The sequence below is a fragment of the Mesoplodon densirostris genome, chromosome 6 (genome assembly GCF_025265405.1).
Source record: "Mesoplodon densirostris isolate mMesDen1 chromosome 6, mMesDen1 primary haplotype, whole genome shotgun sequence".
Classification (NCBI taxonomy): Eukaryota; Metazoa; Chordata; class Mammalia; order Artiodactyla; family Ziphiidae; genus Mesoplodon; species Mesoplodon densirostris.
Window position 1 is genome coordinate 63,134,613 of NC_082666.1, and position 288,358 is coordinate 63,422,970.

Consider the following 288,358-nt stretch of genomic DNA (forward strand, 5'->3'; position numbering starts at 1 on the left):
CTTCTCCCACTCGGAGGTTCCCGCGGTTTAAAGAGTCCGCAGCGAGCACCGAAATACCTCTTCCAGGGCGGGTTTTCGAGGGGTGTGTACGTGGGGGTGGGGAGGGATGCGGGATTTGCCCAAAGGGTGGAAAGAAGGTCTATTTAAAATAATAAAAAAAGTCGTGGTGCTGTTGCAGTGGTATGAGAGCTTTAACAAATGAGAGAGAGAGAGAGAGAGAGAGAGAGAGAGAGAGAGAGAGAAGCAAGAGGAGGAGGAGAAAGGTGGGGGGCGGGGGGTGTGGAGAGGCTGGTGCAAAAGGAATGCGCGTTTGCAGGAGGAGGAGTAAAGCGATGATTGTGTAATTAAATAATAAAACAATCCTTAAGTCTGATTTGGAGAGAGCTCGACCGGGGTCCAGAGGGTGGAACCGGTGAATTTTTCAACTTCCAAGTTTTGCAACGAAAGAAAGCGAGAGAGGGAGGGGGAAAAAAGAGCCCAGAGCAGAAAAGAGAGGAGTTTGGAGCCGAGCGGGAGAGCGGGATTTATCGTTTGGGATTTTTCAGGAGCGCGTTCCGATCCCTCTGGGCGGCGGCGGCGGCAGCAGCAGCCTCCTCGCTCGGCCGGGTCAGACGCGGGGCGAGGCGCGCGGGAGGGCAGCCGGGCGTGGAGGAGTCGGCGCGGGCAGCGGCGGCTGCAGCCGGGGACCGCGCGCCGCGAGCCTCTTCCGCCCGGGAGACCTGCGCTCGCGCCCCCTCCCTCACCCCGGCCTCTCCCGGCTCCCCCACCCCACCCCGCCCCCACCCCGGCCCTCTCCCGCGCGCGCCCCTCCACCCGCGCGCACTCGCTCACGCTCCCCCTCGCGCACACACATGGTCGGCTCGCGGCAAAGTTTCGCCTGCGGTCGCCACTCCGGGATCCTGCCGCAGTGCTCGGGGCTGTAACCTTGAACTTTCCCAGCGCGGTGACACATTCTCCTCGCTCTCCCTCCCGCCCTCTCTCCTGCGCCCCCCTCCCCGCCTTTTTTAAAAAAGCATTTCACCACCAACTACCACCCCAATCCAACCCACACCGAATCTTCGCGCACCCCCTAGCCCCCAACAAAAACAACAACTGCAAAACAGAAAACAAATCCCCAAACCCAGGCGAAAAGCAGCCAACACCGGCGGCGGCAGCGGCCTCGGCGAGCACGGCCAGCGCGCTCGGACTGCAGGAGGGTTAAAAGTGTAGATTGGATTTCACCCCGGGAAATCTAGCACGCCGAGTGAACTTGAATCTTTGGCTATTTAAGGAGGACTGGGTTTGTTGTGAAGTTGCGGTGATCCAGCGCAGAGCCCCGTCCTGATTGATCGCATCGCGGGGCTCAGATGACTGTAAAATGAATAGATGAAATTCTTGCTTCTCGAAGATTTTCTTGGGCATCTCCGGGAAAGTGCGTTTTAAGGCGAAGTCATGATGTATTCTCCCATCTGTCTCACTCAGGTACATGCCTCGGTCACTTTCTCGAGCTTTCTCTCTAGCCCGAAATGCCTTTGTTTTGTTTTGCTGCTCTCGTCTGCGGACAATTAATGGCTTTAGTTAACCTCCGCACACCCCGGTCCCCCTCAGAAGAAGTGGCCCGGAGTCGCGGCGGGGTTTGCAGGGCGGCGCGGGAGCCGGCGCGCGGCCCCTAGCCCACGGCCACCGCGCGCGCCGAGCCCAGCGTCCTGGGCACGGAGAGCGGGCGCCCGCGCCCTGCCAGGGCAGCTGGGCTGGGCGAGGCCGCAGGGGATGGGCAGGGCCCGGGCCCCGCAAGCGCTAGCCCGCGCGCGGCCCCACTAGTGCCTGCTGTACCCCTGCCCAGGGTGCCCGCCGCCTCGCTTGCGCGCCGAGGCGGACTCCGGCTTTAGAGGAGCTTTAGGGGAGGACTGAGCCCTTATAAACAACCGGTGAACTTGGGCGAGGGGACTCCAGTAGGAGTCCTTGTGGGCGCCTCTGGACTCCGCTGCAGGCAATGGGCGGGAGACGAAGCGACTCGGAGGTTGTGGTCCGGGGACCCATTCCTTTGCTTAATTTGGGGATCTGAAACTCAGGTCCATCGCGATCCGCACTTTGAGGTTTCCAGTGACCACGCCACAAAGGCGGTCTGTACGTGGTCTCGAGTTAGTTGGTCGTGGTGAAAGTTAAGGACTTTTAAAACATGCTCATTTTGTGGAGACCTGTTCATTTGACGATATTTGGGCGTAGGACAGAAAGAAATGCTGGAAAGTAAGGTCATTAAAATTTTTTCACTCTGAAAATTGTCCTAAGACTTTAGGAACAGTGTTATGAAATAGAATAGTGGCTTTATACTTTTGCAGGAACACAGTTTATATAATTTTAAAGCAGTCGGTCAAGTGGAAAAGTGGCGAGACCAAACAGACTTACCTGGGGGCATCGCTGCCCAGCTAACTAGCCAACTGACGAGCTGACTAAATATCTTAGCCCAGACTTGTTACTTGAAGCAGTATTTTAAACCTCTAAAGGTATGGGGCAGTTGACTTCAGCTTTTAGGAGGATATGTCACGATTCGTAATTGAGAACCATTTTCTTTGACATTGGCTTAAAAACTAAACAGTTGAAGAAGTGTCGCCTAGTCTAAGGTGTGTTACAATTTTTTAAAAAACCAGTATCATGATGATGCATTTTTCTGATGAACAAATGATTAAGGTTTCAATTGTATGACAATTAGAAGCCATTGTGATTCAAAAGGACTGAGGCATTCATAAATTGTGAATGAAGATGAAAACAATGATAAGGCTTATTCAGTGATTGGATACAGTCCTGTAGCTTTTTGGCTGACACATTTTTTATTGTTTATATTTTGTTTGGCATCTGAGTATGATTAACTTAGATATGGCTATTTTCAGCAAGTAAACGTGCACTTTAATTTAACAAAACTGGAAAAATGAGTTGCTGAGCTATTTGTATTTTTAAGGCTGTGAATAATGGCCAATAAATACGATGATAAAACTGTTTCAGGTATAACGAATTGCCTTCAGCTGCAAAAGTTACCTTTCATATTACCCATCAGCAGGATTTTTTTTCCCTCTTTCTGGTAAACCACATCCATTTGACATTATTTTTACATTATTGAAGCATAGTTCAAATAAAACAAATTGAGGTAAGGTTTTCACTTGCAAAGTGCTGTACCACTTACTCTCATGTAAAGGATTGCTTTTCTATATTAGTTCATATTTCCAGGATCGGCTTTTCAGAAACATTGCTAGCGATTACATTGCATTTTCGGTTTCCTCTAAATATGTATTGAAAAGTCACTAGCTTCATCTAAATTTGTGTAAGTTAAAAATAATATTGTAGCATCGTGACATATGGAATATTAGGAGCATATACAGCATAGTCATTCAGCTATCACATTAGTATTCAAGGGTGCATGCTTACCAACACTAATTCATGATGACTGATATTCTCTACTGTTTTAATAATGTAAATCTAAGTTGACATATTGAAACTGTTTTGGGGATTTAAGGTCTAGACTAGAGAAGAAATTTTAGCTTTAGAATTCTCATTTTAATATCTGTGTGACTTTATAGGTAGTGTAAGGTGTTGCAAAAGTAACATTAACGGTGTTACTTTGATATCAGACCAGTAGTTTAGTTTTGTGTTACAGGAGCCTAATAGCTGCAGCAAAACATTTTTTAGGATATGTAGATACAAAAGAGAGAAACATTCTTAATTGATTGAAAACTTTACTAAGTGTTTCAGTTGTCACAAAAGGATATCTAGGTTTTAGAAAGAATTTTCAGAAGGAGCTACAGTTAAAGTTGATATTTATCAAAGTGTTATTCAAAAGTATCAGTACATGGATATAAATCTGTATTTATGTATCAGTATAAATCAGATATAAAAAGAAAATTAAGAACCATCATATATGATTTTGTATTTGCTTTTTCTAAAAATAATGTAAATCCTTAATAGTATAACTTTCACTTGGAATGATTGCATTGAATTTTTTTCTTCTTTCACTGTTTCTCAAGTTCTTAAGGTACATTTTAAAAACTGGTTTACTGTTATATAGCAGTGCTCCAAGAACATCTAGTATTTATTCTTCTGCCTCTATATTGAGCTAATTTTCCATCCCTTTCATGGAGACCGCTGTTTCTGTGAAGAAAAAGAAATATTTCCAGTAGAATTAGGACTGTTTACTTTTACATTTGAAATTTGTAACTAGGTTATTTATTTTATCAATTTAATTCAACTAAAGGAAGTTTAAAAAGAGAAAGAATTGGCATTGCTGAATGCCAATGTGTTTTAATAAAAATTCTGAGAGAGCAAGGTGGCATATTACCTTAGCATAGAGCCATTAGATCTTAGATCATTTACATGCTTTGCTTTCTTAAAAAATAATTTTCATAGTTGTTTAAAGTATTATTGTGATAATCTATTAATTAGGACATCTGAATACCTTAATCACTTTTTTTTTGATGAAGACAAGTTACTATGCTCCATATTCATATCATTCAAAATCACTAAAAATATATTGTAACAGCATTAGAAAACAGTCATACTTGGGAGATGATATTCTAGTCATGTTAACACAGAAATATATGTGACTTGCTGAAAATCTCTACTTATCACTTTTTTGAGGATATGTCTCCATGTCAGAAGTAAGTGTTTTGCTTGAAAGGAATTCACATAGTAGTAAAGCCCTGAAAGATATTTATAAGGCAACTGTGGACTGAGAAAGTTTGCTACTTCTATTTATCAATAGGAAAAAAGTATGTTTTAAAACATTACTTGGCAGCATTGGCAACAAACTCAAGGCAACGTTAAAAAACATTGTTTTGTGTGCATTTGCTAAGAAATTCCAAATTCAGCCCTCAAATTTGCATTTTGATTGTTTAAATAAGTTATTAAAATTTTGAGATCTGTTACATGATAGATGATTGGAAGCTCAAACAAATTTAATCAAAGTATGTTTGATGTCTTTATAGGAAAATGAAATGTTACTGAACATAGTACTTAAGGATAAAAGTACTTAGAAGTTAACACATTGCTTAATATCTGTTAAAATAATATCGTATTTTTAAAAGTATGGCAAGGGTAAAGTGAGTGACGCAAAGCTCCTCCTGCCCCCATGTACTCTTTACATCTCAAGTTTTTAGTTCATGAGTATATATGTATGTTTTTTGATCATATCAATAAATCATAGTTAAAGTCAGAATATAGGAAGTGAGTTCCCAAAGCATGTTTGAGTCCACATCTCCTTGAGCAGGGTTTCCTTTTGCATATATTTCTAAGGGGGATAAACAAAGTTTTTGTAGTTACAGTGAATGCTGAAAGCATGGCATCAGAAAGTATATGGAGATAGGGAGGTCTTATCATGGGCTGTGGTTGCTGTGAGCAGGGCTGCCTTCCCACACAAAGAACAGATTGTGGTTTAACTCTTTCCATGGCCTAGTTTAATGTGCTCGCATAGTAACTGAATTGTTCAAATCTCTGCTGGAAACTACTGATCGGTTTAATGATTTCCTCTATGGCATTTGGTTATGCCTCATGCTGTGATGTAATCATCTACATTCTGTATTGTTATAAAATTTTGATTTAGGTTTATTCTGCTCTAGAAACATTTTACAGCGATATGTTAAAACACTTGAAAACTGCACTATTGATTGGATGGGATGTACACCTCTTCCGGATCTGAACTGCAGACTGCGAACATGCTGCAGTCTTTAGCGTTGAAACTTTGAATTTGATCTTAAAAATGAGTTCATAACTCTATGGGAGTTTGGGGGTGTCTTCTTTGTTAGAGTGTCATTTGTGATACTTTCATCATTTTTACCTGATGGAATTCATCAGTCTGCTGATTACATAGAATTTATTCCACATAGGTCAGGGTGACCAGCACTAAGACGTCAATGCTAACTTGGGATATAAACAGTTAGAGAAAGTTATTTTGTGGTTGAGGTGACAATACAGTGACCAGAAAAGTGGCCGCAGTGGAAGTTCTCATTTGTTTCAGATCTGGCCTTATTGCCCGCATACAGTGTGCACGACTGGATGTTAAGCTCTTTCTCGGAACAGTAAGAGGCCTGAGCTTAGGAGACAGGTTTTACCTATGGCAGGAAGTAATGAAATACTGACTGCTTTGGGAAGTAACTTGAAATAACTGGAGGTGCAAATTATCTGCCACTCGTTGCCGCCTCCCTCCCTTATAAAAGGCTTACATGAAACAGGCAGGAAAAACACAGGAGCCTAAGGTAAACCACTTAATTCACAAGACGGGATCTCTCCACGTGCAGATTCACAAGTCCATGCATACGGGCACCCACAGCCCTGTCCAAGAATTCAGAGGCGTAGCAGATGAATTGTATTGATTCCACAAAAGCAGGGAGTGACCAGCGGTGCACTCCTGGTGTCACCCTGCCACTGCATGCAGAGACACAAAGAATGTAAAGTTGGTGCCAAGTTGCCATTTTTCATTGTTCACCTCAGATTGATTTTTAAGGGGTTTAGAATAATTGCCACACTCATGTGATCGGTTAACAAATTAACTGACTCTGTGGGGCTTCAGACTCTATAGGAAAGCTGCCGGAAGAACATCCGAGTCAATTTTGTTTCAACTTTAGAAACTTTTATTTAAAAATGCAAGAGCGTGTCTGTGGGTCTGTTAGAGAGTAGCAGCGCGCGCGCGCGTGTGCGTGCGTGCGTGTGTGTGTGTGTGTGTGTGTGTGTGTGTGTGTTGGGGGCCAGCGTTGCTGGTGGAGGGAGGGAATGCGCTGCTCAAAGTATGGAAACCTTCTGTTCAGGACACTGATACGACAAGCTGTGTCCTTTGCCCACTTTCCCTCACTGTATACCAGTTTCTCTAGTTACCACTCTTGGAATGGTGCTGTTTCAGTGTTGGAATGTTGGACGTTTGATAAGAAAATGGATCAAGTTTAATGGCGCATGCTCTTTGTGCCACCAGCAGCCTCTTGCTGAGAGCATGCTCCAAAAGCGGGAACTGTGTGGCATTACACTGAGCATCTATATGCTTTGTGTTTCTGTGCCACAGAGAAGAGAAATGAACTGTGGCATCGCTCCTGCCTTCTGAACAGCTCTGCTCCGATTAAAAAAAAAAATCTCACTGTGTTCTTTGTAAAATGGTACTGCTTAGTGTTAGTTGGTCAATCAAATATTTAAATATTGAATTAGGTGCCAAGCATCTTGGTCGCTTACGTTTTAAAGAATGTAGGATACATGGTGGGAATGAGGGGGATGGGGCCAGAGTGGAAAAACAAATATAAACCTTATTTTCTTTTTTAGGAGGGAGAATCAACCTGTGAGTTTTGGTGGAAAAGGGGCAGCTTGGCATACTTTATTTTCTTCTGGTCCTGCTATTTTGATAATTTTAAATAAGAAAAGAATGTTATTTTTATGCATAACTCTTGGTACCGAATTGGGAATGGGTTGTGGTCTGATGTTTTGGAGCCTTTAAAAAACTAAACTGACTGTGTATGTCTTCTTTTTCCTCCTCATCTTCCACAGGATGAATTTCACCCATTCATCGAGGCACTACTTCCACACGTCCGTGCAATTGCCTATACTTGGTTCAACCTGCAGGCTCGGAAACGCAAGTACTTTAAAAAGCACGAGAAGCGAATGTCAAAGGATGAAGAAAGAGCAGTCAAAGATGAGCTCCTCAGCGAAAAGCCTGAAATCAAACAGAAGTGGGCATCCAGGCTCCTGGCCAAACTGCGCAAAGATATCCGCCAGGAGTACCGAGAGGACTTTGTGCTCACCGTGACTGGCAAGAAGCACCCGTGCTGTGTCTTATCCAATCCCGACCAGAAGGGTAAGATTAGGAGAATCGACTGCCTGCGACAGGCAGACAAAGTCTGGCGTCTGGATCTAGTCATGGTGATCCTGTTCAAAGGCATCCCCTTGGAAAGTACCGATGGAGAGCGGCTCATGAAATCCCCACATTGCACAAACCCAGCACTTTGTGTCCAGCCACATCATATCACAGTATCAGTTAAGGAGCTTGATTTGTTTTTGGCATACTACGTGCAGGAGCAAGGTAGGAGCAGATTGTTCTTTCTTCTAGCCCGGCACACACTGCCCGCAAACCCCACACAAGGAACACCTGGCTTGGGTTAGATGGTCCTGGAGGCGCCTGGGTCTCATTCACCTGCTCTGGGGAGAGTGGCATGCCCTCCTCCACTTGCTTGTCCACTGCCATGTGCAAGCTATGGAAATAGATGTGGAGCTTTCCTACCTGGGTAGGCATGGATATTTAAAGGCCACAAAGAGATGTGTTTTCAAGTGTCTTTGAAATAATACACTTTTTCAAAGACACAGGATAGTCCGAAAACTATAGTTTATTACACTTCATTTTTTGTCCTCGGCTACATTCTTTGCATCTAGTCATCTTTTCCCAGTTTGAAAATGTAACTTGATTTATGAATAGTCAAACCGTCCTTTAACAATCTTTGTATTAACCTCCTAACTAACGAGGTAGATCAACTTTGTTCACGAATCTAGTGCTATTGCCTTGAAAAATAGAATTAACATTTCCTATTACAGAATGCTTAAGATAGCCAGTATCAGAAAGTATACCTTACGTAGACCTAGATTTATTTAATTTAAATATTTCTATCAACACCTACTTTTGATTGTGTAATATTCGCTGTAGATTAAAGGGATCATAGTTCTTGTCTAAATAATTTATGTTATAATATTTTCCCAGAGTGACTTGGGAACACTTAATATTGTTCGTTTACTTGAGTGTAAATTCATAAAACTTACCGAGGAGGGAAGTCGCAGCTCTCCTTACAGAACAAAAACAGAAAGTAGACTGGTTACACTGGATTAAAATAAATCTCAAAAAGAATGCAGAAACCGCATACCGTACCTATTTTAAAAAATCCTTGATAAAGAGAGTGGTATAAATGTTGCCTGAATGATTCAAAAATAGGTGATATATTTTGCTGAGTGTTTTCTGGGTTCATGAAACATGTTTATTATTTTTATTTTTCTTAATATATTTTCTTTAAGGAGGTTTAAAGAAATACTTCAAATAAATATATCGGTATATAGATGTCCTTGTATTAGCACAGTCCATAGTAAAACATTTTAAAAAACAACCTGCCAAAAGTGGACTGTAGTTTAATCTGCCATAGGTGGTGGGTCATTTGCTAACTTGGCCTGGTGCTAGGGAAAGTGGCCTGCAGATAGCCAGGTGGCAGACGGTTATCTGATATGTGTTATATAAGTGTGGGATTTAGTAAATGGTATGAACTTCATCATCATCCCAAAATATAAAATACCAGAATTACTCTTTTGACTCAGAAATCTAGGTACTTACTATGTACTTTTTGTCTTTGTATTTCCTTGGTATAGTTTTAGAGATATGCTTACAAGTCATTTAAAAATTTCTAGTTTGATTTTCAGTAATGGTGCTTGATATCATACGTTTGGAAATATTGGTTTTTTTTTAATGAAATACTGCATTCAATATTTCTATACACTGAAAAATTAAAGTCCAGGTAATGACGGTTTGGGGAAAAAAATTTTTTTTCCCCTGTGTGTCCCAAAATAAAAGCTCATTAACACATGACACTTAATTTGATTGACAGCTGTCTAGGAGGTGACATTTTAAGGTGGGCTGTATATATGTGTTGGATTGACTGTCAGTGTGTTGTAACTCTGTTGTGAAAGTCAAGGCTGGAAGTAAAGTTTTAGAAAGTGGGTCATGTAACTTTTTAGTGCAGGGAGGGAAGGTTTGCAAGCACTTCACTGCTGCTCACCTTTTAGCTTGCTTGAAGGCTAGTCCTTGAGGTGTGCACGCATGTACATTCACTCCTGGGGCAGGCAGCCAACTCTCTTGGTTGATGAACTGACAATAAAGAACATATCCTTTGGATTTGTGAAGATAGATTGAAGGAAGAAAAATGCATAAATGCCTTCTGCATTGCACCATCGGTCATGATAGTCATAAAGTTGTAAGCAACTCTTGCAGACCACATTTTCAGATAAAACATTGATTTTGTTGTTGTTTTTAGTCTCTCTTTTAAAAACCTTTTATTATTTTACACTGTGCACCTAATTTATATCTTCTGCTACCTGTGAGTGCACCATATCTTCCTAACATCTGTTGGCTTTTTCTTTGAAAAAGTCACATCAGGATGCTTTTGTGTTTTCCTTTTTTCAAAATTTATATCTTTTTCCTTTGGTCAAATGTAGGTTAATTATGTCATTTTGCAGTGCATTTGATTAGAGAAAGAATTTTAAAATATAAGTCTGTAGTCAGTCAGAGGGCTGCATATCTCCCATCGTGACTTTTTATTTCTCCTCTAAGTGCATGAAAATCCACTTAAGTATGTTTTATCAATCAGGTGAAAAAGTATAAAGAAAAACATGAAAGAAAAATCAGAAAAGAAAAATGTAATGTTTGCAACAGAATGAGCAACAGAATTACCTTTCCCCCCCTTTTTTCTTTCTCTCCCCACTTCTAAACGACTGGGAGGAAAACATGAGAAAGAACAGAGAGAATGCCAAAGATGGTTGCCACTGGCACCAGGATTGGCATCAGACCCTCTTTGTTTAGCTCAGGATGCCTGTGATTTGTTAGTTGGCATCCGCATTGCAGTGTGGAGTGATGTTACAATATATTGACAATTTCCAGATCTAGAAATGTCAATAGTCCTCTTGGTTATTTATACAAGATCACAAACTGCATCTCTTCTGGAGAATGAAATAAAGACCAACAAATAATAAAGTTCATTGTTGACCAACTTCCTATGCTTTTTCCCTCTTTCCCTTTTGGTTCAACCCACACTTTTTTTTTTTTTTTTTTTTTCATGACCAGCAGCCTCAGCCTCATCTTTTTTTGAAATGTGGAAAGAGTTACTAGAGCTTTGACACAAGCTCTAGTGCTACATCTGCATCTGATACAGTTTTGGGGAGAATGTATGCATTTTGAAATCAGTTTTGATATATAGTTCATTAGACTTGTGCATCCCATGGCCGCAAGGCAGAATTTCCTTTAAAGCTAAATCTCTTTGTTATTCAGCCTCTTCTGTGCCTAGAGTCTGGTTGACCACAATTTAGTCCATTTTTGTATTGCTCCATGTTTAGGAAAGGGTCATGTTCAATATAGTCATTTATAAAATGATACCACCCCCCACTTTACCTAAAATATACACATCATGTGGGAGTCCCTGCGTTTAAATCCATAAAATCATTTGACGGTATTGATTCAGAGGGCTGCGCTTCGGCTGTTTCGTTGCTACAAGAACCGCCATTTTGTTTGTGAAGTGCCAGGCGAGGGGGAAAAAAAAGGCAGACACTGTGCTGGATGCCAATAATGGTTGCCAGTGGCACCGAGGTTGGCATCAGACCCTCTTTGTCTAGTTGCTGAATGCCTTTGATTCGTTGGTTGGCATCCGCATTGCAGTGGGCACACTGAAAAGTTTTTGACAATCCCTGAATGAAAGCTGCTTGCTTGTTTGCTGCAGCAAACCTTAGCTGATAGAAAACCCTTCCTTTTATCTATTTTTTTGGGGGGGTTTCTTTCTTTTTTTTTTTTTTAAGATGGTAACAGATTAAAGGAAAAACAGCTCTGAAGTGGCCTCCATTTTCCCCAAGATATTAAAGATGTCCAGTGATTATTGGGCAGGTGGTACCTATTCCCCATATTGTCTTTGTTACTGCCTTCTTGAAAGCAAAGCAAAACAAAACAAAACAAAAACCAGGCAAGCCTCGCACAGCACACCTTCCCGGGACAGAAGTATGCCGTAGGATTCTGCGTGTGCTCTGGGAAGGGTGTGGAGGGCTAGCTGGCTGCAGTGACATGGAATGCACTTGCCAGGACTGACTGTGGCTTTCAGTCACATCACTGCTTATTTCTTAGGCAATTTTTAGTTCCTTCAGTTTCCACACTTCCAAATTTTACAGTAACCCATTGAGAGGACCTTTCTATTTTTTTTTTCTAGTTAGTAATGTGTAACAGGGTAAACGTTAAAAAAAAAAAGAGAAAACCTTCATGAGGAAACCTAATGTCAGGAAGACCAACCAAAAGGCTGAAATAATTTTGGTTGAAGTTTCCTAGATGGTTTGCATTCATATTGCTTTCTGGTTAACCACCATTATCTCGTTAATTAATAAGAAGGATTAGCAGTGCTACCCAAAAGGCTGCACAGAAGGAAGTCTGGCCTGTGGAGGCGTTGAGTGGCCACACTGTGTCCTGTCTGAAGGGTGGCGTGGTGTAGGGGGCTGGGCTTTCTCTGAGGCAGGAAAGGGTTTTGAAGAAAGAGATGGGTCACAACACACTAAGATGTTTCAAGATCTCAAGAGAGAGTAACTGTTGTCATGAATTTACCAGATTCGAGTTTCAACTCAGCCTGACTGATTTTTGGACTGTGCTTTGCACTCTTATTAAACATGTTTTGGAGTGCTAAAGAGGCCTGGAACCTCGTGGCTCTCAGGAGAGAGGAGTTTCCTTTTTAGCCTTTGTGGAATCCTTAAAATTGTGGATGGCAACTTCTGTTGTTTTATTGGTAACTGATATGATGATCAAAGTGCATTTCGACATTGTGAAAAACGTGACTTGTTTACAGGGGAAGTTGTAATCATTATTATTGTTTTTGAAATAGAATCCTTCCTGGTTGTCACATCTCATTAGGGAGGAAGCAAATGCTAAGAATTGTTTTCCTCCCTCAGTTACTGACTTTTAGAATCCTTTTGGGTAACAATTATTTTTTTTATGAAAAGCTTAAGTAGATAATTGTTTGCAAGTTGACAGCGTATTTTAACCTTTTAATAAATTTCACTTCATTTGCAGATATTTCCCATTATGGGGAAAAGGAAGCTTTCATAATCTGTTAAAACGAGGCTGCTCTCCAGGATGATTTGGTGTGCTTACATTGTGAAATGCTCAGAAAGCATGACATTTGTATGCATGTTTGATTTAGGGGAACACTGTCAAGTTTTCCCATCTAGCGTCCTGTCCTTGACTGAACTTATGAACTCTAGCGCACACTTGTTTGCATTCTGGCTCTCGCACAACTCACCAGATAAAGAAGGGCTCTTACTGGCATGTCTTGCTCCTAGGCTTAATGAGACCTTTGTGGGAACATATATTGTAATATGAGATATGCAGCAATTTTCTCACTGATAAGAAGAAAACACAGCCTAAGGGGCCAGAAGTTTGCCCTCTCTGCCATGATGTTCCTGCCCTGATAGCTTTGCTGGACAATTCAAGAGTTAAACTCTGAGGCCCCAGTTGCCAGCTGGGAAAGCTTGGCATCTGTGTTCTGATATGGCAAACTAAGCTCTTGAGTTGCTCTTAATATGATCTCACTTTTCAAAAGGAAAGGAGAGAGACAGAGAGAGAAGAGGAGAGGGAGAGAGAGGTATGTCGTTTGTTTTATCAATTATGATTTTCAAATATTTAAAAAGTATATAATGATCCACTTTTTGGAGGCAGCGAATGTTGGTGAAATGTCCTGCTGACAGCATTGGGTGTCACTCTCTGCATTATACCCTCTCACCGTATACACTGCTCTACACATTTTGTAAGGAAAAATATTCATCTAGATTACACGTTTGGATTTGCAAATTTAGTGCGCTATGCCTCTTGTGTGGGAAAATAACTCCATATGCAAAAGGACCAAAATGATGTTCATTATTCAGGAATCATGGTAATTTGGGGGAACAGTACAATGACAGGAGATGATGCTTAGGTCTCCCAAGGGGTGCTCCCTGACAGATACAGGGTGTGTGCCTGTAGACTCAGCTGGGCAGGAGCCATTGAGGAGGCCTGTTGCCACTGCTTTAATTCTTTAAAGTTTCTGTGTTCTAAAGTGGTACCTAAGAGGTATATCCACACATAGCTGTACTATAGATTTGGTAGGATTTATTATTTACTTACTTGTTTTTCCCTAAATTTGGAATTTACAAGGAAACTGCCAAAAGGAAATTAAAGTTTTAATCCTCCGTTAACTTTTTTAAAAATTAATTAATTTATTTTTGTCTGTGTTGGGTCTTCATTGCTGCACGCGGGCTTTCTCTAGTTGCGGCAAGCGGGGGCTACTCTTCATTGTGGCGTGTGGGCTTCTCACTGTGGCGGCTTCTCTTGTTGTGGACCATGGGCTCTAGGCGTGCGGGCTTGCTTCAGTAGTTGTGGCTTGCGGGCTCTAGAGCACAGGCTCAGTAGTTGTGGCGCACGGGCTTAGTTGCTCCGCGGCATGTGGGATCTTCCCGGACCAGGGCTCGAACCCGTGACCCCTGCATTGGCAGGCGGATTCTTAACCACTGCGCTACCAGGGAAGCCCCCTCCATTAACTTTTTACTCTTAAGTTTGGCACTATAATTTGGAACAACAATCCAACATATCTAATGAGTGAAGTCTGTCTCATAAACTTTCATTCTGCTTGACTGAACTGAAAAACTAGACCAGTGGGCTTAAAAAAACTGTTTTATGACACTTTTACTCCTGCCATCCCTGCCAATCAGTTGGAATTTCAGCACCTGAAGAGGGAGGGACCCAGTGGGAGGCTGAGCCAGAATTCATAGAAATTGGAATTCATAAAAGTTGAGATAAATAGGTTTTCATGTCTGTCATCCCAGTGGCTTACATGATAACTGACTTTATAATCAAAAGAATCATTATTGCTTTGTTGGAAGGTTAAGGTTTCAGAGAGTGGAAGTAGCCTAAGAGGCGCTCATTAAAATAGGGAATTATTAAATATCTGAAAAAGATGGGCAAAGGCGAGGGTGATCCCTGGCTCTGAAACTAGTTTTAGGTGGAAGTGTTGCTTCAGTCTGTGAAAAGGTAGCATTTCCTAGTTTGAAGTTGAGGAAAGTTGAACTCGTGACACTTGAGGAGTTTGTCCGTGTATGCGCTGTGACAGAGCAAATGATCAGCCAACGTTATGTTCAAAGCAGTTTTACAACCTTTTTTCCCCTCCATCCTTGTGGCAGAGGAATAATTTTAGAAATCTCAAGGACTAGTGGTTATGTGATGGGAAACAGGAGTTATTACAGCAGCATGCCTCAGCGCCAAGCATAGCAAGAGGGGAGCTTCCTCTTCAAGCTCACTTTTCTGTGGCAGCGTGGTATGTCGTCTCATCTTAAAGTACATTCTTGGGTCCTTGAACTCTAATTATGTGATGTGGTTAATTTCACTGAATTCCATTGTTGGGATTTGGCATAGAGAATAAATCACCAAACTGCAGAGAACTTGCGAACTTTAAGTGCGTGTTGTGGAGGAGGGAGTCTGTGGGATTAGTTTGTATTAGACTGGATGGTATAGGATGTGAGGCTAATGGGACTTGAATGCTTGGGCTTTTTGGTTGTTATATTATTCAGAAAATTGGAAGAAATGGCCACCAATTAACCAATGAGGTGGAAAGACCTTGAGGCTGAATTGAAGGCCACACATACGAGAAAAAAATATCCTCAAAATTACATCAAGCAATCTTCTAAGAGGGGGATGCAAACTCTTCTTGTGCATAAATATATTGTTTATAATAAAACACTTAGATACACATATTCTCTCTGTTTATGATGATAGTTTAAACAGGACAGCACTGATGAATCACAGACAAATTAAAGAACTCTGAATAAGAACTACATAATTGAAAATATGGGGTGATGGATGAAGTAATTTTACTAGCTGAGAGTTGCCTGGAGGTTGTTTATTTTCAGAATCCCACTTTAAGGCAGTTCAGAGCATGTAGTAAGTTATGGATGAAGCACAAATCAGTTGAAAATGGGATTTGTTTAAACAAGCGCAAAAAAAGAAAATAAGAATTGCTTTTGTGAAAAAATTCTTTAAATATATTGCAGTTTTAAAATTCTGGCTAGCGTCAACTCCGTGTCTCAAAATAGAAAATTTAATAAGTAGTATTGAGTTGAATTGTAAAATACATGTATCTCCCACAAAACTACACAAAAGCATTTAACAAGCATCAGTTCATAATTGTGACACTAATACATATTCTGATGCAGCATGAAGCTGAAGATTTTTTTTAAAACTTCATTTTTCAAAACTCACATTGAAAAATATACCTGGAGAAATGTATTGCTGTTAACAGGGAATGGTAGAGTTTAGGACAAAAATCTGATCATAAGCACAGATGTTAAGATAGTTATTTGAAATAGGGTGTATTTTGTAATTCGTGTGAGTAGGGGATTACATTTGTGCCCATGTTAATAACCCGAGTATGTCAATATGAAGTCTATACCCCTCTATTAGTGAATTCTGAAGTGTGAAAAATGTTCCTGCTTAGGACAACTTGTATTTTATTATTCTGACATCTGCAGTTTCTGGATGGATTACCTTAAATTTGCTATGCTATGTTAAAAGCCTTGTTTTATGAGGTTGGTCTCAGCTTCTGGCCTTAGTGTCAGGAACCCTGCTACGTGATGCAACTTGCCTTGTTAGGTTTAATTGACCAAAGCTGATGTGTTAAAACAATTCATTTGTGTTGTAACTTATGCCCTGGCTAACTTGCTACCTGAATCCTTTGACCTTGACTTGTCTGGGTCATGAAATGGCTGCAAGCTGTTTGACCTTTCTATTGTGTAGTAATGTCACTGTTTCCTCTTATTCTTTTATGGTAATAGCTGACAAAAAGCCCCAGCCCTGACTTTACACCCCAGTGGATTCCAGGCGTCCCTCCGCAGTAGTGATGTCTTCTGTTTGACATGGTCTAGCCGTAGAAGTGACTTTCTTTTGTTTGCTGACAGTGATAGGGACAAATTTGCAGTCCTCCTTGCTCCAGGAGGTGGGGGGTAGTATTCTGGCATTTAGAGGGATTTGGATTTCTTCTGCTTAGATTTTCAGTTTCCGTGTTTTATGATTATTCATATCACCATTTCCTTTTCCCCTCTCTGAGGTTGGCTTTTCAGCTTTTTATATTTATGGTTTCCTTAATAATTACTTTTCAACATTTTCGGCTGTTACAATAAAAATATTTTATTGTCACTATATAGGGTAAAACTGGTAAATTTAGTTATGCTTTGGATTAGCAATGCGTAAGTCCTAAAATGACTGACTTTTAAACTTCACCTCTTAAACTTGTCTGGTATTGGAAAAAGCTGTATACTAAACATGTAGGATTAAAACAAAATTTTTAAGAAATGAGAGTCATGTTGTAACTTTACATAGTCCATCTTATAGTTTTAGAGGAAACCTATTCTTGTGGCTTAGATAGCTAAATTTCAAAACATAGTGAACCATTGGTAAATTTGAAGCTTTTACTTCTTTGGGGACATTTGCCAGCATGTGAAATTCAGTGCTTATTTTAACAAATATAAAAATTGTGTTTTCCCTTCTTTATGAAACCCTCCTATGCAAAAATAGAGAAATTTACCTCTGTTCTCTTCCGAAGCAGTGAAATAATTTTATTTTTAAAATATTGGAAATGCCTTCTAAAATGTTAAAACACAGATATTTTTATCCTACCAAATTTTTCTTTGCCAAATATGACATTGTAGTTCATGATTTTTCCTATATTTGCCAGATTAAATATTTAAAATCCAAGCTGTTACATTTTATTTTTAAATTATTAGAGGAAAAAAGGAAGTTTAAGTTAGAATGTGCATTTCCTTACTTGTATGTCCCATACTGTTTATCCATGTGTGTGGATACACTGACAGATGAGAGACAATGTGGTCCAGGCACTAGAACCTTGGAAAAAAGCATGCAGTTTTTCTATTCCCATTTAAAAAATATCTGAAATGGCAGGTGAGAGAGTTTGTCTTTCTTTCTTTCTTTTTTTTTTTTTTTTTTTTTTTGGTTGTTGCTGTTTTAAACTATTTTTTCCCCAGGAATGTTCACAAGATCAAGGAATTTAAATGCTTTTCAGCATTAATTGTGTTGATAATCCAGCATCCTGAGGATCCAAGGAAGAAAGGTAAATGAAACGTCTGATTTTAGTCAATAGCCTCAGTTTCTCTCTCCTGTCCATAAAATCCAGTCTAGACTTGAAAACACCTCTCATGCCTTTCTGCTCATTCATTGATGTTTTCAGTGGCGGAGTCTACAAAGAATCGAGTTTGGATGTGGTTAGTGGGCTAACGGGTCATATGCAGTGGGACTGTGATACAAGAACAGCGGCCAGCCCCCAAGTATTTTTAAAATGTCTGTGATTTCTTCCAGAAGTCTGCCTCAGTTCCTCCACTGAAATGATGTAAAACAAATCGCAGCTTCTGAGTTAAAGAGCCTAAGTTCCTGGATCATGTGTAATTGATGTGTGTGTGTGTGTGTGTGTGTGTGTTGCAGAGTTGAAAAGAAGTGAAGGTAGAGAAAAAAAGAGAGAAGTAAGGCCTAGATCTTTCAGGAATTACTTAAGAAGGATGGTTCATTCATAGATTGAGGAGTAAATAACATACCATTTAAAATATTCTATCAGCTTTGCATTTTGGATTCCTTCACAGTTGAGCACATCTCCCTTCTTCCTGCCTTTTAGTTTTTGTAGAACATAGAAAAATAAGTGCATGAATCTGACATGTCTTCATAATCTTGGTTCTTCTCTTTATGAACTTTGTGACCTTGGCTACGTCACTTAAGTTCCACGTGCTTTAGTTTTCTGTTTTGTAAAATGAGGATTAGAATGCCCACTTCACAGGGCTGTTTTAGGATTACATGAAATAATTCATGTAAGTGAAAGCAATGATGTTATTAATAAGAGTGATTATTGCTCTTTATAAAGGAACACGGCATAATATTGACATCCGGAGAAGATGCCCAATAGTGAAGAGAATGAGTGATTAGGTGTTGCAGCAAGAGGTCATCAATTAGTTTATGTGTATCTCAGGTGATAAGACACTCCAAAGGGAAAATGAAAGTCCTGATGACGGTGATGTGTATAGATATTTCCTAGTAGGAACATGTTCCTAGTTGTGTATGGTTTTTATATCAACTTAAAGTAGAATTACTGTACAGTTTTAGCAGTCCTCTATATTAGACTTATCAGAGAGTTAATTTCTTGATCAATCTAGGAGTCTCTGAAAGGAGGGAGTAAAATAATTTTGTTAGTTGGCTCTTTGAGTAAATAACTTTGTGTCAAATGAAGGGTGTAGTAGGAAGTACTTGTAATTCATTGTACTCCAGTGAAAACACAGGACTTTTAGTTATAAAAACATGAAATTGCCAACATTTGGGAGAGCTACACTTATGTTTTAGATTTGGTTGGACAGAAGTGGTGATGATGTGGACTGGATTGTTCTAGAGGAGGAAGCTGCTGGTTTTTAGACTCAAGTCTGAAAGTGTCTTATTTAAAAATGATCCCTAGTTGGGTCAAAACTCAAAATGTTTCATTAGTTACATGAATTGTTTTCACTTTATTGCCACTGGACTCTTCCTCTTTAAGTCAGTCTTTCCCACTCGTTCTTTTTTATGGTGTTAAGAAAATTAATTAAATAATCTTTAGAGGAAAAAAGTTAATATTTCTTACTTAAAGTGATGTCACTTTTTCTAAGAACAACTGAAAGCCAAATGGGAAGTGGTTAAAACATCTTCTTCTCCTTCCCAAATTAGATTTGGGATGAGCGCTTGAGTTTTGTGGCTCTGGTTGGTTGGATCTGGTGGTCCTGAAGCCTCTTTTGTGGGCCAGATTTTCCTTGGGGCACCAGTCATGGTGCTACTTGTCCATGGACAGTGGGTTGCTCCTCTCACTTACTTTGTACAGCAGATTTGCAAAGTGGACACGTTAGCCCATACCCACAATCTCTACTAGGGAAATACCTTATATCACACGTCACACTGATGCAGTGCAAAAAAATTTCATATTCTTCTATGCAGCATTTTAATTATAATTATACTTAGGGTTTCTGGCCAGGAGTTCATAGGAAAAGTTATCTCACTGTTTCTTTTAAAGGGTAACTAGGGTGTGCAGAAAGTAGAATCAGAACATTGATTAGCTTGCTTTGATTCTGGCACATAATTTTTAATAATCTGTGTCATGTCTTTTCTTTTTGAGAACATACCTGGTGTTTAGTTGCTATTCTGTTCAAAATCAAGAAGCATGTATTTTATTTAGTACATAAAAAAGTACATCCAAAATTTTTTGACATGTGTAGACTGGATTGCTGTTGATGGCAGAAGGATTTAGTATTTTGTCCTTCTAATACATTTGAAAAGCTTTGTTTGCGCTTAGGATTTAAAGTTGATATTGACCTGAAATGGTCAATATGCATTGACCATGTATGCAAATCGATGCATACATGATTCTTAAATACTGGTTGCCTTTCTTAGCCTCCTGGTGAAGCTGACATATTTCTTTAAATTTCCTGATGGTAAAGCATTAATATTTTTGGTTAAGACTTATAGTTATCATGTAACAGTATCTGTTCTATTTATAGTCTCCAAATAAGGGAAAAGCTGCTTATAGTAATATGAGGATCACTGGTCTTACAATAATTAAATAGACTTGTTATACTACATTAATCCCTTTTGGAACATTTGGAATGACTTCTTAGTACTAACAACACAGTATTAGGGCCTACAATTAATCTGCTTTTTGTATCCAACATTTGTATGATATAAAACGTGTATAGAGAAACATATTTCAGGTTTAAGATGAGTTCATAGGAGGACAAAATGAAATTATGTTGGACTATTAAGGAAAATGAATATGATTCTAAGTACTGATAAAATATGGAATTCATTTCGAGTTAGCATAGGTAGACAAATTGTTTTTCATAAGTTTTTGTTTTTTTGGCGAAGACCTTTTTTGGGGCTCTCAGAATAACTTTTTGGGACTTCCCTGGCGGTCCAGTGGTTAAGACTTTGCCTTCCATCGCAGGGGTTGTGGGTTTGATTCCTGGTCGGGGATCCCACATGCCTCATGGCCAAAAAACCAAAACATAAAACAGAAGCAATATTGTTATAAATGCAATAAAGACTTTAAAAATGGTCCACATAAAAAAAAAATCTCAAAAAAAAATAAAAGAATCACTCTCCGCCTGAGGTCCAAGATTTGCACATGACACACCAGATATATGCAGTATGAAATGGAAACATGTGTTCAATCTAATATCCCGGAGGTGTGTTAACACCTTGTGAGCTGGTGTTTCTTGCTTGGTCCCTGCATTGATACAGCTGTTTATTAATCCTGGAGAAAATAAAGCAGACCCAATTTCAAAGTCTGGTCCAATCTTGTCCTGTGTTTCATGGAAATGGTTTAAGTTAAGGACAGACTGGGCATTCACTATTCAAACAATTATTACAGATTTGTTAAAGAGAGTTCTGAGTTAGAATTGTGTTTACATCTTCTGTTGTGTAAGCCCCATGAGGCATAATTTCCTCCTCTATGTGGGTTCTTTTGTTTTTGTTGAGCTTTCCACACCTGGGGATGTGAATTCAACCTTGGGTGTTCCAGTTACAGGGAAAAAATTTTGTGAAGGATGTAGTATTAGTTCAATTCCAGGGCAGATTGCATGCATATGTACAGAGTACCATGGAAATGCTGGGATTATTGAGTGGTTTGCAGCCATTTTAGAGCATGTGCCTGGGACCAGCTAACACATTGTCAGGGAAAACATGATGTAGCAACAATATTAGATCATGCAAATGAGACTACTGAATAGTAATAGTTATGGGCAATATTTTGGAAAACACTGATTAGTGACAGTTTTATTACAGCAAATGTATGTATCAAGTCCCCAGATTTCATTGTAATGCACTGAAAACAGATGTCAAAGTGTCCCAAACAGAATTTCATGGTTAATCTACATATTGCATGGAAAGTACAAACAAACCATTTAGAATTCTGTTATTTAATCCTTTTAGAAGGAATGAAAATATACAATTTAGATTTACTCCATTCTTTCTTTTAATTTCAGTTTTTGTTTCCTAGGGGCTGATGATAAATTATTTTTTTTCTTTGCTATTTTCTTAAGATGCATATGGGAGAAGACATATCTGCATATGGACATGGTTTTACTTAACATACTTTGAACTGTAAGTTTCTGAACATAAGGTCTTTGCATTAAGAAAAAAAAAAAGGCTCTAAATTATTTAGTGACCTGGTAATGGAATTACCTTCTTCTATTCCTTTGTTTACTGATGTAGAGTTTCAGTCTATGCCACATAGTGACTGAAGCAGCATGCTGAAGCGGAAGGGAGGAAAATTGGTAGCCCTCCCTCCTGCAAGTACCTGGGAGACTTGGGGGCCTCTCAGTGACTCAGTTTCTTTATCTGTCAAGTGACAGAGTTGGCCAGAAGACTTCCACTATCCCTCTTAGCTCCAGCATCTTAGGAATTTGGCTTCTGGTTACCCTGGCAGAGGGAAGATCCCCTTCACATTAAGCAATGTTTAATGAAGTTTAGCATACTCTTGTTAAATCTGGGATTTTAATACGTTTTATTTATTAAAGAGAAATAGAAAATGTGTAACTTGACCCTTGAGTAACACTTTCATGTTGCTCAATTCAAAGTCCAATAGTCAAATCATTTGGTTCAATCTAGATAAAAAGCTTGCTTTTTAAAGAAAGAGGTCTTTAACTCATAGATTTTTAGAGCTGGAAGAATCCCTAGAGACCTTCTCACTTTACAGCTGTGGGTACTGAGTCTAAGAGAGGCCCAAAGCCACTTTGGTTGTTTGCATTAGTTTTACTGCTACATGGGCATAAATAAGCATAAATAATTAAAAGTGTTATTTTGTGAACATAGCAGCAAGTTTTTTTAGGTACAAAGAGAAAAATTGTGGTTAAAAGATATGTGTTATTTGTAATTTATTGAAATCAGTTGCTTCAAGAGTTCAGTTTTTTTCTTTTATAGCTTTTCATAGGATATATTCTACTGAAGTCACCCTATAGCTATGGTCTTCATGAGAATGACTATCTTTATCTTTTTCAGTGGGTGAAAAAAACTGTTTAAGTTATGGTCAATTAATATGGATTTGATCGTAGTTGGAAAACAGAAAGGATCCATTAAAAATGTACTGCCAGATTTCCAGTAACCATTAAAGGTCATGTTTGAGACTGGTTGTAAGAAAAACTTTTTTTTGAAAGTCAGGTATTGGAAGAAAAAATGGGAGCTGGTTATGAGAAGCTGATTTAAGTTCTGCTTCCTGGATGTCTACAATTTTCAGATTAGCTTGATAATTACTATGTCTCCATTTTCCTTTGTGTGGTGTATATCTCTCATCTTAGTTTAAAAAACTGCGCTTTTTTTTCCAGTTTAAAACAAACATTCATATGCCTTCTTTTATTTGAGATGTTTCTAAGAATTTTTTCTTAGTTTAAGTTTAGAAACTAAAACATGTTAAATTCACAAGGGGCATTCAATTTTAAAAGGAAACTTTCAGTGAATCCTTTTGCTAAGGTAAGAATTCTTTTATAACATGAAAGATTTATCTGTAAATTATATGAGTGTCCTGTAATGTACTTATGTATATCAAGGTGCTCCTGAATATAGCAGAGATTAATAACTTTTAAAGCAGAGATATTAGCAGTATTAGAAAAAGTTTAATATCAGCTACTTTTAGCAGCTAACTTCTGGTTTGAGAGTTTATGAGGAAAGCTTGAAAGCATGTTTTAAAGGCACAATTGTAGATGGAAAAATAGATGAGTAAAAGTCGGGTATTATGTAAGTGCATGACAGCAAAATCAGAAATGTTGCGGGAGCACATTATAAAATAGATAATAAGTATTTATGGAATGAATGAATTTACTTAAACTGAATATAGAACATTAGGGGCAAATCAGACAACTGTTACTGTGGTAATTTAAAAGTTCCTCAAACTGGGAAGAACTGATTTTTACTGAGACTTGTTTTGTTTTCTTTTATATCTCCACTGGTGACTGGTCACTGTATAAGAAGTGTCTGTATCTTATATGTGCTTTAAGTTTCAGGAATGAGTAAAATAAAACCATATGAAGTGTAGTATCTGTATTAGCAATAGAGCATATTCTAGAATCAAGCTGCAGTTTTAAATGTTTTACTGTTATTCAGTATGTGGTTAGGTAAATTGGTTATATTTTCTAAGATTCAGTTTTTTGAGCTGTGCAGTGCATTGTGAGGGTGAAATGAGAAAATGCTTGTGAGGTGCTTAACACCATGCCTGTCATATTGCAGATACTCAGTAAAATGTTTGCAATTATTGCTATGACTTGTAATTAGCAACCAGTATGGTGCCTGCGCATAGTATGTACTGAGTACTTATTTGTTCAATGAGTGAATGCTTACCACCTATACTAAGGATTCTGGAAGACTTGATCTCCCTTTTGTGGGGCAGAGCATTAAATTAGGAACAGTACTCTGCCCAAAGTAGGAAGAAACATATTATGATAGCAAAAATTAAAAGATTTTAGTTTCTATGTAAGGTCTCAAAATCGATCCATAAAGAAATGAACGATATAGAAACACAGCGAATCGTAATGCTCGTTTCAGTATCTGTAGGTGACTGAAGGAAATAGTCTTTCCTAGGAGCATAAAGACATGCCGGATTCCTGTTTAAATTTCTGCTTAGAATCCAGTATACTTTACATTATCCATTTTTCATAAGGCTTTTCATTTGGGTTATAAGGAAATCTCAGACATAAGCATAATCAGAAAGAAAAAAGAACATATCTGTAACTGTTGCCTAGCAGGGAATACCTGAGGCAGTGGTATTTTATGCAGGAAACCAAGACTTTAAAATCCCAAACCTTTTCACGGGCTCGAATGGTGATATATATTTTTTCTCCTTTGTGTCTCTGATAACGCTGAATTATAGTCCCGCAAAAAGCTGAGAAGAGAGATCTTAGTATTTTGTGTAAGATTATTTTCTGAAGAATAATTTTTGACTGCTTTGTCTTATTCATTAAAAATACATTACATAATTTAAAAAAATCATTTCACTAACGTATATTTTAAGTGCCTAAAAAATTTTGGTGTTGGCAACTTTTCCTCAATAGTTATTCGGTAATAATCTTTATCCTGTTATTACTCATTTGACCAATCATTATTAGGTTTTCCTGAAGAGTGTGTGTGTGTGTGTGTCTGTGTCTGTGTGTGTGTATACGTAGATATGGTGCATTAATTCTTTTTATTTGGTGTGTGATTAATATGATTCTGCATATATCATATAGTCGGGAAAGTGGACACGTATGGATTTATTAAAATGTATCTTTCAAGGAAAATATAAAACACTTGATATACAGGTGAAAAGCAGTTGAGAAATGCATTTATTGAGTGGGAGCTCTGTACTAAGCATTTCAATATTTTAAAGGGTTAGGAAAAAATAGTGAAAATATAGATGACCTTTCCCAAATAATTTATCAGTAGAAAAGAGAGGATAATGGTCACCTGTAGTGAGAGACAGAAAAATGACCAAGAGAGTGGAAAAAGTATACAACTAACTAATGGTCTCACCAACTACTATATATAGTTGGATTTGCCTAGCTCTCTAGGTGGAGACCCTGTGGGACTGCACTGGAAAGGTCACAGAGAGGAGGTGAATCTCAAGCAGAGTTTTCTCAGGGGTTATATAACAAAACCAAAACAAAATGAGGTAGATAACCAAGAATCTGCATCTTATATAAATGAATTCTATTTGGCAATGACATATACTATATGAGAATTATATATTTTATTATTTTGGTAGGCTAACAGATTTGGTGTTTTTAATAATTTATTAATAAGGGAAAAATCTAATAGTAAGTTGTAACCCAGATGCTAAAATACTCAATACTAAATGGCTTTGATTAATTAATCTCTTTTTTAGGGTAGATAATAATATTCTAATAATTCTAATTAAACAACATTATTCTTATATATAGCTTAGCTTCAGATTTCAGTGTAATCCTGTATACATTGTTTAAAAATGTTTTATTTAATATCTTTTTAATTTATTTAATGATTTGTTTTAGATATTTTAGAATTGAGAAGATAATTCTATAGGCAGTTAAAAAATCTGGAAAGCAGAACATGCTGCAAAAATATTTTGTTTAAAATATACTCTAGGGCCTCCCTGGTGGCGCAGTGGTTGAGAGTCCGCCTGCCGATGCAGGGGATACGGGTTCGTGCCCCGGTCTGGGAGGATCCCATATGCCGCGGAGCGGCTGGGCCCGTGAGCCATGGCCGCTGGGCCTGCGCATCCGGAGCCTGTGCTCCGCAACGGGAGAGGCCACAACAGTGAGAGGCCCACATACCGCAAAAAGGAAAAAAATAAAAAAATAAATAAAAATAAAATAAAATATACTCTAAAGTTAGCTGAATTCAGTTTTGTGTCCAGTTTATATCACTATTATTATTATTATTTTAAAAATCAAGTGTGGCTCTCCAACTCACTAGAAAAAAAGAATTGTTTCAGTGTGATGAGGTATGTTTTATAGTCAGGCTGAAATATCTGATCTGATGCAAACTTACACTTTTTTTACTAAGAGCAATGGATTGATACAGTGACACACCCAACAATAAAATAACCCCCAGCTTTATATATTGAATTTTCCTAATATATTTTGCTCTCTGTAAATGATACCTATTCTAGAATATAATGTTTCCTCATAGAAAATTAGAGAAAAAATATAAATGAAAACTTTGATAATCCTTTGGCTGTAGCTATAACGTAGGTAACTTCTTTAAACTAGCTTTCAAGCCTTAAAGTTTACCAGGCTTAACCCCTGAAGAAAGAATTGAATCCAGTGTGTGAAATGCTAAGTTCCTCTATGCTTCCTCACCTCCTCAGACAAATAAGATGTGAATATAAGTTCTTAGAGGGCAGTGATCTTTTTTCATACTTATCTTCCCCTTATTCCTCATGAGGGGATATATAGAGTATTGATTGTATAGTTGAATGTTGATTATGATGTGCAGATACAACGAGATTATAAACACTGAAATTTAAAAGGAAAGGTCTCAATTTGCCATTTTATGATGGCATTTTAAAGCCATCCTCCTATCTACAAATAAGTTGCTTAGTCATTCAGCAAATACTCATCGAGTACCCACTGTGTATCAGGCACTGTGCCGGGTATGGGGATTTCAATATAGAGAAGACGAGCATTGTACTAACTTTTCAATAGGGAAAGACAACTTAAGAGGAATCATCCGCTGTTTATTATTCTTTTTCTTAACTGAAAAGTTGCTATTAGCTGCTTAATAAACACCTGTGGAAAGAGTAATGTTAGTGATTATCATCTGAAGGAAATGACTTACGAAAACTTGTGACAATTTCTGAGAAAACAGTGAGACCATGAGAATAGACGATTTTGATGAACAAGCATGAGTTTTTCATCTGTATGACAAAAAATAGTTTTGTCGGGTACATATGGTAATAACAAGCATGTTCTATGACATCTTATAGCGTGTAGCTTTTCTTGCAGGAAATTGAAAACATGTCAGGATGCCTGCCTTTCTGAACTCTGGCCTTGCTCCTAACTCTGGCCTAGCCCTAGGCATTGCACTGGGCTCTGAGCGGCATTAGCACCATTCAGAGGTGAGAGAATCAGGAACAGTAGTGAAGCTTGGAGGAAGAGTGAGTACGTGTTAGGCTTCGCGATGATGATGGCAACTAATAGAAGAAACAGAAGAATAGAAGTGTGGTATTGGAGGTACACTCAGTAATTTCTCCAGCTCCTCAGATGTCAGCAGATCTGTTGCAGATTTTGCAGCTAACATGGCAGCCTGAGAGGTGACTGTGATTTTGGAGGAAGTGACTGGAAGCACAGGGAGTTGGAATTTGCTGGAAGGAGCCATGAAAACAGTGTCATAAGTTTGGAATTGGAAGTACTGAGCCTAAAACTCTGTTTTTATCATTTTTAGCTGTACGACTCTCAGCAAGTGTTTAAAGTTCCCGAGGCTCCATTTCTTCTGTGTAAACTGGGGATAGTAATCTTAAAAGCTTTCAGTAGGGCTAAATGAGTTAATGACTTGGAAAAGGTCTTGCCTAGCGACTTCAGCCTCAACAGATAGTTTGAGTAAAGGAAGGTAGGATTTTCTAGGCTGTGGTGATTTTCCACTATGCTTTTTAGTATATAGTTGTTCAGCTAACACTTAGTGAGCACTTACTATGTATCAGGCATTGTTCTGAGAGATTTATCTGTGTGACTTGTTTATTCCTCCTTAACCATGTGAGGTACTTTACTGTCCTTTCACAAATGAGAACTCTGTGGCCTAGTTTAATGACTCAGAGCAAATTTAAACCCGTGTAGTTTGTCTCTGGAGCTCTTTCTTAACCCTACTTCTAGATGGTGAAGTTACTCTATTCACATTAGGGCAGAAGGAATAAAAGAAAAAGTTATAGAGTGAGGAATAACCTCTGCATGTTAAAAAGATAAGCTCATTTTAACTTATTCACACATTTTTAAAAGGATTGACATGATCATTTGTTTTATCTTTGACTTGTAAGTTGTTTCTTTCAATTCTGAATAATTAATTCTGATACAGAAAGTAAAAGTTATAGTGATTTCCAAGCTAGTCTTTTCTCCTAAGCTAAGCAGTCTTTCTCATTTGTTGTTTCCTCTTATTCTAGTGTGCTTTTGTATGAGACCCTGAAATTGGATGTGTTTATTGTGTAGACCACAAAGGATACATAGGGAAGATAAAACAGCCTTAAAGAGAGGATTAAGCAAGTCAAGAGCCATACATGGTAATCCAATTCTTCAAGAATAGGCATCATGGCCTTTATGATTGGTTTATGATAAAAACCCTCCCTACTTTGCTCATGCCATGCTAAACTAATGGTTTTCCTTACAAGTCTCAGAATATTTTTTCTTCTATCATTATTATTTGTTAGAAGAGCTGGGACATTTTTCTCAGGTTCATTGACGTTTGCTTACATCTGAGTAAATTTACTCTGGGTTCCTTCTGTGATGAGAGTTTTCTGAAGAAAACAGGTATGTGAATGAAGGACACATACCATAATTGATTTCCATTATAGTTTCTTTGTAGAATTTTTCTAAACAGAGACAAAACTATTTTTGAATTTTTGGTGCCTGCTTTGTGGATTATTTAGATCAGAGGTTATGAGATTTGTAAATCATCCTAGGGTTTGCAGAGCAAACACTCCTCCATCCCCTATTCCTATATGTTTCATTGACCTTTTGGTTCAACGGATTCATTTCCTTTTTAGATAAGACAGTGAGACTTTGAGAAGGATAATGTGATGGAAGGATCCAGAAATGACTCTGCTTTCTCTTCAGAAAAGACAGGGATCCCTCTTATTATTGCTGCTTTATTATTATGGTAGTAATAATCGGGACTGATAGTAGCAATAACAAAAATAACTACAGTGTGTTGAGAATGTCCTATGTATCACATGAATTATTTAATGTAATCATTATAGTTACCCAAAGAAGTAGGTATATTATCATCATTTAATACATGAAGAAGTTGAAGTTAAATATGCTGAATAACTCCCCAGTCAGACGGCAAGTGAGTGACAGAGCTAAGTTTTGAACCCATGACTGTCCCCTTCACATCTCATATTCCCAACTTCACTACTACTACTCCTCCATTTAAAAAGCCTGTTCTTTAATCATCTCCAAGTAGAACAATTTCTTTCATTAAAGGGTCTTTCTTCATTTTCAAGGGATGTGAGTGGCATTTTATAATCATGTATACCTGTCAATTAAAGAGCTGTCACCAAATCTGAGTGTGGTCCTTCCTATCTAGAGTAAGAAATAATTACATATATTTTTTCTGTCCACTGTAAATATTTCTTCTTTCTAGCTGCCTAGATGTGCATTGGTTTGTTCCTCAGACACTGCTGTTCTGTCCCTCAGTGAGCAACAAGTGACAGAGATTTCTCTGATGTTCTTAAGACATTGTCTCAAAACATTTAAACATGTTGGCTTTATATATTTGCCCCCAAACATGAATGTAGATACTTTTCTCTTCCTATTCCTTTGATTTCTTTTCAGAGATACTTTATAAAAAGACCAGTGAAGGCCCAGGCTGAATCAGCTTGAGTTCATGCAGACCCTGAACACCATCGGGATTGCTCTTGCCCTGAATGAGGAGTCCATTGTCCTCCAAGACATTATGTTAAAGCCCTTAACTGTGAACTTTCAGTCAAGATGCTAGACTTGCCAGTTAGTTACACAGAAACTATTCTGTCCGGGCTGGAATGTGGCAGTTAAGACAGGGGAACTTTGATCTTCAAGATAAAGTGGGTACAGACACTAGTGCACTGTTGCCGTTTCACCACAGTTTTAATTTGTATAGTTTTTTCTCACTTTAATCTAAATTCCTTAAACTTGTGTCCAGTGAATGGTGGGATGACACAATCAATGAGTATATTGTTAGAAAACCTTTAAGAAAAGCCAATGCAGTTCATTCCCTAAGACCAGGCCCTGCCAACCCCCCAGCCTCCCCACCCCAGTCAAGAGTTACAGGGATATTTAGTTATGTCAGTTTTCTTTTAGGATGTGTGCCAAACTTTAATCTCTGGATTTGATATTTATGGGGTTATTTATTTATTTTTTTAACCCTGTCAAAGTTGTCTTAGCTGGCTCTAAGATGGCAGTAACCATAACAAAGTCATAACATTTAATATTTATTAAGCTCTTACTATATGCCAGGCACTGTGTTAAAAGGCTTTGCATAGTGTTTCTCATTTAATCCTCACCAGTACTTGACATGGAAGCCATCACTCTTAGCATCATCATCATCCTGTTAGAAGTAAAAATACTCAGACAGAAAGGGATTCAGCCATGACCCGAGTTTGTACAACAGTGGGTAAGAGAAAGAGCAGGGATTTGAATCTGGGTATTTGGGCACTGGAGCCCTGCACACCTGGCTCCCTGGCTTCTCATTTGTCCTGTGGTTTTGGGCAAGTAAGCCCACCTTCAGGAACCTGTTTCCTGATCTGTAATAAAAGCAAATCCTCTTGCATTCCTGATCAGCATATTAAGGAGATCAAATAAGAAAAGCGTACGGAAAAAACCCAAAACAAATCTCTGTGTACTTTTAAGAAATATACAAATAGATGAGATGAGTTTAATGGCATATCAACACATACTAAAGATTATGTATATATATTGCCACTTCTATAAATAATCTCTGAAAATGAATCACTTCACTTGTAAACTGGACCTCTGCAATGTGGGCCACCACATATAATATAACGTTATTGTGATTTTCACACTTATGTTGTTGCTGATGGTACAAACCATATTATACTTTAGAGGAAAAGTCATTGAAAACAGTACTGTATTTTATTCCCGAGTATCATGCTTAAATAATGCTTATTGAATATTTATTGCCCACTTGATGCCCTTTGCTACCACTTTGCTGGGGGAGGGGAAGGCTGACAATTATAAAAAGAAAAGAAATGGATGTAATAGTTCTGTCTGTAGCCAATAAAATGAGGTAAATAGTTGGATAATCATTACAGAAATGTTATAAGTGTAAGTAGATGGATTCAGCATTTAAAAATTGCTCTCCAAAAAAGGCAACCTAAACCCAACTTATACAGAAGTTTTGATACTGAATCAAATTGCCTCAATTCTTCTCTTCCCCTGAGTAGATACAGCTGCAAAATAGAGTATTTTTTTAGAGTGAACACCTACCACAAAATGTTTCTTCTAAAATTTACGTTTGGCTTTTTAAAATATAATGGTTTTATAAAAAGTACAGATATTTGACCGATACAGTGCATATTTTGTATTCCTTTGGGTATTTCTGAACGTATAATTTAGTAGTTTTTATGGTCACTTAATTTGTTTCCCTAAAAAAGACAAGTATGGGGTACTCACCTGCGTGTGTGTGTGTGTGTGTGCATGCGTGTGCATGCATCTGAACGTGTGAAAATGCAGCTTAGGGATTACAGCAATTTAGTCAAGGTCATAAGTGACCTGACATGACCTTGAGCATGCTGTTTATAATTGCTGTGGTTAGTTTTTCTTCTCACTGTTTTTACCTATAATGTCAAAACACAATTATATGGAGTTGGTATGTTCACTAATAGCAGTTTATCTCTGCACGGTTTATAGACAGAGTCAAAAGCCAACAACTATAATTACATCCATGTTTCTAACGTAGCAGCAAACTAGAGAAGTGTGGTTGAAGTATGCTGTGGGTATCGTGCAGCCAGTAGGAATTATAGGGTAAAATCATTGCTTTGCATTCTTTTGGTTTTACAATAATTGTTACTTAAGTTTTGTTTTCTAGATTTTACCACTGTCTGTTGTGTTTATATGACCACATAAAGGGTGGTTGAGTTACGTGTCTCTCCACTCTATTTTTCTTCTGCTTGCCTTCCTCTATAAACGTACTGGTTCTCCTTTCACTTTCTTCTGACTCAGCAGACAGTACATTACAGTTAATAGTTTTCTGAAGCAGCCTGATATTCATGCTCTATGGAACCCATAAGACTTCTACTATTTGCATTATATGTTTAATTGGATAATTGTGGGAACCATGGTGAACTGTTAACAACTGTCAAGCCTTTGATTAATCTTTTGAATGTTCATTGGCATGGTTCAAGTTAGCAACTGCAATGCAGATTTTTGTTTTTGTTTTGTTTTGGTTGCTGTTCTCATGATTATTTGACAGGATTTATCTAGAAAAATATATGTAATTTCCCGTTTTGGCTCACCTTACATATTGCAGCAAAGAAGAAGCAATGCAATTTATGGACCACTAATTTATTTTGCATGTGAGGTATTGCAGTCTAATAAATCTCCAGAAAAATTGCTATAAGAAAACCTTTTTATATTTTTAATGGCCTCAATGATGTAAAATACAAAAGAGAATTTTTGTTTTCAAAATAGTACTGATTTGAGTCCATAGTTTGGAAGAGGTGATTGAAAGGGAACCACCATAAATTGGAAGAATATTTGGTATTGAACCATAGAACTAGAGATTAATTTATAGAAAATCATTCTTTTAACTGTGTGTATTCACTTATGGGTCAAGTGAACACACTTACGGGTGTGTTCAGCTGTGGGTCTTATATGATGTGAAATGAACATCAGAATTATAGCAGAAAATTCTATTCAAACATAAACTCTCAGGCACCCTTAAATTTTTTTGTCTGTTTCACTTTAAGTGCATGTCAGTATGCTTGTGGAACAATAAAATATTTGCTTTTCCTTTAGTAGTCTGTAGGTATTTAAGATATTTGGCCTAACAATGCACAGTTTTGAGGCTTTGTGTTCATGTATTTTGGTACTGGATAGAGAAAACAGGTGCATAGAGGAAAAATTAGAATGAATAAATGAATATTTACCAAAAAATCATAAAGAGTTTACATGAATACCATAAAGACTTACAGGGGCTTAATGCTATATTTGACTATTCTTTTTTTTTTCCTTACATAAGTGCTGCAACCCACTTTTATTACAGTGTTTACTGAGAAATATCAGACTTCTTTCTATGTCACAAATTTCAGAGTAGGACTTTGGGTAGCACTATATCCAGGCTTTTAAATATCATTTTTCAGGGCTTCCCTGGTGGCGCAGTGGTTGAGAGTCCGCCTGCCGATGCAGGGGACGTGGGTTCGTGCCCCAGTCCGGGAAGATCCCACATGCCGTGGAGCGGCTGGGCCCGTGAGCCATGGCCGCTGAGCCTGCGCGTCCGGAGCCTGTGCTCCACAACGGGAGAGGCCACAGTAGTGAGAGGCCCGCGTATTGAAAAAAAAAAATCATTTTTCAGTTATACAGTGATACTTAAATAGCTTCTCATTGTAAAAGCTAAAATTCTTCCTGGTCTATTTCTGCTCATCCTCTGAGGAAACCACTGTTGTCAGGTGGGTCTGTAACCCTTCCGGGCCTTCTCCATATCTCGAATTACTTTGTTTTTGTTTTGCTATTTACTGAGGAGAGTGTTCCATTGGTCACAAAAGAGATGCATCCTCCAAGGAACCACAGACCCTACCTATGTGCCCACCCCGAGCTGTCTTCTGGGTCCTACCTTTCCTAACACTGGCTGATGGAGGAATGGAATTCTTTATGAACTGGTTGCTATAGGAGGAGACTAGCCAATGAGATGCCTCATTTTTTTTAAGGCATGTTATAAATTGTAAATTGAATACTGAATGTAGGAGCATTGATCTTGTGGGAAACACTCGCATCTAGTTTTAAAATCGATAAAATGGGGGTACAAGGGTAGGGAAGATTGAATTGTTAAAATTGGTGGGGATAGGTCTTACTGAGGAGGCAACATCTGAGTAAAGATTTGATGGAGTGAGTAGATACCAGCACTCTTTTTAAACACTTGAGTCTGTGAGTGTGTGTGTGGGTTTATGTGTTTAATGCATGTATGCACACACATGTAGTCAACTGTTTCTTACATCAAGCCTGTGAGGCAAGCTCTGTTATTATCTTCTTTTTACCTGTAAGGAAACCAAGGAACAGAAAGGTTAAATCAGCTGTCCAAGGTCACAGAACAAGTAAGGGGTGGAATCAGGATTTGGACATAGGCAATTTTGTTAATCTATTATTTTAGATCAGATCTTAAGCTGGCTTAGTGAAGCTAATCCAGGATAGGAATAACCTCTTTAGCGGACTTTGTACTAAACTAGACATATAGGACTCAAGATTAATTTCTCTTCCTCAGAAATAGGATACTGGATTCTACCTGTCATTTCCAAGGTGTGTCGTTTTGAAGTACCATCTTGGATCACGTTTATAGGGTTGGAACGGGCACTTCAGCTGATCGCAAAGCAATTCTGCTACTTATGTTGAAAGTGTATTTTGATGCTTTAGTCAAATGCACAAAAGATGTGGGGGCAGGAGGATTGTTTTAGATGAAGAATATGCAAAAGGAATCTAACTCCATTCTCACCTCTTGAGTTTGCTTTTTTTTTTTTTTTTTTTTTTTGCGGTACGCGGGCCTCTCACTGTTGTGACCTCTCCCGTTGCGGAGCACAGACTCCGGACGCGCAGGCTCAGCGGCCATGGCTCACGGGCCCAGCCGCTCCGCGGCACGTGGGATCTTCCCGGACCGGGGCACGAACCCATGTCCCCTGCATCGGCAGGCGGACTCTCAACCACTGCGCCACCAGGGAAGCCCCTGCATTATTTTTATAAGACCATTGTTTGCAGTCGGGAGCTTTATGGTAATTGTACCTTCCATGAGGCTCAAGATGGCCTCCTCAGCCAGCTCCTAATAGGATAATGAACTGGAGAGGAAGAGTGAGAAAGCAGTGTGTAGAAGGAGCAACTTCAGATTAGAAGCCTCACATGGTACGGCCCATAAATATTCATCCAGGAAAATGTCTGAGGTTCACTGAGCTGTAGATGAGCAACTTACCTCAAACTAGATTTGTGTTTTGTCTGCTGACGTATGGTATTTCAATTCCTCCTGCCTCAGAACTCTTACCTTGAAGTGTCCTTGAAGCCCTTTGACCTGCCATTCCTATGGAAACAGTCTGATCACTGTTAGCCTCAACTTCCCTATATTTGGGTTTTCCGTAAGCTCTCAAGCTTAGCAGTCGAGTCTTAGGTAAAATGTTTGTGTGAAAGGTAATGGAAAGGGGATACAACTTTGAGAATATATTTATTAATATTGAAAATAGTATTCACAGTTTTCAGGCCTCATACCCTTTTTTCATTCCTGGGGATCGGTAGACATAATATTCTCCTATTAATACAGAAGTAAGAGCTATGGTGGGAGACCTGGCTTCCCTTTTTGGTTCCATTATGTTACTGATACTTAAGCTTCAGTTTCACCATCTGTAAAATGGTGCTAGGGTTAACAGTTATTCAGAGGATAAATTTTGATAACGTGTATGGAAGGGCTTTGTGAACTGAATTGGGCGCTCTCTCATATATGTGTGTGTGTTTGTGTGTGTGTGTGTGTGTATGTGTAAATATATATAGATGTATATATTTTTTTGGTCTACCCTTTCTGCACTAAAATGAAAAATTCCTGAGACTATGAACTTTGACTTATTCTTGACACCTTGATTAATACGTGTTACTGATAATGTTTTTGTATGGAGCCTGTTTTGGATTTTTAGCCTCTCTTAGATGTTTTACTGAAAATCTAAAGTTGATGAACACACTTTTTTTTTGTCAGCGTGCCTATAGTTGATAGGCAGAGCAGACTTCTACTGCTGGGAAATGTAAGGGACACAGGACATGGTTTTCGTCTCATTCCCTGACTGGAGATATTTTCTCTGAGTCCTAGTTTTTCACTTTCTCCAGAGAAAGTCACCATTTATGAATCACGCTGAGCTTAAAGGTCTAAATTCCCTACTGCGCAGTCCCAACGTCACACCTTAGTAATGCTCCTTACAGGGTCCTGCCCCAATCCCCAGTTCACCTTTGTTTTACATGTTTTGTTCTCTAAACCCCAAATCTGAACGTTCTAGGCTGTGCTCACACAGAGGCTCACATCTTTTCTTTCCTTGGCCTCTGAGACAACCAGAGGGGATACAGTGGTGTCTTCCTTCTCCATAGTGTTGTTTGTTGATTTCCACATATGTTTCAGACCGTTGAACTGTCCAGGTTTGGAGGTCCCAAGTAAGACTTCGATTGAACATATTTTTCTTGTTAGCAGTGTCATGACAAATAGCAGCAGCTGTATAAACTAATCTTTCTGTAGCTTCACACAGGGGACTCAGTTAACAATGGGCCACTGTCAGCATTTAATCTTTTTTACCTCTTGGTTCTTGTGAACTTTTCTATTAGATATCAGGATTATTCTTACGCACAAACAGAAGAAAACGTCAAATACTACAAATCAATTGAACGTCCCTTGGTGTTCTCTAAGGTGATCTGGAAAAGGGCCGACGATCATAATGATTATTGGTCTTGGTTAGAAAGACATACTGTCATGAGGATGGTTGTGACAGAATTTGGGATTCGCTTTGCTTTGGAAATGTTTCTGAATTTAGCACCGAAGTCCATTGTCTTGAGAAGCTGACCTCTGAAGTTTGGAGTGACTGTGGTGTAAACAGGGCATTAAGGACACAACTTCTCCCAGAAACCGTCATAGAGACAGGCACATCTTTGTGAGCTCTTTGTCATGTAGAAGTCTACTTTTGTGTATGATAATTTGAAGACATGAGAAACAGAAATCTCAAGTGACCTTTTATCTCTTTAGGTAATTTCTATCTTTGTTTCTTTGTCAGAAAAAAAAGAGGGCACATTGGATGTTCAAGTACAGTGGGGAATTTGAAAAAGCAGAGTTATAGCTTTAGGCTAACAGTGAACAAAAGTTCAGGTTCCAGTTTAAATGTACTCGACATTTGAACCCCTGTTTGAAGCCCTTGCTTTAGGTCTATCTGCAGAGGACATCTGAAATTCCTTTGGCTTCTAATCTATGGCAAGTGAACAAGAATGGATGACAAAGGGATATAAAGGTAGAGCTCAAACAAGTTGTTGTTAATTCTTTCTTTCACCTAAGAGGACTAATGAAAAGCTTATATTACTAAATTCAGACTAGACCATTGTTGCTACTTGCCAAGCAGTACATGCTTGTGCGTCTGTCTAATCCATATTTGAAAGCCACAAACAGAAGCACATAATTTGGCAAAACACCAAAAACATGCCTCGGCACACTTCTGGAGATTCTTCCAAATGACTTATTGATTCAAAAATTTTAGTGTGTGTATGTCTGCGTGTGTGCACGTGTGTGTGAGCGTGCGCATACATCCATATTGCCCAAAGATGCTTAAAATAAGTTATGCTAGCAAACCATGTGTATTATACTTGTTTCAGGGGAGGGATTTGAGGACTTTGTTTCAAAATTCTGAATTGTAGACAGCAAAAAATATAGCTGATTATTGGGCAGTTACTTTCTATTTTCCTTTCAGGTTAAGTACAAACGTATTACTTAAAAAAGCTCCCCAAAACACAACATATAAAATGGCTTACCCAGGGGCTTCCCTGGTGGCGCAGTGGTTGCGAGTCCGCCTGCCGATGCAGGGGACGTGGGTTCGTGCCCCGGTCCGGGAAGATCCCACGTGCCGCGGAGCGGCTGGGCCCGTGAGCCATGGCCGCTGAGCCTGCGCATCCGGAGCCTGTGCTCCGCAACGGGAGAGGCCACAGCAGTGAGAAGCCCGCGTACTGAAAAAAAAAAAAAAAAAAAATGGCTTACCCTTTAGGAAGGTTAAAATATCCTATTTGTTTTAAAATGTGTTTTGAGGTTTTATTTTTTACAGATGGGTCACAAATAGTAACTCATTATAAGAAAACAAATTCTTCATAGCACCATAAAGAAATTTCCTAAGTTGATAAATTATTCTTTTACAAAAGTATTTTTCCTTTGCCACGTTTCTGCTTGATATAGAAAAGATACACTTTTTAAAAGCACGTAATCTGAACTTAATCCAGAATACTTGAAGATATTTAGAAGGTAACTACATGAAGTTGCATTAACAAGACAGATGTGGAAGACAAACTGTCCATAAGAAATTTTTGGTGTGGTCCGTTTCCCCTTGCATGAATTTTATTTTTTGAAGTCAGGGGCTTTTATGCGTAGTATTTTATTTAAACATCCCAGCTTCTTTTACAAGATAGACATTATTATTCCTCATTTAAAGAAGAATGAGAGTCCAAAGCGCTTAAAATAAGCTTCCCAAAGTCACACAGCTAGGAGGTGGCAAAGGCAGGATTAATCTGAAGCCTGTCTGACTCCACAAATAATGCCCTGGACACTACCTCTCAGCCTTCTCGGATCCATCCCTTTCAGTCATTCATCTCCTTTTATCCCGTGAATTGCAAGCCATACTGCTGTGAAGGTAATTGCATGTGGATTATGTTAATGTATTTCCTTATTAAGGGCTTAAAGTATACTTTATAAATTACTTACACTTTTGTCTTTTATTTACAGTATCTTATTTAATATTTATCTCAATTGGGTGAGATAGATATTGTCCCCAGTCTACAGCTGAGAACCATTAAGTCGTCACCCAACAGGTAGTCGAGAGCTGGGCTTAAGCATGGGATCCTTCCCCAGCTGTTTTTTCCATTACATTTTAAATGGCTCAAGTCCAAAGAATATCAATGCTGGGCTCTCCATCTCATACTCAGAAGTTGAGTATGGTAAATCTAGAACTTTTGGGCTTAATTAAAAAGCAACAGAAAAATGAATATGAAGTACCTGACCATGTAATTCTTTGTAAGCATCTTCTCACATTACAGATGCAAATTGGTAATTGGTTGAGCTATTGTATACGGTTGAGAGAGTCTTCTCTCAGTATGAGTTCTTTTTTTTTCTTCCTAGTTTCAAGGAAGTTTGTGGTATACTGGTAGGGGTTTGAACATCAACAACTTTTAGTCTTTTGGCTTCATTAAGCATAATAGAATTAGATTAAGGTGACTGAATTCACGCAAAAGTCAAAAACAAAAGAAAAGGGGGGCATGGGGAAAGGAGGGGAGGAAGGAGTTCGTTCTCACTGCTTTATCTATTTGTAGTGACATTTGAAAATTGCCCCAGGAAGGTAGTGTCTTTCCCCTTTCCTGCAGGCTTAGTTTTGCATCAGTTTCTTAGCATGCAGTGAAGGAGAGTACCATACTCATGACCTATCAGATAAATATGCACAACGAGGAAATAAAGATGCTGAGGCCTTAATCCCCAGTGTGTAAAAGGGTTTTCACTTACATACATGTTCGTTATTCTTCAAGGCAATGCTGGTGAATTGGATGACTCAGGAGGTAGTCATGAGAGTCTTTCTGGCCTGGCAGGGTCCCCCCACCAGGACTCCATGTATGTTGTCCTCACTGTTCACTCCAAGGGCACTGATATCCCTTTACTGTTACCTCTTACTGTGACTTCGAGATTGACAATCACGAAGACCCTAAAACCATCGTTAACCCAAGTGTGTTCATTAAAGGAGGTGCATGCTGATTGACAAAGAAAAAGTTAACATGAGGTAACCAGAAAGGTAATGTACTCTGGATTACTCATTTAAATATGTTACACAGATGGAGAATTTACAGATCTCGGTGCATTCAGGGAGGGGGAGGCCATCTTGGCCCAGTCCATGTAAACCCTCAGCAAAAGGACCAAAAGTGTTGTCTACCATTGTGAACTGAGGTCCATTGGATAGATTGAGGCAGGGACAGATTAAGAACTTTAAGGGATGGTTCATCCACTGGATTTTATCATAGATTTTATCAGATTAGTGGTCTGGGACAGTTGATTTGACTTTTTCTTGAAATAAATCAACTAAAAAACATAACTTCACTGTCTCTTACTGGTTGCCTAAACAATGTTTCCAAAAGTTAACTGTCTCTGTGCAGCTGACTTGATTTTCTCAAGAAATCAGTTAATTTTGCTAAAAAACAAACACAACTCTGCCACCTCTTGTGTGGTGCTTCAACAGTGTTTCCAAGAGATTATTATCCATCAACATGCTAGCAGAATGGAGGAGAACCATGTTTTTTTTTTTTTTTCTTTTTTCTTTTTGCGGTATGTGGGCCTCTCACTGTTGTGGCCTCTCCCGTTGCGGAGCACAGGCTCCGGATGCGCAGGCCCAGCGGCCATGGCTCACGGGCCCAGCCGCTCCGCAGCATATGGGATCCTCCCAGACCGGGGCACGAACCCGTATCCCCTGCATCGGCAGGCGGACTCTTAACCACTTGCGCCACCAGGGAGGCCCGAGAACCATGTTTTAAAACAGATACTGCTCCCTGTTTATTTTGTGAATTTTAACCTATTTAGACTTAATTCTTATGCCTCATATTGAATACTTGCTCTAGAGAAATGTGATCCCAGGAATGCTGGTGATTTGCTGCATTCAAATGGTGCTATGCTTTAGGTTTCTGTTCCAATCTAAGATTTCAGAAGAGTCAGTAACTGCAAATAATCTAAAAGGGGAAGAGTGAAGAATGCTTCTAACTTCCCTTTGAAATGAATAGCTCTGCCAGAGCAGCAGCTATTAGAAAAACAAAAACGACAAAGAAAAGCTGCTCAGCTCAGCACACAGAGGTAAATTTACTTACATCAGACTGAAAAATGAGGGCTGGGCTTTGAAAAGACATCCCTTCTGACTAGAGGAAAGCTTGTAATTTTGGCAAGGCTGCAGCCCTCCTAAGCCCCTGAGAAATTCTGAAAAACATTACAGAAGACTGTTCTTAATATTAATGGCTGTCTTCCTGTGTGTGTGTGTGTGTGTGTGTGTGCGCGCGCGCGCGTGTGTGTACGCACACAGGGAAGAAAAATGCCAGCCAGAGAAGGGGTAGAGAATGAGAGAAGAAAGGATTACATAGAATGAAGAACTACCAGTGAAAATGTCTAATTTCTGAAAAATCATTTGCATCTATCATTTTCTCCTCTTCAACCAAGAGTATCTCAAGATGAGATTTAGAGGAGCCCCAGCCCTTTAGACACTTTAAGTTATTAGCCTTGCAATAATGTGGCCCTCTTAAACTCTTCCTAAAATACTTTGTTTGTAGATAACATGGCTCACTGATACAATCTCAAATCATGGATTTATCTATTATATGACATCAGAGGTGAAAAAAAGACTGTTTCCCTGTGGCTAATTGTGGTGAGTGTCACATCATGTTGTACTGGAGTGAACAATTTCAGGGGCACTAAGGGCCTACAGCTCAGCCTCTTGGGAGGGGACTTTTCCTTTGCAGCTTAGCTTCAGGAAACGTGAACATTTGTGTTTTCAAGACCACATACCATTGGGAAGGAAGTAGGGGTGGAGATGCGTGCTGAGATTAAGTGGCTACGAGAATCCCTGTACTGTGTATGATCTGGGAACTGCTGGGGTTTCTGTAGCCCTCTTTCTGGTGTGCCTTTAGAAGTTGCAAAGGCCAACCGACAACAAATACTGATACTTGCTAAGGATATTTTTCACAAAATAATGTATTGACTTTTCAGGCCTGGCCAGACAGACTTCTGTACAGCATGCCTGACCAGCGTGGCTGTAACTTGTGTGTGTGTGTGTGTGTGTGTGTGTGTCTCAGGAGACACAGACAAATCTGCTGCTGGAGAGTCCACAGTCATACTTCTTTGGGATATGTAGCTGTTACCTGTCATGGTAAAGGAATTTGATAATTGTGGGAAGCAGTTGTTAGAAAGCAACTTGGAGATTATTTTCTGGAGGGAGGCATTAACTCTTCCTAGCCCTGAGTCCATCTCTCCACCTGGGGCACCGGCCCATGTTACTTTCAAGGACGCAAGTCCTATTCCAGCTCAACATGTGGACAGTTATGCGGATAATAAACAGAGAGCTGAGGTTCTTTTCAGGATTTATGATGTGGAAAAAAACAGAAAATGCACCCATTGAAAAAGAGTGCCTTGATTTGCTGTGGAGTTTAAAACTGGGAATGTGTTTTCCCAGACATGCAACTGCTCTGTAGCATCGCTGATTACTTAATGAGTGATCTCTCTGGCCTGCTCTGGCTGTGCATGTTTTCTTGACTTAGGACTGACACTCTCCATACAATCTTAATTCATTTTTAGTCTAGGCTGACTAAGTCTTCTGATTTGGCAAAGTAGAGTGTCAGGATTACCATTGTTATGTTTGCTCTGGGTTTATATCTTAAGTTGAGGTTAAGTAACACATTTACATAAATCAACTCAGCGCTGGAGTCTGATACAAAATTGTTTTACTGAGAGAGAGAAAAAAATGAATTGTGTTGCTTCCTGAGACTTGCTTTCATTTTATATTAAACCTCAAAGGATTTATAAATTTAATGTGTTCTGTGTTAAAATGAACTCTTTTGTGGGTTTTGCTTCTTATAAAACAGAATGAAAAGAACTTTATTTGCCAGAACTGGTTATAGCTGTTGCTATAATGGGATGACTTTCCTAGAGGTAGACTATAAAATGTAGTAGGCTGATATCATTTGGCAAAATAGTAATATGCTTTTAAAGAAGGATTCGTGTTTTCTGATAGGCAGCACAAGGACTCCAAAAATATAAAAAAAGTTCTTTCCGTAGTAAAGATACTGCAAAAAGGTGAAAAGGCTTTACATTTATAGTTGACAGTATTTAAGTGGGAGGGCTTTTTATTGTGCTTCATGCAAATGTTTTTTCAGAATTTTATTTCTTTTGAAATAATGACAAAGAATATGTCATGGCTGTATTGGTTGGGTTATCATCTGTTAAATCATGTTCTATTTGAAACAATTTTACTTTTGTTAAAATTTAATTGTATTCTAAATCACGATTAAAAACATTCAAAATTTGGGGATAAGATATTTTAAAAGATATGTTATCATTGCAAATGCCAGAAATATATAGAACGAATAAGAGATTGCTAGCTATTTTAAGTTTATTGAAAAAATACACTGAAAACTTGCCACTTTCAATAATACTATGAAATATTAGCAAAACACTATTGACTATGAGATATGATGTTAAATGTCTGACTTTAAATTTTAATATTTTTTATGGCTACTGAACAGAATTTGCCTTTTGACAATGCTAGTTTTATGTACTCATAAAACTAGGAAATGCTAAATAACTTCATGACAAGTTTTTATTTTCATATTGAATGTATTTTCTTCCTAGACTATTATTAGCATTGCTAAAATATCCTCTGTACCTAGAGGAAAAAATTCTCTCTCCTGGGTCCTTGCGAGTATACTTAAGATGGACCAAGTGACAGGGGGTCACATTCATTTTGAACAGCATAGTTTCTTTGGTGGGATGGCTTTGTATTGTGTTTTGGTTTGTTTAAAGAAATTATTATTGACTCCTTAAGTGTTCTCCTTGAGGTTCCATATTCCCTGACTTTATCTCATGTTGCTTCATTTAACATTAGTGTGGCTGTCTGGCCAACCACTCATCCTTTTTCATCAGTTCACTTGGGAAGATAGGCTCCATATTTCCAGTTTCTGCAAGGTGGAAGCATGTGTTTTGTCCAGCTGAGTCTCTTGGTCTGACTTTTTTTTTTCTGGTCCTAATACATGTTTATTCCTACATGTGACAAATCTGCAGTCGTGTTTTCTTTCTGAGTTATAATGACTCAGATGTCATAATTAATTTGATGAGCAGGTGGGGGTTATTAGCCTTGTGCTTCACTTGCTAATAGCTGCACAGTTTTTCTAAAGTACTCTTTCAACTAAGGAGGCATTTCTTCACATAGAATAAACAGTACAGCACAAAAGCCTCAGTTAGATAACTATCCGTGGGCTTGAAAAGCTGCCAAGCAGATGTTGTTATTGGAGCTGGCCCAGGCGAGATTGGGCAAGGCAGATGCTTGCGGGGAGGGGAGGGGGGAGGAGAAGGGGGAGGAGATGTAAGAGAGCAGAGGTTGGAGAGGGGGAGAGGGAGGTTCTACAGGGCTCTTGCTTGCTTTACAGGGGTTGGGCCAGATTTTGTTGGGGTGGGAGTTGTCTTCTCACGAGCTACCTCCATGGCTATGGCCTCCTGTTGGTCTCTTGAAATGTACATAAATGAGGATGGGGTGGGGTTGGAGGGCACCCTCTCTAAATATCCACATGGGAATGAATCCGAGTGTTCATCCAGCAGTCTGAGACTTCTGGTTTGCATTAGTGCGGCTGTGTGCAATTTTTGAAGGGCCTACGGAGACTCTGCTTCATACCTACCCACATATGTAATGGACACGCCAGCCCTGACATTGACCAGAACTCATAGGTTCTGCTTTATTGCTATAAATTAGATTGTGCAAATTTAAGACAAAATGCTGTTTCGTTTCCTGTCACCTCACCATATAATTTTTTTCTGAACCTTCCCCACTCTTTATTAAAATGTTGCAGAGTAACAGCATACTTTTAAAAATTAAAATCTATCTTGGAACATGTCAGATTTGTATGAGGTAAACATGTGGAAGGTTTAATCTAAGCTGATCTCGGTTCTGTCTGCTCTCTTTTTTTTTCTTTCTTTCTTTTTTTTTTTTTTTTTGGTGATCTAAGGCTTTTTAAAACTCATCTCTCACTCCCCTTCACTAGATTAAATTCTGTAATCTCATTTTTCGTTGAGCTGATCTCAAGCCAATGGTCTGGGGATTTTATAGCCAAGGGATAATTTTTGATAATGGGCTATTAAAACACTTGCAGCTCCTATCCTGTCTTTCAAATTAGTGTGTGCACAGATTGTCTTTCTGGGGAAAAAGTCTTTCCCTTGGCAATAAGCAACTGATTATGTGCCACAAGCAGCATAAAAGCTTCCTGTAATGCTTATACGAAAAACATAGGTAAATAATAAATGATAAATAACAGGGGTGACTGTACAGTGGGAGCAGCAACTCTTCCCAGGATTTTTGCTTTATCCTTTGGAGAAAAAGTCCTGTTTTCCCTTATTCAGACAGATTTAGTGTGTTCTGACAACAGGGTCATCTAACAGTTTCCTTAACGATGGAAGTACAGTGGCTGGAGACAGCTGTGTAAGGTCACGTAACTTTCATTGTTGTTTATAGTGTGCTTATTAATAGGTTAAAATGAATAACTCCCTGGACAGAGGTCAGGTAACACCTGTATAAATAATGAATTGCCCTTCCAAAATATCTAATGTAAAATTAATATACATAGCTTGCCACTTTGTTTTTTTATGCAGTTCAATTTCCTTTCCTTTCTTTAGTCTTCTGACGTATGATTAAAGTAAAAATTAACTAGTTCTGAGAAGGCAAACAAATCTGTTCCCAAATACTCTGTTTTAGTGTGACTGAGATTTTGTTAGCATAAGATTAAAGCCAGTATCCTCTCTGATTAAAAAAGATACCTGATTCTATGTCTCGATCATTTGTCACAAGGAAAAATATTTTGGACATACAGGCATATGGAACATAAAGTGACGTAAAGCCACCAATTGTGAAACCGATATGATGTGAGTTGTGCTGAGAGTTGGCATGAATGCTTTTCTTCTTCATAGGCAAAATTAGGCTTCAGGTGTGTCATATGTGTGAAATGCATTGCTGCACCATGTGCAGATGGTAAGAACACATATGTCTCAATACCATTCTCTCAGCCTGTATGCTTTGTTGCTCAATAGCCTGACAGATGCATATGGGCGATTTCATTCATTGCCCTCTCTGTTGATTGTTAGTACTTTTGGAAATGATGTTGTAATTTGGCAGACTTAATCTTGGTGGGGGAGCAGTACTGAAAGCAATGAAGAAGTGGCACAATTTTAGTTCTCAACCAAGTACTTAGAGTTATTAAACTTCTTCAAATATAAGGTTTTCAGGATTCTGTCATCTTAAAAAAGAGAGGGAAAAAAACTAGTTTTACATTTGATGCCGAATTTGAAAAATGCGTCTTTTTATCAGTAAATGCGGCTGAAAAAGTCCCTGAATCATTTTAAATCTGCACAGAATGAGATATAGTGTTATATGTGATGTCAGATTAAAAAGTAAAAGTTCGGTCTACGGACAGAGTCTCTAAAAATGTTTTTAATATAATAGAGCACCTTGTAACATGAGTCATCGTTAGGAAAAAATGCGTATTTGTATACTGGAATGTAAATAATTTTTCTGAAACAGAACTACATGCAACAGTTACTAATATGATACCGTAAGCTAGTAAAGTGAACATTCATACACTTCTAATATAGTAAATGGTTTCCCTGTGCCTAGGCCTTCAACTGTTCAAAATTGAAATCCATCCATGAAGCCTTATGTTAGCATAAGATTAAAGCCAGTATCCTCTCTGATTAAAAAAGATACCTGATTCTATGTCTCGATCATTTGTCACAAGGAAAAATATTTTGGACATACAGGCATATGGAACATAAAGTGACGTAGAGCCACCAATTGTGAAACCGATATGATGTGAGTTGTGCTGAGAGTTGGCATGAATGCTTTTCTTCTTCATAGGCAAAATTAGGCTTCAGGTGTGTCATATGTGTGAAATGCATTGCTGCATTTCCTCCATCCATGAAGGCTGCACCCAGGCCTTCAGCTATGTAAAACTGAAATCCAGAGCAGTCACCATTAATGCCTCTTGAGTTGTTCTAATTATGCAGATGTTAAGTTCAATGAACATTTGTTGAGTGCCTACTATATGCCTAGCAGTGTGCTAAAGATTGGGGAACTCTGAAGATCAATAAAGTGTTGGTCCTTGTTCTCAGGGAGTTCATAATCTAATCTAGTTATGGAAACAGAAACATAAAACTAACCACCTAGGTCGTATAGAACAGATGGTGGACAGTGCCATACAGACAGGTAAAAAGTACTATTGGAGAAGAGAGGAGGGACTTAGTAATTCACAAGAATCCAGAGAAGGCAATTGTGCCTTAAGAAATGAGCTAGAAAGATGAGTACAGTTTCCTCAGACAGGAATGTGAGGAGTGGGGCTCCTGGATGCTGGGATTAGCACAAGGAAAGGTAAGTCATTGGAGATGGGTACGGGCACGTTGGTGATTGTGCGCCATGAATGACCAGGGGGACAGTGAGTAGATTTCGCTTGTGTGGGAAGAGTGAAGAGGCTTGTAAAAGACTAGGCTTAAAGATTCAGGTTGCTGAGGGCTTCAATTGCCACTATGAAGAGTTGCCAGTGGGTAGCTCTTCACAAATCTTGGAGCAGTTATTATTAGATTGTCTTATAGATGGCAACCCTGAGAGCAAAATGGAAGATGGATTGGAGAAGGGAGAAAATGGAGTTGGGAAAGAGGACCTTTTAAGCCAGGCTTTAACATTTTCATATAAAATATTATCTTTGTCTTTTCCATATGTATGGGGTACAGCATACAAAGATTTAAAACAGAAAGCATAGACTACATCCTTATTCATTTCAGTAATTAAAAAAAATTTAATTGCACACCTGCTACAAACCAGTGGTACTTCTAAGGGCTGGGGATATAATTGTGAACAAGACAAACATGAGCTCTGCCCTCAGGGAGCTTACCTTCTGTTGGGGAAGAATGATCAGGTCAAATCAACAAGTTAATAAACAAGTCCTTTCAGATTGTGGTAACTGCTCTGAGGAAACAGAGAATGATACGATGTCAGTATATAGATTAAACTGGGGTGTGGGGGGCGTCTTTGTTAGCTAAGGTCCTCTGGGAAAGCCTTGCTGAGGAAATGAAATAGGAAAAGATGAGAAGTAGTCTAGTATCCTAGTATGTTTGGTACTAATTTGTGACCTCAGTTATGAACATAGCTTTGGTTAAAAATCCCTTCGAGGCATTTGCACTTACAGAGATGGTCTCAGGGACAGGTGAGGCTTTCACAATTGTTAGAGAGCTCTCTATAAGAAACATTTCACTGTACTCCTGTATAGACTGGATTTGCAGCATCATGATTTAACTTTAGGTGGTTTCACTGTAAATGAAATATTTAAGAAATATTTTATATGTAAAAGATCCATATGTAGCAGATCTCTGCTTATTTTACAAAACCTGCTTTTTCCTATTATGTTCTCTTTCCCTTGTTCAGCGCCCTAGTATTCTATGTCTCTGAGAAATCCCTTCCAGGCAACAGATTTCTTGGCATGCCTCTTTTCATCCTATGATGAGAATTGTGTAGTCAGTCTCGTCATCTTCTTTTCCCTGTATGATAGAAAGCTCAGAGCTCAAAATCTGTGTTCATTTGTCTGTTTATCTCTGTTTGGATTCTATGATAGCAACTCCCACTTCCTGTCTGCCTTTATCTCTTGGATTTTGTGTTTTCATTCATGGATTTTTGCAGCTTTCGATTAAGTGAAGTGTCAAGTCATTATTTGTAATAATAAATCAGTATAGGTTAGTCTTCAAATCTGATGCTTGGGACCTGACTGCACATTCTGGAGATATTGAGGAAAGGGAGCATGGTGATGGATGGACATGGAGGGTAAGGGAGGAGGAGGAGGAGAAGATGGCTACACCACTGGGAGAAGCCTGGGGCTATTTGCAAACATGGGCAATCCAAGAGGAAGAGCAGATCTGAGGAAGGGATAAAGACTTAGATTTTAGACAAGCTGTTGGTCACCTGCCATGCTGAAATGATGATCAGTCAATTAAAAAGAGTGCTAGAGCACAAGAGGAGGGTTCTGGTTAGGAATTCAGATTTGAATATAATTGAAGACTTGGAAGTAAATGGAGCTATTAAAGGAGAGATTGTTTCTAGAGAAGATCTGAGGGCTGCAGATGGACCCCTGAGGGAGGTCTACAGTGAGTGACTAAGGGAGAGGAACCCACATCTCCCAGCCCACAGCATGTATGTACACTGTCATCAGACCAAAACCTCCGTTCCCCATCCTTTTGCTGACTAGTTCTCATTCATCCTTCAGGGCCCATCTGAAACATTTTGTACTGTAGTAAGTTGATCCCCCTTGTCTGAGATGGTAGCTTCTCCTTTGGGCTCTTACAGCACTTTGTACTTCCCTGTCATAGGACTTATCACATAGTATTAGAAATGCTTCATTCATTCTTTTTCGCCCCACTGCCCTGTAAACTCATTCACAAAGATATCTCACACAGAGCTCAATGCCTGCTACATAGCTGGTGCTCAATACACATTTGGTAAATGAATAAAATAAACTAGAAGGAGTCATCCTAAACATGAGAGGAATTCTGTCTCAGAGATGTCAGGGAAGACAAATGAGTGTCTAAGGAGAGGGACATGTCATCAACATAAGGGTGTTCATGATAGGCCTCCTGTCTCAGTCACCTTGGCTGCCATTACCAAATATGTGTGAATGAGCAACACACATTTGTTTCTCACAGGTCTAGAGGCCAAGATGTCTAAGATCAAGGTGTCAGCAAGTTAGTTTTCATTCTGAGGCCTCTTTTCATGGCTTGTAGGTGACTGCTTTCTCATGGTGTCCTCACAGGGCAGAGAGAGAGAGCAAGAAAGATCTCTGGTGTCTCTTCTTATAAGGACACTAATCCTCTTGGATCAGGGCCCCACCCTTGTGACCTTGTTTAAGCTTAATTACCTCCATAGAGACCTTGTCTCCAAACATAGTCACATTGGAGTTTGGGGCTTCAACATATGAATTTAGGGAGGGTGTGTACACAAATATTAAGTCCATAATACCTCCCTCATAGCTGGGTACTGTTTGTGGTTTGTAGATAGATAGATAGATAGATATTCCTGGTTGCAAATATGATATAATGTCCAGTCCACAGTGGGAAGCATCTGCCTTTGCTCTGAATCCTGATCCAAAGGACTTTGTTGTGATGGCCCACATATACCTAGCCAAAATAAATCAGTTCTGATCCAGTAATTTTTATGACTGATCTTACAGAGTTTCTCATGTTATCCACTAAATCTGTCTTTTTATTCACTTGATGATGACTGAATGTGCTTAGGCTGTAACTTGAAAAGGAATTTCGTGAGTAGAAGGGTGTTAGGCACAGGAATGCGTTAGGGAGGGAATTTATGGAACCTGATTTATTTTTAAATTAGATTAGGTGATTATCTGCTTAGGTTGCTCTAGGTGTGACTTTGCCTTAGGTGGGGGGATAGCCCAGATTTCCTTTCAAGTTTCTTATTGGCTCTAACAACCTCTGATTGGAATTTAAAAATTCATATTTTCAGGACTGTTTGAAATTCTTTTCTTCTCCATTTCCTAGAAATACTGTCTGTCGAAAATAAGACATAGTCAGGAAAGAGTATCTCTATAGTGTTGTAGCAGAAGACATAGCAGAACAGAGCCTTTGAATAATTAATGAAAATATTTGTCTTATTATACACTGGATAATCCTGAGACACATAAAAACTCATCGCTGATTATTTTTACTTTCCTGAGAAACCATCGTAAAATGTCTTTTTCTCACCTAAATGCTCCTAGGTACACAGACATTAGGGGTTCCTTTGGTTTCTCTATTTTGATAATTATTTAACCTCTTGTAGTTACTTTCTTTATTCCTAAAAACATTATTGTTAGACATATACTTTTGAATTTTGAAAAAGTGACCTAAGTATAGAAATAACCTTCCCTGGATATAAGAATGGCTGTTGACTGGGCAGTGGTGTGTGATGGACCACCTCCCCTAGTAGCAGAGAGGGAGGAAAAAAGCATTTGACTTTTTGTAATATAACATATATCTAGTCTTAGTAGGAAAGTATATATATATATATTTTTTTTTTTTTTTGGTCACTTTTAAATGAGCATTTCTATATTTCTATAATGTTCACTGGGAAATTTGTTTCCCTAAGGCCGGAAGTCTGGGCCAGAGGCAAACCCTCTGAAGTTTGTCTCCCTTCTTCCTTTGTACATTAAAATAAATCAAAACACAGCTCTAATCCCTTTATGATACTTGACAGCCATGGACTATTGTTCTGCTCTACAACAGCAAAATCACTCTTTCTCACTGAACTGGGAGTTTTCTAGGATTGCCTTTTTACCTCCAGCATGTTTTAGGGGCAGAGACATGACACAGTAGCAATACTAGTTTCTAGGGGCTGGGGGATGAGTAGCTGCCAGAGCCTGAGCACAAACTCTGGTATTTGGGCTTAGTTTGCACCATTCACTTTCACTTTCACTGAATGTGCTGCTCCACTTGTCTGGGGCTCACTTTCCGTCTTGCTTTCCCTAAGCTCTTTACCGAGATCCATAATTGTTCTCCATAACGAATACATAAGGCAAATTCTTTGGGTGATTTGAGCTGTAAATATGAGGAATCTAGGTGGGAAACCTGTGTATGGCCACTCAGCTCCCTTTGATGTCACCGGTGCTGAATTCCATATATATCAGGAGTTTGAGCCAGGCCACAAGGGAAGCTGCATCCCTCTTCTCTCTTTACCCCCCACCTTTTTGGAATGAGTTTATGTTTTAATATTTTAAAGTCTTTTTTCCATATACAAATACAGGTATAGAAATTGACTTAAAATCAGGGTATCTGCTCTATTTTGTCAGAGCAATGAGGGAGAATAATGGGGGAAAGAATCCTGGAAGAGTTTTCCTGCACAGGGAAGAACTGATGGCAACCATTTCTTTATGATCATCCTTGAGTTTGCAGCTTTTGTGAAACAAACCCCCCTATGCCATTCAGAATGCCATTGAAACATTTAAATAATACATTAATGGAAAAAAAAAACCACCTTGTTTAACAGCAGTTTATTTAGAGGCTGCACAAGTAACAAAATCATGTTATAGGTTAAAATAAAAAGCCACAGCAACCTACCCTATCAGGCCTTTCCTTTAGGGGGAAGCAGACCAGATGTTTAAACAATATTGCGGGATGTGTGCAGGCTGCAGCACTTGGAGGCCTTGGGAAAGAAATCATGTCTGCACCCCTAGCGTCTCACAGTTTTAGACCCCTGACCTAGAAACAGTTTAAACAGATGTTTAGTTCAAGGGATTTATGTCGACATTGAATTTTTTTTTTTTTTCCTTTGGAAGTGGCTGCCTCAAAAATTGGAGCTTTTTCCTAGAAAAAGGACCAGAGAAACAACAACATCTCACAACTTGCTAGTTTCATGTTGAAAGTGTCCTGGTGCAACAGGAACAAAACCAACCAACAAACACACAACCGGCTCCTCAGCCACTACTGTTCACGTGTATGAACCTCTTTCTATCCCCCTCTCATACACAGTTCTGTGTATGGTGAGTACAGACGTCCAACAGGAAGAGTTTGCTAAAGGAGAAAAGTCCTCGGCAAACCCCTTTTGATTATGAACCAGCATAAATTGTGGCTTTTCTTCCTCTCCTTATCTCCAACCTTCTTTCCCCTCCGCCTGCCCTCTCTCCCCTCCAAATCTCCTGCCCCTTCTCCCAGAAATGATTCCTCCCAACTTTGATCCTGGTGTGTGGACTTCATTCTATGACTTGGGTCAGCCAGGAACGGTGCATTGTATCATAGTTGCCTTTTTGAAAGTGTTTATTTCATATCTGAAATGTTTTCATGTGCATTCGCTCTGCTTTGACTTGCAGAAGGAGAAAGAAAGTAGTTTTACTGGAGGCAAAACAGCCACCTGTGAAAACTAATTGCGTAGGTAGAGGTTTGATGGTATCTCTGGGAGGGATCCAGCAGGAAGAAAGTAAATGTTCTTAATCTACAAGGAAATCACCTGTGTGCCAAAGTGACCCTCTTCATCAAAGCCAGGGTTGAAATATGCCATCAGATCGGTGGCCTGTGTTTAGGAGGCCGCGGTGGGGAGGGCGACAAGTGGGAGGAGCCCTGGAAGGCAGGTGCGATTCGTGGAGGTGAACTGAGTAGATACGGGGGAAAAAAGACGAATGTGACCAAGTCAGCTACGCCACCTCATTAAGGGCTGACATGTGATAAGAATGGTCTACAGTTACTTTCAAACGAAAGTTTGAGATGTGGCTGCTTTTGAGTTCCTTCTTTCTTCCCCTTCATCAAGTTTTCTTTTTAGTCTTACGTTCTGCTGTCTTGGCTTTTTTTTTTTTTTTTTTTCCTTTCCTCTCCTTGATCCCACCAGTGTGGTATACCCAAGTGTTCCTTGCCATTAAAAGGGCAAAATGTACTGTGATGGAGAAACATGGATCAGTGATACAGGCTCCCTTTTGTCACTATCTGGGTAGCTCTCTGAACTGATTGTCCACAAATTTAGAAAGAGCAGGTCCCATGGGGCTATACTATGTACCCGCCTGTTACCTCTGTCTAAAGCCAATCAATCTGTGATTGGTCTTCCAGATGGCAGGGTCTGACCTCTCTTGCAAGAGTCTATATTTTGCTGGTCACTCTAGGTGGAAATCAGCTATAGTCTTGGTAGTAGATGTTCTCCACTCACACACCTACATGTGGCCTTAGCTGTGTGGCTGGAAAAGTTTGACAACATGTATCTGCATGCTAGTGACTTTTCTAAATGGCTGTCTTCCATGGGAAATCAAAACTCTAGAGAAGAGGGGAAAGTCCCTAGTATTTGAAGCACCTTGAGATTTAGGGAGATTTGGGGAAAAGTTAGACCATCCTTTCCTTCTAGTAGCCCAATAACATTTTTTTTTTTTAGAAAGCGACTAGTGAGTTTTATAAAAGCTCTATAAATTAAATAAGAACATGGATTAAAAGGACAGTTAGGTGATTTTTTTTTTTTTTTTTTTTTTTTTGCGGTACGCGGGCCTCTCACTGTTGTGGCCTCTCCCGTTGCGGAACACAGGCTCTGGACGCGCAGGCTCAGCGGCCATGGCTCACGGGCCCAGCCGCTCCGCGGCATGTGGGATCTTCCCGGACCGGGGCACGAACCCACGTCCCCTGCATCGGCAGGTGGACCCTCAACCACTGCGCCACCAGGGAAGCCCCAGTTACGTGATTTTTAAAAGGAAACATTTTCGTTTGGAAGACTTTGGACACATTTCTTAATGTGTCTTAATGTCTGGGGTGATCTGTACTCAGCCCTCAGTTGGGCCCTGGGTGCAATCACACGGATGCTGAGCCACCCAGGGGAGCTGTTCAGCAGGAGGCCAGAAGGCTCTCTTGCAGGCTCCATTGCCTTTAGCTTTCACTGCCTGGAAGTAACTGGATACATGTCTCTGAAGTCCATGGGCCCTCACTTACATCGGTGCACTTTGACTCCTCCTACCTGTGCTCCGTACCCCTGTGTCTCGTGGGTCCTCTCAGGATCCAGCAGTTCAGTCCTGCCCTTGTTCATGAGAGCGCTCCCTTGGAGCCCCCTACTTTAAACTGCCATCAGAGGCTGTTCTACAAAAGCTAAACTCCAACCAGCGTGAACCTATCTGGAGGTGATATTGGATGCTCAGTTCTCAAATTCAAAATACCTGATTTCCGGGCTTCCCTGGTGGCGCAGTGGTTGGGAGTTCACCTGCCGATGCAGGGGACGCGGGTACCCCTGGGCCCCTTTTTCTAGAGCCTAAGCCAATGGACCGCCACTTGTGTGAGAAATTTCTCCTCCATCATATGTAAGATAGGATTTTGTTCAGGGCCATCTACAGTTATGTCCAGTTTATTTCCATGATGACTAAACACTTAGACCATTTTGATATATAATAGACCCTTGACATTTATGAGAGATTTTTCCAAGGATGATCATGAGTTTCTAAACTTAAAGGTAGCTCTGTGGAATATAATTTCTTTCCCCAGGTATCTGTATTTGGGCAAGAAACACCACTTCTGTAGGCCTTTTCACTTTCTCTTCACTTCTATTACCATCACAAGTAATTGGCTTTTCTTTCAGTGGCCTTTTATTTTTTAAACAAAGAAACAATGTTATAGCTTCATGAGCTTTCTGTGTAACAATGAATAGAGAGAGAACAACAAAATCACTCTGAGATATGGCTGTTGAATTGTTGGCCGGGTTCATACAATACCTAACTGATTCTCTTCAGTCTTGTGTGCCTGTGGTTCGAATTTGTCCTCAGCAAAGTGACAAATTTGGTTATAGAATTGTCCCTCTCTCCTTATAGAACTTTTATGAATAGTTCATGCACCTTAGAACTTGGTTTGGGGAAGCACTGGTGTTCTGTAGCAGCCCCTGAATGAAAGCAGATCCTAGAAAGAGGGTTTCGTAAAAAGAGCTAGGGATGGTATGTTTGTTAGTCCTGGGGTTCAATTTCAAGTGTAGCAAGTGTGTGTGTGAATGTGCACATAGACAGGTGCATGTGTGTCTATTATTGTTACAGTGTTTCCATGTGATGTGCTTTAAAATGGAATGACATCCTTACTAACCTGATTTATGAAGCCACTGTGTAAAACTTTCCAAAAAGAGTACTTAGGAAATGAAGGTATAACAGAAAAGTAAACAGCTGGAATAGTGGGGCTGTTGCTCAAAGTAGTTTCCTAGTTCGCATCAACATTCAGCAAACTCTCATTTAGAATGGTTTCCACTGTAAGACGTCCAGGGGCAAACTCAAAAATATATTGCTGGTAGCAGCAGCAGAAAGAGAATTCACAAGGCGTGTAGTCGTGAGACCTCCTCAGGGTTCATCCAAGAAGTATGGGCTAGTTTTATGCCAGCTCCTTGCTCTGTGGCGGAAGCAGAACAGGGCCACGTACCCCAGGTGGGTAGAATGTCCTCAGATACTTAAACGCCATCCTGTTCTCACCTACCAGCAAAGCTCTTTGACTGGAAGGGCTGAATCATTCAGCATAATTCTGAAAGCATTGTTCCTTTACTAATAAGCATCCAAGGTTAACCAGCCTGTTGGTTAAATTGCATGTTGGAATCAATTGCCCTGTTAGATCAGAGCAGTTATAAAAGTAGAAGATCTGAATGCAAGTTCTCAGTAATGATAAGCGGTACCTTTGCTTCCATTGAATTTATATTCTAAAATGAGTCATCAAAGAGGTTCTTTTACAGCTTACTATGTCAATAAAAAAGCACTCAAGATGCTTGACAACAACAGCCACCGCCACTAAAAACGTAAATGGAGGGGGGAAAAAAGGCCACACTTTTCAGACAGTTTACTCGGTTGCATTAAACAAAACCTAATTATAGGAGATAGTGATATAATTCTCTAAAAAAGCCATTGTCCCTTAAAAAAAAATCTTATCTTTCTCTAGCACTGTGACAAATAATTCTGCGTATGTGTATTAATAAATTCAGACAAAGACACCATAGACGGTGCTCTGTAGACGTCATCCCTGGAATTATCTCTTTATGACTAAAAGATTTTTGAGGTTTTCTTCCTTGTTCATTTAACCCCGAGTGAGGCACTGGGGATGCTGGATTTTGCCAGCCTGGGGCATTCACAGTCTCATGTCCAGCGTGTGAGAGAGCCACCTCCCGTGTCTCACACGCTTTTGCAGCTGTGCAGTAGCTGGAATAAGGCACAGCAGTCACCTCGTGTCCACGACCTTCTGGGACTGGCCTCCGTTATACACGTGTATCATCTCATTTACTATTTGCAGTGACCTTGCATTGATTCCCATTGTATAGGTGAGGAACCTGAGGCTTTGTATAGAACTGACTTGCTCAAGGCCAAACAACTAGTAGGTGTCCCAGTCAGGTTTAGAACCAGGGCAGTCTGGCTTTGGAGTGCTTAAACCATTAGGAAAAACTGCCTCATCCCTACAAGTGACTGAGGCTCTGTTAGGAGTTGGGCTCTTCCTCTAGGTGCTCTCAGCTCTGCTCAGTTCCGATGAGGTAGAGCAGAATCTCCTCAGAACTGGGGTAGAGGCAAAGCCAGGTCAGACCAAGCCGTGGGAGCTTAGTTAGTTCCTGGTTCTCTTTAGAAGGCAGGTCTGGAAGTGAGCCTGAGAAGGCTGTCTATCTTGTCAGCACTGGAAGAGGGTCTCTGTAATGTGTACCATGTTGGAGCAAGTCACCCTCAACTCAGATCCCTCTCACCCAACTGTTCTCGTCACCTTGGGTCCAATTTATGAGCTCATGACAATTAAGTAACCTTGATTCTCGTGGTTCTGTAACTGTGGCTGCCAACAGTCTAGTGCTTCTAAACTGTGTTAATGGTATGGCACATACTCTTTCTTTTGGGAAGTTAGTGGACCCAAGGCAGGAATATGAATATTATATTTCACTCATCTTCCTTTCTTTCTTTCTGTTTCTCTGTATCTTTCTATGAGTCTTTCTCTTTTCCTTCTATCCCATTCTCCTGGTATGTTTTCTTCTTGATTTATAGCAATGAAATTGGGCGTGTGGACTAAAGAAAAGATTTTCTTTCTTAAGGAGGGGAGCTTGTCTAGTTAAAATTTTGAAGGACATGTATTTATTTCTAAATATGCACAATGAGTATGTGGTTCATACATTTTTTACCACATTGTTTCCCTCTGTAACTGCATTTTAGTGGGAGATGAAAGATGAAAACCCAGATCGTTAAGACCAGGAATTCAGTAAGAATTTTGTTACCCTCAGATTCAACCTCTCTGGAGTTTGATGGGTATTTTTGTTGGTTTGAGGCTTCTGGAAAAGGTAGTTCAAAATGAATGGTTTGGGTACAACAGAAGCTACATAACACGTTTCATTTTATTCTCACAACAGCCATATGGCTGCAGGTACCATTATTACCTTCCATTTACGTATGAGAGAAACATCAAGGTACTTTCCAAGATCACACAGCTGATGAGTGGTGGGTGTAGACGAGGTACTTTGATTCCAGAATCTGTGTCGTTCACTACTTCCTTATTAGCGTGACTTGGGGTGGAGGTGGGAGACTAAAGAGTCCCTGGAATCTGGAGCTACCTTGAACAGGATAGAGTCGAACTTGAGGTTTTGGAAAGGCAGTCAGACCATCATTTGATCATTTCTCATGTGTGACATCCTCATAGTCTATTAAGTGCTCTACAAAGCACGCCAAGACTCATCAATGAACTGAATTGTTTAAAGTTAATTTTTAGTGACCTTGTGCAACTTCTCTACCCTCCACTGTTTCATCAGTAAAAGTGAATCATAATTTTTGTTCTCTTTTAAAGGATGTTAGGAGGGTTAATCTGTTACTACCCTTAAAGTATTTTAAAGAAATCAGAGCACATCCGTGTCCACATTAATTATATTAGATTCTTACCACTTCTGCCTGGTATGCCCTGCATGTTTAGATCATGCTTGGTTAACATGAAGGTTATCGCCTCCCACCCCCACCCCAGTCACTGCCCACATGTTCATTTCATGAGAAGAGTAAAACAAGGCAAGGTTAGTTGCTCAAAGTCATTGGTATGTATTACCATTGAGATTTAGTCCCCATGTGGTTTTACACTAAGGATATGCCATTAATTTGTTAGGGGCAGAATGGTCACCACATTCCGCAAGATTCTTTTGCAGCTGCAGAACACAAAGTACCCAGGAGTTGACTCCTGGTTCAGCCAAGTTTATTTCATTTCAAATTTGGAAACAAGGTCGGTCCTTTCATATGCTAATGATTTGAGGGTTGTAACAATGTTTTTGTCTCAAGTTCACTGAAGAGGGGTAAAAGATCAATGTTATCACTTAGCCCTCTAGCCCCTGCCTGTTAACAGACACATATACACGTACATGTCACACACCTACACACACATGCACACAGAATGCCAACCAAACAACATTAAAAAAAAAAAAAAAAAAGGAAAACGTAACTTATTCCAATTCTGTTCTTGGTGAGACATTAATAAGCTTTTGATAACTCAATTATTTAGCTCAGATACCTGTGTGTTACTATAAACACTGGTATTTCAGCAGGTTGGCTTTTGGATGAGTGGATGGCCTTTGGGCTGCTATTAGAGAACTGATGCACTGGAGTCCAGTAAAATAAATGAGCCTCATCAGTTCACTTCCAATCAGCAATTATCAGAGTGCAAGTCCCTGAGGGTGGACGTCTCCATGCTTATATGCTGTGTTGGGTGGAAGAGGTAGATCAGCAAGTAATGTAAACCCCTATCGTGTTGGCCTTTAAGAGAAGTATAAATGTGGGAGCTACTGAGATGCAGTAGAGAGTCTCCGCTGGTTGTGGGGGAGAAGGGAACATCTTATGGAGAGGTGGTGTTTTTTTGTTTCTTTTCCATTATAGTTTATTACAAGATATTGAGTCTAGTTCCCTGGGCGGTATAGTAGGTCCGTGTTGTTTATCTATTTTGTATATAGTAGTTTGTATCTGCTAATCCCAAACTCCTAATTTATCACTCCCTCATCCCTTTCCCCTTTGGTAACCATAAATTTGTTTTCTATGTCTGTGAGTCTGTTTTGTAAATAAGTTCATTTGTATCATTTTTTTAGATTCTATATATGTGATATCTTATGATATTTGTCTTTCTCTGTCTGACTTACTTCACTTAGTATGATAATCTCTAGGTCCATCCATGTTGCTGCAAATGGCATTATGCCATTCTTTTTTATGGTTGAGTAGTATTCCATTGTATATATCCATACCACATCTTCTTTATCCATTCACCTGTCGATGGACATATAGGTTGCTTCTGTGTCTTGGCTATTGTAAATAATGCTGTTATGAACACTGGGGTGCGTGTATCCTTTCGAATTAGAGTTTTCTCCAGATATATGCCCTGGAGTGGGAATGCTGGATCATATGGTAACTCTCGTTTTTTAAGGAACCTCCATTCTGTTTTCTGTAGTGGCTGCACCAATTTACATTCCCACCAACAGTATAGGAGGGTTGCCTTTTCTCCACACCCAGAGAGGTGGTATTTTTAATTGATCTCAAGACATGGGTTTTGCAAGTGTGTGGGCAGCATTTAGACCAGGTGAACAGCATGAGGAAAAGTCAAAGGGCAGGAAAATGCAGGAGCAGTTATGCAGTGTGGCTGGAATACAGAACTTAATGCATGGGGCAGCAGGGGCCATATGGGAAAAAATAAAGTGTGGTTACCTCATGGGGAGCTTTGAACTTTGGCCTGAGCTATATGTACTTACTGTACTAACTCCTCAAAAAGATCTGGAGGCAGCTCCCAGGATATTACTTATTCTCAAAAAAGAATTTCAGACAACTTGACTTAAAACATTTTATTTGTGTGTTATTTCTTCACTGTCAAAAGGATCAGAATTTCCCTTTCTGTTTTCCTTCTGGGATTTTTTGGGGCGTATTGTCCTAGTCAGAGAAAAGCACACGTGACACACATACAGGCTGTTCTCTCTTTGTACATTTCCAGCCTTCCTTGAAACAGTCATCTTGAGAACTGTCAAATTATCCAGCTATAATCTAATTGGTGGTGACTGCTTAGTCCCTTTGCACCAAAGAACTTGTATCTAGCAAGCTTCTCTCTTTCAAACATTTGTTAGTTCATTAAAGATGTTATGTTAGAGGTATACTATGATGATGCATCTGAGAAGGAAATGAAAGACCAGGACAAAAGACAAGTTGAATAGTCAAAGATGAGCTATAACCATCAGGGAAAGATAACTATAGCACCTGATTTTGATTGAATAAGTGGTGATCACATTGATTTTGAAGTTGTTGCCAATCTCCTTAAACTTTTTTCATGGATGGAATAAATGAAAGTTATGAAGCATTGATGTAAAAATAATTTTGGGGGGGTCTCTTTTCCTTCCTTCTGTCCTAAGGATCTTCCTTCCCGTCTCCCTCTCACCCTCCCTCTCCAGTCTTTTCTTACTGAGCAACTTCCTTGACAGATTGACGTTTGATTGTAAAGGTTTACCTGGATTTAATACAGGTGGTTGTCATGGGTGCAGTCTTTTGCTGCAAGGAGATGGATAGGCCGTCCACTGCCGCCCACCTCCACAACAAAGCTGTGGCAGAAAGGAATATGGCAGGGTCCATTAGTAAACCTTAAGACACCTTGTCTTCATAATCATCTTCTCAGTCACTTTGTTCAGAGGCTTCCCCAAGGTAATTTTTAGTAAGAATGTACCCATTAGTGAATAATAGAAAATTCGTTCACTCATTCATTCATCAAACATGTACTGTCTTTAATGCTAATAGTACAGTTAATGGAATTATTATCTTTCTTTATTTTTCTTTTGCATGTTAAAACTGAAGCAGTTTCTGTTTTGTTTTAAAAATGGTAGATGTTTAAAAATGGTCATAATTCTTACATTAGTGCATATTTTTTCTCAGCAGTTTCAGTGCTTTATTTACCAACAGGAAAGGGAAAGGATGGAAAAAGCTAAATAAAAAAAAAGCTAAATATCATGATAAAATAGAAAATCTTTGTGTAATATTTTTAACTTTTAAAATATTTTCAAGACTTAACCTCTTTAAAAATGAGTTTTTAAAATGAATTCATCATAAATCGGTCTCACAGTGCCCTAAGAAAGAAATAATGAAGAGGAAAACTGGAAATAGTTTAGGGTACTTTAAGCATTGGGAAATAAATTCCAGACTTTGAAAGGGAAGTCCACAGGCTATACCAGCCCTTTTACTCTTCCTGACACTTATACTTTCTCCTAGAGGAAGGAAAGGTTAAAAAGTGGGTCTCATTTTTATTTCTCTGCCTTGTGTTTTGGGGAGTGAAATGGTTTCTCTTTTTGAGAGATAAGGGTAACCACAGTTTTAAAAACTGGCTACCCCTTGGATGCACGCGCTCTTGCAAATCCTGTAGCAACGGAAACATCTCCAGATAGATGTAAAAATTAATTAATGCCTTACTACCGTGTAGGGAATGTGGGCACATGTGGATAAAGCTGACTAAATCCCACAGAGTTTGTGCAGCTCGCCTATTAAACCTCAAATAATGTAAGAGGAGTGAAAGCCAAGGCCTGTTTTCTATTGTTTTCCTACCCAGCTGGTTATTTATAAAAGTTGGACCTGTTTGTTTTTCGGCTCTAAGTGTCCCCTGTCCAGGGAGCCTGAGTCATTCCTGGTCGTGGAGTGGACTCTGGGGCACAGGATGCTGTGCAGGATCTGGGTCGCTGGGACTGACAAACGGATCAGCTGCCCTTGCACGGGAGGCTCCGGAGGCCCCTGGGCCCTGGTGACAAGGCCCAGCACCTCCGTGTCTCTGTGACCTCTACCAGTGAAGTGCCGGCCTCGCTCACTGATACCATTCGCAGGAACCTGAATGACTGGTTAGTCTGGTCAGAAGAAAATAGCACTGACATCATGTGATTCTGGCAAAGTAAACCACATTGGAACTTGGCCTTTGAATACCCAAGGGTCTGGCAGCAATCTCAGGGGTTGGCTGGGAGCCCCATTGAGTTCACTAGTAATCAGTTGACTGCTGAGCTGGACAAGCTGCCCTAGTTTTCCTGACAAGCTCTGTCTAAAAGAATGATGGGCAGTCTGCCATTAGGATTTTTGAGCAGAGTTGCTAAAGATTAACTCTTTAGCTGCTGTCCATATATCCTGGCAAGCAATTAGGTACAACTTTGGAGGGAAGGTTCCAATTCCTCGTTCAGTTCTTGCACACGGAATTCCTGTCTTGCACAACAAACACCTATAGGCAAGGAGGAGCTCTGTAAAGCCCTTTATGTGTATGTTTCAAAGGAATGCCAAGTGGTTGAGTTTTCCTTGAAGTTTCTAGTTTGTTTTTTTAAAACAAAATTCCATCATTTTTAATTATGCAAAAAGTTAGATTTGCATCTCAGCCATCCCTTGGAAATAGATAGTACCTAAGAGAAGCCTTTGAAAAACTCTGAACATTTACTATTTATTTAGTATGATCGATGGATCCATGCATGTTCTTTCCAATAAAACTTGATAATTAGAGTATTCTAGAAGAAAGGAAGTACTTGCAGTCAGTGTGTCCTAGTCCAAAGAGACCCCTTTTTGGGGATAAACCTGACTTCTCAAGGTGCTTTTCTGCTTATCTTTCTCTGGGAAAGGTGATGCGTTAGTATCTTTTATTGCTTTTCTCACAAAGTTAAATTAAAATACAATTGATAGTTAAACAGGTTGATCAAATAATTCTATATGTTGTACTCCCAGTGATGAATTTGCTATGTTTAATCTTGCTTTATACTGGTATTTTCCCTAAGGCACACTGTTTTCTGCAGATACTGTGACAGTCTCTCTTAGCCACCAAAGTTCTGTGACGGGACTTCAATACTCCCTTACATAGTCAGATGGCAACAGTGGTGGCCCTATCGTGCGAGTGCAGTTCCAGTGATATATTGTGTATCTTGGTCCACATTTGGGGGTTTTAATGGCAGAAGCTGAGCTTCTGGACTTCTTTCTTCCTCTTGGGTCCAGGCTTTCATTCTGACTCCACTCTGATCTTTTCTTCCAAAAAGCCATACTTGAGGAATGGTACAATGCCTCTCTCATGTTTAGGAGGTTTGTGACATTAGCCACCTGGGGACATTATTGTCCGTCAGAGAATTTATATAAAGGGAATGGAAAGAGAACATGTGCTCAGATATTGTTCAATGAACTCTTCCTGTCCCCCACACCTCTTGTCTCCCTTCCCCCAGCACAATAACGCTCCATAGGCCATAGCTTCAAAAGAACCCTCCTCTGGGCTTCCCTGGTGGCGCAGTGGTTGAGAGCCTGCCAGCCGATGCAGGGGACACGGGTTCGTGCCCCGGTCCGGGAAGATCCCACATGCCACAGAGCAGCTGGGCCCGTGAGCCATGGCCGCTGAGCCTGCGCGTCCAGAGCCTGTGCTCCGCAACGGGAGAGGCCGCAACAGTGAGAGGCCCGCGTACCCTCCTCCACGGCAGAGCTAAACATTGAGAGTGATAGCCTCTCAGGTGCATAGTTAACGGAACATTTTAGTGAGTTTTTGATTTGGCTTGTCACCCTAAGACCTATCAAGAGAAGATGAAAGCGACTCAGGGGTTTTGAATAAGGGTTTACAAATAGGTGACACCTTTGAGTGCGTTTGTTCCTACCGGGTGTGGTTTGGGGGGTGAGCCAGGGGAAATACCCACAAGACTTTGACAAGACTTTGACATTCCTGATGCTATTCCTTCATGGTCCAGGGATGCGTCTGTCTAGCCCTTTGCGTGGGGACAGAATCACAGTCGCCAGGCCCTCATTTACCCCAAGAATGGACTTGGGGGTGGTGAAGGAGTGGTCCAGAGATGTAGGTTACCCTTCCTCCTTCCTTTCTTCTCCCACCTCCCTCTCTTTTCCCTCTCCTTTGTTTTTTAATTTTATTTATTTAATTTATTTATTTTTTTTTGCGGTACGCGGGCCTCTCACTGTTGTGGCCTCTCCCGTTGCGGAGCACAGGCTCCGGACGCACAGGCTCAGCGGCCTTGGCTCACGGGCGCAGCCGCTCCGCGGCATGTGGGATCCTCCTGGACTGGGGCACGAACCCGTATCCCCTGCATCGGCAGGCGGACTCTCAACCACTTGCGCCACCAGGGAAGCCCTCCTTTGTTTTTTTAAACATTACTTACCTTAGCATCTGCTTTCACCAGGCAATACACAGTGAAAAGCAAAAGCAGTGCTTGCCCAGCACTCAGGGAGTTGCTAGTCTAGTGGGAGACAAAGATGTCTCTAATCAGATGATCACAAAACTAAACACAGAATGAAGAATTACGGTCAATAGTTTGATGAAGAGGCAAATGATGGCAGAATGACATAAAGCAAGGGGATCTTATTGTATACCAGTGAAATTTCTGGGTAATACCATTTCTTGGTAATACTTAAGAAAATCAAGAAGTTAGATCTGAGGTTGAATCTCAGCTCCACGACTTACTATTTCAACTTGCTCAGTAGACTTAAGCTCTTTGAGTCTTAAATTTCCTTATCAGTAAAGTGAGGATAATACTCCCCAGAGTAGATATTATATGTGATTGGAAATACTAAATTTGAAACATTTGGTTGACACAGTGAGAATTTAACAAAATTATCTATTATTATTAATGCTATAGTTCAGTGAACTAAATTCAAGATATCCTATGGGTTTTTTTCCCTGTCATTAAAATGCCACTGACAGCCTAGTTTAGTGCATACCCATGGTTTCCAGAACCTGTCTACTGAAACGTTATGAGAAGTTAACCAATGTCTCAGGCTGTCTTGACACTAACATGGACATTCCCGTAGTTTCATCCACTAATTTAACTAACATTTTTAGGTATGTAATAACCCATTGACATTCCCTGAAAAATGCTGCCTGTAGCTTTGTCTCTCTTTCCTAACTTTTCTCTCTGTTTACTTCCAGGGGTCCTTTTGGTCACTGAAAAGTGTCAGATTCTTGCTGGCGTTCAGGTTGTATATTAATTGTAAGTGTCAGGAACTGAAGTCATACAGACTGAAGCGAGAAAGGGAATTTACTGCCTGATGTTAACTGAAAAGTTCAGTGCATCCTCAGGTATAGCTTGATTCAAGTCCTCTGATGATGTAACAAGGAAGGTTCTCTGACTGCCTTCTGCCGCTCTTGTCTTGGTTACCTTGCTTCTTGGGCAGGCTCCCCCTTCATGGTGGAGAGCTGCACGTTTACCTTCCATCAGCTGAGCACCTCCAGTGGGAAGGAAAGTGATCCCTTCTCAACAGTTCCAGCAAAAGTTCCTGGGCTGGCTCTCATCCAGCCCCCTGAGCCAGTCACTGAATTGGTACAGCATTGTCATTGGCAAGGCCCACTTGCCTGCATGCTCTTGGAGCTAGGGGGATGAAGGCAGGATACCTAAGGGACATGATCTCAGACTGGGGGGATGAGTGGCCCCTGGAGGAAAATTATTGTTATTACTACCAGGAAGTAGTAAATGGTGTACAGTCAACACCCAAACCAAACAAACAAATAGGCAGGAATCCCACTATAGATAAGAAGAGGTAAATCACCTATTCTTGCTTTTAGTTTAGGTGGGAGTGAAATTGTTGATGAGGTAACATTGAGGCTTGGTACCTGCTAAGTATTGTCTTGACCGTATGTCAGGCAGCGGGCTATATCCTTCTGTATCTTACTTCTGATATTCACAATAACCCTACGAGGTAAGTATTAAAATCCTCCTTTAATAAACTAGGAAACTGACATCTAGTGAGATTGTATAACTGGTTTGAAGCTAAACAGCTAGTCAGTGGTGGAGGCAGGCTTCAGCCCCCAGCTTTCCTACTCCAAAGCCCATGCTTTGGAGGCATCAGATCCCCGATTGTCATGTTGCCCTGCAACAGTGCCCAGGCCGTGTCAGGTAGCCCTCCAGGCCTGAGGCAGTGCAGAGCCGTGCCACTTATGCCTAGATTACTGGCACATTTTTCTGTGGACGTAGAGTAGGCTTCTCTTCCAGGACAAGGTTTTGAAAGCCAGGACTTTAGAATTCTGTTCCAGTATGGGCACCGGCTCTCACTGGATTATTGGATGACTCATGGAAGGCCTCACACCCTTAGTCTTCTCTGTCTGTAAATTGGTGACAAAAACTGTTACTGTTGGGAGATTAATTGGTCTGCTTGAAAAGTTATATATACTGAGCATCATACCAGACATTTGAAAAATCAGTCCCACCGTTTAATCCTGGATTGCTCAAGTTCTTTTGACTAGGGTATGTGTCTTAGGTCCTGCTGCCATAACAAAATACCAGAGCTTGAGTGGCTTAAACAACAGATACTTATTTTCTCACAGTTCTGGAGACTGGAAGTCAGAGATCAGGGTGCCTGTATGGTCGGGTTCTGGTGAGAACTCTCTGCCTGGCTTGCAGGTGGCCGCCTTCTTGCTGTGTCCTCATGTGTCAGAGGGTGAGAGCTAGCTCTCTAGGGTCTCCTCTTGGAAGAACACTAATCCTGTCATATCAGGGCCCCACCCATATGATGCCATTTAACCTTAATTACGTCCATAAAGGCCCTGTCTTGATATATAGCCACATCAGAGTTCAGGGCTTTAACATATGAATTTGGGGGAGACCCAGTTCAGTCCACGGCAGTAGGATATTAGTGGTTTTATATGAACCACACATCTGCATTGCTGTGTCCCTCTAACCCTTTACATCTGTTAACGGCACTGAATAAGAGGGCTTGGTATGGGATATTTCCTTTTTTTTTTTTTTTTTTTTTGGCCACGCCGTGCAGCATGCAGGGCCCCCTACAGTGGAAGCATGGAGTCTTAACCACTGGACTGCCAGGGAAGTCCCTAGGGTATTTCCTGATACTTATTTATTAATTTGAGGTAAAGTGGTTTTCAATTACTCATTGAAGTTCCTAGTTAGAGCAACAGATTCTAGAAAATGATGTGACGGACATGTGGGTATTCACTCTACAAAGCCAGATGTGAGATGTATAGAAATAGAGGTATTAACAAAGGGTCTGAAAACTGAGGGGAAGAAATAATCCAGGGTCAGCTGGGCGGGGAAGGCTTCAGAAAAGTGAATCTTGGTATCACAGGATAAATGGGATTTCACAAGATATAGGGCAGAGAGGCTATCTGATGGCTGGGACACAGTCCTATATGACAAAACCTGCTGTACCCAAGGAAGGGGGTATGGAGACCAGTGGACGCTGTCTCCCAGCTAACTGAGTCAGAATTTGGAGTTCCTCAGTTACCTGCCCATCTGGATTTTATTCTAGAAACAGTGGAAAGCCCTGGAAGGTCTTATGGAAAAGGGGAAGTATCATAGTTAGACCTGGGCTTTGGCCAGGCACAGTTTTAAAATATACAGGTTGATTTGGAGGCTAGAGAGCCTAAAGTTGGAGGTCCAGCTCATGTTGTTTCTGCCACGTAGAATGCCTTTCCCTCTATTTCTGTACCCACCAAACTCCCATTCACCCTCAAAACATTGTTCTGGAGCAGTGTCCACACTAAAGGTGTCCCTGACCTATCCAAATAGAATAGTCTCTCCCTCTTGTGCCCTCCTTCTATAGTTTACGTGGGTCTATTATTGCTTGTATAACATCATAGTATAATTATGTGTTTACAGATCTCTCCCACTACTTGACACAAAGAACCTTGAGAGAAGGGCTTGTATGTTTTTTTTTCCTGTTTTGTTTTGTTCTGTTCTATTTTGCATTCAAATTGGACAGTGCTTGGCACATCGTTGGTGCTCTATTCATATTTGTTGAACACAACAACCAAGCTGCACTAGGGCTACTGTGAAAATCAGGAGAGAAGCAAGGACATGGAAAAGGCTGCATTGGTGGGAATAGAAAGGGGGGACATGCTATGGGTATAGGAAGAGGAATTGGGGATGACTCTGAGGTTTCTAACTTGGTCATCTTGGTAAATGTCAGTTCCCTCAACAGAGACAAGGAGCATGAAAGGTGCAAAATTTGGAGGTGAGAGAATGAGTTTGGTTTTTTGGTTACTTAGGAACATTCCAAGTGGTGATATCTGGTAGACAAATGAAAATACAGCTTTGTTGTTATCTCAGACCTTTGAAGCCAAGGGTTTGATTGCCACTGCAGAGGGTGAGAAAGTGGGCCAAGAATGTAGCTTTGGGGAATGCTGACTTTTAAGGAAATGGTAGAAGCACTGGGATTAACAAAGGAGAATGGAAGTGAGAAGTCGCAGAAGTAGGAGGAGAATCAGGACAGCTCAATGTCTTAGAATCAAAGAGATGAAAAAAGCGGCACATGCTAGACCTGTCTGGCCAGTGAGTTTTATCATGAATTCTTTAATAGTAAGAAGAACAATAGCAGCAAGAATAATAATAACAGTACTTACTGTTTTCTCCGTGCTTGCTATGTTCCGGGTATTTTGCTAAATGCTTTTCCTACATCTCATTTAATTCAAACCTTAAGCCTGTTATCCTTAAGCAGACTTGCAAATTCAAACTGAGAGGTTGGATAATTTATCCAAGGCCAAACAGCTGAGTATTGGAACTGGGCATGCTTTGCGAACTTACAAATACTGCAGAGCATACTAAGCAGTTATTTTATTTTACTTTTGGGAGGGAGGAATTCTGCAGGATAGTATAGAGATTAAAGTTTTTTCAAAACTTAACTGTATATGGAATCTAAGAAAAAAAAAAAAAGGTCATGAAGAACCTAGGGGCATGACGGGAATAAAGACACAGACCTACTAGAGAATGGACTTGAGGATATGGGGAGGGGGAAGGGTAAGCTGTGACAAAGTGAGAGAGAGGCATGGACATATATACAGTACCAAATATAAAATAGATAGCTAGTGGGAAGCAGCCACATAGCACAGGGAGATCAGCTCGGTGCTTTGTGACCACCTAGGGAAGGTGGGAGGGAGGGAGACGCAAGAGGGAAGAGATATGGGAACATATGTATATGTATAACTGATTCACTTTGTTATAAAGCAGAAACTAACACACCATTGTAAAGGAATTATACTCCAATAAAGATGTTAAAACAAAAACAAAAACAAACAAAGAAACTTAACTGTAGTCATCCCCGTTAACTCAAAAGACATGTAATTCTTTCTCTCTTACTTGGGTGAGAGGATAAGTGGATGATTTACATTTTTTTGAACTTCTATCATTTAAATCAGCTGATTGAAAATATATCCATCCAATTTGCACTAGTGTATGGTGTGTATATATATATATATATACACACACACACACACACACACACACACACATACATACACATATACGTCTACACACACGTACATATTTTAAAGTATAGTTGATTTACAATATTGTGTTAGTTTCAGGTGTACAACGAAGTGATGCAGTTATACATATGTGGTATATATTTTAACTCTGTTTTCTGTTGTAAGGTCATTTAAAAATAACCCTTATCTACCATTTCCCCTACAACCTGACTTTTTGTATAGTAAAGGGCATTATTTAATTGGAAAGAGAAACCTGGATATTTTTAGCAGTTATGTGGTTTAGTGATTTCATGTAGCGTTGTATGCTTAAGACACGTACACAATAGTAATTCCTGAAAATATTTGCTCATAATTGCTGCACTCTTATTGATGTCTTTTCATATATAATTCAGGAAAGAAAAATTATTGCATGTGATAGATTAGTATTACCACATAAAAGTACTGATTTGTGTATTCTATTTTAGTGCATTGCTAGTTCTCAAGAGATATCTATACAGTAATTTCTAAGAAACCAGACAGTTTACTTTTGCTATTGGTGTCAGGTTAAAGCATTGGTGTATGTTTGCAGCTGTAGCTGTGGCTTCATCTAGTCCTTGTGCAGGACACCTTGGAGCAGCAAGGATTCTGTTCTGGGCTCACCCAGACAATTACTCTCACCCGAGCCTTAGCACTTGTGGTTTCCTGGCCTTTGAGTGGGTGAGTATCTCCAGCTTTCAGGCCATCTGAGGTGAGGTTGAGATTTCTCAGAAAGGACTGTTAGAAGGAATATGGTAAGGGAAATGAAGGACAATACGATACCATATAGAGAAATGGATGAACACAAGTTTGTTAATTTGTTTGACTTTTGAACCTTAATTAGGTGAATCTAACCATAGATTGATTTTCTGGCTGCACTTGAAGACTCATTTATGTCCAGTTTATCTTCCCTCAAAAAAAAAAAAAAAAAAAAAAAGCAACAAAATGAAAGCCTATCCTTAATCTAGATCCTGGAAGGGGTCAGGAATTGCGGTAGAGAAGGAAGGTCAAGACAGCTGTGATTGCTGTTTTTTATCCACCTGGTGGCTTCTCTTTCTGAGTTACATTTGTTTTGGAGTCACATGCCAGATTCTGCACTTTCAAGCACCTTATAATGCAGAATATGATCTTTTTTTAAAAGGTAACGCAAATAGCTTCTACTGCTCTTTCCCATCATTGGCTATCCTCACTCTGTTAGAAGTCAGAAAGCCTCCTGGAATTTTCATCACGTGATTAGTTTTCATAGTTTCTGTGTATATATAGAGAGAAAGAATGAGATTTAGTTTTTAAACTGTAGACTTGATGACTAAAATATTCGCAAACTTGGTTAAATCCGTGATCTCTTTATGTAAGTACTGGATTTCTTTCAAGGTGCTGTCTTCTTACCAACATACTGTGCAAATAACTGCAGTTTAATATAGAGATAACTTGATGTGGTTAGATTTGGTAAACCCTCTTATCTTTCCAACATGCATCGTTTATTTAAAATGCATAGGCATATGTTCAGAACAAAGTTATTTTCAGTGCATATATATTCATTAGCCTGTGTGTGAAAGAACATTTCAAATAACAACCATCTTGATATTTGGTTTTCTTTCAAAACTTTCTTCCCTCTCCACCTTGGTTTAATTGAACCCTAGGCCTGAACTCTTTAACGCATTCCCATGGAGCCAGGGTACATTCGAATGTCTCAGACTGATACAACATTGCTTTGTTGATCATATACCCATGCATGATAAGATATGCATAAGAAGAAATCTGGTACAGAAGTATAAATAATACTTATCTTTAAGCCAGCATCTGTCATCTGCTTCAGCAGACAGTGCTTGCTTTCTTCCTAGCACAAAAAGGGCTGAAAGATTTATGGAGCAGCTTTGTTTGTGCTCCATGATGCTTAATCAATTTTTATTAAATTCTAAATTAAAACTTGGCTTTCACTACATCTCTGACGTATAGCACAAGGGGAGAGATCATGGTGCCCTGAAAAGGTTAGGCATGGGTGATCTGAATCCTCGATCTATTTCTTCCTGCAGGACTTTTCTTAATAACTTCTATAAGTCTGACCAAATCCTTGTAGGCTTGAGTAGGAAAAGATAAATACAACGCAAACTTTAGACTCTTAAGACTTCTAGAGAGAGGGGCGATTTGTAGTTTGTTTTTAATACTCTCATGCATGTTCTAATATCCGAGAAAAGAACACATGAATTATTTCAATGTGCAGGTAATGTGCTTACTTTGCATTTAGAATGGTTTAATAAGTGAAGACTCACTAGTTATGCTTACTGAGAATTCTTAAAGTTTTTGGTAATCGAGGCTTAACATGTTAAGCATCTGATGAAGACCTGGGCTTTGCAGCCTTTTTCTGCCTAGTTTACCTTGTAAGTTCTACATTTGCAATTTTCTGGTCTTTTCATACAGATGCTTTTTGTTGAATATCAGCATATGGTAGGAGGCCCACTCAGAGAAGCCAGTTTATAAATGACCATCTTATTATCTTTGTAACCTTATGTATATAGGGAACCTAGATTCATGAGTCAAATTGAATTTTTCTTTTTCAGGTAAAAGTCAAAAAAATTATACCTGTGATTGGTTTTCTTAGATTCTGTATCTGTAAGGAGAGGAAGAATGAGATTTAATTTAAAATATATTTTTCTGCTGAATACTGATATTTCTGGTTGTGAATTTGCTTCTTCTTACATCTGGTATATACCAGACTAACCTGTACATATTATTCCTTTGGACACATATTTGTGAGCCCTGATCCAAAAGTAGTTTATGTATCTACATTTCAAAGTATAAAGTTTCTTGAAGAGAAGGGGGTAGGGGTGGACAACTATGAAATTTGTTAATTATTGTTTATTTTCTAGGAAATATGGCAAGCTGTAAACTTAAGATCAGAATATCTGTGTTTTTGAATTATTTAATATGCTAGGAGAAAAGTGAATTAAAGAAAAATTTGGAAGCCAGTTCTACCATGCCCAAAGAATATTAATAATTCATGCAGCTCTTTCTCTCCCATCACTTATCTTTTCATTGCCACATTTGTACTTTTGTCTTATACATTGCCATGGTTTTCGTTATAAATGCCAAGTATAGATGTAGATGCCCATATTGACATATTCTGTTTATCTACTTAACTACCTAAGTCTTGACATTTCCCTAGCCTTGGTATTGCCTGGTATGCCATGCATATATAGCTAGGGTTGCAGTCTTTGATGATCTGGAATTATTCAAAAGCTCTGCCTGGAATGGTTAAATGGCAGGTTACTTCTGAATACATTTGCTCCTTCCTTGCCTAAAATATATTTGGTGCCTGAGTGTATTCTTACCATGTGCCTTCTTTCTCAGCTGCTGTGATTCAGAAAGACCCTTTGGAATTACTGTGAGAGTAGGGAAGAAACCCTGGATTACCAGAAATTAAGACAGCCCAGCTCAACTTGATATGTAACTTAGCTTTGAGGATGCAGTGTAGATGGTCCTGGCTTTCTAACCTTAGAACTGCATGTTGCACTGTCACTTGCCGGTGCTACCACATTGTGATACTTACAGCCTGTATAGCCAGAGAGGTTGTCTGCTTTCTGTGTTTCTGTGGCGTAATTTTGAGTAGATGAACTGAGGCGTGGGAGAGATTGCCAAATGAGGTAGTGATGATGGCTAAAGAGACTTGGACTTAGGGAGTGCTTTCTGGCAGAAGTTCAGCTCAGACAGTATCGTGTTTTTGACCATGGTACTTTAGACACTCTGCCAAGTGTTTGTAACGAGATAGGGCTGTTACTATGCTTTGCTTTTAACTTTACTTTTGCATACAGTACACCATTCTTGTTTTATAAACTGTGTCGCATACTTTTTGTACCTCTATAAACAAGTGAAGCTGTTGAGTTTTTGGATAAAGTTTGAAGCAGTCTTGTGTTGCTTCCTCTTTGCTTTATGCTCCAAGTTGAGAGCTGAATAGTGAGATCTTTTTTCACACCATTTATAATGCGATGCACATTTTGAAGGCAATTTAAATTCTTTTGGCTCCCCAGCCATATGCTTCAAAATGGAAGCATTATACATGTATGGATAGGGGACTAGGTAGGAAATTGTAGTGTAAAGATATATGGCTGGGTATGTAGTAGGGTGATACTATCCAGAGAGAAAGAGAGAGAGAGAAGGCGGGGGGATGTTTCACTCTCTAGGAATTTTTCCAAACTTTAGGCCCAATTTTGCTGAAGAAAATAATATTATACAAGAAGTTTAAAATGTTTCCACAGGCTATACAAGAACCTTTATACATGTAATTTATATGTCTAATGAGATTTTGGAACTTTACCGGTGTATTATTTGAGAAATTGGCAATATAGTCAAGAGGAATGAACTTTAAGGTATAATTTTTAATGGAAGGACAAAAACTAATATAAGCTAAAACTATAGTCCTGTTTCATTATTACATTTTTCCTTTTTTTCTTTTTTTTGGTGATTTTATTTTTCTCCATTCTCACCTTTGCCCCTCAATTTTTCTCAGTTTATTTCCACATTGGAAAAGTGAAGTGTAATATTCTCCTTAACACAGAAACCCTTTCACTCTGTCTCTCTGGAGATTCTTTTTATTGTTTTCATAATCCATTCTGCCTGAGTAGAAAACACCAGATTTCTCCAATGTTCTGAAAATAATTTTTACTTTGCTTAGATGGAAATATCCTGTTTCTGAACTTTCTCAGTATAATCATGTAAGTTTCTTGTCGTTATGTCACATTGATCACAAGGATATCGTTATAAATTAATTTGGCTGATGTTTGGATTGATATGCTTATATATATTTATGTTAGACCAGGGGCCCCTTTCTCATTCTCATTTAAACCTTGCTTCCTCATCTTATTTTCTTTCCCTTTTCCATCATAGATAATAAGTGACTTCTAATATTAGATCAGATACAGTACATAGTTCCTTCTATAACTTTCATCAGAAATGGGAGTGCTGTGTCAATCCAGCTGTTACTATAATATACTTTTTCCTGAAGAAAATAGCCTGTAGGTTAAGTATACCTCTGAAGCTTTTTTAATTTAGAATAATATTCCTAAAATACACACACACACACACACACACACACACACACACACACACACTGTTTTCTCCTTTGCTTACTTTACACTTAGAATTTATATATTGTTTTCTTTGCTACTGTTCTATAAAAAATAGTTTTCAAAGTTAAATTACTGTTCTAACATTTTGAAAGTAAAATACCACAAATCTTTTGGGTTAAATTATGGGGAATCATTTTGTTCCTTACAACAAATTTCTTAATTTTCATTTCTTAGATCCCTATGTCATGGGATACATTATTGGTCACTTTTATAGAATACAAATTTCTTTTAAACTTCATGGTCTAACATAACAGCCTTTAAATAATTACCATGTGGTGTACTTTCACCACCAGTTGACTTTATGTTGTTTAGGAAACACATGGGAGAGCTGGGAATTAGGAAACAAAAGAGAGAGAGAAAGAAAAAAACAAGAAGGACCTGAATTTCGGTCATTCATTCATTTATTTTTGAGAAGGGGTGGAAAAGCCCACAGATTCGTATCTCAGTAGGGTGAAGTTGTGTTACTGTTTATCTGTACCTTTTTCCCCCTGTGGCAAGAGACGTGAAGAATAGACACTCACTCCCAAAGACACCAAGTTCCAAAGCACTGACTCATGAGCCCACAATGAAATCCTAGGATGCAGCCATTTCCTACCTTTGTTTGGAAATGAACTGATTGGACCAGGCGGATGTAAGCCCTCAGCTGCAGAGCTTTACAGAAGGAAATGCTTTTGGTCTCTCTTAGGTACTGGATGCTGTTGAGCCACTTCTTTGTATTTGATGGGATCAGCCAGCGTGAAAATGTTTCCTAGCATGTAAAAAATTCAGACCGGGGCCATTCTGTGTGTTTGTGCTTATATAGTCTCCACCTGATGGCAGAGAGAAGCATCCCCTCTTTTTCATGCAGTGCATTTTAATTACGAGTATATGTATCAAACTCATCACCCTCGTTCTTTCTCTCTAGCTTAGTCTCATTTGTGTTTGCAGTCTCCCCATCTCATGGTGACTTCCCGGGGCTGTAAGCCCTGGCCCCTGCCTCCCTCTCCTGCCCAGGTCACACTCCACCTGCTCTCTTAGCATCCGCAGCGCTGGCCTTCTCGCCACTCCTCCAGCACTTTGCTCTCCCTGTTCTTGCTGCTGGGAAGCCTTTCTCCCCAGATCATTGCAGGGCTTGCCCCCTCACCTCATCCAGAGGTATGCTCAGAAAGGCCTTCTCCCACCACTCCATCCATTGCTCCCTCCTCCAAGCCTTTTTTCCCTTACTCTGCTTGACTGTTCGCCCTATCTCTCCCTGGCATATTTTATATTCACCTGTTTCCTGGTTTACGGCTTCTCACCCCCACCAGCTGTTAGCCTCATGTGGGTTCGAACTTCGATCATTTAGCACTCTTTTGCCTGGGCCTAGAACATAATAGAACATAGGTATAGTACCTAGCGCAATGCAGAACCTGGCAGATTCATAATAATGCCTGTTGAATAAACAATGTAGACCTGATAGAGATGGCGCTTACCTCTTCTGCTGGGCCATTTGACAAGTTATATAGCTTCTGGATGCCTTGGCTTTCCCATTTGATGAGTGGGGAACAACATTTTGCATACCTCAGAGGCATCATGGGAAGTTGAATAATGGTAAGTGAGCTTTAATCATGAGGAATAAAAGATCAAACATGAATTTTCTTTTATGAAACGGAGCTCTGAAATAATGAAAAGAGCCTGTGCCCGATGGGCAGGGATATATCTTAGATACTGAGGATTTTCCGTGTATGTGCTGTTCCTGGACCCTTTTTCGGTGATATTGCTTGTAATGAGCCTCTGAGGATAGACGAGGTGAGAGCTAAGGATAAGCTTAAGGATAAACTTAAATTTGAAGGATAATTTGGCGGCCGTAGTAAAGCAAGCGAATGAGATAAATGAAAGAAGTTGGCTCTAAAGAGAGCATTTGAAATTCTAGCTTTTTGTCATATTTACCACCTTCAATTCTCAGACCTGATCGTTTTCAGTCAATAGCCTTTCTGGGATTTCCTGAAGTGTGATTTTACCTTGAATGTATCAGAGCTGGAAATAATTGTTTATGTTTATGCAGTTCATAATTTTGCAGTTTAGTTTGTGTGGGTTAGTGGCCCTACTGTTCAACTGGATGGCAAATCTGTGCTAGGAGGATACCATATGTACAAGTATTTTCTTAAATAATGTTGGCGTTTGCCACTGGTGTTAGGGGAAGAAGGGAAAAAAATGAGAGTAATTCTGGAAGCCCTCCAGTAAGGGGTTAGGAAAGAACTTAGGGACAAATGCTCCTACTTGGAACACAACACCAAATAGTGGTTTTTTTGTGTTGTTTTTTTTTTTAAGAGAAGCCAAAATTAAACACAGTAGAGTTTACTGTTTGCTAATCAGCATGTGTTTACTTTCTCTTCCAAAACTGAAGTTGCCAACCAATACATTTCCTACCCAGTGCTTGAATCTGTCCAAATAAACATGGGAAGTAGTAAAACAATGACACCACATGAAAAATATATCCTCATTCATTAAATAGAATCCAAAAAATTCTCTGGAATTTAATTCTAGCAATGAAGTGAGAATTGTTTGGTCTACTAAGAGGGGATAGTGACTTCCTGCCTCGGTTAGTCCAGCCGAGAAGAATGTGTTTTTAAGTTTCCATACAACTCTACGTACATCGGCCTAAACCTGGAGAAACATAAATGCACTATTTCATGTAAGCCCCTCACCCACATTCCCAGAGGATGAGGGCATTTTGGGTATAACATAGTTTTATGATAATTACGAGCTTAAGCAGCTTGTAGAATTCAAATAATCAATTTTAATTTCTGTCTCCATCACTAATGATTACTGACAAGCAAGTTCTCAAGATGAAATTATGGAGTCTTCCTCTGGAGACTGCAAACGTAAAGAAAAAGAGAAGTTGTAAAGAGATGGTTTTATTTTGTGGTCAGTCAGTTTTGGAAAATAAATTCAAAAGCAGTAGCTACAATCAGCAGTACAGAGAACCTTACATTCATAAGGATACCAGTTTACTTTAGCTGTTAGTGAGCAGTTCCATGTAGAATTGTTATCTATAATGTATATGTATATCTTTGGGAAGAAGTTTTGTTATAGGGATGCAAGATGGAGGTAGAGTGATTACTACGGTATTATTTTTATGCTTTAAATTTGCATTTTAAAAATACCCAGTGTAGTCTTCATACTAGAGGCCAGACACCCACAGAGCTGACTTCTGTCTTCTATCAAAACCTGCTTTGGGGAAATTAGTCATTTACTCTTTAATGTGAGTTTAAATAAATGCATTGAGCTTTCAGTAGTAATTACATTAAAAACTCTATGAGTATTGTAGAGTTAAGTAGTTCAAGTTCAAGCCTTGGGGAGAAGTGGTGCAGTCTAGTAGGGACAGGCACTCTTTCTGACAGAACCCTTCCTGCAGAGATGACTGCTTCTTTCTCCGTGGACAAATAAAGCCAGCCCCTTGATCTTTACTATCAGGCAGGTCCCAGTGATGCTTCCGGTGAGCAGCAAAACAAAAGGTAGTCGGTTCTTTGAAGGTGATTTAGCACCTAATTGTTATTCAACATTACATTTTAAGTCATTCTAGCTATTGCAGTACAACAGTGCTTTTTTTTTTTTTAATAAGAATTTAATTATCTGAACAAATTTACTTCTTGGATTTAGTTTGGTAAATGGCGTATAACCAAATAATAGTTTTGAGTAAAACTGACATCACAGCACATGAAAACCCAGAGGGGTCTTTTAGGATGAGATAGCATATGTCAAAGTCATCAAGTGAAAGCTGTATAAATATTGGTTGTTGCCCTTGTTATCTAATCTAATCATTTACAGATAAGGAACCTGAGGCCTTTGGCACTAAAGGAATCACCTAGGCTAGGTAAGGAGCAGTCCAGAACTGAGTTCCTAAATACAGAACGCATTCTACTCTATCAGGCTGCCTCCCAAGTTTTAAATAGTATCCCATGAACACCAGATCTTTTTTTTTTTTTAACTTTTCCGAGCTTGAATTTAAAGGAATAAAATCTAGAGACTTAGTGATTATTTCCTAAAAAACTAGTGTCAACAGCTGCTTTCAATGTTCAACACATACCTTAGTATGTATCAGTCAAGCTGTATAAGAAAGTTATTTGTTCTGTGTAACTTTTCATCTGCCAATCATATATATTGATGTGCACATAGATTTACATACCTATATATTTCCTGGTGTTAGAGAATGAATATATTGTACATGGAGCATTCTGTGTATCCTTTAAACTGAAGAAGAAAGTGGAAAGATTTTAGAATAGTCAGAGTTCATTCAGCCAGCCACTCAGTAGTAGTATGGATAGTGGAAATGCAAAGATGAAGACTGACACAGTTCTTGGCTTTATGGGAATTAGTACCTCAAGTAACTGTAGGGTATGGATATAGGGAGGCAGTCAATCAAGTCTGATGAAAGTATGGGGAAAGTTATGGTGTTGAAATATAGAATCTTATGGGGACAAAAAAGAGACAGACGCATACACCAGATCAGTGAAGGCGGCCAGAATAAAAGTTAACTAGGGGTGCTCACTTCAGCAGCACATATACTAAAAAAATTGGAACGATACAGAGAGGATTAGCATGGCCCCTGCGCAAGGATGACATGCAAATTCGTAAAGCATTCCACATTTTTATATGACCCAGCAATCCCACTACTGGGCATATACCCTGAGAAAACCATAATTCAAAAAGAGTCATGCACCACAATGTTCACTGCAGCACTATTTACAATAGCCAGGACATGAAAGCAACCTAAGTGTCCATCGACAGATGAATGGATAAAGAAGATGTGGCACATATATACAATGGAATATTACTCTGCCATAAAAAGAAACAAAATTGAGTTATTTGTAGTGAGGAGGATGGGCCTAGAGCCTGTCATACAGAATGAAGTAAGTCAGAAAGAGAAGAACAAATACCGTATGCTAACACATATATATGGAATTTAAAAAATGGTTCTGAAGAGCCTAGGGGCAGGACAGGAATAAAGATGCAGACATAGAGAATGGACTTGAGGACACGGGGAGGGGGAAGGGTAAGCTGGGATGAAGTGAGAGAGTGGCATGGACATATATACACTACCAAATGTGAAATAGATAGCTAGTGGGAAGCAGCCGCATAGCACAGGGAGATCAGCTTGGTGCTTTGTGTCCACCTAGAGGGGTGGGATGGGGAGGCTGGGAGGGAGATGCAAGAGGGAGGAGATATGGGGATATATGTATATGTATAGCTGATTCATTCTGTTATAAAGCAGAAACGAACACACCATTATAAAGGAATTATACTCCAATAAAGATGTTAAAAAAAGAAAAAAAACAAAAGTTAACCAGGGCAAGGGCAGTGGTATTCCAGGAAGAGGAAACAGCATGTATGAAGACTCAGAGAGAGCTCAGGGTTGAAAATAAGGTCAGTAAAGGTAAAGCTTCAATAGGCAAATCTGCAAAAACATTGTTTTAGGAATTCCTCAAAAGAATCAGTCTGCCAGTCTTCCTTATAAGTTTCCATTGGAGGCTCTTACACTATACGTGAAGTTGTTTTTTCTGACATAGTATTTGTTCTTTATATTGATTTTCAATCATCTAACATTCTCCGTAATGTCCTATTTGAGTAAAATTATCATTATCATCTATAGACATATATTTCTTAAGCTCCTACCTGTTATGAAGGCCTGCATACTAAGACTGCCACATCTAAACCCCGATTATAGTAAAGGATTTAAAGTTGAAAATATTAGGTTGTTCTTGGTCTGTTCAAAGAGACCAAGTGTACATCCTTGCAGCTACTTTTTTCCCTACAATTCTTTGATCTGGTGATTTCACCTCATTATTCCTATTCCAATTCCCTTGGTTCAGTTTCTTAAAAAATGTATTTTGAAATATTTAAGACATACAAAAATATAAATGTTTCAACAAACTCTTGCATGCATCACCCAGTTTAAGAAATAAAATTTTGTTTAAGTTTATTTGACTAAGATTTAAAATAATTAAATAAAAAATTTAAATGAATGTATGAATAAAGAAACAAAAATTTAAAAATAGATTAATAATATCCCTGCATGCCTCTTCTCCCCAGTCTCATTCCTTCTTATCCTGCTACATCAAGCAGTAGCTTCTCTCTTACATGTTGCAGTTAATGGGTTCTTGTTCCCAGTACTTTTATTGCATGTACTTTTCTGGCACATGCATTTTGTAATGTTTCTGATGCTGAGAACTCAAATCTCTCTGCCATCCAATCTAGAGAGTAATCCTCTGACATTTTATTGAAGGATAATTCCTCCTAGGTTTGACAGTGAGTCAGTGAGTCAGAAGACTCCAGGCTCCAGTGCTGTGTTTCCAAGGGTTACAGAAGTTCTCTAAGCATCTTTCCTTGACGTATAACATAATAAGAAAGCATTGCCCTTGACTTTTGTTTTGGTAATTATAATCAATAGATGCTTTATATATGTAAGAAGATGCATACATTTCAGAACAGTTTTCCTTTTGAGTATTGGAATGAGTGCTAATGATGATGAAAGTGTCCTCTGCTCATTACTTCGGATCAAAATTGATGGACTCTAATTAAACTGAAATATTTCAGCTCACAGTACTAGTTAATTCTGCCTTGTATATAGGCTCTCTTTGCAATATATGCAGTTTGCAAACAGATATTAAAGAATAACAGCAAAAGAGCTGAATACTGAACCTCAAACTTTACCAAACCTCTTTATGGTAAATTGTTAAATGTTTTTCATGAAAATTTTGGGATCACTTTCTGAGAAATTCCTCCACATCTAGAAATTTCAGTTTCCAGTTACCCATGAAGGAATGGAAATGATTTACTTATTATTTGCATTTGGAAAGAGTATTTTAAAGCTATATTTGTGGGGATATCACAATTTCAACATGATTTACTATCTTTAGGGTTAAACCACATGTGTATAAAGGATCTTTTGAAGAGCAGTAGTAATACAGTTAGTTTAGGAAATGCCACAACTTCAGCTTCCTGTTCTTTGCCTTGGCTTTCTTAAAAAGTGAAGACTTTCTGCTCTGTCCTGTCAAGAGCAAATGCAGCATGTGTTAGCAGAAGGAAGGAACCAGAGGCAGGCCTGCCCTCTTGACCTGTCCTGCTGGGCGTGTCAGTTTGCTAGATGAGACCTGGCAGCCCCTGGGCTCTGAGTCTGGGGACCCTGCAAGTAGGTGGGGGCATTCCTGATATCTGTGATCATAGCTCCCTGTAGGTGCAGAAGACACCACAGCGGCCAATGAATCCATCTAAATATTTAAGTAAAGTAGGACGAATAGTTCAACTCATCTTAGGAACTTGTCAAAATATAGGATTCTATGAATCATTTACGAGACATAAGAGTATAAGGAGTCTGTTAGATTTCTAATTTGAAATTTTCTAAGGTGATGTCCATCTTAGAAAAGAATATAATACTAAGACTTGATCCCTAGCCCTCTAAGAAATTCAATGGACCTCTGGGCTTCCTTCCTTTCACCTGCTAACCTTTGTCTTCCAGTCTTCCTTTTCTCAATTCCCATTATGTGGAGTAAATGTGGTGGCTTTTATTTCTTCCTTGCCTTTCCCTGAGCGGGTGAGTGGTGCCAACAGCTGAGTGTCTTCTTCAGAGAGCATCTAGGACCACTGTGCATTTTGTGTGTTTGGTGGTGGGCAGGCCAGGCACGCACAGAGTTAAGCCCACGGCTGCTCTGTGTTAACTGAGCATTTCTCAGTGTAGCCGGGTCGTAATCCCTAAGCAGATGCTTCAGGGGTCTTGTTATTGTCCAGAAGTGGCTCTTGTATGAGAAAAATGCAGCCATGCAGAAATGGTACACACACTGTTGACTCGCCCACCATGGCTTAAGGTTTTTCCTTTATAACATCCATGAACCCATTTCATCTCTACCTAGCCAGAGAGTGTTGGCGCCTTCCCTCTCGCTACACCTTTAACTCGTTAAAAATAAAAAATTAAACACCAACGACAATAAACTAGAATCACATCATAACGTTCCCTACTGATAAGAGGTTCTGGTTTTCCTTGCCTTCTTTTCAGTTTGTCGTTGTTGGCCCAGACCTTGCCCCTTTCTCAGGTCTTTCAGCCGCATCGTGGCCTTTCAAAACTTTTAACTCCTGTAATACTATATTTTGTGAAGAAGGGAAAAAAATGAGATTTTTTTCCTCCTTGCTTTTGTTAACCCATTCTTGTTTTAGGCTCCAACAAAAAGGGTTTTTGTTAACTGGAGCTTAAAATCGACCAGCTTGCAAAGTATTCTCCCTTTTTATGCAGGGAGGATTAGCTTGGCATGTTATGCAGTTCCCTTGTATGAGCCATTCACGTGTCCTGTCAGAAGGTGTATAATTACTCACTTCACCATCAGCAATCATTCTTAAGTTAAAACCTGTTTTAAACCTCTCATTAATATAAATCATACCGGGAAGGTAGAAAATACACCTTCAAAAAGAACGAAGTGTTAGGGAGCTAATCTGTTCTTTTCATAATAGACCCAGAGTAAATAATTTTTACTTAGCGCTTTTCTCTCTTTGCAATCAAAATAGTTTGTGATAAAAGATCGCGTACCAGGGATTGCATAAATGTGCAGTGTTTTATTCAGACAGGATTGGGCTTCCTGCTTGGTGCCAGCCTCGTTTTCTCTCTGTCACCCTTGAACAGTGAAGTGTGTAATCCTCCATTCTTTTAAAGTCAGCCCCCTGACAGAATTTCCTCTCTCTCCCTCTCTCTGTCTCTCTGTCTCTCTTTCTCTGCCCTTCTCTCTATCTCCCCCCTCCCTCTCTCTCGCCCTTTCCCTCTCCCTCTCTCTCTCACACACACACACACACACACACACACACACACACACAAAGAGAGAGATTCAGGAGTAAAATGTTTTCATTTTTCAGGTTTTTCTTTCAATGAACTATCCCAGCGTGCTTGGCTAGCTAGCAAGCAGTCTGAACGTATAAATAATGCCTCAAAGTATGATTTTTCTTCATGGAAGAGCCTTAGGCAAAGGACTCAAATATCCACGGTCTGTTTATTCATTAGCAACGTGTTCTAGTACAGGTATGGTAGCTCTAAAGGCATAGCTCGAGTTACTCATCTTCCTAACATACAGAGGCTGCTTCTACTCTTCCTCCATGCCTCCCACACCAGAATCTCCCTGCCACTGTATCAGACCTGTTGTGGTTGTGGAACATTCAGTCCAAGTTGGGGCCTCAAGATGAGGGAGTTAGGCAGTCTCTGAAAAAAATGTCTCAAATTCTTATACATCCTGAAAGGCCCAGCCAGATCTGGCCTTTGCCCACCTCTCCAAATTCATTTCTTTTCTCCCTAGCGCTTCTGACTCATCATCTTGACAGTCTCCTTTTTCTTCTTTAAATTTGCCAAAGAGCCCTACTCTTTTATACCTAAGGGACTTCACTTCTACTAACCCCATGTGTCCCAGTCAATTTTTACTCATTCGTCAGGTCTAAATTTAAGCCAGTGTCCTTTCTTTTTTCCACATTTTTTTCAATTCACTGCCAACGATGTACCAGAAGTTATTCTAGGTCCTTGAGATTCAGGGTTACTTTGAACAGATGACATCCCTGCTCTCATGGGGCTTATATCCTAGGAAAGGCCTTCAACATAGAAGTCTTCTTGGGCATTCCAATCCATGTGGGCCCCCTTGAAGTTGTGTTTCCGTAAGACTCTATGAGTCTTCATTGCATTTTCTTCACTCTGAAGGAATAAAGGAATGGCTGTCTCCCTGTCCCCAAACATCTTCCAATTATACTCTTCCTGAATTCTTTTACATCACTCTTACACTGTCTGAAACGTTACACTAATTAGAAATTTGTTGGGATTGACAGACTTTTTCTTAAAAACTAAACATCAATTACCAAAAGCAATTGTTTTAAATTCATATCATCTGCTTTTCTTTTAGCACCTGGTGGACAGTAAAGGCTGCAGGAATGAGGACAAGGTTAGGTTGAGAGGTGATGCTTTTAGTACCTGGAACAGTGGGAAGTCCAAGGTGGCTGGCATGGGGCACAGGACCTGGGAGGATGGGTGTCAGGGAGATGGGAGTGCCCACAGGGAGAGAAGAGGGTTTGGAAGTTAAGGTTGTCTTTCTTTAGGAATTTAAATAGAGAAAGCTACGTCCCCCTTTTCTTTTTTGTCCCTTGGGAAAGAAGGAAAGGAACTAAAATTAGTTAATTTTTTACGTGCCAAGGACTTTACCTATCTTATTTCTTTTTTTAAAAAATTTCTTTTAAGGCATTATTTTATCTCCAGTTAATATTTAAAGATCAGGTCTCTTTAATTCCAGAATTAGAACATGTAAAACTGACACTCTGTAGCCTCTGGGTACTCAATTAATGTCTGTTGAATGAATGAATTCACTGTATAAAGACTTGTTCTCCACTTTGGCATGAGTCTTCAAGCCAGCTTCCCTAGACTTAGATTTCATGTTGGTACTATTGGTATCGTAGCTGAAGTGCATTCAGGGTTGAATTGGGCTTTGTGGGCTGGTATGAAAACCTAGTCACCTTGTATGATATTGTTTTGATAGGAGATTTCAATGTGATGTCCAGACCACTGACTCACCTATGAGCTTTTGGAGCTCTATTCCTTAGTAAGTTGGGGGTTACCCGTATGTGAATACAGAAGTGATATGAAATTAAATCTTACGTATTCTGTTTTCTTGTGATACTTAGGATACTTCTAATTGAGTTTAAGTGGTTCTCTCTCTTTCTTTTTTTTTTTTCATAAATCTCCCCAAAGCCTTTTTTTTTTTTTTTTTTTTTTTTTGCGGTTCGCAGGCCTCTCACTGTTGTGGCCTATCCCGTTGCGGAGCACAGGCTCCGGATGCACAGGCTCCGGATGCACAGGCTCAGCGGCCATGGCTCACAGGCCCAGCCACTCCGCGGCATGTGGGATCTTCCCGGACCGGGGCATGAACCCGTGTCACCTGCACCGGCAGGCGGACTCTCAACCACTGCGCCACCAGGGGAGCCCAAAGCCTTTTTATAAGTAGGTAGTATACCTAATAATGTTAGTCATAAAAGTTATCACCTAAAAAAATTTAAAAGAAGTCAAGGGAAAAAAATAATTTCTAAGATCCCCCAAATATAAGATATTTTGACATGTCCCTGTTTCATACTGAGTCACCAGGAACATGACATTAAGCTGATTTTGATTTGGGTTCAAGTGAGAGATAAACCACGTTGGTGACGAACTTTAATAAGATTAAAATACAGTCACAGAGAGAGACCCCAGATGGACTGAGAGAGGCAAACCATGAAGTCCTTTCTTATGTAATGGTAAAGCCTGGCCAGAAAGGAAGCTTTTTCACTGGAATATTTGCAAAACTGCATACACCAATTTACAAGCAGTTTGAATTTGTATGTAGTTGACATATTTCAAAAACATTAAATGTTGAGATTGACATATATACACTAGTATGTATAAAATAGATAACTGATAAGAACCTGCTGTATCAAAAAATTAAATCAAATAAAATTCGAAAAAAAAAGACATTAAGTGAAGAGTGAAATGTTTGCTATTTTGACCACTAAATTTGAGTGTGTAGTGGGAGTAGGTAGGATTTAGTGCATGGGCTCAAGTAGAAGATTATTTGGTTGAGATGTGGGAAGCACTAGTAAGAAAAATAAGGTTCATATTGACTCAATATGAACCTTATGACTCAGTATGACTCAATATGAACCTTTGATGTGTATGTTTCTATTCCTATATAATAACTCTTAAAGTCAGCTTCAACACAGTATATTTACAGTTACTTCTACTGTTCCTATAACAATTTTAAAAAGATACATAGGAATGCAAAGTTGGATTTGAAATCTGATTAAAGGAAGAGTAAATGAATGATTCAAAATGAGTTAAAAATGAAATTTTGTCTTTAAAAGGTATTATGTTAAAGTACACTTGGAAAGAGAAATTATGTAAAATTAAATTCATAGATATAGACTCTTCCAAAGTACCAAGAGACACGGTAGTTCAGTGGATGGAACACAGGCTCTGGAAACCTGGGAGGCTCTTCTCTGCATCTCACCAGCAGCATTAACTCTAGCAAATTACTTAACCTCTTGAGGCCTCTCTTGTTCCTCACCTGTAAGATAGGGCCAATAATAATAGTATCCACCTTGACAGTCTGTATTGAGAATTAAAGCCAACTTTTGTGAGGCTTCTTATAAATGCCTATTTATCAATGACGTCTCACACGGTGACTGTTCTCATCAACAATTATATAGCAGTAGAGGAAATAGATATTTTAGAAAAATTATTACAAGTAAGTCACAACGTATTGTTATTATCTTCCTGTTTTCATGACAGGATTCCTATTACTTAGATTTGGGAAAATATCCAATTCATGAAAATCCAAAGCAGCTCTGCTTTTGTTCTATAATACCTGTTATAATACATTTCAAGTTTAAAGAGGGACATTTCAGAACAATGTTCATTGATTTAAAAAATTCATCAATTTTTTGTTCATTCAGTAAACAGTTTCTGAGTACCTAGTAATATTTTATGTCTTATATTAACCTCTGGGAATAAAAAGTGAAGGCTGTTTCCACAGTCATCCACAGGGATGTCACAGTCTAAGAATAAAGTTTTACCAAGGAACTGGTAATACACTAGACAGTGGTAAGTGGCAGAAAGCTTTGAACTGATAAATAAGGTTTTAAAATTGTAGTATTTTGGGGGCATCCTTAGGAAGGATTCTACACACACACAGAGACACAAACACACCTTGAGTTTATAAGTTAGAAAGCCATTTGAAATGTAAACAAAAAAGTCATTTAAAATTTTTAGTCCATAGCAAAGACAGAATTATCTGAATAACTCTAATTGTTCATTTCTAAGGTGTCCTTGGCTGTATTAATCTAATGTTTATTTTAAAAATGTGATTAGCAATTATCTGGAATGCTTTTAAAAATATATGCTTCAGTTAATAAAGGTCATGTTAAATTTTTTTTTGTTTTTTGTTGTTTTGAGACTCATAGTCTTATATATTCATTGCTGTTCTTGAGGGTGTTTTTACTGAATAGATTTTAATGAAATATATTCTTTAAATACTGCTTATTGGCTTACTGGATGAGAGATGATTCATCTCTCAATGAATTAATATTTTCAGTTTTGTTACAAAGCCAAATTGTCATCATTAAATGATCTTAGAAAAAAATAACGTTCTTTAAAATGTAGAGTACATACCTTCTCAATTAATTATTTTGTCAGTGTTTATTGAACAATGAGAGCCAATTTAAGATTACAATAATTGAATCTTCTGAACTAGTGTTAAAAAATTTACCGGATCAATGTTCTAAGTCATTATTTTAATCAATTTTGTTGAAATGAGATCCATTCAAAAGGAAATAACACATATTTCACCACAATGACCAAATATTATGTACAACCAATGTAAAAGAAAAATAATTAGAAACAATTATATTGGCCTGGGCCTTTAAATATTTTGTTCTGTGTTTCCAAATACTTTTTGGATCTTTTTGTAGACAATGACAGCAACTTTGGGAGTGAATCCTGAGAGTTTGGTAGAACTAGATCTGCTTCTAAGCTTAATGCCTGCTTATTAAGCTGGAAAACATTACTATTTTTTATATTAGACTTTAATATCATAAATGATGGCCTTTTCATGTTGTTTTCATAAAACAAAATTTGCTTATAAACCCAAAGCCATAAAACCACAAAAACCCCAGACACAATCCATCACTTTGTTCCATCCTGAGTTCACTTTATTGCTTTCAAATACATTATATAAAGTGCCCTGTACTTGAGGAAGAATATAGTGTAAGGATGAATCCAGTACCAAATAATCACTGGCCTCTTAAGGACAGCATTTATATTTATTTATTTTCTCATAGCATTCCTTAGGATTTTAAATCCTTGGATATCCAAATCAAATGCATTCAAGTAAACAAAGCTACAGGTCATATTTAAAAAATGCTTTCAGAGGAAAATTTATACAATTCAAAAACTACTTAATGTCCTTGAAGGGAAGAAACTATATACCTACATTAGTGGTAAAGAAAATATGAAACTGGAAAATATATAATTCTGGAAAAAAACAAGACAGGGCAGATGATTAAACTGAGATCATATAAAGCTTGATTTTTGTTCAGGACACTTTCCATTTCAATTATTCTCTTTAGTTCTTAGCTGTTTATTTTTAGTGGTGAGATCATAGTTTTCCATGATTAGGGAAATAGGGTCTCCATACGGAACTATGATGTGGAGTCCAGAAAAAAACTGTGGTATCAGTGGAACAGAGGTCTCAGCAAATGCTGGTGTAGTTTCACCCCCAACCCCAGTATTGAGAAATAATTAACATACATCACTGTATAAGTTTAAGGCGTACAGCATGATGGTTTGATGTATATTGTGAAATGAATACCACAACAGCTTTAGCTAACATCTATTTTCTCATATAAAGAAAAAAAGGAAAAAAATTTTTTCCTTGTGTTAAGAACTCCTGGGATTTACTCTCAACGACTTCCCTATATATCATACAGCTGTGTTAGCTATAGTTATCATGTTGTACATTACATCCCTAGTACTTATCTATCTTGTAACTGGAAGTTTGTACCTTTTGACCACCAGCCTCCAGTTCCCTCTCTGCCCACCTTCTGCCTCTGGTAATCACAAGTTTGATTTCTTTTTCTGTGAGTTTGTTTGTTTGTTTAGATCCTACATGTAAGTGAAATCATACAACATTTGTCCTTCTCTATCTGACATATTTCCCTTAGCATAAGGCCTTCAAGGTCTATCCATGCTGTCACAAATGGTAGGATTTCTTCTTTTTTATGACTGAATTATAGATAGATAGATAGATAGATAGATAGATGGATGGATCTCACAACTTTTTAATCCATTCACCTGTTGATGAACACTTAGATTGTTTCTATGTCTTGGCTATTGTAATTAATGTTGCTATGAATGTGAGTGCAGATATCTTCAGAGTTAGTGTTTTTGTTATCTTTGGATATATTCCCTTTTCTCCACATCCATGCCAACATTTGTTATCTCTTGTCTTTTTGCTGATGGCCATTCTAACAGGCAGGAGGTGATATCTCATTGTGGTTTTAATTTGCATTTTCCTAATGACTAGTGATGTTGAGTATCTTTTTATGTACCTGTTGGCCTTTCATACATCTTCTTTGAAGAAATGTCTATTCAGTTTCTTTGCCCATTTTTAATTATATATATTTTTTGCTACTGAATTGTATGAGTTCTTTATATGTTTTGGATATTAACCCCTTATCAAATATATGGTTTTCACTTTGTTGATGGTTTCTTTTGCTGTACAGCTTTTTAGTTTGATATAGTCCCACTTATTTATTTTTGATTTTGTTGCTTGTGCTTTAGATGTCATATCCAAAAAATCATTATCAAGGCCCATATCAAGGAGCTTTGTTTCTATATTTTCTTCTAGGAGTTTCATGGTTTCAGGCCTTACATTTAAGTCTTTAATTCAATTTGAGTTAATTTTGGGGATTAGTATAAAATATGGGACCAGTTTCATTTTTTTGCATGTTAAGAGCTAATTATCTCAGCACTACTTATATTTTAAAAAATATTTTACTGACGTATAATTGATTTACAATGTTGTGTTAGTTTCTGCTATACAGAGAAGTGATTCAGTTACACATATGTGTACATCATTTTTTATATCCTTTGCCATTATAGTTTATCACAGGATATTGAATATATTGGGTTGACAAAAAATTTGTTTGGGTTTTACAAACTTTTTGGCCAACCCAATAGTTCCCTGTGCTATACAGTAGGACCTTGTTGTTTATTCATTCTATGCATAATCATTTGCCTCTGCTAATCTCAATCTCCCAATCAATCCCTCCCCCTCCACCCCTCAGTACCAGTTATTGAAGGGACTGTCTTTTTTCTGTTGCGTATGCTTGGCTTTATTGTCAAATATTAGTTAACCATATATGCTTGGGGTTATTTCTAGGTTCTCGATTCTGTTCCATCGGTCTATTTGTCTCTTTTTACGCCAGTACCTTCCTGTTTTGATGACTACAGTTGTACAGTATAGCTTGAAATCAAGAAGTGTGATGCTTCCTGCTTTGTTTTTCTTTCTCAGGATTCTTTTGCTATTTAGGGTCTTTTGTGGTTCCTTATAAATTTTAAGAGTGTTTCTGCTACTTCTGTAAAAAATGCATTTGGAAGCTTGGTAGGGATTGCATTAATCCTGTAGATCAGCGGTCCCCAACCTTTTTGGCATCAGGGACTGGTTTTGTAGAAGACAATTTTTCCATGGGAGTGGGGAGGGGATGGTTCAGGTGGTAAAGAGAGCGATGGGAAGCCGTAGATGAAGCTTTGCTCGCTCACCTGCCACTCCCCTCCTGCTGTGCGGCCTGGTTCCTAACAGGCCACAGACTGGTACCGGTCCATGGCCCAGGGGTTGAGGACCCCGCTCTAGATGATTTTGGTAGTATTGACATTTTAACCATATTAGTTCTTCCTGTCCATGAACACAAGATACCTTTCCATTTATTTGTATCTTCTTTGATTCCTTTCATCAATGTCTTATAGTTTTCAGAGTAGAGATCTTTCAACTCCTTAGTTAAATTTATTCCTAAGTATTTTATTGTTTTTGATGCCATTGTAAATGGGATTGATTTCTTTAGTTCTTTTTCAGAAAATTCATTATTAGTGTATAGAAATGCTACTGATGTTGCGTGTTGATTTTGTATCCTGCAACTTTACTGAATTCATTGGTTGGATCTAAGTTTTTTGTTGTTGTTATTGTTGACTTTTTAGGATTTTTTATATGTAAAATCATGTCATCTGCAAATAGAGACAATTTTACCTCTTTGTTTCCAATTTTGATACCTTGTTTTTTCTTGCCTGATTACTCTAGCTGGGACTTCTAGTACTGTGTTGAATAGGTATGGTGAGAGTGGGCTTCCTTGTCTTGTTCCAGATCTTGGAGGAAAAACTTTTTAACCTTTCACCAATGAGTATTATATTAGCTGTGGGCTTGTCATATATGGCCTTTATTATGTTGAGATATGCTCCTGCTATGCCTAATTTGTTCAGAACTTTCATCATAAATGGATGTTGAATTTTGTCAAATACTTTTTCTGCATTTATTGAGATGAGCATATAATTCTTTCATTTTATTAATTTGATATATCATATTGATTTATTTGCATATGTTGAACCATCCTTTCATCTCAAGGATAAATCTTAATTGAACATGGTGAATGATGCTTTTAATGTGCTGCTGAATTTGGTCTGCTAGTTTATTTAGAATTTTTACATCTATAGTCATCAGGGATATTGGCCTATAGTTTTATTTCCTAGTAGCATCCTTTTCTTGTTTTAGTATTGGGATAATGCTGGCCTCATAAAAGGAGGTTGAGAGTGTTCCCTCCTCTTCAGTTTTTTGGAAGAGTTTGAGAAGGACTGTTGTTCATTCTTCTCTAAGTATTTGGTAAAAGTCACCAGTGAAGCCATCTGGTCCTGGACTTTTCTTCCTTGGGAGATTTTTTGATTGCGGATTCAATCTCCTTGGACTATTCAGATTTACTATTTTTTCCTTGATTCAGTCATGGTAAGCTGTATGTTTCTAATAATTATTCATTTCTTCTAGGTTGTCCAGTTTGTTGGCATATAGCTGTTCAATGTGGCATAGCTTTTGTAGCTTAGGACTTACGCTACAAAAAAACAGTCCTAGCTTAGGACTGTTTTCCACCTTATGCTTGTTGATTATGGCCTTCTGAGTAGGCCAGAAAGATCTTAAAAGTTGTTTATTGTTCAGGGAAATACAATAAGGGATGAGAATGGATTTAAGGAGGGACTCTTTTATTTTATTATGAACTATGTCTTTGAGTATTGTTTAGATTGTTTATGGGTTAGGTAGAAGCCTATTTACTTGAAGGACAAAATCCCAGAAGATACACAGAATGCCCATCAGGGGCTTCTTGGCCAACTGGAGTGTAGTTGAGGCGCTGATAGGGTACAGGGTGGCTGGGAAGGAAGCCATGGCCAGAGCCTGTGAGACCAGGTGGGTTCCTACTGCTTCACTTCTCTATCAATCACAGGCACTGCCATTTCCTTATCAGATGTAGGTGTGGAGGAATTGAGCTAGAACTAATAGGAAGGTTTTTCTGCTTTTGTGTTTCATTGAAATTAGATTGGCTCTAACTTGTTCCTTTAACACAGCTTCCTCCTTTTTTTCCTTTTTTTTTTAACCATTGAGGTCAAATGTAATTTTTCAAAATTTTGCTTCTTGATTTCTCTCTCCTGTGGAATTGCACAACAGGGAAAGAACTTGAAGTATAAAGGAAACCAGTGTAATTATTAAATAATGAATGGTTACATTTTCATAGATAAATGTCGTAAAATAAAAAATTCTTGAATGCTTATTTTTAACACTGTTCATGTCTAAATGTGTTTCTTCTGGGAACTGTGGGTGGGAATTGTGCATGCTATAATTGATGCAAATGGGTTGCAATTCAGAAAAACAAGGCAACATAGACGTTTGAACTGGAATCTAATGTAGTCACTTATCAGTAAGTGGAGGGCTTGGTTAAAGTAGATCAGCTCTGAGATCTGCTCTGCTGCTCACAGTATACAGAGTGCAGCCTGGCTTCTGTCAGGATAGACTAAGACTTTTGTCTTCAAGTCCCTGCTCTATGGCTGTATGATCTGGGCATAGTGCCTAACCTCTCTGAGCCCCTGGTTAGCTGTGTAACTCAGAAGACAGAGCTGCAGGTAACATTCCAAGGGAGCAGCAGAAAGAAGGAATGGATTAATGCTGAGTCCAAAGACTAGGAAAAGTTCTAGGACAGAAAAGGCATTTGATCTGGTCTGCATGGAATGTGGGTTCCTAAATGCAGTGGATAAAGAGAAGGACAGACTTGTCTAGGGGAGTAGCATGGGCAAAGGCACAGTGGTCCAGCTCCCTGGGGCTTGAAATGCATGACTTCCTGTCAGGGGAGCTGAACCTGGAGTTTAGGAAATGGCCTTTGAGGACCCCGAATGCCATATGAAGTGACTTTATTCAGTAGGTGTATATGTTTCTTGTGCTGTGTAACAGATTACCACCAATTTAAAGCAGCACCCATTTATTAATATGCAGTTTTGTTGGTCAGAAGTCCAGAGCAGTGTGTACAGTCTCTGTGCTATTATAAGACTGAAATCAAGGAGGCTGCTGGGGCGAGTTCTCATCTGGAGGCTCCAGGGAAAAGTCTGTTTTCAGGCTCATTCTCGTTGGCAGAATTTAGCTTCTTGTGGTTGGAGGATTGAGGTCCGCATTTCTTTGCTGGCTCTCAGGGGGCTGTCCCCTCTCCTTACCATGTAGCTCTCTCAATTTTCAAGCCAGCAATGGCACATTAATTCCTTCTCCTTCTTTGAATCTCTCTGACTTACCTTCTGAGATGAGCTAGAGAAAATGCTCTGCTTTTAAAGAGCTCATGTGATTAGATCAGGTTGACCTGGATTACTTCCCTAATTTAAGGTCAACTGTGTAACGTAACATCATCTAATCATGGGATTAAAATCCATCATATTCACAGTCGCAGGGACTATGCAGAGCATGTAGACCAGGGGGCAGGAAATTTAAGGGACCCTCTTAGAATTCTGCCTTCCACAGAACTACAGGTATCTGAGCAAGAGAGTTATGTGTTCCAAGCAGTATTCTAGAAAGTTGACAATAGTGGAATGTAGAGAGTGTTTTGGAAAAAATGAGAGACTGGAAGCAATTGACACAGGAGGAAGTCTTTGCAATATCAAAAGGGCTTTAGTACTGCTTATGTCCTGTTTAGTACTGATTTAGTACAGTTTAGTTTGAGAAGAGCTTCAGGGCATTGGAAATAGGGATCCAAGGATCCAAAGGACTTGACAACTTGCTACCTTCAGCTAGGAGCCAAGATAGTATTCCTTTGTGTTTTTGGAGGGAAAGATAATGGGTGGTGCTAAGGAGATGGTCTCTCTATGCCTCCCCCTCTGAATCAGGCTAGCCTTGGTCTGTTTTATGTACTGGCACTTCACTTTTAAATTAAATTCATGATTTCCTCTTTATTGTTTAATCCAGAAGCCAGTTTGAGGACGCTGGACCTTTCTAACACCTTCATTTTATAAATGAGAAAACAGAGGCGCAGAGAGGAGAAATGGCATCCCTGCTAGAGTTTCTTAGCTTTGCCAAGTATGTAGTTCAGTTTGAGAAGAAACAACCCATTGGTAAAGAACGAGTAGAGGGGTAGAGGGCATAAGAAAGGGCAGCTCATGAGATTATCTCATGGATTCAAGGGAGACTGGGATTAGCTTGGTTTGGGATTCATTAGGAAAACTTCAGTTGTGTAAACGGGTCTTAGCCTGGCTGTTGAAGGAACTAATGGAGAGAAAAATCAGAATTGCCTCCTTAAAGGTCTACAGACAAAGCCAGCTCTGTGCAAAGTTGGGGGATAAAAGATGCTCCAGAGGCAGTGTGGTACGGCGGCGTGAGCTTTGAGGTCTTAGGTATTTGAGCTGTGTGATGTTGGGGAAACTATTTGTCTCCTTGAGTGTCAGTTTTTCCTACTGTATAATGGGGCTAGTAATTTTGCACATAAAAATACATAATAACAGTTCTGTGGGTCAAAACCAGTTGAATATCTGAAACCTTATATGTTTCAGCCTAATCTATTAATACCTGATAGGGTTGCTGTGAGGCCTGGCTGTGATAATGCATGTTTAGTGCAGTACCCAGCATATAATCGGTACTGAATGTATAACACCTGTTTGTAATATTATTCAAGGAAGAGGAGACTTCAGACTTTGGAATTTAGGCAGAGAGATTAACCTTTCAAGCCAAGAGGAGCCTCTCACTTTGAGATACAGGACAGTAGCCGGGCTGCGAGGGAGAGGATTCTGGATTTCAAGTGAAATGTGAGAATATCAACCAGAGGGTCAGGTCAGGAGGGCAGAAGGACTTCTGATGTGTCAATATTTGGCTTGACCTGGGCATACAAAGTTTAGTAATTCACTGTGAATTGTAGTTCTAGAGAAGCTCATGGACTTGGGAGGAAGCTAGATGGGCTGTAGATAGGATAAAACCTAGTTCAGAGCAGAAAACCCTCCTTGGGAGGGGCAGAGAGGGCCAGGAAGGAAGACAGGGATGGGATGTGTGCTCGTGGGCCGGGGGGTGAGGGAGGAAGAGCAGGGCTAGATCTCACTGGATGAAGAAGAGAAGCTCTGGGTGGTGGAAGCTCATCTGGACAGGGCTGAGTTTTAGTGACGAGATGGGCCAGAAGTGAGGAATTTACACTTTGTTGAAGGAGGTTTTTTAGAAGGGAAATGAGGGTTCCTTAGGGAAGAGTAAAGAGCTGGGAGAGTGGCCGGAGAAAAGGGAGGAAGCATGGGGAGGGGTGAAATTTGTGAGTGTTAAGGACGTGGGGGTGATGGGTATGCAGAGATATGAGAGCTGTCGGCTGCGGTCCACTGGCCAGGACACTGGGTCCAGCATCCCGAGTGACAGCAGGAGGAAACCAGGGTTCCCGGGCAGGGCTCCTGATTTCTCCAGAACTCTAGATCTGGTAGGAAGGAAGACCCCTTGTGCAGAATAATCCACCTCTTAGCCCCCCTCCACCCCCTTACGATATTTGAGAATACTAAGTCTTTCCCCTACTCCAATTCACAAAACAGAATCAAAGCATCTCTGAGCCTGTGAATCACAAGGGCTTTATGACAGCTTCAGAGAGGTGCCTTTACCTTGTTTATGATACCTGTACTAATTAGAAAGGACTGTGTTCTTTTTGTGGCATAAGACTTTGCAGTGGACCTACATGGTCATTATGATCAGTAATAATAAATGCTAAAAATTTCGAACAGGTGTCTGATAATCCTTGGTGGAGAGGTTTCATGGGATCTTGTTCCCTGACTTTGCCTTCTCTCCACCTGGAAAGGAGGCTGATGAGCCCATCAGACCCCAGCCTGCTGGGAGGAGATTCCTTGGCTCACTGTGGAGAAGCCATGATATGCTGAGATGACTGTTTATCATGGACGAAGGGCTGCTTTGATGCTCTTCCAGGGCTGGAGATGGAGAAGTAGCTTGTGTGCAGATTCATCTTCTCACAGGGAAGTTAGTCTAGTTCCCAGGCATGGAACCTTGGCCTTCAGAGTCACAGGGTGGGTTCTGATGTAACGGGTCAAGATATTGGCTTCTTCTCTTCCAGGAGAATGTTTGACATACTGTTTTATTCACCGTAGCTTGAATTCCACTGTATAAATAAGAACATGCCATTTTCTTGTCATCTGCAGAACCCTGGATTTCTTAAATCTCATCAAATGTAGTGTTATTTATTCAAGCTTTCTTCTTGAATTCTGCCCTGGAGTGTTCGTAGGCAGTTTAACATTACTCACCATTTAGTAAAGGTAACAAAACAAAAGAAACCCCAGCAAACATGCCTCCTCCATAAAACGCACATAAAACAGGAATAACATGTGAATGAACAATATCCTAGCTTGAATTCATTCTCTTGCAACAAATGTAGAGTTGTTTCTAATTTTGAGTAAATGAGTCTGCAAACCAAAATAGTTAGTAGGTTTAATTTTACATTCACAGTTTTGACATGGTAACCCTAAATTACATCTTATCTGGAAAAGTCTTTTCAACCCAAACTTTTTTTTAACCTAGTGCCACAAGATGACTCTATGTTAAAATTTCTCAGAAGACAATATAGCTCTATCTATTAACCTAAATTAACATATAGATAATAAATAGTGATATTTATTATCAAGATAGTAAATAATACCATTATTTGCACCTTAGATTTGCTATTCTTGTTGAAAATGTTGGTAGTACTAAACATACCAAATTTTAAAAAACAAAAAAGCCTTTAAACATGGCAGAGAGGAAATAGTCAGAGGATGTACCAAACTTCATAGGATGCAACATCTTAGGGGAGAAAAAAGGCTAAAGCAATCAAAATTTCTACCAGATTGGATTATCTGCATGAGTTTCATTAGCCACCCTTCACTGAAGAACTGGCACTTAAGAAATGTTTTTGTAGTTGGAGACTGAGGTGATAATTTAATGGTCTAGAGTCAGAGCTAGTAGGAGACTAAGAGAGGAAAGGTTTTAGGTTCCCTAGAGGATAGGAAGGGTTTCTTTCAAAATCACTCTCTGTGGTGTCTCCAAGGGCAGTGTCAACAAATAGGTCCTTAATAAGTGTCTTTTATGATGGCAGTGGTTGGGTGGATGGTAGATCAATAACTGAAAAGTGTCTGAACTTACAAGATTACAGACTTAATAGAAATCTAAGCATCAGCTATGATCAAGACCAATGCATTTAAATACTTCTCCGCTTTGAGCTCATGGGAAAAAAGGGACCGTGCATGTCAGATGCCAAACCCCTGACCAAATCTGGGCAGTAGTAATAGCCTCTTTGGCCCTTGGTAAAACCTCCAGTAAACTAAATACCAAAATCAAATAGAGAAATGAAGGGATCTCTGTAGACTAGCTGAGTGACATGGGTAGAGTTACTGGTCTCTCAGGTGGCCAGGAGTCCAACTCAGAGTTCTATAATACCTCACTCCTGCTTGCCCAGGACCTTCAAAGTCTTGGATTAATGTGCAAAAAATCTTTTTCAAGAGCCTTATTGAAGCTCTGTTGGCTTGGATAGAATGTCAGTGGGTAGAATCTGGGTTTTATCAGGTGCTACTTGAGGAAAAGCATTTATGGTAGTTCAAGAAAAGCACTGAAAACAGAAACACGGTTTGGAGGTTGTTATTTGAAGTCAGACTCTTGAATGTATCATGGAAACAAAACAATTGTAAATATTTTTTTAAAATTATCATTTTATTTTATATCTGGCTTGAATATGGTGATCATGTTTGTCTATATTTCCTGGACACCTGGCCTGTTCCTTCGGTAGTTTTCCTTTGGGAAAATGTATCCCTTCCAAATGCTGCCTTGTAGCTCACACCTCATTATTCTTATTCCCTTGTTAGGCTCAGCAATCCTTGCCTCTTCAAAATGCCGTTAGTTCCACAGAGTGATAGAGGGATTCTCAGCAATCACAGAAGAAGCTGAGTCTGGTTCAGAAAGTACAGTTTACTGGCAAAGTAGCAGGACCTAAAGGCTTACATTTTTGTGCCCCTCACTGCCACAGATGTTTTATTTTCTTACCCTAACTTTCCCTTCACTCAGAATGACTGTCCTGTTTGTTTGATCTCAGTGGTATGCGTTTTTTGGTAAGTGTTCTAAAAATCTTTGAGGGGAATGAAGTGGTCTTAAATGAAATAATTAGTAATATGGCCAGTCAGAGCAGGATTTATGAGTCTTCCAAAATAATGTAAATTTAGTTTGCTTAGTTTGTATCTTTTTTCTATCTCCCAGCATTATTAAATAATTAGATAATTGATATCTTTTGGTTGTTCATGCCCACTCCAGAAATAATTTGTAAGACAATCTAATTTAGATTCTATCTGCTTTAAATAGGAATTAGTGTGGGTTGCGCGTAATATATGTAAAAGATGTAACCTGGGAAAAGTTATTGCCCAGAAGGTTTGGAAATTACTACTATTTTTCCTTTGGTCATCATAAGGCAATTGATCAAAGTGGTCAACTCAATACAAAGAATATGACTTTGGGGCATAGCGTGCTTATGAATTCAAATATTAAATCATTTCATGTATATTCCACTTAATTTTATTAAGTTCTGCCCAACAGCACTTTCCAAAAATTACTCATAACTTATGTATGCTACTATGGCAATATTTTAGAAGACGGATGGGGGTAGCTGTTGTAGTGTCCAGTGTAAAGCACCATGTCCTGTACATAGGCTAGAGTAGTCCTTGTGAAATAAATGACTGTTAGTTGTGGGGTTGTCTGATACAGATTTGTACTGGAAAATTATACTTATTTTCCCTTCTTTAGCAAGACTCTAAAAGCAATTTTGGCAAATACAACATAGTCCTTAGTGTCACATGAGTATGATGGAATTGAAGTGACTGTTATGTGGCCCTGACCTTGGTGTCATGATCCGGGTGATGTGAACCCTTTGGAGGATACAGAATCTCTCTTCTGGGGTTCACTCATTTTTGTGGAAGCTTACCTCCTCTGCAACTTTGTACGCACACATGTGCACACATACACAACCTTCATTCTTACCAGTGGATACAGATGAACCTTGGCAGGACCCACCTGAATCCTGCTTTGGGCCTTTCTCATACCAGAACTTCTTTAGTTTATGCCCCGCCTTCACAGGGACTTTTTGGGGTCAGCAAAGTGACTGGATAAACTAATATATGTCTCCATGTTAGTACAGAACTTCCCTGTGGCATAAGCCCAGCTTGCTTGTCAATTTATATATTTTTTGCAAATGATTATTAATTTCAAAGATTTAGGTATTTTATTTTTTATTTAAAGTTATTTTAGAAAAATGCAAAAACAAAAATTCTTGACCAGCAGCATTTAGCTTTTCAGGTAACTTCTGCCAGACTATCTTTTCTAAACAACACAAATCTGTGTTATTTCTTCATATTGACCATTATATCTGACTAAATTTGAATTCTACCAGCTTTATCTTCATTCCTAAGAGTGATGATAATACCTACTTTTTATTGCCTGCTCACCATGAACAAGGCACTGTGCTGGGAATTTACATGAAGTGTCTCAATTCTCGCTACAGTCCCGCTTGGAAGAGACTACTATTTGCCTTTTACAAGATGATTAAAGGACATTTATCCAAGTTACAAAGCAAACAAGTGGACAAGAAGGTTGAGAATTCTTTATTAAATTTTGCTTTGATAACAAGAGTAACAGTTGCTTTTATAGTAATATTGCAGTATTGTAGAAGTGCATAACATAGGAAGTTAGACTCCATCTCAGTACATCATTCAGAGAAAACCACTGTTAACAAATGGTGCATCTTTATCTGACTCTTGAGAATAATCCCTGGAGTTTATCTGATAATTTTTAATGTAACAGTTTCTAATTCTTTTTCTTATGACTTTTTGATGATGTACTTTTTACTTTCTTTACAATTGAATCAGGATGCATTTTAAATTTAGAATAAGCAAAAATTCTCAGGTCAATATAACTTTTTACACATTTGCTTTCTCTCATTTTTTTTTTTACCCCCAAATACCCAAATCCTTCCTTATTTATTAGTTAACTTTTAACATTTATTCATAAAATAACCTTCAACTAGTATGTACAGGTGTTCAGTGCTGTCACCTCTGCTTTTCATTGGACACCATTAAATGTACACCAGAGACTACATTTTTCAAGCTCATTTTTTTTTTTTTTTTTTTTTTTTTTTTTTTTTTTTGTGGTATGCGGGCCTCTCACTGTTGTGGCCTCCCCCGTTGCGGAGCACAGGCTCCGGACGCGCAGGCTCCGGACGCGCAGGCTCAGCGGCCATGGCTCACGGGCCCAGCCGCTCCGCGGCATATGGGATCCTCCCGGACCGGGGCACGAACCCGTATCCCCTGCATCGGCAGGCGGACTCTCAACCACTTGCGCCACCAGGGAGGCCCTCAAGCTCATTTTTTAAGTATTTTTGTGTTCTTGTTTTGGTTACAAATATGCTAGAAAATCTATAGAAACCTATGTGAAAGTTGGTATCTTTGGAGATTAAATAAAGACTGCTTTAGCCATTACTCTTCTATTTCTTGCCTTACTAAGCACCCCATTCATGAGCTTGACATATTATTTTTTACCCAACTATTTACTTAAAAAATTAAAATTAATACATTTATAGAAAAATCATTAAATACTGCATATAGGTAAAAATGAAAAGCAGATGTCCTTCCTCCTCTTGTTTCTCTCTCAGCCTTACACTCATTCCTAAATTTCTTCTGTTTCTGGATTTTCTTAATGGACATATAAGCATATTTTAAGTAGTAGCATCTTTTTAAATTTAAATTATCCAGGACGACCACCTTCACAGTGCACGCCTCCCTCACATGTTCACTGCACTGCTGAATAAGCAGGTCTCAGCAAGACTTCCATATTCAGTAAAATAAGAATACATTTCAAATGGGAAAGACAACCAGGACCAAGGAAATAGAAATGGAGAATGAAAATATGGAAAAGAGTACAAATGTGTAGTCTACAAAGCCCAATAATGTTGCCTGGTAGATTAACAAGTATCAAATGAGCACAAGTGTTCTGGTAGTCAGTATAAAAGGGAGGGATAGGGCTTCCCTGGTGACACAGTGGTTGGGAGTCCACCTGCCGATGCAGGGGACGCAGTTTTGTGCCCCGGTCCAGGAAGATCCCACATGCTGCGGAGCGGCTGGGCCCGTGAGCCATGGCCGCTGGGCCTGAGCGTCCGGAGCCTGTGCTCCGCAACGGGAGAGGCCACAACAGTGAGAGGCCTGCGTACCGCAAAAAAAAAAAAAAAAAAAAAAAGGAGGGATATAATCGATAATACTTTTTTTTTTTTTTTTTTTTTAAATCTGAAAGACTTAAATGTGACCAGTTCTTAGAGGGAAACTTTGAGCCTGGATTTCTCAAGTTTCCATGGAGGATTTTTCTGTTAGGTTGCTTGTTGGAGTAGCACAGGTCAAAATGGTAGGCGGCGATGTGAGATGTACCCAGCTCCATACTTAACGTGGGGGCCTCCTGTTCAAAAATGAAGAATTTCAGGACAGTGATAGCAGGCATCCAATCAAGTGGCTTTGCAGGTCTGGGACATGAAGCCAACCCAGTGTACCTGGAGGTCCTTGACCATGTGGAGGCCTCTGAGAAGTGGAACAGGCTGGTGGAGGAGGGGGGAGGTCGTGCCATATGCAGGGATGTGTTCCACTGAGTGTCCTCTTTGGGGTTTCCTGATCTTGGCCACATCTTAAGGAAGGGGCATTGGTGGTAAGCTAGGATGTGGTGACTTGGGGGAGGGGGAGGGGGGAGTAATGTGGAGAAGTGTAGAGGAGGCTCTGCTAGAAACAATAGAAATGTTTGATAGCTGACGTATAGATGGAAGGTAGCATTGGGATATTAAACAAAAGGGGGGGGGACACTGTCCCTTAAATGTTGTGGGATGAGAGTGGGGGGCATATTTACACACCAACACCAGTGCATGGGAAACAGAGATAAGTAAGTTCATGGTTCCCGTTATGTATGTGTAAGAGGAGAGAGGGAAGCACGCTTCCTCACCAGACACAGCAGAGGGGTGCGAAACTCAGATTAGTGGCCTGGGATGTCGGGAAAGGCTTCCTGGATGAGGTGGCCCTGAGAGGGATCCTGAGGGACCAGCCTGGGTGGAGACCAGGATGCCCAGGTCCTGTTATCCGGGAAGCACTTCAGACTTTATGTTCAGGTTTTGGGGAACCACTGAAGGCTTCAGAAGGGTACCATGGTCAGATTTACATTTTCTAAAGTGCTTTTTGTGTTAGTGTGAAGCAGTGGTTCTCAAAGTGTGGTTCCCAAATCAGAAGCATCAGATCACTCATGAGCTTCTTAGCAGGGCAGAGTCCTAGGGCCCCATTCTGACCTATGAAATCAGATCTCTGAGGATGAACCTGAAACTGGGTTAGAACAAGCTCTCTAGGTGATTCTTAGGCACATTAAAGCTTGAGAACCACTACTGTGGAGAATAGATGACAGAAGGAACTTAGTGTTTATCATAAATCACTTATTTGATTAATGATGAACCTGCAGGCCAGAGTGAATAAGTAACTTATCAAAGATGAACTTAGTGGTGAGCAATAATTAAGACAGGAGTCTCCTGACTGCTCTTTTTCTCTGTTCTTTCAAACTTCCTAGGCAGTGAGATGATTATCAGAGCATTTTTTTTTTTTTTTTTTTTTTTTTGCGGTACGCGGGCCTCTCACTGTTGTGGCCTCTCCCGTTGCAGAGCACAGGCTCCGGACACGCAGGGTCCGGATGCGCAGGCTCAGTGGCCATGGCTCACGGGCCCAGCCGCTCCGCGGCATGTGGGATCTTCCCGGACCGGGGCACGAACCCATGTCCCCTGTATTGGCAGGCGGACTCTCAACCACTGTGCCACCAGGGAAGCCCTATCAGAGCATTTTTTAAAGGAAGATGTAATTATATGTTATATTACCTTTCCAAAACAGTGCCTACAAAAGTACAAATGGAAATAGGCAAATAATGTAAGTATGCAATGATTGACATATAACGTTTGCTTGTCTATTTCACATGTGATGCACGTTATGTTTGTGTGTCTCTGAGACTGGCATGGGGAAAAAGGAAGTGACTTCTCTAAACTTTAATTACTCTCTAAGCAGTGAATTTACTAGCTCTATGACCTTGGGTAAAACATTCAGTCTCTTTGAGCCTTAATTTCCTTATCTATGAAATGGGATTACTAATACCTACCTAACACCGTTGTTAGGATAAGGTAGCTTATGTGAGTGATTTGTAGGTTGTAAAGCATTATAAATGTGAGTGATATTATTTTTATCACATAGTTTAAATATATGTCCATTTATCTAGCAAATATTTATTAAACATATATGATGGGCAATATCATAAGAGTAGACTTTTTAGAAACGTGTTTTTCTTTGGAAGAATTATAAAACTTTTCAGGTGATTTCCTAAATTATTCACATAATTACTAAGTACCACTCAGACTTAATAAGGAAATTTTTGATTTGAAATTTCCAATCCTATATTTTGTATTGAGTCTTACCTTAAGTTGTTAGTTCCCTTCTAACTTTTTCTTCATTCTTATTTTCATAGAGATACTTAACCAACGCATTCTACTTTAATATTTTTAATTTTGTCTTTAAGAAATGATTGAGTTTAAAAATTAAATGAGTGTATCATTATTTACATAACCTTCCAGAACAGCAACAAAAGTGTATGAGTAATTTCTAAGTAAAATTAAGTCAATGAGTGGTTTATGTGACTCATCCATACCTTAAAATGAATTGGAGTAGTTTTGCTTTCACCAATTAAATATAAGTATGCTGGTTATTAATATGAGTCTTTTGATTTGCTCATTTAAGCAGGTCATAGAAGTTCTTCATAGCTGTAGGTTAGATTCTCTCTGGGATTTTATTAACTTGTGTCTCTTTGGTGTGAGAACAGTTCATTTTTAAGGAATGCCCACCTACCTCTAGAGGTGGCACTCATTCTTCAAGAAGCGGCAGTTTATTTGCATTAACACTAAGGCAATAGTCCATTTAATACCAGCTAAATTGCAGTTATCTATAAAGCCCAGTGGTGTATTCCTTTGGTGGGGATATTCTGTTTAACTGAGAGACAATTCTTTAAATGTTTTAATCTTTTAATTATCTATTATTGATGTTGAAGATCTTTCCAACGTATATACTTCCTTTCCTTTAAGTACAATATCATTGTCACAAAAAAAGTTAATCATTTTTAATACCAATAACATGGCACCATATGGTTCAACTCACATTTCATTGTAGGGTCCAGGAGAGGCCTGACCTGGAGGGTCCCCCCTAGCCTGGGGAGGTATGAGAGGTGGAGAGACCATCAGGGCAGATGTGCAGGGTGGTTACCATCTCTGTGATAAGTGAACAAACCTCTGGCCCTCACCCTCATCACCTATTCCTTTTACCTTGCTTTGCTCCTGCCTCTGGACTCTGTCTTCTGGACTTGAATTACAGTTTGTTGGTTCCTTGCCTTGAGTAACTATCCTAGTATTTTTTTTAGAGGTAGACAATGTAGTGGTCAAAGCTTTTCTCCATTTGCACTGCTTTTTATAGTAATGTCATTTTAAATTCACTAAGATTATTTTATTTTACTTTATAAATTAACTACTGTAGACCAAATCTGTATAGCCCATATATTCTGTTTCTGTACATTTCTATGTAGTTTCATACTATTGCTGTAGGAAATGAAGAGTATTTCTTTTAAGAAATCTCCCAGACCCATTAATATCTGAATTCAGGTTGTTTTTTGAATGCAATTTTTGTAATTTAATTCTAATTCCAGATTGAAAAACATTAGCGCAGGTAGTATTACTATTAAACACACACGATACATATTTTTAAAATACAGTATCATGGACATGAAGCTAAGGGCAGTATTATTTTTAAATGAAAGATTGCAGTTTTATCTTGGGTTTTCCCCAGGTTGGAGTGATTCCTAACATGGTAGAAATTTATGTATGTAATTAATATTCTAAATTTTAGGAAATAATTATTAAGTATCTGGCTTTTAGTCTAAACAGAGACAAAATAATCATGTACATGCAGATGTACGATTTCAATACAATTTCAACCTGTTAACTAGGAGTTCCTTTAGTTTTACTGAGTCAGAAATAAATTACATAATTAGTTCCTGGAAAATCTGCAGTGTACAAGAGATACAGCTATCTTGATACATATTAAAACTGACTCTGAATAAATGAAATTTGAAATGGGAATTTTTGTTAGGACTCGTTCAAGAACATTTACATTTGAAAGTTAAAAATATTCTTTCTGTTTTTTTCTTACTAAAAATTTGAACAGAACAAAATTAAAATAATGAAGATGTTTTCTCTTATACTTATTATAATTACCTCTTCTGCTTGAAATTTTATGTTTTGGCCTCATATGAAGCAACAGGTCACTACAGCCGATTTGTGGTTTTAACAATCAGAAGTAACTGACTAATGATGCTATTCATATTTGGGTTGGGAATTAAAGGAGACTGTGTGTGTGTGTGTGTGTGTGTGTGTGTGTGTGTGTGTGTATGCTTATATTTTAGTATTTTCTTCATCACTGAAATGCCAAAAACAATTTGTAAAGCTATTCTGAATTTTTGGTGTTCTCAAACTCAAGGTCGTTAATCTCTTTTTAAGTTCTTTTTTCAATCTTGTAAATATTTCCAGTTATTTTTTGAAAAAAACATTTTTAAAGAAAAAATAGGCACTTTTGTCTCTACACTGGAGCAGAAGAAAAATGTTTTAAATGCCCTCCACATTTACTACTCTACTTGTACAACTTGGATGCCTTTCTATATATTTAGTTTCATTCAAGTTTTCCGCTCTTCATTCTGAAAAGGAAGCAAAATACTGAATCCTTTTTCCAAAAGAAAATGTTTGTAGTGTCACGAAAAATGAGAACAGATGGCCCTGCAAAGCTTTGGGGAGAATGTCGCACTCCAATTCAAATCGTTAGGCAAAGTCAGAGACAAACACGAAGCTACCAATCATTGCAGTGATTTGTATGATTCAATACAGGGGTGCAAAACAAAGAGTTCCAAGGTAGAATTTTGCCTCTTACGTTAACTAAAAGACCTTTTACTAATTTACAGTCCAGATTTGACTAAGTGGATGCCCCAGGTTTTGTTAGGAAAAAGAATCATCAGGGAAAAGCAGTCCCCATCGCTTCAAATGTATTCTAAAATTTTGGGCTTCACAGTGGGCAATATTACTCAGATGCAGTGTGACAGCGTATTAGTGAGATGAACAGATCTTCTGAACCTGGAGTTCTCTGCTCTTTTCCCTCCACTTTTAACTAGATTAGCTTTGCAGTGCATGAGGGTTTGGGTTGTGTAAGGTGCATTAACTTCTCCCCACACTGTTCTGATTGAGCAGCAAAGCATCCATTACCAATACCATATCCAAAGTGACGTTTCCATACAGGCTGCCTGCTGTTTCATTCATAACCACAAAACAGACTGAAATGACTTTACTTCTTTTTACAACTTGCAAAGAGTTAATGGACTGTGCTGGCCCCCTGCCAAAACCTTTAAGGAACTTTATTAATGTGTTATAAGGCTGGGAGACCATAGTATGGGATTCTCTTGGTTATTCATCTTAATGAATAAAAATATGTATGCACAATTAAAGCCACGTTCTCTAGCAATTGCCTTCTAATAAATGTTGAGTCTTTGTCAGGACTCGTCATTACATTCACTGATCAATTTTGATTCTTTTTTTCCTCAAACGTAAAGTTATCAGCAGTGCAATAACGTGGACTTTGTTTAAAGAAATACCAGCTTAGTATTTGAAATGTGAATAATTATTTAATGATGAGATGAACATTCTTTAGCAAGTGGTAAAAATGACTATTTAAAAAAAAAAAACCTTGGTGAAAAACCTAGTCATAATCTGCCGCATTTTCTCATTATTTATTAAAAAAAATTGGCCTAAGATCTATTGATTCTTCATAAGACAGAGATAACATAATTTTGTGCAGATCATGTGGGAAAGGGATATATGAATAGGCAGCATTAAATATTTTTTTTCTGTCTACCCTGTTCTGACATGTCAGTTATCAGAAAACATTTTTATTTTCATACAATTTTATTGTTCTTTCACCTCTGACATTTTCTCCCCACCGCCTTAGAGATGGAGTGTTTCAAGTAGCGAATGAGGGCAGAAATCATATCATATTGAAAATAAATTTTAAAACAGACTGAATGAATCAGTAGGTCTAGTCAAATTTAATGCTGTAGCTATTTGAAAAAAAGATGAATATTTTTGCATCTTTTGAAATATGTACTTTCTCCCCCAAATAGAATACTGTGCACCTTCAAAAGAATGTTGAATGGTCTTTTTCAGTTTGTGAAAATAACCGCAGGAACCTAAAATGAGGAAAACTTCCAGGGAATTTTTTGGCAAAATGATTTTCATATTATGGTCGGAGTGACCATAATATGGGGAAATCTTACACCATTTTATAAAAAGTAGTTGTGAAGAGTTATTAAAAAAAAAAAACTTTGGTAAGTGAAACTACCAAGAGGATGTGAGTATAATACACTTGCAAAGCAGCAGAATAAAAGTTTAGGCCATGTCTGTTTTTACAGATTTAAGTAAGTTAGTATGAAAAAGTATGAATCTTAAGTCATACTAAAGTTTCTGAGACATAAAGTCATCTCTGGTTTTGCATCTAGTGGAAATGAGAATAATTCAATTTTCTTGAGTTAACAAATTTAGAAATACGCGTAATTTATTTCTCTATTTGACAATTTAACCTTGATGTTAGAATGGGTGCCGATTGCAATGAGAATTCAAACAGCCATTGAATTTAACACCTAGTGGTTTATTCTCTTAAAGATGAGCCAGCACTTTGCCTCGAGTTTTAAAAATGACCTACCTTGAGGTCATTAAAATAAGATTAAAAATATGAGAATAAAATGTGAAAGATGATTCAAAGTGACTTGGGTTGGGGGAGAATAGAGCTGTTTCGGGAATGGGAAATAATCTTTCAACTTAGATTTTGAACACTGGGTGTAGCTGGCCATATTTTCAAGTGGAGGCATCATCCTGTGGTCCTTGACCTTGTAAGTTTGATAATTCTGTGCTCTGTGTTGTAACTAACCACCTAATCTGAAGCAAAGAAGTATTTTGACCTGTACTCTTTCTTTGAATCTCATTCACCCAAGGAGGAGGGGGACGTGGTGAGAGTGGAGTTGGTGGATCTGTGTCAGGTGGCAGGGGAAGCTGGCTCTCCTCTGCACCTGTGTTGTATCGGTGGACAAATGATCAGACCCTAAACCCTGGTTAAGTACAGCTAAGACTGCAGTAACATTCGTGGGAAAAATGGCACAGGGGGAGAAATCAGGCTGTCATTTGCGAGATGTGGCTTAGAGGGGGAATTACTTGATCCTGTGGTGAAGTCTCAGGACTTTGGTGGGAGATTAGGAGGTTTGTGGGGAATGAAGAGGGCAGTGGCTTTGAAAAGGGTGTCTGGTGGTCACATGTTATCAAGGCGCTGAGCTACTCATGCTGAGCTGGCCCTTTGCCTTTCAACTGCATGCACCGACTTAGTCCTCAATTTGTGGGCTGCCACGGGCAAAAAGGGTTTTCTGGTCTCATCCTTCTCCCAGCCTGTGCACATTACCAAACCACAACATAAACTCACCACAGTCAGCAGGCTCCACTCAAGGGAGGCTTCCGCTGGGAACATTGGGACGTTATGTGTCAAAAATTAGGAGTTGCCCGAAGAACCTTGTAACTGTAGAGGAATAACTTCTACCTGGACTTTCTTTCTTTTTGGGTCCGATGGTGCCACTTCTAATTTGAGAAAACATTAGATTTAGGTGGGACTCCAGAGTCAGATTTGCTTGAGCTTCATTCCTGGCTGTTTTAGTCGTTTGAAGAGTAGCTCTGGGTAAGTTTTCTTATCTGAAAATGGGGATAATAATAGTACCTATCCCACAGTGTTTATTGCAAGGAGGAAATCCACATATGGCATTGAGAACACTGCTGGATATGTAAACAAATGCCCATTGACTGTTAGCCTTACTATTACCTTATTACTCTTTATCCACAAGGTACTTGCTGATGAAGGAGAGGATATGAGAACCTTTAAGCACATACAGCGTATGAGGCACTGGTGCTTTGCATAACTAATTGCATTGATCCTCACTAGGATCCTTTCCAGTGTAGGGATCGGCTTTATATGTATTTCAGTGTCTTGTGTACTCAACAAGACATAAAGTGTATGATTTTCAGAAACTTATATTTTAGTTGGGGACACAGACTACATACTTGGCAATATGTATCCAAAATGACCCACATAAGAAAAAAGAAAAACAGTTCTTCTGAAAATCTGAAACTGTTTTTTAGTTTTAGTTTTAGTTTTTTGTGTAAAACATGTTGTCTTAATCTCATATTTCTGTATACTATAGCAGAGTCTCTGCATGTAGTAGGTGATAGATCAACATTATTGAATTCCTCTGTTTGTTGAACAGTTTGTCATTTTAGAATTGGGAACACTCAAGGAAGGAAAGTTGAGAAGTTAGCAGCATCAAACCATAAACTCACATGAAAGTAAAAAAAAAAAAGCTCAAGTTTTGAAAGTATTTGTAAGTTAACGGTGAACTAGAGATATTTTCTGAACATGCCAACTTTGGTTCACCAGTCACTTAAGAGTGGCCTGGTGTTATACAGCTAAGTGACTTTGATTCTCCTGATAACTAATTAAACAACGGCTAAAAATTCCTATATGTCTTCTGTGCAGAATTATAATAATGGTGAGAAAATCTTCTGCCTTAAAAAGGTCCAAGAATTATGTATATGTAGGCACACACACACACACACACACACACATATATATATATATATATATATATATATATATATATATATATATATATTTCAGGTGAGTACTGGGGAAAGGACAGCATTCAAAATATACCATTAAAGAGACATTAGAGGTTCTTCGGTTATGATGGGGATTTTAAAAAATGAAGTAGAAATTATTGGTGTGGCTGCACTGAGTGTGTGGACTTATAATTAAAGCTAGAAAGCTTGGGCCTTTAGTGAATAAGCACTATGCGTATAATGAGTGCCACCGGTCTATGTCAGCGTCATGGAATTCATCTTTCACTTCTGAATTATCTCTCGGCAGAGGCAATGTTGGATTCATTTGAAGCTTAGAATTACGGAACAGTAATCGCTGCCAGTAATGATTATAGGATAGTACACCAGGCCTACTGTGTCTCTCAAACTGAGCTTAAAATTGTGGGACACCCTAAAAGAGAAAAATCCAATGACCTCATTACGCAATATTTGGCAGCTGTGGACACAGCATTTTAGCTGGGACTTAAGTTTAAGAGAAAAAAACAGGACAGAGACAATATATATCTTGCGAGATCTAGCTGTACTTCGGAAGCATTTTACCTTTATTTGTAATTCAAGTGTTTTGTACATTCCTACCATGAGCAAACTGGGTGGCTGGAGTTCCATGCAGCCCCTCTCTGCCCGGCCCTCCCTCCTTTTGGTCAGCCCTTGGAACTTGCAGTCACTATGGGTTTGGTCTCAATTTTTACAATTAAGTGGGTTTTGTGCTATGTATGTTTGCCATAGAAGGGTATAAAATTTTTCCCCCTCAGATTTGTTCCTTTAATGATGTCAGAGAAGCATAGCCCCTTAACGAAAGAGAAGGAAGCATATTAAATATTTTTTTGGTTTTCATTTTGCATACACATGTGCTTTGCCAAAGACTCTATCTAAATCCAGGTCAAAATCATGCGTTGCAAATGGGAAAATGTGGCCTTTGCTCATGCTTTTCTGTAGTATATTTCCTTATAGTGAGGTCTTCTTACTTTACTTTTTTTCCCCACAAAATTACGCGAGTTTCTCTCATGGCCAGCAATCGTTGTGGGCATAGGCGTCACTGAAAAATGGAGGCGAGTGGAATTCAGAAAAGACCCCTGTCACCACTTTTTAACTTGGAGCCTTGCAGTATTACTTTGTAGTTAGTTTTTCAAGCAGCTCTTTTAAAAAAAAAAAACAGTTGTGGTAGCAGGACTTCTTTCTGTGGGAAATGTGCGTCTTGGCTTCCTCAGAGGCCGCTGTGGGCCCGCCCGGCCGCCGCTGCCCTCTGCCCTTGGCGAGGCGGGCCGGGCCGACGACATTTCAGGAGGCCGCTTGGCAGCCATTTTAGATCCTGCCCGCGCGCAGGGCTCCTGGCTGCCAAGAGCTGCTGCCGCTCCGTGCCAAGACACTCTTGGCAGTGGAGATAAACTTTGTAGAGATACACAGTCCAGAAATATCTTATAATTACAAAGCACAGGGGGCAGAATGTTTTTACAATACAGCTGTGCTAATGTAAACATTTAATTTGGCAGCCTTCTCCACCCACTTTTCAATTAACCGGGTTTATGCAGATACTTTAGGTCTGTAATAAACTTTATTGCTACTTCTCTTAGAGTACAGTTTATGAAACACAGATTGGAGGGTTTTTTTTTGGGGGGGGGGTCCATCCATTTAGGAAAGCACATGGTGAAGTTGTGTTGCCATGAAGGGGAAGTGTAAGCTTTCTGTCTCAAAAACTGCCACAGACCTGGCTTAACTGAAACAATGGCTTTAAGGGAAAAAATGTGGAGGTGTGTCCTTTGGCTTCTAAAAGCTTCGAGAGGATATTAATAGAAAGAGGTAAAATCACTTATATGGCTACAAAAAGACACTTGTGTTGGTGATCATTAAAAAAGATAAATGTCCCCTGCAATGCATGAGACTGTTTCAGAGAGAAATTCCCAATAACAGTTCTTACAGATATAATTATAATAATTGTGTAATCGCTGTGATAATTATTCTTATAGAGTGAAAGAAATAATTTTCTATCTAAAGTAGCATTCAACTGTTCAGCTCGCAAAGCTAGTCAATAGATTCTTTTCAGCTAACCTAAAAAATGGTAGAGGTCATACAGTTTTAAAGCTAAATTTGGTTTTAATTGACATTGTGAAAAGGAAATTTTTTCGTGAGGAATATGACATCACATTTCAGGATACCTCTTTGCACAGATTTGCTTACAACATTTCTTAGATAACTTAGAGAATACCATATAAGTGCCATACATATGAATAATTTTTTTTTTAAAGACAGAAAACGATTTTCAACTTGTATTTTCATGTCTTACTATTTAGAAACTTTGCCTTGGTTGTGGTTTTTCAAAATTAGCTTTTTATTTCACGTAATGATGGATTTCCATAATAGAAAACCATTCTTGTAATATTTTCCTCTCAGGACTCCTTTTGAGTCCCTCGTTTAATCTGGCTCCATCATCACTCAATCTATGGGTGTGACCATAAAGTAATTTTCAATCTGAAGTTGTATTTGACTGTTCAGCATCCAAAGCTCGTCAACAGATTCCTTTCAGCTATCCTGAGAGACGGTGGAGGTCAGAGAATTTTAAAGCTGTGGTCTCAGTGTTTCATAGTCTTGTCTCCCATAGCTATTTTGCCATATCACCTTTATGCATTCTGCTCATCACAGCTAAACAAGACATTTAGAACAGCTCTTATTCTCTCAGATGTCTTACTCGTTAAAAACAAAAATCAAGCAAAAAAAATGTTTGTCTCACAGCTAAATCTGTGTGTATCATGTTAATTTTATTTTCAAAATGTGATAATTGAGGGACTTCCCTAGTGGCGCAGTGGTTAAGAATCCACCTGCCAATGCAGTGGACATGGGTTCGAGCCCTGGTCCGGGAAGATCCCACATGCTGTGGCGTAACTAAGCCCATGCGCCACAGCTATTGAGGCTGCGCTCTAGAGCCTGTGAGCCACAACTACTGAAGCCCACACGCCTAGAGCCCGTGCTCTGCAACAAGAGAAACCACCGCAGTGAGAAGCCCATGCACCGCAACAAAGAGTAGCCCCCGCTCACCACAACTAGAGAAAGCCCATACGCAGCAATGAAGACCCAACACAGCCAAAAATAAAAATAAATAAATAAGTAAATAAATTTTTTTAGAAATGTAATAATTGAGGATACTGCTTATTTATAAATTTTAAACAGAGCTCATTTTACCTATTAGTAAGTGATGAAATTCAGCACAATGCAGATTAAATTGTAAGCTGCATGAAGAGAAGAACAAATCACGTTTTGTTCTCTTTGTAGACTGAGCCCCAGGGATGATACATGGAACACTGTAGGCGCTCAATCTTGTGTTTTGTTTTGTTTTGTAAACAAACAAATGGGTAAATCTGGTAAGTACAAGTCAGAATCCTAAATATTGAGTTTTAATCAGTTGTATAAACTGGTAGGTCATTGTGAAGCTTTTCTATAGATTGCTTTGTCTTTCTTTGGGGAATTAAAGCTCTTTGTCTCAGTTTCTTCATGGATGGTATATCCAAGATAACATCCTTTCTGCAGCTTAAGTGAACTCCCAGAATTATACAGGGTGAATGCAATATAAGGAGGTCACAGTCTTACACAGGGAAGCAGCATAGAAGCAACCAGCCATAATGCAGTGTTCAAGTCCTATATTGGAGACATGAACAAGCTTTTGTGGGCCCTGGGGTGGGGTGGCCTCCTTAGGAGGGAGAAAGTAAGGTTCAGGAAAGAAAGACAAAATTCAAGGGCTTTGAAAGATGCATTAAGAGTTTGTTTAGCTGTGAAGAAAGGATATTTCAGAAATAGAAACCATATGGGCAAAGGCATAGCCACCTGCAGTTGCACCGCGTATTCTAGGAATTTCTAGAGTGTACTAGAGTTTACGTGTTGGGAAGTTGGGCATAGATGGAAGAAGGGGTGAAAGAAGAAGATTGTCTGATGGCTGTAGTGAGTGATGAGGCTAGGCTGGGGCCAGATGATGAAGAGCAGGTCATGGGTTGTTCTGGGCAATAAGGGAGCCATCAAAGTGTTTTAAGGTTTGAAGTGATGTGATTCCTGGTGGAAGTGCAGAGGTTGGAGTCTGGCTTCATTGTGAATGATAAATCCTAATGGCCTGAGAAGGCTGAGGCTGTTGTCAGAGGACACATGAAGGCTCAATGAGGGATTTTAGCAGCATTTCAGAAGGAGATGAGGGAGTGAATGTAGGAGATAGAGTCTAGGCCAACAGTTGAATGTGAAGCTTTAGGGAGATGGGGTTTCCAGACACCTGAGTTTTCAGCCTGGGCCACTGAGTGGGTATGGGTGCCCTTAATTGGTATGGATGGGGGCACTGAGAGTGTGCCCGGATTGTGCACTAGCAACACTGGGAGAGATGTTGCAGTTAAAAAGAGAGGTTAGGGCTAGAAATTGAGATTTAGAGTCCCCTGCAAATGGGTAATATTTGTAAACATGGAGCTGGTTGAGTTTGTCCAGGGGGAACAAATGAAGACAAGATGGGGGGCCACTCGGTGGGTTGTCTTAGGCGTCACCAACATGTAAGAGGTCTACAGATGAGGAGATAGCCATAGAGATTGGAAAGGAGCCCCAGAAAGACAGGCTTAGAACTAGGAAGGATTGGTTTCCCAAAGGAAAAGGGAAGGAGAATTTTTAAAAGTTGGGGATACTTAGTGTCCAAAGTCAATTAGGTGGAGTTTGGGAAGTTCAAGGTAAGTTGCAGCTTATAGAAATAGTAATTTTGGAGTTAGGACACATCTAGACTTATTGACTCTGAGAGCTTGGCATTGGGCATAAAGATTATTATTAATATTTGCTTGTTTTAAATGGTGATCAGGGAGTATTAAGTTTTGCCCTCGTCTTTTACCCCTCAGCATGTAACTTCACCAAAACAGATTCAGTCAGACTGTGGTCCTGGGTTGCTTAAAGGATGAATGTTCTGTAGACCTTAAGAAATATCTGGCAGAAAGCAATGGATTATGTTTATTTGTAATCTCTTCTTCTGATTCTGAGGGAAATTTGCATTTTTTCCATCTAACTTCACCATCGGCTACTCTATTGAAAGAAGCAGAAGCTACTTTGAAAGTTTTGTGTGAGTTTTGGGGAAGGCATGAACAATTTCATAGAAAATAAAAGGAAATTTGCCCAACCACTGAGCACATCCTTTTAATTGCTCTTATCAAGCCTTCAGACATTCCCCTGGGGGGGAAATTACACTCCCAGTTCCAGGTCCCAGGATTCACCATGTTAACAGCAGCAGCAAGGAGCAATTTATTTGCACAGTGCCTTCTGTACCCTTCTCCCTGTGTGACTCCCCAGTTGAGCAGTAAAAGGCTCCAAAAATGGTGATATTATACTAGTACATACAGATTCTACTGGAAAATATGTTTGCGCCGACTAACATGTAAGTAAAAACAATAGCCTACTGCAAACTGGGTGCAGCTCTGTGGTCTCCTGGGATATCTTAATAGGTTTTGTTAATTCCTTTTTTTAAATGCCTGTTGCCTTCAAATGTACTGAGATCCTCAGTACACAATGTCGACTTCAGAGTTTCCTCTGAATTAAAATAAATGAGCAAGTAGAATGCTTGTTAGTTAAAATTGAAAGCATGAGCATACATGGCCCTTTCAAAAAGCAAAATGTACTGGACTCCAGTTCATCTTTACTTGGTTTTATCTCTCCAGCCCTCAGCCATCCTAAGATGCTGCTTCACCACTTCCTCAAGGAAGCACAAACAGGAGCAAATCAAGTTTCCGAAAGTAAAGTTGGATCCTGTTTAAGTAGATTAGGGTCTGGCATACCATTTAACTTTATCAGGCATTTAAAGTGGAGGATGTACACTGTAGCCGGCTGTGACTTGCCAATTAGCTGGGCTTTCCCCACTGTTTCTGGTTTGGCAGGGATGAGGGTGGTTCACCCTGCCGCACTGCTGCCTGCCAAGGACACATGGCCAGTTCCCGGCTTCCTGTCTTCCTCTTTGTGTCCTGGCCTGGCCTTCCAGGGAGCTGCCAAGACACCATTGCCAAAAATCTTCCTTCGGAAAGGTCAAGCAACCTCAAGTCACCTATGCCAATATTTGTGTTTTCTTTTAAATCCTTCTGTGCTCGACTTGGAGAAAAGTGTACAGCTGAACATGCAGAGAGTGGAACCTGGGGTCACTTTGGATCACTTGGATAAAGCAACAGAACCCAAAGAATCCCTTGGCCAGTCAGGGTATGATGTTTCTAGTAGAATTCTATTTAAAGCTCTGTGAAGTGTGATAGAGTTCAGAATGGTTCAATGTGGATTTGGATTTAGTTGGCTTTTTAGGATTCACTCTACGCATGTGATTTTTGGCTGTAGCTAACTGCTGGTGCATCCCATGGCAGGGAGAGAGAGATTAAAATGGAAATTGGTCTTGGCTTGAGGACTGCATTTTTGTTTGTTTTTGTTAGGACTCTGTAGTCGCATGCTACTTTTTGCTTTCGGGTTTGTGAGAAAGCACCCTTGTAAGCGGTGTGAGAACAGTGCACAAAGGAGTTAACCTGGGGTGCCTGTTGAAAGTGCCATTTCTTGGCCCCAGCACTGCTATAGGAATCACAGCCACTGGGGGTGAGGTCCAGGAATCTGAATTTTTAACACGCATCTCAAATGATTCTGATGCTCACTAAATCTTGTAGACTGAAGGTGTCACTGATTGTGAAATGAAGATAAAGCAAGTAGCATTATTGTCACCAAACAGCAAATGGTCCCACACGTTTCCTTCAGTTGATATTTTGGGAGACCTAGATCTTTTTCTTTTTTTTCCAACTGCTACTCTTTTTTTTTTTTTTTTTTTTGCTGTACACGGGCCTCTCACTGCTGTGGCCTCTCCCGTTGCGGAGCACAGGCTCCGCGGCCATGGCTCGCGGGCCCAGCCGCTCCGCGGCACGTGGGATCCTCCGGGATCGGGGCACGAACCCGCGTCCCCCGCATCGGCAGGCGGACTCTCAACCACTGCGCCACCAGGGAAGCCCCCAACTGCTACTCTTTTATTTATTTTTTTATACAGCAGGTTCTTATTAGTTACCCATTTTATACATATTAGTGTATATATGTCAATCCCAATCTATTGGGAGACCTAGATCTTAACTTGAATCTTTAGATTGTATGCAAACCAACAACAACAAATGCTTTTTGGAAGATTGAAATTTAAAAAAGTACTAATAAGAAACATTAAATACATGCCCCTTATTTGAACCCTAAATTTTAAGATTTTTAAAAAAGTTTTTCCCCGTGACACATAGGGCCACCACAGGTTGTATACAGAACAACTCTAGCTGTCTTCCCCACTGCAGTCCACACTGTGATGTTCCTTGGAGTTCTATAGTGTGATGGACCTAGAGATACCTCTCATCAGAAGAAAGTTTCATGTCGCTAATATTTCAAAATGCAAGGCAGTTTTTTTCTTTATTTTGAAAAGATTCCATTGGAGGAATATGGAGAACTGAGCCACCTACTAATTCTCATGGCTGTTGTCATTTAATAGGGGAAACACTGTATGTTCTGCCTGTAGATTCAAGGAAAGTACAACATAGCCCCAATATTCTCTTTTGGCTTTTCATGTAAAATTGTCCATAGCATATCTGTCCGAAGCTCAGTTTAATTTTCTTGTATCTTGTGATATGCTACTTCTGTTGGTAAGGATGGTATAGCCTTGAACCTTTTTTTGTTCTTTGTTTTATAGCATTCCTAGAGTTAGGCCCAGGTTACCTCTGTAATTTTACCTTTTTTTCCCCTAAATTATTTCCAAAATTTGCTGAAAAGCTGCAGGCTCAGGGACACCTCTGCCTTTCTGACATGACTAACAAACGCTCCACTAATGTGGAACACATGTTCTGTCCAAGTTTACATATAGCCTTGGGCTCCACATTTGCAAGTTCAGCATCTTCCATTGAAAAGAAACAGCATATTTTTCCTTAAACTCCCCCTTTGCTTCCCCTTGAACCATAGTCTTTTATAACAGTAATAAGGAAATGTGGTTATGGGTATAATTGCCATAAGGCAATTGCACCCTAGAGGACTGGCAGAATTTACTTTTCTATATCTGAGGGCTGGGCTCCATCAAGAAGCTCCATTTGCAAATAACTCAATTAGAATAATCACGACAATGTCTTTATTTTTATGGCAGCGTTCCCTATAGAGATCAAAGTGTGTCCTATCAGATTCATTGTTCCAATACCCAGTAGACTGGGATAAAAAAGTTTTATTATAGCTCATTTGAGATAGACAGTTGAGGCAGAGAGAGGGTAAGTGACATCCCAGAGGTCGCCAAGAAAGTCAGTAGGAGAACTGCAAAGAAGAATCCAGGTTTCCTTTTACTCTGCAAGTTATCAAGCTACATACATTCTTTCCTGGCCATTGGAGAGGATGAGAATAAAGCCAGCCTCTTTTCAGATTGCAAAATCATGTGGGTGAAAGTGCTTTGAAAATTGTAAGGCATTGTTGCTATCTTTATCACTTAGTGCAAATGGAAGGTGAGAAAGAACCTTACTGTCAGTAGCTAGTTGTTCCAACTCATGTGACATGGGTTTTGCAAATTCTTGATTGATGGGGCCCAAACTATCAGTCATCTTGATCATCAGTGAAAGACCAATGAAAACTTACATTTATAATTCTGAATTTAAAAAATACATTTAAGCATCTTATAGCTCTTTACAATTCTTTTTTTTTAAACTGCAAAAGTTCCATGAGATTGACAGCAAACTTTGAACCAGTCAAGAAGCTGATGATCAAAGTTTCTGTGGTTAAATAAACTACCTAATGAAGAACTGATCTAAGTATTCTGATTTTTTTTAAGGTTTTTACTTATAGACTCTATAATTCTGAGGGTAGGTGTGAGGAACTTAGGCCCTGTTTTTTAGTGGGAATAGGAGAATTGAGAGTAAAATTGCTACTAATCTCCTAGTCTGATTTCAGAGAGCCTTGGAGGACACATCCTCTGGGGAAGAGACGCAGTTAACGCAATGTTCTTAATTACTATTGTTTGCTTGGTGGTTAAAGGTGACGTGTTTTGGTGTAAGGAGGTTGGCTCTAAAACTGTCCTGTGTGCTGGCGTGGGGGAGGGGAGTCAGCAGTGGTAGCGTCCCTCCCTTGAACAGGAATCCCTTTTCCCAACCAGGAGCTGAAAAATCAGAAGTGCCCCAAATTATCAGACCTTGCCTTCTATTGGGAAAAATGAGAAGTTAGGCACAATAGAAACACATGAGGTTTTAAAGCTCTCTCTTTGCTTTTCAAAGAAAGTTCTAGAGTAAGTTCCTGTTTCTTCCTTCTAACCCACATAAATGGAGCTGTCTTCCACTTATCATAGATCCTCCCTGTTCATCTCATGGGAAGAGTAATGGCCTTGAGACTCTCATCATCACTGCACCTCTTGTTGTGTCTTATTGCTTAATGAATGTTAAGCTGAAAACAAATCCAGGTAAACAGGGGAACAGAAAATAAAGTTCAGCCAATGTGAGCTTCTTTGTAAAATAACGTAGAAAAAAAATCCACCTTTTAGGATCATTTTTAGCATGGCGAATGGACTGAAGAGATAAGTACTGTTCTCTACCAGTTGATTGGACTATATCAGTTAATTCCAGTTTCGGTAATTGCTGGATGATACTAATAGAAAACTTTCAGTAATTATTTTATTATTGTTGGTTTATCCTTTCAAAGGAAAGTTTGAAAACCATTTTCTTAAGCACCCCCTCTTTTTTCTTCCAAATGTCCTTACCAGATTCCTGGGCTCCTTTTTCCTCTTTTGTGTTGTCTGTTGTATTTTGGTTTTCGTGGTGTGACATACACATCCATCATAGCACAAAAGATTCCTGCTCAGTGAAGAGAGAGTTGAGCAGTGTGGTCACTTTGAAAACACAAAGGTCACTGTGAATGGGAGCCTAATGTGAGGAGGAAGCTTTGGCTTGGGGTCCAGATTGGGGTAACCTAACTTTCGTATTCAAGTTGGGTCTGGAAGCCTGACTTCATTGCCATCACTAATATTGCCATTGAGTAAACAAACCTAAATAAATGAGAATGATGTAGCAGCCCAATAAAAGTCTTCTCATTTGTAGTTTATATTTTCCAGCAAAATCCAGAAAGGACCATTTTCTTAGAGATTATTTCTGCTTTATGTCCTTGCAAAATTAGCTAGACTTTTACCCCATCTTTACTTCATTAAAGTGTTCCTTAGATATAGAGTCTGCTAGAAAATCGAATATTTTGTCAACAAGATGTAAAATGGCAAGCATCATTTTCTTTTAAGTAGCTGTTGCTCTTTCTTTCATTTCTTAACCAGTGTCACGGGAGGGAGAAGGGCTATGCTCCCCTCAGGCAGGTGACAGAGCTTCGCAGGTTCATGACGGAAGCTGTAACATTCCAACCTTGCTGTCTTTGTTAGTTGGTTTCAGTTCTGCTTAGGTCAGTGGTACCAGAAGTCCTTCTCCTCTTCCGGGAGTTGAATGGTCCTATGAAGTAAATTAATGGTTTCAGTCCAAGTCTTGGGCAGAGAGACACCACAATTAGCACTCCCTGGTTACCTGCGTTGGCATTCTCAGCCAACATGCCAAGACCGAAAATTTCTTTCCAGGTCAAGCATAGCACATTATAAAGCAACTCAGGGAATGTCACACTAAAAGATTTACTCTTTCCATGAGAAAGAGAGAGACCATGCTCATGCCACTGGGTTGAGGTGATACAGCCCGCCTCCAGTATTAAAAAATCATTTCCTTATAAACTGTTTCAGTGTTATTTTGCTCCATTATATCTGCTGTGACGTTTGTAAGTGGATGGAAATTTTCTGTTTATTGGCTTCCAACCAGATCTTCAAATACATTGTTTGAAGGTGGAGATTACTTCTTCTTTGCTCTATCAGCCCATTTGTAGGAGGGTGCCTCTTTACACCTATTTCTGGGCCAGTTACATCTGTCATAATTTCAGTTGTCTGCTTGGTATAATGTAAACAATTCAATTTCATTTGTTTTATCTTGTCTCTGAGTTATATATTCCTATGTGATGGCTCTTAAACCACAGAATCCACATGTAGAGTACATTGGAAGAACTGGGGATAATTTCTTATTTCTTGTTGTCTTTTTTTTGGACGGCAACTTATAGCAAAAGTTTAAGTATAGAATACTGTGTGTGTAGTAAAAAAAAAACCTGGTTAACATTTAGATTCACTTTCTATCTGGCATTAGGCTTCCTGCCTCTTGTCCATGTTGCCAGAGAAATTCAAGGACTGTCTCTATCTCGTGGTCTCAGCATTATTCCTGTAGTTTTCAGTGTCTGTGCAATAGGTCTACTGTCATGTTATGAAGGTTGTCTCTTAGCTTATTCATTGCACTATAATGTTCTCATTGGAAACAAAACGGAGGGATGGGAAAATGCAAAAAGTAGAAATTATTGTTCATCTTACTTTATGCTCATTTTATGCCTATTTAGACTATAACTCATTTTCTTTTTTCAATAAATATTTATTGAATTAAATTTACAAATTTTGCCTTAAGTGACAAAAATTGACTAAATAGATTTCAGGCTCAGGTTTAAAAAAAATTTAATAAACCGTAATTTTCAGTTGATACCCTCTCCATATGATGTTTGGTGGTAACTACCACAAACCAGGGCACTAATGTTTAAGAAACATGAAAATAAAACTTTCGGGGTGGAGGTTGGGAAAGTTCAAAATGATTGAGAGGAAACACAGGGTCATGGTATTATAGTGCAGTGCTGGCAACTGAGTACACCCACCAAGCACCGGTGCCATCCTGTTAAAGTTTCATCAGAAAAAGGTGACACCATGTGAACTGATGCTTTATGTTTTCTGCAATGTCACTTCCCTCTAGTGGGGTGTTATCTAACACACTGTAAAATATCAAGCACATCCATACTGCTTGCATTTGTGATTGTAAAGTTTTAGTATTGTGAGTTCATATACTTCCCTATACATACAAACATAAACATTTTTGTTATCTCCTATTTGTGAAGTATTCTAGTAAAGCACCATAGATTATGCAGTTCCAATTGAAGAAAATACTTGTGTCTATTCTTATTTTATGAATTTTCCAATGTGAAAATGCTAGACGTCAAGTGAGTGAACTATTTCCTAGAGAAAAAAGTAATGCTGAAATTATTTCTCTTTTCAAATATATATTATTCTTATGTTGATATATGTTGGTCTATATATATATATATATATATATATATTTTTTTTTTTTGCAGTACGCGGGCCTCTCACTGCTGTGGCCTTTCCCGTTGCGGAGCACAGGCTCCGGACGCGCAGGCTCAGCGGCCATGGCTCACGGGCCCAGCCGCTCTGCGGCATGTGGGATCCTCCTGGACCGGGGCACGAACCCGTATCCCCTGCATCAGCAGGCGGACTCTCAACCACTGCACCACCAGGGAAGCCCTGTTGGTCCATATTTAAGACAACTTTTTTATTATCTCCACATGATATTGTTAGATATTCAGATAATTGATAAGCAACTCAAAGTTGTTTATGAGATAGAAATAAATATACAACGTTCTATAAATATAATCAGGCTCATAAATTGATCCAGTCAAGGAGCAGGCAGTCATGTTTGTAGGAAAATCACATGCACAAGGAAAAACCCAGGTATCATGTTAATTGTTAAAAGTTGGATGGAAAGACTAAGTCTGAGTAGGTAAAAAGAAGAAATAGTAAACCTGGATGGGTGGGTATGAGTAGCAGAGGATCTGCTGGAAGAGATGGATTTAGAGCTTGGCACTGAAAATCTGATTAATTAAATTGATCTTTTTTTTTTTTTTTTTTGCGGTACGCGGGCCTCTCACTGTTGTGGCCTCTCCCGTTGCGGAGCACAGGCTCCGGATGCGCAGGCTCAGCGGCCATGGCTCACGGGCCCAGCCGCTCTGCGGCATGTGGGATCCTCCTGGACCGGGGCACGAACCTGTATCCCCTGCATCGGCAGGCGGACTCTCAACCACTGCGCCACCAGGGAAGCCCTGTTGGTCCATATTTAAGACAACTTTTTTATTATCTCCACATGATATTGTTAGATATTCAGATAATTGATAAGCAACTCAAAGTTGTTTATGAGATAGAAATAAATATACAACGTTCTATAAAAATAATCAGGCTCATAAATTGATCCAGTCAAGGAGCAGGCAGTCATGTTTGTAGGAAAATCACATGCACAAGGAAAAACCCAGGTATCATGTTAATTGTTAAAAGTTGGATGGAAAGACTAAGTCTGAGTAGGTAAAAAGAAGAAATAGTAAACCTGGATGGGTGGGTATGAGTAGCAGAGGATCTGCTGGAAGAGATGGATTTAGAGCTTGGCATTGAAAATCTGATTAATTAAATTGATCTTTTTTTTTTTTTTTTGCGGTACGCGGGCCTCTCACTGTTGTGGCCTCTCCCGTTGTGGAGCACAGGCTCCGGATGCGCAGGCTCAGCGGCCATGGCTCACGGGCCCAGCCGCTCTGCGGCATGTGGGATCTTCCCGGACCGGGGCACGAACCCCTATCCCCTGCATCGGCAGGCAGACTCTCAACCACTGCGCCACCAGGGAAGGCCCTTAAATTGATCTTTTTTTAATGTTGATTATCTTTGCCAATATCGTGCATTATAAAACAGATTGGGATATAGCATTTTGTACTGTGTACTGAGCGGTGACTCACCTTTTTTAATGAAAATCGTAACAATGACTTGAAATTTATTAATATTCTACATGGATTATATTTAGTCCACTAACGCTAACTCTATTACCTGACATCTATTTTTTTTTTTCCTGACATCTATTTTAGAGTGATGAATATGACAAAAAGTACCTGTATCCATCAGGATCCAGAAAAATAGAGCTCCTACCAGAGTCCACTAGAAAGAATTACCTAGGGGAGACCAGTTACAATGATGTTAGAACAGGTAAAAACCCAAACGGGCAGTGAGGCAACCCAGACATTAGCGTGTGTAGGAACCCACTACTGCAACTAAGGCTGGAGGGATAAGGGGAGGAGGTGGTGTTGCCAGAGCCCTTGGAGACCACAGGGAGAGGGGCCCACCCTGTGGAAGCTAGAAAACAAAGGAGACAGCCATTGCTTGGAGATACCTGTTAAAGTAGAGAGAAGAGAAGAAACACCTCCCTTTCTCCTGTCTTCCCACTCTCCAAGTTCCACAACTCCCACCAGAGCCTCCCATTGGATGGCTCTAATTTGAAGCCAGTTGTTAATGAGCTGGGAAATGTAGTTAGCAGGAACAGAGTGAGGGATGTCTTGGAGGACAAATTATCACTACATGACAGTTCTGATTTTGGAGATGGGGTGGGGGAGATGGAATTGAGGTAAGGTTCAAAGCATTAATTTTGTGGGAGGGATTAAGTTTGCAGGATATTATCCAAAGCCTTATCATACTAGTTTTTCTTACTGGCATTGAGTTACTAAATTTTTTTTTATCCTACCGGAAAATTTAGTTTATGTTTCTTCATCAGAGTATTATTAGATGCTTTTGAAAATTCTCCATGAATGATCTTGTTGGTTAATTTTCAATTGTTAACATACTGTAAATCTCAGGAAGTATTCGATCTTCTGTAATTAGAGCCAGTCTTTAAAACCCAACACAACAGGTGACAGACTCAATTGTTCTGATGGCAAAAAATTACAATCACCCTCTCCTTCTCCATCTTTTGAAGGTATCAGGAATGGACCAGGAAAAGTTCAACTGCCCTTGTAATCAAGCATTGTCTACAACTTGGAAATAATGATGTGGTTTCTTGATTCTTTTGTGATTTTGAGGGGGAGGTTGGGTATGCAGCATAGCTTATAGTTTGTTGTTTGACTGGAAGGCAATGTCATTTTTGAAATGGCAGCATAATAATCAATTTGGAAAATTGAACATTAGCCGTGTGTAATGTTATGTGCAGTGGAAATAATCTTTGTGAGCATGGGAGATGAGTCTACAGTGAAGAACTTGACGTTGGTCTGTGTTAAAATTTTGTCACATCTGGAATGCATTTGATGTATAAAATTACATAGGTTTGATACCATTCAGGGTTAAGACATATGGATGGGGCATAATGCAGAAACTTGTTCTTTTTCATAGTGTTTAGGTATAGCGTAGAGATTTTTGAATCTTAAGGAGTCCATTTAAATCTCCATTAAAGATAAACTGAGTAAAATGACAAAATGGAAGGAATTTTGAGCACAAGGTTCACAGCTCCATGCTCTTATACTCTCAATTCCCTTCTTTAAAGTGGATTAAGCAAGTGGGCATGCCTCTCATCATTTTTTCTCATTTTCCAAATAACCATAGTAATGGACAGTCGATTCCATAGTAGGCTGCTATAATAGGCTTTTTAGTATTCTTGTTTAAAGTTACCTGTATTTTTAACTTTCCTCTTAAAATGATCAATTGAAAAAATACTGCCCCATAAAATTATAACAAATCTTCATATTTCTGTTGAGTTATAAACTTTTCAGAGTTCTTTCAAACATATCATTCCACTTATTAGAATAATCCTGACCCTTCTCTTGAAAAAAAGAAGGAAAAGTCATGTTCGTTAGCCATTTTTTGGTTTTTATTTTACCAGTAAAATTGAGTTACTTTCCTCTCATGCACAGTTTTCATTTGCAGGAGGAAGTTACTATCTCCTCATTTGTTTCCTCATTTTATCCTTTAAAAAATTTCACATGATGTATTATTCAAGTAGTTTTATTCCTGGTAAATTAGCTTTTGTCCTGAAACCATGAGGACAGAAGTTCTTTGAACCACTTATCAAGGAACTGTTAGGACATTTAATACCATTATCTGCCACATCAGCAAGCTTCCTGTTTCATCAAGTGACTTCTCTGATTTTTTTCCCTCCAATATTATGATAAAATTATTTTATAAACAAAAGCAGTAATGAACGTCTGACGTACAAATCTAATTTACCATGGTAGAAATATATTATCTCTATCTTACTCTATTACTCTGCTATGTATTATACACCTTTGATTAAATACATACATTTATTTTTATATAAATACATCATCATAGACTTAAGAGCCATGATTTAATAATAAAGCAAGGGCAACTTATTAATGACATACAACTAGTAGGGTATGTAAAAAACCCACCGATTTCTTTTCTCTAAACTCATATAATGATTTAAACATTTCAATGATTTGGCGAAGTATCTTTTTACCTTAAATAATGGAGAAATCTGTTGAGGTAAAACATTTCTTTTTAAGAACACATGCCAATGAATAAATGAGCACAGGAAAAAATAAGGATATGACTTTTTGGTCATTGACTGAATCAGTTGCTAAATTTATATTTGTAGAGAGTTTACAGACACTTAAAAATAGACTATATGTAGGTAATAACCAAACAAGTAAAAATTATGATTGGCATTACTGCCAATTTAATTATAATTTCAGAAAGATGAAAAGTATTTTAAGTGATATCAGCCATCAAGGTCTTGTTCACTGTAAAGAGTGGTCCTTTATTCAGCAGATATAAACGCCAGGCAGTGAATAAGGCTAACATGTATCTTGACCCATGAATTTTACACTCCACCAGGAGACCTGTACACTAATGCAGAACTTTAATTACCTGCGTTGTTAGTGTTTTCAAGGGGAAGTATACAGTGAAAACGGAGGAGGACTAACTAGGAGGGGTTTTTCTTGGTGGGGGTGGGTGGGTGTGAGTGTGGGAAATTAAACCTTAAAGTATATTAAAACAAATCTTAGCCTTTCCGCACAAATATTTGTGCATATTTTCACTGTTGTATAAAGTTATTTTTTTCCTCTTATTCCTGTTGGAAATGACTAAGGCTAAAAACTCCTACCTTTTCTTATTCGGTTTTAAGTGATTGGTCAAGATACAAACTGATTCAGGCATGAAGTGGTTTGCTTAGGGTCAGAGCACAAGTGTTGGCAGTTACTGAATGGAACCCAGGAGTTCTGACTCTCCAGACAGTTGTGAGAAAACACGTCCTGCTCCCTGAGAAGAAAGATTGCCAACAAAATATTAGAAAGTCTTATGTCTGGTTTTAATCTAGATAAGCAATATTGTATTAAGTTTTGGGGAAATACAAAAACCGACGTAGCACAGAAGGGCCCAGAATGTGCTAGGTGTAGGACTTAGAATAATGCATGAAGACCCCAGGACAAAATAAAGCAGATAAGTAAGTTACTGTGCCAGGCAGTGTAACTAGTGCTGTTCAGGACTTCGGTGGTAAAAGAGCATTTATTTTCCCCTGCTTTTCTTTTAAGAGAAAATTTCAGACCAATAGGATCACAAATGTTGCATTTCGTTTATGTTGAAATTTTGCATTGATTTTTCAATTTGCCTCCACAATTATGCTCTTGAGTCTGATGACATTCTGGTTTTCATTTTCAGATTCATATTTCACCAGCATTCTCTTTGCACTACATACCTTGCTATAAAATGCAGGTTTCGTGGTTTCCAAGGGAAAAAAAATTATATTACATAGTATGGCTGCAATCCACAATGTCTCCCAGATGGGAAAGACAGAACATTCATCTCATCTTTTCCTCCTGGATCTGGTGGGGTTTTGGAAAGGACTTCATTGTTTTCATGTGGCAGAGTGCATTGGCAAATTGTTTTCTAAAGTACGCAGTGGCGTGTTCATCTCATATTATAAGATATGGGCAGCATTTAGGAAAGATTATAAATCTTACAACTCTCCTCAGAAACTTAAAATACAGCTGGAAATGTTTTGCTTCCAACAAACATGCAATCTTCATAAAATTGGAAAAGAAATGTTTTGAATAAATAATGTTTTGGTTTATTTCTCTCTAGTGCTAGATCTATTTTTTTAGTCAAAATCATGCCATAAAACTCCTCCTTCTTCTACGCTAACACCCTTGCCTCTGTATTTATATTTTGCTGGTGCATCTAAATTTTTTTTCATTTTTAAAGTATGCCAGATTGCTTTGCCTTGTTTTTAAAGATAGAAAACTGGATTTGCTTCCAGGGACTCTTTCCCTAACTAGGCCAGTTTAAAAACTAAACAGGGATTGAGTCAGTTAATTAATTTAAATGAGATTACAAATCAAAAACATATTACGCAATCTTGATTTAATTACCACATTTTATTTACTTAATTGAAAACACACTGTAGAAAGTTTGCAATCTTGACAATGACCAGTATGGTATCTTTACATTCTATAGGCTAACGGCTTCAAAAACAAGAAGTTTAGACGATCCTGGTTGTGACCTTTGGTTTACTCAATCCCTGGATCAGTAGAGAGTCATTGAACTTAATCTGAGGCCAGAAAGGTCAGATACGATTATCCCTGCTTTCATTTGTGGGGGTTTGGTGCTAGTTAATGAGGCAATACAAACCTCTGGCCAGACATGTTGGCAGGTTTCACACTTTTTGTGCAGGGGTCTTCCCATCTGCATTGGTGAATAGTCCCCTGGCCTGAACAGATACGCTCTCAAATGGGTGTGTGATTTTCTTTTTTTCCCTGAAATTTCAGTGCCCTATGGCTTTGGCTAATTCCTTGTGAACAAATTCTGGTCTTGAGCCCAAACAAATCCTTATTTTAACCCTTGCGATATGATGCTTTGAACCTAATGCTCCTGTTAAGCAGAAAAAGGTGGCTCTTTAAAAGAAAGTTTAATAATAGAACTAGTAGAATGTGTAGGGGTAAGAAATAGAGGGTATAGTACCTGTCTACTCTCTTGTTCTGTATTTTTCTTTGGTTAAATAAGTTACTTTATCTTTAAGGAGCCTCAATATAGCAACCTCTTTTAAATCTCTGAGTTTTGCTGTATAGAATATATATTTTAAAATCCATGTTAACCAATAAAAGGGAGATCTGAAGGTATGGGTCTTCAGATGGAAAATAATATGGATTAAAAAGCATGATTGAAAATATGTAAGAAACCATGTCTCCCAAATATTATTTTGGTTCTGTCAAAAGTATTCAGAGAGGTTTAATGTCTCTTCCTGCTCAGAACCGGGTTTAGGGGAATGGATACAGACTCAGCAAAAATATGTCAAGGACTCCATTAACCAAGTGACAGAGTTAACGCTTCCCATGGATAGCTAGTTACCCAAGTTTTGCAGAGAAGTGGATGCCATATAATATAATCTATTGAGAAGGGACAGATAGACCGAAGCAGAGAAGAAGAGAATGAGCATTTTCCCGCACACTTACATGCTTATGAGAGATAAGAATGTGCTTAGTTTTCCCAGATTCTTTCTTTCTGTTTTTCTCAACCATTTAAGAGCGGAAGAAGGAAGTATTGTAAAACTTTAGTTTTGTGGCATCCCAATTGATGAAACAGTCCTCCATTAAAACTGAAGCTGGGCTTCCCTGGTGGCGCAGTGGTTGAGAGTCCGCCTGCTGATGCAGGGGACGCGGGTTCGTGTCCCGGTCTGGGAAGATCCCACATGCCGCAGAGCGGCTGGGCCTGTGAGCCATGGCCGCTGAGCCTGCGCGTCCGGAGCCTGTGCTCCGCAACGGGAGAGGCCACAACAGTGAGAGGCCCACGTAACGCAAAAAGAAAAAAAAAAAACTGAAGCTGTATAGATTTTTAACGTGCTGGAGAAAAAATACGGCAAATTATGTAATCAGAATTGTGATTACATAAACCTAACTCACTATAACTCCCAGGGAAATCAGTCCTTGTAGAAAGTAAACTGCCAAGAAGGAGGCAAGATTTTGCACAGATGGAGAGGGAGTTTTGTCTGAGAAGAATAGTTTTCTCCTCTCTCCTTGAAAAAGGTGGATGTTTTTGTCTTAACTTTGTGTTTCCCTGTTATAAAGTGCGTGGGTTTGTATCCCTTCCTTCAGGTTTTTGTTTCTTACATTGGCTTTTCTCTTTCTTAAGTGATTCTTTCTGGCATACTATATACTTAATTTGTAAAAATATACTATTTTAGTATGTCAGTAGTTAATAATGTTTTGGAGAGAAAGAAGGGGACTATTCTAAGCCTTTAGAAAACTCTCATGGTATCTTTAGTTGACAATGGGCTATTTCTTTACCTGCTTAAAGCCAAGGAATATGACAAAGGGGCCCTTTATCACATGATGACTAATTTTACTTCTAGCAAGAGGCTATCTGTAGGTTAACAGGTTACAGTGTGGATTTCATTTACTCTTCTGATATCCCTTGATATAAAAGCTATATTGTTATAGAGTCATAGAATTTTAGAGCCAGAAGGGACCTGACAGTTTACCTTGTACAATCCCTTCTTTTCATCAGAATGATTATAAATAAAAATCATGCCTCTCAAATTTTTTTTTTTTATAAATAAAAATCATGCCTCTCAAGTCATGGTATCAGAGAAGAAAATGAATTCCTGGAATGTGTAATTTTGGGGTAGAAAGATAGCTTATATATAAGGGTCATCAAAAGCTTCTTGGCCTCTTGCTTGCAAACTAGTGGCCTGCTCCCTGGACCTCCCCCGACAAGCATCTCCTCCCTCTGTAGGAGAGAGCCAAACCTTCATTTCTGACCCAAAATAGTGCCTCTTATCTACCCCCTCCCATTTCCAAATAGTCCTTCAGAAATTAAGGGAAGCAGAACTGAGCCTTACATTAGGCTGGGAGACCCACCCTGGGAATTGTGTCTCTATCCCCTTTCCTTGTCACAAGTTTGTCTACTTTTTTTTTTTTTTTTTTTTTTTTGCGGTACGCGGGCCTCAAACTGCTGTGGCCTCTCCCGTCGCGGAGCACAGGCTCCGGACGCTCAGGCCCAGCGGCCATGGATCACGGGCCCAGCCGCTCTGCGGCATGTGGGATCTTCCTGGACCGGGACACGAACCCATGTCCCCTGCATCAGCAGGCGGACTCTCAACCACTGTGCCACCAGGGAAGCCCAAAGTTTGTCTACTTGATTTTCTTTTCCACTGGATAATTTCTTAAGGATTTATTTATTTATTTAAAATTAAGGTATAGTTGATTTACAATGTTTCAGGTATACAGCAGAATGATTCAGTTATACATATATATACGTATATATTCTTTTTCAGATTCTTTTACATTATAGGTTATTACAAGATTTTGAATATAGTTCCCTGTGCTATACACTAGGTCCTCATTGGTTATCTATTTTATACATAGTAGTGTGCATCTGTTAATCCCAAACTCCTAATTTCTCTCTCCCCCACCTTTCCCCTTTGGTAACCATAGTTTGTTTTCTATGTCTGTGAGTCTATTTCTGTTTTATAAATAAGTTCATTTGTATCATTTATTTTTAGATGTTTCTGCACAGAGGCAGCATGCCTAGTCTTTCTTCCTTTTTTTCTAGTCTTTCTTCTTTGTGCACTTCCGTAGTTTATAGGCCAATTGTTTTCTATTCATTTGACTTAAACAAGTGTGTCAGGTGCTATACCAAAGATTATGGCCATAAGGCTAAGTAGGGCAGTATCCCTGCCCTCATATAGTTCAGAATCTAAAAGGGATGACCTCAACATGGAGGACTTTAGGGAGAAAAAAGACGGACACCGTGTGCAAAGACTCAGGGGCATCAAATGGAGGTGATACACATGGAACTGAAAGGCTAATGTATGACCCAGGTGTTGGTAGGGGCCAGATCAAAGTGCCTTGAATGACATCCTAAAATTTTGGAGTTTTTTCCTGTATGTATTGGGACTCATGTAAGAGTTTTAGCAGGGAAGAAGCTTAATCAGTTTTAGGTTTTGAAGAAATCGCCTTGTTAGTAAAGAGGAATATGTACTAGCAAGATGTGGGATCTGTTTATTTTTCAAGACCCTGTTCCTTAGGTCACCTCCCTCTGATATCTTTTATGACATGCCCTTGCCCATCCATCATAGGAGGAACTAATTATTTATTCTTGCTATGTACTCATTTATAGCACCTATCACAGTGTATTTTTTTAAATTTGTACATTTCTGTCTGAGCAAGCTCTGAGCTTCTAGATAGCGTAGAAAGTATATTCTTTTTAAAACAATATGATAAAGCTCATTATTGTAAATTAAATGGAAATTTAATACACATTTATGGAGAACCTAATATGTTCCAAACATTAGTAACTGGAATACAGAACGTGCTTCATAAATCTTATTCTCATTTAATTGATACTTACATGAATGACCTTCAAAAAACCTTTCATAGTTGTGATGATCCAACCACATCAATTAATTGAGTTCGTCCCCCACCACATCCCTCCCCCCGAGAATGTTAGTACTTAATACAAACATTTAACAGGTCAGTATTTATTTATTATCTTACATGTTTAACAAACATTTTATTGGACTTCCATTAGATTATCAGTAGAACATTAGAATTTCCTCGGTTTAGCAATGAAAATCCAAACTAAATTTTTTAGAGTTGGCCTCTTTCTAAAGCATTAATTAGTGTATAGACTTCAATGATAATAATAATTATTTCCAACTTCAGTTAAAAAGAATAGCTAAAGGTTTTTTTTTAATTTCTGAAGAAGGTCTTGAATATATTGGTAAATGGTGGCAAGGAGGAGGGAGATTAGGGGAATATAAAGTTCCCAGAAATCTTTAATTGAGTGAAAGTTCATTTGGCTTTGCATGATTTTAAGATTGCATCATAACCACTCAAGAGGCAGTGTGTCTGAATGGGTGGCCCATGTAGAGAACACATGTTTTAATAGTTGCCATGTAACTTTGTACAAGCCATTTAGATCACTTAAGTATCTCAGGATCTTCCATAAAATTGTGTCGTTAGAGAAACTTGGTTACTCCTTAGGTAAAGTTTAGATATTAGAAGAGCCATGAAAGATTGGCTACTTTTTAAAAAGGAGTGGATGGAAAGATTGAAGGAAAGTTAATAAGGATCATGTAAGGATGAGAACCTTTACTTATTCCTGGAGAATCTTTAACCTGGGGGAGGGAGGAATTGATTGAGTTTAAAAAGCATTAATTTAGAAGTGGTCTCATTAACTATTCTTTTTCCTAGAAGAAATATAATATGTTTCATTCACACTTTTAAAACACAAAGGATGGGAAATATGCAAAGTATTTCAATCCTACTTTCCGTCCAGTCAGGTCAGAAAGAGACAGACAAAGAAATGTAGAAGTTATAGAATGAGATCAGGGAAGAGGAAATAAAATGTGGAGGGAATGACAGAGGACTGGTTTAGGTCTGCTGCCTTCAAGACCCCTTCCCCTCCCTTTTTCTCCACTGCATCAAAATCTTTCTAGCCTCAAGACTGTGTGTGCTGGGCACCTCACACTCCCATTCTTACAACCCTCCTCCTTCAAAGACTTCAGTCTTCTAGAAGGTAATTTTCATCACTTGGCTGGTATCTCCTGCCTTTTGAGCATGACAGCTCCCTGAGAGCCTCGAAATGGCAGCAATGCCTTCCTCCCTTTTGGGGAGGGTGGAACTAAAGCACTTACAGAGGAATTCAAGAGGGCACACACTTGCCCACCTTCAGTTGATTCACCATGGACAATTTTAGATGCTTACACTGGGATGGACAAATTTAGTCATATCCCTTTTCTCCCTTTCTTCCTGAGAGTTAGTCCGTTAAAAATATTAGTCATTTTTTGAATGTGTCTTTTCTGTTTAATAATAGCTTTCATTTATTGATGTGTAAGACGTGTCTGACCAGTACTCGATGTTTTATATAGTAAAATCTTTGCAATGATTCTGTAAGGTAGGTAGTATTACAGTTAAAGATCAAGACTCCAAGGCTCTAAGAGTTAAGTAATTTTGTATAAGGTCACATTACTAGTGAGAGACAGAGCTGGGATTCGCTGTAACGTATGAGGTACACACACACACACACACACACACACACACACACACACACACACACACACACACATGACTTGAGCAAATGATGGAAGCAGTTAAAGAAAACCTTTGGGTATAGAGTAATTTGACCTAGGTGGTGAATTGGAAGGGTTTTAGATGTGGTCTAAGTAATTCTTTCTCTGAAGTTCACCACCATAACAGTTCATTCTTGGTTTCTCTGCCAACTGTGACTCTCTGGTTACTTCCTTTTCCAGCAGTTGGAATTAAGTGACCGATATAAGGTGACATAAGAGTTAAAAGTAGATTAGAGTGTTAGAATTTACAGTTGGAAAAGTAAGTGTGCTTTTGCTCGTTCCTTGAGGGGCCCTCTTCTGTGCTTTGGGGATCCAGTTTATGCTGTTTTACTGCATGAGAGGGCACAGACGTTGGACTATGAGGGGAAATCTGTCATGTGTGCTAGTAAATGCCGGATTATTTTAGAAAGTGGAATTATTATTATTAAAAGCAAGTGTATGCCTCAAGTTTAGGGTCTCCTTTAGCTTTCCCTCACATGTTTGTGGGTTATTTTTCAGAAATTACATTTTTTTTGTCATTTGAAGAAGTTGGTCTGCAGTTGTTGGAAATAGGGGAAAAGGGTAATTTGAAGCAGAAAAAAAATAGGGTTTTCCAAATGGGATGTTGTGGTAATGGGGTGTCATTGTTCTAAATGAATACTTTCTCAGGAATGGAAGAGACATTTTTCTTTACTGGATCCAAATTTCAGCCACAAGATGTTGGGAAAGAATTTTGTGGTTCTGTTTTGAAGTTGATTTAACTAAAAATACTAAGGCTCACCTAGAGTGTACAGCTCCTATTCCCTGATGGCAACTCTAATTGACCTCATGTTGTGTCATCGTGAAGGTGTCATTAGCCACCATGCGGGATCAATATCTAGACCTCCATAAATGTGAAGTAGCTTTACAGGGAAAAGTAAAATATGGGGAGGCTCTGGTCAGTGGGTACATACTGCATAAATAGGAACTTCTCAAAATGTTAGAGTCACTTGAGAGATTAAGCTGGAATGTCATGTCAATTCTGGGGGACATTTGTCAGAGGAACTCACGGCAAAAACAGCTGAGGCTATAGCAAAATCATATAATTTTTCTCTTTTTATGTAACTGTCATACTCCATGCCTGGAAAGTAGCCAGTATTGGGCCATCTTTTATGGGAATAAAGAAAGAGAAAGATTGATCTCCTAAGTTATGTCACTGAGTCTTGCCTCAATTCCAGAAAAACTAATACAATTCATGGGAGATGAGACAAACCTTTTGGAGAGTACCTAACTCTCTTCGACTATCTGCAGAAGACTCTAGCCAGAACTCAGATTGCAGGAGTAGTCCTGACTGGTTTCTTTTCCATTTGGGGAAATAAGAAATAAATTGGAGGATAATGTGGGAATCATTAAATATATTTACTGAGATTTTATAAAAACTGTTCTAGGGCAAAAAAAAAAAAAGGAAAGAAAAGAAAAGAAAAAGAAAAAAGACAAGGAAATGGGATGAAGGGGCACAGTTCTGATCTCAGTATTAAATCTAGTTAGCAGGCATGAGGCAAAGGGCAGAAATAAATAACCAAGTTTTATACAGAAAGAAGTTAACAGAATGCCCTTGCAGTTAATAGTAGAAGCAGCAATTGCAGTATGTTAATAACTTCAGTGGAAGAGCAGAATAACCCTGCTGAAAAAAACCAGCATAAGATTTTTCTGCTTAAATAAGACTGGATCCCTGTCTTGGGTATAATGGCCAGGTTTCAGGAAAGAGACTTGTCTGTGGCCGCCTATGAAATTTTGTTGAAATTCACTATCAAGTTCAAAATTGCCTTTTCTAGGCAAGCAAAGAAAGCTGCTGAATCTGAGCCATCCAGCCCAGTGCATTCACAGCCGTGAACAGCACACTGAGGAAAACACAAAAGAAGTAGACAGAATCTCTGCCTCTGCTTAGGAGCATGCAGTTCAGGTGGGGAGACAAAACTTAAATACTAGAACCAATAAAAGAAGATTACAAAGCAACTTGCAAGTAAGTGTATAATAATATGGCGCAAATGACACAGATAAATGCAGAGGGGACATGGAGGAAAGGGGAGTGAGCAAAACACAACAGTGTCAGGTTAGTTAGAAAAGGCATTTTAACAGTACTGTAGCTTCCATGTTCCTTTCTGTAGCATCGATGAAGAACAATGTGGGATAGGAAATTCAGATGTTCTGCATTGATCTCTTCCTCCTTATCTGCCGAGTCTGTCCGTCTATCACAGATGGAAATTAAATTGATCCAACAATTTGCTCTCCACAAAGCCGTGTTGGTTTCTACCTAGTAATTTATGCCTTTCTTGGTGTTTGCAAATCGATTGCTATCATGGGATGCAGTCAAATCTGGGCCTGGATCCAGTAGGTTGGGGAATTATTGGAGTGGATATGTGTGTATGCGATTGAAATCCTGGAAAAACGGACTCTAGTTTCTATGTATTTTTACTCATTGAATAAAAACATTTTCAGGTTTTTTAAAAAAGCATGTTTAATTACACTCAGATTGCATTTTTAGGGAATGTATCTGCTTTATTTCCTACTGCTCCTGACAGGCCCAACCTTCAAACCACCTTCAGTGGCTTCGTCGCCAGACCTTTTGTTTTAAAAAAGCCTTACCCTACCCCACAAATATTAGAGATCGCTACTTTTTTCCTCTTGAAAAAAAAAAAAAATATATATATATATAGATGTTCTTCTAGTTTAATAAATAAAACATTGCTCCTGAAAGGCTTAGGAAAGTATACTTTATTCAAACACTCGACTTCATTGTTCTACGTTAAAAAAAATTTTTTAAGTCCTTCTGAGGATTGTGAAATTCTTTCAAAACAAATTAAAAAGAAAACATTTTCTGTGATTTCTTTACAGATTCTGGACAATCAGGAAGTCCAAGCCACAATGATCCTGCCAAGAATCCTCCAGGTAAATATGTGTTCCAGGACGTTTGCAATCTGACATTGTTGGAGAACAAAGGTACCACTGTATAGATAAACACCCCGTAATTGGTCAGCTGCCTATTTTGTTCTGGCAGGCAGGTATGATCAGGACAAGATGTGATTCTTTTTAGGCCCTTCACAGTGGCACATACTTCCACATTGGCGTCATCAGTATGTACCTAATCACTAATGTTTTACTTTTTGTTGGTGTTTCTTTGAAAATGAATATGCATGTATTTTATAGTTGTATATCTTTCAGGTGCTAAAAGTCACTGTTGTTTGAAAAGCCAAAAAACCTTCTAATCTTTCTTTTAAAATGCACAAGAAAAAGTATAATTTTTCATGCTCTTATTATAGTTTATCAAATCTCATTACTTTAAAAAGTAGGTTGTGGTGGTAGTGGTTATGTCTTCATGCAGGATTTTTGCAAATGAGTTTTTATTCCATAATGTTTTTAATGGGATTCCCAGAATCAGGAAATAATGAAAGTAAGACTTTTCCTGTAGTGTAATGTATGTCGAATACTCTCTTTATTTTCAGAAGTTGTTCCAGATCTGAAAATGGCTTTTATAAGAAACCATACTGTCTTCATGGTTTTGTTTTTCCTAAAGCTGAAGATATAGAATTTTGACGTTGACTTAGGAGTAGTATCTTTTCTCATGAGATAAAAACTAGTGCAAAGAAGAATTTCTAATATTTTAATCTCATAAAAATTTTAATTATATCTGTGACTTTAGTAAAAGAATGCCATAAGAATAACCTAACAAAAACAAAACAACAGGTAAAAAAATTCAAACTAACCACATATAACCTCCACCTCCAAAATGATCTCATTTGGCTTTTCATTGAAAACAGACCCCCAAATTTATAAAAGTTAATGATAAAAGTTTCCACAGGTAGACTTAGTTTTAGGTCCTTAATTGCTTGATCTTCCTGTCATAATACTTTGCTAATGTGAGGCTGAAGAACCCTCAAAACTACAAGAAAATATGACAGAGCATTCTTGCTTTAAAATGATATTAGAAAGATATAACAAGTAAATATGTAAGTAAAAATGCAAAGTCAAAACAGAATATATTTTTTTCTTTCTGAGTCTTGCCTATATTTTGTTCTCAATTTTTATCTTCGAAAAAATTTTTCCAACTGCATATTAACTTATTCTGTATTGTACAAAATCAGATGGTATGACAAAAGTAGTATATCCTTCAAAGATAAAAACAATTCTAATTAAGTATAGATATAAAATGTTTACTAAGTTGATTTTTCTTTACTTTCATAAAAATCATTTAATATGACTACAAATTGGTAGCAAAACATTGAAAAAACTGAAAAATTTTAAATGTAACTTCCAGTTAAATTGATTATTTTATTTTTTGTGTGGATGGGGCCAAGAAAGTGAGCTATTTAGAATATAATAAAATTTGTCAGAAATTTTCTGAAGTTGAGAAAATTTATTAGCTTGTAATGTCTTTAACTTTACTAAAATTTCTTCTTTTTAATTATTAACGTTTTCTCTGCGTAGCATGATAACCAAAAGTGAATTGTATCCAAACATTTTTTAAAAGCTTCTTCACTCATTTTACAAAGAACTGGCAGGGAGGGGGACCTTTACTAGAAAAAGAGTTGATAAGCATTGTTAAGTCAGACTAAACAAAGGATATGCTCTTTGCATTTGAATGACAGCTTGGTTTGAAATTAATAAAGCTGTTATTGTTTGAAATGCATTTCTGAACATGTACAGAAAGAATCACACTCACTTAAAATGTTCTCTACTTGAGCTGAATGAATAATCTCTGAATAGTTATATAATGACAGAATGTGATTTTTCAATATTTGTTGAGAAGCTTGGTTACATTTTCTTTACTACATTCAGTGTAGCACCTATTAATTTATCTGTTTACATATAATATGGCTAGCAGAAACAATCAAGATAAAGCATCTCTATTTTTTTCCCTTTTAAATTTTCCTTGGAAATCAAACCTTTTGTGAACTATGTCTGAAAACTGGAACGTTGTAGGTAAATGTATATTATGATTAGTTGAATATTATGTATATGTAAATTGTACATTGGTTACCAGTTTTTCAGAGATAGAATATAATAAAACATAAAATATCAAAATTAAGTCAATAAAATTAGAATTTTTCTTTGATGATTCAGAAGCATTCCATCGTTTTAACATGCTTTGTGTATCATTATATTATAGACTTAACCTTAGATATTATGAAGGAATTCTGTTTGATGGAAGTAAGAGTTTGTTCTGTAATACCTTGACATAAATCAAACCACTAGAAATATTGAATAGTATCTAACTGGAAATGTGAAAAATCATAACTTATTAAGGTTTTTGTTTTGCAGTCAATTGGGGTAAATTATACTTATTATTAAAAGCTCTTTTCATAAGTATAAGCATGTTTGATATTTTTAGAGCATAATTTATCTCTTGGAGCCTCTTTTCATCTCTGTTTTCTGGCTTTGGCTGAAATGTGAAATCTCTGAAGTTTAAATTTATTGTATCGAGAAGGCAGATACATTTACGGGCAAATTCAATCTACTACCATGAGCAATGAAACAGTCGAATCACTTTGCTGTTTTGTATTGTTATAACAAAGAGAAAGTAAACTTCTGAAAAAGATTGCCTTGAGTTCCAGCTCTTTCTTGTCACTGGTAGTTTCCCACTGGGAGATGTGCAACCCTTGGACATTGCCACCATCTCCTTCTGTGTTTATTTCATAACAGCTTGGGAAGAGATGGCAAAAATTCAAGCCCTTTTGGAGGTAAAGGCCCTTTGAAATCTGTTTACCACTGTTGACATGAAGGTGGGATCACATCCAGTCATTCTATAAGTACAGATGCATGGGTCTCCCACAAACTGGGCATCCCTCTGGCTTGGGTTTTCTCCAGCATCAGACATGACTATCTGATTCAGAAGAACTTCTGAAGGGTGACCTTTAGGCTCTTCAGACTGTAGTATGGAGTCTACAGATAGGCCTTTAGTTTTTAATTTGTGTTTCCTGATTGGGATTTGTACTTAGTTTAGCAAGCTAATCACATGCATTTGAACAAAAGAGACACATTTTTGGGGAGGAAGAATATTTGCTATTTATTTTTAAAAGCGCTTAAGTAGGTTTTTTTTTTACTATTTTAAAAGCACTTAAATAGTCTTTTCAGTATTTCCTTATACTATTTCGTGATGTAATTTTTTGTATTTATGCTTTGTTACATAGTGGGGATGGGCACCATACTCTTTTCTGGGCTAAGGTGCCCAAAAAGTCTGACTTTGTCCAAGGACATGACATTGTTATTTTGGTCAAGAAGCACTAGGCTACTTCATTTTTTGTACGATGCACATTTCTCTTATTTATGTTGGGGTCAAAAGTTATATGTTTATATCTAGATACTTCTTTCTGAACAGTAAATTAATCCCTTCTAAGCAGTAGAGCTGTAAGAGTCCTCTTTCAACTATAGCATACAACTGTTGTGGACCAAAGGAGAGCAAACCATTAATTTAAGAACTTAGACACAGACCTAATTTTATTTACAATGATTAAAACCTCTACTTTCGCTTTTAGAAGATGTGTGTGATTGGATTATAATCTTTTGAAATGAACTTTGACTTGCTATATTATTTTGTGTCTCTACATTCCTTCTGCTATAAACTTTTAGACTTCCCAGTCTTAATCAGTTGCCTAATGCTGGAGTGGTTGATATCCAAGGAAAACAAGGCAATCTAGAAGTTGGATTTTGCCTCTAAGTCAGCTAGAAGTGGATGCCTCATCTTGGAGTTCAGGAAGACTGTAGGGTTGTGGGGAGCTCTCTCTTGGCTGGAAATATAACAAAGAAACATTGAATCTTAGGACACTTTTTGCAAATTCTGTGATGAAAACTTCTGAAGCATTCCAAGTATCATTAACTAGAGCTTTCTGACCTAGAATGACATGGACTTATCCTACTTTTCTTTTTTGCAAAATTTGTAGGATGCTTGTGCTGTTTTGTGGGGCAGCTTTTGTGTGTAGTTGGGCAAAATCTCCGGGAACCATTAAGATCATATATTGGGTAAATGTCAAATAAGCCACCTTATATCCTACCTGGAACAAAAATGGAATTACATAAATAATTAAATAAGTTAAATAAGGTGTATCAACTATAGCAATATGCTCATCTTGCATTTAAGATATTATTTTAATTTATATTTATATATATTCCATATATAAGAGAGATCATACAATATTTGCCTTTCTCTAACTTATTTCACTTTAGTATAATGCCCTCAAGGTCCATCCATGTTGTCACAAATGGCAAGATTTTGTTCTTTTTTTTTTTTTTTTTTTTGCGGTATGCGGGCCTCTCACTGCTGTGGCCTCTCCTGTTGCGGAGCACAGGCTCCGGACGCGCAGGCTCAGCGGCCATGGCTCGTGGGCCCAGCCGCTCCGCGGCATGTGGGATCTTCCCAGACCGGGGCACGAACCTGTGTCACCTGCATTGGCAGGCGGACTCTCAACCACTGCGCCACCAGGGAAGCCCAAGATTTTGTTCTTTTTTGTGGCTGAATAATATTCCATTGTATGTATGTACCACATACATACCACAATTTCTTTATCCATTTACCCATCAATGAACACTTAGGTTGTTTCCATGTCTTGGCTATTGTAAATAATGCTGTAAAGAACATGGGGGTGCATATATCTTTTCGAATTTGTGTTTTCATTTTCTTTGGATAAATACTCAGACATGGAATCTGTGGATCATAAGCTAGTTCTATTTTTAATTTTTTGAGTAACATCCATTCTCTTTTCCATAGTGGCTGTAGCAATTTATATTCCCACCAACAGAGCACAAGGGTTTCCTTTTCTCCGTATCCTCTCCAACATTTGTTATTTCTAGTCTTTTTGATAATAGCCATTCTAACAAGTGTGAAGTGATAGCTCACTGTGGTTTCAATTTGCATTTCCCTGGTGAGTAATGATGTAGAGCATATTTTTATATACCTGCATTGGCCATCTGTATGTCTTCTTTGGAAAACATCTATTCAGATCTGCCCATTTTTAAACTCAGATTGTTTGACTTTTTGCTATTGAGTTGTATGAGTTCTTTATGTATTTTTGATATTAGCTCCTTATCTGATATATGATTTACAAATATTTTCTCCCATTCAGTAAGTTGCCTTTTCATTCTGTTGATAGTTTCCTTTGTTATGCAGAGCTTTTTAGTTTGATGTAGTCCCACTTGTTTATTTTTCTTTTGTTGTTGTTGCTTTTGGTGTCAGATTTTAAAAAATCATTACCAAGGTCTATGTCAAGGAGCTTACTGGGTTTCTTCTAGAAGGTTTATGGTTTCAGATTTTACATTCAAGTCTTTAATCCATTTGGAGTTAATTTTTGAGTACAATAAGATAGTGGTCCAGTTTCAGTTTTTTGCATCTGGCTGCTCTCCAATTTTTCCAACACCATTTATTGAAGAGACTGTCCTTTTCCCACTGTATATTCTTGGCTCCTTTGTTAAAAACTAATTGACCATATATGTGTGGGTTTATTTCTGGGCTCTCTATTCTGTTCCATTGATCTGTATGTCTGTGTTATGCTAATACCACACTCTTTTAATTACTATAGCTTTGTAATATAGTTTGAAATCAGGAAGAGATGCCTCCTGCTTTGTTCTTCTTTCTCAAGACTGCTTTGGCTATTAGGGATCTCTTTTTGTTCCATATAAATTTTATAACTTCTATTTCTGTGGAAAATGCCATTGGAGTTTTGATAAGGATTGCATTGAATCTGTATATTGCTTTGGGTGGTATGGACATTTTAACAATATTAATTAGCATAATCCATGAACATAGAATATCTTGCCATTAATTTGTGTCTTCTTCAATTTCTTTCATTAATGTCTTGTAGTTTTCAATATACAGTTCTTTCAACTCCTTAGTTAAATTTATTCCTAGGTATTTTATTCTTTTTGATGTAATTATAAATGTGATTGTTTTCTTATTTCTTAATTTATTTATCTTTTAGGTCATTATTAATGTATGGAAATGCAACAGAGTTTTGAGTATTGATTTTATGTCCTGTAACTTATTAGTTCTAACAGTTTTCTGATGGAGTTTTAGGGTTTTCTATATAAAATATCATGTTATCCACAAATAGTGCCAGTTTTGCTTCTTCCTTTACAGTTTGGATGCCTTTTATTTCTTTTTTTTTCTTCTTTTCCTAATTGCTCTGGCTAGGACTTCCAATACTATGCTGAATGAAACTGGAGAGAGTGGGAATCCTTGTCTAGTTCATGATCTTGGAGGAAAAGATTTCAGCTTTTCCATTGAGTGTGATGTTAGCTGTGGGATTGCATATATGGTCTTTATTATGTTGAGGTACATTTTCTCTGTACCCACTTTGCTGAGAGTTTTCATCATGAATGGATGTTGAATTTTGTCAATTTTTTTTTGCATCTATTGAGATGATCAAATAATTTTTATGCTTCATTCTTTAATGTGGTATATCATTTGTGGTTATTGAACCATCCTTGCACCACTGGAATAAATCCTACTTGATCATGATATATGATCCTCTTGATGTATTGTTGAATTTGCTTTGCTGATATTTTGTTGAGGATTTTTGCATCTATGTACATGAGGGATATTGGCCCATAATTTTTGTTGTTATTGCTGTTCCTGTGACATCCTTATCTGATTTTGGTACCAAGGTAATGCTAACCTCATAACATGACTTTGGACATGCTTTTGATATTTTTAGAAGAGCTTGAGAAGGATTGTATTGATTCTTCTTTGAATGTTTGGTAGCTTAACTGCATTCAGGTAGGAATGCTGATCATGATAGATTTGATTTTCTACAGATTCTATTCTGGTGTCTTGTTTGGGTACTACCAAAGAAAGTCATTCATCATTTGGGGTTGCACTTGAAATCTACACCTGTGAAGTTTCCTGCTGTTCATGTAGATCTGCACATGGGGGATGCTGGGCTGTACCTTGGGTGATCCATCACCTTGCACCTAAAAACTGGGCTGATTGTCCCAATGTTGTGTGGATTTGCAAGAAGAGCTGACAGTCTTTCCTGTCCCTATTTTCCAATCTAGGTTCTTGTAGGCATCTCCTGACAAAGGTACTTAATGATAGCTCTGTTAGAAATTTCTTTTTTTTTAATTAATTAATTAATTAATTAATTTTTGGCTGCATTGGGTCTTCATTGCTGCACGTGGGCTTCTCATTGCGGTGGCTTCTCTTGTTGCAGAGCACGGGCTTTAGGCGTGTGGACTTCAGTAGTTGTGGCTCGCGGGCTGTAGAGTGCAGGCTCAGTAGTTGTGGCACACGGACTTCGTTGCTCCGTGGCATGTAGGATCCTCCTGTACCAGGGCTTGAACCCGTGTCTCCTGCATTGGCAGGCAGATTCTTAACCACTGCGTCACCAGGGAAGCTCTGTTAGAAATTTCTAAACAATGAAATATATGTCCAAAAAAATTTCACTGGTGAAGCGGTCTGGTCCTGGACTTTTGTTTCTTTGGGAGGTTTTGGATTACTGATTAAATATCCTTACTAGTAATTGGTCTGTTCAGAATTTCTATTTCACCACAATTCACTCTTGGTAGGTTGTATGTTTCTAGGAATTTGTCCATTTCTTCTAGGTTGTTCAATTTGCTAGAGTATAATTGTTCATTGTAATTTCTTGTGATACTTTGTGTGGTATCAGGTGTAATGTCTCCTCTTCCATTTCTGATTTTATTTATTTAAGGCATCTGTCTTTTTTTCTTGGTGAGTCTAGATAAAAGTTTATCAATTTTGTTTATCTTTTCAGAGAACCAGCTCTTAATTTTATTGATCTTTTCTATTATCATTTTGGTCTCTATTTCATTTATTTCTGCCCTAATCTTTGTTTTTTCTTCCTTCTACTAACTTTGGGCTTTGGTTGTTGTTTTTTCTAGTTCCTTGAGTATATATTTAGGTTATTTATTTTAGATTTTTCTTATTTCTTGAGGTAGACTTTTGTCACAATAACTTTCCTCTTAGAACTGCTTTTGCTGCATCCCATAAGGTTTGGTGTGTTCCATTTCCATTTTCATTTGTATCAAGATATTTTTTTATTTCTCTTTTGATTTCTCCTTTGACCCATAATAGTATCTATTAACTTTAATAATATGCTGGTCTTGCATTTAAGAAAATTTTTAAATCAAACAAATTTTGAGGTTGATTTCTCACTACTCTACTTTATAGATACTGAGACTGAAGCTACCAAAGGGTTGTCATGAAACTAATGAAAACCAACCAAATAATTATCAAGAAAACTAGCATCTGCAGTTGTAGTTATCATCTGCAGGGATCACTAGGGCCTACGTTTGTTTGACTTTTCACTTTGTTTTTGTCAAAATTTAGCATTTGGGACAAACAGTACTCTCTAATAGTTACAGAAATAATACAACATTTTCCTTTGCTATTTGCGTATGAAGGCAGATATATTTGCATAGGCCCTGCATAACCTCATAGAGCACGTTTTATCTTAGAATATAGTGTTCAAGGTCAAAGAAAGGGGAAAATTCACTCTGACTCTTTTTTTTATAACAGTCCATTCACTCCTCAGTTAATAAGTTCATGCCCACTCATTCTCATATCCTTATTTATCATATCCACCAGAACCAACTTTTTTTATGGGGGGTAATGCACTATTTCATGATACTTGATTCTAAACTTCGGCTCTTTAAGATATGCAACAGACTATAAACAGGCTTTCTATTCATAAAAGTATAAATAGAAAGACAGTAAAAGACAGGTTAACTGTGGTAAGACCTGACATCATATTGTGTTGGCCCAAAAGTTCATTTGGGTTTTTCATAAGATGTTATGGAAAAAGCCAAACAAACTTTTGGGCCAACACAATAGGTAAAGCTTTTAAGTAATTTGAGAATGAAGTCCATGTGAGTCAGTACAAAAATCAAAGGATTTTTTTTTCCTAATAGATTTTGTTTCAGAGACATTTTTCTTCTTTATCCTCTAACTTTTTTGAAGACATCACATTAGTAAAGCTCTTAAATGTTCAAATTTAGGATGGAACTCAGAGTAAAGGAGGAGAGGATAGGTAATGAGTTTTGTTAGCAGATTAATCTTAAAAGGTCCAGAAGGCAATAGTCCTCAGCTACTTATTTTTGCAGGTTGCATTATGGGTGCTCATGTATAACTCACTCCTCAAAAGTTGATCTACATCGCAGTTGGCACCATGCCCAGCCTCTAGAATGGGTCCAGTCTGATCACTTGTAATATTAGTTTTGGGGGAAAAAGAAAGACAATTTAGGAATATTTTATAAGGACATGAAAGAAGCAGATTTATCTATATCGCCCCAATTATCCACCCTGTTAGGCCATGAATACTACTAATTGAGTGCCAACTGGTTGCTGAGCTCAGAATTAAATACTACATTCCAGGAGACAGGGCGTGGATTGATTCAGCTCTATATGAGTAGAGACAGCCATTTGTCCTCCACCATTCCACGCCAAGAACAATAAACAGCCCTGAAAGAGCTGTCTGTAGGTAGATTTTTCAGCCACAGATGTTTAATGGGCATCTATTTTGTGCATGGCATTAGACTAAATGCTGTGGAAGATTGAAAAGTGAATTACACATAAACCTTGCTCTCCCCAAAGTTTCAGCCCATAAGTACATACAATATTCTATACATATTGTGAAAACCAAATATTACTTAGTGCTACCACTCCAGTGTCATGGGAGTTCAAAGTTGTGAAATACTGCTTCCAGCCATTGTAAGGAGTGTGGTGAAGTGCAACGAATATGAACGTTAGAATTAAAAATTTCCCCCGAATCAAGGTTCTAAGTTTTACAATGATCATGAGGACCATGAGGAGCGTGGCCAAATCAGCCCCCTTCTCTGGAACTCAGCACAGTCAATTATACCCATGCCAGTTTTAAATGTTAGATGGGAGAGCATACCTGGCAAGTAGCAGGTGCTTGGGAAAAGGTAAAAGGGAGGGCTCTTTCATCCTCCTTTCTCTTCCAGCTGGGTTGATCAAGAAGACTTTCTGCAGGAAGTATCATTTGTTGTGAATCCCAAGAGAAATGTGTTGAATTTTTACACTGCACTCCCCTAAAGACTTTAGATGACATAAACAGAGTTACAGATCATAAGATGCATAAGAATAGGATGTTAGAGGTTATATAAAAGAGACAAAAGAAACAGATATTTTCAAGTCTCACGGTGGAATAGAATTTTAGTTTTAAGGTAGTCCTTTTTTTCCTAAGTAAGCCATTTGGCCTGCCAGGAAATGCAGAATGAAATTTTGTTACATAGTTTTTAATAATGACAAGAGGAAGAGTACAAATGTATCTTTTGAGATTGCTTTTCCCCTGGCAACACTTTATATCTTAGTCTCTTGTATTCACATTGTATAAATGTTCTTCCTACTTGCCTTTCCATAGCGCTCCTTCTTTCTGAAGGTACCAACTTGTCTCTCTCCATTGAAAATGTTCTCTGTCCCTTACTTTTCCTGGTCCTCTCAGTATATCTCCCTTATTCTATTAACTTCGTCCTGCCAACTTCTTACTTTAAAAATAATGCATATTTTGTCCCTCATTCAAACAACCCCCTTCAACCAAGTGACCCATCTTGCTTTTCTTTTTCATGACATGATATAAAAGACTAAAATTTCTACTTAATTTCTCCTGCAGTTGGACTTCTGTCCCCACTTGAAATGATTCTCATTAAATTCACTTTTTATGACCTGAGTCCAGTGTTTCCTTTCCATTCTATTCCTGCTTCCATATTCTTGAACATTTATTTGGTTCACTTGACCATGCTATACTGAAAACTTTTCCCTTGCTTTAATTTTTTTAAAAATTTGATTGTGGCAAGAACGCTTAACATGAGCTCTGCCTTCTTAAGAAAATTTTAAGTGATTCTAGTTACAATGTTGTACAACAGATCTCTAGAGCTTATTCATCTTGATCAAATGGAAACTTTTTGCCTGTTGATTAGCAATTCCCCATTTCCTCTTTGCCCCAGTCCCTAGCAATCACCCTTCTACTCTGATTCTATGATACTGACTATTTTAGATACCTCATATAGGTGGAATCATGCATTTGTTTTTCTGTGACTGGTTTATTTCACTTAGCTTCATGTCTTCAAGATTCATTCATGTTGTTGCATATAGCAAAATTTCCTTTAAAAAAAGGCTAAACAGTATTTTGTTGTATGAATATACCATATTTTCTTTGTCTCTTCATCTGTGGATGGACATTCAGGTTGTTTCCACATCTTCACTATTATGAATAACGCTGCAGTGAACATGGGAGTGCACATATCTCTTTGAGATCCAGGTTTCAATTCTTTTCGATACATACCTAGATGTGGGATTTCTGGATCATATGGTAATTCTATTTTTAATTTTTTGAGGAACACCCATGTTATGTTTCATAGTGGCTGCACCATTTTGCATTTACCAACAGTGTTGCAAGGGTTCCAGTTTCTCCACATTCTCCACAGCACTTACTGTCTTTTTTTGTTTTTTGATAATGCCATCCTGACAGGTATGAAGTGACATCTTATTTTAACTTTAATTTGCATTTCCTGATTATTAGTGATGTTGAGCCTTTTTTCATATACCTGTTGGCCATTTGTATATCTTCTTTGAGGAAAAGGCTATTCAAGTCCTTAGCCCATCTTAAACCAGGTTATTAGTCATCTTTGTTTTGTTTTGCTATTGTTGTAGGAGTTCCTTATATATTTTGGAGATTAGCCCTTTATCAGACCTATGGTTTGCAACTGTTTTCTCGTGTTCTATAGGTTGCCTTTTCACTGTTGATTGTTTCCTTTGTTGTGCAGAAACCTTTTAGTTTGATGTAGTCCCATTTGTTTATTTTTGCTTTTGTTGCCTGTGCTCTTGAAAACAGGGCCTTTTCCTGGTAATCCAGGAACCATAATGTTTTCTTTCAGTTACTTATTAACCAGATTTCTGCCTTTAGTTTTCTGTGTGTTTTCAGTTCCCCCCTGTGACTTTTAAGTTCATTCACCTCTTATTATTCCTAGATGCATACCTTTGGAACAGATCTCTCTCCTAATGTTTCACGTGCCCAACTTTTTGGACACGTTTCCATATAGGTCGCATGGGTAACAACTCTAAAATTCAATTCCTTTTCTTTTCTACCAGACTTTATCTCTACAGGGCCACCGGAATCTCCCCAGACACCCTCGGCTAGAGTAGTTCATAAGTTCTCTCTCAGGATCCTCCACATATTCATTCATCTTTTCGTTTGGAAGCTCTTTAAAATCCACCCCACTTCTCAGTTCCCGTGACCCTTATTTGGGCCCTACACATGATTTCTTGCTTCCAGTAGTGCAAAAACCTTATCTCTATTCTCTCCTTGCTCTTTCTTTTTCTAAGACTCTGTAGGAATACACTTCATAAAACACGGATCTGACTTTCTTGAAAACTGATGGTTCACTCCTTATATACCCATATTCTGTGTCATGGCCCTAAATGCTGTTCAGTAACAGATACCAAGTAGACTAGGTTCCTTCCTTTCCCTTTCATCCACGTGCTCTGCTCTTTCCTCCGCCAGAACTGCGGTAGCCACCCTACAAACTCTTGTTCATCCCTTATGTCCAGACTCTTCCATCTGTCTTACTGGATCCTCTCAGGCAGAGTTGGGCCTCTCTACCTGTATTATGATTGTTGCTTTATGTTATATTTTATACCCCTCCGCCCCCAAGACAGAAAGTTTTTAAATGAGTAATTTACTACTGTAATCCAGTATCTTTATTTGTTTGACACAAGCTTGGAAACATTAATCAAAAAAAAAAAATCAGGTTGTCGGTGCTTATCGATGGCTAGTCCAACTTCTCTACTTTACTTATGAAAACAGCACAGAGAGGTTAAGTGATTTGCCCAAGGTCCCAATTAGTTATTGGCAAATGTGGGTTAAAACTCATTTTTTTCATGGGTCAAAACCTGAAGTCAGTGGTAATCCCACTGCATTATTGGCACCTTTCTCCTTGACTCTCCTTCCCTGCCCCCGATAGATAACACAGTTTATTGTGGTGCATCGCCTTCTGAAAAATGAGAAAAGTTTGGTCTTGTCTCTGCTTGGCCTAAGTGTTGGTGAGCATGCCACAAAGAGAAAGAAAGGAGAAATCTTTTTTGTTGAGATGACTTAGCAGGACAGAGTCTGGGTCCCCTGGCATTCACAGAGAGCACCACACTTGAGTCCCTGGGGGCAGTTTTAATAGCTGTGGCTGCCGGGACAAGGGGCAGTGGACAGGGGATGAGGAGAGGAGATGGAGGGGACTCTTGACTGACCCTTGCCTCAGTGGGAATGAGCTTGGGGAGAGATGGCAGCTGAGTTTCTGAGGCTGTGGGATCAGGACAGTAATGAAGGAAGAGGCTTCAGTGCCAGGTTATTGCAGTTGCTGGAGTTCAGTGGCCTCCATCTTGTTTTCCATTACCTTTTTTGAGGTTCATGTGCTTTACATTTGCACAGGTCAGGGGCTCACTTGGTACACAGTCACAAGTGTAATTTAAACCTAAGATATACTCTCCTTTCACAAAGCTGTGAGAGAAATGACTAGTTCTTGGGCTATAGCTAGTTATTCAAGCTTTTGTTTTTCCTGTTTCCTTACTTTGTAACTGCATAGCATGATCTTGTGGTATCTGAAATGACATCATCATGGGGTAACATAGAGTCCAAGTGAAAATTTAATACATTGATGTAGGCCCTTCATTTATACTTGCACCTAGTTCCAGAAAACTTTCAAGAGGTCTCGCAGCTAAATAAGTTGCAGTTTGTTAAATTTTGGAAGACATCATGTCACGTGTTTTTCTTTTTTTTGCTGAGTGCCTAGGTTCCCCACAGGGAGGGTTAGAGTCCCCGTGTGAAAAGAGGTCTCCCTCATAATTAGCCTAGGTTAGGTTATGGCTGTGCCTGCTACCCTGAGTAGTTCTTTCACTAAAGTACCTCAGGTTCCTTTTACAATGACCGCCTGCATCTGAAGTTTCTTCTCAATTTAAATTCTTTTCCCTCTCCATATTTACAGGGTCGGCTTTTGTAGCATATGGCTACAATTTAATAATGCAAAGCATTTTCCTTCTCACAGCTGGAAAGCTGGGATTGTTCGATATCACAGAGAGAGTGGACTTGCTCCAGGCTAGTTAAAATCACTGAACTCTGCAGAAGCTAAGCTTGCTGGAAGTATCGTCCTATACAAAGGCACCCAGGGGACCCTACCTTGCATATGAGAGCATCATGCTTGGAAAGAGGGATCAATTCTGTATATTGCAAGCAGAATAAAATGTTAAGTCGATACATATATATATCTAGCTACTTAGATTTTAATCTGTTTCTACCTCACAAGATTGAAAAATGCGTTTTCAACTTACTAGGCAGATCAACTAAAATCTCATTTCTTTTTTCTTTTTCTGTAACTATCAGAAAGTATCAAGGTGTCAAGTAACTTAAGCAAGTACTTTTGTGTGGTAATTTGACACATGTTGGCTTTTACCTAATAGTATCATTGGTGGTCAGAGAATTTAAGAAAAAAATCAGGTTTTGGTTTTCAAAGTTGTTATAACTTTGGGTCTTTTGGGGTCTTTTAACTTGTGTGCTGGTCTTCAGGGTCCTTGCACTCTTTCTTTTTTTTTTTTTTTTTTCTGCGGTACGCGGGCCTCTCACTGCTGTGGCCTCTCCCGTTGCGGAGCACAGGCTCCGGACGCGCAGGCTCAGCGGCCATGGCTCACGGGCCCAGCCGCTCTGCGGCATGTGGGATCCTCCCGGACCGGGGCACAAACCCGTGTCCCCTGCATCGGCAGGCAGACTCTCAACCACTGCGCCACCAGGGAAGCCCTCTTTCATTTTATTTTATGTAATAGAACTAGGGACACTTTCCTGTTTGCACTGAAATATTTCTAATTCTTGACGCCAATAGAGATATCCCCTTCCCCACCCCTATTCCATACCTGAGCGTATTCATTTCCCCAAGACATTCAGGAGGAAGAACACAGAAAAACCACTTGACTTTCAGATTTGATCTTATCATCATTAAAGTCATCATGTACACTTGTTAATGACATGAAACAAACAGTGACATGATGTATTTTAAAAATATATACATTGTATGGTTCCATTGATATGACATGTCTGGAATAGGCAAATCCATAAAGGCAGCGGTTTGGAGATGTTGGGGGAAATGGATATGTGACTGCTAATGGGTGTGGCGTTTCTTTTTAAGGTGATGAAAATGATCTGGAATTAGATAGATACAATACTCTTTGAATATACTGCAAACCACTGAATTGTGCACTTTAAAAGGGTATGAGAGTTATATCTCAATAAAGCTGTAATTTTGTTATGGTTTTTAAAAAATGCTTATGAGCCATCAGGAGAAAAGGGTTTGGGATGCAGGGCTAAGATTGAGATTTGGAGGGTTTGTCTGGGGCTTAGAGACCTCAGGAGATCAAGGAAGAGGCCCCAGGGAGCCCTGGCACAAGGAAGTCACATGGCAAATGATACGCGTTTACCTGTGCATTTCTCAACGAGCTGCAGTCTGCGTCAGTGGAGCCCCTTTTTCTGGAGAGGTACAGAGGCCACTGACAGATAACCAATGGCGAGTGACATGATTTATTGTAAGATACTGGCTCCACTGTTTATTTTGTGGCACTTTTGTAAGTGTAGTGGATTTTTAGTTTCAAAATTTAGTATTTTGGATTGTAGTCATCTTCTGAATTGAATTCTTTCAAGCTGAGCAATGTTTTCTAAATAAGTAAGCAAGGAATAGAAGATGATCCTCTCACATCACGACATACTAAAGCATTCTACTATTTTATACTTAATATGTCCTTATTGATATCTAGAAATAACCCACATGAATTACATTGCTTTATATAATGTTGACTGGTGAACCATGGAGTGTCCATGAGTTTTTGAGAGAGCATGTAGAAAGACGAGTTGAGAGACAAGGAAAGACCACTGATGGAGTTACTCTTATAACAGATGAGGAAGGCAAAATATTTTTTTAAGTGCTGAATCTTAATGTGTTATTCTAAAAAATATTGACATGCTCTCCTTTTAACTAGAGCACCTAGATTATTTTAATAATTTTCCTAATCTCTGTAACTGGTATTTTTGCCTTGGGTCTTTATCCCTGTGATACATCTGGTGATCTTCAGAATGTGCAAGTCTGATTATTTCATTCCCCTCCCCTATCTGTGTCAAAGGTTCCCTCTAGGCTAAGCCTAATCTTTCCATGGCATCTAATACAGCCCTTCATGGTGTGTTCTCTCCTTGCCCTTCCACTGCCCACGTGGACCTTGTATCCAGGCTAAGGCCTTTATGTCTTTGTGTTGTTTTTCTGCCTAGAATGCCTGTACCCCCTTGACACCTTATCAGTGAAACTTCTCCAGACCCTGTCTGTAGTACAGCTTTACCATAATGGCACCTATATCACAATTTACTTGTCTTTTTCACTTAGTGGATTCTGAACACCTTCAGGTGAGGACTGTATAACTCCATTTGTAAACCCAGTATCTAAGGCAATGTCTGGTCAGAGACAGTGTTCATCAGTGTTCAGGATTTATGAAATAGAGGCTTAGACCTACAGTAGGCTAAAGCAATTGTAACTTGTTCTTGAGGTTACATCCCCAGCCCCAGAACCTGACCTAAGTCAGGAAAAGTAGGGTGCTTCATAGAGACAGTTATGGTGGGCTTCTTCTGCCCTGTAGGTACACTACACCCTAGATATGACTGTTTCGGAGACGTTCTGAACTCCTAACTCGTGTAGCATGGTCTGATGATGAATTTTGTAGGGACGTATCAGACTGAGAATTGCAGTGCTCTAATATGATTACTGATTTAGAATACCAGTCTTAGATGGATCGAGTTCTCTTCTCCCAATCAAATGAATTATAGAGAAGTCCTGTTTGCTGTTTTATGCTTTTGTTTAGTGAGTGTACCAAAATGTTCCTAGCGTCTGCATGATCATGAATATGGAAGCAGGTAAGGTAGCTTTCTAGAAGTAGCAAAAATTGCATGTAATGGAAGTCATTATTTTCAAAACTTTTCCTGATTACATTGACTGTTCCTTATTCGTTTGTGATTCTTTTTGTGATGTGGAAATACTGATTTCTGAAAATTTCGAGACTACTGTTTATAGGTTAAGGCGGTAATTTATTTATTTTTACTTTATTAAGGTATAATTGACATAGAATAAATTGCATATCTACCTATTATGTATAATATATACTTATTATATATTATATATGTATATACACATATATATACACACACACATATATATATGAAGGGAATAAACACTCACCAAATATCCATAGCCATATATTTATGTGTCTATTTCTGGTCCATCTCATTGATCTATATGTCTGTCTTTTGCAATACCAAGTTTCTTCTTGATTTCCATAACTTATTTATAATAAGTGTTTATAATAACTTAAAAAAATTATTTTAGGTCCTTTGTATTTTCACGTAAATAGAATCAGCTTGTCAAATTCTACCAAAAAAAAAAAAAGTCTGCTAGAATTTTGACTTAGAGTAGTGAGATTTAAATCCAGGTCTTTTTAGGCAATACAGCAAAATAATTATCATTAGCTATCTAGTATAAGGTCCACCTTTCTGGCTTAACTTCTCATTCATATTCTCCCAACTCTTCACTAAAACTTCCATGAGTATATGTAAAACCTTGAAAGTTTTTTCTAAGTACACTAAAACTAAGACTAAAGGAATTAGAATCTCAGTGGTGAGATATCCATAACTATATGACCCATATAGTTTAATCTAAAACATGGTGGTTTTCCTATCTTTTATCTCATGAAAGATATCAGTGTTGATTCCTTGAGAAATTGTAGACATTTAAGTTTGATTACACCCTATTATCATCCCCTAGGTTCAGAGCTTTTTCTATATCAATTTAAAAGGCTATAAACCCAGAGACCAGCAGGGTTAGGAAATGGGTTATAGAGAGGGAGTGGAGTATGGGAAGACATCTAGCAGTCTGATTCCATTTCCTAACAGGAATCCTTCAAAAATTCTCCACTCTGGGCTAGAGTCTTAATTCCTAACACCACAGATAAGGATCTTTGTAAAGTTGGCCCCATCTCTCTTTCCAGAAAGTGAGGGTTTTCATGTACTTCTTGGTAGGATCTTACATATCTAGGGTGGGGTGAGAAGAGCCCACCACTTTATAGTAGAGGTTCATTAGATGAAAGACCTGCAGTCACTAGATTGGTTGGAATTGGAACTTCAACTAACACTGTTATTAGTACTACAAGTACTGCCATTACCAATAATCATTTATTGAACCCTAAGCACTTCATATGCACGTTCTTATTTAATATTCACCTCAAATCTATGAGTTCAGTATTACTATTATTATTTCCATTTCACAAATGAGAATTGGAGGGGGTAGAGAATTTAAGTATTTATTCAGTCATTAATAAAAAAAGGAGCAAGTGTGGAAATTGAACTGAGATAGAGTTTAAAGTGCTTATCACAGAGCCTGGCATATAACACTGAACAAATGATAGCCACTATTATTTTATTATCATCATTATTATGGTTATTATTACTCTTTATTTATATTAAGTAATTTAATCAAAGTTATCCAGCTAGTAAATGATAAGAATCTAGATCCAATTATGTCAATTCTAGAGCCCTCAATCTCAACCTAAAAATACAGTATGCTTTTTTGAGGCAAAACCCTAAATTTGGATAGACTACCCTGTAAGTAAAAAGAAAACAACCAGCTATGCCCTTGGTGAGAAAATACTGAAGAACAAGGGAAAGGGTCTGTCATTAAGATCCAGAAGAACATATCTTTGAAAATGAAAACTAGAAGAAATTTCAGAGAAAACATTTTGTTTACTTAGAAAAAGGGACTTACATGAAAAATGAACAGATAAAATAATAGCTTCAATGAACAGAGTACCATGTGAGTTAAGAAAGACTAGCAAGAAAACTAAAACTGCTTTCATATAGTTAAAATCTGGATTGGAAGAATAAAAAACAGAACTGATATTGTGGAAATAATCACTGATATAGATATTTGCTCCAAAAGCAGAGGAAAAGAACAGAGAGGTTAAAAATGGTGAGAAAAAGGTTTATGATGGGAGAATAGAAAATTAAGCATTTATTTAGGTGTTCTTAGTGAGAAATCAGAGCATTTAGGAAAGAAATAGAATCAAGGACAAATGAAGAAAACTTTTGTGAGCTCAACATAATCTAAATATGCTGGTTCATATGGCTAATATATCCAGCCAATAGTAATAATATCTAAATATTATCCTGTTGCAGTTTTTGTATTTCATGGGTAAAAAGAAGAATCTTGTAATTATCCTAGAGGAAAAAGTTACCTGCATTTCTTTTAATGTTCAAGGAATTTTATTTCTCATCAAAGGTGATAGAAATAGATTCTTTATTATTTGTGGTCTTGAAAAATAGTCCCTCATTTTCTTTGTAAAAATTTTACTTGAAAACCTGTTGCAGTTGACAAAGTGATGCACCAAAATTAAAAAAGAAAAAATTTAGGATGAGGAAAGTCCTCAGATATATACTGATCGTTATAAATATAGCAATAACTGCAGACTGATAATGAGAATAATAATTAAATAGAAAGTTATATCTAAGTAATTATTGTAAATAAGATTATAGACATAAACTCCAATGTAAAAAGTAGTTCTTGAATATATATATGTATGTATGTATGTGTATATATATATATATATATATATATGCAATTAATAACAGTTTTCTAGGTCTCAAATTCCAGATCAGTTTTTTTTTAATTGTGGTAAAATACATATGACATAAAATTTACCATTTTAAGTGTATAGTTCAGTAGTGTTAAGTTTATTCACTTTGTTATGCAACCAATCTCTGGAACTTTTTCATCTTGTAAAACTGAAACTCTGTACCTGTTAAATAACAACTCACTCTTCCCCCTTCCCCCCAGCCCCTGGCAACCACCATTCTCCTTTGTTTCTATGAGTTTGACTCTCTAGATACCTCATCTAAGTGAAATCATACAATGTTTGCCTTTTTGTGACTGATTTATTTACAGGTTACATTTTTAAGGACTGAAAGGAGGAGGAGGCTTGAAGAGGTTGGGTAACTAGGAATGTCAGGCTAATTTTCTCATTTTAGTATAATTTTTTTTGGCTTTGCTAAAGAGTCTTTATTGTTTGTTTTTATGTCTATTTCTGCTTAGATTTGTTATTAGGGAAGCCTGCTTCTCTTCTTGGAGTCAAGTACATTTTCAGCCTCAATTGATATGATCACGTGTTGTTGTTTTTTATTACTGTTGTTTGTTTGTTTTTTCTCTATTACATCGCTAGATTTCCTAATAGTGAACTGCACTCATTCCTGGAATAAACTCTAATGATAATAGTGTATCTTTTTTTGGTAACATTGTTATATTCTGTTTGAATATATGAATTGAATATATTCAATTTTATTTAGGATTCTTTTTTTTTTTCCATCCAAAATAGTTAGTTTTTAATCCCTTGAAGTTACACCATCAAACTTGATGAGAGTTATTTTAATAGGTATTCTTTTTTTTTTTTTTTTTTTTTCTTTTTGCGGTATGCGGGCCTCTCACTGTTGTGGCCTCTCCCGTTGCGGAGCACAGGCTCCGGATGCGCAGGCCCAGCGGCCATGGCTCACGGGCCCAGCCGCTCCGCGGCATATGGGATCCTCCCAGACCGGAGGCACGAACCCGTATCCCCTGCATCGGCAGGCGGACTCTTAACCACTGCGCCACCAGGGAGGCCCTTTAATAGGTATTCTTGTGCACATTTCTCCTTAAGTATACTTTATCCTCAATGCATAACTTTTAAACTTAAGAGAAAAAAAACAGCAAGCAGGAAGGATACAATGCAATATGCATTTCATTTTGTTCCAAACAAGCAGCTAAAAAAAAAAGAAAAAAAAAAAAAAGGACAGCATACATTAAACAAAGTGCATCAGTTCCAACGAGTTAGTATTAGAAAGAGGCCTAATTCGCTGAAGACAGTCAGAGGCCTGCCAGGGTGAGACTTCTGGCTGGTTCCAGCGCTGTGTTTAGGATTCCTGAAGTTGCACTTACATGTTTGCTTGATCTTTGGTTGGTTGCTTGCTTGCTTTGTTTTGATAAGTGACATTGCAAGTTTAGTTATTTAAGTTTTGCTGGCCTAATAAAGGCTTATGACAGCGCCTGCTTCATAAAGTAACTTGTCATCATTTTCTACAGCCTGGGAGAGTGTAAATAGCATTGAGATTTGAAGGCAAGGTAAAGGATAGATAAAATCCAGCTGTGCACCCATCTGTACCTAGGTCATTTTTAAAAGTGGTTTTAAAAATACCTTTTTATGCTGTTCTAGGGTTTTCAAATTTTAAAGTGCATATGAACTCATTAAGCTACAGATTCTGATTTCGAGGGTCTTGGTGGAGCCTGAGCTTCTGCATTTCCAGCAAGCTCCCAGGTTATGCCAGTGCTGTTGGTTCTGGGACCACATTTCGAATAACAAGAGACTAGCGTAGTGGTTCCCAAACTTTGCTGCACATTGGAATCACCTGGGCAACGTTTAGAACATCCTCATGTCTGGGTCATATCCATACCAGTTAAATCAGAATAGCTGGGAGTGGAAGCCACGCATAAATTGCTTTTTAAGAACCCCAGGTGGTTCAAATGATCAGCAAATTTTGGGGACCACTGCACTAGGTAATGTTCTATTCAGGGTCCACTTTGCACAATTGTGGTTACTTTTATTTTAGTAAGTAATTGCCCCTTTTAAGTTTTCAAAGTTGCGGTCAGTAAGTTGTATGTGTTAATCTCATAATTCTTTTAATGCATTTGGTTTCTATGGTTATGTCTCCCTTCTATTCTTGTAGTTATATATTTTTGCCTTCTCTTTTTTCCCTTAATGAAGCTTGCAAATGATTTTTCTGTTTTGCTTGTCTTTTCAAAGAATCATCTTTCCTTTCATTGTTTCAAATATTCCTCTTTTTTCTATTGTATTAATTTCAGCTTTTATCTTTAATTCCCTTTTGAATTTTTGTTGGATTGTTTTGCTGTTTTTCTTTTATGGTAAACAATTTTCCTTTTTCTTTTGTCTTTTTCTTTTCATTGCTTTCTAGATGGCTGACAGTTTTTCTTTTGATTTTCTGTCTGATTCATGGCTTATTTTCTTAATTTTCATGTAATTCAGAAGATATGGTCACTTTTTTTTTAACTTTTAGTTTTATTTGCCAAAGATGAGACAGAATGGCATGAAAAATTCTCCACTTTTAAGAATTTGTTAACATTTTCTTTTTGGTCAAGGACATGATCAATTTTTATAAAATTTCCGTGGATATACCAACAGAGTATAAGAGGTATTTGAATGATATAAAATAAGTCTAATAGCCTAATAGTCATGTTCAAATCTAAAAGACACATTCTAAAAAATAAGTCTAATTGTCTAATAGTCATGTTCAAATCTAAAAGATGTATTCAGAGTTCTCACTATAGTTATATTTTTATCAAGTTTCTTGTATTTTATTAGATTTTATTTTATGTATTTCTCCACAATATTGTTCGCTGCATCAATACATTGTTTGGTGCATGTATTGGTGCATTTCTCCACAATATTGTTTGGTGCATGTCATTCATAATGTTCTTTAACCTGTTCATTTTAATTCATCTCAAATTCCATCTTAAAACCATTGCTAATTGACACAGATTACTTTTTGTGTGAATTTGCCTGACTTCTCTGCCTACTATTTTTTTTTTTTTTTTTTTCTTTTTGCGGTATGTGGGCCTCTCACTGTTGTGGCCTCTCCCGTTGCGGAGCACAGGCTCCGGATGCGCAGGCCCAGCGGCCATGGCTCACGGGCCCAGCCGCTCCGCGGCATATGGGATCCTCCCAGACCGGGGCACGAACCCGTATCCCCTGCATCGGCAGGCGGACTCTTAACCACTTGCGCCACCAGGGAGGCCCTCTGCCTACTATTTTATTTTCAACTTTTTGTTCTTATTCTCACTTTGTCTTAAGTATGTTCCTTAAAAGTAGCTGGATTTTGTTTGCTTAAGTTAATCTAATGCTCTCTTTATGGGATAATTCAGTTCACTTACATTTGTTATAATGATTGATATATTTGATTTTATTCCTCTTGTTTTACTTTAATCATTTATTTATATCTTATGTCCTTATTTTGACTGTTCCTATTCATTGTATTTTGTTTCCTAGCTGTTAATTTGGAAGTTCTGTCTTCCCTTTCCCTGCTTTTAAAATGAAATGTCTCTCATTATTTGAAAATAATACACAGCTTTCATATTGACTCACAGGGACTATGATTATCTGGTATTTTAGAGAAGAGAAATGGGGGGACGTAGAAAAGTTGCTTAACTTGCCTTAAGTTTACATAGTAAGTGACAGAGCTGATTTTTAGTATAGTTTAATGTAATTTAATATAATTATATTAATTGTAGTATATTTTAAGATGATATTATAAAATTTAATTTAATTTTATTATAATTTCAATATAGTAAAAATAAACATAGCCCACTTAGTAAACCATAAAGTATCTGTGCTAAGAAATTTTAAAATCTGCAAGAATTGATTTTCTTGAATAATATGTAATAAAATTGTCTCAAGATCAGAAAATAGGAGTAGATTAAATTTCGTGAAACACTTGGAGTTGTCTAAGAATCTTCTCTGAAACACATTCTGGAAAGATGATTTTACCAGTGAGTTTTTCCAAACTTTCAACTTTTTTTTTTTATGAAAAATAATGACTGTCATCCAAACCATTTTATGAAGCATGCATATAACCCTGGTATGAAAACTTGGCAAATAAAATACAAAGATTCCCACAAAAGTATCCCAACTACAAATAGAGAATTTGGAAGAAAACTGTTAATAAACCAGTTCAACAGTAAATTTAAAAAGCTATGTTCCATGGACCAACAAAGATAATTTAATCTAAGAATTCGTAATATGTAACAACAAAAAATGCTGTAATGGAAAAAAAGGATAATCTCACAATGCCAAAAAGACATTTAATAATACTCAACAACGATTCTGATCAGAAAACTTTAAAAAAAACTCTGAGAAAACTAGGAATAAACGAATATATCAGATGATGAGAAAAAATCAATCATCAATTAATGGCCAAAATTATTAACTGTGAAACTCTAGAAGTATTCTCATTAACATTATGAATAAAATATTCCTGCTAGCACTATTCCTATTTTACATATTTTTGAAAGTTCTCTTCAGAAAAATAATGCATATGTATGTGAAAAATCTAACCTTATTATAATTAAATGAAAGTTATAACATTAATGTAATGATATCTTTTCTCTATCAACTTGCCACAGTTAAAAACAAATCCCATTAATATGACTAATATGTAATTCTGGCAGCAGGGTGGTGACATGGAAACACTCATGATCTGCCTGAGGGAGTATAAATTGGCAAAAACCTTTATGGAAAGCAGCTTGACAGTTTTTACCAAGAGCTTTAAAAGAGTTTATGTCCTTTGACCCAGTAATTCCACTTCTGGGAACTCCAGCCTAAGGAAATCATAAGAATTGCTGACAAAAATTTGTGTCCTAGGATGTTAATGGCAGTGCTGTTTATAATATTTTTTAAACTGGGAAATAACCTAAAATGCCAAACAATGGGAGAATGGTCAAATAAAGTATGATACAGCCATGCAGTATAATATCGTGCAGGCATTAAAATCATGCTTTTGGAAAAGTATTTAATCTAAAGGGAAAGATACAGTGTTAATTAGAAAAAGGTAGGATATGCATTTATTTATATTTTATCTCAATTTTATAAAAATCCATATTTATATATATTATATATATGTAGGAAAAGTTTAATGGACTCAAAGGAAATACTTAAAAATATAAATAATATATTAATATACTACTATCAGAGTGTGTTAAAGTCAGAAAAATTCTGACTCTACCAGGTCATTTCAATCACCATCAGGGATTTACATTTCATGTTGAAGGACAAACTTAATTGTAAATTTATACTAAAATGTTAGCTATAGGCTGAGATTCAGTCTCTGTGCAGAGAATTGTTATCTTTGCTGTGATTAGTGTATCTATTTTATAATCACAGTTTCCATCCTTAACCATGGACAGTTCAGATCAGTTGAGAAACTGAAGAGAGTCCTGTCTTATAACACCACTACCAGAAAAATCACCAATGGGTTAGTTTTGGTAGCTGAAGTTTTATGAAGATTGGCAAAGAGCTAGTATGAAATAATCTTATCTTCTCCCCCTTTACATCTATAAACAAAACAATTTAGGCATCTTTTACACTCAGTTGAAGGAAGTGAACAATTGGAATCCTAGGGCTGGAGCATGCCTGTGAGATACCCAGTGTCCTCTTCTTTCTCCAAACTGAGCAATGCAAGAAAACTAACAGGAAAACAACCATGTAAAAAGTGGAATCTGAGAGTTGCATGGGCTTTTGAAGTGCTCTTATCCAACTTCCTACCCAAAGTGAGAATTCTTAAATCCAATGGAGGGGTCTTTACATCCACTGGGAAACCCCCTATATTTGTAGACACAGGTTTCCTCATTCTGTAAAATGGTAACAACTTGAGGATAATTGTGGGCATGATGTGCGTTCATGCTTTCTAAGATCTTGGTGCAGTAGCTTGGCATGTGTTGGTTATTATTACCTTTGCAAGGTCTCACATTCCTTTCTAGGACTTTTCTTATTGGATGACAAATCTGTTTACTGAGCCAAGAAAACAGTTCCTGGAACTATGCAGAATAAGTCTAATCCACCATCTACATTAACAGTCCTTCAAATACTTGAAGACAGCTTTCATGAATTTAATAACTGCTTTCTGTGTTTTTTTTTAATTTCAAGAATAGAACACAGTAGACCATAAAAATGAGCCATTATCAGTCTTCCTTTGGATTTTCTGTGTAAATGTTGTTTAACATTTAAATGGTGCTGATTATAATTTGAGATATTAACAGTTAGATATGCCATTGCGTCCCTCTGTTATTGTTTGTAAAGGAGGTTAAACACTATATTAACTTCTGAGTCGTGATTTATTGTTGCTTTTGTTAGAGAAGAATAAAAACAGTAAAATAATATAATTTGATACTGCCTTTGAGAATTTTCAGTTTGCAGAGGTCTTTATTTCCTACTCAATTTTATTTTTTAAAAAGCATACATGTAGTGTAAATACAGCATCACATAAATGCTAAGTTGTTCTTTGCTTCCTGGTGTAAGCTGTCGTGTAGTATTGCTCAGTAACCATTAAGCAGCTGCTCTTTCTCAGAGCTGCTCATATTTCCTTTGGTAGATGAAGGGAATTTACTCTATGAATGTCTCCAAATTGCTTTAAGATCTTTGGCCTCTGTGTCAGCTATTTAGATTCACAGTGGTCTATGTAACACATGAAAACCATGTTTTTAGAAGGCCCCAGAAGCCTGGAGGTTACACATGAGGTTGTATTAACAGCAAGCACCTGCATATGCTGAGTTTTACCCTCTGTATTGTATAGCAGGGCTTCTGACCCCCTGCATGATCCTCTCCAGTTATTTTGCCAGAGTCCTTAAGTACTCTCTCGTATGCTTGTGAGCAAGCACTATTAGCTGTCCAAGTACCGTGTCATCCACTGTTTCTTTTCTTTAGCCCGCCTCATCTTGGGTAATGTCCGTCCATTGTAAAGGCTGTGCTGCGTGCAAAGATGCATGAAGGGGGCAGCCATCTGCTTCAGGTGCTTCTCCCAGGCTACCCAGCCGCCTGATTCCCACCCACCTCCCTCCTATAAGGTCATGGTCAGCAGGTATTACCACTTATCCTTGGGAGCCTTCCTTTTACTGAGGTCTTGCTGTGCTCCATGCAGGAGTGGAGCCCAGTGGGACCTGTGGTGTTGCATTTTGGCTAGTGGGTGCCAAAGCAGTTCTGACATATTTTCAATGTCTTTCATAGTTTTAGTAAAATCTTTCAGTTTCCCTTGTAGATCCAGATTCCTTAGAACTTGGGGAATTGGGGGTAGGGAGTGGAGAAGCACCCTCAGCATTCTGAGTTGCCTTCCCTTTTCTATGAGATAGTCATTGTATTTGTCTGTGTGCGACTGCCTTGCTGTCTTCCTGCTGGTAGGATTACCTTGAGGTGGCTCTTCCCTCCCTTAGGATTCGGCTCGAGACAGGACCACACATCACTCCATCTTAATGGGCATGACTTAGAAGCAAATGGAGTCCTAACTACTCATTGGAGTGATAAGGAAATGAACTTCAGATAATATCCATGTATTGAAGTGTTATTAAGTATTACACATGGTATAATTTATATAAATGAAATGTTCACTATTCATTCACTCATTCATCGATTTATAAATATTTGTGAACTATTTGAACCCTTCTAGTCCCTTGGTAGTTATTTTGTACTAAATGTCTAAAGTTGTACATTAATTACACAACAAAGTCAGAGATATAATCTGACTGTAATCATTATGCTTTCCCATTTTGCCCAAAAGCTTAAATAAACTCCGCGGCAAACAAGTTCCAGAAAATAACAAGGGTCAGTAGAGTTATCCTTCTATCTTAAGCTATCTTTATCTTCAATATTATAAAATTATTAAGGTGTTCACTTGTGACCATGTTTCAAAAAGCTGAACTTTACATTTGTTCTGCAAGCGTTTCGTAGTTACTGTAATGTGGGCAATGAGTTAGTTGTTAAGGGAGATATAGAGATGAACAAAACCCAGTCAATCCCCCAAATAAGAAGAAACACAAGGCTTGAAAACAATTATCTTGGTAAACTTGAATGTGCAAAGTGATATAAAGTAAGAACAAACTAGGTGCTATGTGAATACAGAAGAAAGAGATTATTTCTAGGTGGCACAGGAGTTGGGAGGGGAGGGTAGAAAAGCAGATTGTGGAGCAGACGGTGGTTGAGCTGGACATTGAAGGCTGTGAGTTGAGCCTGTGGAAAGAGGGCCTTCTGATCAGAGACAGCTACGTTAGAAAGATCTGAGGGCAGGTGTTTACAGAGTACAGTAGGGGAAGGACAAATAATCTTGTCTGATTGGTTAGGCACACAGGCTGTAGTCATGATAAATAAGTTCTCTGTATTTAATGTATTTGTCATATATAAAATGTTATGTTTACCACATGTAAAATAAAGTATAATCTATTATGCTTAAAACAACAAAAGCAATAGAAATCTTTGTATACAATGATAACCTATCAAAATTAAAAACATCTTTGTCTCCAGCCACACAGAGGGAGTCATTGTCCTTTTTTTGTCTCAGTGGCTTTTTAGCACATTGTACAATGTTGTCTACCTGGAAATTTCTCAATAATCACTGAAATGAATTCAACCTGGTGAAAAATTAATTGCTGAAGAAGTAGGCATTTCTTAAAATAGAGCTGCATCAAGTGGGGACACTTTGTTATTATCCTCTTAAAAATGTATATCTTTTTCAGAGCAGTGACTTAACATGAGACCTGAGTTTTATCACCAACTGAGATCTCATAATTTCTTCTCATTCTTTTGCTATTTCTAAAGAAGGTGGATGGATGGGTATAAAACAGTGTTCAGACATATGCAGTGCCCCTGTTTATTCACAGCAGTGAGGCATATGTGCTAATTGAATGACTTTGTCTTTTCATGCTGTGTATGGTTAAAAAGTGGGCTGGTGGCTTTCTTTCTGGTAAAATTTCTAAATGATGATTTACAAATAACTTGAGAGTGTCTGGGATTCAGTGTGCACATTTCAGTGTATGAGTGATTGCTGACTCCATAGGCCAGTCCTAACTTATTGGTAACATTTACTCAGTGCCTACTCTGGGTTTTATATTTTTATCTCACTTATTATTTGTAACAACGATGTAAGGTAGGTAATTTTATTATGTCTAATATATAAATGAGGAATCTGAGGTACAAAGAGTCTAAATGTTCCAGGACTATTATTATTATTAATTTAGAATTATTAATTATTATGATTAATTATTCCAGGGTGCCACACTGACAAACCGTAGTCAGGAGTCAAACCCCAGCTCTTTGACTTGAGTGAGCCATGTTGCTAAAACACCCAGACCTCTCTCATCCCTGCCCTGGATCTAATCTCTTGGTCAGCCCTGAAGCTTTATGTAACATCCAATCAAATTGCCAGTTCTTGGAATTTAGAGTTTCTTCCTGGAAGCATTTTAATTCTGAGGATTTTCACACTCTTATTCTCTCCCTGGGGCAGCACAGAGTAGCCATATCCCTCCTACCTAAGGTGTTCCCTCCCTCCTCACCCTCACTACATTTCCTTCTTCTGGATGAGAACCTGGGGGTAGGACTGGTGTCCCCATCTGCAGTCCTGGACAGAATTAGACCAGCTAGCAAGCATGTCTGACTTACTCAGGCTCCTGACCCGTGGCCCACGGCTACTGTGGGCCCTGGACCTGGAGGTCACGGAAGGGTCAGGAGGCATTCCTGGAGGTCTGGCTTCACCACATTTGCCAGAAAAAGGATCCAGTTCTTGAAATGAAGGGAGTCCCAGGGAGTGGCAGCAAGGGTGAGACAGCAGTAACATCCTGTGAGGTGTATTAATGGTGCACAGAAATAGGTCTGTGTAGAGTACTTGCTGTACGTACGGGTTCTGCTTTTGTGTGATCCATGATGGGAACAAGGGTGGGAGTGCTGGTAACAGCAACTCACTTTTTAATCAGGGAAGGATTTGTGAAAGAACAGTGGTTTCAAGAGATCTTTGGAGTAATTCCAACAAGGTGCTAATTGTGGTTGTGGTTTTCCTTTTTCTTTCTTTCTTTCTTTTTTTTTTTTTTTAATGGGTGGACTTTAGTCTACCAGGTGCTACCGATCTGAGGGCCCCTGAACCTTCATTCCCTATGCGTGGGCAGTGGCAAATAAAACCATACCAATTGCCCTGTACAATTGGAAAGTTAAAAAATTTTCCTGAGAGATTATTTAGTTTCTAAAAGTGAAACGTTTGTTTAAGCAGACCCAGTTTGCATTTTACAAGAGTTTTGCTTTTACAGTTCTTCGTTGTAAGCATACTTGGGTTTTGTTCTAACCTTTGGTTTAAAACACTTGAACAAATTCTAGTGTTTAATCATTTATTTGCTTCCTGCTTATGTTGATCTCTTTCATCTTGATGTTTATTTTCAGGATACCTTGAGGATAGTTTTGTAAAATCTGGAGTCTTCAATGTATCAGAACTTGTGAGGGTATCCAGAAGTAAGTAAACTCTTTTCTTATTATTTAACTATACAGTATGATTTAAAATATTTTATATTTGAACCTTAAATACAGTATGAGGAGAACTGTGTATTAGGAGAATTTGTGTTTTAAAATCTCTGACCTTTTGACGAAATCATAAGTGAATATATTTTGTCTGGTTTTCTAAAATATTTGCATTTTAATCAACACTTTCTGTAGTACAAAAACAATTTGCGTTTGTTCTGCTTGCTGTGTTATTGGTATTCGTTTAATTCACTGTTCACTCTGTGACCATAGATGGTCATTTATATCAAAGGAAGTGTGATTAATTAAATGTACTCAGTGTTGTTATGATAACCCACATAAGTTTCCTGTAGATAAGTGCTTTTTCATTTTGCTAACATTTTGGTGAGGGCTTGGAGATGTACAGGATATACACACTAACATGCAGAGTGTAGAGGGATGCAGAAATTAACTTTGCAGATTGTAGCTGGATATAGATAGAAAGCATTGTTAGCCAAAACAATGTCCAATTGTTTTCATTGGCCACCTCACCTGAGACACCATTCTTGGCAGGCTGGATGAGAATTTTCTCGAGTAAGTTCACCTGGCCAGCTAACTAAGCAAGGGGGAAGTTTCCTTGATCAACTCTTTTAGTTATTACTGGTGTGTGCAAATATATGTAAGATGCAGTTCTGATCTCATTGATTATGCTGAAGGGAGTGACTCATCTCTACTTGCTCTCTTCTCTGATTTAGCTTATTTATGTAACTTTGAAGGGTGTATTTTCACCTGACATTTTGATAGAGAGTGTCACAGTTTGGAATGATTTATTCAGATGATGTAGGGGCACTCTGGAGCCTGTTTAAGTTGTGTTTTTCACTTGGGTCAAATTCAGAGGTCATGAACAAGAATTATGATGATCCAAAAAGAACAAACAAGAATGAGTTACTAAGGGGACTTCCCTGGTGGCGCAGTGGTTGAGAGTCCGCCTGCCGGTGCAGGGGACACGGGTTCGTGCCCCGGTCTGGGAAGATCCCACATGCCGCGGAGTGGCTGGGCCCGTGAGCCATGGCCGCTGAGCCTGCGTGTCCGGAGCCTGTGCTCCACAACGGGAGAGGCCACAACAGTGAGAGGCCTGCGTACCGCAAAAAAAAAAAAAAAAAAAAAAAAAAAAAAAGAATGAGTTACTAAGGGTAAGTATAGGTAGTGCTTTAGCATGGTGTTGAGTGAAGTAATCTCCAAGGTAGTAGGTGACTTTGTCTTTGGAACTGTAGTTTCTCAAATAGTTCAGATTTCTGAAGTGACTAGTGCAAACAGCCTGTATTTCAGAGAGTTCTGTACATGAGCATTTAAGACTTTAGTAGCATCCTTTCTGACGTAATTCTGCAGTGGATAAATGTATGCCCCAAAGACTTCTGCCCTGGGTCTGTTGACTTGGGGGCAGTGTAGGAGACCAAATTAATATCCTGTATGCCTGTACTTACAGGGTTCATATTTGCTGGGCAAGAGGATTCTGATGATCTACTTCATTTACTTCATTCACCAAGGCGATGAGCCTTGTGTGTTTTTCCTGATCAATATGTGTTGTGCAAAGGCCTCTGATATTTGAACTTTTTTATGTTTATTTTTAATTTGGAAAGGAACATGCCTGACTTACTTACGACTACTTTATGGCATCGTGTAAGGAAGAGGGTATTTAAAGATGTGTGTATGTGTGTGTGTGTTTCCCCATACTGCTCTTTAGCAGAGAGGCTATGCTGCTACAGTTATGAGACATTATGAAATTATTTGTTTAAATTTGTACTTTTCTCAGTTTTATGATATATTTTCACCCTTCTTATGAGAAGGACAGTAGAGTCGTCTGTCCGAAAATATTACTAGTTCCTCATTATAGATAACATTATGCTAGATGCTGTAGGAGAGCCACATGAGAACTTTAAAAGCCCAGATTAATATTTTGAGAAATCTGAATTTGAAACATAAAAATAGATTAAAAAATACCTTTTTAGGGACTTTCCTGGTGGTCCAGTGGTGGAGAATTCACCTTCCAAAGCGGGAGGTGCAGGTTCAATCCCTGGTTTGGGAGCTAGGATCCCACATGCCTTGTGGCCAAAAAACTAAAACATAAAACAGAAGAAATATTGTAACAAATTCAATAAAGACGTTAAAAATGGTCCACATCAAAAAAATCTTTAAAAAAAATACCTTTCTATAATAGTTCAGAAATGAGGCAAATTTAACAGATACCATTCATTCTTTCTTGATTCATATTGTCATCTCCTAGAGGTTTTTAAGTTAGCTGTTATAACAAACATTACTAATTTGTAATTAGTATATTAATTATCTGTATTCATTCATTAGTTACTTTATTCAGCAAACATTTATTTTCTACTCCATATGTAAATAGGTGTCTCTGAAATGCTTGAGAAGTTATTCTCCTAAGTGTTTTAATATATCCACATTATAGTCTTATTTACACAATTGAACTTCATTGTTTATGAAATAAGGGTTTTCTAAGTAAACATCAACTTCAGCACAACCCTTATGCTGTATATCACAAATTCTGACTTCTTGAGGGTTTACGGTATGTTAATGGTTTCTGTCCTCTGGGGTTTTACTCTCATATGACCCTCTAATGTGCATGTTGACTTTAGCTAATGAAGCTATTCAGTTTTAGGATAGTGATCTTTCTGGTGAATGATATTATCACCATCTTAAAAGTTGATTTAGGATCAGCTTTTGGAGTGAGGAGAACAATAAGAGAGATTAAGGGCTGGCCTCTAACCCTTGGAATCCGAGGTTCTTCTGAGCTTGGTTTCTAAGAGGGTATTGGCAGCCTCTTAAACATGATTTGCAGCCTTCAGGCCCCTTGCTGCTCTCTGGGAGAGGTGCTAACACTGATCTTTGCATCTGATGTAAATTTTTCCAGAGGCTTTTAAACAGGCACATCTGCCTGGGACTTGCTGTTCTCATGCACTTTGTCATTAGATAAATTTTGTGCCTGTGTGCTGTTTTAGAATCTGGCCATGTTTGCTATTAATCTACTTTAATTTCCATAATCTCCCATTTAGTGTAAAAATGCACACTAAATTTTACAGTGCTCATGTGTAAATCCATAGACAAAGTGTTTTTGTTCTTGTTTCGCTTAAGCCATGACTAAAGCTTGATTTTCTGTCTTGTCCCCCACCCCCGCAGTTTTATTGAGATTTAGTTGACATGTAGCACTGTATAATTTTAAGGTGTATAGCATAATGACTTGACTGACGTATGTTGTGAAATGCCACAGTAAGTTTAATCAACATCCATCATCTCATACAGGTATGTAAAAAAGAGAGAAAACGATATATCCTTGTGATGAGAACTCTTAGGATCTACTCTCTTAACAGCTTTCCTGTATATCCTACAGCGGTGTTAATTGTAGTCATCATGTCGTACATTACATTCCCAATACCTATTTATTTTATAACTAGAAGTTTGTACGTTTTGACCACCTTCCTCCAATTCTCCCTCCCACCCACAACACCCACCTCTGGTAACCTTTTCTTTGAGTTTGGTCGTTTGTTTGTTTAGATTCCACTATTGCTTCCTTGATACTTTGGAAGAATCCTTCTGGAACAAAACTTAGAAAAAAACAAAATTTCCAAAGATTTTAAATTATCATTTTCCTATAAATTATACCTAGTACGCTTACGGTCAAGCAATCTGTGTTGACTATCAAGCCATATGTTTATTAAATAGAAACTACAAATCTTTGCCTAAATATTGCATGAGCTTAATAAATTGCAAATAGTTGATATAACCTGTAAGTTTCCTTTTGGTAACTCAGTTCTTTGAATTGAATCCATCACTGCTGTTGAAAGCCAAATAGATTGCTTACCTTCACTGAGCCCCTCAAATGCCTCCTTCCAGCACATACTCTGCTTTCCAATGTCACATAGAACATGGTTCTAATAATAAACTTTAAAGCATGTGGTTACTGTGGGATTTCTTACCTTGCATTTTTTTTAACCTCTGGTGTACCTCAAGCCACAACAAGCAGCTACATTTTAACTGTCCAAAGAACTCGGGCCATTAGGCATAGTTGCACGTTGAACACTAATATTTCTGTGTAAAATGAGGCTAAAGCATATTATATAATATGAACAACCTAACAGAAGGCAGAAACTCCAGAGTTTTAGAGCTGAGACTAATCTCGTATGTATTGATTAATTTTTAATGGGGAGAGATAATCGTTGTATATTCCTTGATTGTTTCTCTACAATAAAGCATGCACCTCCTAATCATATTTTCTTTAAAAATACTTTGTTAGTCTCAGCCTGCCTGAGATATTGAAGTACAATTCAACTGATAGTGAAGTGCAATTGAAGTACAATTCAACTGACAGTGAACACATTTCAAATGTTTATTAAAAATTCTGAGTAAGAAAAATTCCTTGAAAATCGGCTGTCCCTTTGGAATTTTTTACTCAACATGTGGTTAGTTTGGAGAGAGGGGAAGGTTAAGTAGATTTTGTATTCTTAGCGTGAATTTCAAGGGCTCCAGAATTTTCCCGCCCCACATAGGATCCACTTTCTCTCATTGGAGATCTTGAAGGCCTGATAAAAACAGGTGAAAAGATAGAAACTATTCTTAAGCATTGTCCTTTGACACCAACCTGGCTGGCCTCCATCTTGTATATCATCTCTGCCCATGACCTTGCTCCTGTAGTAATTGCTGTTTAGAGTAACCTCCCTTTAGTACCTTACTCATCTTCCAAAGCCCTGGGCCAGCTGTGACTTTTCCACAGATTTCTTGGACCATTCAAGCTCGTATCAGATTCTTCTTTCCTTGAAATCCTATAGCATTGATTGATCATGTCATTCATTTGGAAGTTTCATTATAAAACGCATTATGCTTGTATCTCTGTGTTTTTCATGACTATTTTGTGTACCCAACTTGTTGCCCAGTATGTCTTATTAAGCACAGGAACTATCTTAGACTATTTTGTGTCCCTTGCAGCACCTGCCAGTAATGGGCACAATATTTTATTGAATGAACAGACCTTCAGCAAATAGGTTCATTTGTACCAGTTCACCAGCTTTGCGTGGGTTTTTGAACTGTTTCATCTTTGCTGACCACTCTAGGTTGCCAGGGAAGAATTTCAGGGAAGAAAGCAAGGAAAGAAGGGAATTCACATTTGTTGAATATCCGTTATACACTAGGCATGATGCTGGACTTTTATCACTCCTTACCTCGTCTCATCCTCAAAATAATCATATGTGATAGGTTATTCTAATTTTCATTTTACAGTTCAGGAAACTGAAGCACATAGCCAATAAGTGGCAGAGGGAGTTAAAACTAAAAGGCTGTCTATTTCCCAAGACCCTACTCAGTCTAACACAACATGCTGTCTGACAGATTTATTCAAGATGTCTAGAAACCAATTTAAAAATTTGAAAAGATGTAATTCATTGTATAACAACCAATATTACAGTAAAATTTTCAGTTCTTAATACCTCAACAAACTCAAAAAGACTTCTTGATTTATAAAATAATACCTTAAAGTATAAAACTCCATGAGTATATTTTAAATGATTTACGAAATTGGGCATACAAACTTTTAAAAAAACAAAACATAGCTGTTGAGTAACACTGTACTCACCATTCATATGTGAAACCTGAATATGTATTTTGGAAAAAGAATCTTGACTTTTATTTCATATTTGCCAATTTTACTTATATACCTGTCCTAATACAAGAATTATTTTTATATCAAATAATTATAAATATGATTTCTAATGCATTCTAACATTAATGTTAACATTATTATAAAATAATAATCGCCTTTTGTGAAACTATTCTAATTCGATTTATTTAACAATAATTTGGTTTTTGAGATCTGACTTAGTACAGAGTGCCTTGCTTGGTGCTGAGCAATAGGCAACATATATTGTTCCCTGTGGCGCATCTAGAGACTAGTGGGGTGACAGGTGTAGTGACGACTAACACAAAGGACTGAGTGAAGAAGCTTGGGCAGTGGGAGTGGGAGAAGGGGTAACCAGTGATGATAGTCAGCGTGCCTCAAGTTTCCACACTTGAACATTGGCATCGTGAGGATGTTTGCAAGTCTTAACCAGTGAATGGCTGGTATTAGATTCTTAAGGTAAAGAGAGTTCCCCTCATCCTTGCCCAGAGGCATGGAAAAGATTAGATTATTACATTTGAATAGAGATGACAACAGTAAATGGCATTCCCAATGTTTGTTGGTGTTGTTGTTTCATTCCTCAGCACCCATAACCCAGGGAACTGGAGTCAACTTCCCAATTGGAGAAATCCCAAGCCAACCATACTATCATGACATGAACTCGGGGGTCAATCTTCAGAGGTCGCTGTCTTCTCCACCAAGCAGGTAACTGAAAGAGGAGCTGCTTTTGTTCTCAGTCTATATGCAAATAGGTAGATAAGTAGACATGCAGATAGATAGGTACGCAGGTAAAGAGAAGGGGGAAATAAAGAGTTCAAGATTTTTGCTGATTTTACACAAAGTTTTAATCTTTCCTGGTTAAATTTATTTTGAAATTTGAAAGTTAAATTGTTGTTCAAAGCATTTTAAAAAGTCTTTTTGGGGAGACAAGGGAACTATGAAAATGTATTAATATTTTTATTCCCTTATATGAAGTATTATAACTCTATAAGTAATTCTTTTGGTGACTTTAAAAATGATATTGCCATAGCAAAGATCCCTGGTTTAGGATTGAGTCATCCAACTTTTACCCTAATACCATGTCCAAGCTGGGGATAATGAAACATGAAAAATAAAATGTGTCATTTACTTAACCTTAAAAAGCCTTCTTCTAGGCAACAGGTTTGCCAAGTTCTTCAATTAGTTGATGTTCTTTGAATAATTTAGTTAACTCTCAGTTACCAGTGAAAGTATTACCTGCTCTGAGATTTGGCCTAACCAGCCTTTGTTGGGGAGCAGCTACAGTGAGGTGACTTTGCCTTTTAGTTCTCTGCTGACATTCTCATATTTCTCTCTTGACCTTCTGATTGTAACTTTCAGTCCCACAGGAGTTTAAAAAGAGACCTCCTATTTAAATGAGGGAAAATTAACTTGGCAAGTTGTAGTACATAGGATTTCATGATATGTTCCCCTATTGTTGAATGATAGAAGAGGGGTGAGTGAATAAGACAAATAGTATAGCTTTATTGGGGGTTTTTGAGTTGGATCTTCAATATAGAAAGAGCAATCTCATTTCCATAGCATTAAATATACCCACGATCAGATAGAAGATCATACATGAGTTCCAGAGCAAAACATATATTTCACAGTATCAACTGTTAAAAAATTTAAAAATCTGGATAACTATATTCCTATGCTATTCTCAAAAACAAAAATTAATTGCATTTGAATTAATTATGGGGCTATGCACATTTGTTTGTGTTTAATTTGATGTCATTTATGGTCAAACTATATTTTGGTATAGTTAGATTGCATAGCAAGATAATAGGGTTTATTATCATTAAAACTGTCTGTGATATGGTGAAGTATTAAAAATGCTTTAGTTTTTCTAAATTTAAAATGTGAATAGTAATTTTTTATTTTGTCTGGTGGATTGGTATGCTGTCAACACAGATCTTTCCTCATGATCATTCAGTATCAGATACTACGTCATTCAAATAAAAAAGGTTTAAAAAACATTTCTCTATTATTTCCTTATGAAAATCTTTTCTCCCTCATTTCAAGTTTTCCATACATATTTACTGCTGATTTACAGATGGGAGAATTAGATTAAAGGAGGCTTAAAAAATACATTCTAACTTTGGATACCCTACAAAGAAACTAAAGAAGCTATTTACTCTCACTGGGGTTTAGCATGGATAGAAATTGCCATCTTCTGCATCATGTTAATACTCCGGGAGTTGTGAGTCAAATATTAATCACAAATGTATCTATGAATATACCCAGACATGCACATGCTTCCAGGATTTGGAAACAGTATAGTAGAAAGAGCACAGTCTCAGAAGTCAGAAGTCTTTACTTTGTGTCAGACTGCTTCCATTAACATGCCCTGGGCAATTGATTTTCTCCAAATTTGTCTTCCCCCTTGTAAGAAAACGGAGGATTGGTTTATGTGTATGGCTTCTAAAGTGAATTACAACTCTGAAATCCTATGACATTAGGTTTATTATCACTGTATAAAGTTCATTCAGAAGATATCATTTTTAGTTTTTATTTCCATAGGTGTGAATAAGATTTTTTTTAATTTAAGGAAAAATATCCATTTCTATACTCATAACTTACTGTTTAATAGGGTATTGGTGGAGATGTTTGAAAGCAGTATATCAAGCAATATGACATGTGGCATAGAATAGCTTTTTAATCTCTGCTCTAAATATTCACTTTTCTTAGTAATTGAGATAAAACTATGTTTTCTTTATTAAAATATATTATAATACTTTGAAAGTTATTTTGGTTTGAATTTGGCAGTGGCCTGTTTTTCATGGTTGATCTTAAGAATAAAGGATCAAAATAACCTAAGTTTTTAGGAAAAATATCTAAAAACAATAAATGCTGGAAAGGGTGTGGTGAAAAGGGGACCCTCCTACCCTGTTGGTGGGAATGTAAATTGATACAACCACTATGGAAAACAGTATGGAGGTTCCTTAAAAAACTAAAAATAGAACTACCGTATGACCCAGCAATCCCACTACTGGGCATATACCCTGAGAAAACCATAATTCAAAAAGAGACATGTGGGCCTCCCTGGTGGCGCAAGTGGTTGAGAGTCCGCCTGCCGATGCAGGGGATGCGGGTTCGTGCCCCGGTCTGGGAGGATCCCATATGCCGCGGGGCGGCTGGGCCCGTGGGCCATGGCCGCTGAGCCTGCGCGTCCGTAGCCTGCACGTCCGGAGCCTGTGCTCCGCAACGGGGGAGGCCACAACAGTGAGAGGCCCGCATACCGCAAAAAAAAAAAAAAAAAAAAAAAGAGACATGTACCACAATGTTCAATGCAACACTATTTACAATAGCCAGGACATGGAACCAACTTAAATGCCCATCGACACATGAATGGATAAAGAAGATGTGGCACATATATGCAATGGAATATTACTCAGCCATAAAAAGAAATGAAATTGAGTTATTTGTAGTGAGGTGGACAGACCTAGAGTCTGTCATACAGAGTGAAGTAAGTCAGAAAGAGAAAAGCAAATACCGTATGCTAACACATATATATGGAATCTAAAAAAAAAAAAAAGGTTCTGATGAACCTAGTTGCAGGGCAGGAATAAAGATGTAGACAGAGAATGGACTTGAGGACACAGGGTGGGAGGGGGAAACTGGGGCGAAGTGAGAGTAGCATTGATGTATATGCACTACCGAATGTAAAATAGCTAGCGGGAAGCAGCAGCATGATCTCCCTCTGCTTTGCGATGACCTAGAAAGGTAGGATAGGGAGGATGGGAGGGAGGCCCATAAGGGAGGGGATATGGGGACATATGTATGCATATAGCTGATTCACTTTGTTGTACAACAGAAACTAACACAGTATTGTGAAGCAATTATACTCCAATAAAGATCTATTTAAAAAAAAAGGATATATGGAATAGTTTATAATCAGTAAAGTACTATAAATTTTTTAATATTATTAAATATAGGGTTGCTACTAATAATTACTATTTTATAAGTGTCTTCTAAATGCCAGCCACTAAATGCATGAGCTTTACATTTAATAACTCATTTAATCCTCTCAACCACTCCCCTTTTTATTATTTCCATTTTACAGATGATTAAACTGAGTTTAGGAAGGTTAAGGAGTTTACTTATCTTTGAATTGATATGAAGGGATTACATTTTTAATGGCAAGTGCCGTACGAATGAACATTACTCATATTGATAATAATTATGAGTCAGGTATAATCGATAACAATTTTTAAATTAGTATACCTATCACATTAAGAATTCACTTTTTAGTACTGAAAATAATGTTCTACTACTGGAAATATATTCCAACATGTAAATATAATAAACACATTTGTTAGGCAGGTACAGTTCTGATATATCATAATAAATGATACATACAACTAGAAATGTCTGCTACTCCTATTGATGTCTTAAATACCATTATTTCAAAATGGTTCTGAGATACTGTTACTTGTGTTTGTGGAAATTTCCACGGTAAGAAAATTCTCAGATTATGTATTTTCAGATGCTACACATCTTTCTAGAAATCCCATTAACATTCACTATTGTCATATTTTAACAGCAAAAGACCCAAAACTATATCCATAGATGAAAATATGGAACCAAGTCCTACAGGAGACTTTTATCCCTCTCCGAATTCACCAGCTGCTGGAAGTCGAACATGGCATGAAAGAGATCAAGGTGAGTAATAAGACGTTGCCTCTAGGAACAGTAGGGTAAAATGTCAGCTCCTTTCATAAATTTCATTTAGTCAAAATTTCATAATTGAATCAATATGGATTATATTTTTTCATGAAATGATTGCAATAAAATTATTTTTAAGGTCATGTACTAGTCAAATCTTGTTAAAGTTAAGTTACAAAATTCCCATATTTTTATGTGTTTATTAAACTTTTTTTTTAGACAAAATGATCTTTTAGAACCCTCAATGTGTGTGTGACTGATGATGACCTGGCTACATTAGTTGGCTGGATTGTAGTAGAAGCACAAGTTCTGATTCAGTCAAATCAATTTGCTCCTCTTAATGGGGTATTTTAAGGAGGAGCCAGGCTTTAAGCGGTTCGCAGGTGCTAGTTACTGTAGTTCCCATTTAAAGGAAGCCATACGTCCTTTTGGAAGTAGGTACAACATGAACAATAAATAAGTGTAATGTAAGACACTTGGTGTCTGAGTCAATCTAGTTATTCTATCTAGATAAAACTATAACCCAGTTCTAGGGCAGCTCTAGGGAAAAGTATAACTTTAAGAAATAGGTATTATTTGACTCTCTGAATTCATACTTTGCTCTTTTTCATTCTTAAAATCTATTGGATTAAATATATTTCATTGGACATACTCATGCCTTTTTGCCACAGAAGGAGATTACTAAACATGGAAACAAAGATTAGCTAACAGTTTTTGTTGGTATGTGTGCAAACATGACTTATATCAGCAGCACAAAATGTATTTGAAAGTTCTTTTAGATAAAATTCTCCATTTTATTAAAAATGTAAAAAAAAAAAAAAACCTCATTATCAATGTTTTTTAGCCCATGACTTGGGCATGTGTATCTGAGGCTTGAGGAGCTGCATGTCCAGTAATCTCAGGAGACCAAATAGCTCTGAAGCTTAGCAGTTAAAGCCAAAGTTCAGGACTCCTTTTCTGCTGCTCCATGTTTTCCTACCGAGCGCCATAGCATTTAAAGAAGGGTGAAACATCTTCATGGAGGAATTGACATTGAGTCAGGTGGGTCTCCTTTAGCATGCTGAGATTTTTAACTAGTGAAGAAGGGGACAGCGTGGGCACAGACAAAAGCACAGGCAGGCATTGAGGCGGGGAAGTAAATTTCTGAATGGCCATGTATGAGCCCTGTGGTGGGAAGCTGTGTGTGTGTGGATGGAAATAAAGGGAGATCGTTTTAAGGAAGGATTTGAAAATCAGCTGGAGAGTTGGGCTCTGAGATCTCACTCCACCTCCCCAATCTATTCTTTAGACAGAACCATCTTTTAAAACATAATAATGTCATATCACTCCCCTACTTCAGTCACGTCCTGCTCCTCTTAGGAGAAGATCAGAATTCCTTCCTATGATCCACGGACCTTTTTCTTGTCCTCTGGCCTCTTGACCACTGCTCCAGCCTCAGCAGGGGCCGTCTGCTTCCTTCTTGCACTTGAGCCTACTGCTTTGTTTAGATTTGGAAATGCAATACCCAAGACCTTCTGGAGGGCTCCTCTTCTGTCTCTTCGTCTGGCAAATTCTTGGTCAGTTTTCAGGTCCCAGTCAAAACTGAGGAATTTCAATCTAAATCAGGTCTTTACCTCTTGATACCTTGTATTGTTCCTTCATTGTGCTTATAATACGTAGTTCCGTATTTGTTTATGGGATTAATTGTCTAAATCTGTCTATACTATGAGGGCAGGGACTTTATCTGTTTGGCTACTGTGTAACCAGCGCCTGGGAACCATGCACAACACTTAGTGCTTAGTAGGGGCAAATAAATATTTGTTGGCTACATGAACCATTGATAGGCAGAACACCAGTTTCATTAGCAAAGGCAGGAAATAACAGGGACTTAACCAGACTTGCAGAAGTAAGAATAAAAACAAAACCCTCAACCCTTTATATTTTATTGCTTGTTTTACTGATATTGTCAGCTTTTTCTAAACAAAGCCATATTTTCCTCATCAGAAAATTGTTCTGGAAAAGATTCTAATGGTAATAACAATAACATTGTGAATGTGTGGCAATGGATGTGTTGTGCAGAAGTGTAGGTGTTCTTTATTATAGAGAGTGTCACTCTGTAAGAATTGATTCCTCTTTCAGCCTATTGAATAAAGCCAATATCAAATCATATTATAAAACATTTTTGAAAAGTAGAAGGGAAACTGTCATTCTTTCTTTTTGTAAAATTGTTGTATTGTCTTGGTGATTTTCTTTTGTCAAGATGACTGGAATTATTGGAGAAGTCTGTAAAGGCATATTAAGAGTAAGAAAGAATGATCCATTTTCATGTGTGCTTAGAAAAAAAAGTCTGTCACTTTAATTCTGAAGACTGAAGATTTTGTAATGTACGCAGTAAGCCCTTGTGGGAAGAAGACTTCAACTACAATGAAAACGTGAGGGCAGGACAGTACTATCGTTATAAATTTGCTAAGCCAAATGCAGTCCTTTTGTTTGATGAAAATTACTTTTTTTAAACTTGCAAAGTAAAATGCCTTGGTTGTTCTTGTCCATCTTCAAATGTTCTTTAGACATACTTGCCTGTCGTGAAGAGAGTTTTCTAAAGGGCATATTGAGTACCACTCGATACTGTAATAGCTTTAGTACATGTCTAAAAATCCCTGCGCTAATTGTATGCAATAACTACTTACTGGTTGCTTAAAATATATTTGTGCTTATAATTGGCAGAAATGTTTAAAATTCACTGTTAATTATTTCCTGGGTCTGCCTTAGTTATTTGTGTTAACTTTGCATTAACGTCTACTTTTACCATAACCCTTAACACGACTGAGTGAAATATGTGAATCAAAAATAACAAAATTATGGACAGTATGTGGCATTCCACCTTCCCTTATAATCTGAACCACAAACCTAAACCTTTGAGATTTATTCCAAGTAGGCAAAAATAAAGGGTATAGTGTAACTAAATGATTATACTCATTTCATTTAAAAAATTAGGCAAAATTTTAATACAAAATCTAAATTCATGCAGTGACAAATATTCCTGTATTTTAATAATTTAATGAAAAAAGTGTTTTTATTTTAGCATACTATAGACATAATTTTATCTATATGGCTTTTCAAAGCACAAAAAAGTTACAATTTCCTGGACATGAAAGAGTTGCAACTTTAATTTTGTAGAATATAGACATGAACATTTTCAAACTGAACACTGCTTAATAGGGTTAAACATTTCATAGGAATCTTTATAATTTGCTTAAATTTCTTCTGATAAATAGTGATAGAAATTAAATTTGTTAGAATCTACATTACATAATGTTTATGTTTTAACTTTATATTCTTTTATACATAAAGGAAGAAAAAGAAAACTGGGCCAGTAACAAAGGGATATATAGCAGCTGTTACATTCTTTCCTAGATTCTAGAATATTTTTTTCTTGCTTAGTCTCTTTTATCAATTCCCTAGTCTTAAACCTCATGACTGGTTCTACCTCTATTGAAAACCGTTTTTTGGATACTGCTTTCCATCATTTTAATGGTTAAATTAATAGAACCAGGATAGCTTATCAATTTGCACGATGAAACTTTCTTTTATTATTCTAATACTTACCCCACAAAATATTCCATCTGAGAGCTTGTCTACCTTAAATTTTTTCCCACCTGAGCCAGTTCACAGACTAAATTCCTCATTGATATAATTCTCTTGAAATCATTACAGTAGTCCTTTGTAACTTCTGATGTAAGACGAAAAATAGAGGCAGGTCTTGGTTTTTCCTCTAATTTAGGTTACTTTCTTGGGACTAAAGCTTGTAGTATTTTTGTGGCTGGAAATTTAACAGACTAGTAATTGGTATGCTTGAACATTTGAAACAATTCTTTGGTAGTATCACTTTGTCTCTGCCATTCTAATAGTCGCCGATCCATCTAAGCCTGAATATAAAACTCCTAAAACGCTATTTAATAGACGTTTAGTGATATGGTAAATATATCTGTAATATACAGCTGGGCTTTCTAAATGGAAAATTTAACAGCTTCTTAGTCTAATGAGTATTTAAACAACTTGTAATCTTAGATAAAATGTAAATTCAGAAAGACTTTTAATGCAGTAAAATTTTATTTGTTCCTACACATTTAGAATTTACGATAATTGAACTAAATTAACATTTATCAAATGCCTATTATTTGCCAGGACTTTTTCTAGGCATTGGGCACATAAATATGAATAAATTAAATTTCCAGCCCTTGACCTGCTGAAAAGAAATATAAATTTTTATTATTTATGAAAAAAGTTTCTTCACAGAGAATAAATAATGTAAATCAGCTTATGAGGGGACTGTCTCCATGCCCAACTTACTTTTAAGCATTATGAGAAATAAAGCTTTACACAAAAATCAATAAATTGGTATGTTAGCAAAAACTAGCACTACTTAGAGGTGTATTGGAATGTAATTACAATTTCAAAAGTAGTTTAAAAATTTATACTGGACTCTCAAATAGGCAATATTTAGGCATCGTGTTCTGGTTGCTATAGGTACCAGAAAAAAGCACTATTTTAAAAAATTTACAGTTCTGTCGTACAGATAAGTCTTCAGCTAGCTTTTCTGAAGTTTTAATATATTTCCAAGCCCTAGAGATTTATTTGTGATAAATTTGCAAATGTTCTCATTAGTAATAGAGTCTTATATGTTGTGCTCAATTTTAATTTGCACCTTATAGAGTACTGTAAGGATATGGTATTAAATAAATAATGAATTAAGCCAAAGGGCTCAAGGGAACACTGGGAGCTAAAGAGTAATAATGCCAGCTTAGTATCATGCATTTAATCAAGTATAGGAAATAAATTACAGTCAGTAGAGTGTGGTGACACTGATAGAACCGGAATCAGAGACCAGCCTTTCACAAGTTTAAAAAAATGTTAATAGATATGCTAGATACAAGAACATTCAACCAAGTTTGGAAATTTTTATTTAAACAAAAATTTAAACTTTTTTATTCATAAATGAGTTTGTAGAATATTTAATATACTACTGTGTGCTGTGAATGTGAATATCCATGAGTGGATATTGACTGAATATGTTTATTAAGTTTACGACTTCAGAACCTTTTTTCCCCCATCTAAGAATTTATAGGGAGATTTAATCCTACATTCAGACTTTGGAAAACAGTGCCCTAGCCCAAACTACAGTCTGACAAATGATAAACTCTCAAGGTTTTTCTAGCTGTAGAAGGTGGGTGAATGAGCAGCTTTCACAAATAGTTGAGTAACTACTGACATTAAATGAAGTCCTAGAAAATGGCAAGGAAACAGCTTGGTAATCTCCTGGAAGAATGTTTAAGCTCCCTTTGGGGACCAGATAGAACACCAGCAATTCCTTACATTCCTAGAGTTTGTATCACAAGGATTAAATATCAAATGTTCAAATATCAAATTTTGAACCAGACAAAATCAAAGATACAAGCGCTTTTGATGGATACATGTGAAGAGATGGCTTGAATTTAATGTTTAAGTACAATTTTTAAGTTTTTTTGTTTAGCTTATTATTAAAAAAAATATCAAAAATCAAGAACTTACAGTTCTTACAGAACTTGCAATGACTCTCCATATATTATGTCATCGGAGGGCAAACTCTGGGGATGCCTTCATCATAGTGTATTTCATTCTCTTCGGCTACACTGCTGTAGTTGAAAAATCACATTATGAACATCTTTCAAACAGAAAGGAAGACAATACGTTGTTGGTGAAGGCTTTCATCAGAACTCCTTACATTGCCTACTAATTAACAGATGTTTGTGCTCTTTTCATGTGTTCTAATCAGGAGGAGCGTTTTGGATGGGACGCAACCTGTGTACATGCTAGAAGGGACAATACTACTTACTAGGGGAAAGTGATACTCATATTTCTGTCCTCTGGAGCCTTAATGATTTGAAACTACAGGATTTTGTAGAAAAACCATCATGGATAATTAGTTTGAAAAAAATAACTTGCTGTGTGACACTGGCTCTCTAGATTGGTAGAACACAGTCTAAATTAGGCAAATGGAAAATCCATGGGAGACAGTGTGCTTCGTTATCATAGTGTACCATGAAAAGTTTCTTAGAGTGGTAAAAGATTTTATTTCAAATCCATTTACACATTAATTTCCTATTTAAGTTTATTTTGAAGTAGTTTGGAAAGCCAGTTTCTTTTGAGTTATTATACCACCATATCTTATACAATAAGAAGTTGATTTTTCAGGGATAGAACACATTATTAGAAGCCTTAGGGGAGACATAGTTCAAGCTCCTTATCTGACAGATAAGCAATCTAAGTATCAGAGAGGCTGTCTCATCCATAGTGTCCAGATAATTAAGAGCAGAGCCTAGGTCTTCTTTTTCAAAGGCTGATTTTTTTTTTGTATTTTTCTGTTATCCTGCAACCCACCTAAGGAAGCAATATATAAACTTACCTACATAGGGAGAAATGGACTAGGAGAATTTGAACACTGCTTAACAAGTCTTGGCAGGTGGACAGTTCTAGGGAGCTTCATGGAAGATTCTGTTAGACCTTGTAGAACTAGAGTAAGTGTAGAGGTGAATTTATGAGTTTTCAGGTCTGGAAGAATTGTCAAAACAAAATTTTAAGATGGTAAAATGTGTATCTTCTTTTTTAAAAGATCAACCTCTTAATATTTGTGCCATGATTAAATTTTTGAACTAAAAAAAGAAGGGAGATATGAGTGCTTTTGATGGATAAATGTGGAGAAGAGCTGGTTTGGATGGAATGTTTAAGCATGATATTTAAAGTTTTAAAAAGCTTTTTTTTATAGAGAATGTCAAATATAGAAAGAATCATAAAGTGAACTTCCAAGTACCATTTTTTAGCTTTAACTGTTATCAATATTTTGCCCATCTTGTTTCATTCAATATCTTCCAGTTTTTTAAGTATTTTAAAGTGAATCCCAGATAATGTGTCATTTTACTTATAAATACTTAAGTTTCTAATAGACAATGATTTTTATTTTTAATACAACTCAATACCATTATTAATTTAACAAATATAACAATAATTCCTTAATATATACTGTATAACCCAAGTGCAAATTCCCCAGAATATTGTATAGTTTGTTTTGTTTAAATGAAGGTCCCAAGCAGATCCAATACCATATTTGTATTTTCAACTTGTCTTTAACCTATAATAGTTCTATTAACTATTTTTATATTTACTCACTTTTGTATATCATTTATTTGTTGAATAAACCACATAAATTTAAATCTTTTCATTCAACAAATACATTTAAATTGAGGAAAACCAGCCACAATGCCATTTGTGGCTACCATTTATTGAGCACTTACTCACTTTCAGGATTGAGCTAAGACTTTACATATATTTTTCTTTTCAATCCTATTTAAAAACAAACAAACGTTTTACAGCTCATTAAGCTCATCACTACAGTGGTTAAGAAATTTGACATAGATACACGGATAAGTAGCAACAATAGAATGGGAGCCTTGTCTCTTCCGCTCCAGAATCCATGCTCGTTATTACTGTATATACTGCCTTCCAAAGAAGTCATTGTCATGCTGTGTTCATGGTTTTGCAAACTAGTTACAAAACCTCTATGACAGTTTTTTTTTTCCTAACACGTATGAAACTTTACTACAAATAAATACATATAATAGCAAAAGGGTTCACAGGCTCCAGGAATTCATTAGTGCAGTTCTTGGGCTGGACTCAGGTTAAGAATCTCTTTTCCTTTTAATAATAAGATGTTGTTAATAAATAATCCTAAAGTCTAGAATGTCTTTAGTTGAGGTGTGTGATATACATTCAGTTTAAATTGAGCTATGTGTGTCAAAATATAAAAATTATATATTTATTGCTGTATATATATTTTTCTTTTCTATTCTAATTTTTTGCCATATGCCTAGAGCACTATAATGGTGATCAGGAAACTATCAATATAAATAATGGTATGGCCTTAGACAGAACACTTAATGTCAGTAAACTGAGTTTTCTCATCTGTGATATAAAGTTGGATAGTAAGGTTCCTTTGTTTTCTAATGTTCTGGATTTTAAATTAATTGAAGTCAGAGTATTTATAGATCTTTAATACTTGAGTCTTTGAGCTTTCATTAACATGAATCTTTTTGAAGACTCTGAACATTTTCCATTTCCTAAATTATTTTTTAGATGTTTATTTTAAATGCTCTTGTTGAATAACTTGATAATTGGCTGTTTAGGTGCTTGAAGGCATCATATGTTTTGCCTTATACCTGAGGAATGTGCGGTTCTTACAAATACAAGCCCTGTCCTGCATCATTCTGGTACAACAAATGATTGAGAGAGATTGAGTTATTATAACAGAACATTGTTATGAGATCTGTGTCTCCTACTTTGAAAATAAATGACTCAGCCAGACGGCAACATTTATATTTTCTCTAAATGACTAGGGATATAGCAATAGGAGACCATTATCCTGTGACAATATTCTGTTTCAATGACATTATCTCACAAATGTAATTGGTCCATTACCAAATAGAGGTTTTGTTACTGATCAATTTCACGTGATTTCTAAAACCATTAAGATAATAAATATGCCATCATAGTAATTTCATTGACAGGATGTTCTTTTTTTCTTCATTTACATTTGTCAAAAGAGAAATATAGATTTAGACTGAACTTAAAAACTACAACTTATACTAGTTTTGACTACTTTTCCATTAAAAGAAACAGAATATTGTGCAGAGTAATCATATTTGCATTGAGCTGCCAAAGTGACGACCTTAACATTTTCATGATTTTTTTTGTCTGCTACACTAAACCACATCAAATCATAATTGTTCCTAAGCAATTAGTTTACTACCTAAGTTTAATGATTTTATTTGAAATAAGTTCCAGATCATTTCCAGGACTTTCCTGTAAATCCACTAAAGTAACACATCAGTAAAATCAACCCTAACCATTACCAGCCTGTATAATAACAGCATTAGTAACAACCTAAACCTTGAGATGTCTTGTAGCATAAATGTTGCTAAATGCATGGCTTTTCCCCAAATGTTCTCTAAAAAGTCATCTGTAATCTTGTTAAATTAGAACTCTTCCAGTATCTTTCTGACTTTTACAGTTAAGGTTACGGTATTGATTTTATTTTATAGTCCATGGCTCTCAGATTCTTAACACTAATAAGCCTCTATAGCCAAGAGGTTCTCCCCAGAGGCATGGCGAATAGCAGCTATTTACCTATGCCAATATTTAATAAGCATCTAAAAGATACTCCAAACCTTGCATAATTGTTTGGTGCTTTTCCTCCTTTCAAATTAGATTTTCTGACGTTACTCAAGATACTTTATCATCGTCTGTCTGTTGAAATGAAATTGCTTAATGGACAAAAGTATTTTGAAGTGTTTTTTAAAAATACGTTTTCATTTATTCAGTATTCACTCTTTTAGCATTGTTCTTCATTATTCAAGGCTTTTTTTTTTTTTTTTAATGTCTCAGGAGGGTGTTCGTGAGCTTCAAAGGGGTTTGAGCTTTAACTTGGTATTGGGTGTTGGTGTAGCCTGGAGACTTTTTTTTTAAACAGAGCTGTGATAAACAGAGACTTGTAGAAACATGCTACTTACAGGCTTGGGTTGGAATATACTATATGGAGAGACTTAAATTTTCACAAAAGGTTTCAAATTGCTCAAGGATGTAGTAATATGCTTGTGTAGTTAAGATTAAATAACTCAAAGATTAAAGTAAGAGTTTTCATATATTTAACATGAAGACTACCATATTTTCGGTTTTCTCCTTTGAAAAAGAACTGATTTCCTTAAAAGAAAAAAAGATTGAGAAATCTAATTGAAGATGATATCTTATCTCTTCTTAATGTAGCTTGCCGATTTTCTGAAGTTATTTTAGAGTGTGATAAATATATATATATGGAGATGCTTTCTTAACATGGCAGCTAATTATTTTTTGAATCATCTGGCATCATCATCAAACTACTGTAGTGGGATTAAGTCCATATGTCTTGTCATAACATTCAGAGCTTTTTGTTAACTTGGAGTGTGTAGGAAGGACTTATTCACATTTGCCACAGAATCATAAAATTTTACATCTAGAAGAGTCCTTAGAAACAGATATTCAGATATTTCTTTTCAATTGTATTCTCAAAAATATATTGTTTTGCCTTTAGCCAACTAAATTGCAAGCATTACATTAAAGCGTTTCATTTTACATTTTTGTAGCATCCAATATCTAAGACCAGTGAGGCATTTCCTTCTTAAAGCATAATGTCTGGCACAGTATTAAGATCCGGTGTTGTCCACCCATCACTGGGAGCTATTTATAATATTCTATGGACCTACAGGCAGTATTTTTTCTCCAAATATGTATTTTACTATTTTTTATTATAAAAGTAAAACTTATTTGTGAGGGATTTGAAAAACAAGTTGTCAAATATAAACAAGAAAATAAAAGTCACCTGTAATTCTATCACATGGAGATAACTCATGTTAATATTTGGATATATTATATGCCAGTCTATTTTCTATATATATTTTTTTCTATGCATATCCTATGTATTCTATGTCAAGTAAAATTTTTGCACTAAATTGGGCTTATACAATATATGCTATTTTGTAAATTCTTTTCTGTTTTTTTTTTTTGGTCTTTTATTTATAATATAATAGCATGTTACCATGTCATTCAATTTCCACTTTATAATGCTGCATAGTATGCCACCCTTTGGCTATACTATACAGTTTTGAAGGTCTGCTTTACTTGTGGATGTTTAGATAGTTTCCAAGTTTTTGTATAGTTAATAAAGATGCAATGAACATCGTTGCATACAAATCTTTGTACTTAAATCTGATCATTTTGTTCCTGTCTAGTTCTATTCATTGTCCCCCGTACCTGGCATATTGTCTGGCACTAAGTCACCGAATACATAGATGCTCAATGAAATTTTGTTAAAGGAATAAATACATTCCTACTGTAGATTTCCTGAGTTAAATATTATGTCCATTTCTAAGACTTTAGATAAATATTGGCACAAAATCTGGAAAGGTCTTATCAATTTATATTCTCACTAGCAGTGCCTAAGTGGTTTGTTTAACTCCACCGTCATATCCATACTACTTAGACACAGCACATGGCTCTATAAGCAATTTTGAAGCATGTCCTCTGAAATATATTTAAAGAACAGTGAATCTATGGCCTTGTGACTCTACCTATGCACCTCATTTCTATCATTTATATTTCATTTAAACCATTGGGCATCACAGTACATCTTTTCTTGCCAGGAGCTGAGAGAGCCCCATTTTATTGTGAAGGAAATGGGGAAATGGAGAGGGTACCTCAGGGAATATGCAAAGCTTGCAAGTAAGGACACCTACTTGGTCTCTCTCCTTTCTTGTCCTACAGACTCACTCCCTTGGGGCACTTCCCCACATAGGTCCCTTTTTTTTTTTTTTAACATCTTTATTGGAGTATAATTGCTTTACAATGGTGTGTTAGTTTCTGCTTTATAACAAAGTGAATCAGCTATACATATACGTATATCCCCATATCTCCTCCCTCTTGCGTCTCCCTCCCACCCTCCCTATCCCACCCTTCTAGGTGGTCACAAAGCACCAAGCTGATCTATCTGTGCTATGCAGCTGCTTCCCACTAGCTATTTTACATTTGGTAGTGTGTATATGTCCATGCTACTCTCTCACTTCGTCCCAGCTTACCCTTCCCCCTCCCCGTGTCCTCAGGTCCATTCTCTATGTCTGCATCTTTATTCCTGTCCTGCCCCTAGGCTCTTCAGAACCTTTTTTTTTTTTTTTAAGATTCCGTATATATGTGTTAGCATACGGTATTTGTTTTTCTCTTTCTGACTTACTTCACAATGTATGACAGTCTCTAGGTCCATCCACCTCACTACAAATGACCCAATTTCATTTCTTTTTATGGCTGAGTAATATTCCATTGTATATATGTGCCACATCTTTATCCATTCATCTGTCGATGGACACTTAGGTTGCTTCCATGTCCTGGCTATTGTAAATAGGACTGCAATGAACATTGTGGTACCTGACTCTTTTTAAATTATGGTTTTCTCAGGGTATATGCCCAGTAGTGAGATTGCTGGGTCATATGGTAGTTCTATTTTTAGTTTTTTAAGGAACCTCCATACTGTTCTCCACAGTGGCTGTATCCCCACATGGGTCCTTTATCTACAGGTAAAACTTAGGAAAGTAAGGATCAGTATGGTTCCCCACAGGGAAACAATAGAAATAAATCCATCAAAGCTCTGGGCCGGGATCTTCTGTGCTTGGTAATTGCAGTATTTTACATTACATTTATACAGTTATAAATAACCTCTCCTCTAAACTTTCCTCTCCTGCACACAATTTACCCCGAGGCAAAAACAGAGGAAGAGAAGCCTGGGTCTCTTTCAGTGCTCAGTTGGCAGAGTCATCCTCCCTGCCTTCTCCTTGTCCTCTGGGCACAGGGCCCAAGCTGTTTCCCTGTCTCAGGACTGACTCCGGATTTATGGCCTGAAGTAAAAGGATCACATTTCCAGCTCCTGAACTCACCCCACACACCAGCTTTAGTAGCCTCTCATTTATTATCTCATGTATTATAAAGAGCATTATTATTTTATACAGATGGGTCATTCCTTTTTCATGTTGTCATCCAGCTTTCACCCCAACATTTTAATGGAAAGCAGAAATTCCCCAGTTTAGCTAACGTTCACTTGTCAGTCTGTTTTGTGTTGCTTGACAGAGTTTCAATGGAGTAACGGGCATGTTAACCACGTTTGCCTTCTTCCAATGGGTTTGGTCTCTGAAGAGCTTTTCTGTATCCAGAGTTTTTGTAAATCTATAAAGCTCTTTAAAATCTAGAGAAGTCTAAAACCTGTAAAAAATAAAGAAACTTGGAAAACTGTGAGGGGTATTAAGTTAGTAAGACTTGTCAATATAATAAAATCTTGTCAAATCCTAGGCACTGGACTCCCTAAGCTAAATGTTCCCACATATGCACTTTTCTTCTTTGATCTGTATCATGCTCATACCAAAGGACCAAAGTTTCATTGCACCTTGAGTTTTCTTCTGCAAAAAAAAGAATCCTGTATCATCTGCTCAGCAGCTTGATAATGTAAAAAATAAGGAAGACATTTTTAACAATGATTATAGCTTTATAAGTACCTCATAATAAAATATACCTTAACATTAAATACTGGAAAATAAGAGAAGTCGGCAAGTGGTGATTTGTATCAAAAGGGTTCTTTTAGACTTGTTTACAAGTATGACATGTAAATAAGAAAGACAACTTAGGAAGATGTAAAAGGATTGGAATTTTAAAAGATTTTGAGGCAATTTGCTTCTTTGTTAACTAGATAGAAATATGTTTTTCTAAATCATAGGAATGGCACAGTTAATATATTTTAAGTTAGTGTTATGCTATGCTGAAAAGAACAGCTTCATAGAAATTCAAGAATTCTTGTGTGTTCTTACAAAATTGACTTCAAATAGTTGTAAACTGTAAGTGTCATGTAGGGAAGAAGAAAAGGAATTTTTTTTAAAAGAAAATGATGTGTTTTCTACATAGGCGATAGAAATTCGATTTGTAACCTTAATCCACTGAAGCATATTGGAAAGGCTAACATATTGCTCTCCTATATGTGAAAAAGGAGCAGGTGCCCCAGACAGGCAGGTGTTGAGGTAACTGTTGGAGCTTGCCCTAGATCACTAGTTGACTTCAGTGAAGTTCTACTAACAGGTGGCTAACTGATTGGAGTGTCATGTGACATTTATCCCGGGAGCGACTTGGATGACAGGTTGCTACAGACTGAGGAAGGGGTCTTTGCTTTGATGAAGAAATTGCCAAAACTCATGTCTCATTAGTGTTTCCTAAGGTTCTTTGGAAGTGAACAACAGTTTAATTAAGGGCTGACGTAAACACGTTTCTGCACACTTTCCCTGCAGCATTTTATCACATTAGAATTGATCAAAATTGTTGCCTTGGGCTGACTTGAACAGATATACATCTGGAGCGCCATTTGTGCAAGCTGCCGACTAGTCGAGTGCATACGCTGTGTTTCACAGCAAGGCTCTTCCTTTGTAGATGAAATTACGTTGTTGGGAGATGAGTTGATCTAACTCTTTATTTGCTTAAGCCTTTATCTCTTTGAAGTGTTGCGGTGAAATGAATGATGCATCAGGGCTTAGGATATAGGTATGTCAGAGTGCCAAAAAAACTTACAGTATGACTAGTAAAAATTCTGTGATAACTTGCTTTTGCAAAATACTTATTTAAAGGCATGCTTAAGTCTAAATGGACTGACTTATATAAGTAACCTACATGAACTTTTTCTTACATGGTAGTTTTCTATTATGTATTTAACTACGCAATTGGTTTCTAAAGCCATAGCTAATTGTCCAATTATAAATCTAAACATGGGTGTAGACACTGAAGGCGAGCACCATCAATGTGAATCTCCTTTAAAAAGACAGTGTCTCTAATTTTTTGCCATTAAGAAGAATCCTTTCTATAATCCAGTATTATCACACTTGCAATTATTTAATGAATTTTTGTATTTAATGTCTGTCCTCTCTGCTGAACTGTAAGCATCACCAGGACACGGAGCAGGTTGTCTTGTTTAACATCTTGAACTTGATGCCTTTCCTTAGTTTCTCACACTTATTAGAAGCTCAGTGACTGATTTTGTATTCTCTCTTTGCTTTACATTCAGTTCCTTCTCGTCTGGTGGTATCTATTCATGCATCATACATTTTAAGATAGACTCACTGTGGTAACTTCACTCATCCTACGCTACTGGTTATCATTCCCCCAGATAGCTTCTTTCACATGCAAGAGATTCTAAAATAAACTGCCTAGACACAGTGTCTGCTCCACTTCTTCTACCTTCTTTTAATCCTAGATTTTAAAAAATTCTTTTCCTGAGTAGCATGATCTTGTCCTCCACATTTTTTTTTGTGCCCTTGATAAAATCATCTTCTGTAGGAGGTAAGCCATTAGTCAACTTTTTTAAGCATAAATATAGGCATGCTGTGGATATAACAAGTACAAAATAATAATGAAAAAAAATCAAATAATATAAGACACAATCATAAGATCATTAAGGAAATCTAGACCACCAAAATTCTTTAGGAGGGATTACTTAAAGAGAAAGTAAATCAAGTTGGTTCAGTGGTTAAAATATTGTTCTATAAATGGAATAAGAGGGCAGAAAAACAATTTTCTAGCCCAAGGGACTATCCTATGCTAGGAAAGGCACAGAGTTAGAAGCACATCCCTTCTGGCCCCCCTTCTCCTCCAGGAGGCCATAAACAAATGAGCTTAAAGTTTAAATAAAATAGAATGATAAGGAAAGATTAAAGTAAAAATGTGGTACCATGCTAGATGTTAGAATGAAGAAGGTATCGTCTGAAGGAGATGATTCCAACTACTGTTTTTATGATGAACCACGATGAGGAATGTTTAAGAAAGAGAAGAGACAGGAAATTCTTGATTTAACTATTTAATCAAATGGGCCGAGTTGGGGAATGGAAAAAAAATAGAGCTTTTGGAAAGTTTTCCCTTTGGCAGTCAATTCATTTATATAGTGCTGCTTTCCAAATCACATTTAAATTTCTTTGCCTGGTTTCAAGCCCTCACTGTCCTCTGCTTCCCTCTCCTCCACCACCAGCAGCTCCTGCCTCCTTCCCACCAGTAAAAACACCAGCTAATCCTTTTCTTATCATCTGGCTTCTCTCTTCAACTTCTTTATTTCATGTATTACTCAACTTATGCATTAATAGTATCTATTATTATTCAACTTATTGTATATTTATATATTATTCAGCTTTATTATTATTCAACTTATTTTCAACGTAATCCTTTTATGTATGATTCTTCCTGCTTGAAGGACATTAGATTGTGAAAAGCATGACATTTGTTTTTCTCCACAGAAAGGTCACGTAAAAACATCTTTCCTATATATCCACTCCTCAAACATGTTTCTTCTGTAACATACTAGAGCATTAAAAATAGCAACGATATCATTTTTCAGTTTGGCATGAGGTCTGCTGGAGTTCAGACGTTCAAAATAAAATTAAAATAAAAACAATGTGAGCTTGATTCATGCTTAAAATGCAATAGCTAAGAACTCTTACCCTTATTTCTCCCAGATAATTAACCTTTTATTTTTATTCCCTCTTCAGGCCAGAGTTTTTTTTTTCTTTGTGAGGGAGTAGGGGGTTCATTTTGTGTCACCTTAAGTACTTAGTGCCTTGTACAGGCTGTATAGCAGTATATTTTTATTGATTAATGAGCCCAAGTTTAATTTCACGTAGTGGGAAAACAAAGGCAGTTAAGCCTACTTTCTAATACTTCCATTCTATATCTGTTTCTTAAAAAAACTGTTTCTATGGACAGTGGACCTTCCCATTCTTATTTTTACTTACTTTAAGCTAATTTTGTTGTTTAAAAAGAAGGCAGTTTATGGTCCCTTTTACAATTTGAAGAGTGAATTTTATTTTGTTTCTGCAATGTTGGCCTCTATAATTCCCCTGTGTGTTTTGAACATGAAGGTACCATTATTATTCAGTGTATGCCTAAAGAGAACTAGAAAATAAATGGACCTGTAATAATTACCCAGTAAAGCCAAGTGTATCATTTTGACTAAGAAATTGCAAAGGCTTCGTTTCTCAAAAACTACATAATCACCTATATTGTTGAATTTCTCTGTACAAACACCCCTGATTTATATGCCCTTTATGAAAAGAGGCTCATGTGAATTCGCCTGGGTTTAATGAAAATTCTGAAATAGTTGTAGTAGTTGCAATAGCCTTGGTTGATCTTCTCCAGAAATGACATAACTAGAATGACACTCATTCTGCTTCCCAAACTCTGGTCATATTTAATTGTTTTTAAATGATGTATAGTATATGCTTTATTACTTATACTGTGGAGTCTTTAGGAACTCATTTACCCACGTTAATTTAATTCAAAATTTATATTGAAGCACAAGTAAAGCATAAGAGTGTCGATAGAAACTTATCAGTTTCATTTTCTAAGAGTTAATTTTAAATTAAAAATTTGGAATGGAAACTTATTACATCATCTATAAAGTGAGGGATGTTATAGAGGTTCTTTCCACCTCTAACAATCTATATGTCTGTGATTAACTTGCAGCAGGCCAAAACCTATATTTGTGTATTACCTTTTTTAAAAGAAAAATAAAATTATTTATTTAATTTATTTATGTGTTGCTGCACATGGGCTTTCTCTAGTTGTGTTGCATGGGCTTCTCATTGCGGTGGCTTCTCTTGTTGCTATGGGCTCTAGGCACACGGGCTTCAGTAGTTGTGGCGCACTGGATTAGTTGCTCCGCCACATGTGGGATTTTCCCGCACCAGTGCTCGAACCCGTGTGCCCTGCATTGGCAGGTGGATTTCTTAACCACTGCGCCACCATGGAAGGCCCTGTGTATTACCTTTTAAAATCACATAGCTCTTAAGTGGAGTCAAATATTATTTTTGGCATTTTTAAGGTAACTTAGCTGAAATGAACTTCCTTTGTCTAATTTTTAAATGGTTTAAAAAGTTTCTTTTTTTTTATGTAGCAGCATTCGTTGCTGTGGTTTTGTTAGTAAAAGTTTCTTTCCTTTTTTTTTTTTTTTTCTTTTTGAGAAAGATAAAGGAAATGGTACACTGACTCATCAAAGTTCTGATAGGCTAGTGACAGACAGTTAGTCACAAATTGTAGCTTACGGCTACAAGTACGCCTGTCATTTTTTTGTAGACTATGATGTCTACTGTGATTACAGTAGCATATGTATTCTTTACATGCCAGTGTGCTGAAAACATATATTTAATTTTATTGGATGCCTTTACCAGAGCTTAGGTAATTTTTTAAATGGTAAAACAGTGATAACTAGTTTCTTATATTAATAGCACCATGAAGTTTTTTTCTCATGTCAAAAAAAAGTTCTTAATTAAAAATGCAAATTGTGTATATATATTTTATGTGTGATAAAGTCTTGGGGTTGGGCTTCGTTGGTGGCGCAGTGGTTGAGAGTCCACCTGCCGATGCAGGGGACACGGGTTCGTGCCCCAGTCCGGGAAGATCCCACATGCTGCGGAGCGGCTGGGCCGGTGAGCCATGGCCGCTGAGCCTGCGCGTCCGGAGCCTGTGCTCCGCAACGGCAGAGGCCACAGCAGTGAGAGGCCCGCGTACCGCAAAAAAAAAAAAAAAGTCTTGGGGTATTTTTCTTTTAATAAAATTTTCTCCTTTTATGAGGAGAAATATGAAAATATTTCTTAAACTGAAATATTTATAGGTGAAATTATATGATGCCTGGGATTTGCTTCAAAGTAATGAAGGAGGAGGGAGTATAGATGGTGTAAAGATGAAATAATTGAATAATTGAAGAAGCTGAGTGTTGAGTACTGGAGAAGAATCCATTATTATTCTGTCTACCTATGTATATATTTAAAGTTTTTGATAATAGAAATCTAAACTTCATGGCTCATGTGATTTTTGGAACATTTTACTATACATTTATAAACCTCTGTAAAAATCAGCATTACTTTAGGTGTTGGAAAAAGGGCACATCTCTCCTTACCAAATGGAGTTCCCTCCTGAATTCCATATTCCAACTAGCTGTATGGTACAGTCTCATGGTCACCCAAGATGATGACTTTCTAAATTAGTTATTTATTGAATTGGGTTAATTCTGTTGAGATATCTATTATTGCATTAGCTCTATCTCTACTCTTATTTCAAGTCTCATATCTGTCTTTTGGCAGTATTAAATATTTGTGGGATGATTGAATGAATGAAGCCCTGAATACTTCTCCTGTCACAGCACTTTTTATAATTCCTTTTTAACTTGTCTGTATCCCCTGTCTAGATTTCAAGTTTTACAGAGGCTGAAGCCAAATCTAGGTCACAGTTGTGTCCCCAGTATCTAGCGCAGTGTCTGGCCTACACTAGACCTTCAGTAAATATCTATGGAATGAATGTAGTAATTAATCTTCTTAAGTGGTATCCAGGATTACTGTCTTTATTTCAGCTAATTCATCCTCCATGCAGTTTCTGGAGGGATTGCTCTACACAGCAAATATGATCCTATTTTGCCCATCAATAGTGTTTTCTTATCAGGGTAAGCATTCAGACATTTATACATGAAATCGGAGACCCCTCACTGTGTGGGTCCTGCCAGCTGTTCGCTCCCTCTCTCATCTTTGTATTTCACCACTCCACAGACTATGTGTAGTACTTACATATTTTATGCCCCCCTCCTTTGGAACATTTCCTCCTTCTGGGAATGTCACCCCCATCCATGTTTTAAACATGGTGTCACTGGGGGCACCATCCTTAACCTGGGGAAGCTGAGGTGATCACTGCCCCTGTGCAGTGAGGCTGGAGAAGTAGCAGCAAATACCATAGCACCTCTGCTCTCAACACACTTTCTCCTTCTCAACTGTTGACAACCATTTTCTTCTTACCATTTTTCTCTTCGCTGACCGTGAATATCCCTACAGCAGCAATTACTTTTTTATTTTTTGTAACATCCTCCCTTTACCTGGCAAATAGAGGAACCCAATAAATATTTGCAGAATGAACAAATTAAGGAATGTCTTTTTTGCTAAACAAGTAATGAGTTTTCCATAAAAGATGTTAAATCAGTGATAGATTATACTTACCAGCATACTCAAGGGTTGCTTTTCACATTTGAACCAGGTTTTCTCTATTTTTTCAGTCGGTCAAAAGACAAACCCCTGAACTGTATACATTTAAGAATGAAATGCTGAGGTTAAAAAAGACCTTGAGGGGCTTCCCTGGTGGCGCAGTGGTTAAGAGTCCGCCTGCCGATGCAGGGGACACAGGTTCGTGCCCCGGTCCGGGAAGATCCCACATGCCTTGGAGCGGCTGGGCCCGTGAGCCATGGCTGCTGAGCCTGCGCGTCTGGAGCCTGTGCTCCGCAACGGGAGAGGCCACAGCAGTGAGAGGCCCGCATACCGCAAAAAAAAAAAAAAAAAAAAAGACCTTGATGTGAACCAAGGGACCGAGGGAAACGTGATGCTTAGTTGTTCAGAAGTTCAAAATTTATTTAGTGGTCAGAATAATTCCGATGATACTGTTAATGAAGCCTTGGGTTAGCTTCAGTGGAGATTGTTTCTGACAGATATTTCAAAGCTCCAACGTAGCTGGGTCTTTGACCCCAGTATGTATTTTGTAAAAGAGCAAAAAGTACAAAAATTGTAAAATGTTGGGAAATGAGATCTCTTACTAGGTTGATGTGAATCTTGTAGCTTAAGAAAGTTGTAAAGCTTGGGCTTTCCTCTCTTTCTTTGCAGATATGTCTTCTCCGACTACTATGAAGAAGCCTGAAAAGCCATTGTTCAGCTCTACATCTCCACAAGATTCCTCCCCAAGATTGAGCACTTTCCCCCAGCACCACCATCCCGGAATACCTGGAGTTGCACACAGTGGTAAGGAGTTTCAAGCGTAGAAGAGAAACCTCCCTCTTGTTTGCAGAGCCTAAACCCTCAAGGATGGATCAAGACTCTATCCTTATAGCTAAGGTGACCTATTTTCTCAACCAAAGAGGGAGAGTCGTAATCTGATCCAAAAAATTTTTATTAATATATGAGGAAAAATTTTAAAGCCATACAATTAAATAGCATCTACCTAATGTATTTTTTAATTGCCTGTATTGGAAAGATTACAATCACAAAAAATAAGAAAATATATAGTTATCTTAACAGTAGCTTCCAGGTTGGTCCTAATTTTATATATTTTACTAAGAGAAAGATGGAGTTTCAAGTATGCTGCTGAGTTAGAGTATTTCCAGCAGCATTGATATATAGACACTATTTCCATAGATACTATTTCCTCTACAGAAATCAATATTTTAGCTACTTATTTGGGAGTAAAATTAATTATTTTTATTTCATTTCATTCAATAATTACAATTATTTCATATACATAAATCCTTCCTGTGGGCTAGTACATATGGTATTATGTTTAATATCATAATTTAAATAGGAAAAGAATCCAATATTTCACATTTATACTTTGAGGAACAATTAATGTTAAATCCTCTTTCAAAGTTAAAAATGAGATATAATTCATAAGCAATACTCCATACTTCTTACCTATTGCTCTTAAACCCTAGAGAGGAGTAGTCTGAATTTTAGGTGGAGAAAGTTTATTATATAAAAAAATATATGTTTATAGTGATACTCTTATTGCTTTAAATTTATGGTGAGACAACTCTTTATTCTTCAAAAAAACTGAATCTAGTTTTTAAACCTTTATTCAAGGGATATGACATCTGTTTATAATAAAGTTCTTAGCTTTGGTCTATAAATATATATTGATATGTATTGTCCCTATACTTAAAAATGCATGGCCTTCAATGCTATCATTAAGACAATTATAAAATTAAGAGAAGAATATACAAGTCAGCTGTGGTATATAAAATTTTTTACATTTATTTATTGTACTGCTAAGATAGATGAAAAAAATCAGTAACTATTTCATACATTTGTAATGTTGAGTATTTGGGCAAAATTAACTTAGAAGTCAAATCACCCATTTATTATGATATCTGATTAAAGTGTTCATATTTCTAATATTTGGAAAAATTCAACAGTACATTTTTACATAATAAACCATGAGAGATCTAGGTAAGCCTTCCACCTTTGTCCTTTACCATATATATGTTCAATATGTAATATATTAGGGCCTGTGGCAGACACCTTATCATGAGAAACAGTTTCTCTCCTTAAAGAGCTCATGGCATAGTGGGGAGAGAGAAGGACCATATCATCAGCCAGGCATCGAATATGAACAGGGTTACATCCTTGGAGGAGGATTAGATGCCTGGAAGAGGTGTGTTCTCAACTGAAGTTTGAAGAATGAGTTCACCACAGGAAGGAACAAGCCAGGGGGGGCGGTCATTTCAGGCAGAGGGGACAGCGTGTATCAATGCAGTAGAGGTCACTGCAGCAAGGAACTGCCATATGTTGAAGGATCCGCAAATGTTGAAATGTGCCCTGAATAGGAGAGAGTGGCCAGAGATGAGGCCAAAGAAGTGGAGCAAGACTGGGTCTTAAAGCACTTGAGGTCTGTACAAACCTGTGAAGTTGTTGGGATTTTATTATTGAAGCAGTAGGGAGCCATTGAAAGATCCTTAGCAGAGAAGTTCCATGATTTAAATGATATTTTTTTAAAAAAATTATTAATTTGAGACTATACAAGATATATTGGAAGGAACAAGACTGGAGGAAAGAAGGCAATTAGGAAGACTTTGTAATATCTAGGCAAGGAATACATAAATGTACATGTATGCATGCATGTATGTATGAATTCTTTCATAATGAAGGGAAACATTTTTTGCCTTGTAGTTTGCTTTTCTTTCTTTAAAGGACAAGAATGACTTTTATTGGTAAAGTAGCCATTTTTACTTTCATTGGGAATTCTGCATTCTATCTAGTTTGTATCAGGCCAGCCAGAGCTTATTTGAGCATAAGTACTTGGGAGCCCAGAGATTTGAGCTCTGATTTGCTATGTACCAGTTCAGATCAAAAGAGATCTCTTCCAAAACTACTGATGCCAAATGATCTTAAAGCCCAGAGGACCCATGATGAGCTATGTATATATCCTCCAAGGGTTTGTGTACAGATATAAGTAAAGACCGTGGTTAAATTGAGCTGAGATTAAGAGCACTTCAACACTAAGTCAAAAGATGTGCAATTTAATTTAGGCGTTGGCATTTTCTTAAATTACACATTCAAGTGTGTATACTTCTTAAATAAAGTAGTATTTCAACAAGGAGTTTTGTTTTAAGAAATATGTAATTGTTCTCTGAAATGCATCCCTTTGATGGAGGATGCTCAAACTTCAGTGTGTGCAAAGGTTACATGGAGCACTTGTTTAAAATACACTTTCTGGTGCCTCACTCCTGGAGGTCCTCATCTAGTAGGTCTGTGGTTAGGCCCAGGAATCTGTACTGTAGCAACAATCCAGAGGATTCTGAGTTCCCTGGACATTCAGGGAGCAGAGTTGTGACCATAAAACTGAGTTTATGATTCTTCTATGATGTACATTTTAAATTTCTTGTATCTTCTGAAAAAGCTTTCTTTGGGGAAGATAAGGAATATCCCTTAAGGGCAATTTTTTTTTGTACATAATTACAAAGCTGGAAATAAGTCATTCCAGATGATTTTCATTTATAGGTCATGGAAGGAATTTATTTTTCATATTGTTTGCTACATTGTCTCATAAAACACTAAACATTTATCATATAAATTTCCTATGATCTGGATCAAAATAGTAAATAGAAATAGACAGAAGGGCCTCCCTGGTGGCGCAAGTGGTTGAGAGTCCGCCTGCCGATGCAGGGGATACGGGTTCGTGCCCCGGTCTGGGAGGATCCCATATGCCGCGGAGCAGCTGGGCCCGTGAGCCATGGCCGCTGAGCCTGCGCGTCCGGAGCCTGCGCGTCCGGAGCCTGTGCTCCGCAACGGGGGAGGCCACAACAGTGAGAGGCCCGCATACCGCAAAAAAAAAAAAAAGAAATAGACAGTTAATCTTCACTTCTATATATACTGGTTGATACTCTTAAATTGTACTTATGTAAAGTACAAATTTAACATTATGGAGATAATGATTGTGCAATTGTATTCTTTCCCCATTTTTAAACTTAAGCATTATATTTTAAAAACTAAATAATAAATTATGATCACACTAATTTTGAAAAATTACAGTAAAATTAAACATTATGTATATCACATATGTTTTGTACATTATTTCTCTTTATAAAATATGTGATTTATGGGTAAGTTAATATGCCTATATGAAAGTTTAAATTTGCATTTCTGAGGGTTTTGTTCTTGGTCTTATCTCAATAATGTCTTTTGAGCTACATGTAGTAAAAGTTAGAGTAGGAAGAAAATAGAACTCTTTTGGTTTTAAAAGGAACCTTTTCATTAAAAAAAAGAGTTCCCAGGTTTATGTTCAAATATTCCAAAGCATTTATACAATGATCAGGTAATTATTCAGGACATTACTAATTATTGGCTTCCCTTCTAAATAATGCAAAATATTTACTTAAAAGTGGAGTACACTTCTGTTTTGAATTTTGGTAGAAAATGTGTGGGTCCCCTGCCCTCTACTTAATGCTGTGACTTGGTCTGTACTTAGGAGACAAAGACTTTTTAATCAAAGAATGTGTTCTGATGGGAAATAACTTTGCTGAAAGAAATACTTTATGAATTATTGGCTTAACCTATAAAAGAGAACCTTCTTTTTTTTAAACCATTCATAGATCTAGAAAGCAAGATTGTTCATTCCCTAGACTGGTGGTGATATCTGTGTGGGCTTAGCAGCCCTGGCATAGAGGATAATAGTAAAAGACTAGCTTATTTTAAGAGAGTTTGGTTAAATCAGAGGGAGGAAATGAAGAGCCTTCGGTTGTATAGTTTCCCAGGATTCTGTAGGATTGGGACGGAGCAGTATGGCCAACAGCTAATGAGTCCTCTTTCCTTTCCTGTCTCCTGCAGTCATCTCAACTCGGACTCCACCTCCACCCTCACCGTTGCCATTTCCAACACAAGCTATTCTCCCTCCAGCCCCATCGAGCTACTTCTCTCATCCAACAATCAGATATCCTCCCCACCTGAATCCTCAGGATACTCTGAAGAACTATGTACCTTCTTATGACCCATCCAGTCCGCAAACCAGCCAGGTAAAAATGAGAGAGAACATATAATTAAAGCACAGGTCTAACGGTAAGCCCTGAAGCTTACTTAGACAGTGTGTCTGGCAGAACAGCAAGCTTTTGAAATCCATCTTCAGGAAGTTTCTTGGTGACTCACTAAGTTTTTATTGAAAGGTGGCTGAATGACAGGTAGGAAGTGTGTTGCCCCAAAAGAAGGGGCACATTTGTGAAGATGTTCTTGGTTTTGGGATTTTCATTGAGTGAAGAGAAAGTTAATGCAGAAGGTCCACTGACAAAAATGTTCTGAGCTGGAGTTCACACCTCTGAAATACCTGGTTTGACACAGAGACAAAGTGCTTATTTCAGGCAGAAGCGAAGTATGAGCTAAAATAAACACACACAAAAGACCTTACAGTTGTATTTATAGACCAACTATTAGGTATTAAAATAAGCTTTGGTAATGTAAACATTTTCAGTGTTTGATGACTACCTGAATATTCTTTGCTCAGACATGACTATGTTTCATAATGAGTGACATTACCAGAAGTCTTTTTTATTTTTTCTAATTTTTATAATGGTAAACACTGTGCAGTGGCTTTAAGGATTCTTTGTATAAGTGTAGTGAGTCATGTGCCTTCCTCATTCCCTAAACATGTGGTTTCTCCTATGGAGAGGTCACTTCATGGGGATTTGGTATAAGAGGATTTTCCACAATCAAGTAGACAGTCTGCCAAAGCTGGGTCTATCAATCATCGTAATATCAAAAATCTATAATGTAATTTCGATCTTATGGTCTGGTATTTGGCTCTGCTCTTTTACCTCCAAGACTCCTGTCCACTTCTTATCACATTTTTAACGCTCTGCGGGATTTTCATAAGTGTTCTGTCATTAATGCTGTTCATTTACTAAAATGCCAGTAAACAGTATGTGCATATTAATTTAGAATTAACAAAGAAAGATCTGAAAAAAAATCCCTTTGGTCTTAATTTAATTGTTAACATGGAGCAAAATGGTCCCTTCTGATTTTTTTTTTTTTTTTTTTTTTTTGTGAGTAACAACATATCCAGCACTATTTGGGTTACTTAAAATTAAGTTACCTGTACTTTTAGCTCCATTGACTAGTAATGCTAAACTAAGCATACTGTTCTTGAATTTTGAATTTAAAGTTAAATGATTTGTATTTTAGAAGAAAACATTCAAATGGTGTAGCACTTTTAATGACTGTAATAATAATTACTAAGTAAAACAGTAGGATCTTGGTATATCAATTTAGAAGTAGAATTTGCTGTCAGAGCATGGATTCAAAAGTCTCAGTTCCATAGAGCATTTTGCTAGACTCAGCTGGGAACAGTGCACACAAGGTCTGATTTTAATTTGTGTAGAATTTCCATGAATAACAAAGTCTAATTAAGACATCCATTAAAAGTCCTTAACGTTAATTCAGTGTGGAAAATCTTAGAGTTCCATTGGATTTTTTTTTTTTTAACTGATGTCTTAATTAGGCGCTGTTAGGGGAAAAATTATGCAAATTAAAATCAGGGCCTTAGTGTTCTGCATTTCTTTAATTATTCAGTGCTTGTTTTACGTATATTTCAATTTCTTTATAAGTTAAGAGGGCATGTTAGGTGATAATCTGCCTATATTGTTCTCAGTTTTTCTTCATATTTTCAAGGTAAAGACCCAGCTTCTGAGAAGCATCTTACTCTCATCTCAATTAAAAAAAAAAAAAAATTCCCTCTCAGGATTTTGTATAATAGGAGCAATGTACTATAAATAGGATAATCCTTTCCTAATGCTGTTCGTCTTCAGATAAGATGTCTCTCTTTTCATATCTACAATATGAAAGTTCATCTATTAACAACCTTAAAAGACAAGCTTTATAGTGTAGCTTCATCTGTTTGAACCAACAGAAAACTGAAAAGAAATAACCCTTCCATTCTTCTGACCCTGAGTTTCAGGAAAGTTGTCTATACTGGCTTGGGAATTCTTTCTTTGTCACTTTCACTTTTTTTAAATGAGAGAAACATGTTTGTTGGTTTATGTTGATTCAATTCCAATAGACAAAGCTTGCAGGGTGGGCAAGGTAATATATTTGGTGGCAGTATTTTCTTGACAATATTGTTATTTTGCTCTTCCACGCTCTCAGGTAGGTACTGTCAAACTGTTTTGGTGAACACAATATACAGAAAGGCTTTTTACCATCGAATGTACCACCAATGATAAAACATGATCACTCTTTTTTTCTTGGGGGAGATATATAAAGCAGTCTTTTGCAGTGGTCGCATAACCAAACGTTGATGGTCTTCTTTAGAAACAAATTGCTTTTTCCCTTTGAAAGGAAAACTGGGTCTTTATTATAAACTGCAGAATTGTTTTTGCAGGAACATTATATCTGCTTTGATGTTTAACTTCAACTCAAAACCAGGTAATTTGCACTTCAAAATAGGGCTCTTGATATTCACCTTTTTAGCTCTAAAAATCGGGAAAAAATGAGTACTTGTTGACCTGTTGTCAACTGTTCCTTTCCAGTATCCTCCAGGGCTGCACTGATTTTGACTGTTAAGTCGAGCAACTGAGATGCTTTGTCCTTCCCACAGCAGTTTGGAGATTAATTGCATTGTTGCTACACCGATTAGAGTGAGACAGTCATGCTATTTAATGGAATATTTTAAATAAAATTAGTCTAAGATATAACTCTCTCCTAGGTCTCCATAGGGGGAAAAAATCTGGTCAGTTTTCCTGACTTAAATACTTAATTTACTCATGATGAATATTCAGGTTATTCAAAAGTTCATTTTCTTTATAGAATAAATAATGTGGCCTCTGAGGCACCCAACTAAGACTTACTTCATGTCTCTAAGTTCTAATAGTTAAGTGTTCTTAGCTGTTTATCTTTTTCTTTAAAGAAATGTCTACTTGTAATTTATGTGCAGGCATTTAGATAAATATTCTGTTTTATTGCTTTTTTGACTTTAAAAGTGGTACAGATTATAAAGACTAAATATTTGTGGAGAACACCCTCATAGCAAATTGTTATGTACATTATGTACTGGTGAATTCCAGCATGAGCACAATTAAAAATAGCATTCTCTGTCTAGAAAAATACATTCCAGTATTTCTTCAAACAGTGTACCCTTAGAATTTTGTCTCCCACTATGGACACTATTTTTGTACTGGGGCTAAAACTCAGATAATAATATCTTTTCTATCACTGCCTAGCAGATTTTCTCTTTAATTCTCACAAGTGTCAACAATCAATGTTTTGTGTAACTCTCCATGCCCAGCAATAGAAGAGTAACTCAAAAAGCAGAGTATATTTGATTGCCCTCTGCTTCACTTCAGCACATTTTAATTTACGTTGGAAATCTTTTATTTGTAGGTGTAGGGTTGGACCTAGTTCAGCTTTTTATATCATTGTGTGGACCCTGGAATTTTAAATGTTTAAAATATCATTCTACCTGCTTATATTAGTAAATCGTCACAAGTCAAGTGGAGATTCTAGAATCGAAATTGCCTGACGTGTGGTTCTGAGCGCACCTGTGTGTGAGCAAGGGCTAGCATTTTTGTATGCCAAAGAACAGGCCTTGACTATAAATGATGGGAATTGTTGAGTTTGATGCCTCTGGTCTCCTAGAAATTCTTGTCTTCCTTGTCTCAGTGATATCATCATTTAGGTAAATTTTGTGTTCTGAAAGCCAGAAGTGACCATGAAGAGCAGATAAGATTCTAATTCTCACTAGCTCAGTAAGGACTTCTATTTTAGCCTCGGGCTCAGCATTGAAGTCTCCACTTGAGTTTTCTGTCCAACTCAGTAGAAGGATCAGTTCTACCTGGCTCTCGGGGTGTTGTAAAGATTTCTAAACCTATATCAAGTGCTTTGAAGCTGAAGACTTTCTTTTAAATGCTGCTGCTTCTTATGACTACTAACCACTGACGAGCCTCTCCGACTCAGATCTGAGAGAGCTTGTGTGGCGGTTGCACACAGCACGCGGGGTCCGCTCAGCTGAGTGTGCTGAGTGGAGTTGTTGGACGAGACGACTGCCTTTTGGAGTGTTTCACCCGGCATTCTGTTTTTGTTTTGTAGCCTAACAGCAGTGGTCAAGTAGTAGGGAAAGTGCCTGGCCATTTCACTCCTGTCTTGGCACCCTCTCCCCATCCCAGTGCAGTGCGACCTGTGACCCTGACCATGACAGATACTAAACCCATCACTACATCCACTGAAGGTGAGGCAGCTTCACCTACAGCAACCAGTAAGTATTTCTGTAGGAAATGAGAAATGTCCATCAAAGGCGCCGTTGGATATCTGATCCAAGGTGGAAAACACGGCAACTTTTCCAGCTACCCGACCCGATGGAGATTTCTCATTTATGTGGAACTAGCAGGCATGAATGTGGCCTGGCTCTCGCAAGCTCTCTCTTATCAAATTTCACTCAGTGCATCCTATTTGAAAAGGGAGAAGCTTATTTGTTTGAGTAAATAGCTATAACGTAAATAATAAGTCATGCCTGCTTGTTCAAGGTATACATTGAAAATGCACTGAATAACATAACAGTGTACAAGGTTTTTATATCACCCGAAGAGAGATTAGGTAATTGTTAGTTATTGGAGCATTCCTATAGAAATTAAGCCCTTTCACAAGGCAGGCTGAATCAGTACCTCTGTAAGATAATTGCATGTTTACATCACTGCAGGTTATGTCATTGTGAGAAACAGTCACACAATGTTGGGTGGAGAAAACATTTCAGAGCTTAGTATTAGGCACATGTAAGCTACCTGCACTTTCATTGTCTGCAACTTAAAAAAATTTTTTTGATTATTTAGCCTATTATGGTGCATCAGGTATTATGATTTTTAGCATGGCCATAACATTTTAAATGTCAGAGATTTAGCCAGTGAATTTATATAGCACATACCAATAACGCAAATGATTCCTTTGCTTCTTTGTATAGAGTGCACTCATAAGTACATAGGAGTTATTACACAGTTTTTCAATTGGCTTCATCCAAACTGCCAGCTTTTTAGAACTGGAGCTGGTGTGCACAGATTGGTAAAGTGGAATGATAAAATTCCAGTCAGGAGGAATTAGCATGCTTCTCGTCAATTATACTTATATCTTAAATCCAGAGCTTCTATTTTCATTTTTAGAACAAGAAAATCCCTGTGCTCTGGAAATTCCTGTGTGAAATTGCAGAGATTTAGAAGTACCACTGGTTCTTTCTTTCTTGGCCATTGGAAAGTGCTCTTTTTTTGTGGCCTCTGAAAGACTAGGAAGGAACCCTACAAGAAAAACGGACAATACTTGGAGTGTAAAGTGAACTCAGCATTTCTTTCTCAAAATTCATGAGGCCCCATCAAATAATAAAACCATACAAGCTTGTAATTCCCATCAGTAATCATTAATTCTCAGTAACTAGTTTGTTGATAGAGTGTCCTACACTAGTGAACACTTCCCTGAATGCACAGATGGATGACACCCAGTCAAGGAAGACTAAGAATCCTTTGTGCTACAGGTTAGCTATGTACATTACAGTCACTAAAATACTACATCCAAATTTTAAAAGTGGATGCCTTGGGCATCTTTGAGCAAACAAAGTCAACAATTTAAATAAAAGCAAATAGAAAACAAAGACTTTTAAGTAGTTGAAAGTTCCAGAAACTTCTGGTACCTACTCTTATACTGACATTAATAGATTAAATTCAAGGGAAGATCCGACAGAAAGGATCACAGCTCACCTGTGGGAGTACTGTCAGCCTGTTTGTTAATGAATTGTTCTTATACCCACATACAGGTTGATCAAAAAGAGATCTTATTTGACTTATAAAATCATAAAATATTCACAGGAATGTTTTGGTTGTATAAGGATGGCTGCATCAGTCCATTTTCCACTCCTGCACAAAAGCGATATAGTGAGTCTTTTTTCTTTCCTCTAAACAAAGTTGTCGCTGCACCTCCCCAGGTACCACTGATGAGAAATTAGCCATTGAATTCATAAATCAGAAAAATTAAGGAAAACACAGAGGCCAAGGAAACCTTTCTCGTGGTTGAAAAGAAAAAATAGCACAGGCTTGGTGTCCTCTCTCTAAGGGTGAGGCTCTTCTTCAGTGGTGTGTGTTGAATTCCAGAGGTCTGGAGATTGAATAGGGGCCACTGGCTGCTTAGGGCTGCTCTTGAGTGAGCCCTTCATTCAGGAATAACTAAAAGGTGAATTGTGAGCATCTTCACTGTTTTAAAAAGTTGACCTAAAAAAGCCTCAATCGGCGAAATGAACATGGCAGAATTAATGTATTCGTTTTAAAAACACCTTTTAAGAATTAATGTCTGGATTCCTCATTAATCTGATGGTTTTAAACCAAATATTGTAGCTTTCTTCAGACCTATAGATGTAACATAAATGATGAAAATTTAGTTTTTCTGTTTATTCTGACATGGAACAATGGGATTGCTTAGTGCTGGGAAGATACATTAGTTCTTTCCTTTGTGAAAAGGAACAAACATCTTTAGGACTAGGGAGATGTTTTCTTTGAAAAATTCGCTCTGCACCAAAAAGTACCTGTACAAAAAGTACTTGCAAGGTGAGACCATAATAATTGAAGGAGTATTCACCATATGTCAACTCCCTCTCTGGACCAATCACAAAAAATTGACTTTTTGTGCTTCTGGAAAAGAAATGATTTTTTTCAGAAACATTTCTATCAAACTTAAGAGCATTTTCACATTAAATAAAATACTGAGCTAATTCATTCTATATGATATAATAAAATAACCTTCTCCTTTATGTTAATAATATTAGATATTCTTTTTAGTAAGACTTTTCAGTAAGACATTTTTCATCCTATATCATCAAGCACATCTGCTTAAATCCCATCATTTAAAGCTTTCACTTTTTCCTGACAGACTTTCAGTCTGCTTTTACATTTAGAATCACAGGCCATCATTGATTATCCCATTATTAGACAACCAGTATCTTGTAAAAAGGTACATCTAGGAAAGGGACCCTTCTATTTAGCCAGTTCTTGGTACTCCTGCAAGACTGTAACCAGAGCATGTGTGAGATGCCCACACCAAAGGATGGGATATGGTTACTGGATAGGTTTTTGGGGAGGGGGATAAACCAGTCAACTTGAGGTCAACTGTCATTTATATCAGTGGTATTCACTCACACGAAAGAGAAGAGAAAGACATTGTGTGTGTGGTTTTTTTTTTTTTTTTTTTTTTTTGGTTGCAAGTCCCACTTCTCTGGGTTTCATTTGCGTGGACAGGGTGTTCATTTGATAGTTCGCAATTTTTATCTTTGTTTTTGTTCTTCCTTAATCAGCCTACACAGCCTCAGGCACATCTCAAGCCAATCGATATGTGGGACTAAGCCCAAGAGACCCATCCTTCCTACATCAGCAACAGGTGGGCAAGTTTCACCCAGGTGTGATGGTGTAGCCACGCTTTTGCATTGGTGCTTTTTCTCCATGCTGCCTCTCAGATCTTGACTCAGAACGGGGCTCACGGGGCTTCTGAGAAAGAAACTGATCATTTCATTTTCCAAAATATCTTCTCATTTATCCATTGTTTCTCGCCTCTCTAAACAGGGTGTCTCAAATTGGCTCAAGACCTTTTCCTTCTCTGTAGCATATTTCATAACATCCATGAATAAACAGTGTTTCAGCCAGAGTATTTTTCTGTCTTACTGGCTATTGAGAACTTACCAGCCTATACCTTCCAAAGACAAAAATTGTCAATTGATTTAAAAGCCAATTAAAGTAGGAGCACTACACAATTCACAATTTGTGTTTTTTTGAGCTCTTTCATATTTTCCAGATGTTTTACTCCTCATTTTGGTATTTTAGTCCAAGAAGATGAGTTTTGAAGCTAAAATCTCAGGCGATGCATCCTTCCTATTTTAATAGCTTTAAATTGGTTTACTGATTTCAGATGTGATAAAACACTTTTTTTGGTTCTGCTTTCTTACATCATTTATGTTTCAAGTAGCATTTTAAATTTCACATCTCATTAATGCTGTAAATTTAATGCAAATGAAGTGTTTACCCAAACTGTGAAAATATACAGCCAGGATTAATGGTAGCTTATAAACAAATTAGCCATAGTCAAAAGCGTGGACCATACAAATACAGAAATCCCACGATTCTAGTTACGGGATGACAGAAATCATTCTAAACACTTCCAAATTTAAATATATTTTATGATGCATATGTTTGCTGCTCTCAAGTTTTGATAGCAGAGCAGTTTGAAATTAACAGTGTGCAAAATATTGCGTAGGGAAAAATGTCTATAATGAATCAGAAAGAGCTGGTATTAATGAGCTTGCTCTTCATTTATAATATAAGTTGTATGTGCAACTGAGTTTTTACAGATGTAGCGAGCCTGTGCAGGTACTCATGCCAGCTTCTTTTGTTCTAGACTTGTCCACCTAGTTTATGCTTATCATGCCTATCTGTGCCTCATGTGGAACTTTCAAATCCTGCCCAGTTGCAGGCCAAGGTGGCAGACTGCTTATATTAAAGGTCACCACATGCAGAGTTCAGAGAAAATCGTAAAGATGATAGCTTGTTCAAGATACTTGATGTTTTGCCAGGTTTAAAAAAAAGCAAAACAAAACAAAACAAGAGTGAGAGCTAACTAAAAACATCTGTACACAGTTATGAAAATACCAAATAATAATTAGTGGTTTTGCCAGCCATTGGCTTTTCAACATAATTTTCTGAAATGTTGCTTTTTTTCACCTCTAAAATTGCTATAATATGAAATGTGCTATAATTACTGTAATATGGTTCTATTTGACAAATGTATATGTTCCTTGTGTTTTTAAAAAACATATGCAGGATTCATAGGTTTAGAAACTTATTCTCTTACAAATCATTTCCCATATTTTCAGAAATATTCTTGTCATGAGACTTGCATTCTTAATGACATGTCTCTAGTTTTCAGTTAACTTTTAATTCATAGAATTGTGCCTCTGTTATTTAAACCTTTAGCCCAAACACATTTAGAATATTATAACCACTTTCATATATTTAGAAGCAATCTTCCCATCCTCCTGTCCTAACCTAAGGCAGCTTTAAGTTTTTTTTTTTGTTTTTTTTTTGTTTTTTTTTGCTGTACGCGGGCCTCTCACTGCTGTGGCCTCTCCCATTGCGGAGCACAGGCTCCGGACACACAGGGTCCGCGGCCATGGCTCGCGGGCCCAGCCGCTCCGCGGCATGTGGGATCTTCTGGGATCGGGGCACGAACCCGTGTCCCCTGCATCGGCAGGCGGACTCTCAACCACTGCGCCACCAGGGAAGCCCAACAGCTTTAAGTTTTTAATTTATAACTTATGACTGTCATTAGAGCCTCATGTAATTATGATCACAAAAATTGATCATATAAAAGTTATTTCTCCTTTCACATGTCGAAGGATAAATCAAGAAAACGTAACGAGCATCAGGAAAATACTAGTCTTAACGTAGATAGAGTTCTGAGCACATTTTAATTGAAAAAATATATATATATATATATGAGTTCTAGAACTACAAACTTTTTTCATCAAAGGCCACCACTTGTTATTTAAGTAGACAATGTCAAGTGAAGACCTCTTACAATACAAATATGATTAGATGGGTCAAATATGGTGCACATTTATGGAATATATAATGTGTATTGATCTTTGAAAGAAAAATGATATGTTTCATAATGAAAAATATAATGTTCAGTTTTAAGTGCCATACAGACAGATAATTTGTCCTCTGTATAATGAAAGAATTAGTGCTACTTTTTGAATTGAAGAAGCCCTATATGCCAATTCATACTAAGCTACAATTTGAGGCATGCAGAAAATGAGTGTATATGTGTATCATACTATACATGTATATTACTAAACTAAGGCTCTAGTTAAAAGCTTTCAATTACTTTAATCCTTTCAAATTTTAACAGAATCCTAGAGATGAAGTTTTATGTTTACTGTCCAGGAACAGAGGGACAGAAACAGTTTAAATGACTTCAGTAGAGTAAAGGTTATTCTTCCGTACAGCAGAAATGAGATAGATTTACTGTGTCCTTTCATTACTTTCCAAAGATTTAAAAGAGACCACTCTTCTAGCAGCAGGTTTTAAATGCATTTGGTTTAAAGTACTCAGTGATGAATGGAAAGAAAAATCAAGGGGTACATGAAATAAAGGTAATCAATCATTTTATATTAGCTAGGAGAAATTCAAAATTAGAAAGGCAATGGTTTTAGTCTGAGAGAGTTCTTTTAAACATTCCCCTTAGCTTTTAATATACATGACCCCTTAAGAATAAATATTGTCACCAGGTACATTCTTCAGTTTATTGGCGACTGCTTTATAAAGATTTATCCTTTTAGGTTATGAAAAGTATTGATGTGCATTGTTGAGTGCTATTTTTTTCTTAGAAAAGAACTTTAATATAGCCTACATAAATTAGAGATAACAATAAATTTAAAATTGTTGAATAATTTTGACTATCTTATAAATAATCTTTCCACACAATGACACTAAAGCAGAGCTTTCAGTATAATTATTTCTAACACACAAGGACACTGACTTCTTAAATTAAGATGGGAAATATTAAAATTAACCCTGTACTCCACTGGTAAGAGTAATACATTCATTTTGGCAAATCTGAATACTAAAAGCATACGCTTTTATAACCATTAACTTGGTATACATGCAGTTGTTACTAGTAATTATACATCACTGTGCTCCTTTTTATAATGGTTATTACTGTTCATTACTGGTTGCTAACTGCCTTGAAATATAGTTTTTCTGACACAGGAATTCCACTACCATTCTAAATGTGATATCTCATTTGAATTTGAAAAATAAAATCACATAATCTTGAAGAATATTTCAAAAAAGATTTCTTTAAAACAATTGATTATTTTCCATTAAAAAGAGTCCTCTAATTAGTCATAATAATCAGCTCATGCCAGCTGATCAGAACTTTAAAGTTTCCCTTTATCTCTTAACTCAATCTTGAGTGTTTTTCAAGGTCTGGAACTAGACTGACTTTGAGATGATTGGCTTATTTAATGCATTCACTATTGGCATGGGGGAAATCTTAAAATCAGAACTTCAATTGGAACTTCATTCTTTAACTTTTCTATTGGACGATGGTGTGGTGGCTTGAAGAACTTGTGGGTTTTTGGCAAACCGAACTCTTTAGTCTCTGCTGAGAAATGTCTTTTTATGATTTGGAACTTTTTCAGAAGTGTCAAGGACCTCCTCTCTGGCTTAACTTCACAGAAGTTTAGTAAAATGCGGTGTTTCCTTTCCTCCTTATACTTCCTGAACACACTGTGCACATTCATTATGATAGGCAATGAAGAAACCACACTTCCTAAATTTCATCTCCCCAAGAATATGGGAATTATATAGCAGAGTATTGGGTATTGCTTAGAAAATACAGAAATTTTTGTATAATCCAGTCTAACAATTTTAGTATAAATGGCAAATATGAGACAGCTTACTTGAGTTAGCACCAATTTCATATCTAATCAGCCTCATAATGAATTTGCTAAATTGCAGGCCTTCTTTCTTTGTAGTCATAGAAAGTTTGGTAATATAAAAAGGTCTGGTTAATTTGATCACCGTTATACTCGAGTGTAAGGCCATAATAAAAGTATAAATCCTTACTGTTATACATCAGTACAACGTATTTAAAAAAAAACCCTATTGCAAGTTGGAAAAAAAGTTTGTAGCTAAGAAGCTTTTTGTTTGGAAATAAAAGATTACTATTCGAAGTAATTCGATTACTATTCAAATCAATTACTATTGATTACTATTCAAATACTATTACTATTTGAGTGTCGTGTAGGCAAGGATAATGATCCAGATCTTAGGTGTTTCCCCTTGGGCAGAGTTTTGAGGGAAACTAGATGGTCCCCATGCTTGTTTTTCTGAAACTCATTGAGTTGGGCTAAGGTACATATTAACCTTTGATATAGATTTGAGCTTTGAGATGGAGCAAATGGGAGGTCACTTTTGCCTTCCCTGAGACAACAAAGTCAAATCAGCTCTAGTTTATAAGATACGAGGCTTATTTTCATAATCTCAAAATTATAATCTCCTGACTATATATGCTACTTATTATTAGAGCTAATGAATCAATGGGCTGATCAACTCAAGTCCTTGCATTACTTCTCACAGTTGCATGGATTTTACTGGTGCCCGGGCTTCTGCATGTTACATCTCTTGCATGATTGTATGATGCTCTTATTTTAATTTCAATCACTGGGCTACTTTCCATGAAAATGTTTTCAACACTTTTCTTGATAAAATTTGAAACTAGAATTTGAAAGGACTTCTCATGACACTAAAAATTTCTGTTACACCCAATGGCCTTTTTAAGATGTTGCCTCTGTACGATTTTATTTTTGTTTATCTAAGATATTCATTGAAATCCCTTTATAATATTTGTCCTGACAAATGGCAAAGCCAAAGCTAGGTACATTAAAACCACTGGCAAGGTAGTCTTTTATTAAAGGCAAGCAATTGAAAGGCCACAAGTAGACTATCAACAAACTTTTCAATAAAGTCAGGAAGCAGGCTATCAACACTTGGGCTGTTCTTATTGTGTCTGTTATCATAATTGACAGCTTGACGTAAAACCCTATCACATGACTTCTGGGTAGGTATGTAAATGGATAAGAGGTCACCTTTCACATATGCTAGCTGGAAAGGAAACACATTTAAAGGAAGTTTCACTCAAAATAATGGCTATGCAAATGTTTAGCTTTTTGGCTAGTTCTTAAAATTAAAAAACAAAGTCTGTCTTTTATCATCCATTCATTCACTTACTTTTATTGGGTATCAAAGGCTAATATCCAGATAAATTATTCTAGATAACATAAAAATAAAATTGTTTACTGTAACCTTAAATTTCAGTCAATGCAATCACAAGGGAGACAATTTTCTTTTCTGAAATTTTTAACTTCAGAAGATCTAAGCAGAATCAGGGAAATAAAGGAAATTACGAAGAGTTATAATTATAGACATTTTAGCCTTAAATATTCTTGAGCTGCACATGAAGAGTAGGCTAGGAAAAGAATAATGACAGGCAAACTTGTGTCCTGGGAGAGAAACAGGGATTAAGAGTCAGGAGGTGTGGTTTTAGTGACATGACAGGACATGTCTAACCTTGGACAGGCCTTTAAACCTTTCTGTCCTGTTCTTATCTTGGAAAGAAAAATGAAGAGGTTGAACTACATGATCTCCAAGTTCCCCTGAAATCTTAAATTTTACAGATGAAAGTAACCTCCATTTAAAAATTAAAAAATCCTTTTCATTTTCTAGTTCTTATAATTTATGGTCAGTAGTTTTTATTTAGTTCATGAACTATGCATACCCATTTAACTTAATCCTACCGTGTTTATTAAATATCAAGAAGCACGGTTTTCAGAAATTGATATTAGATGTAACTTTAAGGTACCAGGATGACCTTGAATATATTTTTCATTTTTATATGTTTACACGCTCCACCTGTATCACAATTTTATCTTGACCATTTTGTTTGTTCAGTAAAGCTACATCCTTTTCATTCAGAGGCCATTTTATTTGCTCTCTGGTAGGTGATTAATAAAATAAAAATCAACTAATCTAAGAGTTAAGAGGAAAATATGAATCCCAAAGGATTAATCTTTTTAATCACCCCACCCCCAAAAGCACCCCCACCCCCAAAAAATCTTTTTCTCTGGGGGCTATCTGGAGAAATGAAGAAAACTAAAAGAACATAAAACACACCTTTCAAGATATTCCCTTGAGGGTCCCTGTAAGCTTAAAAAAAAGAAAAGCAAAAAGATAAATTTACCTGTGTTGATTATTCTGTTTACAGTTTAATGGTTTATTGGTTCAAGGGAAAGCTGTTGTCATCATAAGGGACTGTTAGTACTCTTTGCTGAGTCCAGCAAAGTAGAACATTTTCTTACCTTCTTTCTTTTGTTCCCAAAGCTAATTGTGAGGCATTTAACAAAAGCCCGTGTTAATAACAATGGAGGGCCCTCATGTGAATAAACAAACTCTTATTCTGAAATCACAGGCAATGTTGATTCTAACTGCATGAATATTTGAGTGTGGTGTAGGCAAGGATAATGATCCAGATCTTAGGTGTTTCCCCTTGGGCAGATTTTTGAGGGAAACTAGATGGTCCCCATGCTTGTTTTTCTGAAACTCATTGAGTTGGGCTCAGAACAAGGTTCTCATTCCAGAGATTTTAGGGACATCATCTTAAGAATATATGCAGTGAAAACTTTACCTTCACTTCTTTCTTAGTTTGGGTTTTTTCAACCCCATCCCTTCACTCATAGCTTTTTTGAAGGAGAATCTTAAACTTCCTTACCTCACGTTCTGTTTGCTTTTGTAAATCTGGGCATAATTGTTTTAATACAAAATTTACCTTAATTTTCTAGACAATCTTATTTTATGTTTGTGGATGCATATAAATTAAAGAATTAAAATTATTTATATGTGTGCATTTCTGTGAGGATGTGCATATGATCAGATCTGTCAAAGAGTCTGTATTGTTACAAATGTACGAGTTGCTACAAACACACAACTTTAACAAACTAAATTTCTAAACTACTTTGCCCCTGGTGTTTTAAACTTGATTACTATAGGGGGAAAAAGTATCTCCCTATTTTTTGAGGAAAAATACTTGGAAAAATCACTAGGGCGTTATTGAAGCTTTGCAGAAAATTTTTATGTTAATGAAAGGCATGTATTTATGTACCACTTAAAATTAAAGATTTAAAATTTAATTTAAAAAAAGAATTGATAGCTAAATTACATAACACCTACCCTCTCACAGGACAGAAATTGAGGAATCACTACCCTAAACTTAAATAAGATTATCACCTATTATTTTAAACGTTTAAAGTCTAAAGTAAAATCCATTTTGGTTAGGATTTCTGAATTATACTAATACCAAGAATATTTAACATGTTCCAAAAAGAAGCTTAAATACACTTAACCTTTCATCACCTGAGAATCTGTCCAAAATTTGCTGAGTCAGGACTATCCTATTCAAACAAGATTCTTAGGAATTGATTTTATTAGGCATTAGTATCATGGAAATTTTCAGTGAATATACAGTTTCTTTTTCTTTTTTTTTTTTTTTTTTTGCTGTACTCGGGCTTCTCACTGTTGTGGTCTCTCCCGTTGTGGAGCACAGGCTCCGGACGCGCAGGCTCAGCGGCCATGGCTCACGGGCCCAGCCGCTCCGCGGCATGTGGGATCTTCCCAGACCGGGGCACGAACCCGTGTCCCCTGCATAGGCAGGCGGACTCTCAACCACTGCGCCACCAGGGAAGCCCTACAGTTTCTATTTTAATTGTTTATTGTTTCCCCTGTCCACACGATCACCTTTAAAATTTTGCTTAATCAAGAGGTTAATTATTAATTCAAAGGCTCTTGATCAAGTAACCTGGTTAAGTAAGTTATAACGTATAAGCAGGTATAAGTACTTCTCAGAAACTTTTGGAAATGTTGATAATGCCAGTCCACAATCTAAATAGCTAAATAAATTTAAATTTTATTTTGTATTTTCAGTAACTGAAAGGAAATGACTTCAATACTAATTGATATCCTGCCCATTTCTTTGGCATGTAGATTATTAAATATACTCAGTGATCATTTTTTGTGTATTTAAGCATAATTATCTGTTTGGGAGAAGATATTTTGATCATATGTACCTTAAGTATGGTTGAAAATGTCAGGTTTCATCCCTTTGAGACTACTGTTACAAAAGAAAAGTCCAAAAGTATGTTGATTTTAAGTGTTCAACGGGTGGCTAAAGACAGCCCACTTGACATTTTGGAGGGATGATTAACAAAGAAACAAACAAAAAATTAGCAACATGAACAACAAAAAACTAACTGATTTACATATGCATTCTTCCAAGGAGACAATAGTGTCCCCAGTTGTCTGGGAGACAACAAGCCAATCAGTGAGTGATATTTAGGTCACCTGGCTTTGTGAAAATAGCTTCTCTTTATGAAAATTTCTCCAATATAACCTGAGAGGCTCCTAGAGACTAACCTGAAATTAATTAGTAGCAGAATTAACATGTGCTCTGCCTAGAGCTCTGCTCTATGCCTCCCTTCTTCAGAATGTTTACTTGACTCAAAACTAGGACTAGAGCAGAATCTATGAGTGGTCCTTAGGTAATCTTTATACGAAGCCAAGCTTCTTGAACTGTTTTTAGATTGTTTTCATAGTATTGCTTGAAAAGAATATACTTTGAAGGAGACAACTGACTACTGTTACTGAAGAAATAATTTTTCAAGTTGCCCCATGACATTGCATTTCTGATTAGATGCTCCTTTTTGAGCACTTTTTAAAAATCTTGCCATAAAATTTTCTCCTTTATGCAAGCATTAAGGTCCATTTTAAGAATATTTTTCATTCTAATTTAATTTCTTTACTGATTTATGTCTTATTTATGGCATATATTCTAAGCAAAATCTACATATCTTTCAATCTATCTATCTGTCTACATTAAGGGAATTTTTTCAGCTTTTTAATTAGTTAATTAATTTTCAGTTCTTTAATTTATAAAATTACTTTTACCTGAAATATCAGTGTAATTAAAATACATGTTTGGGGAATTTTAGGTGGTGTTTTTGGAGCCTCATAGATCTGTAGAAAAATGAGCAAAACCAAATATTCTGAAACTCCAGAATCACTGTTACCTAGAGTGTATAGAAACTAGAGTCTAAAAGGAAAAGATTCTTAATAGCCAATTTTTTTTTTTAGCCATAACGTTATCAGAAAGGATTAAAATAACTTATCATGAGTTTAAAGGGACTTTGGCTCCAATCATCATCTTCCAGAAATGCTTACTGAAAAGCAGCAAACAAGGTTTAGTGGACTGCTTTGAATAAGTCATCTTTTCAATGCAAGATTCAGTTAATTTACAGCATAGCTCTCTACAGATTAAAAACCATGATTTTCTAGTGTGTTTTTTCCCCCCAAAGCCAGATAAGTTTACTTTCTTAAGGATAAAAATAAGCAATATATCTTTTCAATAAATCTGCTAGCACTGTAGGGCAGCTGTTAACCAAACAGAGCTGGATAGGGTTACTGGAACAACCTCTGAAGGGCAGAGCTGATGATTTGGAGATCTGGGAAGAATTCGTTTCAGCTTGTATTCAGCGCATTCCTCACTCTATTCAGATGTGGTAAAGTATTTCCAATGCCATTACTCTGAGTTTAAAATAAAAGTAGAAACTCTTATCAACTCTGTCTGAAAAAAAATAAGCCACTTTGAATAAAACAAAATTAGTAAACATCTAAAGCTGAATCCCTTGATGCTTCTAAACATAAGTTAGGGAGGATGTTTATAAGGTGGGACCCTTCTCTAAACTGCATGTCTTCTGTGTTTTGCAAACTGCATGCTTAAAAGTTATTGATTATTTTACTCAGTGCAGATTATTTGGTATGTTACGTATTTTTAAAAGCTTTTTAAATTTTTTTTTCTAAAATATATCTCTCTGTTGAACATTAACGTTTGCTTTTATTTCAGCACATTTTGTACTCTAATTAATGTCTAATTGTTATGTTCTAAGCACTCATTTCTCTTGTATGCTTTAATTAATAGAGAAGCATATTGCAATAGCTTTTCCTGAAAAACAGTCTAGAAATTTTGCTTTTCAGAGTAAGGTTTTCTTTTGCTCTTTTTTTTTTTTTTTAAGTTGCCTCTTGGGAAAGTAAGGTTAATGCCATGTACAGTACTAGTTTGCATGTGTTCATTTAAATACTAAAAACTGTAGTACTGCTCGATCCATATCTGACTGCTAGGTTTCAATTGACAGCTGAGGATTTGTGACTGGACCATGAATCAAAACGGCAGGCATTTATACCCCAGTACCAGTGAGGATACATTGGGAATTACTTGGCAAAGGTAACATTTTAATTATTTCCAACCCTACACTTACACCTAAAATTACATGAGCTATAGTGTTTGTTTCTAACCAGCTTTACAGAAAGTATATATATGTTAAATTTTTAGTTGTTTTGGCTATATCATCCTTCTCTCCCTACCCTCTTCCTTTATTTCTCATTTAGATGCAACTTCAAATTAATTGGAGATTAGAGCATATGCTAATTGGTGACTGGAATTCCTAAGTGCTGTCAAATGTTGTAAACGATTTATAATACTGCGGGGGAGATGGGGAGGAGGGGATTTGACACTTAGATTTTAGGACCTGAAAAATGAAATCACAGTTTTAGGGAAGATTTTTTTTCATCTGTCTGAGGAAAAAACATGGGGTTTTCATATTATAGATTCTTCTCATTTCAGTTCTTTTTCTTTACTGTTAACCTTAAGCCATTTTACTCTTCATTTACTCCCCTCTCAGAGGGAAAAAGCTAACTAAAATAAAAATTTCAGATTAGTCAATTTAACTGTTATTAACAACACTCATGAATTTTGGAGTGGGGGGATTGCTGGAATCAATAGCTAGAGAAGGAATTTTGTTTAAGTCAAGTTTTAACTTCTGTTTCTACATTGATGTGAATCACTGAGAGCTGACTTTATTTGGTTGGCTGAGAAAATCATTCTAAAACTTCATTTTCGAAACTAGTTTTGATATTGTCTCATGTACGGGTTTTAGAAAGTAAGTAGTGCTAATTCAGCTTCTTATGAATTATTTCAATAAAGAATAAATTGTGTCAAACTGACAAATTACATGATTAAAATTCATGGTATAATCTTATGTAATGAGATAAAAATTTACAGAAGAGAGTGAGGTAATCCCATAAGGAGTTCAACAAAAGTAGAGCCAACATAATTTTCCAACTGTGTTATGATTGTCATCCTTTCTTTACTAAGCATCCCTGTGTTAAAAGTACATACTTGGGTATCAGTTGTAAAAGTGCTGCCCATCTCCATATGCTTCACAGAAACTGCTGAAGAGTAGAGTTTCAAAGAATGAAATTAATGAAATGCCCACTTTTTTCTCAGGTAAAAATTAAGAAAATTAGTTGGATTCTGTTTTAAAAGCTTGTTGACTTTTTATTAATTCACTACCTGAAATGAATACCATATGACTTTTCCTCTTTTTAAAGATTAGTATAACATCCTCTTTAAAATGTGTACATTTTTACCTATTTTGATTTTTTTCCATGAAGCTTATATTATTCCTCCATTTGGAAAAAATACAATATATACTTACAAAAAAGAAGATAAACTCAATGAAAGAAGATAAACTATTTATTTAAATAGTCTTTATTAGTAAGTATTTTAAAATTTAATTTGATTCGACTTGATAACACAATGTTTGGATCTAATTTTATTTATCCTTATATTCCATGCTCTGTTGGTTGGCCAAATGGCCCATTTCTACATACAAGCCTTAACATATTTAGAAAAAATTGTGAGTCAGATGGAAAGAACTTGTGTTTTTAAATGTGGCTATAGCTGTGTGAACTTCCAAATCTGTGGATTACTGATTGACATTTACTTATCTAAAATTGGGTAGTATTGCTAACGTACATTAAAGCGAAATAAGGATATAAATTACTGAAGACTTAAACTATAACTGTACCTAGTTCGTAGTGATGTTTCAACTCAAAAATTGTTATCCCCAAAAGGATAAGGTGAGTGGACAGTGAATCACCACAGAACACAGGTATTGGAGTGAATTAATATGACGACTAAACTCAGTTCTTAGGAGAGCATTGTCATCTTACAAATCACCTTCTTGGTGAAAAAGTGGTGTGGTCATCAGTTTCAGGTCATAATCAGAAAAAAAAAATTGGAATTCATGTAGTTAAGATTTCTTTTATTTTCTCTCAAAAATATTTTTTTTGGATTAGCAGATCATGATATGTAGAATGGCCTTAGTGCTTCAAAAAGCTTGACGAAGGTAGCTTTTGGTTTGTTTCTTCCCTTTTTATCATGATTCAGAGGGCACATAATTGACAACGGCAGGCATCACGTTCATACATTCAACAGGTATTTATTGAATCTCTGTGGTGGGCAGTCCCAGATACACTGTGACTGATACAGACCCTCACCGTTCTTAAAATCCAAGTATCATACAGTTCAGAGTAAATGTGCTCAAATGCGACAGGAATTTGCTTTGCTTTGTTATACTTATCAAAAATAGGCACACGTGGAGTCCATATTTGATCATAAAATAGGTCATGTCTGTGGCATAACATATTCATAATTTATTCATGGTTTATAGTGTGTGTCTTATAGTTATTTATGAAACTCAATAGTTTTCTTTTTCCTAGAAAAGATATTGAAAAAAGAAATCACAAATGTCTGTAACACTACTACTTTTAAGGCAGATAACAGACATCTAAAATCTTCAGGGCACTGCTACAACTTTAGAATGATCTGAATAAATTAAAAATACATGAGAAATGTCTATCTATTCAACCAGAGGATTAAATCATTTGCCTTTGTCCTAATGGAATAAAGAAAATATCACGTTATTTTTGTTGTGGTTGTTGCTTTTTGTTTTGAACAAAAGGCAATCCCCGGAGACTTTGTAGTGGCAAAGGACAAAGCAAAGAAGGTGTTTTGGTTTTGCTTTGTTTGGATTGTTGTTTGCTGCCGTTACCTTCTTCGTATAATCACTTGTCCATGGTCACCCCCTTTTCTGCTTTGTGCCCATCCTTCTGTAGAGGTGTTTCCATGTCAAAGCAGCTCCTTCTTCAGGGCTGAAAATGGCAGTGCTGAGGGAGCTGCGTGTGTATAATCAAAACTGGAAGACTTCCTCCATCCTCCTCCCTCTCCACGCGTCCCCCACCCACAATGTATAAACATTCTCTTCGGAACCAAAGCTGACTCCGTTGGAAAGTTTTCACAGACTTATTAAGTTGCAACCCTGAAGGTGTTCTGTTGTTTTGACCTTAGAATTTTGTGAGCCATTTGTGTGTGTGTGTGTGTGTGTGTGTGTGTGTGTGTGTGTGTGTGTGTGTGTGTTGCTTGCGTCTTGAAAATGTGAATTTTTTTCTAACCCAAAGGTCAGGTACTGCAGTCAACCCAGAGTGAAATCCCTTGGTGGAGGGCTTGCTTCTGCTTGAGGCTGGAGGGGCTCAGCTCTTAGCCGAGTAATAGGTGATGATGAGTTGCTTATGTTGTTCATAAGGGTACTGTTGTGTCTGTGCTTTGTCCTCTGATGTGGACAAATTACACTGTTACATATGTGAGTTATGTGGGTATAAACAAATACAGCAGTTAACTCCCTAACTGGCTTTCTTTCTTGAAACTATAGCCAGAACATAGCTTGTACTAGCAAATATGAAAGAGCAATATAATTGAATGAACAAGAAAGCCAAAGGACAATCCAAGAATAACATAAACAGAAGTTATTTAAAAACGTTGGAGGTAGTGCTTTATGCAAAAGAGAAACTGGATTTATTGTTTCATTCCCTCTTCTCCCTCTTCAACCCTTTCAAGAAAAGGCAAAGCCACAAGTGAGTGGCTGTATGTGTCTGATGGCTTCTATAAACATAGCAGCAGCCTTCAGATGGCTAAAATAAACATGTGTGTGTTACTGAAGGATATGTTTACACAAACCATTTGCTCAGCCTCTGAAATAATGAATAAATGAAGATTTTACTGAAATAATTGGAGGGATTTTTGTGTTTCTGCTGATGCCATAATTGAATGGCACCGAAGAGACTTTTATCAGCTATTTTCCATGTTACATGTGTTAGCAGTTCCTTTCTATGAGTTGAATACTTCATTCTGTAGTTACTTTACACATGTTTTTGTAAGAAATTGTCGTTTATTACTGCAATTCTAGAGAGTTGCTTGATTTCCCAGGAGAAATTTAGCAGCCAGTAAAGATTATTTGGATCTGGTTGGTCAGGAGAAGGAGGGCAAAAAAGGAAGGAGTAATAGCATTCATTTCATACATCTAAGCCTGTTTGCATAACCCTGTCCTCAACCATGTACCATTTTCACTGCTTTGTCCGTAAAATTTTCTTTGTAAAATATATGTCCTCAACGACTCAAGAATGAATATTTAAACAAAATAATTTTCAATATTGTGGTGCAAACTATGTTTGTATGTAAATATATGTATATGTGTATATGCATACTGTGTATGCATAATGGTGTATGTATGTACATGCATATACACATGTGCATATGTGTGTATACATGTGGCACATGTATGATAAAGGTAATATGTAATTAAAGGGCTTTACGTAATGCTAATAGTTAACTTGTATTTCAACATTATACCTAGACCATCCCTACAAATTCACTAGGTTAGCATTTCCTGCTTTCAGTTTATTATCTTGACACATAACTACAGTACAACAGCTGGGTTGTTCCTGGAGTTCCTGGGGGGAGTTTTATTCTCAGAGTGCTGAATTTCCTTTTCAGCTGTCAGCTCTAAAGTGTGTTCAAAATGTTCAACTTTTTACACACCATTCTGGGCCCCTAGAACCACTCTGGGACTATGATAGAAATGCTGATAAGGTAGATGAATGGAAGAATCCCGTTCAAGGAGGGGAGTTGCAAAAGCCAAAACTGCACATGACCATTGTTTGGGAACCAGGGCTGCTAAGTAGTGTTGTTCTTTGTACTTGGATATTCTATTTAAAAGAATTACTTCATTTTCGTAAAAATTATTTGCACCTGTTATGAAATCAAAAATTTAAGTGTGATCGTTCTTAAAAATGATCTTGATCTGGTGTTTACACACACGCAGTATCTGTAATCTGGCTGTTGAAAAATACATTGGGATTTGTTGCAGTTTTGCCTAACTTTCTCCGTTTGTAAAGAAAGATTTGCACAACACAGCGTTTCCTTTTTATCTAGGAAACTCTTCAGAAGACTTCCTAAGAAATTAATTGTATTCCAGCCAGACTTGCATGCTGCCATCCCACAGGAAATGGGTCAGCAATCCATTAAGATGCCATTAGATAATCTAATTTGGAGCTTAATCTCTAAATTAACCATGCTCCATACTTGAAGCATACTTGAGAGAAAGAAAAAAAGTTTACGTTTGAATCGATAGGGGAGCCGAAGCGTGAAGAAGGCTGTTTGTTTTTTCTGTAGCCGTGGTCACGTCTCAAGCCGTCTGGTAACCAGGAGAAACCAGACATGATGTAATTCCAGATTGAACTTGAACTTCAGGGACTTAGGATAGGGGAACAATGGACCATAGGAATCAATAATGTCCATTTTCCACATGATTATGTTTGGAGCTTTAAGTTAACCTTTATGGGAGAAGCAGCAGGATCTGCAGTGTGACCAAAATGGGATGACCCAGAGACAAGATGTTAGAGGAAAGAAAACAACTTTTTCCGCGATATTTTCTGAGCAGCGCTGCAGATTCCAGCAGGATTAGAAAAGTTCCCGCTCTGCAGTAAACCAGTGGCCTGTTCAGAGCACTCTTTGTTCGCTTAGGTAGGACAAACTTAATCTTACGTTTCCTGTCAGATGATTTTTGGCTGTACTGCGGGAGAAGGAGGAACATGATGCCGAAAATTCCCAAATGTAAACCTTGCTGATTAACCCTTTGCAGTGAAAGAAGTATATTAAACACCTCCTTGATTTGAAGATGTTTCATGGAAAGTACCATATTTACATATGTATTAGTTCCCTGAGAAATCAGCTCTGTCAGTGGCCAACGCACCCTTTAGTAACTTACTTTTTTGATTCTCATGTTTGCTAGTGCTGCTAGGAGGTATATAGTGAACTTTCAGTCATATTTACTGAGATAACAAAGCATATGAATGAGTAAACATGATAATAAACGTAATAACAAATTACAAAAGGAGAAAAAGTTCAAGAAATTGAAGAACACAAATTTTGAATATTCAGAAATTGCAGACAGCTACAATTATTCTCTCCTTTGTTAATTTTTGTTTTATGAGAAGGAAGGTTTTTTTGCACATGTGAACAGAGTAGCAGGCATAACATAAAAACATGTTCAGTGCCTTAATCATTTTGATTTTATGCTTAGGAATTCTGAGACAAAAAAGTTCCGTCCTTTAGAGGTGAAATTGTGCAAATAACACTGATTTTTGCTTTTCAATGAAAATTATTTGGGAAAGAATCACATTTTGCTTTTGTAGAAAACTTACATTTCTATTTAATTTGGTATGCCTTGGGTGATTTTCTCTAGTGAAAGGCACTATTTGGAAGCACTATTTTTGTAGGGAATTTTATCTGCTGTTGAAGACTCACATATGCTAATAAGGGGAGCTGTAGCACTTGTAACAATAGCACTGAAAAGGAGCCCGGGGATAGAAAGGAATACAGACTAGAGAAAGAGGATGGAAATCCACACGTAGGATTCTCCGCTGTCGTGCAGTCTGTGGGAGGAGATCAAATCACTGCTTTGAGCCTCATAATTCTATATTTTTAATGGGCTAAAACCTCCCACAGCTACATAGCTTGTTAGATACATATGCATCTGTGTACTGTAATTTATTTACAATTAGGCATCTTCATAGTAAATCTCTATCTTCCATTTTCAGTTCTAAAACATGAAAAATATGGAACACAGTTTTTAGGGTTTTTTAAAAAAAAATTTGGCCTGTTTAGGGGAAGAGTATTTTTCCTACTTATGTCTAAAGTAAACATTTTAAGGAAATAAGTTTTTATTACTTTCAAGTATATAGATTGCCTTGTTGAAGGGTCTTCTAGGATTTTGTAAGGGCTGTTTACTAAAAGAGTACAGACATTATAATGTATGCATTAGGTAATTAGCTGCAGTGGCCCCATACATAAGGGCTCTTCTTGCCCTGTGCTTTTCATTGGATGACATTTTTCACCAGCATATGCCATTATTTTATTTAGAAAATGCTAGTACTCACACAGTAAAGTTAACACGCAATCCAGCATGCCCTGATAACAAAACCCACCTGAAACAACTGAATATAAATTAATGAGCTTTGGTGGCCTACCGAGTTGATATGTTATTTTCAAAATCGTTGGTCCCCAAGGAGTAGCAATAAAGCAGGCTATTTACCTACTTAGTTAAGAAACAGATATGTTTCTCTTTGATTACTATGAAGTGCTGTTGCTTGCAGTTAGAATAATTCCATCGAGACACCTGCAGTTTATGATATTTGGTGTTTCTCAGAGAGCCCACAAGAGTACTTTGCACTTAGGTAAGAGCCGGCCAGGGAGCTTTCCAATACAGATTATTACAAATAGTAATAATCATTAGAAATCATCTTGCATGCAAATAGGATCATTCCGATGGCAATAATGATACTTAAAAATGGGGGAAATAAATTGAAGAAACCCAAGACCTGTGTAAAGCACTTTCACTTCTAGTCTAGCTGCATCAGAAATGAAACACAACAAGCAAGTTACTGACATACAGCCACATCTGTATGTACATCAAAAAAGGTAAATATAGCCTTCAGCTGAAAAGAATTTGGAATTGGATAAATAAAATACAGGTATTTGTGTTGAAATTTGGACTCGAAAGTTATATTCTTTGGGAATTTCAGTGTGCCTAAATGATTTGGACCTCAATTCATAGAATCTCTTGTATAATTCAAGGATAATATGAATTCTTGCTTAGTAATATAAGTAGTGTGTTTCACAGAAGAGGGAGATTAGGTGAAGTGTAGTGGGTAAGAATGTAGGTTTTAGAACCACACTGCTAGATTTCAAATCCTGGCTTCTACAATCTAACAGCAGCAGGGGTTGAGCAAGACACAACTTCCCAGCTTCAGTTTCCTCATCTGTAAAGTCAGAATAATAATGGTACTTTTCTCATAAGTGTATTATGAGGATTGAAAGCTTTAAAGTAGGTTTAGCACGTAGATCAGTGTCTGGCAAATGCACACACTAGGTAAGTGCTAACAACTAGTATATTTAATAAGTACCATTTTCTTTGTTCTAATACATTAATGAATTCTTAGATATATTCTTTTATATATAATAATTTATGTAATAATTCCTAAATATATGGGTACTTAAATACTACCCATATATTCCTTCCCCTGGTCTGATGGAGCATTTTTTCATAAGACACAGTCTGCAGCATTTGTGTTATATTGAAATAAGCTGCCAGTCCAAATGCACACATCCAGGACAGCATGGTTTCTAACTTAATACTTCATTAGCCTGCCCTTGATTGGTTTTTCCAGGTAGATTTTAGCTATTAACAGGGAAAATTGTTTATTGTGCATTTTGGGAGAGATACTAATACCTGTGTGTTAATATTATAGTAACAAAATTAGAAATGTTTAGCCAAGGAAATAATAAACTTTCCTTCTTGGGGGTATTTGAAATAGGTGCAGTGGAATTAAGGGCAAATCCTGCTTTTAAATTAAGGTATTTATTTGATTTATTTTCCATGCTTTCTGGGCCATTGCTTATTTTTATTGCTATCTATAAGTAATGTGGCTACTGGTACAGTTGAGGTATGTATGAATATATACAATTCTTGGTGCTTCATTCCCGTAATATTTTTTTAAGCTTCTTAAAAGAGTACTTACTATCTTTAAAGCAAATATAGTAGTCTTATGATTAAATCAGTATGTAAAATCTGAATGGGTGATATGATTATTCCCCTGAAAAGTATTAGTACACTGGATACTTTGACATTTCATAAAATGTTTGACAAATGGGTTGCCCAACCCATTATCAGATGCACACAGACTAGTATTAAATGAATTTTGCCATTCTTAAATTAGCTTTTATTTCAGGACGAATAGTTGAAGGAAGCCTTTGACTTTGGTTCTTTACTAAACTTATGACTCCATATATGTTTATTTGGTACGCCATGGTTCTTGCGTGGGTACCAAGTTAAAAGCTAAGGACCCAACCCTTTTTGGTCTAGAATACACAGTCACAGAATGCGTAATTTTTATAAAGCACAACCAAGTCAAATGTTGACTTGTCCAGAGGAGTTTTCTCACTTTCTTTCTTTGAGAGGTACAGAGTCTCTTTACTCCTTGTAGATGCAAAGAGTAGCCATTTTATCCAATTTGTCCCAGATAAGAAATATATAAATAGTGTATCATTTTTAAAAAGAAGAAGGAGGTATCTTCTTCCTCCTTAATCCTCACCATAACGTCGGTCTCAACTAGCTTTGTTTTCAAAGGAGATAGATATATCAAATTTCAGATTTGCTAGATCACACAGACCAATCACATATTCTGTGCACAAATCTGCTGCAGCACTAGCCAGCTGTGTGGGGCATGGGAAATTCATTGTCTCCTGAAGCAAATACATTTTGCCTTCAGAAAACTCTGTTCAAAAGTTCTTTTGAATGTTTGGTCAGTGTCTAACTTCCCAGGGAAGCAGTATAATAGTTAAATGGCCATGGGGATCAGAACTGATTCATATCTGAGATCTAGGTGGGTAACCTTGGAGGAGTTTAAGCCTCAACTTTCTCATCTGTGAAAAGGAGATAATGATGGCAATTTCAAGAGTTCACTGAGAAAATTAAGTGACATAGCATATGTAAAACACCCAAGATAGTACCTTGTTCATAGTAGGCCCTCAGCATGGTATCTTCTGGAAGTTTCTGCCATTAGCTAATTCTGTCTACCTGAATCATATGGAACAAGTCTATGTTTCTTTTCAACTCAACTATCGTGTCTTCCCTGTTTCCATTTAATGTTCCTCAAATGACATGATTTGGTGAGTTTCTTCACCAAAGAAATGCCATAGAGTTTGTTTCTCTTGAAGAACGATGCCTAGAAGAAACACAATGCTTCTGAGATAGTCTGATCAGTATAAAATGAAGCCGTACCATCACCTACCATTAATGTGTCTTAAGGTCAAAATAATTTGTTTGTTTGCTTCTTTCCTTTGGTGGGGGGGGGGCAGCCACATCATACATTTGATCAGAATCATATGAAAATATGATCCATGATATCAGATGTATTAATTTTTCCTGTAATTTTTTTTAACTTTATTTTATTTTTAATGAAATATCTCATTATATACTTAGAGCGTACATAGAGTAGAAGTCACTAAGGTGAATTCTGCTTTGTGTTAAAGTATTGTCAAAATATTTGGGGCTTTTTTTTGTGCCTGATTTTCCACGAAGTACTTGTATTCTTTTCTCTTTTTACTAGTATGGCAGGTATATATTTTTTAGAGATGTGCTTTCAGTCATGCTCATCTTCTGTTTGCCTTAAAAAAAAAAAGTGATTTGGCAATGGAAAGTGTAATGAAGACCAAGTAAATGAGTGCTTGAAGATATATTGCTGAAGTAGCTTAATTTGACTTTGAATATTTTCAAATCTTTCAATTGATAGACTCTCATCTCTTAATAGACAGAGACAGATTATTGGATTGAACATAAGGTTATCCATATAATTTTCATTCTATTAGAAATTAAAATGATTAAGCATTTTACATGTAACTAGTTGTACATGTACATAAATATGAAAGTGTGTTTATTTTATCCATGCTGGCAATCATTGACATTGACTTATGTAGAGAGAGTTGATATGTAAAAAGCACTGTTAAATTTTTACCTGAAAAACGATGAGATTTGAGGCACTGTCTTTTGGAAATTAAATGATCTAAGTTATTTTGTTTGGTTAAACATTTTTCTTTGCACTGTTATCATAATCTTTGAATTAATTTTACCAGATTTTTTTCAATGGGACTACCAAAAAGCTCTAAAAAATGTCTGTGCCTTACAGTTCTGTATTTAACCTCCACATTGGCAATAAGAGACTTGTAAACTCATATATGGGGTCTGCATAGTGTTAATGTCTGAGATTTACTTCCCCCCAAAGGTTCATAAACAGTATTGACAAATATATCACACACTGCAATTTTGACGTGGTCATAATGTAGCATGGGAGGTTTGAAAGGTTTAAATAAACATCTAAATTGAATTTGTTAGCTCTTCTGCAGCAAGAGTCCTGTTAGTCACTAGCATCTATGTATTTTTATCAAGGATTTTCCATAGACTAACAATCCATGTCTCTTCTAAAGAACTGAGTAAGAAAACTATTGCAAAATAAACCCTGAATTCCTGTCTTTTCTGCCGTTAATCAGTAGACTTCTCCATTTAAGGAGTCACATCTATTTTCAAGCATTAAAATACACTTTATTTTCCTAAAATATGCAGTTTCTAAATGACTTCCTAGAGCCCATTTAATTTGGGACTCGTTAATTTTGCAAAGTTATTTACTTGTCGTTGACTTTTTACTGTCAAGGATTATCAATTTGAGCTAGTCTTTTTGTTTTTCATACATGCTTCCTGCTTTAGGTTAAAAATAATGGAGATCCATTTTTGTCATTTATTTGTTGAGAAATAATTAGCATCAGCTATGGGCAGCAATAAGGATTGATAAGATAAGGTCATTTTCTTTAGAGATCTTACCTTTCAGTAAGTAAGATAATCATAGATACAGATAATTATGATATGAGGTAGTGCTATAGTACTACTATGTAATCAAGTGCAGTAGAGGACAGTGGAGGGAAAATGTTTCATGATGCATCATGTAACACTCTTCCCAATCAGTGGCCCAATCAGTGGTGCAAAATGAAGAAATAATTGTTGAAGACGTGTGTGGGAAGAGAGAAATATGTGAAAACAGTTAAGTCTCTTAGAAAAGGTTTCAATAACAACTTTTTATTCTATAGAATTGTGATTTTTTTATCCTATAATGACATATCTTTTTATTTGATTTTTTTGTTTCAAGTATTATATGATTTTTCCTGCATAGTTAATTTTTGTTAATGCTAAACATCTCTAATTTTAAGTTCAGAGATGCCTATTTTCTTATTATAGGGGGCCAAATTGCAATGTACTCATGAAATTATGTGATTATGAGCAACACTTTTAAAAAATATATAGTTGGGTGTGATTTGGAATATTTAATTGATTTGCCTGTTAATCCAAAAATTTACTGAGCACCTACCATGTACCAGGTACTATATTAGATGGAGAACAGAAAGAGAAATGGACCTTGTTATTATGGATCTCATGCTCTAATCACAAAATCCCTTGAGCATAAAAGGTCATTGTGAATATTTTTCTGTTAAAATATTAACTCAGAAATATGTACCTAGACTCTTTATTTGTTTAAAAGTGTCATGAGAGTAAAAAGTTACATATCAAGTTCTTTTTTTTTTTTAATCCAAGATTTTTCTTTTTTGGGGGGTGGAGGGAGTAGGTAGGAAAATTGTTCCTTCAAGGTAATATTCCATAAAGGTTTTTGTACCTTTGGAATTTAAATATGAAAAAATGAGGGTGTCTAGCTTGATAGCTACCATAGTAGAATCCATCTCACGGAGCCATCTCATGGCTCCAAAAGTAAAGAAAAGGATATAAATTAAATTTAAAGGATAAATTAAATTTAAAACATTGAAGTTGTATTTCCATGCCAGATGATGACAAAACTGGGTATGGAATTGTCAGTTGGATGTTTTCTTGTTTCATGATTATTTATGCAGCTGTTACTTAGCTGACATTAGTTCCTAGTTGAATGTTGAAACAAATAATGCATCTGATTAGGTATACCCAGAATGTATGTTATGGGGTTGTTTTGTGATGTGTAGGTGTCGTGTTATTTTCCTCTGTATGATACTTGTTTAATGAGAGATTATGCCAGTAGCAATTAGAGAACTGTTTTTTGAACTGTTTTTGTTTTATACAGCCCCAAATACAGTATCGGTGAAATTAGAGTTGGTTGGAGAGGGGCAAGCCTCTCCTCTGCTTACTCCCTTCCTGTGGGGCTTCTCCCAGGCCGCTCTCCAGACTCCCAAACTCAGAGCAGCTGGGATGTGGAGACATGACTGATGCGGAGGGACAGGGGATGCCCTGGCTTCTGGTGTCAGCTTCCAACTACACATTATGCACTGGCCTTCCGCAAAATGTATTTTCTCTTATTGTGAAGGGAAAAAAAAATCTCTTTCATTATGGCTTTCAATTTTATTCAACCGATAGGCAGGTGAAAAATTGAAATACATCACAATTGCTGGTGAATTAAAACAAGATCAGAATATTGCTTGCAAAGTATGTTGGCACTGTTGTAGATTTGCTCTTTTCTTTCTCTTTTTTTTTGACAAAAAATCATATTATATTTACATCAAAGTAGACCAAGTATTTTAGGAAGAGTATCCTCAATCAGAGTTTAATAACTATGGATGAGTCTTACTCGAGTTTTTTTCACAATTAGTCTTACCATCCGTGAAAGAAATAGACCATGTAGCTTATATACGTATAATGTTTATAATTTAGCACATGTATCTCATATTAAACTGCAATTTGGAAAAAAGTTATTGTAGTAATTTGATGCCTATGGAATTTATATTTCTAATATTGTTATAGAGTAACGTTGTATTTTTTCTTTTTCTCTTCCCTCCCTCCTGCCCCTCTCCTGCCAACAGTCCTGGTACCTGGGCTAGCTTGGTTCCTTTCCAAGTATCAAATAGGACACCCATCCTACCGGCAAATGTCCAAAATTACGGTTTGAACATAATCGGAGAACCTTTCCTTCAAGCAGAAACAAGCAACTGAGGGAAAAATGAAATACAGCACTAGTTTAAGAAATTTAAAAAAAAAAAAGGAAAAGAGAAGACTGGACAAAACAAAACAAACAAAAAGGGAGAAAGGAAAGAAACTGAAGAAAGAAGATAATAGACCAGCAATCGCAGCACTTACAATCACTAATTCCCTTAAGGTTGAAACTGTAATGACATAAAAAGGGTCGATGATATTTCACTGATGGTAGATCGCAGCCCCTGCAAAGTAGCCTTTGTTACATGAAGTCCGCTGGGAAATAGATGTTCTGTCTCTATGACAATATATTTTAACTGACTTTCTAGATGCCTTAATATTTGCATGATAAGCTAGTTTTATTGGTTTAGTATTCTTGTTGTTTACGCATGGAATCACTATTCCTGGTTATCTCACCAACGAAGGCTAGGAGGCGGCATCAGAAGTGCTGGGTGACAGAGCCATGAGCCAGCCATTTTATAAGCACTCTGATTTCTAAAAGTTAAAAAAAATATATATGAAATCTCTGTAGCCTTTAGTTATCAGTACAGATTTATTAAATTTTGGCCCTTAACCCAGCCTTTTCCAGTGTGTAACCCAGTTTGAAATCTTAAAAAAAAAGAAAAAAAGAAAAAAAGAAAAAAAAAAAAGAAAAAGAAAAAAGGAAAAAAAAAACAGTTTGAACACAAAGGCTCTATGGAAGAAATGCCTCTATGTAGGTGAAGTGTTATCTCTGCATGCAACAGTAAAAATTAATATAATAGTTTCCCCACAAAAGAAACACTTAACAGAGGCAAGTGCAATTTATAAATTTATATCTAAAGGGGAATCATGATTATAAGTCCTTCAGCCCTTGGACTCTAAATTGAGGGGATTAAAAAGAATTTAAAATAATTTTGAACGAATTTATTTTCCCCTCAGTTTTTGAGGGCAGTAAAAAGGCATTAAATCAAGACAAATCATGTGCTTGAGGAAAAAAAAATTAATGAAAACACAGCACTTATGTTGGTTTAGCTGCAGCCTCCTTGGAGGTAGAATTTATTTATTTAAAATTACTGGTTGCATCAAGAACCCATAGGGTGTACAAAAGGTTCTATAAAATCTGCATTCTAGAGACAAAGAGGCAGGCAAATCCATGTCACAAGGGTAAAGCTTACAGTTTACAAACTGGGAACGCCAGGGTGTAAGATATAAAAATGCACTCTTGAGAAAACAAATGTAATCAGGGTGCTGAATACTTGCATGGTGCTTTCAGACATTAGCCTTGTTCAACAAATTTCTTGTATTGACAGATCTGTGGTGTGCATGGGCAGACACATTTTTGCCTCTATGTCTCTTAAAATTTTAATTAAAAATACTCTTTCCAGTAATCCTAATTTGCACGAAGATATAATGTCCACATTACGTGCCTTGCCTTGAAATCTAAAAAACAAAAAACAAAAAAACACAAAAAAGTGACATCACTACACTTGTTTTGCTGCATTTATTATCATTTTAAATCTTTACCATTTTTATGACAAAATATTTTGTACTCCAGACGAAGAAAAATGTGTGACATCATGGATTTTTTAGACAGTTATACCTTTATCTCACATTTATAAAGCATATCATGGCTGTGTATAGTTGCCGCTTAAAAATTGTAATCGACCAGCAATATTTTCAGTATTTTGGTGTTTTTTCTATTAACCTTTCATGTTTTTCATCTTCCAATTAATATTTGGGGGGGGAGGGATTTCAAATTTATACGAATTATGCAATACCAAGTTTTGCCTATGTAGGTAGTGCTTTTAGCTGTATTGGTTATTATAGGTAAGTACACAGATTTAAAAAAAAAATAATGTATGCTTTTTGTTTGTTTGTTTGTTTTAATTGACCAAAGTGGGTACTGCTATTTTTGCAGTGTGATGAGGTCCTTTTGTGTACTGAGAGATGGACAGGGGATTTTTTTTAATATACATATATATATATTCTGGGGTGGGTGGGAGGATTTTTAACACTTTACAGTGTAGCTGTGAAGCAGTGCACCCTGAGATGGGCCTGGGCTGCACAGCGACTGTTCTGCCTACTGTGAGAAACTTCAACTTCACAGGTTTCCCTCTCAAACTCCCCACCTGGGGTGCAAGCGGAACTCCTTTCTGCTTTTCATAGCAACAGAGTAAGAGCAAGCAGACACAACCAATTCACCTGGAGGCAGACTTGGCTTAAAACAAACGGTCTTATCTTTTTTAGGGGGGGGGTCGTTTTTCTTGAAAGTTCCGGATCCACAGTGGAGAGTGAGCCTGTCTCATAGTTAGCAAAGATAGTCGTTGAAAAGTACATCTAGCAGATGTTTCAACTTTGGGGCTTTAACACCTGAGCATACTTTCTCCTCTAAAATATGCCATCCTGCTGGAGGGGGTGCTCCCGCATCCCTTCCCCACCACTTTCCTTCCCCGTTTCTTCATTTCATGAATGTTAGTCTGTGATTTACCTGTGACTCACTACTTCAAACGGATGGTAGTGCGCTTGGAAAATTTTTTTAGTATCCAAGAGATTGAACAGAGGGCTATTATTACATGTATTCGGACTTCTAGATTAAAATCAAAGTTCAATTTTTAAAGAACAAAAATAATAAGTCTTGTTAAGTTTTCTTTTTACCTGCCCTTTTTAAACAGAGAACCATATTCGAAGGGAAATAGAGAATTTTTAGAAATGAATTTTCCTGTGGATGAATTAAGCCATTAGATGCTGATGGGATTTTTTTAAAGGGATGGCACCTCAAGTATATATATTGGATTTAATTTCCCCGGAGGGCTAGAGGGTGAATGGAGGCTGGTTCTACTTTACTCTGCCCCACTGCCCGCCCCCCGCCCCAGTCCCATTGAGGGAATTCATTACTAGGGGGAAAATCTTTTAGAATTAGTGACACATGGTGGGCTGTCCTGAGGAGCCCCCGACCCCCTTCCCCCAGGCCATGGCCTAATAAAATAAACTGTCTATTGTTCTCACAGCATATCATTTAATAATGAATACTTTAGAACAATGCTTATGGGCCTGAGAATTGTGTTTGATTAGCCCATTCAGTTTGATAGCCCCAATGCTGAAAAGCACAGCAGGAGCGCAAGTTCAAAAGGAAGTCCAGTCATTTCTGTGATGACTTGCCCTGGTGGAAAACAGATCATCTCAGCCAAGCTCTTCATGTCTCTTCAACCTAGTAGGTGAACAAATCAACCTCACAGGACACGCAGTATTTTTTTAAGAGCAGAGTCGCTCTCTTTTTTTTTTGCCAGTGAATGAGCAGCTCTAGCTAAATAAGTTACACACTGTGGGTATTCCTGCCTGCCTCTTGAATACAAAGGCCTAGTTCAAGTGTTGCTTTTTTTTTTTTTTAATCTTTTTTTTTCTCCTTTCCTTTTGAGATAAAACTCTTAAAAAGATACTACTCTCTATATAATCTCAAATCCATTTCGGCCTCCTCCTCTTTTTACCAGGAAGTATCTTGTGACTAAGGGCCCCCCCTCTTGCAGGTCTTGCACGCCCCTCCCCTCCCCAGAACTGCAGAGCTACAGGATGGTGAAGGTCACCCAAGGGCATCAGTAGGGGGTGGCGTCTCCAGCCCCGGCTCCGCGGCACTGTTCAGCTTTCCCTGCGTTGCTTTGCAGCCCACCCCTCACAGTGCCTCTGAAGTGTTTCCTCTGGAGTGACATGAGCGTTTGAGGCTTGTCTAAGGAGAAAAAAGAAAAAGGCAGTGAAGGAGACTGTACATAAAGACATGGCAAAAATCTTAATTATAGCAATATAGTTATGGGGTAATGTTCGGGTGGGCAGCTCCATTAAAAAAAAATATGTGAATGAATCTGTGAAGCTGCGAGTAGCAAGAAGAGCGAAAGGTCTTCTTCATGAACCGCCTACCTTGTAGACAGTAATTTGTACACTGTATAGTTTTGTTAAGAATTTTTTTTTAAATTAAAATTCCCATGTTTGTAAAGCTAACTTTTTAACAATTATAATGGAACTATATGTTGTTTCCATTTTTAAAGTAAACAAGAATATTCCTTGTTTGGAGACTGGACTTGAGTTAAAACTCTCCAGGCTCTTAAGTTATGTATTAAAAAAAAAAAAATCTGTCCATGTTAGGAGTTATTTCACAGATTCCTGTGCTTGAAAAGCATAGGATACTAATCCTTTAAAAAAGTGTAAATGGAGAAAAGTTATATTTTATGAAGGTTATTTTGTTGTATTTAGTATTGGAAAAGTTGGTTTTCAGAGCATTTCAGGATGTCAGAAGCACCACTGTCTTTTTATTAGTATATACGGCCTTTAGCAAAAGTTTTTGTGATTGTTACGTGATGGTATTTAAGGTTGTTTCACAGAGCATTCAGGATAGGCAGAAAATGACAAAACCGTGCTATGTCTCACATAATGTGTCCTCAGGGAGCAGAATCTTGGATTTGTGACTTGTAGCTTCATAAGGACTCAACAAAAGAGATTGCACAGGGACATCTTCAGCGGTGTGACACCAGGACATGTGTTCTTTACCTAGATTCAAACTCTATGTACCGTGTGAAACGATGAAGGCTGCAGAAAGTTATCCCATATTCAGTGTACAGTATTCATTTTTAATGAAACAACTCTACAATATTGCTGGCAGATAGGCCCCAAGCATGACATTCAATATAGTTTACATGTTCCTGTCAAGGTCTTTGGTTAACATTAACCAGCTGCATGCTTCCTGGACTTTAAAAAATTGGGTTTCTATTGAAAACTTTTTTTTTTTCTTAAATGTGCAGGCTATTCAAGTCCAATTGTAAAAGCTCAAAATTGAATGTTCTACTCCATGCTGAAGGAGCTGAAAGCTGCCTTCTTCATATTTTGCACTTTCTGGTCGTTCCCCTGTTTTTTTCTAATTCCTTAAAAATTGTGTGGGTGGGGTGGAGCACTGCAGTTGGGGGGTAACATGGACCACTGATTTTTGCCCTTTGACCCTGCACAATGACCTTTGCATCAGCCAAACTCATTGCCATGACAACTCTTTGTACTGTGTCCGTGCCACAGATCTGTTGGTGACATTGTTCATATAGTCAAAGGGGACAAGTTGGAGACGGTCAATTTTTACATTTTTTTGTTGTTGCAATTCTTTCTTCAATGGTTGTAAGTAGTTTTGGGTTTTTTTTGTTTTTTTTTAAATAATAAAAGGGTTCACTAGTTAAGACTCTTTAGAAATATCTGTGTGTTGCAATTCAAATTGTTGAGATTGTGAAAACGCTTCAGTGCCACTAGCCTATGAGCACGCCAGCCCCAGCCTCTGATAACTTTTATTGCATGATACAGTACCAGTAACAAATGGTGGCCTACATACACACAAGGCAGTGTGATCTGGTGACACTAAAGCCAGTCTTGTATTACTGTATTTTTGACAGAATGGTTTTGAAAACTGTGCTACAGGGACTGATGTGGCAAATATATCTCTTTATGCAGAAGGAAGTCTTTTTTTTTTTTTTTAAGAAGTATGGCTTATTATGCATTCTTCATCGAGGGCATTGAAGTTGCATGGACTGAAAAAAGTTGATGCAAAACGAGAAAGAAACAAACAAAAAAAAAAACCAGCAAAATGTTTACCAAAAAACTCAAACAAATGAGCAGTGCCTGTTCAATTTCACAGTCTCTGTTGAGTTCAGTTGTAAATATGTTTCAAATGACATTTTCTTGGAAAAAAAAAAAATCTCTACAACATTGTAGAATGTGAGGGGTAACTCCATCCCAGGCATAGGCTTCTCAAAGCTGCATTAGATTATGTCTTCATCAAGCTGTTAATTTGTGCTTATATCACATAGAACTTTTAGCATCCTGGGAAGAGGTGCCCTCACCTCAATGATATTTCTCTGAGAACAACTTTTGTAGGACTGTGTGTTTCTTTAGATACATTTAGTACAACTGTAGGTGACGAGTAGTCAGTTATTGCTTGCTAGCTACACACCAGGGTTGATCCATTTTAAAACTTTTGGCATTTTTGTCCTCATGGGCCATAAATACAGAACCTTGTATTTTAATTAAATTTTTTCAAAAAGGAGGCACATGCACAATCTCCGTGTAACAAACCTTTAGCAGTAGGATGTATTATACGACAGTTACTTAATTTCTGGTGTTCAGACCTCTGGGATCAGCCCCAGACTGGGCCAGAATGTTAGTGAAGGTTTTATTGTGCCCGGTTGGAGGATAATGTTCTTTGGGTACTTTTTGTGGGTTGCAAATGAACTCAATTGCCACAAGTTTTAAACTGGTGTAAATCAAGCTTGACTTAATGTGATTGTTACTGTTATATCCAGCCTATACTGCTAGCAGCTGCTCATACTGCAGTCAATTACTGGAAGCAGATATATTTCCTATGCAAAAACTGTTTAAACAATAAAATGAGCTATGCTACAGACTCTGGCCTCATGTTTTATTTTCCTCCTCCACCTCTTCCCGCCGCTCTTCCTACGTTAGCGTTGGGGTCAGTATATCTTGGAAGTGGATCTTGGTCCTTCCATCTGGGAATTTTGTAGCATGGGTTTAATTTCTTAGCATCTGGGATGGTTACTATTTCAGTTCGGAACTTCCAATTGCACTGGGCACGTGTGTATCTGTTTAAACCTTTCTTGCAATTCCTACTACATACAGTCCTCCCAAGCTCTCTAAACAATGACAGTAGAAATGCAAGTGCAGTTCTAGAATTTCAGCCCCCCACTCTCTGAGAAAGGCCTTTCAGCAATGAGGTGAAGATGTAATGTGTGCCCGGGATGACTGGACTGTGGTCTCCTCGACTGGAAAAACCACAGGGCCTCAAACACACACACTCAACAGAAAAGGTAAGTCCTGGGGCCACCCTGTGGCTGTGGGTTTAGTGGTTTTGTGAGTACTGGAGGAGAAGAATTTCTTTCTCCCAATGCCTGAAAAGGAGCAGCATCTTAGGTTTCCAAGAAGCGGTGCTACTTTTCAGTGCAAGCAGGGTCGATGTTCCTTATGCACAGGGAGGTGGGACGCGAGCTGAAACTGAGGATGGGGTCCCAAATCCAGACTCCTTGAATACTGCAATTCTGAACGGAGTCAGCTGGAGTTCCAAAATAGCTAATTGAAAAGGAATGAGCTTAAAGGGTTTTGCGATCCATCTGAGTGATGTGCACAAATGAAGCAAAACTAATGCAAGCTTCATTGAAAAGAGATAAAAGTGCCTGGAATTTGACCATCCCAATCAAAGACTTGCTGAAACGGATCCAACTGCCTGACCCCACCACCTCTAATTCATGACTCGGGTCCCTTTCACCTCCCCAAACTGCCCTGATACAGTGGGTTTACAATGCTGTGTGTAGAGTTGCATGGAAATCAGTTGACTGCTATCTACTGAAAAAAAATGGAGAATCCTGGACGGCTCTGAGAGGAGATGGTAATTGGATTTTTTAGAAGATTAAGAAATGTCCTGGAAGTAGTTTTAAGAATATTATAATTGAAATAAAATGTTTACGTATAGAGCGACTTTTTGCCCTTACGAAAATGGCTTTGTTGGCATCAATCAAGATTGGGGATAGAAGAGAGACAGCAGTGAGGAAGTGTACACAACAATTACTTCAAGTCCCTGCTCTAGAGTTAAACTGGCTGATTCCAAATGCTGGAAATGGCCAGCTGTATAGCCAGTTACATAAACTTTCTTTGCCTCAGTTCCCTTATCTGTAAAATTAGATATTAGTGAGAGTGTCTCATTAGGCTGTTGAGAGAATAAACGAGATTGTGCATGTAAAGCTCTTACATAGCTGGAAATGTGTTACTTATTATTACTATTATTATTATCATTATTATTATTAGCTTCATCATTGGGCAGTGTGACACATTAGTCAGAAATGAATGGATTAGTTTCTTTTAGAGTGAGGACATGAAGATATGAGTTATTTTCATTAGCAATTGGTTTTGCGTGTGTGTGTGCGTTTGTGTTTGTGTTGTGTGTGTTATTGAAATAATTGAATTGCTACTTGTTGGAGAACATTACTTCTTTCCTTTTTAGTTTTAATTCCGTGGCAGCCAGCAAGTCTCTACTGATAGATATTCCAACAGAGTCCTTCCAAGAGACCATTTCTTGAAATGGAAACTGCGCGTCTATACATGACCTGATCTTAGCTTCTAGAAGTTCCCTTCAGGTGATGTCAATACTTTCCTTTCTTTGTGAGGGAAGAAAAGCACTGATTTCTTAAGTGTGTTAATTTTCTAAGTAGCTTTATTTTATAGGAGACACAAGAATTTGCAAGGAATAGAAGTTTTCTCAAATAGAGAAAAGTCACGAGAAGTGAACGGAGGACATTGAGGGCAGAGGAAGCCCCAGGCAAGAGTGCAGCATCTGACTCTCTTCCCTCCTTGGACAAGCTGACAGCTGGCATCTGTGCTCCGCTCACATGACACTCCATTCTTTCCTCTTAAGGTGGGGTCTGGATAAGGAGGTGAAATCTGCAGTGGACTGGGAGAGATTGGATAAGCCTGAGATATGCAGCTTTCCAGACTTCATACAGAGGAGCCCCACAAAGTCTTTACAGGACACCATAGCTGCTCCCACAGGAAAGGAAGCAAATGTTCTGTTCTTCCCTTCCAGGCCACCTCCCTCTGTGGGATCCCCTCTTCTTGGTTCTCCCTTCACTCCCTGCTCACCCAGTCCCAAATGCCCCCAAGCCATCCTTGGGTTGTCCAAAATTGCTCTTTCTGTTCAGGGTTGGAAACTTCAATGATCCTCATTGGTGTCTCTTATTCTAAAATGGTCCTTTCCTCCATGTCAATAAAATGCCCCCCTCTGGGGTACTCTGGGCTGCTGGATTTTAATGTGACCAAAGTAGTCCACATAAGGGCCTGAAGGATAGATGGAGGGCAGAGTAGAGGTGGGAAACTTTTGCATTTTCCAAGAAGTTCTCACCACTGTTACTTTTTAACCATAAATGATTCCTTTCTGGGTGGATTATATGAAGAAGTCTTTGCAGCGAGCAGTTTATTGCTGCGGGGGTCAAAAATGCAGATGGTCACAGCTTGAGGGCAGGGGGGCAGGGCAGGTAACATAACTGGGTTAACAGGCAGAGTTAACAAATGGGGACCCTGGGGATTGGCAACCTGAAGGGTGTGTCCGCATTTAACAACAACAGCTGGGGGCTGTTCTGTCTCCCAGAAGCCCCCTCGGCGCTTTCCCCACCCCCATTAGTGTGACTGTGGAGGTAAATGAGCCCAGGGCTGCCCTGGATCCATGCCCAGCACCCTCCAGCAGCCGCCCAGTACCCTTCATGGTACACAGGGAAAAGACACTTTTCTCAGAAAGAGAGACTTAGAAGGTGAGTCAAATCCACCCTGTCCTGATCGTATATGTTTTTCCCAATTACTGTTTCTCACATTTTTACTATTCTAGAATCAAAATTCTCTTTGTTAGTACAAAAATAAAGTGGCTTTACACCTATCCAGAGAAACATATAAGAGGAGTGGCACTGATAGAACTTTATTATGATGAGAAATTCAAATTAAAATATTTTAAAAGAAATTTCAGCCCCAAATCCATTTATACTGCAGTTCCTTGTCTAATTTGTAAAAACACAAATACATGAACAACCTAATGTTTGCAATACTAAACCAAAATATCCAGAATACTTAAATAATATTTCAGGCAAAACTAAATGTAAACTGGAATTTCAAGAATGTGCAGAAGTGGGGGTACACGGGCATATATGTGGCTTCCCCGTTAATTTCACTGTGAACTTTTATTTGTGAAATATTGTTTGGGTTGTTCCATAATCTAGCAAAGTAATCAGTTCCAAATTAGAGTTCAGATTAAGTAAAAATAACATAGATAAAAAATAGCCTGGCCTATTTGTACACATAAACATTCTTTTCCATTTCAGAGAAGCTTTCAGAAAAACACACATATTGAGAAGTCAAGGGTTAAGCCTAATTAATTTTTCTTCATATCTTATAGCTGACACAGGCAGAGGGAAGGAAAGGAAATCATAGTGTCCTTTGCTTCCTTCATTTGGAAGAAAGTCCATACACAAACTAGAATATAATTAATGACTTAATGAATGCAAATATTTTAATGTATGAGGCACAACCTAGGAAAAGCAAGAATCAAATTAAGGAAAAAATAAAGATATAAACCCAAAAAATGTAAATATCACTTGTAGGTCATAAGAAAGGATTAAGATCACAGAAAATTTTTTGTACATGTTCCATTTTAGATCCAGCTCCATGATAGTCAAGGTTATAGCTAGCCTTTAACTGATTAACTAATTAGAGTAGATGGAATACAGTAGAGATGAAAGAAAGGATTCTTAAATATTCTTGACTTTTTCTGATATATTTGTGGGTTCTTCATAAATACAACATATATGTACCTTCAGTTTTTCAGAGAAGTTCTGATTTTATCTACTCTTATTTTGATTAGTCAGCTAAACATAGAGCTACATTTAACTTTTATCTCCTTGTAAAACTTTATATAAATTCCTTAAGCAGAAAAGACTCAGATTTATTTTAAGGCTTGGGATAAAAGGTGTAGCACTGGAGTGATCCCTCCTCTATGAGAAGAGAAACCCGTTAGGTCTGGTAGAGATTGTATTAATTTTCTCCTTGACCTCTTGCCTGAGTAGCTTGAAATCAAAACTGGGTTCTGCTCTAGCTTATGTCCTCACTGGGAGTACTTATTAAATTGTGAGTATGTTACCTGGTGCTAATGAAAGCCACATGGGTTGCTCCAGGTTCAGTGATTTCCCCTTCCGATTTTCTGGTTCTGGAGCCCTGTTTCCACTGGCTGCCCCTCCAGTGAGAACTCTCAGGGCACATTCTCCATCCAGTTTTAAGGAGGTTTGTGTGGAGAAATAAGTCTGACAGCACATGTTACAAATCATCACCAAATCAATAATATCAAGATTTACCCTGAACAATGACAAAGGTACATAACAGGATGACAGAGTGCAGGAAACTTTCAAATAAGAGGGAAAGAGCTTTGTTGGCAGTAACACAAGAGTGGGCATAGTTTACATTTGTTGAATGATTATTGAGTCAGGTCCTGGGCTAAGTATTTTACTTCCACTATCTTATTTAATCCTATTCCTGTTTTACCAATGAGAAAACTGAGGCACAGAGGTGAGGTGACTTGTTCAAACAAACAGTGGAAATGATAGATTTAAATATCCTCCAATGAGCAGCCCTAAATTGCTTAACATGTGTCTTACAATTTGGTCTGATGAAATCGTTTGGTTATCTTTTTTTGAATAGTATAGAACTTGAAGATCTTAGAATTCTCTTACCCTCACATCAGAACTAAAGCAACTTTAATCAGATTAAAGCAATCATTGACCTTCTCTGTTTTCCAGGATTTATGTGAGGATGGTTTGTCATCAATTTTAATTGCAGAATTATAAACCTCATTAAGTTTTGGTGAAGGTGGACATTGGAAACTCGGTGTCATTCAAGATGTTATTCTACCATCATATTCTTTACTAATTTATCATTGGGCTTATATTAAAACAATAGAGTAATAGTGATCATTAATTATGGACCTATTACTGTGGTTCAGAGCCTGTGCTAAATATTTTACATACAATATTTAATTTAATTCTCAGTAATATTCTAGCTGTCAATATCCCCATTTTTCAGATGAAAAAAAGAGGAATTCGGAGATTAAGCAATTTACTCCAAATTCACGCATCCTTGATGTGGTGGACACAAGATTAGAACCCAGGTATGCCTGATTGCAAAAGCCATGATCGTTACCTTTGCGTTATGTCTTTTAAATTCAAATAAACCAACAAATCAATACAAGATATTGAAAGAGTGAAACATTTTCAAAGTGAATAATTTTTTTTGTCATAAATAAGCATTTTTAGATTGAACCATATTTATTGTCATAATAGCACTATCACCTCCTCAGAGAAGACTTTTTGTAGCGTGGAATACAGTGTTTTGCAGCTCCGGCTAAGATCTGGTCCAGGTTATGTGTTATGGGGTCCCACTCTTGATGAGCTCACAGATCTGAGGATGGCTTAAAGGTGCATGTACCCTTGTGAAAGCCAAACCAAACTGGAAGTCAGAAGCAGAGTTAGGGCGCCTGGTAGTGTTCCTCAGTCTTCACTCCTAACATTCTTTCAGAGGCAAGAGGAGAGAGCTCAAGTCCCATGCTAACACTGCCTTGGCCCATAGTTTTGCAGGTACCTAAGATTGGGAAGTAGTTTCTTGTGTTCTCCTGGAGATGTCGGTGGTTTACTGTTGGCCAAGCAGTCTAATTATGATGCAAGTGGGCTTCCAGGCCTCAACAAGTTTTCTTTCATGCTGGGTGCCCGGAGGAGAAAGGAGGGGCTTATGGTATGGCCTCACAGTTTGAGGCTGCCATGCAGGTGCCCCGCTGGGAAACAGTGGATTCCATTGATGGTGCGAGGCCCTGCACAGGCCAGCACATACTGCTGCGGGCAGGTACGGAAGTCAGCAGGGAGGCAGAGCCAGGTGGAGGGTTCAGGAATGAAAATGGCCTCCTTTTCCCGACAGGATTCATCACAGCCATGCTGGAGACTACCTCAATGTTTTGAAATACCAGTCTGTGAGTTTGGACAGACGCTTCAGCTCTAAAGCCCTGATATTATGGCAGATGCTTCTATTTTCGGAATCTTCCACAAATAGAGAACTCTAAGTCTTGAATGTGGTAAATTATATGCACTTTATTTTTAAAGAAAGTATGTCTGAAGAACTGTCTTTCCTGCAAAAGGGGAAGAAGAACCTAGAAGCTTTCTTGGGTTTGTTTAAATTTTGTTTACTGGAAGAAGTAAATACAGATAAGAGGGTAAAATAGATCATGGGCTTAAAAAAATCATTACTGTGATTTTTCGATAAGGAATGGCTAAGAGCCTTAATTTCACATTGCTAAGCTTTGTCTTCAGGCCTGATTTTTCTAAGCCAAAAGCTTCTAAGCAGAGAGGCACACAGACATGGCAATACACACATGGAAAAACACAGACATGGAAAATCAGGTAGGAATGGGTATAGGAATGTAGCCCAGCCTTGCCCTGCCACACTTTTGAGTGAGAAATCATTCGTTTATTCATCCACTCATTTATGAAACACTTATTAATCTCATATAACCTGGCACTAGATACATGCTTTTGATCCTTGGGCATCAGTTCTGCAGGCTTCTTGGTTTCCGAGTTGTGGAATAAAATGCACCTTTAAGCTGGGGCCAAGGTGATCATTTTCATTCTCTTCAAAAACTTTATTGGCAACAACCAGGTGCCAGCACCATGATTTGCAGAGGAAGCAAAACCGGCTTACTCCTTCCTACAGGTTCTCCTTCCTTGGCACAGGGTGGGGCTTCTAATGCCTTTGCAGCATTTCCTGTTTAACTAGAATCTGAGGGCAACTCCAGTTCAATAGAAGTAGATGAGGTAAGGTATGACAAGTGCCTGGCACAGAGCCAAACTTTGTGGGGAATTACTAAGACTCTTGAGGCCTCAGTTTCCTCATTTAAAATTTACCCTCAGTGAAATGGGAACAAGAAGCCCTACCTTAAATGGTTGCTGTGGAGGATTAAACGAGATCATGCTTGAGCATCACCCATCACAGCGCCTGATACGTAACACATGGGCCAGAAAGGGTGCTAGCCATTGTTGTTATCAGTTTTGGAGAGCTTGTTTCTCTCAGTCTTTCTATAGCTGAATTTATGGACGACCCTGTGGACTGAGGCCATCCTCAGTGCTCCCAAAAGGCTTGTCATGTGGGATTTCAAAGTGCATGAAGTAGACTTTGGTTACTTAAAAATCTCAGACTCCTGTCTGATTAGCACCGTATTCTAGCTTTACTACTCCAGTGCTCCTTCCTCAGGCACCGTTTTCACCTCACAGTATATTCTTTTTCCCCTATTTGTCCAACAGGGACAGGGAGGGTGTCAAGGAAGAGGTTTCCCCTTCCCTGATTCCCACAGTTACCCTCACTCTGAGTCTCTGCTCGGGGAACCAGCCTATCTACCTTTGGGAAGATTAGAAAACCAACCCCCGGCCTTGGCTCACCAGCATGGATGTGTGGGCAGCAGCTAAGCTGAGAAACCCGTCTGGACATCAGTCCCCCAGGGAAAATGTGTCTGGCTCTGTTTTTATTGGCTTCCAGGGCAACCTTCTGACCTGACGTCATGCTAACTGAGGATTGTGGGAAAGTCCATCTGACCACTAGTTTCCTGCAGGTGGCTTTTGATTAAGCCGAAGGAGGGGCCTGACAACCAGCGTGCAGCCTGTGTCTCCAGGGAGGTCCCGGGTCAGCACAGGCACCTGCCTCCCCTGGCCTGGAGAAGAGAGGAGGAGAGCAGGGAAGGACCAACCCAATCTCAGGAACCAACGTCGCATGCGCAAACCAACAGATTTTTTCACCACTTGGCTTAATTTGAACGGTAGCAGCTGGCCCTACACTTGGCTGCCATGGGACAAAGGGCTTTTCTCCAGCTAGGGTCACAAGAGTGGAATCCAGGTCAGCACAGAGTAAAATTTAACTTCTGTTTATTTTCTTTTTCCCCTTACTTATAACACTTTTGGCCCCCAAACGCGCTCCCACATTCCTCCTTACCCATTTCTTCTCACCATGTTCTGACCAGGTTTCTGATGTGGATATTCTGAAACCAGACATCAGTTCACTGCCTTTGACTTACTGGCCTTCCCAAGATTTGGCTAAATCTGATAAGAGTTAAGTGAGTTTTGCTTGGCAGGCGCCAAAGAAGGAGCAGGTCCTAAGGGGAGAAAACAAAGTGCAGTTTATACGTGTTAACGTACCTCGGCCTTAGCTGGCCTCTTGAGACGGGCCCTCTCTCTTCCCCTCTCCTTCCCTTCCTCAGCGGCTGGTGCCCTGCAGCCTCTGGTTCTCACAAGTGTCCCAGCTCATCGCTCCCTCTGCCCTCGTCCTGTCCCTTCCTCCTTTCCTTGTCACCGTCAATAATGCCTCCTTTCCACAGGCGCTGAGTCTTCACCGCTCTCTCTACCCCACACTCTCTCCACTTTCCCAGAGGCCTTTTCGTTTTCTCATGGGCTGGACTTCATGTAATTTGAGGATGCGGATAAGGAACTGCAGGGGGCAAGATGTAAAGACGGGCAGTGTGTCCTGGAAAGAGCCAGCTAGATTTGGGTCCCAGCCATGTGTGTTTTGGTCAAGTTGCCTAATCACTCTGAACATCAATATCCCCATCTACAGAGTGAAGATAGTATCTTTTTTCAGAAATGATAGATGGAAAGCTTCTAGCTCCGTGCCACCTAGCGGATACTTCATAAATCATCAGTGTGATTGCTATTATCAGGCTGCTCTATCTACACCTGAGACCAGTCCTCGGCGAGGGATGATTGGGAAGGAGGTCTGGGATGCTGGGAGGCGTTATTAACCACAGCTGCTTCTATCTCCCCATTGGCGTTGTGTCCTATGGCTGCCTCTGAGGAAATCTAGAAGCCAAAGAAGGATGCGGGAGAAACAAGCAGAGAGAATGATGTTGCCCTGCTTGGAGTCCATACCAAATGGTGACAAGCATGGTCACCTGGAGCCACCAGGGTTTCATTCACCTGAGGAGACAAGAGGCTCAGGGGACCAAGACACTTGGATAATGGGCAGAATTAGCTGCTCTCTGCTGAGACGGGTGACCCTACCTCTGAGGGGTTCCCAAGTCCCCTGGTGACCCCAGCATTCACAGGCCACTGTTTTCTTTTTAGGCCAGTGATTTTCCACCCTAGCCGCATATTAGAATCTCGTGTGGGAGTGGGCCTGGCTAGTTTTAAAAGCTCCTCAGGTGAATCCACTGTAATCAGAGTTGAGAATCACTGTTCCAGGCTCAGGCTGAGCCTGTGAGGGCTTCTTCTGTGGAGGGAAGCTCCTTTCCTATGTCATTTTCCCCAGATGGATCCCAAATGATGATGAAAGCTTGATGGTAATTATTCACATTGCTTAATTTGTGTCATGCTTTAAAACCATTTATTTACTTTAAAATGTACTCCTTATTCCAGCAAGCATAGTCTAATATGGTATGGTTATCTTGCTCAAGCAATAGATCCCAGTCTTCCAATTAAAAAACACAAGCAAGGAAGGGAGAATCATTACTTAGGTTCCTTTCTGGAGTAACATCAAGAGTCATTTAGGGGACATTAAGCTTATCCTTATCAGGATAGGTTGAGGAAAACTTCTGGGGTGACTCCTTCATTTCTCTGAACTGGTTGACTAGCTCAAACAAAAAGCCTCACACATACTGATGGACACCTCATCTCCCAGGAAGCTTCCTCCATCATCTGAGCTGCTTTTTTTTTTTTTTTTTTGAAAAGGCAAAATTGCACACATGTGTTACAAGAAGCCTGCACACTAGTGGTTGACCAAGTTTCTACACTCACTGCTGAGATGTAGCTGTGACATCCTTGAGTTTTTAGAAAACCATACTTTATTATAAAGAGTTACTATGAAACTTAGTGTAGGCATAATAATCATCAAGGAAAACTGAGGTTGATGGCACTGCTGATATTTTATCTGGAAGTATTACCTGGAAGCACCGGGTCACTCTCCACTGTCAAATATTGATGTTCAGTCACGTGGAAGAGTGACATGACCACTTATGTTAGGTTCAGATGAGCACAACTAGGACTAAAAGTTAGAAGTTACAAGGAGACACATTTGTACTAACGATGACGGAGACCCTTTTTTTTTTTGCGGTATGCGGGCCTCTCACTGCCGCGGCCCCGCCCATTGCGGAGCGCAGGCTCGGGACGCGCAGACTCAGCGGCCGTGGCTCACGGGCCCAGCCGCTCCGCGGCACGCGGGATCCTCCTGGACCGGGGGCACGAACCCGTGTCCCCTGCATCGGCAGGCGGACTCTCAACCACTGCGCCACCAGGGAAGCCCTAGCTTCTTCTTCTTTTTTTTTTTTTTTTTTTTTTTTGCGGTATGCGGGCCTCTCACCGTCGTGGCCCCTCCCATTGCGGAGCACAGGCTCCGGACGCGCAGACTCAGCGGCCATGGCTCACGGGCCTAGCCGCTCCGCGGCACGCGGGATCCTCCCGGACCGGGGCATAAACTCACGTCCCCAGCCTCGGCAGGCGGACCCCCAACCACTGTGCCGCCAGGGGAGCCCCGATGGAGACCCTTTTGATGGAATAAATGGGCCTCACACCAGAGTATCTCTTGACCAATCAGTTCAAACACCTGAAGGTCAGAGTTGTATTTGAAGAGGAGTAGCTAGATTTTTGTTTACACCAAAGATCTTCAGCCGGCCAGGCAAAAGTGCCCCAGACGCTGAAAGCGACGCGGGCAGAAAAAGGTAAGAGGATAAATTCAATCCGCATCTAAAAGTATCTTACATACCCATGAGAATTTTAGAAGTACTATTATCCATACCAGTACGCTCAGGAAACAGACTCAAGGAAGGTAAGTCACTTTCCTGGAGCTTCTGCATAACTGAACGGCAACATTTAAGTCAAGGTCTGCCCGACCCTATCTATTTTACTATAACTCTGTCCTGATTGTAGGGTTTCTACTTTGCTCCTTTTTTTTTTTTTTCAGTTCCTTCCTTATGTAACATTTGTACTGTATCTTCAAAAACTCATTGGCATTAAGTCAAATCTATATTCAGTACATATTTGGGGCAGTGATTTACCCAGTATTTGGTCTGGGCATCAGGCAGAATTTTAGATTTGCTGGTAGATATCGTATACCAGGGAGGGCCATCCAGTAGATGTGTTTTCCAAGTGAGTTCATTAAATAATAGACTCCATAATAGAAAGACTAACTTAGGACTGATTTCATATTAGCTGTTTGTTGAGTCGAGATTCAATTCTCACCCTCTGTGAGCCGAAATCATCTTTGTGCTCAACAGGTGTGTTTGGAGTGCTGTGGTGGCGCATGCCTGTGTTCTCAGTCCTGCCAAGCAGATCCAGGTCATTTCCAAATCCTGGTCCTGCTACTTCTCAGCTCATGACCTAGAGCGAGGCCTGCATATATCTTTTCTAATGGCTGTTTTCTCATGGGATGGTTGGAATTAAATGAAATAAGATAGTAAATGACATATTAAGTGCCTTCGGTGGTGCTAGTATGGTTTTCTTCCCTTCCTTCCTTCCTTCTTTCCTTCCCAAATACTAACTTAGCTCCCACTCGGCACAGGCCTTGGGCTAGATGCTGAATATTCAGTAGTAAATTAGAGCTGTTTCTCTTTCTGAACTTAAAGCTCAGTGAGAAATAGACTAAAATCAGGAAAACAAAATAACTACACCTTATGAAGACTATAGGAGAGACAGAAGGTGCAGAGACAGACGGTCAGGGTAGGGCACCAACCTTAGAGTGGCCAGGTACTATTAATTGCATTGTTGTTATGATTATAGTTCAAGCGGGTTCTTCTTTAAAACAAGACTCTTTCTAATGGCATTTTTCAATATATTTAAAACTAAAGAGTGGTACGTATACCATCACTCAGCTATAACCAGTATCACTGATGACTGCTCATGTTGATATTCTTTTCTATTGTCATATCCCCCAGCAACTGCATTATTTTGCCAGAAACCTCAGCTATCATATCATAATTGTAAATATTTCAGTACCTCTTTATAAGTGATAAACATAATACATAAACAATTCAGATAATCTTACTATTACAGCTGAATTTTTGAGGGCCTTGGAGCTGAAACTCTCAGCTACGTCTTTTTTTTTTTGCAGTAATTATTTTTTAACATCTTTATTGGAGTGTAATTGCTTTACAATGGTGTGTTAGTTTCTGCTGTATAACAAAGTGAATCAGCTATACATATACATACATCCCCATATTTCCTCCCTCTTGTGTCTCCCTCCCACCCTCCGTATCCCACCCCTCTAGGTGGACACAAAGCACCGAGCTGATCTCTCTGTGCTATGAGGCTGCTTCCCACTAGCTATCTATTTTACATTTGGTAGTGTATATATATCCATGCCATTCTCTCACTACATCCCAGCTTACCCTTTCCCCACCCTGTGTCCTCAAGTCCATTCTCTATGTCTGCGTCTTTATTACTGTCCTGACCCTAGGTTCTTCAGAACCATTTTTTGTTTTTGTTTTTGTTTTTTGTTTTTTTAGATTCCATATATATGTGTTAGCATATGGTATTTGCTTTTCTCTTTCTCACTTATTTCACCCTGTATGACAGTCTCTAGGTCCATCCACCTCACTGCAAATAACTCAATTTTGTTTCTCTTTATGGCTGAGTAATATTCCATTGTATATATGTGCTACACGTTCTTTATCCATTCACCTTTCGATGGACACTTAGGTTGCTTCCATGTCCTGGCTATTGTAAATAGAGTTGCAATGAACATTGTGGTACATGACTCTTTTTGAATTATGGTTTTCTCAGGGTATATGCCCAGTAGTGGGATTGCTGGTTCATATGGTAGTTCTATTTTTAGTTTTTTAAGGAACCTCCATACTGTTCTCCATAGTGGCTGTATCAATTTACATTCCCAACAGTGCAAGAGGTTTCCAATTTCCCCACACCCTCTCCAGCATTTATTGTTTGTAGATTTTTTTTTTTTTTTTCTTTACGCGGGCCTCTCACTGTTGTGGCCTCTCCCATTGAGGAGCACAGGCTCCAGACGTGCAGGTTCAGTGGCTATGGCTCATGGGCCCAGCTGCTCCATGGCATGTGGGATCTTCCCGGACCGGGGCATGAACCCGTGTCCCCTGCATCAGCAGGCGGACTCTCAACCACTGCACCACCAGGGAAGCCCTGTTTGTAGATTTTTTGAGGATGGCCATTCTGACTGGTGTGAGGTGGTACCTCATTGTAGTTTTGATTTGCATTTCTCTAATGATTAGTGATGTTGATCATTCTTTCATGTGTTTGTTGGTAATCTGTATATCTTCTTTGCAGAATGTCTTTTTAGGTCTTCTGCCCATTTTTGGATTGGGTTGTTTGTTTTTGATATTGAGCTGCATGTGCTACTTGTATATTTTGGAGATTAATCCTTTGTCCGTTGCTTCCTTTGCAAATATTTTATCCCATTCTGAGGGTTCTCTTTTTGTCTTGTTTATGGTTTCCTTTGCTGTGCAAAGGCTTTTAAGTTTCATTAGGTCCCATTTGTTTATTTTAGTTTTTATTTCCATTTCTCTAGGAGGTGGGTCAAAAAAGATCTTGCTGTGATTTATGTCATGGAGAGTTCTGCCTGTGTTTTCCTCTAAGAGTTTTATAGTGTCTGGCCTTACATTTAGGTCTTTAATCCATTTTGAGTTTATTTTTGTGTATGGTGTTAGGGAGTGTTCTAATTTCATTCTTTCACATGTAGCTGTCCAGTTTTCCCAGCACCACTTATTGAAGAGGCTGTCTTTTCTCCATTGTATATTCTTACCTCCTTTATCAAAGATAAGGTGACCATATGTGCATGGGTTGATCTCTGGGCTTTCTGTCCTGTTCCATTGATCTATATTTCTGTTTTTGTGCCAGTACCATACTGTCTTGATTATTGTAGCTGTGTAGTATAGTCTGAAGTCAGGGATCCTGATTCCTCCAGCTCCGTTTTTCTTTCTCAAGATTGTTTTGGCTATTTGGGTTCTTTTGTGTTTCCATCCAAATTGTGAAATATTTGTTCTAGTTCTGTGAAAAATGCCATTGGTAGTTTGATAGGGATTTCATTGAATCTGTGGATTGCTATGGGTCGTATAGTCATTTTCACAATGTTGATTCTTCCAATCCAAGAACATGGTATATCTCTCCATCTGTATGTATCATCTTTAATTTCTTTCATCAGTGTTGTAAAGTGTTCTGCATACACGTCTTTTGTCTCCTTAGGTAGGTTTATTCCTAGGTATTTTATTCTTTTTGTTGCAATGGTAAATGGGAGTGTTTGCATAATTTCTGTTTCAGATTTTTCATCATTAGTGTATAGGAATGCAAGAGATTCCTGTGCATTAATTTTGTATCCTGCTACTTTACCAAATTCATTGATTAGCTCTAGTAGTTTTCCAGTAGCATCTTTAGGATTCTCTATGTATAGTATCATGTCATCTGCAAACAGTGACAGCTTTACTTCTTCTTTTCCAATTTGGATTCCTTTTATTTCTTTTTCTTCTCTGATTGCTATGGCTAAAACTTCCAAAACTATGTTGAATAATAGTGGTGAGAGAGGACAACCTTGTCTCTTTCTTATCTTAGAGGAAATGGTTTCAGTTTTTCACCATTGAGAAGGATGTTTGTCATATATGGCCTTTATTATGTTGAGGTAAGTTCCCTCTATGCCTACATTCTGGAGGTTTTTTTATCATAAATGGGTGTTGAATTTTGTCAAAAGCTTTCTCTTAATCTGTTGGGTAGACTGCTCCCCGGGTTTGATGGCCACACTCTGGAACTCTAGCTTGCCACTGCATCTACTGATGGCTCTGAGTGCCTCCAAAATCCCAGTTGATCTCTTTCTTTTTGCCCAGTGCCTGGCTGAGTGGATTTCCTGAGCCTGGCTGCTTGCCTCTGTCTTGCAAAAGCTGTAAGGAAACACTCTCAGTGCCATTTCCCACCCAGCTCATTAGTCAACTTCAGGACTTCAAACGACACACTCTGTTTCAGTTTGCTGTTTTCTATACCTGACACATATACAAATGTGTTCGATACACATTTCCTATGCTTGGGCATGGCTTTGGGGAGCCCTAATGGAGACTTGGTGGTTTTATGCTTTTTAGTCTATATTGTCTAAGAGAACTGATACAAAGGCCAAGCAAAGAGGTGGTAGGTACGAATGTCATTTAATGTTACAGTCATATGACAAGTCTGAAAATGATCTCAGTTAGTAGTGTGCCGTAAATGGCCTGTTCATATAAAATAAGCTCCTCTTGAAAATGGTTTGAAATTTAAGTTTCTTTCATTGAGTTGACTCTTAGAAATATAGAATCGTTGACAAATCATATCGAACACTGTTCATTGTACAGTGCTGGGCAAACATAAAACAATTCTCTTTGGATAACTGCCCACGTACTCTACTGTTCATATAAGCTTTCCAAAAGTTTCAGATCTGGAAAAACATAAAAAAGACAGGAAATCTCACTCGAACAAGTTTTCTTGGGCAGATTTCTGGCAAATAATGCTTCCTGTTACATAGGAAATACTCTTAAGCTTAGCTTCATTTATAGTACTTTGGCTGACCTACTATTTAAGCTGTGAATTCTCTTTGGTTGCTGGTAACAGAAATGAAAAAGTGAGATGACAACAACAACAAAAGTGACTTGAAGATATTTAGGGGTTTATTTTTCTCTCATGTAAAATACATTGGGGATCGGTACTCAGGGTGATATGGTAGCTCCCTGATGCCATCAAAGACTTAGGGCTTTCTAGCTTTGTGCTCCACTATCCATAGTGTGTAACTCTTATTTTCATGTTAGCAAGATGACTGCTGGAATGCCAGCCATCATGTTCATGTTCAGATAGGGTAAACTGGGTGAGTGAAGGGCAAAATAAGTGTGTGAAGCTGTGCTTTAAGAGATTTTCTGGGAGTCCCTCTCTATCATTTGTACTCACATCTCATCAGTCGTAATGCCCTCTCTTGATATTCTTTAGCTGTGAGGGAGTTTGGATACATATTTGAATGGGCCCATTTACTCCTTTAATAAAACTGGTGTTTGTTCATAAGGAGAGAATGGTTATTTGGCAGGCAAGTAGCAGTCTCTGACACATCTTCTTTTAATCTTAGCTAGAATTTTTACTTATTCTTGGTTGAAAAGTCATAAGGGGAAAGAGGAAAAGTTAATTAATCTTCTAATTACAAATAGATATAAGTGGTTTTTATAATGAAGAGCTAATTAACCATACCCCACTCTATAACAGTACATTTGAGAAGACTTGTCTTGGACTTTCTTTGGTTTCCACTGTCCCCTGAGCACTTGTAATCTTAAACCTATAGGGTCTTTTTGTATTCATTTGTTCTCTTGCAATTGTTCAGTGGAAGTTTCATGATGCTTCTATCTTATTATAACGAAGAAGGACATTTGGGTGAGAAGGTAGTATGCAAACACTTGGCTTCAGGTACAGTTTCTAAAATTGTATTATTGTCTTCTGATAATGGTTGCACTAAGTTAGGTGGTGGGAAGGAAGCAAATAATAACTGTTATGAAAACTACAGAATAGTGTAGTGCAGTGCTTTTCTGTTATTATTATTTTATTTTTTTACAATATATCCTTATATCCTATTTATTTTTTAATTTTATTTTAGAGTATAGTTGATTTACAATGTGTTTAGTTTCAGATGTACAGCAAAGTGATTCAGTTATACATATACATATATCTATTCTTTTACAGATTCTTTTCCCATATAGGTTATTACAGAATATTGAGTATAGTTCTCTTTGCTACACAGTAGGTCCTTGTTGATTACCTATTTTATGTATAGTAGTATGTATTTGTTAATCCCAAACTCCTAATTTATCCCCGCCTCCCCACCTTCCCACTTTGGTAACCATAAGTTTGTTTTCGAAGTCTGTGAGTCTGTTTCTTTTGTAAATAAGTTCATTTGTATCATTTTTTTTAAGATTCCACATATAAGTGATACATATCATATTTGTCTCTCTCTGTGTGACTTACTTCACTTAGTATGTCCGTGTTGCTGCATAATTTCATTCTTTTTATGGCTGAGTAATACTCCATTGTATATATGTACCACATCTTCTTTATTCATTCCTCTGTCAATGGACATTTAGGTTGCTTCCATGTCTTGGCTATTGTAAATAGTGCTGCAGTGAACACTGGGGTGCATGTATCTTTTCGAATTATGGTTTTCTCCAGATATATGCCCAGGAGTGATTCTGTTGTCATTAATAGTAAAATTATTTCTTCAAATAAAACCATACTGAGGATGTTTAGCTTTATAAAAAAAAAAAAAAAAGGTAAAAAACAGGCTTCCTCTAGTTGAAGCAAGAGTGGAGTATCCCCACTCTCTCTCCTTCATGATGCTGAGGCCCTTCCATGGAATACTAAGAGCTCCAGAGAAAAATTGAAAACCTCCCTTTCACTGAATTCTTGCCTCAGTTCTGCTACTGGCTGGCTCTGTGACCTCGATCAAATTCCTTTCCTTTTCTGGGCCCTAGGTTTTTAAAATAAAAGACAGGGTGTTTGGACCAGATGATCTTGAAAAGCCCTCCTAGCCCCATGTTTCTAGGATTTCCTGGCAACCAGTGGGCCAGCTTCTAGTGTCAAGTCTGATCTATTCTTTTTTCATCAAAATGGTTGGTTGCTGAAGCAATCCAATCACTAATATTGGCTAGAAAGAAGAACTAGAAATAAGAATGCTTTTCTCTTAAATATTTTCCTGCTCCTAGGGGAATAGCTGAAGGAAAGTCATGGTGGAATTTAAATCACATTCAAACATTTATCGCAGTGAGTTCTATAGAAGGAAACCAAGGCCAGTGAAACTGCCCATTTCAAAGCATCTGTTATCTGCAAAGAACAGTGACAGTTGCTCTTCTATATTTTCTTTCATTTAAATTACATGACATTCATCAGAGGAGGTATTATTTCCTCCCTCATACAGGAACCTGGACCAAGTTTGTCCTGGATTTGAACTTGTATCTTCTCTCATTAACATTTTCACTGATTGAATCCCATCTGGTCCCATATTAAAAGGTCAAACTCTCAAACTAGATAAGGCCTTGGACCTGCCCTAAGGAGCTTTAGTGACTGATGTTCATTACTTCCAGTGTTCTTTCGTTGATACCGGTAGCTCTCACTCTTTATTTTTATTAAGTGTCCAACAGAGTTAATCTAAAGGTGGGGTTCATTAAAATGCAAATGTTCTGGTCTCCTTCCGGCTCCAGAGATCTTCCCTTGGCAGAGCTGGGGTGGATTCCACGCATCTACATTTTAAACTCTCTGCTCAGATGACTCTGTGGCCCAGGAATGGTAGGCAACCACAGCTTTAGATCTCCTGGAGTTAGTGATGTTCATGGCTACCTTCCTATCCAGAAGTTGGGCCCTAGTTGAGTGGACACTGAGCCTTTTTCATTTTTTGTATATTTGACCTGTGTTAGAGGTTTGAAAATACTTGCAGATTAAAAGTTAAAAAAAAAAAGGGAGAAGAGAAAACCTTTCTGGAGGTGAAGTACAGAATTCACTCACACCGTTGAAAAACAGACTGTAAGAGCACAAGTAGGAGAGAGGAACAGGGTTCTATTCCAAGGGACATATTCTCATGGGCATTTCAGGATTCAGATGAGCTGGCCAACTTGGAGCCCCTGAGTCCTTCCACCCCCCATTCAGTCCTCTTCTGCTGATTTATTTTCATCCAGACACTTAACACCAGCTTGGCCTGTCCTGCTCACCAACCCTAATACCGCGGGTCTGTTACTCCAGAGGCAGGATCTGGTCTGCTGCTCACTTCCGTACTCCCGGTGCATACAGCAGTCCCTGGCACACAGTGAAGGGAATGAAGAAAGAATTATGTGACGGCCTGAGTCACACAAGGAAGGAGTGAGATTGGAGGGAATACAGGCTAGTCTTGGGTATTGCAGGGCTCATGGGGCAAAACGCTAAGTTACTCCAACACTTAATTAGCTATTTTTATTAAGTGTCCAAGCCTCCTTCATTTAATGGGTGTTTTACTCCTTTTATCTCAAGAAAGATGGCAGAAGTTTGTGTCTTTTGGCTTTGATCACATTATTTCTGGGTTTTGTTACTTAATAAGGCAGAAGTTTAAATTAATATCATTCTCCATTGCCTGTTGAGGGGTTGGCTGTACAGTATGGAGTGGGTTTTGGCAAGTTTTCAATAGAGGGAAGAAAAGGAAACCTCTGTTTGGGAGTTGCAGTGGGGGGAAAGAGGGAGAGCCATTTACCTGAGCCCCTGGGGCTACATCTGCTTTCCAGGAAAGATCTGCCGTGAAGTCGAGTCACCTGAACCTTGCGGGGGGTTACAGCTCAGGGGCAGGTAGAAGGAGGACTGGGCCAACTAGAGCCTACAGTCATCAGGGGACCAAAGAGAAGGGTTGGAAGGTGAATTCTCAGTCAGTCCTGTGTTCAGGGCCCTCTCGCACTTTACAATGTGTTCAGATACATTATCAGGCCGAGCAAAAGCCATTTCTGTGGGTCCTCCTTAAAATGCGCAATTGCCCAGGCTCTGATTCGAGGCTTATGCCAACAGGATGTGCATTTATTCTTTTTCCTCTCCATTCACTCACTGCAGGCCTAGCTTGATGGTTTACAGAACACGGTAACACTTGCTTGCTGCACATTTAGATCACTTCAGCCAAAGGTCTGTGGCTGTATTAATTAGCTTCCAAGAAAACACTGCCTTCAGTTAAACTGTTTGAATACATCTTCTTGAATCATCAGCTTGACTCAAGTGTTATTAATTCAAGAATCAAAATGTCTTTTGTCCCCATCAGATAAACGTTGCCATAGCAAGTGTAGCGTAAACAGATCTGTTCAAGCCACAACAACCTATAGAAGCCCACAGACAAAAGAGGACTGGTTTCGCCTTCACAGAGGCCCTGGTGCTGCATTAAATGTTGCCCAGTGGCGTGGTACACCGCCACATGAACCCCATACTGATGAATGGACCCTGGGACCCACTGATCCCAGGGAGAAGCCTTTATCATTGGAGGGTTTTATCAAATTTGAACAGCCAGTGGAACATCTGGCTTTAATACTGATAGAAACTGTCAGATTTTGGCTGTTCTCTGGCCTTGCATATTTTCCATCCTCCGTATCAGTGCCTGTTGTCAGTGATTTGATGAAGTTAAATGGACTGCATTTGATTCCTCGAGCACAAGAAAAATTACAGAATGCGTGCTCCCCTCTCTCACCCTTTTGGAACATGCAGGATAAGTTTGCAGTGAGCTGCTTTGGGTTAGGAGCCCAAGAGCTTAAGAAGCAAAGGGAATGCATAGAGCACCTTCCATGGGCCTCATCTCCGACGAGCCACGCCGTTTGCCCGGCAATCAAAGAGGGTGGAGTTAAGCTGCATGGGTGGTGTCACTGAACCAGTACCGACTTCTGCTGGTTTGATTGCAGCCAGAAAAAGAAAAGGGTGAGAGAGAGGCCCATGACTGAAATGAGTTTGCAGGGTCTTTTGATGTCAGCTTTCCCCAGAGGACCTTGTCAATCTCACCCACCCTCTGCCAGTCCAGTTGATGTTATCTGGCACAACTGGCAATCACAGCGCAGAAAATGACAGGACCCAAGTGAGGATGGAGACTGAATTCACACCTCATCACATCCCATAAAGGGCAATTTTTCAAGGTCATCATTTAGGTGAATTAAAGGAACAGCTTTTGGCAGGGGGCCCTCTGCTCACCCCTCGGCAGGCCGTCCATCCAGCTGCCACTCTTTGTGTGCAGGGAGAACGCAGACACACACACGCCCCATACCCCCCCAACACACACGCCCCCCCCCCACACCCACACACGCACGTGCGCCCCACGCTCTAATTAGCACATCTGAGTCCTTTCAAGCAGCCTGGTACGTTTGGGTGCATATCGTGTTTGTTAAAAGATGCTCCCGTGACCTCCAAGAGGGGAACATTGAAACAGTAATTGTAAATACGCTGGTGACAGGAAAATAGGCTTGGGAAGGACCAAATTATTTTCATCTGGGAGTGAGAGGGTTTTACCTGTAATTTACCTAAATGTGGATGTGGAACCCGTACACCAAGTGCGGCCTCCCTCCGGATGCTGGCTGTTTTCTGACGGACAGGACTCACTGCCTCCCATGAAGGAGCCATTTGTGCGTTTTGGTCATCGGGGAGTCCTGTAGTGTCGCAGGTCCCCGCGCGTGGAGCTCACCCAGCCCAACTGCTCCATCTCCAGGATGAGGCCATTGAGATCCAGAGAGGTAGAGTGCATTTCCCAGTGTCAAGCAGCTAGTTCAAGGCTGAGGCAGAGCTTGGTCCTTGTGTCCCTAAATCCTAGCCAGGGGCTCTGCTGCCCTCCATGCTCCTTCCGAGATGAAGATAAAGCAGTCTTCCTTGTCGCTTTTGGCCCCTGAACTTCTCTGGTTAGGTTCTATTAGGTCAGTCGAACAATCATTTATGAAATACCTACCATATTCCATACCATTCTGTGTCTTGAGGATCCAGCAAGTACAGATCTAGCATGGGAGATTGTAATGTAAAAGTTTTATCACGACACACTGGTCCTCTTCTTACTCTCCTTTTATGGAAGATGAAGCTGAGGCACAGAGAGGTAGTTGAAAGGGCTATGTGAGTGCTAAAGAGGAAGAGGTTGGTTCCCACTGAGGACCTGGGGAAGGCTTAGGGAAGAGGTACTTAAGTTGTTTCTTAGAGAATGGCTAGTATTTTGATGGGAAGAGCCAGAAGGGGGGCAGCATTTCATGTTGAGAAGTTGCATGAGGAATATCATGGGTTCTAGAACCCAACATTAACAAAGATTTGTCATTTTAAGTAAAAAGTCCTAGTCCATTCTCTTTCTAAGCATTTCTATAAGATCTAACCCAAAGAAGTTAAAGTTTGTTATCCTGGAAGTTTCTTCTTGTTCTGTACATTGAACTTCATTTCTCTGCTTTGGAGGAGAAACAAAGCAAGAAAACTCCCAAAACCAATAAACAAAAACTACAGCAAAATAGGCTTTATGCAAATATTTATGAATAAACTATGCAATTCCAATACAATAACACAAGAAAACAATAAAAATCAGTGAGAAAATTAGGATGAGGAAAAGATAGTATAAAAAAAATTAGGTGAGGCGAGGGCAGTGAAATAAGAAAAGAGTAGACTAGTAGTTTCTAGGGAGATTAATTCTGAAATCTTAATAGCTTTTGTTCAAATAAAGAAAAACAGGATTAGAGTTCCCTACCCCCAACACACACACACACACACACACCCCACGCTAGCACCTGAAAGGGCTGCATGTAACACTCCTGGTTCCCAGATTAGAGTGTGTACTCACTGGTGTGCTTCAGAGGTTGTTTTTCCAGTGTTACAGCTCTCAGTATGTCGATTGCCTTTCTCCTACCTACATTGAACACACTGATTGTCACTTCTCCCCCCACCCCATGTACACACACACTTGTCCTCTATAATTTTTCAACCATGGTTGGTATTGCTGCCATGATTCATGTTCCAGATACTGGCACAAAAATAGAGATAGTGTGAAAAGAGTGAACGAATTCGTTTCAAAATAATTGAGTACTTTGTGTTGTGCGCCATGGGACAATTAGGATATTCCTATTGCATCAAAGTTTAAAACTGAAGGTCAGTCTAAACCTCATAATTCTACAGTCAAAAAGTTTGAACAGCAACCTGTTGTGGACTGAAGGTTTGCGACCCCCAAAAAGCCATTTGTTGAAGCCCTAACCCAAATGAGATGGTTATAGGAGGTAAGTAGGTATAGTGAGATGAGGTCATGAGGATGGACACCCCAAACCCCCACCCACAGGATGGGATTAGTGCTTTTAGGAGAAGCGAAATAGACACCAGAGCCTCTCCCTCCCCCGTGTGAGGACACAGCCAGAAGGCAACCATTTTCATGCTGGGAAGAGAGCCCTCCCCAGAACCCGACCATACGGGCACCCTGATCTCAGCCTCCAGAGCTATGAGAAAGAAATTTCTGTTGTTTAAGCCATCCATTCTATAGTATTTTGTAACAGCAGCCTGAGCTAAGATATATCCCATGGTTTTTCATTCTCTTAAGCTCCATAATTCCATAAAAAATTAAAGATTCCCAGACTTAAAGAGCCTGCTTAAGCTTCTTTAAGCCAGTACTTCCAAACTCATTCGAGAGAAAAAACTCTTTTTTTTTGTTTTGTCCTCCCCACAGACTACCTGGTATCCCACGGGACACCAGGATTCTGCAGAAGCCACTAGATTTTTTTTTATCATTGGGTTCTTTGATAATCCAAAGAACGGAGCCTAGAACTGAGGTCCAGTGCCTGGTGCTCCACGTCCAGCTTGGCAATAAAACATTTTTAAATGACCTTTAGTCCTTCTCTCTACCTCTCAGTGTTTCCATTTAAAAACTGGGAATTTGTTCCCCTCTCCCTTTGTAAAGAAATTTAGGAAATAGCATGACTTTTATCCATTCATAGAAAAGATGCCCTGTTATAACCAGAGGCATTTTATTTTCTTACATTTGGGTTGGGGGAGTGGATATTTATATGGAATCATTTTAAAGCTAGTTTGATACTCTTCAGGAGAAAGAAAGTCGTTGAATGTAGCTTGGAGTTTATTTGAAAGTGAAATATCTAGGTTATAAATCCTTTTTTTTAAATCAGTAAACCAGAGGAAGGGGAAATGGAAATTTATTTAGTTACTGAAATTCCTAATTAAGTTCTTAGTGGCAGAAACATCTCAGAATGTTCCATGGTTTCATTTGGCACAGAGGCACCCAGACTCTTTTTCAAACATTAGGTCAAGATATTGGGTTGGACACTTAAGGAAAATAAACTTCCTTATGAGTGCTCCAAGACAGAAAATCACGGGGAAAAGGCATTCCCTGTGGAACTCTGATATAAGCATTTCCTACGGGAGCTGAGATTTGTGGGAAAAAATAGGAGTTAGCACGTTTTGGTGGTTTATCCACCGAAAAGAGTAAACCAAAGTGAAGTTGTGCTTTTAAAAAAATTAGAAGTTTTATGTACGGGTAAAGTTCTTAGGATACTCCATGTTTTAGCAAATGCCGGAAGTTTGAGAAATCTTTGTGATTTCTGTGCCTCCACAGGGCACCATAATTTAATCTAGTTGGCGGCACCAGACTCTGGTAACCACAGCCAGCCATTATGGGCAGGGGTTCCAAACATATGGCCTGTGCATTGCATCCCCATCCTCTTCCCTCCATGAATTATTTTAATATTGGATGCCAACCTAGCAAATGCATGAATCTTGATGCACACTGCCAGCCTGCTACCAGCCAGTCCTCCTCCTCCCACCCCCTGTCCCCCCATTGATCCCCTCCCCCTTCTTGGCCACAATACTGTGCTGAGCACCAGGTGAGGTGGCACACAAGAAAGCGTGGGCTGCTGGCACCAGGGGACTGCCCTCTCTGTCTGTAACTGATACCCAGAGCCCAGCGCACACCCTGGACCCCTCCAGCCATTGTGCTCGGTTTGTCCTGCACAGCTCTCTGCTGGGCTGCTGTTAGAGTCACACAGTGACCTGCAGATCTAAGGGAAAAAACAGATGTCCCAATAAATTTTTGTCAAAACGTAATTACCTCGGGATTAGAAAACCACATGGGGGTGGGGAGAGAAAGGAACAGATGTATTACTTTCAAATCTGCAACCACTACTCTGCAGAAGTTTAAATAATCAAGAGGATTAAATGATGGCAGTTGAGAGTGTCCCCCTGTTTATTTTGGTCCCCTCCTTTCTTTACCTTCAGCTCCAGACAGTTTGGAAGGCTCTCCTCCTCGCTTTGCACGAATGGTGCTCTGAGCGGGAGGGGAGCATGTTGCACAAAGGATCATCCTGAGTGCTTTTTCATAAATAAATCTCAGCAAATATGACAGTCTGTCTCTCCCTCAGGAACCTGGCCAAGTCTTTTCTTCCTCTCCAGCCGACAAAATATGATAAACTATGAATTTTCCCAGTAACCATAAAAGATTCTTATTTTCATGATTTGAACTGTTGGGTGCAGGTCAAGGTAGTATATCAAACGGGAATCCTTGAGGGGAAAATCCTTTTTCTGTTTTCTGTTTTCACATTTTGTCAAGTGGGAGGGGTTACTGGGTGCTGATTGAAGATTCATTGTGTTATTTGTTAGCTGGTTGTCATAAGGCTGTTAAGGTGAGATGTTAATCTCTTTTAAGTATTTGCCCATAGGTCTAAGGGAAGGAGTCATCTGGGTGGGAAACCTGAAGCCCCAAGAGGTCCAAGGTTCAAGGAGCCACTGTTGCTTCAGGTCATTTGATTGTGTCCCCAGTGGGTAGAGGCTGGGTGAGATATTACTAAGTAACTGCTCTCCAGCACGTCTTCAGAACAACTCTACCTGTAGCAGAGGCTGAGATCCCTTTGTACTCTTGGATTATGGGAATTCTTGTTATGATTTTTTAAGGCTTTTACCTTTATGGAAAATGTTTTTTTCTTGGTAACATGTAAGTTGATATTCAGGATACTTACCAGTCATCAAGAGTCTACTCAATGCAAAGGTCCATGCTAAGTCCTTTACATGTGTACTCCCGGCTCCTTCCAGAGGTCTTGTAAAGGAGGCATTGTTACACCAATGGGGAGATGTGGTAATTGAGGCACAAACAAGTTAAATAACCCATTGCCATATTCACAAAGGTAGCAAGCGATAGAACTCAAATTTGAATCTATGTATAAATGTATACAAAGACTTCATCTATCCATTATCTTGTTACACCTTGAGAGTCTTATACCTTGCATACAACATAACTGAATACACTCTGAAAATGGAAATAATAAACCAAAAGAACAACTCATGCTATGCCATCCTGGCCATGATATATACATTTTCTGCATAGAGAAATCATTTATAATAGAGCTATTATGCTTCCCTTTGTGGATAGTGGAATTATTATAAGCTAGGTTTATGCGATCTCACATTTTAGTCCATTACAGGTAGTCCAGAGCCAACCACATGTACTTAGACAAGAAAGAGTTAAAAAGGAAACCCTCAGCTAGGCAGTAAGCAGAGGAGGGTTGATTCCAGCTGCTTCCGGGGGATATCTGATAGAGGGAGGCCATCAGGAAACAACCACAGGGAAAGGAATTCTGAGGAATGGGGGTGTCTTCCTGGTAGCCATCAGCCTGGAAGTTATCTTTTCCCACCTAAATCCAGAGAGGCTTGTAAAACTCCAAAGTCCACAGCAGCATGAGGAAAGAGAACTTTTGCAGGGAGAACTAAGAGAATGCCTTGACCCAGGAAGAAGTGATACCTTTGGAGGATCCAAAACGATGTGGATTTGTAAACTAGCAAAGAGAGGAAGCCACAGAAGTTGTAGTTGGAGAGACTGAGAAATTTGAAATCGGTTTATAGCCCTAATTTTAAGAAAGGATGAGTCCAATATGAGACATTGACACAGACAAGGGCATTCAAAAGGCTATACACACCTAATAAGATGGAAAAGAGGAGAGAACCTAGGACAGTACTGGGACAAAGCCCTTCTGCCCACTGACAAAGACTGTCCTTGACCAAACTTGAGTCAGGCTCCTATGAGTCCTCTTTTTGACTCGGCCTTGACCTACTTAGTCCAATTTTAGCAAGAATCCTGTTGAGTCAGTTGATCAAAAATCTCTCACACTTGGTATCTGATCATGCTGACCTACCTGTAGCAAGAATCCTTTGAGTTGGTCTTGCAATAACCCCCAAAGCCTAGATGTTTCCTCTTAACCATTTGTCATCCATTGACCCCACCCTGCTTCTTGCTGTATGTTAAGCTCCATCTCTCTCCCCTACTGCAAAACCCCCATTGTAGTAGTACCTCTTGAATAGCCTTCCTTACTGTCTTTAACAAATGTCTGAATAGTAAATTCATTAATTTTATTAATACATAAAGCTTATTAATTATAAGCTTATTATATCTGGAATTGTAAGATATGCAGGGATATGGAAGGTAAAAAACATTCACAGAACTCAACACATGTAAAAATTGCCTCCATCCAAAAGTTATTTGACAGTAGCATGTTTCACAGCAAGGTCTGGATTGCTCAATCTCTTACAGCATCCAGCAATAGAATGCAAAATACAATATAACTTGATTGCAAAGTTATATAAAAAGCTTTGTAAACAGTGTGGGATTTCATAAAAATAATGTTGGAAAATCACTCTAATCATAGCATTTGAGCATCAGGCAGCTTTAGATCAGTTAACGTTTGAAGAATAGAAAATCACCAAGAAGGGTGATATGACAGGTATGTTGGAAGACAAAGACTCAAATGTCAAAAGGTTTAGAGAAACCCTGAGAAAAATTAATGAAGTTGCTTAATATTTTCTATAAATTACTCTCTTTATGATCACTTCATTAAAGTCAAATGTGAAGGGAATGATATTATAATAAGCAGCGATACAATATTGTCAAAAAATGATGCCCCTAAATTCCAACACTTGATCCTTTCTTTGTTTTAAGAATTAACAGAGTATAACCTAAACTGAGACAAACTTATCCTCATAGTTTCAAATTTCAGTCAAGTCCTTGTTTTAAGTGTATTCACTTTAAGTGAATTTTCCACTACACATTATCCTTACATAATGAGACATTCATATATATTAGTTAACCAGATATGGTTCATATTTTAGGGTAGCATTAGCCCTTATCAATTCATCCCTTCTATGGCTTTTATGAAATCATAAGTTAAAATAATTCCTTCACATGTTGTTAAGAAGCAGCTGAACAAGAAATTAAATTGACCACTTGTAGAGAAGGCTTGAGCTATTTTCAGGGAATTCAGAGGACAAAAGATAAGGAGATTAAGACAAAGCAGAGATGAAAGATATAAAGACATCTAAAATGATCAGCAAAAGGGCTGTCTCTTTCTAAAGCTGAGGAATGGAAAAGGAAAATATTTACAAATGTAATAAAAGAAAATTTCCTCAAAAGGACATACTGTTCATCAAGAGCAATTTGATGTTATGTATAACAGTCACTGTAAAAACAATGGACAAATGTCTATCAAATTCAGAGGAAAAGAATCTTATTAAACTAGACACCGTTTTTCAGAAATAAAGATTACTTCAGACATCCTGAAATAGGAACAAATGCAACAGACATGGCACCCATAAGTCTTTCTTGAAAAAAGTAACTGATAAAAAAATTACTCCAAACAAGTTGAGTCAAAATAAAGAATTTAGGAATAGACAGACTGCAGTAAAAACTGGTGATAAACACCGCATTCATTTAAATATGAAACTAAGATGAGACAACCAAGAGAACAGCAATTGCAGAAAGGAGTACGAAAGTCATAAATACTAACCTAGAAAAAGAACAAATGCAACAAAAATTGGACAGTAGAAGTATGGGAAGTGAGAGGAAGTAAAAAGTGATAAAAATCACTTCAGGTTTTAAAGCAGAGTTAATTGATATTGCCTAAAATGCAAATACACTGTTGTAAAAAGTGTCCCAACTTCTTAACCATTTTAATGTTCTCTTCTGTTTATCTTAGAGTACTCTATTAGCAATTAATATCTCATGTGGTGAGGAAGTATTTAATCTGATGATCTGTAGTTCCTTTGATTTTTATTTCACTATGTATGTTTGAAATAATGTTAACAGATGGTCCAATCTCTCTTCTATTGAGAACCACTATCTTGTGCATGAGGACATTTAAGAATACTCCAGGCCTCTGTCTGCTGAGAGGAACATTCAGGTCAGAGATTAACCCAACTCCAGTTCACACTGGTCAACTACCTCAAACAAACATTTTGTTAACAGAAGAATCAGCAAACGCTCAACTACATCCTACCTGTTGCTTTTCTCGACAATTCCTTAACTGACAACTAATGAAGTCCAGGTTAATGCTAGGATGCAAACAATTTAATCTATAAATTGTGCTGCTGATTCTTTTATGCTTAAGTCATTGAGCACAATCAGCAGCCATCTGTGAGACTTCTCTAAAAATCTCTTAATGCCTTTCCCAAAATAATGTTAATGTTACATTTTTCTTAGGGGTAACAAAGTTGAGTGCGAAAGGATGTGTTTGGATAAATACTTTATTCTAGATTGCTAAGGAAGTTGTCAGATTTAAGATTTGGGTGGTAAAGGCAATGCTCTTTTCTAAAAATATGCTGATTCCATGCTTCCCTTTCTACGATCTTTTCTGCAAAGCATGCTTTCCTGTCCCATCCCCCCCAGTATACCTAAAACATACATTCCCAGTTGATTTAATTTGCCAAAGTCTGATTTGGGGTGTTCTTGTAAATTTGTACTATGCAAAAAAAAAAAAAAAAAAAGACAAAGAAAGACATGCTTTCCCAGTAAACTCTCCCTCCAGAAGCCCTTTATTCAAAGGGGCTTTAGGAGTTTCTCTCCCTAGGTTAAAGATTCTGATACCATGTTTGCCAAAACTACACTCTTTGGGTCCTGGTTAACTTAGTTTGGGAAAAAGCTCCTTTGATTATCAGGAAAAGTAGCAAGAGTAAATGACAGTGGAATTGCTAGGTCCTAAAATGGCTGCAAATGGAAATGAGAACCAGGTGGCCCTTGACTATTGGGCAATTTATGTCACCACTTCTTCCTAACAGATAAGGATCCATTGGTCCTTTGTTCATTCACAAGAGCACAGATAGATTATAGACTTGACCTGCCTTAAGCTTTTGCTGGAGTGTGGCCTTAGGAGAGAAACTCAAGAAGGGAAATTTTCCATAGTATTCAGAATGCAAATGACATCGCCACCTATTTCAGGGGACCTCCCTAAAGAAAGAAAATATATCAGACAAAGCTTTCCTTGGCCAGTGCTTAAAGTGTCTACTCTCACAGTTCCCACTCAAGTATGATTCATTTTGAAATTTTAAGGGCTGAATTTGATGGCATGAAATAGGTATAATGCTGTAAGGGCTGCTGTGTACTTTGTTTTGCTGTTTCTCGATACTAACATCTTGGTTATCATACCAGTCCAACCATCTATTATATCACCATCTAGATAGTCTTTTAAATTTGCACTTTTTGAGGGCAATAAAAGGATACATTTAGAGAAGACAGAACCTGTGCTCTGCCATGTCCCTCAGGTAAAATTTGTTGAACATGTACAAGTACCACCAAATGAGTAAGATATATGGCAGATTCTATGGATAATTTCCAGTGCTTTCTCTAGTTTGAATGATTACCTTTAACATCTGCATGTCCCTTGATGGCCTCTCTCCATATTGTATGTGTTGGAATGTGTCCTCACATTCTGGCCCTCACTAAAAATTTGTAATTTTTATTTCTGCATTTGCTCGAGGCTTAGACTTTATGTATAATCATTTTCAATTATTTTCTACAGAAAGTGAGCCTCTCTGGCAAAGGCTTAATGATATGCAACAGTACATGGGAGAATTATACTTCCCTGCTTGCCCCCTTACATTTTCATGGGCAACATGGCTAATTCTAGCCAGTTAGGAGTGAGTGGAAAACTCATGTGTCACTGAAATGCCAGAGCACTGAATTGCATCCTTAGGCCCGTCAGCTTGCTCTTTTGCTGTGGTGACCATGGGGGCATGTGTTGACATGGAGGAGCCGAAAGACTGAAACTGAGTGGGGTGCTGAGCTGACACATGGAGTGCGGCTGACTTGGGGAGACTCCCAGATCTGTAGCAAGCTCTGCAAAAATAAGAAATAGACCTTTGGTTCAAGACACTGAGATTCTTGTGGGCTGTTTGTTACCACAGAATAACTTTGCTTGTCCTGACTGATACAGCTTCTCTCTAACTTACTCTGCAAAATGGTGACCATTTTACCAGTTTGCTAAAATTATCTCTCTGATCTGAGAGCTCTTTGTCTGGGCTCTCTCTAGGGATACTGCTTTCTTTCAGTCATATTCGGATTCAATTTAGGTTCCTGGGTGTGGGGCAGATTAAGAGACTTGTTCAAAAGTAGGCAATTTCTCTTTAGAAATCATGCTATAAATACAAATTTTTTTCAGTTAATCCCCATGGTACTTCCTGGGTAATACCATTCAACATTTCCTAGAGGTATACTAACTTGGGTATTGTTATTAAAACCCCTCATGCTTGATGTCATGTGAGCTTCAAAGTTTTGTTTTCTTTGTGGTAATAGGATCATTCTAGATTAATACTAAGTTATGAACTATCAGTCTCCCACACTTTTTTAAAGACTGATATTCAGATATTCCATTTCTCCTTGGGCATTCTGAGTGCTTAAAAATTTGTGTATGTGCATCACCTGTCCTAGTAAACGACTGTGACTCTTACCTTACATTGTCCTCTCTCTCTGCCATGCTATGTTCAGAAATGAAGATTCTAACTATTAACATTAACGAGAAAATGTTAATGAACACCATTGTTTTAAAACAGATACTTCGTGATTACATGATGAGAGACTACTGTTAACAGCACAACAAACTCATAATAATTCACTCGTTGTCCAATAGCTCTTTTACATACATTATTTTGACTGAATGCAAGTTAAAACTATCTAGGTTATTACTATCACCATTTAATAGATGAGGCAATTGAGGCTTGGAAGTTAGAAGCAGTTTCCTTTCAGCAAAGTGGGATTGTAAAATACGTCTTTGGATTGAGTTGTCCCTATATTTGCTTTTTGTATTAATACTTTAACAAGTTACTTCTTTGGAGGTGAGCAAGAGGATGAGAATAGAATTTTTCAAATTGAACGTGCACTTCTGTATTGGGATCATTTGGCAATTTGTAACCGAATGGAAATGAATTACAGCCCTGCATGTTGAGATTTTGCCTCCTCATGTCTCTCCTCCACAATCCCCAGCCCTCACATGTGTTCATCCTGCCAAAATGGAGAACCCCAGCACTGTCTTTCATGAAGTGCACATTGTGCCTTCCATGCTGTGTGAGGACTTCTGATTGGACTCTAGCCCCTCTGGGAGGGAGGAATAAGGGATGACCACTTGTAAAGTGACCGTTCTAAAAGAGTCAGATTGAAGAGCCATCTCAAGTGTCCCCAAACAAACAAACATTGAATCAATATATCATGATATTAGTGTTCTAGAAGAGAGAAGGCAAAATCATTTAATTTGAATATGAAGAATGATGCAGTGGTTTAGGTGATATTTTTGTTTTTGAAACAATTTAAGTGAGTAGCAGATCTATGTCAGATGTACTTGATACGCCTTCCTCAATTAGAGACATTTATTAAAAGTGAAAATTTAGAGGATATCTCACTTAAAAGGAAACTAATTACAATATAAGTCATCAGTATATTTCTGGTTGTTTTCTCATCAAAGACCCTAGATCTTTTCCAGTTTTTCTACTACTATGCCTCCCAAACTTTCTGTTATTCAGGCATCTATATAATGTGGACTTTGAAATGTCAAAAAGAAGTATTAATATTATGTACTGGTTGTAGAGGGATAAAAAGATCTATTTATCTCAAAGCTGTCTTTGAGATTTCTGATTACTCTTGTCTATGGGAACCCAACCATTGGAATATTATTGGGTTAGACAAGAGATCTGTGTTCTAGACTCACCCCTGTTCCTACCTGACTGTATGACTTGCACACACAGTCTTTCTAGGCCTCAGTTTCCTCCTCTGTAAAAGGAGACATCTCCACTAGATTATCTCTAAGGTCTCTCCAGCACCAATATTTTTTTTTTTCTTCAACACTCAGGGAGTCTAACGGCAACATCTGGAATTGATTCATGAAGGAAAGCGTAATCATACCATTTGCCTCCACTCCTTTTAGCCTCAAACTACTATAACTTTTCATAGTCACAGAATATCCCTTCTCAGATGATACCATAAATTCAGAAGATTACACTGGGCTTCTCTGTAACCTTTCTCTAATGGGCTAAAGGAAATTACTCCAATTGAATTGGCATGCTTGCGAACAACCAATCTGTGAAATCAGTGGACTTCACACAGCCTATTTTCTTTTAAAAGTATAGTTTAAAGAGCCCAGAGCCCACTTTCCCCCTTGGCATAATTTCACTTGTTTATATGGCAAAGGAAAATTGCTTCTTCCTTTAGTCGAGATGGAGAACACCTTAAATGTCATAAAGTGAATGTGTTCTAGGTGAATTGCTTAAAAGTTTATCCTATAATGTGACAAAGGGTGCATTTTGGCCAAAACTGGGCAATTCTCAAAGATGAAGTTTCTTTTGATAAGTTTTGGAAAATGTATTTTTTAAATTTTAAAATAAGTGTATATTCACTGGAAGTTGCTGACAAATGTCCAGGGAGAAACAGACTTTTCACATGAGTTTCCCAGAGACTGTCTAGCAGGTTTATAATGGACATAACAAAAGAGAAGGTATAAATACACACAAGAATAGGGAGTATAAAAATGTAACATGTGATATGCATTTAATTGTGTTAGATGAACAATACAAGTGATAGCATCAAATCACTGCACATAGTAATTGAAAACTGTCTTAAGAATAAATGATTGATGAAAGTTAACTAAATGAATAAGAAATAATTTGAGTACTTCAGGATTCAGAAATGTCAGAAAGAAAATGTATGAAACAGAGTTATGTCCCTGAGAATTTAAAATACATCCTGAGGGCCTCCCTGGTGGCGCAGTGGTTGAGAGTCCGCCTGCCGATGCAGAGGATACGGGTTCGTGCCCCGATCTGGGAGGATCCCATATGCCGCGGAGCGGCTGGGCCCGTGAGCCATGGCCGCTGGGCCTGCGCATCCGGAGCCTGTGCTCCGCAACGGGAGAGGCCACAAGAGTGAGAGGCCCGCATACCGCAAAAAGAAAAAAAAAAAAAATACATCCTGAGTCTATTATAAAGAAATGGGGGGGGGGGAAGCCATCATTAAAAAGTCATAAGAAAAAGAACTGTTACTTTAAAATTATCCAATAAACCACAATGGCTACTCACATAAAGTCCAATAAAGATGCATCACATTGTTAACAGTGGTTTCCTCTTTATGATAGTATTTGACTGAGTCTAACTTCCTATGTTATGCATCTTTGCATCACTCTAATTTTATTACAAAAAAGCAATATTACTCTGTTATCAAAGCAAAAAAGAATTTAATGAAGAATTCTAACTTTTCTGCTTTACTAACTTTGTATCTTAGATGAATGACCCTTCACCCTGCCTTCCCCAAAGTTGACATCTTGTATAACTGTAGTACATTGTGCAAACCAGGAGATTGATATCAGTCCAACCTACAGACCCTATTTGGAGTTCATTAGTTAGTTATACATGGACTTATTTGTGTGTGTGTTTGAGGTAATTATATGCATGACTTCATGAAAATGTATTTTTTAATTAAAAAATTAACCAAATTTGTATTTGAGGTTTGCACAAAAATTAATATATCATTTCTGTCACATCAATTTCTTCTATAAGAGTTCTGCTTCCAATAATAACTAAGTATCTCAAAGCAGATCAAACTTTCAAGTGAGAACAACTAGAGAAACTATATGAAATTTAAAGTAAATCTGTTTTAAGACATCAAAAAACTACCAAAGCAGCCAGGATTTGAGGGTCCAAGGTCCTGTATAGAAGGGAAACACATTGAGACAGGGTTGGTATTTTAGGCAAATTTTCTTCCTTGACTTATAAGGCTGAGCGGCAAAGAAACCAAACACAGAACATCTCTTAGGAGTCAGAGATATTGATCAGAGGGTTCAGTTCTCTCTCAGAGTCTGGAAGACAAAATTTGAAATTCAAGGCTATTAAGATAGCCAGGAATTGAGGTTTCAGAAACAGAAGTACCAAGGAATCAAATGGAGCTTTCACTAGTCTGAAGGTGATGCAGAGACAAAAATTTCAGTTCAGGTTCTGCCAAGGGAGAGAGGTCACTGGTGAATAGCCTGGGCTTTCAGTTGGGACAACAAAGTTTCATTCCTTTAGCAGTAAGGTCAAAATTGAAATAAGCCAAGACCGAAAGACTGAAAAGACTGAAATCCAGTCTTGAAATAGCTAACTCTTTTGATCAGACAAAGGTGATATGTCCTATTCTACCTTCTTGACAGAAGTTAAAGATGCCTCCAGGTCCTCTACAATTTTTGATATTCAATGTTTGACATTTGAACAAAAATAAACAGATATGCCATGAAACAAGACCAAATGAAGCCAAGAGTAAAAACAACCAATAAAAATGGACCCACAGATGATCCTAATATTTGAGTTAGCAGACAGAGTTTAAAATAACTATGACTAATATATTCAAAAAAATAGAACACAATATGGATAATTTCAACAGTGAAATCTGTAAAAGAAATCAAATAGAAGTTCCTGAAGTGAAACCTCAGTAACAAATGAAGAACTCAGAAGATAGGTTTAACAGCAGATTGGATACAGCCCCTCTTTATTAAAATGTATCCAAACTTAAGCACTAGGAAAAAAACAATGACTGATACAGAGACATATAAGACATCTGAAGAGATAATGTCTGAGAATTTCCCAAAACTGATGAAAGATAGCAAACCTTAGATTGAAGAAGCATATTATACCTCAAGTAGGATAAATGGAAAGAAAAATGCGTTTAGATACAATCTTGTGAAATTGATGAAAACCAAAGACAAAGGGAAAAATCTTGAAAGCAGCCAATAAAAAATACATTATCTGCATAGAAACAACAACAATAAGTGTTACATTTTAACAGCAAAGATGGAAGCCAAAAGATAGTACATCTTTAAAGTGCTGGAAGAAAAAAATCTCTCTACCTAGAATTCTACATCTAGCAAAAATTTCTTTCAGAAGAAGAAAAATTTTCTTTCAGAGAAGGTAAAATAAAGAAATCTCCAGACAAAGAAAAACTTTCAAAAACTCTTGCTGGTAGTCCCATACTGAGAGAAATACTTTCAGAGAGAAGACATATATTCCCATATGGAAAAGTGAAACACAGAAAATAAAGAAGAGCAACAGAAAGAGTAAGCAGTTGAGTAAAATTTTAAAAAATATGTTAATTGTATGAAATAAACAAAAATGTCTTTGGGATTTTAAGTGTGAGAAGAATAAAAATACATGAAAATAACAAAAAAGGAGTGAGAAGGGTAAACGTAATTAAAGTGTCTAGACACCCATTGCTTGGCATGGAATATAAATACTAATTTATTCTAGTTTGCTATACATCTAAGGCCCATAATGTAGTCTGTAAGAAAATTGCTTTAAAAAGACTAATACATAACCAAAAAGCTAATAAAGAGTGAAATGGAATAGTAAAATATTTAATCCAAAAGAAGGCAAGAAGGAGTGAAAAAGAAATATAGAATGGGTAGAAAAAAGAAAGTGAAAAGTTAGATGACAGATTCAAAATAAATAAATAAATAAATAAATAAATGGACAACTCTAATGATAAAATAAAAATTGTGCGACTACATATAAAAACACCAATTTCATCTCATTAGTTCTGCTTTTTAATTCTTTTAACATAGGTTTTCAAACTTGGATTTTCCTTTCTTCCTAATTTTCAAGAGAACACCCTCTCATCTCTTTGCTCTTTCTGGAATTTCCAATGCTTGGTGAAATCTTCTAATCTATGAGACAGGGCAGGGAAATGGGAGGAGGACAGCATTTGGAACTGTCTATGATACTTCCTGAACGAACATGGAAAAAGTCACTTTACCTCCTTAGGCTTCCATTCATTCCTTCATCTGAAAATAAACCTGCTGGAATCAATTTTCTTCCAGACTTTTTCAGTCCTAGACTCCTTCTAATTGGCTCTGAATCTATACCATGGGGCTAAGGTTTATCACGATCTCTCATATTTTGAATGCAGGATGAGTGCAGTTGGGAAAAAGGGTCGGGAAATCTTAATTTGTACACCAGCCATCTCTGATCATATGTTCTGCATCTGCAATGCCTCACATACAAAAAATAAAGATGAACGGTATGGCAGGAACATGGTAGAAAAGTGAGAGTAGAGTGGTGGAGGGATCAGTGGATTAGGCGCCGAGGAGGTAGAGTCTAGATCTGACTCTGCTATTAATTAGCCATGTGTTCGGAAAAGTCACTTAAGTTCTTGGGCTCTTATGTAAAACTGGAGTGCACACTACTGCTATGTTCATACTTTGGGACAATGTTACATGTAGAAATGCTCAGTGGAGACTTTGTGTTCTTCAATAACTGTTCCTTCAGCTGGTCTCAGATTGACTCATAGTATATAAAATTTTTTCATTCGGTGAGCTTGTCTCTGAGGTCATGTGATAGGCAATGGAAGTGGGATAGGAAGGCACAGATTCAATACTCTCCTAGCTCTGTAATTTTAGACAATTAATTTGATTCTGCCTCACCTGGAAAATGAAGGTAATAATACTTGCTCTGTTTTCCTGACCAAGGACAATAATGAATAAGAAAGTACTATGTAAATTGTAAAGCATTTTATAGACATGAATTGTTATTAAAGTCTTTTATAAATAAACTCTAAAGGAGTCTAAAAATGTGATTTGAGTGAATAACAGGGAACTAGAGGCAAGAATGAAATAATGATTTTTGTTAATCAGTTACTGTGTTTCAGTATCTTGATTCTGCCAGTTAAATATGTGACAGGGTCAAGATAGTGGCTGAAGTTTCCTTTACTCTTCCACCTCCATTATTGCCATCTTTAAGAGTCTGGAGCACATCTTTCTTCATTTTTCTCCACAACTATTTGGGGCTCCCTCCCAAATTATATTGCTCTTTGTGCTCTGCAACTTGCTTTTTTTTTTTTTTTTTCTTTTTGCGGTATGCGGGCCTCTCACTGTTGTGGCCTCTCCCGTTGCGGAGCACAGGCTCCGGATGCGCAGGCCCAGCGGCCATGGCTCACGGGCCCAGCCGCTCGGTGGCATATGGGATCCTCCCAGACCGGGGCACGAACCCGTATCCCCTGCATCGGCAGGCGGACTCTCAACCACTGCGCCACCAGGGAGGCCCTGCAACTTGCTTTTTAAAAAAACGTAGCAACGTGTCTTACAGATCACTAAAGAGCAGTAAATGAAAACTTACTTTATTCTTTTTAATTGTTGCATATTATTCCATAGAATAGAAATGCCATTAATATTATTAAAGATACTTCAACTAATTTACAGTTAAATTGTTTTAGGTTCTGCATAATTAAGTGAGAGTATTTGTGTAGGAAAGATTTCTAAGTACGCAACCAATCAAGCAAATATTCTTACAGATAATTTGGTCAATATTGCCAAAGTACCTTCCAAAGGCAGAGTTTAGGTTTTCCAAATTGCACTCCCATCAACAAAGCATGAAATGCCTTTTCCCCCACACCCTCATCAACACTGCATATTATCAATATTTAACTTTTGGCTAATCTGATGGATGAGAAAATAACCCATTGGTTAATAGTGAGGTGGAGCATATTTTTACATATACTTTGTGTATATCCTTGCATTTCTTCTGTGAATTGTCTGTTTATATCCTTCATCCATTTTCTATTGGCTTATTTGTCTCATTATTTGTAACATGTTTCTGTATTTTCTGGATCTTTATCCCTTGTCCTTTATATATGCTACAAATATTTTAACAATCTGTTATAATATTTTAATTTGTTAAAGATATTATTTGCCATTACAAGTTTTAATTTTTCACTATTTTTGTTCTTTATGATGTCTATAAAATGTTTTCCCATGTGCTTTTCTAATGCTTTTATTGTTATGTCAGGTTTTTTTTTTTCTTTTGGTCATCTGGAATTTATTTTGGGGTATAATAGGAATTAGGAGTATACATTAATTTTTCCCTAAATAAATGGCCAGTAAATACCAAATCATTTCAGCATGATTTTCTTTAATGATTTAGTTTTTCCCATTGTTGTGGAATATAGCATTTTGTATATTAATTTTCACTGATATATGGAAATCGACATGGATCTATCAGTAGAACTCTCTATTCTATTTCATTAATTGTGCAATCTTGCATTATAATGCAGTTTTAATTATGTATCTTTTCCTCTTGAGACTTCAGAAAAATATCTTTTTCTAAGTTAAATATTTTATCCATTTCCTTAGGTAATTAAAAATTTTTTTCCTTTAATCTATCAATTTTGTGAAAATACAATGGATTTCCTGATGTTGAACTATCCCTGCATTTCTGAGAAAATCCTATTTCATTTTGATTGTTTTCATACAATGATGGATTAAATTTTCTTATACTTTGAAATTTTTTCCTCTATGTACCTAAATGAGATTGACCTCTAGTTGAGGTATATTCTTCCAAGTCGTTTTCTATACATTCGCATAAATGTCCTTACACATTTAATATAAGATTTATACTAGTTATTTGTATTGAGCTGGGAAGCTTTCCATCTTCTTCTATGCTCTTGAAACATTTATAGTATATAGGAATTATCTCTCCTTTGAAAGTTAAATAGACCTTACCCATTACTTTGCCTGAGCTAACTCTAATTTTAGAGACAGATTTTATTTCTGTAGTGATTATGATTATGTTTTTAGCCACTATATTTAAAGATATTTGCTTGGTTTTAAACTTTTTTTTTTTTTGCGGTATGCGGGCCTCTCACTGCTGTGGCCCCTCCCGTTGCGGAGCGCAGGCTCCGGATGCGCAGGCCCAGCGGCCATGGCTCACGGGCCCAGCCGCTCCGCGGCATATGGGATCCTCCCAGACCGGGGCACGAACCTGTATCCCCTGCATCGGCAGGCGGACTCTCAACCACTGCGCCACCAGGGAGGCCTGGTTTTAAACTTTTTTATGCTTTATATGTAAATACTTCTTAAGGTTTGTTGCTTTTATTGCTTCACTAGCTAGTATATCTCTGCAAATAGCACACTATGACCTTGGCACCTACTCCATCAATTATGTCACGAAAAACAGACTCACTGCAAATAACTACAATTAAAGTCTCAAACTTTTGACTAAGTTTTATGTTTGGCAGGAACTGTTTATTTTTCCTCTTACGATATCTAATATATATTCTTAAATGTATATTTAAGACAGAGACTGAAATACTGCTGACCCAAATTGAGTCCTTCACATCATTCAGTTTAGACTGCCTTATCTCAAAGCAGTGACAATCAGGAGTGAGAAGCTATAGAGGAATACTTAATTACTTAAAAATAATTGTGTGCCTCATCCTTCCTTTTTTAAATCACAGAAGCAATAAATAGTAGTGACAAAGTAGAAAATACTAAGAAATAAAAATTGAAAACAATAAGTTAATTCACCCTAAATCCACCACCCAGAGGAAAAGTATTTGTTACATAATCTGCCAGAAATTTTGTGCAAATTTGCCCATAAATATACCAAAAAAGTGTTCTTTATATATGTATGGATATTTGTAACCTGCATTGTTCATTTACCATTATAAACATTTTTCCACATCAGTAAATACAGACCTGCTTCACATTGGCTACACAATATTCTGTTGTGTGAGTCATTACAATTTATATAGTCATGCTCCTACTATTGGACATTTACACTTTCTTATATTTCACTACTTTAAACAAGCTGTAACAAAAATAAGGTCGTTTACCCAGGCACAGAGCAAAATATTTGCCCCACCTACCACTTAGGATTGCTAATGACAATGAAATGAAATAATCCGTGTGGAAGCTATCTGTGAAATGTTGAGTGCTCCATAAAATGTGCTATTGTTGTTAGAGTTGATATCATTAGCCTCACAATGCCTGATATAACTGGGTACTTGGTTACAACTTTTTTGTTGTTTTAGTAACATTCCCATAGCAAAGAGCTGTAGTTTTGGAGCTCTGTGCGTTCAGGCTGGCATGTTATGTGAACCTGTTGAAAAATGATGGTTGATAACCGAAGAAAGGAATGTGAGCAATTCGGGGGCTGCTTACCTCCATCCTGAAATTATTGTTCCCACCCAGCTGGCCAGACTCCTCTCTGAAGCAGTGACCCTTATGTGTCAACATGTAAGAAAAAAAGGACAGAAAGAGGGTTCCTCCAACTCAGAAACTCAGATTAGCATTCAAGACTGACAAACGTACACCAAAAATAATGCGAAGTGACAATAAGGACAAAGCTCGTTGCAGTTGGCCTGCAATTTCCAGAGAACCAGAATGCGGCAGTTAGCCTAGTAGGATGTGTCTGGGGTGTGGATGTCGGGGTTAGAAGGGCCTCTTGTCACAGTAAATGGACCTGGAGAAGTTGGCCTGGCCACCCTTTCTCTAGGTTGAGGTCCAGGGCACAAGCAGAAGCACAGGTTCTTAGGCCTGGGGCATGTTCTGTATTCTTCCATGCTCTCCACAGTCTACTGAAGGGTTAGCCAGAAACACTTGAAGCCGACTTTGTTCCCTGAAGCTGTTTCTGAAATTCCACAGAGTAAGACTACAACCTGGCCAGGCAGCAGAGGAGCACGTGGGCTCAGGCCCAAGAAAGGTCCATACACTCAGAGAAGGGAGAGACTGGTATGGTCCCAGGGCGGCATGGGCTTCATGCTGCATGGGCTTCACATCAGCACTGCTGTATTTGCTTTTAAATTACATTCTTGGCCTATTCTGCCTGCCTGTCTTCCTCTTCCTGCCTCTCACACGTCCCTTTTCCCCCACATTTTTGCTCTTCAGAATCTCACTCCTTTTCTTTCCTCTTTTTACTTTTGTTGCTTAGTAGATCCATAACTTTGAGTCAGTTAACTCCTTTCTGTTGCATTTTCCTCATCTGTAAAATGAGAATAGAATATTCATTTTCTAGATGGTTGCAGGAGATTCTATACCTGTTGGCCCTCTTCTCACGCTTTTCTTCTCTTCATCTTTAAAGTCTCTTTCCTTTTTCTCCTAGTGTCCTTTACCTTTTCCCTTCTTTCTTTGCATCTCTTACTCCCTCTCTTCCTGGCATGCAAAGCAATCTCCCACTAGCTTAGCTTTATGCTTTCAGTAGGTCACCGTGGGACATTCCATTTTATTGACAAACCATTTCTCCTCAGCTCCTGGGGCAGGCAGCATGGCTGTGGCCAACAGGGCTTCCAGAAGCAATGATAGGCCATTGTTTCCCTTTACTCTCATCCCTCTGGCACCGAACCCCAGGCTATCACAATTGCAGAGTATGAGTTGATGGTCTAAATCTCTTCCCATGCTGAATTATTTCTCCTGGCATTTTTCTATCTCTTTCTCAATGAGAATTCATCAACTGGGAGGTGGGTCGAAGTCTTGAAGCCACAAAAATATTTTGATTTTTGACATATGCAGCAGAGGTCTTTCCCTTCTGAGAATGTAGCCTGAAGGCACTTTGACCTTTGACACCAAATCTAACTGCTGCCCCCTCACAGGTACCTCTCAGCTGCATCTCACTGAACCTATAGAATGTTGACAATTTGTGTCTACCCCAGGAAAATGTTGGGTTTCTTGGAGAGGATTCAAATAATCTGGGAGGTATTCTCCACCACGAACAGCATAATGTTGCATTTGAAAGTGGAGTTTCCTGGGTAGAACTGGCATGGAACACTTGTTAGCCCTTGTTCATTCTGTGCCTCCACCACGGGCCAGGTGCTGAACTGGGCACATGGCAGCAAGATCTTTGTTTCCAACTGTTCATGATCTAGTGGGAGAGAAAACAAATAGATGGGCACAGTCTTTCCACTTGTACTAGAGGGAGCTCCAGGATATGGGGGGAATACTGGTGGTGATGGGCAGCTTCTCTGCCTGTACTCCACATACATCTAGGGTTTGGGGGGCACACTAGTGGTGGTGAACAGCTACCCAGCCTGGGGCTATTGTGGGGGATGGACTTCCCAAGGAGAAACACCAGACTTGAATCCAAAGGTGAATGAGAAGATAGACATAAGAATGTGTTGGGCAAGGGGAGAGAGAATTTTCCAGCCTGAAAGAGTAGCCTGTTCCATGGCTAGTGTGTGTGTATGTGGGGTTCCAGTAGTCCCGCTGGGCTGGGCTGCTGAGTGTGGAGGCAGGGATGAGCAGGAGGTACAGCCAGAGAAGGAAATGGAGGCCAGAAGACTGACTGTCACGCTAAGGTATTCAGATGCTTTCCTGAAGGCCTTAAGGAACCCTTACGACTGGTAAATAGGGAGAAAACATGACTGCATATGTTACTTTAGAAACCTCACTGCTAACTTCAGAGGAATTATTGATTGAAGGAGAGCAAGATGGACACAGGGACAACAATCAGGATGCTGGTTTTCACTCTGGCTGCTTGGAAGCGCCTGAGGCCTTTTAAAAAATAATGATACCTCAGTTTCACCCACAAAGACTCTGATATAATGCGTCTGGGATGTAGCCTGGGCCTTGGAAAGTTTTAAAAGCTTCCCAGGGGATTCTGATTTGCAGCCCAGGCTGAGAACCACTGATTTAAGAGGTGGGGAATTGGAGAGGACTGAAGGGCTCTTACACGTGTCCGGCTTGGGCAGGGCCATTGCTCAGTGCTTCCTGAAAAACAATCATATATATATATTTTTCTTCTAGAAGTGGTTAGGAGGTCAGTCTTGAACTTGATGGTCAGCTATAGGTGGGCTCTCAAGTGACTGGGAGAGGAGCAGTGAGCCTCAGAGTTTATCAGGCTTATCAAGGCTAAGACGTTCATTGATGGGAAGCGTCAGCATCTCAAGAATAAATTGGTAAAAACAGGCCAGGTGGGTGGAAATGATATAATTTACTTAGAGTATAAGTTATTTTGTGAGTTACTTATCAGTAATAGTATAAGTAAATAGGCATACACGTGTAACCAGTATAACCATTTAACATCCCTCGCACCCCGCCATTCTGTCTGAATTTCACTTCAATTTTCTTCTCAAATTGATTGGGACTGGACAGGAAAACTCTCCATCAACTGCACTGAAAGTTTTCTATTTAGCCTGTCCAAACTACGGCTAATTTGTGAACAACAACAGCAAAAAAAGAAGTATTTATTTTAAACGCTTCCTTTTTCACGTTTATTTTAAACTTGAAAAAGTGTTCATTGAATTTCTTTCCACAGAGAACTCAGTGCCCTACTGCCCAGTCTGCATTTCCCCCGTTTCCACTTAGTCCTTCTAAGAATTACTCAGCCCCAGAACATTCAGGCACATCCAAATACTGCGGAGTTAACCCCTTCTTGCACAGAAGGGCTCTCATGGCTTCACAACAAGGGCTTTGCTGGGAGAGAAGTCTTCCAACGGGCCCCAGTGCCTGCTGACGTGATGTGATGTAGGGGTTAAAGGCAGTTTGCAATTTCAAAAACTGCTTGATTTGTTGAAGGAGGCTCCTGAGGAAGAATATGTAAGTCTGAAAAGGTTTGCAACATCTGAGAAGGTGGGAGGGCATGCACAGAGGCCCTCGAAATGTCAGACTTGGGCCCGGAATCAGGAGACAGACTCTACTGGGGTTTCTATGACTCTCATCAACTGTTAAGCCTTCCTGTTGAAATCTCTGACAGTACCTTTGACAGCATGTTATTATCTTACCATAAAATCTGTCCCCAGCCCCTTAGTCCTGCTGCTCCCCCAGTTTCTAAGAAGGTGTGGAATGGTTACCTGTGGGGGATTGGAGAGTTAAAAAGCAGATTCTAGAAGTTCCTAGTGACTTGATTCTTTCAGGATCTAGGCTGGGATCAAACTCTGTAAGTTTTTGGTTTTCTTTTTTTTTTCATTTTCACTGAGGTTGAATTAACAACAGCAAGAGAACGCCTCCAGGTTTACAGTTGTATGGCTTATTGTGTATATATCCTATAAAGCCGAAAACCATATGGAGCATTCCGCTTTCTTGGCTTTGTGTGTGTGTGTACCAGGAAGTAGTAAAATGTTTTGAGGTGCTATTAAGTCTTTAAGTTACAGAATCAAGATTCCACCTTAAAAATTTTCCATACTGTACGTGGTTGCATAGCCTGGGGTGCTGAGTGCCTGCCAAATATCTATCAGAGAGTGATTTATGATATATGATACGCTCCCCGGCCCAAGTGGAGACTGTGTCGTTGAAACATGAGAGAGGGGAAGTTTGCTCTCTCGAAACCATGAGGACTGGTTTCTGTTCGGCTTTTCGGAGGGAATGGATAGAATAAAACGTGCCACATTTTACAGCACCAAAACTTATGTAAGAAACAAAACACAATTCCATTCAAAAAAAAGAAAAACTTAATTTTTCTGTGGTTTGGTCGGGATTGTTTTCACTTAGAGTGACTGTTGTTTTTTGCTCCTTTATTCCTTCCCTCCTCGCCTCCCCGCTCGGTTGTTGCTACTCTAACTGAGCCCTGAAATAAAAAGGAATGGCTCACTACCGGCAATTAAAATATTTTAATATGAAATCTCAGCTCCATGTTTTAAATATTTCATGTGCTTTCCATTCTACTCTAAGAATATATTGTGATTTCTGGTGTTTTCTGTTCTGCAAATGTTTCCTTTGCAGCTGTGAGGAAGTACATCTCCCATATGGCTTTTAGGACACTTTGCAGTTTGCTTAGATAAAGCAATATGGACCAAGAAAAATGAAATAGCAACCGTTTTTCCTTTATATCAAACTCTTTTGGGTTTCTAAGTCGATATTTTAATTAACTGCATTTAAAGGACAGTGTGATTGACTTTCAAAAATACTGTTAGTAGGGATATTGCTACAGGTTGTATAAATAACCCATCTGTGAATGCTGAGCTTTTTTTGTTGGTAAAATGTGTATTGCTTTTTTTCTAATCTTAAAAGAAAGCTATAGTCACAAAATATGAACCTATTTTAATAAATTATTAAAAATATAATTTGCTACATATTTTCATATTGGTTTCATATTATTGTACTTTACAACCATCATTCAAAATTGACTGTGTCAGTCTCCACCTTCCATTCTTCAGTACTCTGGTGGTTGATAGATTTTTAATTGAGTATTTGACATACAATGTTATATTAGTTTCAGGGGTACAACATAGTGATTAGACATTTATATATGCTATGAGATGATCACCATAATCTGTTTACCCTCTGTCACCATTTAAAGTTATTATGATATTATTGACTATATTCCCTATTCTGTGTAGTACATCCCTGTGACTTATTTATTTTGGAACTGGAAGTTTGTGCCTCTTAATCCCCTTCACCTATTTTGCCCAACTCCCTGTGCTCCTCCTCCGTATCTATGAATCTGTTTCTGTTCTGTTTTGTTTGTTTGTTTTGTCTTTTATATTCCATATATAAGTGAAATCATATGGTGTTTATCTTTTCTCTGTCTGACATGTCACTTAGTGTAATATCCTCTAGGTCATGTTGTTGCACTTGGCAAAATTTCATTCTTTTTTATGGCTGAGCAATATTCCATTATATATTGGGTTGGCCAAAAAGTTTGTTTGGGTTTTTCCATAAGATGCTATGGAAAACCCAAACGATCTTTTTGGTCAGCCCAATATATACATCTTCTTTATCTGTTCATCTGTTCATTTTGATTGTTTCTGTATATTGGCTGTTATAAATAATGCTGCAATGAACATAGGGGTGCATATATCTTTTTGAATTAGCATTTTCATTTTCTTCAGGAAAATACCCAGAAGTGGAATTGTTGGATCCAATGGTAGTTCTGTTTTTAACTTTTTGAAGAACTTCCATACTATTTTCCACAGTGGCTGCACCAATCTATAGTCCCACCCAAAGTGAACAAGTATTCCTTTTCCTTCACATTCTTACCTATACTAGTTATTTGTTGCCTTTTTGATAATAGCCATTCTTACGGGTGTGGACTTATATCTCGTGGTTTTGATTTGCATTTCCTTGATGATTAGTGACGTTGAGCATTTTTCTTCATGTGTCTGTTAGCCATCTGTATGTCTTCTTTGGAAAAATGTCTATTTAGGTCCTCTGCCCTTTGATAATTGGATTTTTAAATATTAAGTTGTCTGAGTTCTTTATATATACTGGATATTAACCCCTTATCAAATATATAACTTGCAGTTATCTTCTCCCATTTAGTAGGTTGTCTTTTTGTGTTGTTGCTGGTTTTCTTCACTGTGAAGAAGCTTTTTTATTTGATGTAGTCCCACTTGTTTGTTATGCTTTTCATGCCCTTGCCTGAGGAGACAGATCCAAAAAAATATTGCTAAGAATGATGGCAAAGAGCTGTCTGTGATTTCTTTTAGGAGTTTTATGGTTTCAGGTGTTACAGTCAAGTCTTTAATCCATTTTGAGTTTAATTTTGTATTTGGTGTAAGAGAGTGGTCTGGGTCATTCTTTTGCATGTGGTTATCCAGTTATAATATTTGCTTTATGTATTTAGGTGCTTCTATGTTGGGGGCATAAATATTTACAAGTGTTATATCCTCTTGTTGAATTGATCTCTTCATCATTATGAAATGTTCATCTTTCACTCTTGTTACAGACTTTGTCTTGTCTGATACAAATATTTCTACCCTAACTTTCTTTTTGGTTCTATTTGCATGAAATATCATTTTCCATCCTTTCACTTTCAGTCTGTGTATGTCTTTAGATCTGAAGTGAATCTCTTGTAGACAGCATGTATATGGGACTTTTTTTAAAAATCCTTTCAGCCACTCAGTCTTTTGATTGGAGCATTTCGTTCATTTACATTTAAAGTAATTATTGGCAGGTGTGTACTTATCACTGTTTTGTTAATTGTTTTCTGGTTGTTTCTGTAGTTCTTCTGTGTTCCTTTCTTCTTCTCTTGCTCTCTTCCTTTGTGATTTGATGAGTTTCTTTAGTTTTATGTTTGGATTCCTTTCTTTTAAGTTATTGTGTGCCTATTATAAGTTTTTGATATGTGGTTACCATGAGGTTCATGTATGACAACCAGTCTATATAGAGCAGTCTATTTTAAGTTCAAACGCATACTAAAAACACTATAACTCCCTCCACTTGCTGTTTTACTTTTTTGACATCAGATTTTCTGTCTTTTAAATTGTGTATCCCTTAATTAATTATTGTATTTACAGTTGATTTTACTACATTTGTCTTTTAAAATTCACACTAGCTTTGTAAATTATTGATCCTTTAATATATGTTTGCTTTTACCAGTGATATGTCTCCTTTAATATAATTTCTTATTTTTAGTTATGGCCTTTTCTTTTCCATTTAAAGAAATCCCTTTAATATTTCTTGTATGGCTGGTTTAGTGGTGATGAATTCCTTTAGCTGTTATTTGCCAGGGAAACTCTTTTTTCTTTTTTAACATCTTTATTGGAGTATAACTGCTTTAAAATGATGTGCTAGTTTCTGCTGTATGACAAAGAGAATCAGCTATATGTATACATATATCCCCATATCCCCTCTCTCTTGCGTCTCCTTTCCATCCTCCCTATCCCACCCCCCTAGGTGGTCACAGA

At 38.0% G+C, this 288,358-nt stretch overlaps 1 protein-coding gene and 1 non-coding gene across 7 annotated transcripts; both read left to right on the forward strand.

Annotated features, from left to right (window-relative positions):
• The first annotated feature begins 831 nt into the window (after positions 1–831).
• On the forward strand, positions 832–234,275 carry NFIB (nuclear factor I B). Of its 6 annotated transcripts, none has more exons than XM_060100738.1 (12): positions 832–1,461; positions 7,489–7,795; positions 136,998–137,051; positions 167,194–167,262; positions 173,515–173,635; positions 177,495–177,613; positions 197,914–198,048; positions 202,126–202,310; positions 206,368–206,533; positions 209,600–209,682; positions 220,100–220,188; positions 233,590–234,275. In XM_060100738.1, exons 1-12 carry the CDS (start codon positions 1,432–1,434, stop codon positions 233,717–233,719), a joined length of 1,488 nt encoding a protein of 495 aa, XP_059956721.1. In that variant the 5' UTR covers positions 832–1,431; the 3' UTR covers positions 233,720–234,275. The 6 variants fall into 6 exon arrangements, with proteins under 6 accessions (XP_059956721.1, XP_059956719.1, XP_059956720.1 ...); XM_060100736.1 differs by having other exon boundaries at positions 833–1,461; positions 7,489–8,020; XM_060100737.1 differs by having other exon boundaries at positions 833–1,461; positions 7,489–8,020; positions 206,368–206,506.
• LOC132492856 (U6 spliceosomal RNA) lies at positions 78,975–79,084 on the forward strand. The gene has a single exon (XR_009532911.1). It is a non-coding gene; the product is annotated as a U6 spliceosomal RNA (small nuclear RNA).
• Positions 234,276–288,358: the final 54,083 nt, after the last annotated feature.

What these genes read in the sequence shown, in the direction of transcription:
- NFIB (XM_060100736.1), top strand. Translation starts at nt 1,432, where the DNA reads ATGATGTATTCTCCCATCTGTCTCACTCAG. An exon ending in CTGTCTTCTCCACCAAGCAG is followed by an intron (nt 173,636 to 177,494) that starts GTAACTGAAAGA and finishes ATATTTTAACAG; the next exon opens with CAAAAGACCCAAAACTATAT. An exon ending in ACCTGGAGTTGCACACAGTG is followed by an intron (nt 198,049 to 202,125) that starts GTAAGGAGTTTC and finishes TGTCTCCTGCAG; the next exon opens with TCATCTCAACTCGGACTCCA.